This window comes from Ovis canadensis, chromosome 4, assembly GCF_042477335.2.
Source record: "Ovis canadensis isolate MfBH-ARS-UI-01 breed Bighorn chromosome 4, ARS-UI_OviCan_v2, whole genome shotgun sequence".
Lineage (NCBI taxonomy): Eukaryota > Metazoa > Chordata > Mammalia > Artiodactyla > Bovidae > Ovis > Ovis canadensis.
The window spans coordinates 115,316,602-115,560,394 of NC_091248.1; the positions used below are offsets into that span (position 1 = coordinate 115,316,602).

General features: G+C 38.7%; 1 protein-coding gene across 2 annotated transcripts; it reads left to right on the forward strand.

The window, feature by feature from the left end:
• Nucleotides 1–69,421: 69,421 nt before the first annotated feature.
• Nucleotides 69,422–241,128, forward strand: CHRM2 (cholinergic receptor muscarinic 2). Of its 2 annotated transcripts, XM_069588478.1 has the most exons (3): nucleotides 69,422–69,797; nucleotides 70,063–70,229; nucleotides 237,164–241,128. In XM_069588478.1, the coding sequence occupies exon 3, from the start codon at nucleotides 237,210–237,212 to the stop codon at nucleotides 238,605–238,607; it is 1,398 nt and encodes a 465-aa protein (XP_069444579.1). In that variant the 5' UTR covers nucleotides 69,422–69,797; nucleotides 70,063–70,229; nucleotides 237,164–237,209; the 3' UTR covers nucleotides 238,608–241,128. The 2 variants fall into 2 exon arrangements, with proteins under 2 accessions (XP_069444579.1, XP_069444578.1); XM_069588477.1 differs by lacking the exon at nucleotides 69,422–69,797 and having other exon boundaries at nucleotides 70,046–70,229.
• The last annotated feature ends 2,665 nt before the right edge of the window (nucleotides 241,129–243,793 follow it).

Consider the following 243,793-nt stretch of genomic DNA (forward strand, 5'->3'; position numbering starts at 1 on the left):
TGAGTAATACTCCATTGTGTATACATACCACAAATTAAGTAATGCACATTGGTGTCTTAGACATAATGCTATTGCACACTTAACAGACTACAGGGTAGTATAATACATAAGTTCTTATTTACTGAGAATTCAAAAAAAGTACATGTGACTTGCTTTATTGTAATAATCATTTTATTGTGGCCACCTGGAACTGAATCTGCAATATTTCTGAGGTGTGACTATACATAGAAAACTCTAAGGAATCCATAGGAAAGCTACTCAAGATAATAAACACATTCACCAAAATTGCAGGGTACAGTATTAACACAAAGAAACCTATTATATTACCAGGAAATTACAACCTGAAAAAATTAAAGCAATTCTATTTACAATAGTAATGAAGAATAAAATACCTAGAAACCTATTTATTCAAATTAGGGAAAGATTTGAACACTGACAGCTACAAAACATGCCTGTAAAAAATTAAAGAAGACAAACATAGGAAAGACATTCCACTTGTATGGATTGAAAGACTTAATATTATTAAGGTGGCAATATTGCCCAAGGCGATCTACAGAGTCAATTTAATTCCTGTCAAAATCCCAGCAGCCTCTTCCACAGAAATGGAAAAACTGATCCTCAGATTCATATGGAATTGCATGGTACTCTGAATGGCCAAAACAATCTTGAGAAAAGAACACAGTTGGAATAGTAATACTTTCCACTTTCAAAAGTTACCACAGAACTACAATAATCAGAAGAATGTGGTAATGGCATAAAGCTAGAAATAGAACTGTGGAGTAAAATTGAGAGTCCAGACATGCACCCATACATTTATGGCTAATTGATTTCAGACAAGGGTGCCAAGTCCTTTTAATGAGGGAAAAGCATAGCTTCTTCAACAAATGGTACTAGGATAAATTTCCACATGCAAAGAATTGGTGTACCTCTGGCTCACAAAATATAGAAAAAGTAACTCAAAATGGTTCAGAAATGTAAATATAAGAGCTAAAATCATAAACCTCTTAGAAGAAAGCAAGAGGATATTCTTATGACCTTGAATTTGGCAATAGATTCTTAGATTTGACAGCAAAAGCACAAACAACAGCAACAACAAAGTAAAAAATTGGACTGCACCAATACTATAAACTTTTATGCATCAAAAGATATTATTAACAAAGTGAAAAGACAGCCTACAGAATCAGAAAATATTTGCAAACAACATATTTGATGAGGGTTTAGTATTCAAGTACTCTCACAATTCAACAGCAAAAGACAAACACCTCAAGGTAAAAATAGGTGAAAGGAATTCCCTGGCAGTCCAGTGGTTAGGACCCTGTGCGTTTACTGCAGAAAGCCCAGGTCTGATCTGTAGTGTGAAAAGTTGTGCAGCCCAGCCAAAAAAGTGAGGCAGGATCAAGAACTTAAATATGCATCCCTATGGAGAAGATGGGGCTCATACCTATGTGAAAATCTGCTCAACATGATTAGTCATTAAAGAAATTCAAATCAAATGTGCTTTGCTTCATAATAGTGTATCATTTCACATCTACCAGGATGGTTATAATTTTTAAAAAGATAACAAGTATTGACAATTACATAGAAAAATGTAATCCATGTGCATTACTGGTGGGTATGTAAAGTGGTGCAAGTTACCAGGAGAATCTGAAAAGAATTAACACTAATTTAAGATCTATGAAGTGCAATAAGAAACCATTAATCTGCAGTTTATATTGACAGCAATACTGCTCAAAGGAAAATCTCCTGACTGGTATGAAGTACTGCAGGGGGCTGCTGTTTCCCACAGTATAGTCTTCCATCTAGATTAGAAGCCCCAGAATCGATACCAGCCAGAAATCCAGGCAGTGGTCCCTCTTCTGCCTTGTATCCTTGTATGTATGTTAGTTGCTCAGTCATATCTGACTCTCTGTGACTCCATGGACTTATTTCCTTACTGAGTTAATTTTATTCCTCACCTTCTATCTTCTCATCGTTCTCTCTTCCTGTACCCATTCCAATAGGAAATTTCCAGTATCAGAATACAAAGAAGTGTTGAAGTGGGCAATTGTTGCAGAGCATTATAATATTGAATTAGCAGCAAATAGGACAGAAAAGGATTAAGACTGGAGAAACTAAGTAAGAAATGCCCCTTTGGAAGGGGGCATTGTCTAAAACAACAATTTCTAGAAAGAAAAAACGAAAACAACTTTAGATCATTCACAAGAAAAATTCTTTCCTTTAGATTAAAAACAAATACACTTTGTGATGCTTAATTGTATGTGTCAACTAAGAGATGCCCAGATAGCTGCTAAAACTTTATTTCTGAATGTGCCTGTGAGAATATGTTCCAGAAGAAACTGGCATTTGAATCAGTAGTCTGAGTAAAGGAGCCATGCCTTCACCAATGTGAATGGGCATCATTCACACAGGACAAATGGCAAAAGAAGGGTGAATTACTTCTCTCTTCTAGTCTTTTCTAGAGCTGGGACATCCATCTTCTACTTCCCATAGATACTGAAACTCCTGGCTTCCAGGCCTCTGACTCTAGAGCTTACACCAGTGCCATCCCTCTCCTCATTCTCAGGCTTCAGGCCTTGGATTTCATGTTACAGCATAGGCTTACCTGGTTCTCAGGTCTTTAGACTCATACCAAAATATACCACTAGCTTTCCTGTCTCTCCAGCCTGCAGATGGCATATCAGCCAATAATGGATCTTCATAGTCTCCATAATTGTGTGTGCCAATTCCCATAATAATTCTTCTCTTATGTATCTATATATATCCTATTGGTTCTATTCCTCTGGAGAATTCTGACTAATACACGCCAGGTCCAAGATTTCTCTGTTTCAGAACACTTTGTACTCCAGTAAAATTTGACTAGTCAGTATATTTATATACTAGTTCTCTAGTTTAACATCTGGCAAGAGGATTCTAACAACAATTAAGGTACAGTGATAACAGTTGAGAAGAAAAAGCTTTATCTTCATCTTTATCTCACTCTTGATGAGTATTATGCTTTGCTAAAAGGTAGCTTTTATTTCAAGGTTAAATGATAGAGGGATAACTAATAATATCTGCAGCATTAGTGGAAAATAGCATGTAGGCTTAACATACTTCTGAGGCAGTATTTCCAAATTCAGATATCTAATTTAGACGGAACCAGTTCTTGTGTTCTCAATAAAATTTAAGAGAATATGACCTCTAAGATATGAGAAATGAACAAAGAATTGATAAGACTGCAGTTTTAAATGAGAAAAAGTTATGATGGGCAGATATAAATAAAAAGTTGATGAAAATTTCACAGTAGCTTGTCATAAAATTTTTTAAATAAAGGGCAGAAATAAAATATGTATGAGTACAAATAAAGTCAGAGAGGCACTACAGAAAATTAGTGATGAGCAAGATGAACCTGAGATACTCCTTAAGGAAATTCAGAGGAAATGGAGGAGATGAAACATAGTATTAAGTTTTGGTATTATGACTGATAGTAGATGCCCTGAGAACCTCTTCCTACTCCCCCCAAAAATGGAATTAGATTTTGAATAGGACACATTTGAAACACTGATTTCTAGGTTTACAATTCTACTCAGCCCTTCAAAGAGTAGGAGGATAGTTTTGGTAAGCAACAGAAAGTCCAAGGACATTGCCTATAGCAGTATTACCATGGGGATACCAAGTTTGAGGCAGCTGAAAGGCAGAAGTTTGAACTGATGGCCTGTACTGAGCCCAGACTTCCCATGTAGTAGACACTGTCTCCTGACAGAATCAGAAACAAATTTTCCCTGGAGAAGAGGCATCCTGAATTTATACCCACATGGGTCCCACAGATCAGAGTCAAACAAAAATATCTTATCAAAGACCTAAACCACTCAAAGAGACAGAACATCTTAAGTAAGAATCAGCAAAAACAATGAAAAACAGATGCCAAGAACTGAAGATGCTGTAATTGTCAGTTATAAATTATAGACTAGTGATATATAAAATATTTAAAGAAATAAACAAACAGCACTCATTTTTTTTAATAAAACTTCACAAAATGAAATGTAATTACAAAATCTAGAACCCCAGTGATGTTTGGAACATCACACACACACACAGACCCCTAAGAGGATTAAAAGAAAACCTTATATATATCATGATAAAACAAAAAACAATAAAAGCGAAAAGAAGGTATTAAAAGCAGGCAAAGAGAAATGAAAGAATGTCAGTTAGGCAGATAGTAGACTCAAAAGTAACAGTGGGAGCCAGAAGACAGTGGATTAATAGGCTCACAGTATTTTAATAAAGAGACTGTCAAGTACAAATGCATACCTAGAAAAATAACCTTTCAAAACAATGGAAAAATAAGAATATTTTAAGTGAAACAAAAATGAGTTTGCCAACTAATCAAGTTCTCTTAAGAAACTTCTACATATCAATAAGAAATAACTCCAACAGAAAAATGGGCTAAAACATGAATAGACTTTTTACCGATGAGGATACATGAATGATATGGAAACAAGCAAAATTAGTATCAGAGATATGTAAATTAAGAGAAGCATGAGTTTTAAACCAATTAAATTGACAAAAATGACAACTTCTGAAAATGTCAAAATAGTCATGAATCAGCTTGGATTTTTATAAACTGAGAGTGGGAGTATAAATGTGTTAAGCAGATTAAAAACAATTTGATATTGCTTTATCAACATGAATATTCACATTACCTATGCCACAGCTCTTGATGAAAATGATGAAAGAGCCTTTTGATGAAAGTGAAAGAGGAGAGTGAAAAGCTGGCTTAAAACTCAACATTCAAAAAAACTAAAATCATGGCATCCAGTCCCATCACTTCATGGCAAATAAATGGGGAAACAATGGAAACAGTGAGAGACTTTATTTTCTTGGGCTCCAAAACGATTGCATATGGTAACTGCAGCCATGAAATTAAAAGATGCTTGCTCCGTGGAAGAAAAGCTATGACCAACCTAGGCAGTGTATTAAAAAGCAGAGACATTCATACAATTGCTATGTCTGTTAAAAAGATGGTAAATACTATATAATCTACAAAGAGTCGAAATGTGATGCTAGACTCCATATTAATTTAAACTGTTCCAATTTTTCACTCTAGTAAACTGTGTTGTACCTTAAAAAAAAAAAAAAAAGCAGAGACATTACTTTTCCAACAAAAGTCTGTCTAGTCAAAGCTATGGCTTTTCCAGTAATCTTGTATGGATGTGAGAGTTGAACCATAAAGAAAGCTGAGCACCAAAGAATGGGTGCTTTTGAACTGTGGTGTTGGAGAAGACTCCTGAGAATCCCTTGGACTACCAAGAGGTCAAACCAGTCAATTCTGAAGGAAATCAGTGCTGAATATTCATTGGAAGGACTGATGCTGAAGCTGAAACTCCAATATTTTGGTCACCTGATGCGAAGAAGGGACTCACTGGAAAGGATCCTGATGCTGGGAAAGATTGAAGGCAGGAGGAGACAAGGAATACAGAGGATAAAATGGTTAGAAGGCATCACTGACTCGATGGACATGAGTTTGTGGAAGCCCTGGGAGTTGGTGATGGACATGGAAGCCTAGCGTGCTACCATCCATGGAGTTGCAAAGAGTCGGACACAACTGAGCAACTGAACTGAGCTGAACTTCCTCTTTCACCTCCTTGGAGAAAAGTGTGGAATGGAATAAGGAGGAGGGTGCAGTGTCAGACACTGGTGTTGCCATGTTCACGATGCTTTGATTGTGGAGTCTGATAGGATTGTTAGCATTTCATGTTATGCTTCATAACTTACATTTATGTTTTTGCTTAGTCACTAAATCATGCCCAGCTCTTTTGTGACTCCATGGACTATAGCCCACCAGGCTCCTCTGCCATGGGATTTCCAAGGCAAGAATACTGGAGTGGGCTGCCGTTTCCTTCTCCAGGGGCTCTTCCCACCCCAGGGGTTGACCCACATCTCTTGCACTGGCAGGTGGTGTCTTTGCCACTGAGCCACCAGGTAAGCCCTCCATGTATGTTATCTATAGCTTTTTTTTTCCTGCATGTCAGCCATTGTATTAAAATATTTACAGTATATACATATAAAAGAACAGTTGACATATCTATTTCGTTTTGGAAAAAAGTTACTGATAGCTTGACTTTCTAAAGAAGAGAAAATAACAAATGGAAATGGAGCACTAACCCCCCCCCCCCAAGAAAATTCGGATCTAAAGAAAACTCAAGTCAATTAAAATCATTGAAAATAAAATATAGTAATATTTTTCTCTTAAAGTATGCTCCAGTAAGCATTTACAGAAACATACAGACTAAAAAATAAAATAAAAAAAATTTAAAATAGCAGGTTACTTACAAAGAAAGAATTTGATTCTGGATGGTACAACTTTTATTCATTTTTGAATAAATGAGGGAAAGAGGGTTATATGTCTATCCAGACACTCCAAGGCAGGAAAATGAATACAAAATGTAGCAGGTTACTAACAGAAAGAATGAGAAGGGTGACTTTAGATTTATCCTCTACAAAAATAAATTCAGGAAGACAATGAGACAATTTTTTAAACAGAATTAAAATTGTAATAGTGAAAAATGGAAGCAATTCAAGTGACCAATAATAAGAAAATGTTTATATTTGGCTGTAACCATCCAGGAATGTCGTCTATGCCCTAAAATAAGATACTCCTCAAAACTGTCAGGGTTATCAAGAATAAGGAGGATCCGAAAACCTGTCATGGCCACAGAGAGCCTTAATCCTGAGTGATAATCAAAGATGTGAAAAAGATGATCAAACATAATTCTGCATTTCAACACTATTCATAAAAATTGGGAATATGAAACAACCTAAATATTGAGTGATAAGACAATAGTTTTTAAAAATCTGATATGTGCCTACTATGAGGGACTATTCAGCTATTGTTAGTCAAGCTTGTGACATTATGAATTAAATGAGATAAGAATATACCAAATAACAAAGTAGGTTATAAAACAACATACAGCAAAATGTCTGTGTCTGACTGGCCTCAGAATGTCTGACATGTCTATTTAGAGGTTTTTGGGGTTTTTTTCCCCCCACCTAAGTCCCCATGATGACCTGGATACAATAGTTAAGACCATGTTGACCTTTTAACCTTGCCAAGTTCGGTGCTAGCCAGTGGCTTAGGAAGTACTTGAGTACACTTTATGGTCACTCAAGGATAATAGGGACCATTTAGAACAGTTGGATTTTTCTCTGTTAGGGAATTTAAACAGAGAGTGGAGCAGTTTTTTACTAGGTATGTTACTCAAAAAGTAAACCAAACATCTGGAAGACAGACTTGATATGGAAATCACCCACATCACAGCAGTGATAGAGCGCTAGATCATGAAGCCAAAACTTTGCTACTGCAACATGATAGGTAGACCTCATTTCACATCTAGATGACTTTCTTAATTTGTATGCCTGTCTCTGTAAGGACAGATTATATTACTATTCCCAAGTGTGTGCACAATATTACATTACCTGAGTTACTCTGTTCCCTTTGAAACCAAAGAGCCTAACTGGTGCAGTGCTGCACTATCCTAATCTTGTAATTGTCGCTTTTGGCTGATGTGTCTATGCAGATGTTGAAGATTAACTAAAATGAAATATAGCAGAATATTAACACATGTTTATTCAAATACATATTGAGTGCTTACAGTGGGCCTGACACAGCCCCAAGCACAGGAAGACAGCAGTGAGAATCAAACATCTGCCTTCCTGGAGCTGGCATTACAGTAAATGTTCTCTGAATGTTGAGACTACAGGGAATTTTTATTTGTTTTATACTCTTTTATATATTTCTAAGTTTCCTACAATCACATTTTAAATCAAAAATCTATGTTAGTTTTGAATTGTTGTTCAGTCTCTCAGTCACGTCCGACTCTTTGTGACCCCATGGACTGCAGCAAGCCAGGCTTCCATGTCCATCACCAACTCCTGGAGGTTGCTCAAACTCATGTCCATCGAGTCAGTGATTCCATCCAACCATTTAATCCTCTGTCATCCCCCTCTACTCCTGCCCTTAATCTTTCCCAGCATCAGGATCTCTTATAACAGTCGGTTCTTCACATCAGGTGGCCAAAGTATTGGAGTTTCAGCTTCAGCATCAGTCCTTCCAATGAATATTCAGGATTGATTTCCTTTAGGATTGACTGGTTTGATCTTTTTGTAGTCCAAGGGACTCTCAAGAGTCTTCTCCGACACCATAGCTCAAAAGCATCAATTCTTCGGTGCTCAGCTTTCTTTATGGTCCAACTCTCACATCCATATATGACTACTGGAAAAACCATAGCTTTGACTACATGGACCTTTGTTGGCTAAGTAATACTTGTCTCTGCTTTTTAATACGCTGTCTAGGTTGGTCATAGCTTTTCTTCCAAGAACACGCATCTTTTAATGTTATGGCCGGAGTCACCATCTGCAGAGATTTTGGAGCTGAGGAAAGTAAAGTCTGTCACTGTTTCCATTGTTTCCCTATCTATTTGCCATGAAGTGATGGGACCAGATCCCCTGATATTCGTTTTTTGAATGTTGAGTTTTAAGCCAGTTTTTTCACTTCTTCTTTTACCTTTATCAAGAGGCTCTTTAGTTCCTCTTCACTTTCTGCCAAAATGATGGTGTCATCTGCATATCTGAGGCTATTGATATTTCTCCTGGCAATTTTGATTTCCAGCTTGTACTTTATCAAGCCTGGCTTTTCTCATTATACTCTGCATATAAGTTAAATAAGCAGGGTGACAATACACAGCCTTGACATACTCCTTTCCCAACTTGGAACCAGTTCATTGTTCCATGTCCAGTTCTAACTGTTGCTTCTTGGCATGCATACAGACTTCTCAAGAGGCAAGTCATGTGGTCTGGTATTACCATCTGTTTAAGAATTTTCCACAGTTTTTTGTGATCCACACAAAGGCTTTGCTGTAGTCAATGAAGCAGAAGTAGATGTTTTTCTGGAATTCTCTCTTTTTTTTGCGTATTTTATTTTATTTTATTTTTTTAATATTTTATTTATTTATTTATTTATTTATTTATTTTAATTTTAAAATCTTTAATTCTTACATGCGTTCCCAAACATGACCCCCCCCTCCCACCTCCTTCCCCACAACATCTCTCTGGGTCATCCCCATGCACCAGCCCCAAGCATGCTGCACCCTACGTCAGACATGGACTGGCGATTCAATTCTTACATGATAGTATACATGTTAGAATTCCCATTCTCCCAAATCATCCCACCCTCTCCCTCTCCCTCTGAGTCCAAAAGTCCGTTATACACATCTGTGTCTTTTTTCCTGACTTGCATACAGGGTCGTCATTGCCATCTTCCTAAATTTCATATATATGTGTTAGTATACTGTATTGGTGTTTTTCTTTCTGGCTTACTTCACTCTGTATAATCGGCTCCAGTTTCATCCATCTCATCAGAACTGATTCAAATGAATTCTTTTTAACGGCTGAGTAATACTCCATTGTGTATATGTACCACAGCTTTCTTATCCATTCATCTGCTGATGGACATCTAGGTTGTTTCCATGTCCTGGCTATTATAAACAGTGCTGCGGTGAACATTGGGGTACATGTGTCTCTTTCAATTCTGGTTTCCTCAGTGTGTATGCCCAGAAGTGGGATTGCTGGGTCATAAGGGAGTTCTATTTGCAATTTTTTAAGGAATCTCCACACTGTTCTCCATAGTGGCTGTACTAGTTTGCATTCCCACCAACAGTGTAGGAGGGTTCCCTTTTCTCCACACCCTCTCCAGCATTTATTGCTTGCAGATTTTTGGATCGCAGACATTCTGACTGGTGTGAAGTGGTACCTCATTGTGGTTTTGATTTGCATTTCTCTGATAATGAGTGATGTTGAGCATCTTTTCATGTGTTTGTTAGCCATCCGTATGTCTTCTTTGGAGAAATGTCTATTTAGTTCTTTGGCCCATTTTTTGATTGGGTCGTTTATTTTTCTGGAATTGAGCTGCATAAGTTGCTTGTATATTTTTGAGATTAGTTGTTTGTCAGTTGCTTCATTTGCTATTATTTTCTCCCATTCAGAAGGCTGTCTTTTCACCTTGCTTATAGTTTCCTTTGTTGTGCAGAAGCTTTTAATTTTAATTAGATCCCATTTGTTTATTTTTGCTTTTATTTCCAGAATTCTGGGAGGTGGATCATAGAGGATCCTGCTGTGATTTATTTCTGAGAGTGTTTTGCCTATATTCTCCTCTAGGAGTTTTATAGTTTCTGATCTTACATTTAGATCTTTAATCCATTTTGAGTTTATTTTTGTGTACAGTGTTAGAAAGCTTTTTCTGTGATCTAGTGGATGTTCCCAATTTGATCTCTGGTTCCTCTGCTTTTTCTAAATCACCTTGAACATCTGGAAGTTCTTGGTTCACTTACTGTTGAAGCCTAGTTTGGAGAATTTTGAGCATTACTTTGCTAGCATGTGAAATGAGTGCAACTGTGCAATAGTTTGAACATTTTTGGCATTGCCTTTCTTTGGGGTTAGAATGAAAACTGACCTTTTCCAGTTCTATGGCCACTGGTGAGATTTCTATATTTGCTGGCATATTGAGTGCAGCACTTTAACAGCACCATCTTACAGGATTTGAAATAGTTCAGTTGGAATTCCATCACCTCCACTAACTTTGTTTGTAATAATGCTTTCTAAGGCCCACTTGACTTCACACTCCTGGATGTCTGGCTCTAGGTGAGTGATTGGACGATAATGGTTATCCAAATCATGAAGACCTTTTTTGTATAGTTCCTCTGGAGAATCCCATGAACTGTAGCCTGTCAGGCTCCTCTGTCTATGGGGTCGCAAGAGTTGGATATGACTTAGCAACTAAACCACCACCATCTGTGTATTCTCACCACCTCTATTTAATATCTTTTGCTTCTGATAGGTCCATACCATTCCTGTCCTTTATTGTGCTTTAATTTTAATTTAAAATGTAGACGTGCATATTCTACAAGATTTACTTCTGATTTCTACCTCTCAAGGGAACTGTATCAACTATATCAAAAGACAGAGAACTAATGTTTGAGTAGAACCAACAAAGAAAATATTATCCTGTGAAGAAAAGATTTTATTCCTGTGATATGAAAAGGCAATGAGTGTCGTCTAAAAAGTACGTGGCTTCTAAATTGTTTATTACATTGTGAGTCTTGCTATAGTCACAGAAACATTACACATTTATAGAAATTTGCTGGGTTTTGAAACATTTCCTTCTATCATTCTCCCCACAACTCTGGGAGGCAGGCAGATCAACTATCATTATTTCCAGTTTTCAGAGCCAATGTGGGTTAAGAGAAGTTACATCACTTTCCCCGACATGCACACTTTAAAAATGGCACAGTGCAGACTAGAACCTTGGTTTTCTTCCTATAATTCTCTTTCCACTATACCTTGAAGTGCAAGTGGCCTTTGTTAATGTTCATCTTGATTATACTACTTTGGGGGCAATTGTAGTGACTATGTTAAAGATTATATTCTAACGAGCTTTTAGACTTCAAACAGTCTCCTGGAATCACTGCGTTTTGGTGGAATAGAACAGTTAGTACATTGAAAGACCAAGCTTCCATAGGGTGTTGCAAAATATAACTTTACTATTTCCTGTCGTTTGTTCTTTTAAATCCTATATTTGGACTCAGTTTTTTGTTTTCACTGTTCTTGGGCATATCTAATAACTTTCACTTTCTTAGATACTAAAAAAAAGGCTTCTAGTCCCATTAATTACTAGAAAGGTCTCCATTTTCATAATTAAAATGCTCAGTTCAATACTGCTCTACACGTTAAGTATTTGCCCCCACCCATTCCCACCATCACATGTGATGTTACTTCATGTTAGGTAGCATTCAGTGAAGAAAGAGAGTTTTCCTATTGCTTGTCATTTGTTTTTATGCTACCCTCCTTGCTTCCCCGCTCAAACAGTGTTCTTGCTGATCCCTGACTGGAGTTATATGTGGGGGAGTGTTGAATAAAATGGGGGAAGAAAAGATCCAACTTAGCACATTGAACTACAGTCTGGTGTTGGTGTTCTCTGGGTTTAGAAGGGTTTAATACTGACTTTCATGCATGGGACTTTATAACACCCCAGATAATTTCCATTGCAAATATCTGGTTGTGCCTCTCCAAATGGCCAACAGCTCTAGCCAGACAGTGATGAGCCACTGAAGGTAGTCCTCTCTACTTCTATATCCAAGGGTACTTCTTCAGCTTCTTTTTAATGAGGCAGCCTCTCTATGGAAGGAAGCTCTCTTGGTCCCTTTCAAATGGCACACAGACTACTTCCTCCTTCATGGCTCTCATTATCCAAACCAAAGTTGCATGTTGCCTAGCTTCTAATGGAAGCTGAGCTTATTTCAATGGAAACTTCTCTTTCTCTCTCCCGTCAGCTCCAGCCACAACTTTTGCCTTTAAATTTCTGAGCTATGAGACAAACATCTATCCCTCGGGTTCCCCCAGACTGCAAAGATTATGTCTCAAGTTCTCTGAGTTCAGTTCAGTTCAGTTGCTCAGTCATGTCTGTCTCTTTGCAACCCCATGAACTGCAGCACGCCAGGCCTGCCTGTCCATCACCAGCTCCCAGAGCCCACCCAAACTCATGTCCATTGTGTCGGTGATGCCATCCAACCATCTCATCCTCTGTCATCCCCTTCTCCTCCTGTCTTCAATCCTTCCCGACATCAGGGTCTTTTCAAATAAGTCAGCTCTTCACATCTGGTGGCCAAAATATTGGAGTTTCAGCTTCAACATCAGTCCTTCCAATGAACACCCAGGACTGATTTCCTTTAGGATGGATTGGTTGGATCTCCTTGCAGTCCAAGGGACTCTCAAGAGTCTTCTCCAATACCACAGTTCAAAAGCATCAATTCTTTGGCGCTCAGTTTTCTTTATAGTCCAACTCTCACATCCATACATGACTACTGGAAAAACGATAGCCTTGACTAGACGGACCTTTGTTGGCAAAGTAATGTCTCTGCTTTTGAATATGCTATCTAGGTTGGTCATAACTTTCCTTCCAAGGAGTAAGCGTCTTTTAATTTCATGGCTGCAGTCACCATCTGCAGTGATTTTGGAGCCCCCCCAAAATAAAGTCTGACACTGTTTCCACTGTTTCCCCATCTATTTGCCATGAAGTGATGGGACCAGATGCCATGATCTTCGTTTTCTGAATGTTGAGCTTTAAGCCAGAGATAATCACAATGGTATGATCACTCACCTAGAGCCAGACATCTTGGAATGTGAAGTCAAGTGGGCCTTAGAAAGCATCACTACGAACAAAGCTAGTGGAGGTGATGGAATTCCAGTTGAGCTATTTCAAATCCTGAAAGATAATGCTCTGAAAGTGCTGCACTCATTATGCTAGCAAATTTGGAAAACTCAGCAGTGGCCACAGGACTGGAAAAGGTCAGTTTTCATTCCAATCCCAAAGAAAGGCAATGCCAAAGAATGCTCAAACTACCGCACAATTGCACTCACCTCACACGCTAGTAAAGTAATGCTCAAAATTCTCCAAGCCAGACTTCAGCAATACATGAACCATGAACCTGCAGATGTTCAAGCTGGTTTTAGAAAAGGCAGAGGAACCAGAGATCATATTGCCAACATCTGCTGGATCATGGAAAAAGCAAGAGAGTTCCAGAAAAACATCTATTTCTGCTTTATTGACTATGCTAAAGCCTTTGACTGTGTGGATCACAATGAAATGTGGAAAATTCTTAAAGAGATGGGAATACCAGATCACCTGACCAGCCTCTTCAGAAACCTATATGCAGGTCAGAAACAACAGTTAGAACTGGACATGGAACAACAGATTGGTTCCAAACAGGAAAAGGTGTATGTCAAGGCTGTATATTGTCAGCCTGCTTATTTAACTTATATGCAGAGTACATCATGAGAAACGCTGGGCTGGAAGAAGCACAAGCTGGAATCAAGATCGGTGAGAGAAATATCAATAACGTCAGATATGCAGATGACACCACCCTTATGGCAGAAAGTGAAGAGGAACTAAAAAGCCTCTTGTTGAAAGTCAAAGAGGAGGGTGAGAGAAGTGTTCCAGGGAAAGCAGTAAACTCAAAGACACCTCTCAACAAAAGTGAAATATGTTAGCCTGGTTCTGTTTACATCAATTTGACAAATGACCTATTATAGGTGTTTCAGTATAATAATGCAGTTCATTTCAGTTCAGTTCAGTTCAGTCTCTCAGTTGTGTCCGACTATTTGCGACCCTATGAATTGCAGCACGCCAGGCCTCCCTGTCCATCACCAACTCCCAGAGTTCACACAGACTCATGTCCATCGAGTCGGTGATGCCATCCAGCCATCTTATACTCTGTCTTCCCCTTCTCCTCCTGCCCCCAATCCCTCCCAGCATCAGAGTCTTTTCCAATGGGTCAACTCTTCGAATGAGGTGGCCAAAGTATTGGAGTTTCAGCTTTAGCATCAGTCCTTCCACTGAACACCCAGGACTGATTTCCTTTAGAATGGACTGGTTGGATCTCCTTGCAGTCCAAGGGACCCTCAAGAGTCTTCTCCAACACCACAGTTCAAAAGCATCAATTCTTCGGCACTCAGCTTTCTTCACCGTCCAACTTTCACATCCATACATGACCACTGGAAAAACCATAGCCTTGACTTTTGTTGGCAAAGTAATGTCTCTGCTTTTGACTATGCTATCTAGGTTGGTCATAACTTTTCTTCCAAGGAGTAAGCATCTTTTAATTTCATGGCTACAGTCACCATCTGCAGTGATTTTGGAGCCCCCCAAAATAAAGTCTGACACTGTTTCCACTGTTTCCCCATCTATTTCCCATGAAGTGATGGAACCAGATGCCATGATCTTCATTTTCTGAATGTTGAGCTTTAAGCCAACTTTTTCACTCTCCTCTTTCACTTTCATCAAGAGGCTTTTTAGTTCCTCTTCACTTTCTGCCATAAGGGTGGTGTCATCTGTATATCTGAGGTTATTGATATTTCTCCCGGCAATCTTGATTCCAGCTTGTGCTTCTTCCAACTATGTTTTAAAAACATAAATATACATCTCCACCTCTTCACACATCACCCATTGCCTGTCCATAAATCTGTTTCTGCTCATTATCATCTACCTAGAAATATAACTACAAGCAACATAAAAACCAGTGATTCTCAAAACTGGGGAGCCGTAAAATATGCCATACCCAGACATCCACCCTAGACCAATTAAAGGAGAATCTCTGTAATTGAAATTAGTCTTAGGCCTTTATAAAAGCTTTCTAGCTGATTCTAATTTGCATTTAGAGTTGAGAACTCCTGCTGTAAGCTCTCAAAACTGGGATGCCCCTCAGAGCTAATCTTCATTCAATCTTTCTATATCCTTAGAGGAAGGATCAGATACTTATTTCTTAAATGCTTCTGTCTTTTCTCTTGACCTCTTCAACCAGGATGATCCGTGACCCATAGTCCATGGTTCATAAGATACATAAGTGTAAATGAACAGAGAGCAAAGGAGCCCAGCTACTTGGCTCCTGTTGCTTCTCCCTTTTCAACTGGAGGTTTGTTTTTGACCCCTGCAAGAGAAGAGGAAGGAGGGAAACTAGATTAAGTTTTCTGAATTTTTGCTAATGGGGTATGAATGTATATCCTATCTGAGCTGTGTTAAGAACAGCAACAAAAACAAACAAACAAAAAACAGATGTATGCTGGAGCCAGGTCTTCACAACTCAACAGAGACAATTGTTAGATTCTCAGGAACTTGGGGAGCCAGGTTTGTCCTATTGGTAGCTTGAATTTGGCCAGGATGGGAAATTTACACTGTAGACATCAGCAAACATTACAAATCAGGGTTCCGTCTTTTCCTCCCTACAGAGAATTAACTGTCAAATATCTTTCCATCAAAGCACTGGATATGAGTACTGAAAAAGTGCTTCTCAAACCTTTTTCTTAATTTGAAGTTCAGGGAAAAGGGGTAGGAGGCATAGCAGCCTTATGGTTCTTTGCTTCATCAAATTAGATAAATTACCATCTTGATAAGATTTTCTAGGAGTGGAGAGAGAGGAACATGAACTGAAACTGATTCTAACAAACTATGTGTTTCCTTATGTAGATCTAATAAAGTGTATTTATCATTAAAGATAGAAATACACTGTAGGTGTTTCTCAACATATTAAAGTTAATTGGTGCTTTTGCAACAGTTCAGCCTTACTAATTAATATCCAACTTGTATGCTTTTCAAACTTGTGTTCAAGGAAGCAGAGTTGTTCTTTTTTTTTTTTTTCTAAATAGCATATTAATGCATCTAGATTTTTATGTGGAAATGTGCTTAGGTAGTTTTGGCAAATTATATTTTTATAGATAGCGTATCTTTTTCTCTGTAGAGTAAAAATTCTTTTTAAGGGGAAAATAATTTATGCAAGATCCTATGCTTTACAAGAACATGTTACTGTCACAAACAAAAGGTGACGCACAATGAATGATTATTGTGGAAGCATCCTGAGATAGCCGGGTTTTTTAAATCTGCTCTCTTATTCAGTATTTTCTCTTCCATCAAATAAGCTTAAAACATAAACTTATGTTAATTTACACACTCAACAAAACCAAAGAGCCATAAATAAGTAAATATCCTGACCTTGACTTTATTAAACTTGAATGCTTCATAACTCCTATGATTCCCCATATCCAACAAACTTCAGGCAGCTGCTATGCTCATGTCCTCCCACCTACATCTTCCTCTCTGTATTGCAAACCTACTCCTTCTGTTTCTACATGTCTCATATGTTAAGTTTTCAAGGCTACTCAATGATCCCCGCTTTCCTGACCCCCTCTTATTGACTAGTGCCCTGTGATCCAGGACTCCGTTATGAACTGTACCTTGATACCCTTCATTCCACTCTCCAGCCCCCATTAACATGCATCATTCCTGAGACTCCCTGTTCCTTCAAAGACTTATGCTGCGCTCCTTACTTTTCTAACTGAGGACTTCATGGAACAGTTAGTGTCTCATCCAAAACACCCATCTGAACACTGGGAACTTCAAACAAAATTGTAGGAGAATGTTGGAGCAATTTGAAGGTGAATAGTCATTTGACAGGACTCATAAAATCATATCCAAAGTGGGAAAAAGCCCTCTTCACCTATCTTTAAGGGAAATTATTGGTAAGCTCCAACTGAAATGACAGGCTCTTTATTAAGATTAACTTTTGCCTGTAAATATTTTTGCCAGTTTATCTAACAGTATATTCAAGTCTTGAGTTTAGCAGGTAATAGGAGAGAGAAACTGGAATTTTGTTAGGTGACCTCACTCAGTTCCCACTCAGCACATGCATTGCTATTGTTGTTCAGTTGCTGAGCCATGCCTGCCTCTTTGCAACTCCATGAACAGCAGCACACCAGGCTTCCTTGTCCTTCACTATCTCCTGGAGTTTGCTCAAACTCATGTCCATTGAGACATCCAACCATCTCATTCTCTGTTGCCCACTTCTCCTCCTGCTCTCAATTTTTTCCCAGCATCAGGGTCTTTTGCAATGAGCTGGATCTTTGCATCAGGTAGCCAAAGTATTAGAGCTTCAACATCAATCCTTCCAATGAATATTCAGGGTGGATTTCCTTTCGGATTCACTGATTTGATCTCCTTGCTGCCCAAGGGACTCTCAACAGTCTTCTCCAGAACAACAGTTCAAAGCATCAATTCTTTGGTGCTCAGCCTTCTTTATGGTCCAACTCTCACATCCATACATCACTACTGGAGAAATGATAGCTTTGACTATATGGACCTTTGTCAGCAAAGTGGTATCTCTGCTTTTAACACTCTGTCTGGGTTCATCATAGCTTTTCTTCCAAGGAGCAGGTGTCTTTTAATTTCATGGCTGCAGTCACCATGCACTGTAATTTTGGAGCCTAGGAAGATAAAGTCTGTTACTGTTTCCATTGTTTCCCCATCTATTTGCCATGAAGTTATGGGACCAGATGCCATGATCTTAGTTTTTTTGATGAGTTGTAATCAGCTTTTTCACTCTCCTCTTTTACCTTCATCAAGAGTATCTTTAGTTCCTCTTTACTTTCTGCCATAAGGGTGGTGTCATCTGGATATCTGAGGTTATTGACATTTCTCCCAGCAGTCTTGGATTCCAACTTGTGCTTCATCCAGCCTGGCATTACTCATGATGTACTCTGCATATAAATTAAATAAGCAGGGTGACAATATATAGCCTTGACATACCCCTTTCCCAATTTTGAACCAGTGTTGTCCCATGTCTGGCGCTAACATACTGCTTCTTGACCTGCATATAGGTTTCTCAGCAGGCAGATAAGGTGGCCTGTCATTCCCATCTCTTTAAGAATTTTCCACAGTTTGTTGTGATCCACACAGTCAAAGGTTTTAGTGTAGCCAATGAAGCAGTGAAAGCAAAGCCACTCAGTTGTGTCCGACTCTTTGCTACTCTGTGGACTGAAGCCTACCAGGTTCCTCCGCCCGTGGGATTTTCCAGGCAAGAGTACTGGAGTGGGTTGCCATTTCCTTCTCCAGAGGATCTTCCTGACCCAGGGATCGAACCCGGGTTCCCTGCATTATAGGCAGACGCTTTTACCATCTGCGCCACCAGGGAAGTCCAATGAAGCAGAAGTAAATGTTTCTCTGGAATCCTCTTACTTTTTCTATGATCTAGCAAATGTTGACAATTTGATCTCTGGTTCATCTGCCTTTTCTAAATCCAGCCTGTACATCTGGAAGTTGTTGGTTCACATACCGTTGAAGCCTAACTTGAAGGATTTTGAGCCTTACCTTGCTACCTTATGAAATGAGAACAATTGTGTAGTAGTTTGAACATTCTTTGACATTGCCCTTCTTTGGCAATTAACCTGTGCTTAAAAACCTCTTAGAAATTTAAGTCTTCTTTGAAAATTGTGCATTCAGCTGATATAATACTGTACATCCAAACATATTTGATTTAGAAAGACTCATTCATGATATGGGAAAATACTTAGTGTATAGTAAATGAATTAATAAAAAAAGGGTTGAAATTGTTGTTTGTGATCATAACTTAAAAACATGCTAGAGGAACAGGCATTATCTCTGAATGGTGTGATTATAGGTGAGTGTTGTTTCTAAATACTGACACAGTATACATGTATAAATGTCTTTATTGTTGAAAAATATCTTCATGAAATTATGAAAAGGTTATAAAATTCCTGATCATAGGCTCTTCATAATCTATAACAAGACTTATAAAATAAGTGAAAACTAGTCATACAAGAAATGACCTGAGCCTTACAAATCAGAGAAACATTTGTCATCTGAAATTTTTCCTATCAACTCCTTAATACCTGTCATATTTTTAATAAAGAGCCAGTTATTAAGTTCTCTGTTTAGAGCAACTGATGTCCAGTAATAATCCCACAAAGAGTCAAATAGTAAATATTCTCAATGCATGTATAATGAGGTATAAACAATCTGTTCTTAGGACCAGAAGGAATTGTGTTCCACTTACTTCTTTCCCAACCCTTAGAAAAGAACTTTAGATACTACAAGAAATTAAATCCACGTAGAGGAGTCCCATTCTCAATAAGCTGGCTCCATGACAAGCAGACTTACAGATCCAGACCAAGAGAGAGTTAACATTCCCTCTCTTCACATCCCTGCCTCTCCCAATTCCCTGGGTACAGCTTTTAGTTTTAAACAGCAATATTTCTAGTACTTTTTTTCTTGCTTGTGCCTTATTATCTTTCCGGAATGCATTTCATTGTCTCTCTTTTTAAAATTTTAACTATGATGTTCCATCTGCTGTTACTGAACTGGACTGTCCCAAAAATGTAAATGTAGACTCAATCCCACTGGGAATCGCCTAAAAGAATCATTTGCCTGATAAACAGCAAATTGCAAAATGGATTTTAACTTGCTTCAATTAACAATGGCAACAACATCAACAACCAAAACATAGAGGAAGAAGCAGGAAGAAAAGGAGGAGACAGTGGCTTGCTCAGATTGCATTGCAGGCATGTCTGAATCCCCTTATTCTCTATCCATTGAGTGGAAGGGAGCGTTGAAGCAGCCACAATACTTAACACTGATAATAGAGTTGCTTGAAATTTTGCTGGGCTGTGGGTTGGGCAGAAAGAAACATAAGGGAGCTGACACATTTCTGCTTCCTATAATGAAGGATCTCAGAGTACCTGAAAGCGCCCCCATTTAAAATTTTACTTTTTACAGTATTTATAACTAGATGTTTTGCCTGCCAACTTGCTTGATAGAAAGGAAGGTACTCCCTCTGTTTTTTATGGGAAAGTAGTAAAATAACTTTGAATACTTCAGGTATGGATAGATTAGACCATTTATTCAGCTATTTATTGAATGCCTACCATGTTCCAGAGCCTCTGCAAAGCACTGGATGAATTACCTATGTCTTTGAGTCTGTTTCTGTTTTGTAAATAAATTAATCTGTATCTTAATTTTTAAGATTCTACATATCTTTTTATCATTTATCTTTTTCTGTCTGGCTTCCTTCACCTAATATGATAATCTCTAGGTCCATCAGTGTTGCTGCAGAAGGCACTATTCATTCTTTTCTGTAGGGACTTCCCTCGTGGCTCAGACAGTAAAGCATCTGTCTACAATGTGGGAGACGTGGGTTTGATCCCTGGGTCAGGAAGATTCCCTGGAGAAGGAAATGGCAACCCACTCCAGTACTCTTGCCTGGAAAATCCCATGAACGGAGGAGCTGGATGCAGGCTACTGTCCATGGGGTCGCAAATGACTGAGTAACACATATGTGTGTGTGCCTATGTACATATGTGTACCACATCTTCTTTATCCACTCATCTATCAATGAACACCTAGATTGCTTTCATGTCTTAGCTATCGTAAATGGTGCTGCCGTGAACAGTGGGTACAAATTTCTTTTGAAATTAGACTTTTCTCCAGATTTTTGCGCAGGAATAGGATTTCAGGATCATATGGTAATTCTATTCTTAGTTTTTTGAGGAACCTCCATACTAATCTCCATAGTGGCTATACTAATTTAAATTCCTACCAATGGTGTATGAGGGTTTCTTTTCTCTACACCATTTTCAGCATTTATTATTTGTAAACTTCTTTTTGATGATGGGCATTCTGACTGGTGTGGGGTGATACCTCGTAGCAGTTTTGATTTACATTTCTGTAATAATTAGTGATGTTAACAATCTTTTCATGTGCCTGTTGGCCATCTGGATGGCCAGAAATATATAGAAATGTATAGAAATGTCTGTTTATATATTCTGAATATAAGTTAAATAAGCAGGCTGACTATATACAGCCTCAACATACTCCTTTAGCTATTTGGAACCAGTCTGTTGTTCCATGTCCAGTTCTAACTGTTGCTTCCTGACCTGCATATAGGTTTCTGAAGAGGCAGGTCAGGTGCTCTGGGATCCCCATCTCTTCCAGAACTTTCCACAGTTTATTGTGACCCACACAGTCAAAGGCTTTGGCATAGTCAATAAAGCAGAAATACATGTTTTTCTGGAACTCTCTTGCTTTTTCCATGATCCAGAAGATGTTGGCAATTTGATCTCTGGTTCCTCAGCCTTTTCTAAAACCAGCTTGAACATCTGCAAGTTTATAGTTCATGTATTGCGGAAGCCTGGCTAGGAGAATTTTGAGCATTACTTTACTAGCGTGTGAGATGAGTACATTTGTGTGGTAGTTTGAGAATTCTTTGGCATTGCCTTTCTTTGGGATTGGAATGAAAACTGACCTTTTCCAGTCCTATGGCCACTGCTGAGTTTTCCAAATTTGCTAGCATAATGAGTGCAGCACTTTCACAGCATCATCTTTCAGGATTTGAAAGAGCTCCACTGGAATTCCATCACCTCCACTAGCTTTGTTCGTAGTGATGCTTTCTAAGGCCCCCTTGACTTCACATTCCAGGAAGTCTGGCTCTAGGTGAGTGATCACACCATCGTGATTATCATGATCATGAAGCTCTTTTTTGTACGGTTCTTCTGTGTATTCTTGCCACCTCTTCTTAATATATTCTGCTTCTGTTAGTTCCAGACCATTTCTGTCCTTTATCAAGCCCATCTTTGCATGAAATGTTCCCTTGGTATCTCTAATTTTCTTGAAGAGATCTCTAGTCTTTCCCATTTTGCTGTTTTCCTCTATTTCTTTGCACTGATTGCTGAGGAAGGCTTCTTATCTCTTCTTGCTATTCTTTGGAACTCTGCATTCAGATGCTTATATCTTTCCCTTTCTCCTTGGCTTTTTGCTTCTCTTCTTTTCACAGCTATTTGTAAAGCCTCCCCAGACAGCCATTTTGCTGTTTTGCATTTCTTTTCCATGGGAATGGTCTTGTTCCCTGTCCCCTGTACAATATCACGAACCTCCGTCCATAGTTCATCAGGCACTCTATCTATACATCATGAGAAACGCTGGGCTGGAAGAATCACAAGCTGGAATCAAGATTGCCAGGAGAAATATCAGTAACCTCAGATATGCAGATGACACCACCCTTATGGCAGAAAGTGACAAAGAACTAAAAAGCCTCTTGATGAAAGTGAGAGAGGAGAGTGAGAAAGTTGGCTTAAAGCTCAGAAAACGAAGATCATGGCATCTGGTCCCATCACTTCATGGGAAATAGATGGGGAAACAGTGGAAACAGTGTCAGACTTTATTTTTTTTTGGCTCCAAAATCACTGTGGATGGTGACTGGAGCCATGAAATTAAAAGACGCTTACTCCTTGGAAGGAAAGTTATGACCAACCTAGATAGCATGTTAAAAAGCAGAGACATTACTTTGCCAACAAAGGTCCGTCTAGTCAAGGCTATGGTTTTTCCAGTGGTCATGTATGGATGTGAGAGTTGGACTGTGAAGAAAGCTGAGTGCCGAAGAATTGATGCTTTTGAACTGTGGTGTTGGAGAAGACTCTTGAGAGTCCCTCGGACTACAAGGAGATCCAACCAGTCCATTCTAAAGGAAATCAGTCCTGGGTGTTCTTTGGAAGGAATGATGCTAAAGCTCAAATTCTAGTACTTTGGCCACCTCATGCGAAGAGTTGACTCATTGGAAAAGACTCTGATGCTGGGAGGGATTGGGGGCAGGAGGAAAGGTGGACAACAGAGGATGAGATGGCTGGATGGCATCACCGACTCAATGGACGTGAGTCCGAGTGAACTCCTGGAGTTGGTGATGGACAGGGAGGTCTGGCGTGCTGTGATTCATGGGGTCACAAAGAGTCGGACATGACTGAGTGACTGAACTGAACTGATTTAGATATTCTACCTCTTTAATTTGGTTGATTGTTTGATATTAAGCTGTATGTGTCATTTTTATACTCCAGTAATTAATCTCCTGTTGGTCACATTATTTACAAATATTTTCTCCAATTCTGTAGGTTGTCTTTTTATTTTGTTTATGGCTTTCTTTGTTGTGGCAAAAGCTTTTAAATTTAATTACGTCTTATTTGTTTATTTTATTTTGATTTTCATTACTCCAGGAGATGGATTCAAAAATGTATTCCTGAGATTTATGTCAAAGATTTATGTCAAATATATCTGTACATATTTTTGCCATGTAAACAAATGATAAAGAATTTTGTTTTTGTAGCTTGTATCCTTCCCTTGTAGCTCAGCTGGTAAAGAATCCACATGCAATGTGGGTTGGGAAGATCCACTGGAGAATGGAATGTCTACCCACTCCATTTTGAGTTTATCTTTGTGTATGATGTTAGGCAGTGTTTTAATTTCATTCTTTTACATGTAATTGTCCAGTTGTTCCTAGCACTACTTATTGAAGAGACTATCTTTTTTCCCATCATATATTCTTTCCTTCTTTGTCAAAAAAATGTGCCCATTTGTGCATGAGTTTATCTCCAGGCTTTCTGTCCAGCCCTATTTGTCTATACTTTTGGGTCTTTTGCCAGTACCATACTGTCTTGGTGACTGTAGCTTTGTAGTATAGTCTGAAATCAGGTAGGTTGATTCTTCCACCATGTTGCTTTTAATCATCATGTATTCTCAATATCCTCTAATCTGTGAGTTTCTTAGTTTTTTCCTTTGCTTTCATGATCTTGACACTTTAAGAAAGTATTCTGTAAGTATCTTGTAGAATGTTCCCTCTGTTAGTTTGGTTGTTGTTTCCTTATAATTGGAATGAGATTATGGATTTGGGAGAAACGTACTACAGAAGGATATTGTCCTGATCACTATCATGTATCAAGAGGTACATGTTAGCACTAGACCTTTGTACTGATATTTTGATACTAAGTGTCAGAACTTAGTAATGATAATCTCATAGATCTCATGTAGATCTATGAGATTTCTTCTTTGTAAAGTTACTGGGTTTTGTTTTTGTTCCTTTTTTATACTCTATGGTTTTCCAGTAGTCGTGTATGGCTATGAGAGTTGGACTACAAAGAAAACTGAGCACCAAAGAATTGATACTTTTGAACTGTGGTGTTGGAGAAGACTTTTGAGAGTCCCTTGGACTGCAAAGAGATCAAACCAGTCCATCCTAAAGGAAATCTGTCCTGAATATTCACTGATGCTGAAGCTGAAACTCCAATACTTTGGCCACCTGATGCAAAAAACTGAGTCATTGGAGAAGTCCCTGATGCTGGGAAAGACTGAAGGCAGGAAAAGGGGACAACAGAGGATGAGATGGTTTCATGGCATCACCAACTCTATGGACATGAGTTTGGGCAACCTCTGGGAGTTGATGATGGACAGGGAAGCCTGGCATGCTGCAGTCCATGGGGTTGCAAAGAGTTAAGACACGACTGAGCGACTGAACTGAACTGAACTGATACTCTACTTATTAAAGGTGAGTCCTTAAGTCCAATCAAAGGGAGGTGTATGAATCTCTACCTCTTGGAGGCAGGGATATCAAATAATTTGGGGAAATCTGTTAGAATCATCATAGCAATAATGTGTTCTGGGGAGAAATACTCTGAATTTGTGCAAATATCCTGTTGCTTCTTGAAGTTCCACTTATACATTTTAACATGACTTGGTACAACATGCCTGGAGCAATTATTACTGAAGAGAATTTTTACTTCTCTCATCCCTTCTGTTTAACATTTGGAATTCTCCTATAATAAAGATTGACCATTCTCCTCCATTCATTTACTTATCCATTCATTTGCTTATATCAATATGGACTAATGGATATTTATGTTGTTTGAGAGGATTATAAGCCAATACTATAATTGCTTATTTTGTTGTTCAAAGTATTCTAGCTTTTAGCTTTGGGGAGTTCTTTCAGTGTAGTTCCTACGACTTTTGAAATGCACTGGTGTTGATTTTTGAGTAATTCCTTGCTGTTTAAAACCAGAAATGTTGAGCCAAATTTGTATTGCTGAGATGAGCTCCACTTGTTTGTGGCATATTAGCCTTTTTATATATTTCTAGATTTTACTTTCTAATATTTTAAAGTGTAACGAAGTGGTTGTAGCTATAAATGGTAACTTGAGGTATCCTTGAGTTGATGACCAGTTCTGTGTCTTAACTGTATCAAAGCCAATGTCCTAGTAGGGATATTGTACCACAATTTTGTAAGATACTTCCTTTTGGGGAAGCCAAGTGGTGTTACACAGGACCTATCTGTAGTATTTCTTAAATGGCATATAAATCTACAGTTATCTCAAAATGAAATTTTTTATTAAAAAACATGACAATCGTACAATGATAGATGGAGGAGCAATAGAAATATACCATATTGTAGAATCCCTTGCACTATATCTGAACTGATACACATAAGAAAAGTATACTGTAAACCTTAAAAAAATCCACTGAGAAAATAAAACAAGTGTACATATGCCTGGAGAGTCCCATGGACAGAGGGGCCTAGCAGGCCCCAGTCCATGGGATCACACAGTCAGACATGACTAAATGATTAACTTTTCACTTTCATGAATAAAATATAAGTTTAAAATACTTTAAAATATTATTAAAAATAAAATGATCCTTTTTTGTTAATTCCAAAGTCCAGTTCAGAACAAGGAATGTTACCAGTGATAAAGGATATAATTTTGTAATAACAAAACCATCTATTTATGAGTAGGATATAACAATCAAATGTTTATGCACCTAATACAAACCTTTGAAACATATGAAGTAAAATGTATAGATCTGAAAGGAGAAATAGACATATCTATAATTATATTTGGAGATTGCAACAGTTCTAAAAAAATGATGAATCAAGGAAACAATTAGTAGAGATAAAGACAAGGAAATAATTACAAATGTTCAAGAAAATCGACCTGATGGAGACTTGTACAACGTTCAGTCAGTTTAGTCTCTTAGTCGTGTCTGACTCTTTGCAACCCCATGGATTGCAGCACGCCAGGCTTCCTTGTCCATCACTACTGCCCAAGGCTTACTCAAATTCATGTCCATCCAGTCAGTGATGCCATTCAACCATCTCATCCTCTGTTTTCCCCTTCTCCTGCATTCAATCTTTCCCAGCATCAGGGTCTTTTCCAGTGAGTCATTTCTTCACATCAGGTTGCCAAAGTATTGGAGTTTCAGCTTCAGCATCAGGCCTTCCAATGAACACCCAGGACTGATTTCCTTTAGGATGGACTGGCTGGATCTCCTTGCAGTCCAAGGGACTCTCAAGAGTCTTCTCCAACACCACAGTTCAAAAGTACCAATTCTTCAGCGCTCAGTTTTCTTTATAGTCCAACTCTCACGTCCATACATGACTACTGGAAAAAGCATAGCTTTGACTAGACGGACCTTTGTTGGCAAAGTAATGCCTCTGCTTCTTAATATGCTGTACAACGTTATACCCATGTTATTTACAAGTACACAGGGAAAATTTACTAAATTGATCTTGGCCACAGACAAAGCTAAATAAATATGAATTGACTGAAATCATACAAGGTGTGTTGTCTAACCACAATATGATTAAATTACAAGTTAATAACAGATAGCTATCTGGAATATCACAAATATTTAGAAGCTAAAAAACATTTTTATATAATTAATAAGTTAAAAAAATAAAAGTTTTATAAATTAAAAAGTTTATCAGTGCAATAAAAGCAACAACCTAACATCTCAGGATGAAAGTGAAAGTCACTCAGTAGTATCCGACTCTTTGTTACCCCATGGACTATACAGTCCATGGAATTCTCCAGGCCAGAATAGTAGATTGGGTAGCCTTTCCCTTCTCCACAGGATCTTCCCAACCCAGGGATCAAACCCAGGTCTCCCACATTGCAGGCAGATTCTTTACCAGCTGAGCCACAAGAGAAGTCCAAGAATACTGCAGTGGGTAGCCTGGCCCTTCTCCAGGGGATCTTCTCAACCCAGGAATTGAACCAGGGTGTCCTGCACTGCAGGTGGATTCTTTACCAACTGAGCTATCAGGGAAGCCCACATCTCAGAATATGATGGATGTAACTAGAGTAGTCTTCTATCCAATGAAACCTGAGAAAAATCCAATTTCACATCAATTTCCACATTAAGCACAAGACGACACCAAAGAAATTTGAAGCCAATGATTATCTGAAAATATAACAACCACAAAACCCCCAAACAGTTCTGCGTATTCTAAGATTAACTCAACTCTCCAGTCTGAAGGTCTAACAGTAGAAGAAGTATGTGCACTTCAGGCATAGACAGTATTTATCTCAATTCTACTATCCTACAAACTGATTAATCAAAGGTTGTGAGACATCAAAAAATTTCAGATAGAAAACAATATATAATCAAGAGACAAAGCTGGAGAATGGAATGGCAACCCACTTCAGGGTTCTTGCCAGGAGAATCCCATGGATAGAGGAGCCTGGCAGACTATAGCCCATTAGGTCACAAGAGTTGGACACAACTTAGCGACCAAACCATCTCCACCACCAAGAGACAAAGCAGTCAACACAGCCAGACTCAGAAATGATCAAGATTTTGAAATTTCAGACAAGCATTTGAAAACAACTATGACTAATATTGCAGAAGACAATGGCACCCCACTCCAGTGCTCTCACCTGGAAGGTCCCATGGATGGAGGAGCATGGTGGGCTGCAGTCCATGAGGTCGCTAAGAGTCGGACACAACTGAGCAACTTCACTTTCACTTTTCACTTTCATGCATTGGAGAAGGAAATGGCAACCCACTCCATTGTTCTTGCCTGGAGAATCCAAGGGAAGGGGAGCCTGGTGGGCTGCCGTCTATGGAGTTGCACAGAGTCGGACACGACTGAAGCCACTTAGCAGCATGACTAATATATTCAGGTCTCAAGAGGAGGAAATTGAAATGTGACATTCCAACAGGGAGATAGAAACCATAAGAAAATCAAAAGAAAATGTAGAAATTTAAAACCACAGTAACAGAGATGAAAAATCACTTTTACATAACCAACAGTAGAGTCAAAACAACTGAGGGAAGCATCAGTGAAGTTGAAGATTTTTTCAACATTAATTGCCCAAACTAAAACACAAAGAAAAACAAATGAGGGAAAAAATAAGAACAGAACATCCCAAATTCTGAAACAATGTCAAATGGCTTAACATAAATATAATACATGCCCTAATAAAAATGAAGCAATGCATATTTTAAGAGATAATGGTTGAGAATTTCTAAAAATAGCAAAATACATCAAACTACAGAAACAAGAAAATTTGAGAATTCCAATGTGATGAACATCAAGGGAGTTGAAAGACATATATGTCATATGTGTGTTATTTATCATCTATAGCTCAAAATGAAAGATAAAGAAAATACCTTGAGGACAGAGGACAAAAGTACATATGATGTATACAGGAAAAACTAGCAGATTTGCAGCAGAGATACTGTCAGAAATTTTGCAAAACCAAAGAAAAGTTACACCATATTTAATGTGCTAAAAGTAAAATGCTATCAACCCCCCACACTTATTAATAGTGAAATATCTTTAATAAATAAAGTGAACATATTTAGTTAAAAATAGAGAATTCATTATTGCACACCTATACTACAAGATGATTTTTTTAATGGTTTTCAGGAAGACCAAATATGATACAAGATTAATATCTTAGGTTTGCACAAAGATATAAAAATTCCTAGAAATGGCTAGCATAAATATAAAAGTAAAAAATGCAATATTTTAAAGTTTTAGTTGCTCTAAAAGGTAATTTATGGTCACCTGTGTAAGTAAGAGCAATGTATTTGAATTGATAAGCATGAAGAAATAACACTGGTGAAAATTATGCAAAAACAGGAAGTAACAATCTACTGTCATCTCTAAGATTTTTATGTTACATGTAAAACCATATAATCATATTCGAAGGTAGGTTGTGATTAATTAAATATGCATATTGTAAACTTTAGAGCAACTGTGAAATTTATAGTGATATAAATAACCCAATAATGAATTAAATTGATTCTTATGAATATATAAGTAGCTCGATAACTGCCAGAAAAGAAAAAGAATAAAAGAACAAGAAACAAATGGAGCAAATAGCATTTTTATATGAGAATTCAATGCTGATTCAGTATTTGAAAAAAATCTTTCCTTGCAAATCACCATATCTACACATTAAGAGAAAAATAAAGTGTATGATCCCTAAAGCTTATAGAACAGGATATTATTTTGCTGATATAAAGACATCATGAGGATAATTAACCTTCTTCTAGCTTATTCCCATAAAAGAAAACTACCAGGAACCCAGTGCTCCATTGTAGAATTATGGGAAGAAAACATAATGCCATTTTTTTGGTTTTCCTTCTTTTACAATGTAGATCTCTATGCTTAGAGCAGTAATGCTTAACCCTGGCTATTCATCAACATAAACTGTACAATTTAAAAAAATAAAATTTGAGAGATTCACCCACAGAGTTTTTGAATCAATAGGACTGGCATTCTGCCTAAATAGTTACATTTTTAAAGTACTCCATTGGAGTATTACCATGTCCCATCAATGGTTGATGGTCATTGTCCTTGAAAGATCAAGGACCAAAAGTCAACTTGGCCTGTGTTATTTGTCCAAAAATAGCCATTCCTACTGGAGCCTTCAAGACAGTATAGAAAAATTTTAACTCTAAGTGAAGAGATATAAGCTACTCAATTCTGGGTGGAAATTAATCACTAATATTTAAATATTTGGAAAAGTATAATGTGTTTTAGCTTGACATGCATATTAATTTCATTTTATGTGATTGTTTCACCATAATGTCTGTGCTGTTTATTGAAGAGATATTCAAAATCTTAACCAAATGGAAATTTTTCCTCTTCCTCTCTATATTTTATCTCCTTTATCCTATACTCTAGACTCCTGTCTCTCACTCAGTAAAACACATCAGGCATCATCAATAGGAGTGTGACCACATGCACCACCATGAGGCCGTTATAAAAGTATTGCAGTTTACCAGTGACAATTGAATTCTGATTTCAAACAGGTTAATAGGGAAGATAGTGTTCTCTTTTTTGAAAAGTAGTTTCAACACACATTACTAAAAATAAAATATATACTCATGTGAAAACAAAAGCTTATGCAAAACTAAACCAAATTTCTTTCTGAGAATTATTTACTTTAATTATTATACTTTCTTGAAATTAAGTATATGAAACAGAGAAAACACCCAACCATGTCACCAAAAAAGGATAATCACAGTCACTATTTTGGTATAGTTTTTCAGACATTTTCACATACAATCATGAAAACATATAAGGAATATTCTATAAAACTAAAATCAGATATATATAGTATTCTTTTATTTATTTATTTTTAATAATTATTTTTACTAATAGTTTATAATTCATTTATATTTGCTGTTTGCCTTGTTTTTTCCTCAGTTGTTATCTTTCATTTAATTTTTTGATTATTACTGAAAATATTTTTGTTGTATAGTGGTGATACATCCAAAATGATCCACTTAGATGTCATAATGCCATAAATATATAATGTTTTCTCATTTATCTAGCTATTTTTGCTCAAAATTATATTTGGGAGATTCAATAATGCTGTAATGTGTATCAGAGTTTATTTCTTCATAATGCTGAGGAGGATTCCATTGTTGGGTATTCCGTAATTTTTTATATTGCAACTAATATTTTGATAAATATTTTTGAAGAATGAAGAGAAGGGAGGGGGGAGCCATTGCCACTTATTGAGCATTTATTTGCCAAAAGCTGTACTTGCAACTTACATGAATTACACCATGGGGTCGCAAAGAGTCAGACACGACTGAGCAACTGAACTGAACTGAACTGGATCCTCCCATGGAATCAATCATGTTGGTTTGAATCAGGAGCTCCATGCTTCTTACAGCTTCTCAAAATTCCAGAGGCAGAATAATGCACAATTAGTTCAATTCTGATATCTAAGTGAAGGTTATCAGAATTATAATAAAAACACAAGACTACTCAGTTAAGTTAGAATTTCAGATAAACAGTGAAGACTTTTAAAATGTGCTCATGAGAGGAAATACACTACAGCATAATAAAGGCAGTAGATGACAGACACACAGCTAGCATCATACTTAGTGGTAAAACCTGAAAGCACTTCCTCTGAGATCACAAATAAGACAAGGGTGCCCATTCTCACCACTTTTATTCAACATAGTTCTAGAAATCCCAGCCACAGAAATCAGAGAGAAAAAAAAAAAAAGAAATACAAGGAATCCAAATTGGAAAAAGAAGCAAAATTGCCACTGTTTGTTTGCAGATGACAAGATGTTATACATAGAAATCCTAAAGACTACTAGAGCTCATCAATGAATTTGATAAAGTTGCTAAATACAAAATTAACATATATAAATCTGTTGCATTACAGATCATAAACAGAATAATATGTCATAAAGAGAAATTAAGGAAACAATCCCGTTTACCCTCACATCAAAATAAACAAATAAATAAAATAAGATAGCCTGTAATAAACCTACCTATGGAGGCAAAAGGCCTGTACTCTGAAAACTATGATATACTTGTGCAAAAAATTGAAAGACACAAACAGATGGAAAGATATACCAAGGTTTTGAATTAGAAGAATCAATATTATTAAAATAACCATGCTACCCAAGGCAATCTACAGATTCAAAGCAATCCCTATCAAATTATCAATGTCACTTTTCATATAACTAAAAAAGCAATTTTTAAAATTTGTATGGAAACACAAAAGACTCTAAATATCCAAAGCAATCTTGAGAAAGAGAAACAGAGCTGGAGAAATCAGGCTCCCTGACTTCAGATTATACTACAGTGCTGCAGTAATCAAAACAGTATGATACTGGTGCTAAACTGGACATATAGATCAAAACAACAGGGTAGAAATCCCAGAAATAAACCCACATACTTATGGCCAATCAAACTGCAACAAGGGCGAAAAGACTATACAATGGAGAAAACTGAGAACTACATGTGAAAGAATGAAATTAGAACATTCTCTAACACTATACACAAAAATAAACTCAAATGTAAATATAATACCAGATACTATAAAATGTAAGACCAGATATAAAATTCCTAGAGAATAACATAGGCAGAACACTCTTTCTGACATAAATTATAGGAACATCTTTTTGAATTTGTCTCCTGGAGAAATGGAAATAAAAGGGACCTAATTGAACTTAAAAGCTTTTGCACAGAAGAGAAAACCATAAACAAAATGAAAAGACAACTTACAGAATGGGAGAAAACATTTGCAAATGATGGAACCAACAATAGAGTAATTTCCAGAATATACAAACAGCTCATACAGCTTAATATCAAAGAAACAATCCAAGCAAGAAAAAAGAAAAGAAAAAAAAGACAGAGTATCTAAATAGACATTTCTCCAAAGAAGACATACAGACGGCCAATAGGCACATGAAAAGATGCTCAACATCAATAATTAATTCAGTTCAGTTCAGTCACTAAGTCATGTCTGACTCTTTGCGACCCCATGAATTGTAGCATGCCAGGCCTTCCTGTCCATCACTAACTGCCAGAGTTCACCCAAATTTATATGCATAGAGTCAGTGATGCCATCCAGCCATCTCATCCTCTGTTGTCCCCTTCTCTTCCTGCCCCAATCCCTCCCAGCATCAAGGTCTTTTCCAATTAGTCAATTCTTCACATGAGGTGGCCAAAGTATTGGAGTTTCAGCCTCAGCATCAGACCTTCTAGTGAATACCTAGGACTCCTCTCCTTTAGCATGGACTGGTTGGATCTTCTTGCAGCCCTAGGAACTCTCAAGGGTCTTCTCCAGCACCGCAGTTCAAAAGCATCAATTCTTTGGCACTCAGCTTTCTTCACAGTCCAATTCTGACATCCGTACGTGACCACTGGAAAAACCATAGCCTTGACTAGACGGACCTTTGTTGGCAAAGTAATATCTCTGCTTTTTAATATGCTATCTAGGTTGGTCATAACTACAGTGAGTTACTGCTCACCAAACAGAATGCCCATCATCAAGAAGTCTACAAATAATAAATACTGAGTGTGTGGAGAAAAAGGAACCCTCCCACAATGTTCGTGGGAAAGTAAATTGGTGCAGTCTGAAATTTCCTTAGAAACTAAATATAGAGTTACATATGATTCTGCAATCCCACTCCTGGACATTTATCCAGAGAAAACTCTAATTCCAAAAGATACTTACACTCTAGTATTCATAGCATACTATTTACAACAGTCAAGACATGGAAGCAGCCTAAATGTCTATCCATAGATGACTGGGTAAAAAATATGGTATGTACATATATGCATAACAAAATATTACCCAGCCATAAAAAGAATGAAATAATGCCATTTACAGCAACATGGATGGACCTAGAAATGATCATATTAAGTGAACTAAACTTGACAAAGACAAATATCGTATGATGTTAGTTATATGTAGAATCTAAAAGAATGATACAAATAGGCTCTGTATCAATGTAGAAGGGTGGGATGGGGAGAGAGATGGGATGGAGCTTCAAAAGGAAGGGGACATATGTATACCTATGGCTAATTCATGTTGAAGTTTGGCAGAAAACAGCAAAATTCTGTAAAGCAATTATCCTTCAATAAAAAATAATTAAAAAATGATACAAATGAACTTCTTATAAGACAGAGATTCACAGTCATAGAATTCGAACTTATGGTTACCAAATGGGAAAGGGTAAGGCCACCTGATGCGAAGAGTTGACTCATTGGAAAAGACTCTGATGCTGGGAGGGATTGGGGGCAGGAGGAGAAGGCGATGACAAAGGATGAGATGTCTGGATGGCATCACTGACTCGATGGACGTGAGTCTGATTGAACTCCGGGAGATGGTGATGGACAGGGAGGCCTGGCGTGCTGTGATTCATGGGGTTGCAAAGAGTCAGACACGACTGAGCGACTGAACTGAACTGAAGAGAGGGACAAATTGTGTTTGGATTAGCAACTACAAACTACCCATATATAAAACAGATATACAATAAAGTCCTACTGTATAGCACAGGGAACTATATTTAACAACTTGTCATAATGTATAATGGAAAAGAATCCAAAAAAGATATATGAATTACTTTGCTGTACACTAGAAACTAACAGTGTTGTAGATTAACTGTATTTCAGTTTTTTTAAATGGTTAAAAATGGACTTATGACCCCATGAAACTTTGGGGACAATTTATACTAAAAATGTATTTATTGTTCATCTTAAATCCAAATTTAACTAGACGTTCTGTATTTTATCTGGCAAGTCTAAACTAAAGCAATATAATTTTTGAGATTTTTTTCCCCCCTAATGAGAGAGAATCCTGTGTGTGAAGCAAATAAAAACATATGCCACTTTTACAAATGTTCCTTACTTGGTTTGTTTATATAAAAAGAACGTCTAGAGTCTACAATTAAAAATGCTCCCATCCTGTCGAACATGACTTAGTGACTAAACAACAACTTCCCTCCCTCAGAAGTCTTCCTTACTAAGCCCACAAAGACACAGAGGGAAAACAAAAAGCATGGCACCAATCATAGAATGACATCAGGTACCTTAAAATAAGTAGGGCCCACTTTACATCCAAAGAAGGGTGCATCCTTGAGTATGGGCCAACCTTCCTGAAAGGGATGTTATTCATAGTTGAGGAGGCACCCTCTTCACCCACTTCCCTTCCCATTGTCTTGCAATCTTGAAACAAATCTGGAGACAGCAGCTTTGCAAATCCAATGAAAATGCTTGCAAGCAACTATCATGAACTTCCCAGAGCAGGGAGTGTCTTCTCCTTTTTCCAAGTGTAAAACTAGTAAAGATATTAAAGGACGGTGATTTGAAACTCTGTTACCTTCTTCTCTGGTTTAGAGTTGGGTAAGAACCCTGAGAGCCATTAGCTCCCTTCTGGCTCTGGCCTCAAGTTCCCGTCTGCCAGAATGGTGATGAGAGGGCTCTCCTGGATGGCACAGTTATTCAAAGTTAGCATGCCACTCTATGCAGTCTATTTAAAACTATTAGGAGCTTGGATTCTTCCTCCCCTATAATTTAGAAGGCAGAACAGAGAGGCAGTTTGCTTTTAAAACAATGCAACTGCGAGCTCCTGAGCTGCTGTCAGACCGACATCCCTTCTGCGGAAAATAGCTCCCTTGATGTGTGCCAGAGATCTATGCACCCCCGGATTAATGAGAGAGGGTTCACATTGCTTGTGTTTGATTCCGGACCTTGAAAAAGGGTGAAGTGATTGTAATGGAAGAAATAGAGGAAGAATCCTGAGTGGTAAGCAGGAGACCTGGGTATAGTTACCTTTTTCTCAATTTGCTACCCGTTAGTTGTGTGACCTTAGGTAAATTCCTTATCATCTTTGAGCTGCAGTATCCCTATATAAAATACTGAGGCTTGACTAAATTATTGTAAAGAGCCTTTTGAAACTAGAGGTTAATGGCATTTTACATTACCTTTTGTTTCCCTTGAGATTTTTGTGTTTTGCTCAGTTCTTCAAGTTATGCCACTTCTTGAGCAATAGTCATAAATCACAGAGCTCACTGACTGTCTAACAACTCTTTTAGAAACCTTTATGTAACAAACCAGCAGAAGAAATATCAAGGGCTGCTGCCTAAAGGGACTTTGGGAAGAGTGGTAAGAATGTATAATTCTTAAAAACAAACAAACAAAAAAAAAAACACTGAAGTATAAGTGAGAAAAAGAGAAAAGGCGAAATAGAGCAATTCAGAAAATTGGACCAAAGGATGAGCCGTAGTGAAACAGAGGAAAGTATCGTAGTAGTGCAGGGTTAGAATGAGATGCTATCATTTCAAGTGGGTGGTAAAAACATCACAAAAGAAAAGAGTGAGAGATTGTAACACAAAGGAAGGAGCAAATTCTAACTGCAGAAGTAGAACTGTGTTCATCACCCTTCCAGTGAGCTGAAAGGCGATGAGCTTTCCCCCAATATTCCTGAGAAATAAATAAAGCATGTAGAATCACATACCCAGCTACTGATGTCTATCCTTGGGTTGTTGGACTCTGTAACAGGACAGGGACAGCAAGGCAAAGTAATGAGTGGAGTGGAGTAACTGGGTAGTGGCTCGTATTATAGAATGGAAGGAATTAGTCATATGGGAGTAGGGATGCAAAGGAAATGACGGGGAAGAAGAGCAGTGATGTGTATCTGTACTATCTGGGAACACTGAGAAACAGCAACCTACTCAGGAACTCTTCTTGACAGTGTTAGAGAAAGCTCTGGATGTTAAGAAATCATGGAAGTTTCTCCAAGCTCTTCCTATACTTTTCATTGAAAGGAAAATAATTCAGTGACAGAACAGATAGAATATTCAGTTTGACAGACACTTGAGTTTGATTTCATGGATTTTTTTCCCTTGGGTAGCTAATGGTTAGCTACTTTCTTAAACTATATAAAGTAGGGTTGCCCTGTGCTGCAGAGGCAGCTGGCATCTGGAGACTAAGTCCCTTTTTGAGATAGATGCAAGCTTCACAGAGGAAGGGTGCAAGTTATGTTTCTCCTTCTTGTCCCGCCCACAATGCATATTCATTTTATTATTATTGTTCATTCACTTGGATGATTAAGAGAGAGGAAATGGATTGGGCATATGCTTTTAGCTCTCCCAAATTAATGTGAAGTGTAGTTCAAGTTTTCTACTAAAAACATATCAATGCCAAATGTGAGAAAGCAAAATAGGAAGGAGCCTTGAAGTGTGCATGTAAAGAGGGATGTAGGCAGTGGAATAAGTAATGAAGAAGGTTATTGTTTCCTAAGTGGCAGTGCCTCCATAGGTCAGTGAAAGAAAGGAATATCCTTAATACCATGAACTTTTTAAAGCTGACCTCCTTCTACAGCCCATTGTGTGTACAAATTTAGTATCCAGTCAATTGGCTCTGCACCCTGGCTCTATGGACACCATGTTAAATTAAATAATTTGTCATGGTTGCAGCCAATCCTCTAAACCCTATAAATCAACTGTACCTGTCCTCAGTTATCTCTTTTCTGTTCAACTTAGCTCTCAAAATTGACAGCTAGACAATATGCCATAAAAAGCCAGGCTCTGAGTATGTAGTGAACACCTACCCTGTGCAAGTTCTTTGTTAAAAATTCCTGAACAAACAAAAGTGAAAAGAAAATTTCCATAGTAAGTTTTCACTTCAGCTTTAAATGAGGGAAGAAATGACTAACAAAGCTAATTCATAGGGAAATATGTAAAAGGACACTCAAAGGATGGAAAAAATGGTGAAAATGATAAAAAGATAGGAAAATGTACAGACAAAGAAGCATGAGTTAAAAACAGCTAAAAAGATAAACAAATGCAATATATGTACGCAATATATATTATAATAACATGTTAGAATTTTTTGTCAAAAACTAGATCCATCAGGTTGAGTATGAGGAAAAATAAATCCTTATATGAATTGTTGATGAGTTTTGGAGGGGAATTTGTAGAGTGTTATCTACATTTTAACTGTCTGTACATTTGACACAATCACTTTCCAATAAATCTCTCCTATAATGTTATATAAGTGTTCTACAAAAGAGCAGAAATAGTCATCATCAAATTGCTTATTATAACAAAACATTGGAAACAATCAAAAAATTATATATATTATGATCGTATTAAAATATGTGTACCTGCGCCTGTGTGTGTGAATGCGCGTGCACGTATGTGCACTTGAGGAAGATAACAAGAGAGAGAGAGTGCACAGGAAAGCTTGAATATGAGCTCTGTGAAGCATAGACTCGTTCTTTCCCTAGGTACACTAATCACAGACGTTAGTAGATATATAGAAAAATAAGTCTAAACAAAAATAGATTCTAGCAGTTGTTACTTTGGTGGGGACCTTGCTGAGAAGCTAATGGTCTTTCCATTTTTTAAAAAAATTTATACATCCCCTTGCAATTTCAACTTATTACAGCAAGTAGGTAGGGCTTTTGTAATTCAAAAATCAATAGGAAAATTTAGGAGACATCACAATCTACATAGTTATTATTCAAGTGAATTATAGAGACAATAAAAGTGGTATAGGGATTCAGAAAAGCTGGAGTGAATTCCCAACTGGCTTAATTATGAAGGATTTATGACAAGGGTCACATTTAAGTTAGGTCTCAGAGAATACTGCATGGGATACTGCAGTCCTTAGGATCCGGGTATTAGCCTCACTTTAGTTGCCAACTCACTGCAAGTTGTCCAGCACAGTGAAAATAACATAGACATCACATTTCTAAGCTGTGGGTCTAGAATGTGTGACTTTCACCCATTAAAGAAATTATGTCTGCTTAATCTTTCTGTATCTCAGTTTAAAATAAAGGACTTCAATCAGTATCTCCCAAGACCCTTTCAGTATAATAATTAAGTAATATTTGAGGAGGAATGACATTTCTGGTGAAGGAATAAGAAGGTGGAATGGTACAACCTTAGCTCTAAAACTGGTGAGTAAACCCTTTTTTCCCCCACAGAAAAAGATTCATAGAGGTATATGATGGCAAATATTGCTGAAATGGCAAGTATGACTCAGAAGGTAGATAGCTTTGAATGTCAGACTAAAGAGGATGAGCTTTATCTGATGGGAAATCACTGATGATTTCTGAGTAGGAGACTTACCCTGCCAAACAGATGTTTTAGGAACTGTAATTTGGCAGTGATATGAAGGAATAGGGGCCAGAAGTAGGGGAAGGATTATTTGGAGGTCTTGTCAACCATCAAAGGTGGGGTAGATAACAGAGGCTAGGGGTTTGGAAGATATAATTTTGTTGCTGATATTTCAGTTTGTGGAATAAAATATATTGAAGTGGAAATGTTAATGTCACTATGGGATCCTGTTCTGAGAAAAAGGGGGAGCATTCACATTCAAGCTCTAGGTGATATTTATTAGAGCCTTGTCATTTATTTATAAACTAAAAGGGTGTATCTAAAAATAACTTTATTCTGGCCTGAAAATGAAAATGGGATGATCTAACAAACATTAGCCAACATAAACACTTTGCATTAAGAACAGAAAACTACAGCGTACATGTACAACATGCAAGAAAGGTGATAAGGAGCTTCTCCCCTCCCCTATATTTAAACTGCAATTTTTCTTTTAACAAGTTAAATACTGGAAGGGTTGGTGGTGGTTTAGTCATCAACTCGTGTCCGACCTGTGACCCCCATGGACTGTAGCCCACCAGCCTCTTGTCCATGGCATTTTCCAGGCAAAAGTACTGGATTGTGTTGCCATTTCCTTCTCCAGGGGATCTTCCCAACCCAGGGATTGAACCCAGGTCTCCTGCACTGCAGGCAGATTCTTTACTGAAATTTTGTCAAATTTGTGACATAGATTTCTTTTGTAAAGAGAAAAATATTTATTTTTGGACATTTTAAAAATTAATACAGCCCTTGTAAACACTTTAGCTCAGCTGAATATACACAACTTATTGAAGGAAAGATGCTAGGAATTACAACATTGTTTTGCATGAAGGAACTTTAACTCAGAGGTCCTATGGTAATTTATCCAAAGGTTGCTGGCATTAGAATAAATGCCCATCTCTCTCAGTGTATTTACTCTGATAAAAGTATGTTCCAATCTTCAATTATTACTAAAAAGTACTGTTTCATACACTCTTACATAGAACATCTGAGTAAATGTAAGTGGTTTCCAGAAGAAAAAAATCGTTTATAATCACATTATAAAGTTTATGATGTTACTATCTATATATCAGGGAATAAAGCTGCTACATGTGTCCATCACTGAAGGTGAAGCTTGTCACTCAGAAGATACGTTTCTCCCTCCAGCATGCCCAGCGGGGACAAGCTGCCTGCTGGCCATGGCATTCTCATGGACTATCATGATGAGCAAGGTCTCAACATTTTCCCAAGTCTTTCTTCCTTTATTTAGAACTGAATATAATTTTTTTTTCCTCCAAGGCTAAAAAGAAATTATTATACTGCATTTTCCCAGGTGGACCTATATCATGCAACAATTTCTACAAATATCAACCACAGTTATTTTTCCTATTATAACCATACCAAAAATTAACCATGAAAAATTGTCACATTAGAAAAATCTTTTTGCACATCTTGAGGATGGATGTGGTCTGCATGATGGCTGAAATATAATACTGGAGTGATTTCTGAATGTTTCTTGACACTTAATGAGGGACAGTCAAAATGCTGGTTATTTTGAAAGTTATGTTGAGTCTTGTGTTTGAGTGTAGGAAATGAAGAGGTAGAAGTGGAGAGTTCTGCTGATACACGGTTATAATTTGCATTACTGTGAATCTGCTGAGGAACAGATGCCTACATGGGTTTAGCTTGCATCCAGGAGATTTATTTACTGGAGGAAGAAGCAGGCAAGGCACGGAGATCCTTTTGACAGCAATACAAATCTAATGGCTTCCCTGGCGGCTCAGATGGTAAAACGTCTGTCTGCAATGCAGGAGACCCAGGTTTGATCCCTGGGTCGGGAAGATCCACTGGAGAAGGGAATGGCTACCCACTCCAGTATTCTTACCCGGAAAATTTGATGGACAGAGGAGCCTGTCAGGCTATAGTCCATGGGATCACAGAGAGTTGGACATGACTGAGTGACTAACACTTTCCCTTTCACACATCTAATATTTTGGGAAGTTAAGAAGCAAGGAAGGAGGATTAGAGTGAAAGAATCTTGGACAGCTGCACAGTTCCAAGAGTGGTTCATCCAGGTCAGTATGGAGTCCTTGGGTCAAAGCAGTAGTCCTACATGGCTCGCCTTGGCACCTCTGCCAGACTCAGTCAGTCATTCACCAGAGCAGTGCATGGGAAGCTTGACTTCTGTGGACCCAGGACAGCAGCTCGGGTCACCAGTCAACTGTGCTCACAGGCAGCGCAGAGAGTCTGAGCAGTGCATTTTCATGGCTGCCCACAATCGTATTATTCATTCCTCTGAAAGATTTTTCTCTAAAACAGCTTTGGTGTTTTAATATCATTAGATGTTCTCAGTTTGATCTGCCGTAAGATTCAAGTGACCCTTTATGAAGTCAAAAATACTGAATGTAATTTAAAGACTGTTTATTCAGAATTATTTTGTATGTCTTGGTTAAATTTATGTTTTGTTTTGTATATTTATATAAGGGTGCATAAAGATAGATCTCTATATGAATATAAAAGACATTTGTAGCATAATGAATATGTCGTGTATATCTTCTGTTTAAATTTAGACTTAGCACAAAGCAAGTTATATTGACAAGCCATATTGACATTTCTATAGTAACAGGACTAATTGGTGGCTCGTAGAAGACTTCTGAAGATCAATGGCATAATGATTACTATTTCCTGCAGTGTGTGTTAAGAACTTCACAAATGAATCTTAAAAGCAATAGAATAGTTTTATTTAATTTTCTACTTGTTTCAACTCTACAGTGGAATTTGTGAGTCTTAATCAAAGAAGGATGCCTGGTCACTTAAATAAGGACATTAAGTTTTAGGTAGAAGTTGGGCAAGTCAGAAATGTGTATGTGCATGTAAATACTTACAGTTACATGAAATTAACACAGTCATTAATAGGTCGGTGTATTGTTAGCAAAAGAATGAAAAGGAATATGTCAAAAATATTCAGAAGACCTGAATTTTGGTGTTCTGGTATGTGCTAACAAGTGGTCTTAGATGAGTGAATTTAACCTTTTTAATCTTCAGTTTTATCATTTAGAAAATAGAGATAATTGCTCATATCCCTTCTTCATGTAGTTTGTAGGAAGGTCAAAATGAGCCGAAATCACACTTGAGTAACTCTGATTGTTTCTGTGAAAACACTAAAAATGAATTGTGGCATGCAAGATAATCTGTAGGGGTTGTTCATAGTTTGGCAGCATTCTTGCTTCAAAGGTGTTGAATAACCTTTCTGATAGTTCCTCTGTAATTCCTTACAGTGAAAAAATACAGAATCCATCCATGTTCATAAATTCTTCTCTGGGGGAAGAGATGACTGTCTTCCCATTCATTTATTTGTTCAATAGATATTAATCAAGCTCCTTTCAGGCCATGTTCTAGAAACTGAGGGATGCAGCAGAAAATAAGAGTGAGTCAGACAGACAAAGTCCCTGTTCTCATGGAACTTGAACTTCCTGTAAATCCAAGGAGCACAGACTCTGAAATGGAGATTGGATACAGGAAGTATGTTAGGGATCAACACACCTGGAAGTGAGTGTAGCAAGTTTGGGTGGAGACAAAGACTAAACTGAGACTTAGTTGCAACAAGGGACTCAGAAAAACCCAGAGGCATTTCTAGAGTTGGGATGGCATTGCACGGACCATGTACTTGCTGTTTGTTGTTCAGTCACCAAGTCATGTCCAACTCTGCGATCCCATGGATTGCAGCACACCAGGCCTCCCTGTCCCTCACCATCTCCTGGAGTTTTCCCAAGTTCATTTCCATTGAGTTGGTGATGCCATCCAGCCATCTCATTCTCTGTTGCCCTCTTCTACTTCTGCCTTCAATCATTCCCAGCATCAGAATCTTTTCTAATGAGTCGGCTGATGCATACCTGAGGATAGGCATGACCCATATTCTGATATGCAGATGATATCACTCTAATGGCAGAAAGTGAAAAGGAAGTAAAGAGCCTCTTGTTGAGAATAAAACAGTAAAATGAAAAGCTGGCTTAAAATTTACCATTCAAAAACTAAGATCACATCCAGTCCCATCACTTCACGACAAATAGAAGAGGAAAAAGTGGAAGAAGTGACAGATTTTATTTTCTTGGGCTCCAAAACCATTATGGATAGTGACTGCAGCCATGAAATCAAAAGATGCTTGTTCCTTGGAAGGAAAATTATGACAAACCTAGACAGGGTATTAAAAAGCAGAGACATCACTTTGCAGACAAATGTCCTTAGTCAAAGCTATAGTTTTTCCAGTAGTCCTGTATAGACGTGAGAGTTGGACCATAAAGAAGACTGAGTCCAAGGAATGGATGCTTTTGAATTGTATTTCTGGAGTTCAAACCTCTCAATTCTAAAGGAAATCAACCCTGAATATTCACTGGAAGGACTAATGCTGAAACTGAAGCTGTAATACTTTGGCTACCTGTTGGGAAGAGTCAACTCACTGAAAAAGACCCTGATGCTGGGAAAGACTGAAGCAAAAGGAGAAGGGGTGACAGAGGATGAGATGGTTAGATAGCCTCACTGACTCTATGGACATGAATTTGAGCAAACTCCAGGAAATAATGAAGGACAGGGGAACCTGGCATGCTAAATTCCATGGGGTTGCAAACAGTCAGACACAACATACTTACTGAACAACAACAACCCTCTGAGGTTTGTTGGACCTCAGAACCCTAAGAACCCTGAAGCTATGAGGCAGGATAGAGTAGTTGATGTATTTGAAGAAGAGCAAGGAAACTATTAGGGCTTTAAGTGGCAAGAAGACTAGGGAGATTCATAAGATGTGAGGTCAGAGAGTTGGTTTAGGGGCATGAGGAATCATATAGAGTCATCAGTTCAGTGTAGTCGCTCAGTTGTGTCTGACTCTTTGCGACCCCATGAACCGCAGCATGCCAGGCCTTCCTGTCCATCACCAACTCCTGGAGTCCACCCAAACCCATGTCCATTGAGTCAGTGGTGCCATCCAACCATCTTATCCTCTGTTGTCCCCTTTTCCTCCTGCTGTCAATCTTTCCCAGCATCAGGGTCGTTTCAAATGAGTCAGCTCTTGGCATCAGATGGCCAAAATATTAGAGTTTCAGCTTCAACATCAGTCCTTCCAATGAGCACATAGGACTGATCTCCTTTAGGATGGACTGGTTGGATCTCCTTGCAGTCCAAGGGACTCTCAAGAGTCTTCTCCAACACCACAGTTCAAAAGTATCAATTCTTCAGCACTCGGCTTTCTTTATAGTCCAACTATCATATCCATACATGACCACAGGAAAAACCATAGGCTTGACTAGACAGATCTTTGTTGACAAAGTAATGTCTCTGTTTTTTAATATGCTGCCTAGGTTGGTCATAACTTTCCTTCCAAGGAGTAAGTGTCTTTTAATTTCATGGCTTCAGTCACCATCAGTCCAGTGATTTTGGAGCCCAGAAAAATAAAGTCTGGCACTGTTTCCACTGTTTCCCCATCTATTTGCCATGAAGTGATGGGACCGGATGCCATGATCTTCATTTTCTGAATGTTGAGCTTTAAGCCAACTTTTCACTCTCCTCTTTCACTTTCATCAAGAGGCTCTTTAGTTCTTCGTCACTTTCTGCCATAAGGGTGGTGTCATCTGCATATCTGAGGTTATTGATATTTTTCCCGGCAATCTTGATTCCAGCTTGTGCTTCCTCCAGCCCAGCGTTTCTCATGATGTACTCTACATATAAGTTAAATAAGCAGGGTGACAGTATACAGCCTTGACGTACTCCTTTTCCTATTTGGAACCAGTCTGTTGTTCCACGTCCAGTTCTAACTGCTGCTTCCTTACCTGCATACAGGTTTCTCAAGAGGCAGGTCAGGTGGTCTGGTATTCCCATCTCTTTCAGAATTTTCCAGTTTATTGTGATCCACACAGTCAAAGGCTTTGGCATAGTCAATAAAGCAGAAATAGATATTTTTCTGGAACTCTCTTGCTTTTTCGATGATCCAGCAGATGTTGGCAATTTAATCTCTGGTTCCTCTGCCTTTTCTAAAACCAGCTTGAACAACAGGAAGTTCACTGTTCACGTGTTGCTGAAGCCTGGCTTGGAGAATTTTAAGCATCACTTTACTAGCGTGTGAGATGAGTGCAATTGTGTGGTAGTTTGAGCATTCTTTGGCATTGCCTTTCTTTGGGATTGAAATGAAAACTGACCTTTTCCAGTCCTGTGGCCACTGCTGAGTTTTCCAAATTTGCTGGCATATTGAGTGCAGCACTTTCACAGCATCATCTTTCAGGATTTGAAAGAGCTCCACTGGAATTCCATCACCTCCACTAGCTTTGTTCGTAGTGATGCTTTCTAAGGCCCACTTGACTTCACATTCCAGGATGTCAGGCTCTAGGTGAGTGATCACACCATTGTGATTATCTGGGTCGTGAAGATCTTTTTGTACAGTTCTTCTTATTGACTTCCCTGGTGGCTCAGACAGTAAAGCGTCTGTCTACGATGCGGGATACCCGGATTCGATCCCTGGGTTGGGAAGATACCTTGGAGAAGGAAATGGCAATCCACTCCAGTACTATTGCCTGGAAAATCCCATGGACAGAGGAGCCTGGTAGGCTACAGTCCATGGGGTTGCAAAGAGTCGGACACGACTGAGTGACTTCATGTTCCCGTTCATGTTCTGTGTATTCTTAGTCACCAAATATTAATTGAGTTTCTACTATAGCCAAGGTTGATGAACAAGATATCAGTGAGTAAGAATGGCTAGGTATCTGCTATTGTGGAGTTTATATTCAAGTAGAGATTTGGGGAGCATGGATCAGAAGGTGGTAAACAAAAACGTAAAAGATTATATTCAACAGTGGTCAGCATGAAAAAGAAAATTTCTAAAGGATGAAGTGGTAGAAAATGAATGAGATAGAGAGGTATCTTTAAATTGTGTGATCAGGAAAGTATCTTTGAAAAAGGTGATGTTAGGGCTGAGACCTGTATCACCTTAAAATGACATCAGAATTGATGTACATTAGTGAATAATGTAGAAACTATATACAATTCATATGCATTCACACTTTTTCCTCTCATTTATCTAGCTTTTGAGAAAATTTTGTCAGGTATGATTAATTTTAATTGTGCCAAACTCATTTGCCAGGTACTAGATGCTACTGGATTGACTCTTGAGGACAGTTGGGCCACCAAATCTTTGGGTTCATTGTTTTAGATATGAGACCAGATCATCCCAGATCATTAAAATCACTCCTGAAGTGCAGAGCCAATGCATGTCCAAGAAACAAAACAGAACTGGTCTAAATAAACCACTATATGATAATTTTTTATTACCTTGTTTAATTAGACCCTGGTAAATGAGACTAAGGCAGGCTTCAGTGTGCATCAGTTAGCCTCAAACAGTTCCTTAGGCACTTAGAAAACTTATGTCAACTAACATTTCAATTCAGTTCACCTCAAAAAATGCTTTACTAATAACTTATCATGTACAATGGTATCATGTATCAAGCACAATGCTAGATGCAGGAAGTATACATAGATAATACAGGGCCCCTGTCCCCAAGAAGATTGCCAGAAATTTGTGCATGCATGCGTGCTAAGTTGCTTCAGTTGTGCCCGACTCTTTGTGACTCTATAGGATTAGAAAAAGAGATGTTTATGGAAGAATAGAGCAGTAGGGTGACTGTGATAAGTATTATGGAAGCACAGTGGTTGATCATTAATTATTAAATACTTCTTTTGATCATGAAACAGATAAAACAAGTGAATTTAAAGTAACCCATCAGCACTACTAAAATAAACGTTGAAAAGCATGCCTTTGAACAACATTAACAGCAATATAAAATATATTGTTTTTATTTATTTTACTGGGGTTCTGTTGCTCAAGGGTTAGAGCACTGGTCTCATAATTTATGCATTTTGCTTTGTTATCAAGTGCAGCAGATTATATTGTGTTCTTCCAAAATTCATATGTTGCAATACTTACCTCAGTACCTCAGAATGTTACCTTTTTTGGAAATAGGGTTTTTACAAGTTAAAGGCTTTAGGGCCCTAAATTTGAAGACAGAATTACCAAATTTGGAGAATGCCATTGAACATGAAGACAGTGTTTTACAAGCCAAAGAGAGAAGCCTGGAACAGATCCTTTTCTTGAAACTCCCAGAACAAACTAACCCTGCCAACACCTTGACTTCAGATTTCTGTCCACCAGAATTTTGAGACAATATTACTTCATTTCTTAAGCCACAGTTTGTATTATTTTGTAATGGTGGCCCTAGCAAACTCACTAGCAGTCTAAAAGCAGAAAGTACTAATATACTATTAGCTAATGCATTGATTAGAACATGCATATGTATTTATAGCTCACATCAAAATAGATTTATTTTCAAAATGACATTTATTTCTTATTTTGAGAAGATTTATTTTAAAAATGACTAAAATTTACTCTATTCTTTTCAAAATGACACATCAAAATAGATTTATTCTCAAAATGACTAAAGCTTACTCCAAGTGTCGTTATTTGTTTTTCTTTATAGAGATTAATCTTCAATGTGTACAAATTTTTCTGTCTTTCTAAGGGACAGAGTTAACATAATTCAAGATCACCAGGATGACTTAAAAGTATTTAGCCAATTTATAATACAGCAAAGGTTGTACAGGCAATTGTGCTAAGAAAGGTTGTGTGTTCTTACTACGGCCCCAAAGAGCTCTATTTCTTTTTTTTTTTTTAATTTTAAAATCTTTAATTCTTACATGCGTTCCCAAACATGACCCCCCCCCCCACCTCCCTCCCCACAACATCTCTCTGGGTCATCCCCATGCACCAGGCCCAAGCATGCTGCACCCTACGTCAGACATGGACTGGCGATTCAATTCTTACATGATAGTATACATGTTAGAATTCCCATTCTCCCAAATCATCCCACCCTCTCCCTCTCCCTCTGAGTCCAAAAGTCTGTTATACACATCTGTGTCTTTTTTCCTGTCTTGCATACAGGGTCGTCATTGCCATCTTCCTAAATTCCATATATATGTGTTAGTATACTGTATTGGTGTTTTTCTTTCTGGCTTACTTCACTCTGTATAATCGGCTCCAGTTTCATCCATCTCATCAGAACTGATTCAAATGAATTCTTTTTAACGGCTGAGTAATACTCCATTGTGTATATGTACCACAGCTTTCTTATCCATTCATCTGCTGATGGACATCTAGGTTGTTTCCATGTCCTGGCTATTATAAACAGTGCTGCAATGAACATTGGGGTACATGTATCTCTTTCAATTCTGGTTTCCTCCGTGTGTATGCCCAGAAGTGGGATTGCTGGGTCATAAGGTAGTTCTATTTGCAATTTTTTAAGGAATCTCCACACTGTTCTCCATAGTGGCTGTACTAGTTTGCATTCCCACCAACAGTGTAGGAGGGTTCCCTTTTCTCCACACCCTCTCCAGCATTTATTGCTTGCAGATTTTTGGATCGCAGCCATTCTGACTGGTGTGAAGTGGTACCTCATTGTGGTTTTGATTTGCATTTCTCTAATGATGAGTGATGTTGAGCATCTTTTCATGTGTTTGTTAGCCATCCGTATGTCTTCTTTGGAGAAATGTCTATTTAGTTCTTTGGCCCATTTTTTGATTGGGTCGTTTATTTTTCTGGAGTTGAGCTGCATAAGTTGCTTGTATATTTTTGAGATTAGTTGTTTGTCAGTTGCTTCATTTGCAATGATTTTCTCTCATTCAGAAGGCTGTCTTTTCACCTTGTTTATATTTTCCTTTGTTGTGCAGAAGCTTTTAATTTTAATTAGATCCCATTTGTTTATTTTTGCTTTTATTTCCAGAATTCTGGGAGGTGGATCATAGAGGATCCTGCTGTGATTTATGTCGGAGAGTGTTTTGCCTATATTCTCCTCTAGGAGTTTTATAGTTTCTGATCTTACATTTAGATCTTTAATCCATTTTGAGTTTATTTTTGTGTACGGTGTTAGAAAGTGATCTAGTTTCATTCTTTTACAAGTGGTTGACCAGTTTTCCCAGCACCACTTGTTAAGGAGATTGTCTTTACTCTATTGTATATTCTTGCCTCCTTTGTCAAATATACCATGTTCATGGATCAGAAGAATCAATATAGTGAAAATGAGTATACTACCCAAAGCAATTTACAAATTCAATGCAATCCCTGTCAAGCTACCAGCCACATTTTTCACAGAACTAGAACAAATAATTTCAAGATTTGTATGGAAATACAAAAAACCTCGAATAGCCAAAGCAATCTTGAGAAAGAAGAATGGAACGGGAGGAATCAACTAGCCTGACTTCAGGCTCTACTACAAAGCCACAGTCATCAAGACGGTATGGTACTGGCACAAAGACAGACATAGAGATCAATGGAACAAAATAGAAAGCCCAGAGATAAATCCACACACACAGAGCTCTATTTCTTGAGATCTCGGAAAGATCTTCTCTTGATTTTCCTTTTTTTTTTTTTTTCTCACTTTTGCCTCGTTTCTAGTCATTCATTCTTTTTAGTGTCTATATGCCCATTTTTTAATTTTTATAATTGGATGCAATTAACCTTCTATTGGTTAAGAAATCAGATAGCAGAGTCTATTAAAGCTCTGTGACTGAGAAATTCCCCTAGAAACATATATTGTGGTCTTTTTTTTTAAACATCTATCTTTAAAGCAAAGGAGTTAACCGTTTGTTTGCTTGGAACATGTAGATACGTTCTAAGTACTGCATCTGATGGGAGTCTGTCTTCTAAGTGAGTTATTGCTTCATTTCAGTCCTAAAACTTGAGGCTACATGGTCTTCTGTTCCCATAGGTATGTTAATCACCTGCATGTCCCTGAGTGCACTGTAAGACAGTGGTTATGTTCTTAGAATGAGTTCAGTTCAGTTCAGTTCAGTTCAGTCGCTCAGTCGTGTCCGACTCTTTGCAACCCCACGAATCACAGCACACCAGGCCTCCCTGTCCATCACCAACTCCCGGAGTTTAACCACTCCCATGTCATCTAGTTGGTGATGCCATCCAACCATCTCATCCTCTGTCTTCCCCTTCTCCTCCTGCCCCCAATTCCTCCCAGGGGAGGGATTGACTTTTCCAATGAGTCAACCCTTCACATGAGGTGGCCAAAGTATTGGAGTTTCAGCTTCAGCATCAGTCCTTCCAATGAACACCCAGGACTGATCTCCTTTAGAATGGACTGGTTGGATCTCCTTGCACTCCAAGGGACTCTCAAGAGTCTTCTCCAACACCCCAGTTCAAATGCATCAATTCTGCGCTCAGCTTTCTTTATAGTCCCAACTCTCACATCCATACATGGCCACTGGAAAAACCATAGCCTTGACTAGACGGACCTTTGTTGACAAAGTAATGTCTCTGCTTTTTAATATACTATCTAGGTTACTCATCGGAGAAGACAGTGGCACCCCACTCCACTACTCTTGCCTGGAAACTCCCATGGATGGAGGAGCCTGGTGGGCTGCAGTCTATGGGGTCGCTAAGAGTCAGACATGACTGAGTGACTTCACTTTCACTTTTCACTTTCATGCATTGGAGAAGGAAATGGCAACCCACTCCAGTGTTCTTGCCTGGAGAATCCCAGGGATGGGGGAGCGTGATGGGCTGCTTCTATGGGGTCACACAGAGTCAGACATGACTGAAGCAACTTAGCAGCAGCAGCAGGTTGGTCATAACTTTCCTTCCAAGGAGTAAGTATCTTTTAATTTCATGGCTGCAATTACCATCTGCAGTGATTTTGGAGCCCCCCAAAATAAAGTTGGACACTGTTTCCACTGTTTCCCCATCTATTTCCTATGAAGTGATGGGCCCAGATGCCATGATCTTAGTTTTCTGAATGTTGAGCTTTAAGCCAACTTTTTCACTCTCCTCTTTCACTTTCATCAAGAGGATTTTGAGTTCCTCTTCACTTTCTGCCATACGGGTGGTGTCATCTGCATATCTGAGGTTATTGATATTTCTCCCACTGATCTTGATTCCAGCTTGTGCTTCTTCCAGCCCAGCATTTCTCATGATGTACTCTGCATATAAGTTAGTCTGTGGTATATAAAAGCTCAGCTTTAGGACAACATGTGGGAAGAAACAATAGCAAATTTTGGAAAAGGGAACTGTCCTTCATTCTTGAATTCAGATCATCTAAATAATGAATTTGTTAAGTAAATGCTCTTACTAAGAACTTATGTGCTGCAACACGAACCTTCTAAAACCTTTATCATAGACCATGGTGTATAGAATCCAGATTTCCTGATATTTGTCCTGATCCAGCTCTCGTTTCAATCCTGCCCCTTCTGCTTCTTCTCTACTTGCTCTGGTAATCTTCCATTAGGGGCCCTTGCTTCCCACCCTTTCTCCTCCTCTTTCTAAGATCTCTCCCTAGGCATCTCAGCTTGCTTTGGCTTCAGTTACCACCTAGGAGCCAATGACTCACAAAGTTATATATATATTTTCATCCACTCTTCAACTGACTAATTCTTCCTTAACTATGAGATGTAAGCCCAGTCTTCACTTTCTCAGGCAAATCTCTGCCCTTTCTGAATCTGCCAGGAATGTACTCTCAGAACAATAAGATCTTTATCCATTGCATTTATCCTTGTTATTTTCCATGTAATTTGTGTGATTACGTGCTTAATATTTGTCTCCTCACTACACTGAAATTTCTATTTTTTTATACTATTTTATCCCAAGTGGTTTGCCCAGAATCTGGCATATTGTAGTTTTTAAATAAATATTTATATATAAATGAACATTAAAAATTAAAACTTATAGCATTGTGGTGACTCAGAGGTTACATGAGTTCCTAGGCATTGCCCCCAGGTTACGAAGAAAATAATGAGAAGAACTTAGGCTAGGGTATAAAGATAGTGGCAAAAGTAGTCACTGCACCTGACTAACATAATTGTATAGATAAGAAAGATGTTAGATTCTAAGATATATTTCTAGGTTGGATTTCTAAGACTTAAAGATATTGGTTTAAATATCTACCATTTTTTAAAAATAAATACTAGCATATAAAGAAATAAAATTTATTATGCATGAGGGAAAAAAAAAGCTGGCATTCGCCAGATTTATGACCCATGTCCAAACTTGGTTCAGAGTTGTGCAGCACTTTCTTTAGCCTGACTTGTGCCTATCTCAAAGCCTTTTTACACTGGCTATTTCCTCTGTCTGAATGTCAGATTATATTGTGAAAGGAAAGACAAATATTTGTGGCATAAAAAACCAAAGTTTTATTTTACAGCCCACTATATATATCCACAGCAGTTAGTGGAAATCATTCAAGGACCCAGACTATGGAGCTTCTGCCATCGTGAAAATTACAGTTGCTATACTAGAGAGAAGGAGAGCCCTGGTGGTTCTCACATTGATAATTAAATGCTCAGATTTGAGTTGTATCAGTTCCACTCAGATCTTATAACTAGACAGCCAAGTTCCATCTAGTCAAAGCTATGGTTTTTCCAGTAGTCATGTATGGATGTGAGAGTTGGGACTGTAAAGAAAGCTGAGTGCTGAAGAATTGATGCTTTTGAACTATGGTGTTGGAGAAAGCTCTTGAGAGTCCCTTGGACTGCAAGGAGATCCAACCAGTCAATCCTAAAGGAAATCAGTCCTGAATATTTATTGGAAGGACTGATGCTGAAGCTGAAACTCCAATCCTTTGGCCACCTGATGCAAAGTACTGACTCACTGGACAAGACCCTGATGCTGGGAAAGACTGAAGACGGTAGGAGAAGGGGATGACAGAGGAGGAGATGGTTGGATGGCATCACTGACTCGATGGACGTGAGTTTGAGTAGGCTCCAGGAGTTGGTGATGGACAGGGAAGCCTGGCGTGCTGCAGTCCGTAGGGTTGTAAAGAGTCAGACATGAACTAAACTGAACTGAATCATGGGACCCTGTTCCCCAAACACTGCAGTCTGGACTTGTTCTTATGTGGAGGAAGAACAATAAGTATTTGACAAACAGCATGCTATCTAATCTAGACTAGTCTCTTTACTTGCTTCTGCATTTTATAATGATATTATATCTAGTTATCTGTTTATTGCTTATTCTTTGGACAAGTTACCCATGAAAGCAAAATTCTGTCTTAGTCATCCTAATTTATCTTTAGCACATAGAACCATTCATGGCTTATGATAGACAATAAATAAATACTGTTTATTAAATAAGTGAATGAGTGAATGAATGCCACACACTGGATTTTTTTTAACCCATATCATCTTCTATCCAAGCCATCTAGCAGTGAGCTCAGTTTACCTTCATTCTAAAGCAAGGGGATTTCTGGACTGTGAAGATGGATTATAAACAAGGACTATGATGTTCAAGTCAGATATTGACATTAGTCCATGGGAAGATGTAGGAAGGAAATTCGAACTGAGAAAGTTCACAGAAGCTTCATGTGGTATAGGGCTTCCCTGGTGGCCTAGAGGTTAAAGCGTCTGCCTGCAACGCAGGAGACCTGGGTTTGATCCCTTGGTTGGGAAGATCTGCTGGAGAAGGAAGTGGCAACCCATTCCAGTATTCTTGCCTGGAGAATCCCATGGACGGAGGAGCCTGGTGCGCTATGCTGCGTTAGATCAGAGAAAATCTGACATTTTGGCTCCAATTGGCTTTGCTAAAACTCGGGTGTGGGCATTTGATGATGAGAGGCTGGCACCACAGAATAATCATTTGAGTCTATCTCAATAATCTATTATGAAAGAATGCATCCTGTTCTCTCTCCAAGGTACTGATTCAAAACTGGTAAATATGGCTGAACTGTCCTAAGTGCTGAACATTAAGCAGCAATAAAATGCTTCTTCAAAACTTATGCAGCCCCCACTTCACTTCTACTATGGGAAAGTTATTGTAGCCAGTATATTTGACTGAGACTTTGGGGGACAATAGTTTGCACAGATAAATTACCACCCACATAAGAACTCACCTGACATTTTGGACACCTTAAATTCATGTTAAGCATACAATACCTTTATCACTTTCCACACAAGTGGCAACTTGGTACATAGTTTACGTATGGATGCAGTATCAAAATATCATAAACTTTGTGGCTTAAAACAAACAATGTAAGTTTACTATCTCATAATTCAGTGGTTCATAAGTTCAGTACAGCTCTCACTGGGCTACAATAAACATGTCAGCAGGGCTGCATTCCTGCTGGAGACTCTAGGAGAAAATCTTTTTTCTTTTCTTTTCTTTTTTTTTTTTTTGCTATACTTGTTGTCTGTTTGTTTTAATTTTCCAGCTTCTATAGACTGTCTGCATCCCTTGGCTCATGGTTCTTTCCATCTTCGAAGTTAGTAATGGCCAGTGAAACTCTTTTCATATCACATTATTCAGATACTGCATCTTCTGTCTTGGCTCCCTACTTTTAAGAAGGCTTGTACGGTGCTGAACCAAACAGAACAATTCAGGATACTCTCCCCTTAAGGTCAACTTTATGAGCAGCTTTAATTCCTTTCACCATCTGAATTCTCTCTTTTTTGCCATTTATGGTAACATAATCAGATGTCTCAGAGACGTGGACATCTTTGGAAGGAGAGGCATTATTCTGCCTAATAAACTTAGTACATATTAAAACACAGAAGATTATAAAAATCATCTTAAAATTAGCCAAAGGAGTATTATAAATAACTAGTTTCTCAAAATATAATAAATCTTGAGGTACTAAACTATTTTAAAAATAATCTGGAATTACTTAGGATGAACATGCTGCCATTTTGCAGATTAAGACAGTAAAAAATGAATGAGATAAATTACTTATCCAAGGCCATATAATTTGAAAGAGTTGAGATTAGGATTCAGGGCACTTTCTACTAAGCCATCACTTTTGCTTTACTGTTGGAAGCCAGGTTATATTGAAATACTTTCCAGAACAAATCTATCACATAGCTAACATTTGTTTTTAAATTTATGAAGCCTAAAATTAAAAATTTACAATTCAGCAATGTAGAATGTGTTAATCCTTTGATGTTGGCCACATGAGCCTTCCCTTATGTGCATGATACATGAGGCTTTCCAGTGCTCAAAGGACCTAGTTATGAGAAGCTGATTGGTGCTCCCAGATGTGACCATGTGCATTTTCACCAAATTCATCCCATTGTAATAGGGCAATACTGTGTACAAGGAACATTCTTTATATGAGAATCTGAAGCTTGCCGTTTGTTGATCTTATGACACAACAGTGTGCACATAAATAAGTGCTTAACAAGTTATTTTTAAGCTAATCAAGATGGTCACTATTAAAGAAAAATGTAGGCATTTGCAATGATGGGAGCAGACTTAGGAGAGGGTGAATGGAGACCCTAGACTTATTCCAAAGTAACCACCCATACATCTACAAATTCATGTTCTTTGGAATTGTGTTATGAAGTATTATCTGTACTAGACAGTCACTTTTATTCTTCAGGGCTAAATGAATGCCAAATAAATGCTCTGCATGTTTATACACACATGGAAATGCTTAAAATGCTGTCTCCCTAGTGCTGCTGTGCTTTGTAAAACTGGCAGAGAAGATGCTATTTATATCTTTAATAAAACATTTAGATTAATTTTTCTGGTTTACAACGGATCTATTTTGAGAAACAGAATGGCAAGCCAGTTTGGGGTACTATACTCTGACCCTTATCCTTAGCAATTTGATTGCTATATATTCCAAGTTTCTCCTCCACCCTGTCAACATACCTCCAGGCTCTTTTGAGTAAGTTCTCTTTATGCCACCAAGTTTTTAAAGCAGTTTACAGAGAAAAATGTCACCACAGAAGGGAGAAAACAAGCAAAAAGAAATAGAAGCTTTTGCAAGTCTATTTTTATTTCTGCTACTTGTTTACCATTAGAGTTCAATGGAATGGATTTTAAGACACATTGGAGGTCCATCTGGTCAGAGCTATGGTTTTTCCAGTAGTCATGTATGGATGTGAAAGTTGGAATACAAAGAAAGCTGAGCACCAAAGAATTGATGCTTCTGAACTGTGGTGTTGGAGAAGACTCCTGAGAGTCCCTTGGAAATCCCACCAGTCCATCCTAAAGGAAATCAGTTCTGAATATTAATTGGAAGGACTGATGCTGAAGCTGAAACTTGAATACTTTGGCCACCTAATGCAAAGAACTGACTCACTGGAAAAGACCCTGATGCTGGGAAAGATTGAAGGCAGAAGGAGAAGGGGACAACAGAGGATGAGCTGGTTGGATGGCATCCCCGACTCTATGGAAATGAGTCTGGGAGTTCTGGGAGTTGGTGATGGATAGGGAATCCTGGAGTGCTGCAGTCTATGGGGTGGAAAAGAGTTGGACATGACTGAGCAACTGTACTGAACTGGAGGAGCTGAGAACTTTCAGCTTATATAGGAGCCATGCTGTAGTTTCTAGCAGTTTAACAAAGGAGCACAAAACAGACAATGGTGCATTGCCTTTTCAGGGCTAATTTTAGTTTTACATCTTCCCACGGATGCATTTGGTGTTAGACAAATCCCAATACATTAGACATTATGTGGTATATTATCAGCCTATTAATGTTCTGGCTAAAGGTAATAAGCCAGTGCCAAAGATAACTCATATTTTAATACAAGTTTTAAAATTTTTTCCATGAGAATTATCATCCTGCTCATATAAAATCATATAATAGTATACTGAGAAATGTTCCCTTTAGGTGTTCAAGTTCTAAACAATTAACCACTTCAAAATAAATTTGAGATTGAATATACTTAAAGAAAACTGACTTGGTGATTGGGGGAAGATTTACCATGCTTACAGCCCCGTTGCAGGGAGTACATCCTGACTTGTAAGAGATGTTGTTGGAGTTCTTTCTGGTTGTCTTTTTTAGATCATGAATAATGACTCCAGTAGGACATCTAATTTTGTTACCAAACTGAATTCGGTTCTGCTCACTTGCCAACAGCAAAGCCAATGGGCTGACACTGGGTTGTGGTAAAGGAAATTACAGTGTTAACTTCAGGTTGCCAAGCAAGGAGAATGAGCTGCTCATGCTCAAAAGACCTTTCAGGGAAGGATTGTCAAAGACAACATTCTGGGTGAGGGTTGCAGCTCATAAACTTTCTTCTGATTGGCTGATGGTGAGGTGACAGAGTGATGTTTTAGGAATCTTAATCATCACCCTTCTGGTTCCAACCAGTCTGGGATCTACTGTGCGGGTCAGCATGTAGACATCTCCACTTGGGTGAGGATCTCATTTTCTGCAGAACAACTTAAAGATATGTGTGTTAGATATACTTGTGATTATGTATGTCCCTTGAAGAGGGATGAGGACTGCTTTTTATGGAACTGTTGTTTAAACTATCATTACTTTTCTTGCCTGACTGTTTTTCCTTTGCTTCTGTGCTCTCTCACTTCCCTAATTGGTGACAGCTTGAGTCTGCTCTTTGGGGTGTAGTGAAGGCCTGGGAGACTAAAGCCTTTTTTTCTACAAACAGAAATGAGGGACAGGAAAGGGTTTGTACTTGTGATGGCTATGCAGGGTCCTGCTTAGTTTCAATTCCCCCTTTTCTTCGATATGCCTCAATCCCATGGGTAATAGGAGCGGGACAAGAAAGGGAGTAAAGTTTCAGGTAAAGACTTAACCATTTAGCATTCAGCAAGGAACTCAGATTTATAGGGGCTGGGTTTCAATTTCACTTGGTAAGTGCCTTTTTCACAATGTCTTCCCACATTCCCCTCCCACCCTAATCTCTTCCCATCTACTGCCATCATTTTTTAATTTATTCCTAATTTTCTGTCTTAATTACTTTGTTAATTCAATGATTTTCTCTTAGTGTACAACTTAACTTGACCAGGAATGTCTCCAGATTCAGTTCAGTTCAGTCGCTCAGTCGTGTCCCACTCTGCGATCCCATGAACTGCAGCACGCCAGGCCTCCCTCTTCATCACCAACTCCCGGAGTTCACTCAGACTCACATCTATCGAGTCAGTGACGCCATCCAGCCATCTCATCCTCTGTCGTCCCCTTCTCCTCCTGTCCCCAATCCCTCCCAGCATCAGAGTCTTTTCCAATGAGTCAACTCTTCGCATGAGGTGGCCAAAGTACTGGAGCTTCAGCTTTAGCATCATTCCTTCCAAAGAAATCCCAGGGCTAATCTCCTTCAGAATGGACTGGTTGTCTCTCCTTGCAGTACAGGAACTCTCAAGAGTCTTCTCCAACACCACAGTTCAAAAGCATCAATTCTTCAGCACTCAGCCTTCTTCACAGTCCAACTCTCACATCTATACATGAACACTGGAAAAACCATAGCCTTGACTAGATGGACCTTAGTCGGCAAAGTAATGTCTCTGCTTATGCTATCTAGGTTGGTCATAACTTTTCTTCCAAGGAGTAAGCGTCTTTTAATTTCATGACTGCAATCACCATCTGCAGTGATTTCGGAGCCCAAAAAAATAAAGTCTGACACTGTTTCCACTGTTTCCCCATCTATTTCCCATGAAGTGATGGGACCGGATGCCATGATCTTCGTTTTCTGAATGTTGAGCTTTAAGCCAACTTTTTCACTCTCCACTTTCACTTTCATCAAGAGGCTTTTGAGTTCCTCTTCACTTTCTGCCATAAGGGTGGTGTCATCTGCATATATGAGAAACAGTTAAAACAATTAGAAGTTCTGGAAAGGAGAGAAAATAAAATAAACTGCCAATTCTAACGTTGCAGAATAAGTCGTTGTCACTAAGCAGTCATAGTAAAAAATGTCTAATGTTTTGGGATTGTTTTTAATGATATAGAAATAATGTATTTATGTTGTCAGCCTATTAATGTTCTGGCTAAAGGTAATAAGCCAGTGCCAAAGATAACTCATATTTTAATACAAGTTTTAAAATTTTTTCCATGAGAATTATCATCCTGCTCATATAAAATCATATAATAGTATACTGAGAAATGTTCCCTTTAGGTGTTCAAGTTCTAAACAATTAACCACTTCAAAATAAATTTGAGATTGAATATACTTAAAGAAAACTGACTTGGTGATTGGGGGAAGATTTACCATGCTTAACAGCCCAGTTGCAGGGAGTACATCCTAACTTGTAAGAGATGTTGTTAAGTTTAGAAGAGACAGCAGAAACATGGTTCACACTAGTTTTTTTTTTTTTTTTTAAGATCAAAGAGTTCAAATCTAAACTTACACAGAATCTCTAGGAAGTAGAAAATTGGGGTTAAAATTATCTATTGAATCCCAAGCCAATCAGTAGGATGCATAAGAACAGGGTAGCGACTGAGAAAATGTTCAAGGGCAAAAAGATATACGAGATATAAGAGAAGATTTGTGAATTTAGGTGGTCAGAAAAAAAGCCCTTGAATGAAACCTTAGATTTAAAAGGAGTTGTTATTTAGTCGCTAGATTGTGGCTGACTGTTTTGCGACCCTATGGACTGTAGCCCACCAGACTCCTCTACCCATGGGATTTCCCAGGCAAGATTACTGGAGCGAGTTTCCATTTCCTTCTCCAGGGAATCTTCCCAATCCAGGAATCAAACACACGTCTCCTGCAATGTCTGGCAGATTCTCTACCGCTGAGCCACCAGGGAAGCCCCATAAAGAGTTAGTTTACAATCTTTTGGCTGTCAGAAGATACTTATGGCCCAAAGAATTAGAAACTAGTTCCTATAGCCAACACATATGACTACTCATGGTTTTAGAAGCTAGAGCAAAGCTACTGTGGGAAGTTCTGTGTTTGACACAGGGTGGACAGGCAGCTTTGTTTTGGAGCATAAATTTCATTTCTTCATTAGGATATATATAAGGACAGGGGTTTCTTGATTTGACATTCCATACTAGGAGTTGATTAGTAATATCAGTAATATCAATAAGTAAAGGAAAGGAGAAACCAGTGATTGTTTCACCTTTCTAGTAAGGTTACACATGGATTCTTTCCTCGTATAACATGAGTGAGTAACACCCTGCCCCAAACCTTCTCTGTCCGTCCGCCAGCCACATAATAAGTAATATTCTCCTAAGTAGACATTATTTTCCATTAAGAAGGAAACACCTGCCTGGGAGAACTTAGAATGGGCAGGGATAAAAGAGCCGTCATTCACATCGCAGTTTAATTACATGTGCGTGCTCAGTCACTTCAGTCGTTTCCCTCTCTTTGTGACCCTATAGACTGTAGCCCACTAGGCTCCTCTGTCCATGGGTGTCTCATCCCAACCTAGGAATTGAACCCACACCTCTTACATCTCCTGCACTGACAGGCAGATTCTTTACCACTAGCACCACCATAGTCAGTAATAGTTTACATTTTACAAAATACTTTTCACATATACAATTTCATATAATCAGCATGATGACTCTGGGGCAGATTCTACACATTACTTACATGTGAGAGAACTGAGGTATGTCGAATAATAATCAGTATTGAGATTACAAGGGACAAAGAGCTTTATCTGAGAGTCTTAAAAACTGCAATTCAGGAAACACAGATTTGGGTAAAACCAGAGAAGAAATGTGTCAGGGGCTTATTAAGACAAAAGCCATTAGGTTCATAAGTTATCTGGTGGGAGCTGGGATTGCCTATGACGTAGGATAGCAAATACTTGTCTCTGAAGAATAGGCTGTCAAAAGTGATATTAGGGTAAGGGTTTGATAAGTAGATAGACTATCATGAGTTATTTTAGGGTAAGGGTCTGATAAGTATCTTGAGTTTCTGGCAGACGTTCTAGATGCCTGCTAAGACAATAAGCAGTCTAAAGGTCAGGTTCTATCCGGGTTGAGACATGCACGAGTCACACTTCCGCAGTGGCCTTCTGGCTCCTTTTTAGAGCGTTCTCTTCATGTTATCATCTCCACTGTGACTTTCTTTCATAAGTGTAAAGGATTTAAGCATTTTGTCCCAGGTCACATCTAATAAGTAGTGAAGATCCCCGCTTTGTTCTGTGGAGAGTTTTGGATCCCATCTTTCCCATGTTTTGGCCTTAAAAGCAAGTCTACTGTTTATAATTTAGCGATTTTTCATCTTCATTTTCCTAGTATTGTTCAGGTAATCCCAACTTCTGAGATGATGAAAAAAAAAATTTCTACATACCATTGCTCTTCTTAGATTGTTATTGTTTAGTCACTAGGTTGTGTCGAACTCTTTTGTGACCACATGGACTGTAGACCGCCAGGCTCCTCAGTCCATAGGATTTCCAGGCAAGAATACTGGAGCTGGTTGCCATTTTCATCTCCAGGGGATCTTCCCCACCCAGAGATCAAAACTGTGTCTCCTGCATTGTCAGGTGGATGTTTTACCACTGAGCCACCAGGGAAGCCTCACTCTTCTTAGATACTGGGTGGCATATTCCCACTTTCACCTTGAAAATATATCTTTGTGCCTCATTTTAATTCTCTCCCTCATTACTCTGCACCAACACTAGGGCAAGACATACAGAAACCGAAGAGAACATTCCCAGGGATAAGCCTAGTATTATTCTGCAAACTGAAAGTATAAACTATGACTCAAAAATATTTCCATTGCTTTAGGTTTATTCCATAAACAAGGACTGCATTCCAGCTCTTAGTAACATTACCCTCATCCCCAATGCCATTATATAATTAGAATAAGCTTAACAGCTGTGCCCAAGAGTTTTCTTCTCAAGAAATTATACAAATGTCCATGTGCCAGAGACACTCACTGCTAAGTAACTTCACACTCACGTTATGACTTCCAAAACACAGAACAAGACAGAATTAGCGTAATGAAAGATACAGTGAACTTCTACCCTAGAGCACAGTGCCCTGGACCAAAAGTATGTAGGGGTGCCCCTGTCTTTCTCTGGTCTTCTCCATTAACTTACTGTGCAAATTAGATATTAGTCACATTTGTCTACCCTGGATACTACAAAAGCACAAGCCCAAGTTTTGGTAAGTGATGTTGGGGAGGAAAAGTAATTTCCCCTCTGTCCTTCTAGGTTCTGAGCTGAGATCCCTTTAAAATAAAAGATTAATATGAGAATAACAAAATTTTAATAACATGTATGTGTTGTGTGTGTGTTCAGTCACTCATTCGTGTCTGATTCTTTGTGACCCTGTCGACTGTGGCCCACCAAGCTTCTCTGTCCATGGGATTTTTCAGGCAAGAATACTGGAGTGGGCTGCCATTTACTTCTCCAGGACACCTCTCTGATCCAGGGATTGAACCCAGATCTCCTGTGTCTGCTTGCATTGCAGGCAAATTCTTTACCGCTGAGCCACTGATACATTCAGTACACAGAAGAGAGACCCAGGAAAACTGGGTAAGTCTCTGAACTGGCCTAAGCCACCATCTTAAATAACATCTCCAGGTAAAGGCAAAAGAAGGTGTTGTGTGTGGTGAGGGAAGAGGCCAGTTGTGGGAGGTTACCAGAAAAAAAAAAAACCACAGTAAATAATGATAAGGTTGTTATTCCAATTTAAGCTTTCATTTTACCTTTGATGGGCTTCCCTGGTGGATCAATTGGTAAAGAATCTGCTTGCAGGGCAGGAGACTGCCTGCAATACAGGAGACCTGGGTTTGATTCCTGGGTCAGGAAGATCCCCTTTAGAAGGAACCCACTCCAGTATTCTTGCCTAGGAAACCCCATGGACTAAGGAGCCTAGTAGGCTGCAGTGCATGGCTTGCAAAGAGCTGGACATGACTGAGTACAACGTCCTTCTTCTTTCACCTTAGGTGAGACTTATTTCTAGAGCTTTAAGTCATCCTTCTCTTGGAGAGGGAGATACCCTTACAAATGGAGATTTCCCTCACAAATGTAAAAAGGTCTCTTACAAAAGAGTAACTTCTACTCAGTTTTCAGAACTTCTCCCATGTCTGCCTTTTCTCAAAAATAACCAGCTCAAAATAATCAAAGAGGCATATTTGGGGGTGGAATATAAATGGCAACCCACTCCAGTATTCTTGCCTGGAAAATCCCATGGACAGAGGAGCCTGGTGGGCTACAATCCACAGGGTCACAAAGAATCAGACACCACTGAGTGACTGAACAAAAATTCTGTTTATTAATAATGGTCATTAATATACATCTTCAGTTTTAACAGTATCTTCCAGGTAATGGCTTTAAGTATATTAAGTATTGTTCTATCATCCATCATCTCTTCCAAGATCTATCTTGTCATAGCTTCCCAATCCCAGGTAGAGTATACCTTATGTAAAGTCCACCTCTGGAATCAGCTCTCTGATAGGAAAGTGTCAGGCCCTTTCCCAAATCCCCCATGGATTATGGCATCAAAAGGTTTATCACAAGTGTCTAAGAGCAGTATTTCTGTTTCTGTTGTTCTTTCCAAATGCGTTAACTTTCAGAAGGGCAGGAATCTTTTCTTAATTATTTTTGTTGCCCTAATATTTAAGAGAATATTCCATGATATGCTAATTTTTTGAGCCAATTTCAATACTTCATGTTTAGTTTATGATGGGCTTCTGAGAAACACTCGGCTCTGGAAGTGTCTTGTGCGATTCATAATGCTGTAGGAGGAAGGAAAGCAGTGGCAGCTTGTTTACAGGGGACTTGCTCAAGAAACATTGCCATGGGATTACAGTCATGCAAGGGAATCTGTCTGCTCCACATCCTGGCATCAATAACAGGAGAGCACATTGTGTCAGCTGTGGAGCTTCACGGGTAGGTTTTGAGTGGTTGTTATTGAAAATGTTCAGGGATTATCAGTGCATGTTTATTGGGCATCCTTTTAAAATGAGCTTGCTTTCTAAGAAAATGTTTGTCAATAAAAGACATTGACTTTGTCTGAAGCCTTGCCTCATTCCTTTTTGCAGGGATGTGTAGAATACAGTTCATGAGATTTTCTAAATGAGGCCCTTAAACTGGAAACCAGTCACCTTGCTGAGTAAATGAAGAAGAAAGGATGAAGTGTTCAGGGTCTGTCTTCTTGGGCACAGTAAATCAGGGAATGCTTTAGGGAACTCTTCTTTGGGAACACTAGTAGGAGAAGGCTTGTTTTTAAAGTGAAAAGTCTATATCGGGGGATATTATCAGATACATTCAGCTGAGTCTTGCTTGCTACAAGGCAACCTTATGCATCACAACTATCTCAGTCACTCTCAAGAAATAGAGAGTAAGTCAGATTTAGTGAAGATGCTGTCCTCTGTGATGCTGCCTCCGAGGATATCTTTGAAAGGTTTTCAATTCAACCTGTCCCTTGAAGGTGAAGGTGAATGTGAAGGTGAAGTCACTCAGTCGTGTCTGACTCTGCGACCCGTGGACTGTAGCCCACCAAGCTCCTCTGTCCATGGGATTCTCCAGGCAAGAATACTGGAGTGGGTTGCCATTTCCTTCTCCAGGGGATCTTCCTGACCCAGGGATCAAACCCAGGTCTCCCACATTGCAGGCAGACGCTTTAACCTCTGAGCCACCAGGGAGGCCCAAGGACCATTTTATTTAGCTTAAGAACCAATTGACTATGTAACCTGAGAAATTATGTGAATTCCCATGAGTATGTGATTTTTGTTGTTGTTCAGTCACTGAGTTGTGTCTGATTCTTTGTGACCCTATGGACCTCAGCACACCAGGCTTCCCATCCTTCACCATCTCCCAGAGTTTGCTCAGACTCATGTCCATTGAGTCCATGATGCCATTCAACCATCTCATCCTCTGTCACCCCCTTCTCCTCTGTCACCTCCTTCTCTTCTTGCCCTGAATCTTTCCCAGCATCAGGGTCTTTTCCAGTGAGTTGGCTCTTCAGATTAGGTGGCCAAAGTATTGGAGCTTCAGCATCAGTCCTTCCAATGAATATTCAGGGATGATTTCCTTTAGGATTGAAAGGTTTGATCTCCTTTCTCTCCAAGGTATTCTCGAGAGTCTTCTCCAGCCCCACAATTCGAAAGTATTAGTTCTTTGGCGCTCAGACTTCTTTATGGTCCAACTCTTACATTGGTACATTACTACTGGAAAAATCATAGCTTTGACAATACAGACCCTTGTCTCTGCTATTTAATATACTGTCTAGGTTTGCCATAGCTTTTTCTCCAAGTAGCAAGCATCTTTTAATTTTGTGGCTGCAGTCACTGTCCACAGTGATGTGATTGGTTGATTCTAAATTTTAAGAAATTAAGTTTCCCTACAGACTAGAAAGATTTTGAGAATTCCTAGCCTACTCTTTAGACTTCCTTTGTGGCTCAGCTGGTCAAGAATCCGCCTGCAATGTGGGAGACCTGGGTTCAATCCCTGGATTGAGAAGATCCCCTGGAGAAGGGAAAGGCTACCCACTCCAGTATTCTGCCCTAGAGAATTCCATGGACTGTATGGACCATGGGGTTGCAAAGAGTTGGACACGACTGAGCGACTCACACACACACAGCCTACTCTCTACCATGCAGTCATTGATTCAAATAACTCAGGACTCCCCACACAGAGAAGAGTCTGATAAGACTTTCACTTTGAACTTACTATCTTATCTCCATCTGAGATTCTGGCATCTCACTCAGGCTGTGAGAGGGGGAAATTTAAGCTATTTGTCACAGTCTCCCATGAGCTTGATGTGGTTGAAATGTTTCAGTTCTCCATCTTAGAGGTTTACCTCCAAAGAGGAAGTGGGCACTACATCTTGGAAGGAGGAATGCCCAGATACTAATAGCATCTCTAGGACACACATGTCCCATGTGGCCTTTTCCTCTTGCATTCTTAATACTGATTTATTGCCATTGCAACTGCTTAACATCTTGCAAGGTAGTGTTTCATTTTGTCCCCCTTGTTCATATTCCCTGTTTGAAATGAGCTCTGTGTTTTAAATATTTTAGACTCAGCAGCAGTAAATGTTTTCAGGCTTTGGATAGCACCAACACTGCTAGGAAAGGAAGAGTTTGAAACAGCTGTAACACCAAACTTCAAGAAAAAGAAGAAGGAAAAAATAGCAAAGTATTGTTTGTTAAACTGTCACCAAGCATCGTCACTCAGAATCAGTCTCGTTTGTATATGGAAACTCCTATTGCAGGGACTGAAAAAGAAAAGCTTAGGATTTTCTAGGAGAGAAAGAGATAATCTTTTCTAGCTAAAGAATAGGAGCATTTAAAATTACTCTCTAAGATTTGTAGGGACAATAACTACAAATAACAGATAACTCTAAGAATAGTGTGTCTATTATCGGACTGTTATTAAGATTTCAAAACAGTGAGGGCAATTGTAGCACCCGTTTTAAGCGATGATTGTCATCTAGTGGAGGTTCACTTTTAACCCAGGATTGTTATATTTCAAACTGAGGTCAAGGAGAAGATAGGTTTCTTTGGCAAACATCAGAAAAATCAGCTTGCCTTTCCCAAACCTCCTGCTGATAAATGCTGTACTTTCCTAGTTCAAATCCTGAACAGTTTGTGTGAGTGGGAGATGAAGACATGGCAAGCTCTCCTTGCTCTTCCCCGTATAGTCAAAGCTCTCACCTTCCTTTTCTTGGTTCTTTGAAAGCAGAGAATCAAGAAAATGTTATGGCCACTATACCTGGTGGGAAACCACTTGAGCTGAACTCGTCACCCTCTTAATGTACTTATGATGACAGAGTGCTGATTTGTGCATCTAATTACTGAAGCCTAATTATTGCCACACTGAAATCAGCACAGCACAATAAAATATGCACCACATTCCCAGGCATGAGATTCTTCATCCCCCTTTTCCTCATGTTGGTGGTAATCTTATTTACAGTCGTATTCAGAAAGGAGCTTTGTCAAATATTCTAAGTCATCTCTTTTGAAAACATGCCTGAAAGTAAGTTTTTGAGGTCACAGGTAATAACGTTGGCCTCACAAGTGGAAATTACTAATTTATTAGTGTTCTTTGAGGTGGAAAATAGGTATGTAGATAAGGGAAACCCATAGATATGTGTTCTATAAAGTCTGTAGAAAGCACTTTTGAAAGTGTCCCACACTGTGGGTTACTAATAAATGTAAAAGCTGTATTCCTGAGAGGGGGGAGTACTCTTTTATCTCAGAAAGTGAACTGGCTTATGAAATAAAAATAAAATGCTCTGAGTACACTTAATCTTTTCTTGTATAGAAAGAGAAACTAGAAAGGGGAAAATGGTATTTCTTCTGGTCCGTGTTTTGATGGATTATGTTTAACATGCTTGTTGCATGAAATTGAGGAGCAGTATTGTTTCTAATGACAAGACTCACTCCTAAATATTCTGATTTAGTAGGTCAGAGGAATAACCCAAGAATCTGTTTTTAAATCCTTACTGACAGTCTTATAGCTAATTTGCTGTATGTGAGATCTTCTTCTGAAAACTTTACCTGAAGGCACTCATTATTCTATATAAAACTCATTATTCCTTATAAAAATGGGAATGTTACTATTACTATATCCCTTTTACAGATTAAGAAAATGAAGCACATAAGGGTTAAATAATTCTTCAGAAACACACAATAACTGGCACAGATACAAGTATATGTTTTTTTTTAAGTGTTTTCAGTTATGACCTAAAAGAAAAAAAATGGACATTTTTGTTGATTGTTTGATAAAAATGCTGTTTCCATTTTTAGCTCTTCTCCACAAGGCCATAACTATCAGGACTTCTATTAAACATGACTGTTCAGTGATTCATGGACTCTGTTTTATTCAAGTCTAAGAAAATATTCATTGGATTTCATTGGCTTGTTGCTTTATTGCTCTGTTTGGAATGTGTAGCCCTAATTGTGGGCTTCCCTGATGGCTCAACAGTAAAGAATCTGCCTGCTATTGGAGAAGACGCGGGTTCAATCCTTTGTTGGGAAGATCCCCTGGAGAAGAAAATAGCAACCTATTCCAGTACTCTTGCCTGTGAAATCCCATGGACAGAGGAGCCTGGTAGGCTACAGTCCATAGGGTTACAAGAGTCTTGACTTAGTGATTAAATAACAACAAAACCCCATTTGTAAGAAGACATTAATGATTTGAAAGAACAGAATAACAGATCACTGGGTTTTCTTCTTCTTTTGCTGGCTAGGGATTCTTTCCCCTTTACTTTTCTGCTTTGGTATGTGTATGTGGTTTTGTTTTGTTTTAAACATCCAAGCCAAATCCCTGTGCTTATGGAAGCCTAATAGTCAGAAATAATGAAGAGAAAAAGGAAAATGTGAATTCTTTTCAAAAGATACCCTAAAAGAGAAAAAAACGACAAAATCAGATGTTTAATGTAATGGGTCAAATGCTGGGGGAGGCTGAGGTCAAGACTGGACAGAACTGTCTTGATTTTCTAACAAGTATCTTGTACTCTTCCAGTGATGATGGGCTGTGAGGGTATGGAGGCCGAAGGTAGAGCCACAGTATGCAGTGCATTATTTCAGGATGACTTATATCAAACCACAATAGTTTGTGCCATATCCTATTTGGTGATGGCTATGAGTTAACAGAAAGGGCAGACCTTCTCATATACATAATTTTTATTTATTGGTGAATTTATGTTGCTGCATATTTATTCATCTTGATTGTCATCTGAATGTCTTTCGCTACCAATAAGATGCATGCACGCATGCTAAGTTGCCCTAGTCCTGTCCGACTCTTTGTGACACCATGGACTGTAATCCATCAGGCTCTTCTGTCCATGGGATTCTCCAGGCAAGAATACTGGAGGGGGTTACCATTTCCTGCTCAGGGGATCGTCCCAGCACAGGAATCGAACCTGCATCTCCTGTGGCTCCTGCATTGCAAGCAAATTCTTTACCACTGAGCCACCAGGGAAGCCAATAAAATAGGGAGCTTATAAAAGACAGGGGCAGCGACTATTGCTATTCTGTATTCCCTTTGACAACTAGCAAAGGCCTAGGCATCAAGATTTGAACTGAACTTAATTGGATACATCAATTAAGGTTTCAAGCTGTTTTCATTTGATTGCCAAAGGTAGATGAAAGAAAATGCAGCCTTATAGCATATAATACACTGATGCTATGTTTATATACATATACTTTCGCAAAAGCAAGTCTTGTCCTCAACTATACTTTAGAATCATATTGTTTTATATCATTTTATCTTTATCAATTGGGACTACAGCCTAAAAATAATGAATATTCTTCTTGGAATGGATTTCTCATTAAAATGAAAAAATAAAAAGCTAAGTTTTTTAACAGAAAAAAATTATATACTGATTTTTTTTCATGGAGATCCCAAATTTCATAAAGGACCAGAAATACTTTGTAATCTGATGCCTATTAGTCAAAGAAAACATAGGCATTGACCCTAGTGTAAAAGAAGAAAGAAAACAGTTACCTCTTCCTCTTATACATTTGCCAGTGTCCCAAAGAAATAAACAATCTGTGAATAGTCCAGCACGATTATATGTTTACAAAGCATAGAGGATTTATTCTAATATTTTCCCACCTGGAAAAACTGGTCTTAAGCGTCTTCGGCAATCAGAAAGCGACACCGAGTTCTTCCCAATATGTCATGTCACTTTGATAGCAATCATACTTGCAGGAATGGGACTGGGCAATGGTGGTAACTGTAAACGTTCTGATGTAGAAATTGCAGATGGAGAGCTTGGCTCTGGGGATGGACGTGGAAAGGAGCAGAAAGGAGCCTGGAGAAAAGCCTGTCATATTTGCTCAGAAGAACCACCAAATCAGAGAGCAGAGAAGATTTCATTGGAGGAGCGCCTTCAACAGCAACTAATCCCGTCATATTGAAAGAAAATTGTAAATGTTTTCTCCAGAAATTGTCTGCCCATCGCAGCTAATCGAACACACACTGACGAATACATACACACTCTCTTTTTATACCAAAGGTGCCCAGACGCAGAGACCCGCTCCAGCGAGAGCGCGTGACACACACGGACAGGCGTACACACACGAACGCACACACGCCAGCCTGCGGCTTGGCCAGAGCCTTGAAACTGCAGATTCCACTCGGAGACGGCCAGAAGCGCCGAACTAATTAGTAATTAGTTGCCCCTACACTAATAACTACTTCCCCAATCACTTTGGTGAAGAAATGAATCCCGCCCAGCTCGTCAGTCCAGCCAGGTCTCCGTTCTATCTTGCTCTCCAGACACCTCTTCTTCGTAAAAGCCAGGTTTGAAAGTCCTTTTTGCTTCTTCGCCTTTGGTGTTTTGGTGTGGCGGGCGGGGGCAGTGTCACTTTAACTCCAGTCTACACCGCCAAGGGCCTCCAGACTCGTAAAGTGCCTGGGACGCGTGTGGGGTGCGCGACTCTGCTAGCGCGCGCCCGAGCCCCGCGGCTCTTGCCGGAGCTTTTAGGTCCGCTCTCTCCCCGCCTTCCCCCGCCCCACCCCTCCGAGTGTCGCGGCACCAACTAATCTTTTCCTTTTCGTTTGCAAGATCAAGGGAGAGCGCAAGCCGGCGCCCGGCCTCGGACTCTGAGCCGCGCGCGGCTAGCTCCGCGGCGGGTCAGCCCCGAACCCGTGAAGGGCTCCACGCTCCTGCCAGCCAGCCCACGCCAGGGACACTGCAGCCTGGAGAGGCAACTGGAGCCAATCCGGCGGCAGGTAAGGACAGCCAGCTGCTCAGCCCTCCGCTGGCCAGCGCCAGGGACCCTGGCACCTCCCGATTCTCCGGAACGGGCGCCGAGGGGTCTGGGGTGAGGGAATTGGAGAATTCTTCCACAAGTCCAGATCCTCAAACGGAAACTTTGATTTCTGGGGCTTGGAGAACTGAGGGCAGCGATGGCGGGTACGGAAAGCAGGGGCAGAAGAGGCAGAGCGCGGGAAGGGATGCGATTCCGCGGGTCACGGAGTCCGGAGGAATGTGGCAAAGGCAGCCTGGGGGCCCGAGCCCGCCCGGGCGTCGCTCCCTCTTGCAGCCCGGCCCCCTCCCCCTGCACTGTCACCAGCTCCCCGCTCCTTGCGGTGTCCGCAAACCGGGGAGCTTCGCCCGCTCCTGCCCCTCACGTTTCTTCCAGCCTGGGCCACGTCTCCCAGGCGTTTGGGGTGGAGGCCCGGCTCCTCGGCCCCACAGGATCCGCGGGTTCCGCTCTGTGAGCGCCCGCGCCAGGTGGCCGGAGGGAGGCTTCGCGCTGTAGTCCGAGGAGCGTGGCCAAGGGCGGGGGGGATACGAATGGGGAGAGGGTCCCAGGACAGAGCAGGCGGAAACCTGCTGCAACCTCGTCGCGTTTCGGCCCTAACACGAGGTCGGCGGTCCGCCTCGGCTAGAGGACAGGGTCTCAGCCCCAAGCCCGCGGGGTCGCGGACCGTGCCAGGGCTGCGCCGACAGCCACCTCACCATGAGATCTGAGCCACCCCTGCGGGCTTCGGGGTTGTAGATTGGGAATGACCGGACCCACAATATCCCTTTGCCGTTCGCACCTGCGGACTCGGGCGATCGCAGATAACTTGTAGCTCTCGGAACCTGCGAGGTACGGACGGTCCAATCCCGCGCTGGGAGATCGCGCAGCAATTCCACCTGTGCGCTCTGCCCGGCGCCCCCGGGGCGCCGCCGGCGGGGCTGGACGCTGCTTGCCTGGGAGAGCTCTGAAGAGGTCAAGACTTAAGATTCCTTGGAATCACTGACTCAGAAAGCAGCGCACACCCACTGCCTCAGCCTCCCGCCAGCGTCCCCATCCCTCTGTAGCCTCCTGCTCGTCGCGGTCCTCCAGGCTGCTCTAAGCCACAAAATCGTAAAAAGGAGGGTCCACTGGGCTCGCCAGACCCACGCCTTGAGACTAGGGTTGCCTGTAAGGAAATATCTCTGGGGAGTCCCTCGGGATGGAGGGGAGGGAGGAAAGAGGAGAAACTGAGGTAAACGCCTAAGGCAAGCAGAGCTGTCGACCGACATCTCACCCGAGCCGCCCTCCCGTGTCCTTAGTCGGTTCACGGCCACGGCCCGCCTGTGACGGAGGCCACCAAGGGCTCCAAGTCGGCCCGCCCAATCGCGGGGAGCCCAGCAAGAGCACGGAGCCTTCAAGTCCTCAAGCTCCGGAATCCCCCGGACTGACTTTCTATTTCCCTTTCATCTTGCGTTTTTCTGGTTTGTGTTGCTTTTCTTGCTCTTTTTTCTTAGCGCTGGGTGGCAGTGGGTTCGTGTAGTTTGCCCATCCCCTAGTACACGCAGCAAGCGACACAACACGCATCTCCCTGCTGGACCGCACACCCGCCCGCGCTCCCGCACGCAGCCTCCGCCCCCCAATTCCACAACCCCAGCGCCTGCGGCAAGGACCACCTCCTTGACCAGGATCACAGTCAGGGCGGCGGTGGCCTTGTCTCCGCGGAGGGTTGAGCCGGCCCAGATTCCGGAGAGAAACAGTGGGGCAATGGGAAAGGCCTGGGAAAAACTTGAATTGGGGTTGAGGGTGGAGTAGGGGGAGATTCTGAGGGCAGAGGCCCCCAGCACTGTAGCTCGGGTGCAGCTGCTCTGAGGGGACCCCGAGGCTCTGGCCCCCTCAGCGCCTGCGTGGAGGAGAGCCCACCCTTAGGGGAGCAGCCTTTCTCTGGGGAAGTTCAGATAGCCAGGTCCTGGAGTGGACCAGCAGCTCTCTTTGCTCCAGGCCTTTCTGGTTTACCCGCCTTGAGAGGGCTCTGAAATGTGGCACCTTGCACACTACAGCTATTCACCCAACCTTGGGCCACAAGGTCCTCCTCCTGTATTTTGTTGGCAATCAAATATAATATATGCATTATATTGAAAATACATAGAAGGATATATAGAGAGAGTACACTTTCATTGATAACCAAATAATAAGGATGATGACACAGTTAAGAAACTGCAATTAGGTATGTGTATGTGGGGTCTTTGGGGTGGTAACCACAAGGGGATAATCATAGAATTAAATCAGTAGATCACCCTAAGAACTATATTAGGCTACAATTCAGAAAGTGGACTTTTTGAGACTGTTTTGGCAAATGGATGGAAGAATTTTGTGCCAACAATGTAGCAGCTTTGCAGGATTTGACAGCTAAGGATTCAAGAAGTAATGTTATTATCAGATGAATTTTTATTATTACTATTATTAGTAAATGTGTCTAGCTGTGGCAGTACTCTAAGCAACTTCTATTGACTCTACATGCTTTATTAGGCTAAACAATTATGCCAATTAAAGCTGAAAAGTAAAACTTGACCCTAAAAAGGCATGGAAATACCAACTAACTCAGCTTACTGTTTTAAAACTCTGTGAATGAGATGGGGCAGGAGTAGGGTAAAGTCCTTGGATCCAAAAATTCAGGGTGGGCTTCCTGAAAGATGCTTGGTCTTCCTATAAAAGAAAAGTGTATTTGTTTATGTAAGTGTGTTTGAGGTTGTCTGGGGGGATTGTAGGAAGAAAATAGGTTGATTTGAATATCCCTATCCTAGTTTAAGTTCAAGAGAACCCGCAGAATGTGTTTGTAACTCAGCTGACTTCAGAGATAAGTGTAGGAGAGTGTGCTTGTGTGCTCATTGACTCAGTCGTGTCTGACTCTTTGCGGCCACGCATACTGTCGCCTGCCAGGCTCCTCTGTTCATGGGATTTCCTGGCAAGAATACTAGATGGATTGCCATTTCCTACTCCAGGGAATTTTTCCAACCCAGGGATCGAACCCATGTCTCCTGAGTCTCCTGCATTGGCAGGTGGATTCTTCACCACTGAGCCACCTGGGAAGCCAAATGTAGGAAAGACAGCAGTCAAATGTAGATAAAAGTCTCTTTGGAATGAGCCCCCACAGTCTGTCAATATGGGGGGACATCTTCACAATAAAAAACCCACATTGCCCAAACACTATCCTATCCCCTTCTTTGCTCAGATAACCCCTAACATCTGGGGTTATCTGAACTTGTATGTACGTTCAGTGGCAGTTTTACAATTTTAATTTCAGAGTAGCCAACCCTCTGAGCACAGGAGGAGGGAAGGGAAGTCTCAGAGTTTTGGGGAAAACAGCAGATGGCTCACGGAGATGGGAGGGCAGGCAGGGGACCCGCTTTACTGGAGAAGGACCCACAGGAGACACGCCACTCTAACCCACAACAGTGAACAAAGGTGAAGCCAGCGTAAGAGAAGAAGAAGAAGAGGCCATTTATTCCAATAAAGGAATTGAAGAGAGAATGGGAGGGGAAAAATGAGGACAAGAATCTGTGAGCATGCCATTACGAGCCCCATCTCCATCGCTGATGGCAGTCCTTGGGCATGCCTGTGAGAGAATGCCCATGAGTAACTGCCTAAATATGACCACTCAAACCCCACGCTTACTCTTATCTTAATCTTTCTTTGGTTTACTCAGTAGGATCAAGAGACTGACAGAAACACTTTGTCACAGTCTCCTTGAGGGACCTGGTTTTCTTCTTTTAGCTTTGCATTGGAGTTGAGTTGGCATTTTACAATGTGAGCCTATGTTCTGTTCCTCAGTGGACTTTTCTGTATCAAAACCGTCAATATTCTCCTGGTGACCAGCTGGTTTATTCCCTGTCTCCTGTTCCCATTTTATCTACCTTTGGTTCACTCAGCAGGTGTGGGGACTGCTTTCCTTAAAAGGTATCAGAGCAGGGGTACTGACTGCACACCCCAAAGCTCAGCAGGGCCACATGGTGACCACAGGGATGGTAGAGCGTGTTTTGTGTGGAACAAAACACATTTCCATTTTCCCTTGGAAATGCATTTTCATATAGTGTGTTTTAAATCTCTGAAGCTGTCCTAAGCACTTCACGTGTATTATATCATCTTTCTGTCAGGGCTTTATCCCCAGTGTTTAAAATAGTGTCTGTCACCTTCTAGGAGTTTATTAACTATTTGTTGAATATGTGAATTGATGAATCAGTTTCTTATTGTATCACGGCCACAATCCTATGAAGTAGATGTTATTGTCCTCATTTTACAAATGAGGAAACTGGCTTTCAGAGGGGTCAGGTAATGACCCAAGGTCACGCAGCTAGTAAGTTGCAGTCCCCGGATTCAAACAAGGGCTGTTGGACTTCTAGTCTTTGGACTCCTGTTGGACTCCAGGCTTTGTCTTACACCGTGGAGATACAGTGTACTTTTTCCCCTATGTCTGAGGAAATCACAACTCTGGTGTTTTGAGGCCAACAGTGTTCTCTCCATTCCTTTAGTTAAACTGTGTATTCTGGTTATATTCCCTAAAGCCTAAGCAAGAAAGATTCATTGCCAACTAGATTCTTCTGTTGGCATAACCTGCTTGACCCTCTGCCTCTGGCAGAGGAAAGTAAGGGCACAGAAATTACCTGGTATTTTGGCAGATGCTATTTTCACCTGTAGCAACACCAAGATTTTCTGTTGTCTGGTGCAGGAGGATGAAAGAGAGTTTTGATAGTACCGAATTTAACTCACCTTAAGTGTTGAAGTGGGTAAAGAGGTTTTCCATTGTGATGCAGTTAACCAAGAACTGCCTCAGAGTCTACACATTCCAACTTCCCTCTAGTTGTCTCTCCACAGGAGTTCCTCTTTCTTTATATGAAGATTATTTGTGCTTAAAGTTCTGAGTTTGAATGGCAGCTTTTGATTTTAGTTAAAACATCATCCACCTTTGCTTTGAAAAGCATGGTGTGACTTTGTGAACATACGATCAGCAAAAGTGTGTGAGGCTTGTTCTGACTGGTTTGCCTCCTTCTACCCTTGATATATTCTTGTCTTTATTTCATTTCCCTTTTTCTGCACACATGTTCAAGCTCCTTCTTTTATACTGTGACCTAAATATACAGTCATCTTAACTGGTGCTGTTACCATGGTAATGTTTCATGGTAGATAAGGGTACACACTAAAAAATCAGTCTCTTTCATTAGCAATGGAATGCCTTGTTTTTCGCCCCCCTCTCCCCAATCCAAGCTTTCACTGAATGGCGCCCTCTGGTGTCCAGTAACAGGAAGCACACTACTGTGGATTGGGCAAGAACATTTTTAAAATTGAGAGAATTTTAGTTTCAATGATAATTTGAGGTGGACAAAAGCAAGAAAGACTCTTAATTAGTATGTTTTTAAGTAAACAGATTAGTAGAAAACATTCATTGCCTGAACATATTAAGTACTGTTTGCTGTGTAGAATTCTACAAAGTTATGGGAAATGGATATTTATGACCCTTGTGTGTTTAACAATATTGTGAAAATTTTTCTGTGGGATTTACAAAGAGAGTTTTGTTATAGGAGATATTGAGATATATCTGGCTGAGATATGTAAGCTAATGGATTGTTTCATATTTTTAAGTCTTTAAAATTTCAAAATGGAAGAGTTCTGTCTTTAGAATGAGAACATTGTTCTTGCTGGATAGGATATAGAATAGTGTTGATGATGATGATAAAATAATAACTTGCATGTATAATTTGTTGTTTTGTTATGTGAGAAACTTGAAAGTTGCTCTATATTATTGTGTGAATATATAATATGCGTATTATTATTATTCGCAGATTACATGACAAATTAGAAGTAAGGTTGATATGCTAGAAATATCTTCTTTCTTCCTCACTCCAGCCCCACTGTCCCCATCTGAGTCATCGAATCAAACATCTCTTAGGTTTGTCCGGACTTCCTCCTCTCTTCTCCATCCACACATCTTTTTTAGATCTTTAGCGTCTCTTACTTGACCTATCACCAGAGCCTTGTGTTTCTATGGTCAGTCTTTCTCTAGTATAATCTATGCCTCACATTGCCGGAATAACCTTTCTCAAATGCAAATCTGAACATGTCATTCTCTTGTTAAAAATTCTGCACTGTCTCAACTGTCTAGGATAAACTTAAAAATCAAATCCACATGAGATCTTCCATAGATGATCAAAGCCTTTATTCCAAGCTCTGTTAGCCAATTCTCCATTCCCCTTCTACACAAGTAAATAATATATATATATATATAAATAGCTTAGTGTAATGACTGACAAAGAGTCAATGCAAAGTAAATATTGGTCAAATTTGTTTTCTCTTCATTCTTCTCTTTTTCCTCCTTCTCTTCATTTAATTTACTATTAGTATAAAACTAATAAGCAGTAATAAATATAATACTTATACTAGTCATTCCCCAAACTAATAATAATAGGTAAGAAAAGCTATGGCGTGGCAGATATTTTGCCAAATATTTAGCATACTATAATTTCATTTAATTTCTCACAATCAGGTACGTTGCTCTATGGGGTTGGCAGAATTGTTTTCTTAGATATTAAAATGAACTGTTCACAAAATGGTTAGCCTGCAAGAGTTCTAGGCAAGTTGAATTTTTACCTGGTACTGGTAATGGGGCACTAACCAGAATTTGTTAGGGAGGCTGATAATGTCTGTATTGAGAACAGAGGCCATATTTGCATACATGGCAGGGATATACCATTCAAATGTGTTAGAATCAGAGCTTTATTTTTCCCCAATGTTTTGAGTAGATAATAGGTAGCCCTATTAATATGCATAGTCCCCCATTCCATTTTATTGTATCAAGGAAATTATAGGCATCTCCATAGGTCAAATAACTATTTTAAAGTCAAATTTCCAACCTGTGGCTAATGTGCAGCAAAAACAAAACTGAAGATCTGTGTTTTTAAGATGAGTGAAAATAAATAGCAAATGGTGTGGTAGCAGAGCATTATGTTAAAGTCATCTAGATTTACAGGGTTCAGTAGAGCAGGACTTCTTTCTGAAGTTGAGGCTCCTAGATCCCCTTGATTGTTGATCTCATGGAAGAAATGGATCTTTTTCAGCAGTCAGCATTCATCATCAACCAGATTCTGAATTATTTGAATTGAATCACCTCTGTCTTCTAAGAAGTCTTTCAAAGAGGTTCATTCACTGGTTGAGTCCTTGAAATACTCTGTTCTTCTTGAAGAAATTCTGGGTCAGCAGATTTGGGGCCAGACCCAAGAATCTGTGTGTTTAGCACCTCATGTGATACTGAGGTGGGTAAGAGGTGGGTAAACACAGGACTACATTTTAAAATAAGATCAGATTGAAGAATTGGCATCTAAAGGGCAATGGAGAAGTACGAAGATTGGATAATCAACCCAAATGCTGCTACCAGTATCATCAAGAGTCTTCCTTGTATGAGTCATTGAGACTGAGAGTTTGGTTGTGGTCAGACTATTTGATCCTTCAGTTACATGTGATGAGTAACAAGTCTGGAGAATATCCAAAGATAAAGATGATTCTCTTCTATGTCCTATGACTCTGATACTTATTTGTCTAGATGGAGTATAATACATACATAGACCTTATGTCCATAGAGTTAAATCAGTCCTAGTTATTGAAGAAATAAGCACTTGATGTCTTTCCATTTTCTCTGTCCAAAGTTACTCATTCTCTGCGATACTTCCTTGGGAAGATGTCTTCCTGGTTCCAGAGCTCCTCTGTGCACTCTCCTATCTGGGGTTCTGTCTAGATTTCCATTACTGATCTAGCAGACCAAGCACCCGGCCCTCTTCCCCTTTCTCTCTCAGAGCTCTAATGGAGGAGTTCTGGTGGAGGAGAGTGGGGAAATTGTCACAAATGTTAATGGGGATGCATTTCACTATTACTGTTACAAAATGTTGGTGCACTGTGATGAACCCCAGTAGCAGACTGATACAAAACCTCCTCCAGGAAAGGAATATTATGATGGTTTTTCCTGATGTTATTGCTCACCCTCGGTACTGAAGCTGTCTTCCACTTTAATAAAGCAAAGAAGCACCTTCCCCTACCTCACCAACTATGCCAAGTCAGTAAACAAGACGAAATAATATAGGAAGAAAAGCCTATAATTTCTTGATTATTTAATTAACTACTAAGGAACTCTTTAGAAGGAGTGACATGGAAAGCTAAAGAATTACCTAAAGGCTAATTTTTCCTACTCTCTATAAAAGCTAAGAATGGAATAATTTGATTGGCAAGGGAAGAACATAAATTTCATACAATTTCATATTGTTGAACATGATGAAGATTTTCTAATACTCTGCTCTGCTACCATATAGCCGGCATAAAAATAGGAAATGATAGGGAAACTCTACTTAATTGTATTCTTTGGAGAGCATCAGGACACTTGGTTTCATTTTAGGAAGAAAATAAAGAGCAGCCGCAAAGGCAAAGTGTTTCCCAAATCTGCCTGCTGTTTTCTTGCTTCATCCTCAAAATTATTTTGCTACCGGATTTTATCAGTGGAGTGGGCCGTTTTGTCTTCACATGTAAGCTTAAATATTATAGACCTTTTCCCCCCTCCGTATTGTGTCCTGGGAGTCCTGAAGGCAGGGAGAACAGTGGCTGATGTAGGGTTAGCTTCTATTGTCTCTGGCTGATGGGTGCCATTCAAGGGGTCACACTTTTGCATTTACTTTAAAGTGAGCATGACTGGGTATTTTTCACAACTGAATGTTTCCATGTTAGGGAAAATTTCAGAATCTTGGATGAGATACTCTTCTGTGACAACAATAAAGACAATAAAAACAGTGAAATCATAGCCACTCTCTCTTGAGTGTCTACCACAGTTCAGACCCCGTGCCATTTTCTTTATGTATACTATTCCTATAGTTTACACCAATCTGATGTGATAGAGGGTTGTTTTTTCTTTCTAAGTAAGTGCAGAAATTCTTGCCGTGGACACAAAATAACTTGTTAAGACCTAAGAGTAAGTTCATTGCTTTGGGGATCAGTCTCACATCTAAAATCAAAGACAAGTATTTATTTTTTGTTGTTGTTTATTTTGTTTTACTACCATAAGGAGTTTCTTTAAAGGAATATCCAATTGTATTATTTGCCATCTAATTCTGATAAAATCAAGGAAAAAGAGGGGAGAAAAGGGGGCACGTCACACTGAGGAATATGGAAGCATGAAAACAGAGTTTATATTTGAGGAACCAGTCTTAGATATATTTAGAATCCACCTTGGCCACTCACCTCCTGGTTTAGTCTGATAGTAGGCTTCATGTTTGAAGATGCTTTATCCTTCTTAGCCCCCTGGGAGCTCTCTCTAGGTACAGAGGGGACAAGAGTCTTAATATAGCTTCTAGGTATGGAATTGCCAAGGCGTAAAATACGACTCCGTGAGTATTTATAAAACATATATATGTATATATAGGAACATTTTTGTTAACTCTGAAAACACTATGTGTTGTTAAAATATTATTTGACCTTCTGTTTCCTATTGTGCTACCTATTCCTTTTCTCTGTAAGACAATTGCTATGACTTAACATTAACCTCCTCATTGCATATGTAAAAGGCCAAAGGAGCTAATTATTCTGAGGGATGAAGCATCAGTGGGTTAATTCTATTCCTATTTACATGCCCACTGTCAACTCTTAACTATTTGTTTGTATGTCCTAAGTCTCCAGGAATCACTAGTGTCTATTGGTAAATGATAATACCAGCTAATTTTTTTACAATTAATTGAAATTTCACACTCTTACATTTCAATATCAGTCAATATTTTTACATACTGACACTTTTAATCAAAGAGTATCTTTCACAAGGGAGCAACAGCAAGGCCCTCATTAATTAAAGTGATAATTATTCTTCTCCCTTGCAGTTAGTTAGTTACATAACACATTCTTCAAGAAATTCACATCCTTAGCATTCCTCTTTAAACCTCTCCCATTTAAAAGAAGATCCCTTGGCTTCTATCTCTGTAAGAATTTACTAAAAATTCACATTACTTTTATTTTCAAGAAGTGATATAGAAAGGAGGTCATATTTATTTTCCAGCATTTCCATATTCAAACAAAATAAAATGACATCTTTTCTATCATTTAAGTGTTCAGATTGAATCTCAGGAGTCATTTTCAAGGGAGAACGATGTTGTCAAATGTCTCCCCTTTGATGTTCACTGGCTTATTTTAGCTTCTGTATGGCAGTGTAGGTTCCCATGACTCGTTTCTCTTGGATCATTCTTTGGTGTCTCAATCCTCAGCTACTTAATTGCTCCTGCCTCTCTGCAGCTTTTTCAGTACACAAAGTTTGTGACTTTCCCCCCTCTGATTTAGTCCCATGATTTTAGAAGATATTGAATCTAGAGTGTAGGCTCTAATTGGCAGCCCTGCTCTCTTCTCCTTTATTAGGTATTTCTCCAGTTCTTATATTTTGGCACTTTGTGGTGTAAGATGCACTTTTGGAAATATTCGATGGTGACTGTTAGCTGATTTCCCTAATACTTAGGAACTGCAGATCATTGAAATCACTGTGACATATACAGGTCAGAGTTTCTAAAGGTCATTTTCTGCATTTGCTTCTTTTAATTAAATTACAGTGGGTTATTCATCCCAGTTGCTGCAAATATTTGACTACTTTTAAAAATTATTTTTTCTCCCAAACTCTTATTTTAATTTCCTAATATAATTGAATATGAAATGATATCAATAGATCAGTTATCTAAAATTCAAAATGATTTTTCATTACTCTGTATAATTACTGAAAGATAACTTCCTTGCTGCTCATCTTTGTGTATGTGTGTGTGTGTTAAAGAAGTTTTAGGTTCACAGCAAAACTGACTAGAAAGTACAATGAATTCTCATATGCTTCCTACCCCCATAGAAGGGGACAGATGGAAGAAGACGGACGGCTTCTTCCATAGTCAACATCAGCCACTAGAGAGGTGCACTGGTCACAACGGATGAACTTACAGTTCCTAGTGTACAATAGGGTTCACTCTTGGTGTTGTATTTTCCAAGAGTTTTGACAAATGTAAAGATAATAACATGTATCCACCAATATAGTATCTTAAAGGGTAATTTCATTGCCCCACAAAATCCTCTGTCCTCCCCCTATGTACACCTCTTTCCCTCCTAACCGTGCGCAACCACTGATCCTTTTACTGTCTCCAGAGTTTTGCATTTTCCAGAATGTTATACAGTTGGCGTCATATAGTATGTAGACTCTTCAGATTGGCTTCTTAAACTTAGTAATATGCATTTACGTTTCCTTCATGTTTTTTTCTTAGCTTGATGGCTCATTCAATACTTGCCATCTTGTGGTTTTTATTTAACTATTTTTATTTCTCATTATTAAATTTTGCACTGTATATATTGCAATCTCACTATTTATATAGATAAATAGTTATATATCTATATCTGTCTATCTATATATAATAATTCAGACAACAAAAATATTTTGCCTCTCTGCTGAAAGACTTAGTGTGTTTATCCAGTGTGGGCAACTCTTCAGCTCCTTTGAGTCTGTAATTATGAGAAGAGTAAGAATGGACATCGCAAATTTGTTTTTTTTTTTTTTCTGTTTCTCTTTTCTAAGATCTTCCAAGTCTCAGCAGATCACTTATAATGAAGCTAATAATAAAACCTGAGAACTTACCCAAGATACTTTTACTGACCTTTCAATGGAGCATAAACTTAACTTGTTTTATCAGTAGCAGACAGAGTATTCTTAATTTATTTGAAAAGTGAGACAAATCCTAAGAGGCTTTTAAAGTTTGACTTTTCGTATCTCTGCTTGGGCTCACTCTTTGGCTTAAACATGTACCTTCTATTCAAGTCCTTTACACAGTGAATGAAGTTGTCATTGATATTCTCTGATTTCATAAGAAGAGACACACTGCATAAAGGGAAGATTTGCATTTTGTGGTTATTAAAGTTTTTCTCAGCATCTTATGCCTAGCTCTATGCTTGGCACATAGTGGAAGTCAATAACTATTTTTAATGATGATTTTATGCCCTTAGTCTGCTTTCTGTTGTTCAGTCACTAAGTCGTGTCCAACTCTTTGCAACCGCATGGACTGTAGCACACTAGGCTTCCCTGTCCTTCACTGTCTCCTGGAGTTTGCTCAAACATCATTGAGTCAGTGATGCTATCCAACCATCTTTTCCTCTGTTGATTCTGCTGAACATCCAAAATTTCTTACTACCCTAATCTTCTATTGCTTTCAAAACAAGAAGTCACTATTTTCTGAAACAGCTCAAAGAAATTCTCTTTCTAGGTAAAATTTTCCTTTCAAAATAACCCTTTTCTTCTGATAAGTTTTCCCACTTTTGAAACCAACACTTCATCTAAGCTTGAGCAAAATTTTCTGTGGGGTACCTTTGTAGGTATATGGTATTATTATTAGTTTAAGCTGAATGTAATTAATAACTATCACATGAACTTTTAAAATAACTCACCTTGATTGTTATTATATGTGTGTGGCGTGAAGTCACTCAGTCATGTCCGACTCTTTGCAACCCCATTGACTGTAGCCGACCAGGCTCCTCCCTCCATGGGATTCTCCAGGCAAGAGTCCTGGAGTGGGTTGCCATTTCCTTTTTCAGGGGCTCTTCCTGACCCAGGGATCGAACCTGGGTCTCCCGCATTCCAGGCAGATGCTTTAACCTTTAAGCCACCAAGGAAGCCCTCTGAGCCACCAGAGAAGTTATTATATGTAGGGTATGTTGAAACAAATTTAGTTAGCACAGATCAAATAGGATTTAAATGTACCACTTTTTTTTTTTCATACTAGGATGGATTTTCAGTACATCAAAAGGAATGGACTCTCTTTGTTTCATTCCATCTACAAGATAATATGGAGAATTATCTAAAAAGATGGAGAATGATTTACATCATGAGATGGAGTACCATTCTGCACACCTTGCCATACTATGTAGCCTTAGTCTTATGCATAGAATTGGAATAAGAATGTATTTGTTCTTTTATTCATTAATTCAACAAATATTTACTTAGCACTTACTTTACGCAAATCACATTGCTTTGCTATCCCTAGCTAACCCTCCTACCTGACCCCTCTCTATCGTCCTGCAGAAATATTGCTGGGAAAGTGGAGATACTATACTCACACGCCCAATTTCAGCCCCTTCTTTACTCAGGCTTAGCATTCTGTCATAATAGCACTCTGCAGCCTTGGTAGTTATAGTGGAGCTGTGCTCTTCAGAAGCCAGAAACTTCCACTGGCCTTCCCTATTGACTAGAGAGCTTAGAAAGAAAAGGTTTTAACCTTTTCCCCTGACTTGAGGTTCCAGTATCTCACAAAAGGTATACTCCACTGTCAGGCAGTATAAAATAGTGGTTAAGAATTTGCATTTTGGATATCATTGTACTGTTGCCAGTTTGTCTTTAGTTCCTTTGACTTCACAGAGTCAAGTCTTTAGTGAAGTGTTCAAAATTATTTACTCTTATGCATTTATTTTACAGCTAAGGAAACTGAGCAAGAAATGGAAGTGAGTTGCCCTGTAGGTGACAATGATTTAAGGTGACAGAGCCAGGACTTGGGGCCTGAACATCTTGATACCCAATCCATTTTCAATTGCATTACCCCATCATGTCTACCCCTATGAAATGTTCTGTATGATTATTTTAATTCTTGAGTTTCTTTCTAAAAAAAAAAAAAATCTTGAGCTATACAAACCCCCTTGCTGGTCTTTTTCACTTCTGTGGGACTTCTGATTCTTTTTTCCATCTCCTCTCTTCTGTTTCCCTGATGTTTTCAAAGTGGAGCTTCCCTGGTGGCTCAGATGTAAAGAGTCTGCCTACAGTGCAGGAGACATGGGTTTAATCCCTGGGTAGGGAAGATCTCCTGAAGAAGGGAAGGGCTACCCACTTCAGTATTCTTGCCTAGAGAATTCCACGGACAGAGGATCCTGGCAGACTACAGTCCATAGGGTCACGAAGAGCTGGACATGACTTCATGACTAACACTTTCTCATGATTTAGTGGTAACATTTTGTTGGAAATGCTGAGGTTTAAGTAAGAGTGAAAATCAAAACTTTAATGACAGGTATGATACAGGGGTCAACCTATCATAATACAGATTGATCATTATGTCATTCTTCTGAGTTCTTGCTGCAAATCAACCCTGATTCAGTGAGATACTATAATCTTGCAAGAATCTACTATTCTGCTTTCCAGAAGCTTCGGAAATCTCATCTATTCATTTTTGCTACGGATACAGCATATAAACAGAGTTTTCATTAATCCTTTCAGTTATCTATTTGGACCAGTATTTTTTAAAAATAACGTTGATGCTCATCAGAATATATCAACTCAACCTTTTAACCTGACATATTAAAAGATAATTGAAAACAAGTTCTGCAGTGTTTTTGTTCCCTGGAGATATATGACAAATGCTAAAAGCAGAGAGAAATATGATGGATGAAGCCTTTTATAAACGTCACCAATGGTAGTGGTTTAGTCACTAAGTTGTGTCCAACTCTTGTGACCCCATGGGCTGAAGCCTGCCAGGCTCCTCTGTCCATGGGATTCTCCAGGCAGGAATACTGGAGTGGGTTGCCATTTCCTTGTCCAAAATGACACCAAAATCTACCTCTTTATTCTGTTTCTCCACTTCATGAGGTCATTAGGAAACTCTGTTGTCATATCTACTTCCAAATTGGCAAAAATTGTTCATCTTTAGCATAAAGAAAGAGACAAATTGGAAAGCTGTAGTTTGATGTCATCTTTCCTAATTTTGTCCATGTACTTTTCTTCCAAATAGCAGATTACTTCATCCTGAAGTCTTGATAACCATAAATGTAATCAACTTGGCCACAAATATTTTCGAAATGAAATGCCCATTTTTTGGTTGTCTTTTTGCTTTGTTTTATATCAGAGTAGAATGGAGAGGAGAAGCAGTTGGTGATAAGTTGAAAATTGGTGTTTTCTGGGACACTGGATATTTCATGGTCCAGAGAAATTCACAACAAGGTGACAGAATGCTCTCTCAGACCACTGTCACTTACACCGGAACGTGATGTGCTCCTGGGGAATGTTGGGAAGGCACTTGCAAAGCTATTTTAAGAGGCGTTTGAAACTGTGAAAGGACAAGAAAGTTATAGGAGAACATGTCAGAGCCTTGTTTGTAAATACTGTATTCTCTTTATGGGTTACTGAGTGGCAAAAATCAAGAGTGTTTTTGCCAAGAAATAAAGCTGCTTATCTTGCTTCACTAGCAGAGAATTCCACATAAATGATGACCTTAAATTAAATGGAACATCTTAACAAAAACCTCAGGAAGTCATTTTGTGTTTTATCAATATGTTTCTCCAGTGTGAACTCCCAAGTAGTTGGTACTAGTGAGATTAATCACATCAGAAGACAGATGAGACTTTGTTTTCAGAGAAATTGTATTTGAGGAGACTGAAAGCTAATTTGCCTCCAATTTTAGAAAATGTTTCATTTGTCTTCATATAGATTCAAAGAAAAAGATTTAGATAGGAATGGAAATCCTTCTTTGGCAGATTGCACCTCTTTAATGATGGAGGAAAGGGAGAATCAGATTGGACTCCAGTGCTTTCTACCTTTGTCTGTGGACCCCCTGTGGATTTCAGAGAGGGCTGGAATACAGCTTGCTCAAAAAGATGAACATGACTAGGAATTCCCTTTGACTCCATCCTTCTCAGAAAAAAAAAAAAAGCCCAAATCCAAAGATTTTATATATATATATATGCTTAGTCACTCAGTTGTGTCCTACTCTTTGTGACCCCAAGCACTGTTGCCCACCAGGTTCCTCTGTCCATGGGATTCTCCAGGCAAGAATACTGGAGTGGGTTGTCCTACCCTCCACCAGAGGATCTTCCCAAACCAGGGATTGAACCCAGGTCTTCCACATTGCAGGTGGATTCTTTACAGTCTGAGCCACCACGGAAGCCTCTGTGTATGTGTGTGTGTGTGTGTGTGTGTGTACGTATGTACATTATTCATATTTAAAACTGAGGAAAAAAATCCATTACTCATGTCAGTATCACTTTCATTCTGTATTTAGAGCTTACTTTTCTATCTTCCTTCCATATTATCAGTTATTTTGTGGAAGGTACGTGTAAGTGCTGTGTAAGGGACAGATACTGATAGAGCGGTGAGCACTGTGTACTTAGTCACGTCCAGTGTTTTGCAACCAGTGGACTGTAGCTCACCAGGCTCCTCTCAAGAATACTGGAGTGGGTTGCCATTTCCTCCTCCAGGGGATCTTCCCAGTGCAGTGATCAAACTCATGTCTCTTGCATCCCCTGTATTGGCAGGCAGATTCTTTTACCACTGCACCACCTAGGAAGCCCCTGATACAGTGGTAATACGTGTTTATTCATTTCTTCATCAACATTACTGTAAAATTAGGTACAACCAGGTACTCTGATGGCCATCTAGGATACGAAGATGAATAACCATAATCCTAACCCTGACAAATTTCCCTTGGACATGTGGTTAAGAACACATGATATATGGGTGCTATAATAGAGGTGTTAAGACTCCTGCAACAATAGAGGAGCAGGATGGGACTAACTCAACTAAAGCTTGGGTTAACAGGGCATTTGCAAAGTAAGCGGTTTTTTCTGGATTGATGGGGCATGTCTTTGTCAGCTCGGACTCCTGGAACAAATATATGTCATAGACTAGATGGCTTTAATGGCAATCATTATAATTGAACACATTGTATATAAAGTATTTTGAATATATATGTTTATATAAAATGATTCTAAATATGTGTATGTAAGGTATGAAGAGAATAACTATACTTTAGCTTATCAAGCAATGACTATCACAACAGAATTAAAAAAAGTATCAAAATATGTGAAGTACACATTGGGAGGTCAGAAAAAAAATAGTGTGGATTTGAGCAAATGATCTCTTTTATTTGTGTGTTGCTTTAGAGTTCCCAAAGCTCGTCACTGCATTGTTTTAGAGCATGGGTTTGGTGCCAAGTACAGCCTCTATCTGTTTCTGTATGGCCTCTAGCCAAGAATGATTTTTGAATTGTTAAAGAGTTGTTTAAAAAAGCAGAAACATGAGCAACAGAAACCAAATGTGGCTTTCCATGTCTCTAATACTTAGTGTCTGGCACTTTACAAAAACGTCCCTTCTTTTAGAAGAAGCTTCACAGACACTTATATTGCTTCTCAAAGTGTAACTACTGTACTTCCACTTAGCTGGAACTAAGGCAAAATGGCTGAAGCCTAAGAACCTAACATCATGTAGTTTGTGTTAAAGGAACTTGATTTGTTGTAGTGGTTCTGACTGATAAATTCTGTATTCCATTGTCCCGTGTATATACACCTAGTGGATCAAATCTCTCAGCTTCTCTTTCAGAACTCATTCCATCTCTTCATCTTTGTGCTTGACTCCTACTCTCTTAAAGTCATATTTGTGGGTTATTTAATGATAATCTAAAATAAACAATACTGTTTAAAAAAACACTTTTCAATTTACAATGAACTAAATCCATCACCTCATTCATTTTCCTTAAAACACTAAAAGGGGGATACCTACAAATTGAGAAACTTCAAAATTATCCATCTCAGATGGTTTGTCTAGGGTGATACGGCTTGGATGAGAGTTCAGAAAGCCCAGCTGTTTTCGGGTTGTGTTTTCCATCCTTCCTCACAGATAACCCACTACATCATTGCCTGAAATGCCCTTGAGTGTACAAAAGTCAACTGGGAACTTGGTTGTGGTAAATCCTCTAGACGGATTATGTGATAAATCCTACAGAAATATAAATTAAGAATGATGGGTCCATCCTTTTCTCTTGAATTACCTCACCCTCAAAAAACAGAGAATTTGTTACAGAATTCAGAACCCCTCTAACCCTGCCTCACAGGAAGAATTCTGTCTCGCTCCTGAGGAAACCAAGTGTCCACTCAGGGAAGATGAGGAAGAAGTCTCTGATGCTTGATCTCTCTGAAGCTCCTCTTTGTGAGATACTTTGGAATATAGCTTTTAAATTTTACCCGGAAACATCTCATTATGACTGTCTCTATGATGCATTAGAAGAAATAGATGTAGAGAAAAGTTCTGTGTCCTGAGAGGCACCTGGATGGCCTTTCTTCATTCACAGAGACAACTTTAGCTGGAAAGTTTATGGAAAGACAATTTGAGGTGAAGATACCTATAGGATTTTTGAATCCTCTGGGGGGAACATAAGGTTTCCCCCGGGAGTCCTAAGGAACACTCCGGATATACGACAGTTACCTCAGGGACAGATTAAGAAGATGAATAGTTCTAGCTCTCTCTTCCTTCCTTGGGCTTCCCAGGTGGGGCTAGTGGTAAGGAATCCCCCTGCCAGTGCAGGAGATGCAATAGACTTGGGTTCAACCCCTGGGTCAGGAAGACCCCGGGAGTGGGGAATGGCAACCTACTCCAGCATTCTTGCCTGGAAAACCCCATGGACAAAGGAGCCTGGCAGGGCTACAGTCCCTGGGATTGCAAAGAATCAGAGAAGGCTGGGCACTTACTGTTCTTCCTTCCTCTGGCTCTGCTGGTTGTGTTGCTTTGCCTTGCTGTATTTAAACCCCCTTCCCATGATGTCTGATAAATGTACACATTCATGTACTGGGGAAAGGAGAGATGTGAGAACCTCTGAGAACCTTCCTGGTTTAATCCTTGCTTTGGCCTAAAGCGAACAGTGGACCTCTGGTGTTGGAAGCTATGGGAATTCAGTGAGAAATATTTTAGCAGGTTTTCAGAAAGAAATTACATAGATGAGTAAGAACAACATTTTTCAAGTCACACCAGTCATCGGCCTTCAATCCTCAGGGCAAAAGCTTTCTCTACTAGGGAATGCATTTTGAGAAATGAAAGATTAGCATTTCCTGCTCAGACTGTTTGTTGATGAGCCGCTTGCCTCACAGTTTTCCTTAGTTTAACTTGGGGCTAGGATCTGTTTTATTTCCTCCAATGGGAAAATCATAAGAATAGTTATTCCTGTTAATAAAGTGACTTGGGAGCTTCAAAGAAATTTTAGTGTGATTATTCCAATTTAAAGTGATGACCTGTTCAAAAAAGAACTTTTTTGTCTCATGGCCCAGTTTGTCTGTCCTCATTTCCTTCAGAAGTATTGATCTTGAATAATGTTACAATATTCAGTGCTGGTGGCTGAATGTGTTCTAAGGTGACTAGCTGAGGGTGTGAGATTGAATGCCCAGCCGTCATCGCGTGCTAGCCCTTTGCAGGTGACTTTGAGTGCACAGGGGAACCCCTCCCTTTTATGCAGAGATGATGACTTTGGAGCATGTCCAGCTCTTCTAGCGCTAAGGAAGAGAATAGGCATTACATGCCTTTTTCACATGTACTGCCTTCACATTTATTTTTGCCTCTGTTGTTACATTTATAATCCTGTGTGTATGCTATGTGCTCAGTCACTCGTTCATGTGCTATCTTTGTGACCCATGTATTGTAGCCCACCAGGCTCCCCTGTCCATGGGATTTTCCTAGCAAGGATGCTGGAGTGGGTTGCTGTTTCCTCCTCCAGGGGATCTTTCCAACGCAGGGATCAAACCTGAATCTCCTGGATTGGTAGGCACATTACCACTGAGCCACCTGATCCTGTGAGGTAGTGTTATCATTGATTTCCAGGTGAGGAATATGAGTATTTAAGAGTTTTGTCAATCTCAACTGTAAGTAATGGTGGAATCGGGAAATAAAGCAGTTTTTCCAACTCAAGTACAATTTATCTTTTTTTTCCAAAATGTGACTCTCAGGACATCATCCAATTCTGCAGCTTCTTCATTTCTATAATGGATATTATTAATACCTATAATTCTGACATCATAATATTATTCAAGAATCAAAATAAATGCATTTGGAACTCTTTTATGATCGCTTAAAATGCTATACAACTGAAGTATACTAAAATTATTATTGTTATCTCCAATTGTATTTATTTAGTTTATCTGTATAGTACTGTTTCTGGGATGTTTTTATTTTTTTAAGTTGAACATATTTTTAAATTATGTGTCTTGTATTTTTAGACTGACTCTCTCCTTTTGGACCCAGAGATGTCTCACAAACATAAGGCAGACATGAGACCTGCGATATTTTCTCAATTGACTAGGATTACCCAGTGAAGAATATGGAAAGAATATAAAGAATTCTCTCTGCCTTAGCATACCTTATGCATACTCGGCTGTTCCACATTGTTTTCCACCAAAGTTCAGCGTGGACCTCACAATTAATTGTTCTGTAGGCCTTTTTTTTTTTTTTTTAAAACTGGAAGTCACAGGTTAAAGTTGCCAAATTTTTAAAGAAATTCCCCACAAACTAAAATAATATATTTCTAACCTTGAGGAGAGTTAGGAAGTGTCTGGTTTGCACTTAAGTAAAATTTCTGGAAGTGCTGACTTGTATCCTGTTAAGATAGGTTGGGAAGGAAGTAAATGAATTGTAATCTAAGGAAAGGTGTGGTCACATGTAATCAGACCCATGATATCAGCACAGTGGCCTTTTATGTCACTGCCTCTAGTACAAGGTGGTGTACTGCTGTGACTGCATAGCTAAGAATCACCAATGATATTGATCATATATTCTGAGAAAAAATATAGGTTCTGAACTGAGTATTTTTTATGATCATTGGCTTCCTTTCAAATTCAATAATTTTTTTTCTTTTGCAGAATCCCAAAAGGATGTCAGTACTCAGTAGAAAATTGCCATGTTCTGCAGTAGTGAGAACTTGTGACTCAGAGGCAGAAAGATCATGAATAGAAACATTCTGTTTATCAGGGTTGTTCTAGGGAGAAGCCTCAGAGGACTTGCCTTCATTCTGATAGCCAGAAATCATGGGTTCTCCTCTAGTGAGTAATCTTTCCAGCCTGAAGAGAGTACAGGGTTTGCCACTCTGGCTATGTCCACTCAAAGTAGACTACAACAGATGTCTCTCTTCAAATATACTGTCTGTGTTAAAGCTGTCCTTTGTTGAGTACATCTTAAGATCCGATTGCTCTGTGTGTGTGTGTGTGTGTGTGTGTGTGTGTGTGTGTGTGTATCATTGCTGTAGTTGTTTAGTTGCCAAGTTGTTTCCGACTCTTTTGAGACCTGCCCTGGACTGTAGTCTCCCAGGTTCCTCTGTCCATGAAATTTCCCAGGCAAGAATACTGGAGAGGGTTGCCATTGCCTCTTTCAGGGGATCTTTCCTGGCCCAGGAATTGAACCCTGTATATAAATGTATGCCACCTGACCTGCCTCTTGAGAAATCTGTATGCAGGTCAGGAAGCAACAGTTAGAACTGGACATGGAACAACAGACTGGTTCCAAATAGGAAAAGGAGTACGTCAAGGCTGTCTATTGTCACCCTGCTTATTTAACTTATATGCAGAGCACATCATGAGAAATGCTGGACTGGAAGAAACACAAGCTGGAGTCAAGATTGCCGGGAGAAATATCAATCACCTCAGAAATGCAGATGACACCACCCTTATGGCAGAAAGTGAAGAGGAACTAAAAAGCCTCTTGATGAAAGTGAAAGTGGAGAGTGAAAAAGTTGGCTTAAAGCTCAACATTCAGAAAACGAAGATCATGGCATCTGGTCCCATCACTTCACGGGAAATAGATGGGGAAACAGTGGAAACAGCGTCAGACTTTATTTTTTGGGGCTCCAAAATCACTGCACATGGTGATTGCAGCCATGAAATTAAAAGGCGCTTACTCCTTGGAAGAAAAGTTATGACCAACCTAGATAGCATATTCAAAAGCAGAGACATTACTTTGCCGACTAAGGTCCATCTAGTCAAGGCTATGGTTTTTCCTGTGGTCATGTATGGATGTGAGAGTTGGACTGTGAAGAAGGCTGAGTGCCGAAGAATTGATGCTTTTGAACTGTGGTGTTGGAGAAGACTCTTGCGAGTCCCTTGGACTGCAAGGAGATCCAACCAGTCCATTCTGAAGAAGATCAGCCCTGGGATTTCTTTGGAAGGAATGATGCTAAAGCTGAAGCTCCAGTACTTTGGCCACCTCATGTGAAGAGTTGACTCATTGGAAAAATCTCTGATGCTGGGAGGGATTGGGGGCAGGAGGAGAAGGAGACGACAGAGGATGAGATGGCTGGATGGCATCACTGACTCAATGGACGTGAGTCTGAGTGAACTCTGGGAGTTGGTGTTGGACAGGGAGGCCTGGCATGCTGCGATTCATGGGGTCACAAAGAATCGGACAGGACTGAGCATCTGAACTGAACTGAACTGATATATACACACTCAGTCTCCACCAAACTTCAGATAAATTTTATCTCCATTTTACAGATAAGGATATAGAGGTTTAGAAAGGTTGAATAACATAAACAAGGCCATAGTGCCAGTAGGAGCTGGAGCTAGGATTCAAATGCAAACCAGTATCTTTGTCTCTAGGTAACACTATCATCCTTAGAAGTGGTCCTAAAGGGGCAACAGTGTTTAAAGAAAGAAGGTTCTTGAAAGGACACATGGAAAAAGATGAAGTGACTGAAAGTTATCCCTTCAGAGACACTCTCCTTGACCTTCTACCTAGAATAGATTTTCCTCTCAAAATTCATCCTTCTTTAAAGCACTTTTAGTGTGTAGTTCAGAGAAGGCAATGGCACCCCACTCCAGTACTCTTGCCTGGAGAATCCCATGGATGGAGGAACCTGGTGGGCTGCAGTCCATGGGGTTGCGAAGAGTCAGACACGACTGAGCAACTTCACTTTCACTTTTCACTTTCATGCATTGGAGAAGGAAATGGCAACCCACTCCAGTGTTCTTGCCTGGAGAATCCCAGGGATGGGGGAGCCTGGTGGGCTTCCGTCTCTGGGGTCGCACAGATTTGGACATGACTGAAGCGACTTAGCAGCAGCAGTGTGTAGTTTGGTGTTCTTTATTAAATTTGTAATGTAGAAAGGGATAATGAAATAAGTCCTTTTATTCCTGCCACCCAGAGTAGTTTTATTTTTTTAATTGTGAGAAAGTATACGTTATAAGACTTACCATTTTAATCATTTTAAAGTGTACAGTTCAATGGCATAAAGTATATTCTCATTGTTATACAATCATTACCATTATCCATCTCTAGAGATTTTTTGCCATCCTGGACTGAAACTCTGTACCCATTTTTCTATACCTTCAACAAGCTCCTGGCAACCAATGTTCTGCATTCTCGTTTCCTTTTTAGGTATCATCTATATATCCCTTCTCACCTGCCAGCATCTCTGTTTGGATGTTTCACTAACATCTCCAAATAAAATGTTGCTACCTCCTAAAATGTATTTTAGGAGGTATTTTAGCAACCTTCTTCCTGCATTTATCTACTTGTCTCCTTGTCTTTTTTACTTCAGGAAATGGCACTACCATCAGCTAACTAGATAAATCTAGAAACTCAGTACTCATTGTTTTTAAAATGAACTTCTAAAAATTTAGTATAGTTTCAGAGCTAATGGAAAAGTTACAAAAATTGTACACAGAGTTCTCATATTCCCTCCTCCACCCAGTTTTCCCTGTTGTTAAGATTTTACATTGTTGTTCAGTCACTAAGTCATGTAAAAGTGGATTCATTACCACTAAACCATCTGGGAAGCCCTGAGATGCTCCCAGGTAATGCCAAGGCTGGTGGCCTACGCACCAAGCTCTGAGTAACAAGATCACGAAAGGCCAAGGGTATCTGCTATCACCATGACTTCTTATTGATAATATTAAGACTTACCATCCGCATGAGGGAATGTCTGTGATGCCTCATTTTTTTCTTCCCTCCCTCCCCTCTTTATACTCCCTATTACGATCTTCAATGGATGATCTAGAGCTTCGCCATCAGATATTGGCCACACTGGTTTGTCTTCAGTTTCTTGAACATGATGTACCCATTTCAGCTTGAAAGGTTCTGTTTTGAGTATACACCATTTACTGTTTCCTTCATGTAGGACTTTCTCATAAGCATGGGAAGCCTCTTCTCATGTTCAGTCTGATTGTCTGCTGCTCCTTAGAAAGCCTTTCCCTGTGAGTCAGGCTAAAGTAATGGCTTGATTTATAAGCAGTCTTAGTACTCAGTCTATTTTCTTCCTAGAATTTGATGCAGTTGTTTATGTAACTTTTATGTCTTTAATATCTTACTAGACGGCAGGAGCAAGAACTCTCTAGTTTGCCACTGAATCATCAGGGCCTAAAACGTTATCTGCTATATAGTAGATATTAATGTTTGTTAGATAAATGCCAAGCTTGACTTTGGAAGATGAGGGGAAAGGCACATACATTGGATAATTCTGTTTTATTGCTTATTCCTTTGGGAGGATTTATTGTAATTTCTGTTGGTTTTTTTTTTATGATTGCTAGTTATGTCATCTTTTCATTCCTGTGTCTTTGGACATCCCAGAATCGTACAGGTTCAGGGGGAAACTTGTTCATCCAGGTTTTTCTGAGGAAGGAATTCTTCATGGAGAAAAGCTTACTGGGCTCAACAACACAGAGTTGTTGAGAGTTGTTGGAAAGGTCCTTAGCACCTCAGCCTGAGGCTTAGGTGGGAGCCTACAGTTAGGTGAGTAACAGCAGTTCTTACTCTGATGTGTGTTTCTTTAAGACACATGATGTAAGTTAAAAAAGAGACAGACTTTAGGAAGGAACTTATGGTCGCCAGGGAGAAGGGACAGTAAGGAGTTTGGGATGAGCATGTGCACACTGCTGTGTTTAAAATGGATAACCAACAAGGACCTACAGTACAGCGCATGGAACTCTACTCAGTGTTAACCTAGATGGGAGGGGAGTTTAGGGGAGAATGGATACATGTATATGTATGGCTGAGTCTCTTCTCTATGCACCTGAATCTATCATGATATTGTTAATCGGTTATACCCTGATATCAAAAATAAAGGTTCAGATTCAGACTCACCAAACTCAGATTGGGCCGGGACACATATCATTAATGGAAGATGCCAATTGATACAATGTAATAATATTATAATGGCAAAACACTGCTTTTAGTGTGCCACATGGTTTTTTACAATTTATTTATTTGTTTTAATTGGAGGATAATTACTTTACAATATTGTGATGGTTTTTGCCAGACATCAATTGCATTGGGTAATTCTGATGATAATTTATATTTAAAGAATTTTAAATTACTGTTTTCTTAAATTACTGATAGTTGGTACATTGTGCTTCATTAAATTTGTCCAGTGTCAGTTATCTTTCTTGCCTTGATACATAAATTGAGAATATACTTTAAGAAGATTGGGAGAACAAGATTTACTTTCTGTGCCAAATAAAGGAAAATTATTGTCTAGCTCTTCAGTGATAATGATATTGGTGTTGTAAGACCCTAGAAGCATTCTCATGCTTAATGGTCCCTGAATATTAAGAATGTACAAACCAGTAGGGAAAGATCAAGGGCAGGGGGAATATTCATGGCATGAGCAGAATGGAGAATTAAGGCCTACGCTTAAAAACAAATAAGAAAACAGACAAATCAGTATCAGTGAGTTCATTTGTGTGTAAATTGGATAAGGCTTAAGCACCAAGATGGAGAAAAGTTGTATGTATTTGAAGATATCTAAGAGTGATTCCAAGGAAGGAAAAATAATAAGGAATTTTTACTAAAGTTTTTTTTTTAAATATTGAAATTAGATTAAGGATTTCTATCTCTTCTATTTCCCATCCTATGAAACAAATAAAAGTCCATCGTTTGCTCTTCTCTCTTCTTAAAGATGCCATTCCATTAACCTCCTTGAAAATTATCATCAGACTCCTGGGAAAGGTCTGCTCACCACCATCCTATAATCTGCCCTCTACCCTCCTCCACTTTACTGACAGTTGCACCCACATTTTCCTTAACCCTGTCATCTTTCTAGCGCTGATCCTTTTAGACTGGGGAGAGGTGTTGAAAATAATTGCCCCAAAGACCTTTCTGAGAAGGGAGGAAGCAAAATTCCATTATGTCCTAGGGCTTCTGAAACAAACAATTATCTTAATTAAAACAATACTGTTGGTTGTTATAATGGCATTGAGTCAAAATAATGGTGCAGTTCTCTCTTTCCTTCTACCAGTGGGGCACCATTTAGGGCTATGGACTTATCAAGTAGGACAAGGTTACCAGGGCTAACTTCCTCCTTCCTGGGTTGCTCCCTGATATGGTTTTAGCTTCTTTGAGAGGTTGAGCCTCACAGTCAAGCTCCTTAAAACCACTGAAAGTCGCAGTTTCTCCATCCAACCTTGAAGCCAGGTGGGTGGATCTCTCCTGTCTGCAGTTTTTCATAGAATGAAGTATGGGCATTTCAAAGAAGCCTTTTACTTGCCAATAAGACCACCTCAGCTTAATTTCCAAACTGTACTCATGCAGATAGACTATATTTTTCCCTTAGGGAAATAGGGAATGGGCTAAGGAGTTGTGTTGCCCTGGAAGCTTCATCCTTCCTAAAATGAAGGAAGATGGTAGATAGGGAGGTAAGGAACTCTTGGTAGTACAATGAAGTGATTGTAATTAATGACTGGTCTGGAGCACTCTTCTCCATACTGCTGCTGCCAAGTCGCTTCAGTCGTGTCTGACTCTGTGCGACCCCATAGATGGCAGCCTACCAGGCTCCCCCGTCCCTGGGATTCTCCAGGCAAGAACACTGGAGTGGGTTGCCATTTCCTTCTCCAATGCATGAAAGTGAAAAGTGAAAGTGAAGTCGCTCAGTTGTGTCCAACCCTCAGCGACCCCATGGACTGCAGCAATCCAGGCTCCTCCATCCATTGGATTTTCCAGGCAAAAGTACTGGAGTGGGGTGCCATTGCCTTCTCCATAGATACTCCTATTTTATTCTTTACTTCTATTGCATTTCTAGTCGTCTTTGTTTCTGGCTGTATGCTCCCTGTTCTTGAGTCTTGATTAATTTATTCTATATTTTCCCTTAGCCTAAAGCTATAGTCTTCCCCATGAAAAAGCCCTCTTGGCCCTTCTTGGTTCTAGGATCATTGAACTATGCTCAGCTTGGGGGTGCCATTCCTTCTTGAGAATCTTTATACAAAACCATTCAGTTCAGTTCATTTCAGTAGCTCAGTGGTGTCCGACTCTTTGCAACCCCATTAATCACAGCCCGCTAGGCCTCCTTGTCCATCACCAACTCCCGGAGTTCACCAAACTCATGTTCATCAAGTTGGTGATGCCATACTGCCATCTCATCCTCTGTTGTCCCCTTCTCCTCCTGCCCCCAATTGCTCCCATAATCAGGGTCTTTTCCAATGAGTCAGCTCTTCATATGAGGTGGCCAAAACATTGGAGTTTCAGCTTCAGCATCAGTCCTTCCAAAGAACACCCAGGACTGATCTCCTTTAGAATGGACTGGTTGGATCTCCTTGCAGTCCAAGGGACTCACAAGAGTCTTCTCCAACACCACAGTTCAAAAGCATCAATTCTTCAGTGCTCAGCTTTCTTCATAGTCCAACTCTCATATCCATACATGACCACTGGAAAAACCATGGCCTTGACTAGATGGACCTTTGTTGGCAAAGTAATGTCTCTGCTTTTTAATATGCATCTAGGTTGGTCATAACTTTCCTTCCAAGGAGTAAGCATCTTTTAATTTCATGGCTGCAATTACCATCTGCAGTGATTTTGGAGCCCCAAAAAATTAAGTCTGACACTGTTTCCACTGTTTCCCCATCTATTTCCCATGAAGTGATGGGACCAGATGCCATGATCTTCATTTTCTGAATGTTGAGCTTTAAGCCAACTTTTTCACTCTCCACTTTCACTTTCATCAAGAGGCTTTTTAGTTCCTCTTCACTTTCTGCCATAAGGGTGGTGTCATCTGCATATCTGAGGTGATTGATATTTCTCCTGGCAATCTTGATTCCAGCTTGTGCTTCCTCCAGCCCAGCATTTCTCATGATGTATTCTGCATATAATTAAATAAGCAGGGTGACAATATACAGCCTTGACATACTCCTTTTCCTATTTGGAACCAATCCATTGTTCCATGTCCAGTTCTAACTGTTGTTTCTGACCTGCATATAGGTTTCTCAAGAGGCAGGTCAGGTGGTCTGGGATCCCCATCTCTTCCAGAACTTTCCACAGTTTATTGTGACCCACACAGTCAAAGGCTTTGGCATAGTCAATAAAGCAGAAATAGATGTTTTTCTGAAATGCTTTTGTTTTTTTGATGATCCAGCGGATGTTGGCAATTTGATCTCTGGTTCCTCTGCCTTTTCTAAAACCAGCTTGAACATCAGGAAGTTCACCGTTCACATATTGCTGATGCCTGGCTTGGAGAATTTTGAGCATTACTTTACTAGTGTGTGAGATGAGTGCAATTGTATGGTAGTTTGAGCATTCTTTGGCATTGCCTTTCTTTGGGATTGGAATGGAAACTGGAATACAAAAAATTGGAATACAAAACCATAGGAGATTACAAATTATTTTTTAATGATAAAAACAAAAGTATCTGATCTCAAAATACCCTCTCTGTTTACTCTTTATACAGGATACTAATGATAACATCATGATCATCATAATATATAATAATCTCAAAGGGTATACAGAAAATATAATGTTGGTTATCTCTCAGGAAAAAAACATAGTGGACTTTATATAGTTTTGGAATTCTGTTTTATCTTGTACAGTGTGTATGCATTTATTTTCAATTGGAAAAATGTTCTTAATGTTTTTAGATTATAAACAATGTATAAGCTATTATATATTCCATAGTCGTGCAACACTTAGCTGTGACCTTCAACCAACCCCCAAGAATTCTTCAGAAAGGACAAGTATTTCTTCACTAGGGCCTGATGGTCATTGTTGTAGGGACAGAACGAAGCTAACAAATGAAGGCTGTTGAATGGGCTTTACATTTACACTTCAGCTTATTTTAAATGTTTTTTTCTCCTGAGTTAGTATTCCATAACTCACAGTGTTTTGGAATATCTAGGTATCTCTTCTTATCCTAGATTGGTAAATTTTTTCTAGGCTAAGCCAAGAAAATTAGGGCAGAATATTTTACTATTATGGATTCAAATATTCCTGGGAACAATATTTTCACAATGTTGTAAAATTATACCAAATGTTTTCACAATGTTGTTCTCATTTGATCTTCACAATGTGCCTGTGAGTAGAAATATAAAGCTGAGTGCTTAGGATGGATCTCATTTTTCCAGTTTGATATAGTTTGTATGTGTCCTGGGGAGAAGGCAATGGCACCCCACTCCAGAACTCCTGCCTGGAAAATCCCATGGATGGAGGAGCCTGGTGGGCTGCAGTCCATGGGGTCGCTAAGAGTCGGCACGACTGAGCAGCTTCATTTTCACTTTTCACTTTCATGCATTGGAGAAGGACATGGCAACCCACTCCAGTGTTCTTGCTTGGAGAATCCCAGGGATGGGGGAGCCTGGTGGGCTGCCATCTATGGAGTTGCACAGATTCGGACACGACTGAAGCGACTCAGCAGCAGCAGCAGCAGTATGTGTCCTGTAATACATACTTACAAATATGTATAACAAGAATCTAAGCCCTAACAACTTTGCAGAACCCTCTTAAAATAAAATACAGTCTCACAGCTTTCATTTTTTAGCAGTTCAGTCCCCCAGTTTTTCTTCCTGGTATACACTTGGAACTACAGCCTTTTGCCCCTCATTCCATTCCCATCTCTCCATTAGTCAAGAGTTATATGTAAAATGCAGCATTAATAGGAAAGTTCCATGAACATTTTCTGATGTTTCTGCTCTTCTAGCTATACAGTTTCTATCTATGATTCAGTTTGCATTTCTTAGTATGTATTCTCTGAAATTAAAATTAATAACTCTCTTAGTAATCAATTGGAGTTTTTGTCTTAATTTGCTGATTCCCCCCTCTCTCTCTCTCTCCATTGCAATAGCAAGAGTCACCCAGTTTAAACTTCACTACTACAATATCCTCCTCATTCTGCCCTGGTCCCCAAAATGGCATTCCTTTGATAAATCATTTTTTCCTTTCTTATGACAAAGGACTCAAATGCCAAGTTGTGTTTGATGGATTAATATTCCCTTTCATTAATGCATATTATTACTGCAGTGATTCTGTCTTGTCACATCTTTGCTGTGTTTAATGCAACACACTTGAAAACCTCATTCACACCTTTAAAAAGGAAAGAATCCAGTGAGATATTCAAGCACATGTAAACAATTTATTCAGTATATTTGATGTTCAAATAAAGAATTTAATGGGAAGAAAAACATAGCTTCTCTCATATAAACCATTGATTGGGTTCTAGTTGTCTTAGGAATATAAAACTCTGCTTCTGACCATGCAAATCATGAGGCTGTAGACCATCAGTGAGATCAGTTAATTTGATACACCTGTCAGGGAATTGTGGGGGAATGTGTGATTTGTGACTAGTTGAAGGGACTTCTCGGGTAGACTGTCCTGAATACAAAATTTCTGTTACTTGTTTCATTTTTCATATAGTCTAGGGCTTCAACAGTATAATAAAGACTCATCTTTCTGTTTCTTCACAGAGAATGCAGGAGGGAAATGAAAATGTATGAGCAGTGGGAAAATTACCTCTAAATCTTTCTAAAAGAAAAAAAAATCAACAGTAATAGTGTAACTGTTGAGAGAGAGGGTCACATTCATCTGGGCTTCAGTCTTTTCATTTGAAAGCAAGAGGGCTGAACTAGGTGACCTTGGAAGATCTGAGATAATATTCTTCAGAAAATCAGTTTCAGTTTTCTGTTATAAAGAAAAGCCCTGCCCCACAATTCTCTGAGACATGGGACATGATTTCTCAGTGGTTGTGAGAGGCTAAAGCAAGTGTTGCTGTTCTCAAGTCTCATGACTTCTCTGAATTCCCTAATCTTGTCTAGCATCATAATGAAATCTTCCAGTGTATCTAAAGCAACATTAATTTTCTCACTAGGAGGGATTATTTTTCTAGTCGATAGAGTGGTAGAGTGGTACTCTCCAGGCTGAAATATTATTCACTCAGTGGTGAGCGCACATAACCCAGAGAGATAAGGCTCCAGTGCTTTTAGAGTTTGTAATTCTGCCTTGTGTGTGTGCGTTCACGTGTACACTCATATTTATGTATCCATAGTGGTTCTGGCTAAAAATGAAAAGTACACAAGAACATCTGTAGGGTTGTGAAACCTCAAATGAAGTTGAAGAATCATCAGAGGATAGAAGATGATGTATTTAGTAAAGTAGTCCAGAACAACTAGACAAAAGAGTGATGGAGAGTGAGTGGCGGAAATGTGGCTATACAGATTGGCAATGACACTGCCAAGAGCCTTTACTATTCCCTTACCAAGGCTGAGTTCAGGGAAGTGAGGCATTATTAAATGGTTAATCAAGGAAGAGAAATGCTTGATATTTAAGAAAAATGACTGTGATTGAAGTATGCAAAGTAATTTAAACAGAAGAAAGATTGAAAATTTGGAGGACAGATAAGTAACCAAGGTTAAAATTAAATCAATACAAAGAGGTGATGGATTGGAAAAATGCTAAAGAGAAAGGGTAGGTTGGCCTGGGTGATTGGGTAAGTGGGGTGGTGGTGGTGGTAGATTGGACAAAAAAAATAATAAAGCCTGAAGAGCAGTTACATAAGGTAGGCAATGAGACTGATAGAACTGGGGCCAGTCTTAGTAAGAAGAATGATTTTTTAGTTTGTGGAAAGCAATACATACAGGAGTGTTAGGGTAAGCTATTGGATATACAAGCCATAGTAGAGAGATCTGAAAACCAAAGGTACATGTTTAGGAATTACTGGCATATTCATGGCAGATGGCTGTTATGTATATGTACCCATATATACAGGGTTTTTTTAGCTTATGTTTGTTCCCAATCAAAAATTCTCACTCTATATCTCTTTAGGAAGTAAACTTGCCAAGTAGTGATGAACAGAAGCAGATTTATAATAAATGAGCTCCTGAACTGGAAAGCTGTTTTAGGTCATTTTTCTTAATTGAAAGCAGTTTATCTTTTATTTGTTTCTGTCTTTTTGTTTTCTTTGTTTGCCTTTGATATCTAGGTGTTACTCAGAGTATAATTAAAGGATCATGGCCACACAACTGTTAGAGCAATTTATAGCGAACATTAATAGCTGTCATCAAAAGTAAAACCAGACATGGCTTTTGTGGCATTTCACAGGAAAGAGCTCGTATTTGTATATCTGACTGTCTTCATTTTTATTTTTGTGTAAATGCAATCACTATCTCCCCACTTTTATCTTTCATTTTTATCTCCCCTCAATGTGTTTTTTCTGTTTTCTTTTCTAATAAGAATGCTGACTAAAAGAAAATAAAATTCTAAATGTCATCTCTAAAATCAACATCCTAATTTTTGTGCCCATTTCTGTAGTGGAATCACAAAATGTGGCTTATGCTAGGATATACATTCCTCTCTTAAATACTTCTGGATGCTACTGATGTCAGCAATGGCCACATTGCAAAGGCTATTTGAAAATTCTATATGATCTTATTTCTGGTCAATAGATACTTCACCTGAAAACTTGAAAATGAATTTAATAGAAGAACAGAATGAATTAGCATTGAATTAATATAGAAGATTATGAAATTTTTTTTCAAAGATTATATATTTCACATAGTCCAAACAAATGCTTTTTGGAATACTTGTCTGATAAGCTCATGTTAGCATCATATGTTTATAGACAAAAATTTATCAGTTAAATGTTTTCAGTTCAGTGTTTAATCTAGAAAATAATCTTAACTTGATGACAAGCTGTCTCCAATGACAAACATTAAACACAAATAGTAGAAGAGATTGTTAGGTCGTAAGTGAAGTGAAAGTTGCTCAGTTGTATCCAACTCTGTGCGACCCCGTGGACCATACTGTTCATGGAATTCTCCAGGCCAGACTACTGGAGTAGGTAGCCGTTCCCTTCTCCAGCAGATCTTCCCAACCCATGAATCAAACTGGGGTCTCCTGCATTGCAGGCCAATTCTTTACCAGCGGAGCTATTAGGGAAGCCCTGTTAGATCACATCAATAACCAAGTCTCTGGTACATTGATTTTATCATTCATGCAGCTAATTCTTTCACATTGTTAAATCTATAAGACTATTATTGAGTATTCAGTTGTGTGTTAATTATTAGAGATTAATAGATTATGTAGAGGCTTACCTGTGACCCAGTTAGAGAAAGGATGAGACTGTTCCAGTGACTAATTCACTCTTAAGGTTAGAGAAAGAAGTAGTTGATCAGAAAGGATGAAACATATTTTGACATATATAAATCAAAAGAAGGTTAAGGATTTACTCAATATTTATTGAGTGAAGTAGACCCAAAGGTAGAGAAATTGATGCTGTGACATGTCTATACAGAGTGGTAAATTAAAAGGCTAAAATGAGCACTGTTTTTATTTGTTAAAGAAAGCTAATACTATTAATTATAAGGGCTTCTCTGGTAGCTCAGCTGGTAAAGAATCTGCCTGCATTGCCAGAGACCTAGGTTCGATCCCTGGGTTGGGAAGATCCCCTGGAGAAGGGAACAGCTACCCACTCCAGTATTCTGGCCTAGAGAATTCCACAGACTGTATAGTCCATGGGGTCACAAAGAGTCAGACATGACTGACTGTCCATAATTATAAAGATGGACAAAGCAGTGAAGTATTTCAAAGAACTTCAAATAGATTTGCTAATATGAGAACAGAAATAAAATATTTACAGAAGAATAGAAAATTCTAAGAAACTAATAATGAAGTGATAATGTATATGTTGAGCATATCTTATGCGCTAAAGTGGAGTTGGCTGATTTATGGTTCACGGTGAGTTATTTCAAAATATCACAGTTTTTATTCTCAGGAAGCTTACCACCAGGGAATAGTATGCAATTCTGAATTTCAATATCTTGAATATGTTTCTAGTAATTTCTCAAATTTTATAATCTGTGTAATTTTAACATTAGGCTAGTAAGCATAGACTATTGCTCTCAAAAATGAACAATTTTATTTTAGGGAGTTCTTATGCACATGTTGCTCTTATTCATTATTTAAAAAGAAAAGCTGCTTCTGTATTGAAATTTCGTCATTTGGCAAACTGAAATGACCCCACAATTGGACATCTGAGAGAACATTTTGTTATAGCATAGACCACAAATGACTACTCATTAACGTTTTTATGCCAACAATTGGCTTCACCCCAAGAAGAACCTAAGCTACTGATTTTAAACACAGTGGGTTTTTGTAGTGAGTTAATCAGTCATTAACCTGCCTGACCTCCATCTACTATTCAATAAGATAAACAATATGAGCACGTTTTCTAAAATATGTCACCTCTTGCGTATCTGTTGGCTAAGAAATGTGACATTTAAGCATCTAATTCCATGTCCCTCAATCAAATCAAGAAATTAAGGCAGCATTTATATAAGAAGCTTGTGAAATATTCCACTACTCCAGTTAGAAACAAAGCAGTAAATGTATGTCAGTTCAGTTCAGTTCAGTCACTCATTTGTGTCCAGCTCTTTACAACCCCATGGACTGCAGCACGCCAGGCTTCCCTGTCCATCACCAACTCCCAGAGCTTACTCAGACTCATGTCCATTGAGTCGATGATGCCATCCAACAATCTCATCCTCTGTCATACCCTTCTCCTCCCACCTTCGATCTTTTCCTAGAATCAGGGTCTTTTCCAATAAGTCAGTGCTTCACATCAGGTGGCCAAAGTATTGGAATGTCAGCTTCAGCATCAGTCCTTCCAATGAATTTTCAGGACTGATTTCCTTTGGGATTGACTGGTTGGATCTCCTTGCAGTCCAAGGGACTCTCAAGAGTCTTCTCCAACACCACAGTATTTGCAGAATATTAAATTCTGCAAATTCCTCTCTAATGTGCTTATGTGCATTGTAAAATAGCAAATGTAGTAATCCACTCTTGTTTTACAGTTCCTTGAACTCAAAGAGCTCTTTTCGAGAACTTGAAAATCTCCAGAGTTAAAATTTGGAAGGAAAGATGCAAAGAGAGTATTATGGATTAGGTGAGAAACAGTAGATATGGGTACAATTCATAGCTTACTAAAGAATATTTTCATGCAAATAACTAGCAAACTCCTGAGGGAAGATAAGTACTGAAAAATATTTGATCAAGAAAAATAACCTTTAAACAGGAGTGGTTAGTTTTCATTATTGTCATTATTTTTCCTTTTGTTTTCCAGGAGGTATTAAAAGCTGTTTAAATAAATAAAAACAAATACAGAAACCTAATGATCCATGATTTCATTTGAGTTTTCCCAGAAACAAGACCCTACTTTCGGTTGTGAAGTAAGTGCAAGGAGCTATGGAGGGAAGAGGGAACATGAAACAGGGAAGGAGAGGCAACCAACAAAAAGTTTTCCATTATATTGGGCACCCCAGAGGGTGACTTGAGCTTGAACACATGGAAAATTATACGAAATGGTGCCTAATCACTAGCCTTATCTTGCCTGAGGATTGAGGGAACTGATATATTTATATACCAATGGCTGAAATAATCATTAGTTGAAGTCTATACCTAGAAGGGATGAATTCCTGAGGCATTTTCAGCTCAACACAAGGGTTGAGTAATACAGACATCCTAGGCTCCTGAAAGAGCTGTGGGACAAAGAGAAGCAGATACATGTATATGGAAGTCAGCAGGAGGAAACTGAAAGACGTGATGACTGTTTATTTATGAATTATAGAAAAAGATGGGCTATCATTTGCTTATGTATGTCTGCATGTGTGTGTTAGTCGCTCAGTCATGTCCAACTCTTTGTGACTCCATGGACTGTAGCCTGCGAGGCTCCTCTGTCCATGGAATTCTCCAGGCAAGTATACTGGAGTGGGTTGTCATTCCCTTCTCCAGGGTATCTTCCCAACCAAGGGATCAAGCCTGGGTCTCCTGCACTGCAGGCAGATTCTTTACTATCTGAGCCACCAGGGAAGCCTCTGAGTATTATTGTATACATGCACAGGTTTTTAAAAGGCTGAGATAAAAATGATCTTTACTGGCTTCTTCCTGCAAGCCAGTGGATTATCTTGTACAACTCCTGAAGTGTAGGTACCCCTATATGGAGACCACTGCACTGGGAGAGAAAAACATCCTTTCAGGATCCAATCACACAAAATTAAGGACACAGAGTGGTAACCCCGGTTCTTGGAAAAATAGAAAGGTACAGTGGGTTTGCATCTGTAGTTAAGATGGGAATAGATTTAGGCAATTCAAACACACGGGCTCTGGAGAGGCAAGTTTCATGTCACTGTGGTTTTGCCATCTAGATAGATTTGAAACAGACATACTAAATGTGATCAAAAGGGGAAAAAAAACACATGTATTTCTTCATCCAACAGATATTTATGTAGTATTTGTTAGGCACTATGCCAAATAGTGGAGAAGGCAATGGCACCCCACTCCGGTACTCTTGCCTGGAGAGTCCCATGGATGGAGGAGCCTGGCAGGCTGCAGTCCATGGGGTTGCTGAGGGTCGGACATGACTGAGCCACTTCACTTTCATTTTTCACTTTCATGCATTGGAGAAGGAAATGGCAATCCACTCCAGTGTTCCTGCCTGGAGAATCCCAGGGACAGCGGAACCTGGTGGGCTGCCCTCTATGGGGTGCACAGAGTCGGACACGACTGAAGCGACTTAGCAGCAGCAGCAGGCTAAATGGTGGTAGAGTGAATGAAACAGACCAGCAACTGTTCATAGGAGCCTGTAATATTTACCTTCTTGATCAGTTGCAGTTAGTAAAATACCAATATTAAATATTTCTTAAATGTGCAAGCTTTACAACTTACAAAGAACTTGCACACATATTATCTTATTCGCATCTCACAAAAACTCATGTTCAAATTTCCAAATTCCACAGAGAGCATGGAATCAAGATTAAGTGGCTTGCTAAGATGTTGCTGGTTACAAATTGTTAGAGTCCTGAGATGAGACTTAAATTCAGGTTTGTTTGTTTTTTTGTTTTCACAATATTATCCTGCTGCCTGTATTTATTTATTTTATTTTTATTTTTATTTATTTATTTATTTTAATTTTTATTTTTACTTTATTTTACTTTACAATACTGTATTGGTTTTTGCCATACATTGACATGAATCCACCATGGGTGTACATGCGATATAAGTTTATTTATTTTAACTGGAGGCTTTATGACAGAAGAGTGTGTATATATGTCTGATTTTATTAATCCATTACATACCTAGATAGGAAGAATTGTCAGTAGGTTAGATCATTCTCTCATCCTGTAATGAAATGATATTCTTGTTAAACTTGATTAGATAAATGAAGAAGTGTCTATAATATATCAGCTTCCCCTTACCAAGATGATGGCTCTTTTCATGGCTTTCAACAAGCTCTATATCATCAAACCCTACTCTTAGATCAAAATACGAAAACCATTTATTACTGACATTCATACTGCTGTCATCTTTCTTTACAATTCAGTTCAGTCGCTCAGTCATGTCTGACTCTTTGTGACCCCATGGACTGCAGCATGCCAGGTACCCCTGTCCATCACCAACACCTGGGGCTTACTCAAACTTATGTCAATCAAGTCAGTGATGCCATCCAACTATCTCATCCTCTTTTGTCCCCTTCTCCTGCCTCAGTCTTTCCCAGCATCAGGGTCTTTTCTAATGAGTCAGTTCTTCAACTCAGGTGGCCAAAATATTGGAGCTTCAGCTTCAGCATCAGTCCTTCCAATGAATTTTCAGGATTGATTTCTTTTAGAATTGACTGGTTTGATCTCTTTGCAGTCCAAGAGACTCTCAAGAGTCTCCAACACCACAGTTCAAAAGCATCAGTTCTTCCGTGCTCAGCTTTCTTTATGGTCCAACTCTCACATCCATATGTGACTACTGGAAAAAATATAGCTTTGACTATGCAGACCTTTGTCAGTAAAGTAATGTCTCTGCTTTTTAATATGCTGTCTAGGTTGGTCATAGCTTTTCTTCCAAGGAGCAAGCATCTTTTAATTTCATGGCAGCAGTGACCATCTGCAGTCATTTTGGAGCCCAAGAAAATAAAGTCTGTCACTGTTTTCATTGTTTCCCCATCTAATTGCCATGAAGTGATGGGACTGGATGCCATGATCTTCGTTTATTGAATGTTAAGTTTTAAGCCAGCTTTTTCCACTCTCCTCTTTTTCACTTTCATGAAGAGGCTCTTTAGTTCCTCTTTGCTTTCTGCCATAAGGGTGGTGCCATCTGCACATCTGAGGTTATTGATATTTCTCCCGGCAATCTTGATTCCAGCTTGTGCTTCATTCAGCCCAGAATTTCTCATGATTTAAATAAGCAGGGTGACAATATACAGCCTTGAGTACTCCTTTCCTAATTTGGAACCAGTCCGTTGTTCCATGTCCAGTTCTAATTGTTGCTTCTTGACCTGCATACAGATTTCTCAGGAGGCAGGTCAGGTGGTCTGGTATTCTCATCTCCTGAAGAATTTTCCACAGTTTGTTGTGATCCACACAGTGTCTTTTAACCTCAACTATCTATCTATCCACCTATCTTTCAATCCATCTATTTTGCAATCAGTTGCCAGTAGTTAGAATCATTTTCAGAATTAATAATGCTGATAAATTTCAAAAGAGTTTGGATTTATGTACAACTTCATAAGAAGTTAGGGGTTAACCTATAGTGTCTTCAAAGGATATGAGTGTTTTAATTTTTAACTCTAAAATTGAAATATAAAGGACATAACCTCAGTTAAATACTTCTAACTATTGGGAGCAGATGGCATACATTATTTAAACACAATCCTTCCCTGGTCTAATGAACTCTCGTCACACATGCAGGCACTTTCTTTTCCTACACCTTACTCCAGCCTAGTGAAAACTAAAAGTGAAAGTATTAGTTGCTCAGTCATGTCCGACTCTTTGTGACCCCACGGACTATAGCCCGCCAGGCTCCTCTGTCCATGGAATTTTCCAGGTAAGAATACGGAGTGGGTAGCTATTCCCTTCTCCAGGGTATCTTCCCAACCCAGGGATTCCCAGTCCAGCCTGGGGAGAGTGGCTGTGTTTGCAGAAGATGCTTGTGGCTACGTTTGGAGAGGGCCTCTGGAGCATCTGGTATGCCCATCTTTGAGGAGCACAGAAGTAAGCAAGGCAGAAAAGGAAAACGTCAAGGCTCCCGTGAAATGCAGCTCCGGGTGCACTAGAAGCAAATTACAGGGATAATGGATCATCTTAGACTGAGGGGAATGCAGGACAACACTGAGTGTGAAATGGCACATCATAAACAACCAGGTTCTTAAAAGCCAGTTGCAGGGCCAACCGTGTGTCAGGCTTTAGGCATGACTATTCCCTGGACATCCCTCCTCCACCATATTATGCGCTGAACATAGATGACAACTGCAGTCAGAAACTCAGCGTTGAACTTTGAAATTCCATGGCAAGATGCATGTATATATTTTGCCACCAAATACACTGTAATATATTTGTTACATGGAAACTACTATTTTTAATTCTCCAGACCTTTTGATAAGGTAGATACATTTTCTTATTTATTTTATTGATTAAAGGCAAATGTCCAAGCCCAGGAGTAATTTGGAGTCTGGAAGGTATACATCATGGCCAGGAGCTTTAAAATGGGGCCAGAAATGGAAAACGGATGGAGCAAATTCTGATACATATAAGATAAAGACGGAAACTAAACTGGGCTAGTGTAGGTGTAGTTCTGTGCTCTGCAACCAACGGTGGTGAAGAGGAGCTCCCCTCACTCTTTGGAGACCTTGCTGGTTTGGAAAGTTCATTGTTCGACACCATGGATCTCCAGGTGGGTCACGTTTAGAGATACACCAACCTGGAGGACTCCATGCTGTTGAGCTGTTCACAAGCAGCGGACACTTCTAAACCCATCTTCTCAGGAATTAAATTGGTGTCTTCCATAAGGTACATGTATACCTTCTTTGCTTACTCTTCCCCTTTTCACAAATGGGAACAAGTCTCCCATCTCTGCATAAAAAAAAATGTTACTTTTGTGGATATTATAAAGCTATGGCATCAGAATGTACTCTATTAAGATGGAAATAATCATAAAGATACAATTTTTATAAAAACTAGTTAAAAATAACTGGTATATAATGCATCTTTTCTAAAGTTTGCATTTATTGAGCTTAATTGATATTTAAATATGTCATTTGTAAATAATGAAGTGTTCCTTTTTTGCAAGTTTATATCTTCTTTTTATTTTTAATTGGGGAGATATTTTATATTAATGTTATAAAACTGCCAGTATATCTATGCTATTGTTACAACACAAAATCCATATTGAAATATTCATGCTTGTCTTATTTTAATAAGAATTCTATTAGTTTTTTACCAGTGACAGGATATTGGGGTTTGATTTAAACAATATATTAAAGATAAAGGAATTAGCTTTATCAAATGTTTTGTTTATATGCATTGGTATTATTGTTATACATATATAAATATACTCTTATTGGGACTACTATATGATGTATCAAATTTTAGTTTTCCAAGTATTAATGCATTTCTAAATTCAGTGGCTTTATCATGATATGTTGCTCTTTTAATGTACTGTTGAATTATACTTGCTACTATTTTACTAAAGATTTATGCATTTACTGTTAAAAATGAGATTGATGAAGTTTTAAAAACAATTTTTTAGTTATATTTGGCTCATATTTATATTAAAGTCACACTGATTATTGAAATTAATTAGTGGAGCATGAAGATTATAAACTCTTCATACGTTCAAATGGCCCACTTGTAAAATTTTAGTAAAAAGTTCAGATTATTTTTTACAAAAAATTAAAGTTTAATTATAACATTTTCAAAGATATTTGCCTATTTAAATTTTATGTATCTTATTTTGATAAATTATGGATTCACTATTGAATACATATTTAATGAAAATACATATAATTTTTATCAAATAATTGTACATACGGTTCTGTTAAACTTTGCCACTCTAAAATCTGTTAGGAGTTTTCATTTTCTTTTCATAATTTTAGTTATATTTTTCTCAGCTTTTTTGTTATGATTTTCTAGAGATTTGTGAACTTTAATTTTCTTAATTCTATTGGTTTTGATTTTATGATTTATTTATTTAGTTCTAATTCCATGAGGATTTCTATTTCCTTTCTTTTTATAACTTTTTGACTTTGAACACTTAGGTTCTTTCCTTTAAAATATCCTTCTAATTTAGTATAGAGATCAATTATAATTTATGGATTTGTCTCTAATAATTGCTTTGGTCTCATCTAAAAGTTTAAAATATAGTCTAGTTAATAAGAACATAATCCTGGAAGGAGACAGGCTTAGGTTTTATTTATGCACATATTGTGAAAGGAGTAGTGAAAATGCATTATAGGGCTTAGATTAAATAAGATAATACATTTGTAAGTGTATAGTACAATGACAGCAAAATCAAATGTTCAACATAGATAGTAGTATGTGTTGAAACTGTACTTTGTTTTTTCTTTTAACTCAATAATTACTTTAATTTTTAATATCTGAAGTGTTGAGTATTTTTGCTTTTGTTGTTCTTAATTAAAACTTTCTTATACATTTCTAATTTTAATGAATTTTGGTCAGACATGTGGCCTTATAATATCTATTTTCTGAAATTATTCTTGGTTTTTCAGTTTTCAGTTATTTGAATAATTGAAGATTGTATTCTTTATAGACGAGGGCCAGTTACACATACACACATACTCACATGTTTTATATTCTTCCGCACATTCATCATATTTTCATTTTCTTTTGTTTTTTGCTTAGAAATTCTTACCTGATCTATATTTGTATTTGCATTTCTAATACCTCCTTTATTTAGACTATATTCCAATAGATTTTATTTTATTTTTACATATTTGGAACTTTTCATTATTATTATTATTTTCTCTTTTGTTTAAAACATTGTTGCTTATAATTCTAATTTATATGAAACTAATATTGCCACCCATTTTTTCTACTTTGTCTGAGACACACTTGTCATAATTTATCTTTGAATTCTCTGTACCATTTTGTTCAGGTCAGTTTTTTAAGTGGCATATAATTAGACGTTATTTATTTTTTGATCCTTTAGTATTTGCTTTTAAATTAGTAGCTTAATTCTTTCGTTTTTTCTCTTCTCTCATTTTTTTCTGCTTTCATTTTAAACTACCTGTATGTTACATTTCTTCTCTGTCTTTGGTTTTCTGAACACTCTCTTTCTCTCACTCAACATAGTGATTTGGAGAATACATATCTGTTTTCAAATTTTAATTTGTTCTTAGTTTAACTTTGAAAAACTATATTTTATTATTATATTTATGGTAATTATAAAAGCTAAAGGTTAAATGTAATACATTTTGAATTAACAGATTTATTTCACTCTTATTTTCATATCTTTTGTGATATAATATGAAGATTTAGAACAGAGTTATTGCTATTAAAATTTGGTATTTTTATTATTTATGCATATACATTTATTCATGGTTTCTCTTATTCTAGTATTTTCCATCATTTGCCTTGTACTGTATAACCACTACTTTACCACCCCTTGTTTTGCTGGTTTCTCTGATTATTAATCCTTGTATAGCAGGATCTCTCTATATCTGAATTCTTTGTTCAATCTCTTGAAAAATGTTAAATAGTTTGTGTTAATGAGCTTACTATTTCTTGAGGCTGTGTATCTCTATGTATATATTTTCTGTTGCTTTCACACATGGATATCTTAGATGAGTATAGAAATCTGAAATCCAAAACTATCTATTTTTCAAGATTGAAAGTGCTTCTTAACCAGTCCATAATGTGAAGCCAGGACCAAAAGCTGATTCACTTCTCTGGGAAAGAACTAGAATGCTGTATCTTCATAGATCCGGGGAACCTATCACTATTACTTAACTAGAGGGTGTTTGTGTGAAATCTTCTAAGGTCTTCATTTGTTTGATATTCAAATTATTAAGAAACACAAAATCAGTGATGTTCTAGCATATTCTAGTTATATTTATATTCCTACTTTTCACCATAGATCTCTTATTTCTTTTGTATCCAGAAAAGAGTACATTTTTTGGACTGCTTTCCATTATGATTTATTACAGAATGTTGAATATCATTCTGTGATATACAATAGGACCTTGTTGTTTATCTATTTTATATATAATAGTGTATTTCTGCTAATCCCAAACTCCTAATTTATCCCTCCCCACCTACTTTTTCTTCTAGTAACTGTAAGTGTGCTTTGTATGTCCGTGAGTCTGTTTCTGTTTTGTAAATAAGTTAATTTAAATCATTTTTTAAAATTTCACATATAAATGATATCATATATTTGTCTTTCACTGCTTGACTTAATATGATAATCTCTATTTTCACCCGTGCTGCTGCACATGGCATCATTTCATTCTGTGTTGTGGCTGAGTAGCATTTCCTTGTGTATGTACTACATCTTCATCTTTTCAACTGTTGATGGGCATCTAGGTTCCTTCCATGTCTTGGCTATTGTAAATAGTGCTGCTACGAACACTGGGGAGCATGTATCTTTTGGAATTCGAGTTTTCTCTGGATATAAGCCAAGCAGTGAATTGCTGGATTATATGACAAAGGAGTATATTTTTAAAATGAAATGCAGAGTGCCCTGTTTGACCTCTTTCTTGAGTCCCCAAGCCAACCTTGTCACATGCTTGTGTTCTGTACTCTGTTTCATCCAAAAGTACCTATGAAATAGGCATTACCAGGAAAAGAATAAGCAAGGAGACAATCCAAAATGTCCAACAGAAATATCTCAATCCTACATTTTTAAAAAAAGTTTTGTAAACCTCTAGCTTTCCATTTCAAAAGTTTCATCTCCTCAGACTATGAAGGTGCTATCAGGGATTCAGCAAAGGCCAAAAAAACAGTTCACTAGGCAAGACCGAGTCCCTCCCTTACCGAGTATTTTCTTGATTCTTCTACTGATAACATTCTGCCTTTCCTTAGTGATGCATCTGTATTTCTCCACAAGGAAAAATCTGCTTGACTTCCCTGAAGACATCACAAAGGATTTACAAAGGAATAACTTGTGTTTGGAGCCCCAAAATAAAGTCTGACACTGTTTCCCCATCTGTTTCCCATGAAGTGATGGGACCGGATGCCATGATCTTCGTTTTCTGAATGTTGAGCTTTAAGCCAACTTTTTCACTCTCCACTTTCACTTTCATCAAGAGGCTTTTGAGTTCCTCTTCACTTTCTGCCATAAGGGTGGTGTCATCTGCATATCTGAGCTTATTGATATTTCTCCCGGCAATCTTGATTCCAGCTTGTGCTTCTTTCATCCCAGTGTTTCTCATGATGTACTCTGCATATAAGTTAAATAAGCAGGGTGACAATATACAGCCTTGATGTATTCCTTTTCCTATTTGGAACCAGTCTGTTGTTTGATGTCCAGTTCTAACTGTTGTTTCATGACCTGCATACAGGTTTCTCAAGATGCAGGTCAGGTGGTCTGGTATTCCCATCTCTTTCAGAATTTTCCACGGTTTATTGTGATCCACACAGTCAAAGGCTTTGGCATAGTCAATAAAGCAGAAATAGATGTTTTTCTGGAACTCTCTTGCTTTTTCGATGATCCAGCAGATGTTGGCAATTTGATCTCTGGTTCCTCTGCCTTTTCTAAAACCAGCTTGAACATCAGGAAGTTCATGGTTCACATATTGCTGAAGCCTGGCTTGGAGAATTTTAAGCATTACTTTACTAGCATGTGAGATGAGTGCAATCGTGTGGTAGTTTGAGTATTCTTTGGTATTGCCTTTCTTTGGGGTTGGAATGCACACTGATCTTTTCCAGTCCTGTGGCCACTGCTGAGTTTTCCAAATTTGCTGGCATATTGAGTGCAACACTTTCACAGCATCATCTTTCAAGATTTGAAATAGCTCCACTGGAATTGCATCACCTCTACTAGCTTTGTTTGTAGTGATGCTTTCTAAGGCCCACTTGACTTCACATTCCAGGATGTCTGGCTCCAGGTGAGTGATCACACCATCGTGACTATCTTCGTCGTGAAGATCTTTATTTTTCGGGCTCGAAAATCACTGCAGATGGTGACTGCAGCCATGAAATTAAAAGATGCTTACTCCTTGGAAGAAAAGTTTTGACCAACCTAGATAGCATGTTGAAAAGCAGAGATATTACTTAACCAACAAAGGTCCATCTAGTCAAGGCTATGGTTTTTCCAGTGGTCATGTATGGATGTGAGAGTTGGACTGTGAAGAAAGCTGAGTGCCGAAGAATTGATGCTTTTGAACTGTGGTGTTGGAGAAGACTCCTGAGGGTCCTTGGGACTGCAAGGAGATCCAACCAGTCCATTCTGAAGGAGATCAGCCCTGGGATTTCTTTGGAAGGAATGATGCTAAAGCTGAAACTCCAGTATTTTGGCCACCTCATGAGAAGAGTTGACTCATTGGAAAAGACTCTGATGCTGGGAGGGATTGGGGACAGGAGGAGAAGGGGACGACAGAGGATGAGATGGCTGGATAGCATCACTAATTCGATGGACGTGAGTCTGAGTGAACTCTGGGGGTTGGTGATGGACAGAGAGGCCTGGCGTGGTATGATTCATGGGGTCGCAAAGAGTCAGACACGACTGAGCGACTGAACTGAACTGAACTGAACTTGTGTTTACCTTTGAACATGAATATCAATTTCTACTTGGGAAATAGGAAAAGAGCATCTTCGACACAGAGAATAGGAAAAATAACAGCTACTAAATGCTTGACGACTTAATGTATGCCTGAAACTCTAAGCTCATTATCTCATTTAATTCTCAGAACAACTGTGTGAGATTACAGTTTTAATCATCATCCTTCTTTTAGGGGACAAGATAATTGAGCCTTTAGTAATCTGCTCATGATCAAACATCTAGGAAACAAAAGTGTACAGTTACATGGTGCCTATTCTTAAATATGGTATAATACTTCTTCAGTGCTTTAGCAGTTTTGGATTAAAGGCAAAGGAGCATAGGGCATAAGAAATTGTATTTATTTATAAATAATTTTCAGATTGCATTATGATAGCCTTTATAAATTTTTTTTAACAACTGGTGGTAAAGATTTTATAGACCTGTAAATTGGAAAACTGAAGCAGTTGCATAACAGAGGTGATACCCTTTACCCTGCTATGTTAGGTAGAATCGGCCATTCTGACTAATTAATAGTTATTGAAGAATTTTTATCTCATCACTTTGATCATAGCAATATGCTTATATGTAGTGACTAAATTTTGAATGATCATTATTTTTCCAAAAGGACAAAACTGATCCCGATATTCAAAGTGGAATTTTTAACAGGATCAATGTTTATCTGCAAATCTAAGTTGCTTGGTTGATGTATATCCTGCAAAGCACAAGCAGGAAATCTATTTTTACTATCTAAAAATCTGCATATGTCAGTGAAAGGAAGAGGCAAAATAGATATGAGAGAAGACTTGGAGGATAAAAGATAAGCCAGTACCTCTAATATGTAGGTGAGAATTCCTTAATATGCACAGAATTTAAAATGCTAGAACAACTTATACTGGCATTGAACAGCAAGGAAGTTTTATAAGTATTTTGAATTGTGGGTTTTTAGGTTTGTTTTGTTAAAGAGTTGACAAGTCTTTGCCTAGATTTTCCACTTTATTTTTGTATGTGCTGATTGTGCTAATACATTTACTGTGCTTATCAGGTGGAATCTGGCTGTGGTGCTAGTAAAGAACCCACCTGCCAATGCAAGAGACGTAAGAGACATGGGTACATGGGTTTGATTCCTGGTTCAGGAAGGTTGCCTGGAGAAGGGCATGGCAACCCACTCCAATATTCTTGCCTGGAGAATCCCATGGACAGAGGAGTCTGGAGGGCTACAGTCCATAGGGTTGCAGAGTGTGGGACATGACTAAAGCAACTTAGCACACAGCACATGCTTATCATGGGCATATGTGATCCTCACTGAACTTTCATTTCATTGACTCAGTGATTACTCTGGGCTCGAGAACTGCTTCCAGGCATTATTACTACTATTTATTCTAATGATGAGGAAGGTGTTAACATTTTTTGAGGATGAGGAAAAGGAGGAAATAATAAATGCACACAAGGCATAGACGGTATTGTTCTCTGAGACATACATGGGGAGCACATTTATATTTATCAGAGCATGTGTCCTTTTTGGGAGAAGAGAGAATAAAAGACAATATTTACTGATTACTATGTGTCAGGGCTTAGACTTTTTTCACATTTGATTATTTTTATTTTATTTTAAATTAATTTTTTTTTTTTTTTTTACTTTACAATATTGTATTGGTTCTGCTACACAGCAACATGAATCCACCACGGGCGTACATGTGTTCCCTATCCTGAACCCTCTCTCCTACTTCCCTCCCTGTACCATCCCTTCGAGTCATCCCAGTGCACCAGCCCCAAGCATCCTGTATCAAACCTGGACTGGCGATTCATTTCTTATATGATATTATACATGTTTCAGCGCCATTCCGTCAGATCGTCCCACCCTCTCCCTCTCCCACAGAGTCCAAAGATACTTTATTTAATCCTCATTACAACTCTAGGAGGTAGGTAAAATGTTATGCCCACTTTGTAGATGAGAAAATAAGGCAAAGAGAATTCAAATAAATTACTCAGGGTTACACAGCCTATAAGTATTGGTCCTGAGATTGGAATGGAAAAGATTTGGCTACAGAGTTCAGGTTGATAAGTATGCTAAATTGCATCTCAAGATCTTCTCCATGTATATATATGCCTGCCCAGCACGTATGTAAACATATATATAAGCATGCAGAATAAACACATTCTTGAAGCGTGTCCACCAAAAGTTTTATACACAAACCTGCTTGAGTGTGCACCTTTAGATACGCTTTCTTCTTTAATTCACATGCACATTTATACCTATTTCTTATGTAAATGACACAAATCTATACAAATATGCATGGATAAACAACCATTTTTGTTAGGGAAAGGCTAAGTTTAAGACCCTGAAATCATCTAGATCATTTGCAGAGTATAACTAACAACAGGTTAAAGAAGTGTTATTGGATGAGTAAATTTTACCTTCAAAATAAAAATCGCACATACTCCAAGAGTAGTTGGGTGAGTAATGACATATGCTAAGCTGAGGAGCTGAGTCGGGACTAGGGCTAGGGGAACAAGTAAGTAGGAAAAAACCAATGGAACCTTGCATTCCAGATATCTAGGCAATTCAAGCAAAGAGCTCCCTTCTATTCATTTGCTCTTCGTCTTTAAAGTATTGCCCAATTCTGCATGTAGTGTCATGCATAGTTCAATAAATGCTCAGTAAATATTAATTAGCTATGATTTTGACTAGCACAGTAAACATATACGTATTCTTTCAGTTACATTCTAGGTCCACATGACCTATTGCTTCCTTATTTCTTGAGAGTTTGAATTGAAGCCAAGTAATTATATCACAACAAGACAGGGTTTTAATCATTTTTCAGAACTTTAAGGTCCTTATATAAAAGCACCAAATGCTTTATTGGCTGAGTTTACTACACCTGTCAACTCTGTAAGACGTGAAGATGGCAAATTCCTTTTCATCACAGATTCCCAGAATAAAGTCTGTGTGTTTACTGAAGGAAGACATAGAAAGAAACATGATTGGAGGTGTGTGGGTACTTACTCGCAGCTAAACCTGCCTGCCTTCAGTCTTTCCTCTCACCATTTAACAGCGTGTTGCCGTCTTGGAAAACTTGAACCTGGCTCTTTATTGTTGTTTCTGTTTTCCTGTGCTCCTGTTGTTTTGTAGCAATGAGTCATTTCTAACTTCTGACTGACTTAGGTTTTGGTGTGGTTAATGAAAGTTAAGTGGGGTACGTGTGTGTGTGTGTGAATCAGACAGAGAATGCCAAATGAAATCATTCAAATTATAGTCATTCAGTTGTCAATTAGATTGATGTGTTTTTAACTTAGATTTTCTTAATAATTTAGTTGTTGCAGTATACAAATTCTATTCCTGAGTAGTGGAGCTGACATTTCAAGATTTCTGTCACTTTCAGAGAAAACATCAGCTATTTTGATCACTCCCATCTAAATAACCTTAGTTTAAGAGTAACAGAATCAACCACCTTACTGCACAATGATGCTAAATTATTCATTTGGGAAGTGAATTGTTTTTACTCAACAAGTGAAATGTTGGATTTTCACAGTGGTATGAATTAAAAATTAATGTTTTGTCACTTCACATAGCTAACATAATACTTGAACATATAAAACCTAATAATATATCTTATATAATATCTTAGATCGATAGTTTATTAAATATAACAGCAGCAAAATCAACAACAAAAATGCATAGGTAATATTTACTACATAAAAATATGTAGTCTTATGATGCAGGTGAATTTAACTTGTTTTTTCTTTTTCTCCTCTATACAAATTATGATATCCTAGTCAATATAGATTAGAAAAAAATCTTAAGGCAGCTTTTTAAATATTCTGTGGACAAAGGCACCTACTTTTTCAATAGCTCCCCCTGAATTTTGAAATGATTACCCATAAAATTCTTCCATTTCATTCTAATAGTATATATCTAACTCTATAGACAGTGCTTTCAAAAAATAAAATAATTATAATGGGCTCATGGTGATTTCCCTTTTTATTTAGAATAATTTCTTTCTCTTTGCAATAAAAATGTGATTAAAGCATAGACTTTAATTTTTATTCCTTTGTGTGAAAGGTTCTTTATAGGAAAACACTTTTTTAATATCAGAAAAGATAATTAAATATTTCTGACCCCATTCTCCCTTAATAACCTAGTGGTGTTTTTTTATGTTTTAAATATTTTCTTCTTTAATATTGGATGCTATCAAAGAATAAACTAGTTATTGTTTGACTTATTCCCTCCTTCTAAATATATTCAGCTCAACAAATACTTATTGAGCACATACCGCAAGTAGCTTAGACTCCCTGTTGTGCTTCTATCAATTTTTCAGGGGTCCCCAACCCCTAGGATGTGGACCAGTACTGCCTGTCAGATCAGCGGCAGCCTTAGACCAGCAATCAAGTGCACAATAAATGTGATGTGCTTGAATCATCCTGAAACCATCCCCCCCTCACACCAGCCCATGGAAAATTGTCTTCCATGGAATAGGCCCCTTGTGCCAAAAAGGTTGGGGACCACTGAATTTTTGACATGTTTTACAAATATTTTATGGACAATAATTAAAGGATAAAAATCTGTGAATGGTTTCTTCCTTTAATAAATGAGAGTAGATCTGTTTTTAATCTTAGTCACTTGCAATGTAGAGTACTCAGTTGAGTGCAAAGATAAGTGAAATTATATTTATAGTTTTCACTTGTTATTTTCTAAATGTGCTCAAGGAAATGACCCTTCACTGACCCATGTATACCACAGTAAGGAAAAATATTGCTTTGAGAGATATAAAGAAAATAAATCCTGCTCCCTATCCTGAAGGAACTCAGACCCACACCCTCTTCCTGTCCGTTCAGTGCAGTCTCTTCATCACACTTAATAGTACTGTCACTCTGCATTGGTGGGAACAACTGCCGAGTACATGCAGCTCTCCTCTTTCTCACCAACAGGGAGCAAAGCTTCTGTTTAGCTCATTACTATTAGGCAGAAATAAAAAAGAAAAACACATAGAATGCAAGTGGAAAACTGATTTTATATATTAATTTATAATAAATAAATTTGTAATTTATGTATTTTAATACATTTAACTCCTTATAAAATATCTAACTGAATGAGTATTCAATAGCTATCCCAGTACTTTCATAATATTAAAAAAACTATTCTATTAATTTACATGATACATGTTTTTGAGAACCTCCTTTGTGGCTGGTATATTTCTGATTGAAAGATTCAGAATAAAAATAAATTATGGATTAGCCCATTTATTATTCAAGGTGGCAAATATAAGTTTTATATTTATGCAAAAAGGAGTTGTTTAAAGGAATCCTTTTCCAAAGCAAAAAAATAAGTAAATAAATCTGGAAATCGTGCTGAAGTCACCTCTCAGTTTCTGGAGGAGGTCTCTGGAACACATTTATCTATTTTTGAAGAGATATTCCTTCTCAGCTTATGCCCACAGCAAATAAAGCTGAGCTGCCTCTACCCTCCGAGACTGGGGACCTACACTATAACTTTGTTGAAGACTTGATAACCAACTACTATTTCCATGTGTGTATTTAAGTGCTTTCACTTTAGTGACATTTAATTTTCAAAACAGTGCTGTGAAGTAGGTGTTACTTTTTAAAGATAATGAAGCTGAAGAGAAATGACAAAACATGTGGATAGCAGATCTGGGAATTGGACTGGAAATGCCTTTCTTTTTCCAATACAGTATACTACCGATTTTAGGCTTATTTCCCAAAACTCATGTCAAAATACAGAAACTATTTCTATCTGGATTGGTAGTGCAATGAGCCAAGAACAAGGCCGTACTGATCATTCATTACCTGGTCTTTCCTTCAGTGCCATTTTGATGTATTGAATGAAAAATGGTGACTTTGTGGCAGATCACACAAACAAGTGAAACATGACTTGACCTTCTTTCCTCTTATGCCTAACTCAATCTCTTATCTTGCATCAGGATTCCAAAAATACAGTTGCAATTGCTTACCTCTGCTTCCTTTTATTTCATTTCATTATTGTACCAATTGTTAGTCTCATTCCTGGTTCATGCAATTTTTCTCAACTGATTATGCAATCACTGAAGTGGCAACCTCAGACTCATCTACCTTCCAGCTGATTGCAAAGGATTCATAAAACAGCATCTAAGAAAAGGTTATATTGGGGGGAAAAACAATTACAGCTTTCATTTGTTACTGCATATTATAGTGGTTAGTAAAAGAATAAACACTGTCAGCCTGCTTGTTTCAGAAAGGCAGAGCAGGGTTCTTTGAAGGGTGCTGGAAGGCTTTTACACTGTGTCCCCACCTGGAAATGACTTCACTTCTTCCACATCTGAAAGTAGAATCATGTAGGAGCATCATGACCTGCACCTGGAGCAGCCCATGAAAGGAATCAGATAAACCCCAGTAACATTCAGAAAGAAGAGGCAGAATTATACAGGAGCAGGAACACAGTGTTTGCTGATTCAAGCATTCCCTTGATAATGTGTTAGATGGCTTTAATAAGCAGTGGGCTTTTGAGCCTCAGTTTCCTTATTTGTAAAATAGGAATATTAAAACTTACCTTATCTCCTATAAAGAAAGGTAACAGAAGAGATAGTGTAAATAACAGGTTTTGGGTAAACTGTGAGTTACAGTTAAATGTTTATTATTGTAATGAAGTAGACTCTGCTGACTGAATGGAAAATTAAGTCCATGGGTACTTTTAGTTTTTTTTTTAGAGAACCATCAATTTCTTTTCAGAACAGAAAGAATTAAGCTCCTATGTGATATCTTAGTGGACTAGAGGGAGGGATTGGTTGATACATCCACCAAAACATCCATGCAAAATCCATAGCATGACTTACAGATCTTTTGTATTAGCAAGATCACTAATTAACTTATAGACTTCTACTACAATGCTCACATCATTCCTCTAAGAAATACACTTGGAGAGAAAAGAGTCATATTTGGGAAAAGAGATGTGTAGCTATTGCAAGGCTCCTTTTTATAGTTTAGGGAAAGCAGAATATAAGGAGAAATGGCTTCGTAAAGTTACATTACTTGCTTAAAGTCACAAAGTACATCCATGCATTATGAATCTTAGGTTCAATGGGATTAATTAATTATGGCTATGCATGCACACCATAAGATTAATTTACTGAATAATTCACTGAGGAAAGTCTGTTCAATTTTCAAGTGCTGAGACTATAATGAATCTTTGACATGACTAATTTACCTTCCCTGAATTGAATGATAGGTTTTAAATTGAAGTGATCAGTAATTTGGGCATATTGATTGCATTTGGTGTCACATATGTATATTTTTAAGAAACTCAGAGACTTTTGAAGGACTGGAATATGTTTGTTTGTTTGTTTTTAATAGGGAGATTGGGGACCTCATAACTTTTAACTGGAGTTTCTTCTTTAGATCCACAAATGTCAACAAGTTCCAAATGCTGGTTGCAATTGATAAATTGAGAGAGAAAATTATGCAAAATTCTCAGGAGCTCAGGAAAGTAGGCTGACAGAGAAATGCCTGCTATTATTCTTTGTGACAGAATTCTTGTCCACACTGCCAATGACTAGCCTCAGTGAATTCGGTACAGCATGACACCAAACAATAGAAAATGTGGCAAGCACAATTATGATTTCCAAATCAGGAGATATTTTGGAAAGAAGAAATACCCTTTCTTTTTCAGTCCCATGAGATAATCTGAAACATGTATTAGAAAATCACATTTGTTTACTTAGAAGCTAGGGAGAATTAGCTATAGTCTAATGACTAGGTCATATTCATCTTTGTATGAATTCTGTCCATCCTCCAAACCTGGCCTGTTGTAGGTTCTTTTCATAGTTGTTGAATTAATTGAGTAATGACTTACCCTTAAAAAAAAATAGAGTAGTGGATGATGTAATCAATGAGGTATAGGCTTTATTTAAGGAAACATTGCTATATTATTTTCACTATTTCATCTGCAATAGGTGCCTCTAATTAGGAGGAATGTTGTTCTGATTTTCCTTTTAGACCATCTCTATAATTGCCATCTTAGTTTTCATATCAGAATTATTATTATTGGGAGTGGCGTAAACACATAAATTAAATCTGATTTGCCTTCTTTAGCACTGCAATTGGAGAAACAGCTGCATCACTTGGAAATGAAATTTTAGCTTACAATAATAAACAAAAATAAGAACACATTTTGTTAGACTTTTGCTTATGTTTCTTCATCTGTTTTCTAATCCTCATTTTAGACATTCTACAATTCTTTATAGAGAAGCATTCATTCACTCTATAATGGGTCTCTCCTGGACTTCATTGAAGAAAAAGCTTCTTTTCAAATATTTAAAGAGTATTATCTAAAGATTTGATTTATCGTTATTTCCTTTCTGTCCTTTTCTTTAAGTAAGTATTGTAACATTTTGAGTTCTCATAATATTTTCTTTTATTTTTCTATTTATCCTCTCTCCATACATTCCACTTTAATGTTTACCTTTTCCTCACTTTCCCCCCTGATTATTTATGTGCTTTTTCCTTAGATGTTCACTTTTTAAACACTTCCCTCACTTTTACCATTACAGCATATAATGTATCTGTGTTTTTGTAAACAACCACTGATGATACCATTTACTGTATTATATTTATTACATTATGTAAGGATCTTTATATAAAGACATAAAATCTGGATTCCTATTGCAGTTGGGGATTAAGGAAAATTGGCATTTCATTGTATTGTCCCCCTCCACTGCAGTAAATGTGTGCATACATGTGCGTAGTTTCTTTAGCTCTCGTATGTGCGTAGTTTCTTTAGCTCTCATAAAGCTCAATTTGAGAGATTTCCATTGTAGAAATTTTCTCTATCACAGATTTCCTGGGTATCACTTCTACCTCTGTTTTTTGACCCCTGTATTGATGGTTCTATAATATGCCTTTAATTTATTGTAAAACCTCACCAAGGCCTTTTCAGAAAGAAGTATGTTATGAATTTTAAAAGAATACTTGATAACTTCTACATACAACTCTATCACACTCACTATTGTTAACTTTTCTGGTTTTCTGTGCTTTCTTGTGTACATTTTATGTGTTTGTCCACTTACCATCTGCTCGTCTCCCTCTTGCATCCCTTTTCTCCTCTTTTCCTGCCTTGAGTGTTCAAATCCTTTTTCTATTCAGCATCAGTCACCATGTTACTAATTTCCTTATCTTATCCTGTGACCTGGTAAGGAAAATAATATGTGAATAATCAACTTGATGCATTTCCTTGCCTCTTATAGGTTGATAAAAATGTGAGAACATATTAAGTTGGTGCAAACATAAGTGCAGTTTCAGACCGTGAATTTTAAATCATTATAACTAGGCTCACACACATCTTTACTAATCAAATAGGAACCATTACAATCAACACATTTGTGCCAATGAGAAATGTTTGTTTATTCCTGTAGTATAAAATTCCATGCTTTGGGATTTGACAAACTCTTGGAAAGCATTTTCCCTGCAATAAGTTGTCGAGATGCTTGAAGAAGTGATAGTCAGTTGGCAAGAGGTCGGGTGAATACAGCAGGTGAGTCAAATCTTCATAGCCCAATTCATTCAACTTTTGAAGTTTTGGTTGTGTGGTCAGGTGTTGTTGTGGAGAAGAATTGGGCCCTTTCTGTTGACGAATCTCAGCTGTAGGCATTGTAGTTTTTGGTGCATCTCATCAATTTGCTGAGCATACTTCTCAGATACAATGTTTTCACCAGGATTCAGAAAGCTGTAGTGGAACAGACCGGCAGCAGACCAGCAACAGTGACCATGACATTTTTTGGTGCAAGTTTAGCTTTGGGAAATACTTTGGAGCTTCTTCTCAGTCCAACCACTAAGCTGATTGTTGCCAGTTGTCATATAAAATCCACTTTTCGTTGCATGTCACAATCTGATTGAGAAATGGTTCATTGTTGTTGCATAGAATAAGAGATGGCACTTCAAAATGATGATTTTTTAAAAAATGTAGTCAGCTCATGAGGCACCCATTTACTGAGCTCTTTCACTTTTCCAATTAGCTTTAAATGCCAAATGACCATAGAATGGTCAACGTTGAGTTCTTGGGCAACTTCTCATGTAGTTGTAAGAGGATCAGCTTTGATGATCCTCTCAGTTGGTCACTGTCAAATTTCAGTGGCCAGCCACTGCACTCCTCTTCTTCAAGGCTCTCATTTCCTTTGCCGAACTTCCTGAACCATCACTGCACTGTACCTTCATTAGCAGTTCCTGGGCCAGTTGTCTCCACTGCTTTATGACCCATTTGGAACTTGAATAAGAAAATTGCTCAGATTTGCATTTTGTCCAACATCATTTCCCTAGTTTAAAATAAATATAAAATAAACAACAAATAATAAGTCATTAGCAAAAAAAGAAAACATGAGAAATGTGCATTAAAATGATGTTTAATATAACCACATTTAAGAATGTATTTTAATATCAAACAGCAAAGTTCAGCAGTGCAAAACTGCAATTATTTTTGCACCAACCTAAAATTACTGCTTGCCCCATTGAAAGGAGAGACTGGCTTCTGGCTGTTTACAGGCTCAGAGCCATAAAGGGTCTTTGGAGGTTAGTTGGTTATGTCCTCTCTGGTTCTACTCTGCATTATCAAATCCTCAGAGCTTTTTTTTTTTTTTTTTGCACAATTTACTACCTTTCACAAGAAGCGTACGTGCATGCTAAGTTGGTTCAGTCACATCGGACGCTGTGTGACCCTGTGGACTATACCTGCCAAGCTCCTCTGTCTATGGGATTCTCCAGGCAAGCACATTGGAGTGGATTGCCATGCCCTCCTCCAGGGGATCTTCCCAACCCAGAGATCGAACCCATGTCTCTTACATCTTCTGCATTGGCAGGCAGGTTCTTTACCACTAATGCTACTTGGGAAGCTCTTCATAGGGAGAGTGGGGTAAAGAAGCTTGGGCAGTAAATTGCTGACAGCTTTCACCAGAGCCAATGTAAAATCTTAATCATAAATGCCAATTGTGAATCAGTGTTACTATCTTCCTAAAAAATACAGGGAGAGCCTAGGAAAAGCTGTAATATGGGATTAAAAAAATTTTCCATATCATTTTCCCATTTGGAACCTGTCTCCTCTCATAATGAGGCTTCCCTGATAGCTCAGTTGATGAAGAATCTACCTGCAATGCAGGAAACCCTGGCTCAATTCCTGGGTTGGAAAGATCCACTGGAGAAGGGATGGGCTACCCACTCCAGTATTCTTGGGCTTCCCTTGTGGCTCAGCTGATAAAGAATCAGCCTTCAATGTGGGAGACCTGGGTTTGATCCCTGGGTTGAGAAGATCCCCTGGAGAAGGGAAAGGCTACCCACTCCAGTATTCTGGCCTGGAGAATCCCATGGACTATATAGTCCATGGGGTCGCAAAGAGTCAGACACGACGGAGTGACTTTCACTCACTCTCTCCCCTCATAATAACTAAATTAGCCAATAAGGTCAGGGTTATTAGTCTTAAGGAGTAGGTGAGATCCCACTGAAAAGAGGCAAGTGGAGTCATGTTGGATATGGACATTTTGGTTTCTTCTCCTGGAGTCCTACATAGGTACCTAGTGGATAACACAGCACAGAGCAGAGGCAATCAACCTGAAAATTCACTAGAAGTGGACATATAATATATGAAGTCTTTGTTTAAGAATACCTGTGACTTATACTGAGAAAGTATCAGAAAAAGCTTTTCAGAAATGGGGAAAGTGATTTAAGGAAATAGGAAATAGAAAGACCAACATGTACTTGGGGAATAAAACACCTTGTCTTTTCAGTCTAATTATAGACCACTGAAGCTGGGCGCTGTTCACCTTAAAGCTTTATGTCCTTCGGTGTCTTGGAAGGCTTTATGAGCAAATGACTTAAATGATAATTACTAAAACCTCAGGAGAGACAGAAAGTTGAAATTCACTACTTCAGCTCATGCATTATGCTCTCTATGTAACATATAGATATTTGATACAATTTTGACCTAAAAACTGCTACAGACTATGTTTTGTTTCATTCTTTTTAATAATAAAAAGCAATAAAATGTTGTTATTAAATTTAAGATTGTACTGAAATTCCAAAATGTATATACCACATTTTATTTATTTTTTTTGCTTTCATTTTTTATTCATTTATTTCACCATTTTGTGTATGTGTATATACATATATATATATGTGTGTGTGTATATATATATATATATATATATATATATATATATATAACTTTACAATATTATGTTGGTTTTGCCATACATCAACATGAATCTGCCATGGGTGTACACATGTTCCCCATCCTGAAACCCCTTCCTCCTCCCTCCCCATACCATCCCTCTGGGTCATCCCAGTGCACCAGCCCCGACCATCCCGTATCATTCTTCGAACCTGGACTGGCGATTCGTTTCACATATGATATTACACATGTTTCAATGTCATTCTCCCAAATCATCCCACCCTTGCCCTCTCCCACAGAGTCCAAAAGACTACCTTTTAGAATTTATACCCCCACAGTCATCAGTCTCACCGTTGTTGTCTTTTTTTTTTTAAATTTTATTTATTTATTTATTTTCTTAAATTTAAAAATCTTTAATTCTTACATGCATTCCCAAACATGAACACCCCTCCCACCTCCCTCCCCATAACATCTCTCTGGGTCATCCCCATGCACCAGTCCCAAGCATGCTGTATCCTGTGTCAGACATAGACTGGCGATTCAATTCTTACATGATAGTATACATGTTAGAATGCCATTCTCCCAAATCATCCCACCCTCTGCCTCTCCCTCTGAGTCCAAAAGTCCGTTATACACATCTGTGTCTTTTTTGCTGTCTTGCATACAGGGTCGTCATTGCCATCTTTCTAAATTCCATATATATATGTTAGTATACTGTATTGGTGTTTTTCTTTCTGGCTTACTTCACTCTGTATAATCGGCTCCAGTTTCATCCATCTCATCAGAACTGATTCAAATGAATTCTTTTTAACAGCTGAGTAATACTCCATTGTGTATATGTACCACAGCTTTCTTATCCATTCATCTGCTGATGGACATCTAGGTTGTTTCCATGTCCTGGCTATTATAAACAGTGCTGCAATGAACATTGGGGTACATGTATCTCTTTCTATTCTGGTTTCCTCGGTGTGTATGCCCAGAAGTGGGATTGCTGGGTCATAAGGTAGTTCTATTTGCAATTTTTTAAGGAATCTCCACACTGTTCTCCATAGTGGCTGTACTAGTTTGCATTCCCACCAACAGTGTAGGAGGGTTCCCTTTTCTCCACACCCTCTCCAGCATTTATTGCTTGCAGATTTTTGGATCACAGCCATTCTGACTGGTGTGAAGTGGTACCTCATTGTGGTTTTGATTTGCATTTCTCTGATAATGAGTGATGTTGAGCATCTTTTCATGTGTTTGTTAGCCATCCGTATGTCTTCTTTGGAGAAATGTCTATTTAGTTCTTTGGCCCATTTTTTGATTGGGTCGTTTATTTTTCTGGAATTGAGCTGCATAAGTTGCTTGTATATTTTTGAGATTAGTTGTTTGTCAGTTGTTTCATTTGCTATGATTTTCTCCCATTCAGAAGGCTGTCTTTTCACCTTGCTTATAGTTTCCTTTGTTGTGCAGAAGCTTTTAATTTTAATTAGATCCCATTTGTTTATTTTTGCTTTTATTTCCAGAATTCTGGGAGGTGGATCATAGAGGATCCTGCTGTGATTTATGTCGGAGAGTGTTTTGCCTATGTTCTCCTCTAGGAGTTTTATAGTTTCTGGTCTTACATTTAGATCTTTAATCCATTTTGAGTTTATTTTTGTGTGTGGTGTTAGAAAGTGATCTAGTTTCATTCTTTTACAAGTGGTTGACCAGTTTTCCCAGCACCATTTGTTAAAGAGATTGTCTTTACTCCATTGTATATTCTTGCCTCCTTTGTCAAAGATAAGGTGTCCATATGTGTGTGGGTTTATCTCTGGGCTTTCTATTTTGTTCCATTGATCTATATGTCTGTCTTTGTGCCAGTACCATACTGTCTTGATGACTGTGGCTTTGTAGTAGAGCCTGAAGTCAGGCAAGTTGATTCCTCCAGTTCCATTCTTATTTCTCAAGATTGCTTTGGCAATTCGAGGTTTTTTTGTATTTCCATACAAATCTTGAAATTATTTGTTCTAGTTCTGTGAAAAATATGGCTGGTAGCTTGATAGGGATTGCATTGAATTTGTAAATTGCTTTGGGTAGTATACTCATTTTCACTATATTGATTCTTCCAATCCATGAACATGGTATATTTCTCCATCTATTAGTGTCCTCTTTGATTTCTTTCATCAGTGTTTTATAGTTTTCTATATATAGGTCTTTAGTTTCTTTAGGTAGATATATTCCTAAGTATTTTATTCTTTTCGTTGCAATGGTGAATGGAATTGTTTCCTTAATTTCTTTTTCTACTTTCTCATTATTCGTGTATAGGAATGCAAGGGATTTCTGTGTGTTGATTTTATATCCTGCAACTTTACTATATTCATTGATGAGCTCTAGTAATTTTCTGGTAGAGTCTTTAGGGTTTTCCATGTAGAGGATCATGTCATCTGCAAACAGTGAGAGTTTTACTTCTTCTTTTCCAATTTGGATTCCTTTTATTTCTTTTTCTGCTCTGATTGCTGTGGCCAAAACTTCCAGAACTATGTTGAATAGTAGCGGTGAAAGTGGGCACCGTTGTCTTGTTCCTGACTTTAGGGGAAATGCTTTCAATTTTTCACCATTGAGGATAATGTTTGCTGTGGGTTTGTAATATATAGCTTTTATTATTGTTGTCTTTAAATTTTCATGCTTATAAAGTTGGGTTTATAATATGCAGAGTACATCATGAGAAATGCTGGGCTGGAAGAAGCACAAGCTGGAATCAAGATTGCCAGGAGAAATATCAATCACCTCAGATATGCAGATGACACCACCCTTATGGCAGAAAGTGAAGAGGAACTCAAAAGCCTCCTGATGAAAATGAAAGAGGAGAGTGAAAAAGTTGGCTTAAAGCTCAACATTCAGAAAATGAAGATCATGGCATCTGGTCCCATCACTTCATGGGAAATAGATGAGGAAACAGTGTCAGACTTTATTTTGGGGGGCTCCAAAATCACTGCAGATGGTGATTGTAGCCATGAAATTAAAAGACGCTTACTCCTTGGAAGAAAAGTTATGACCAACCTAGGGAGTGTATTGAAAAGCAGAGACATTACTATGGCAACAAAGGTCCATCTAGTCAAGGCTACGTTTTTTCCAGTGGTCATGTATGGATGTGAGAGTTGGACTGTGAAGAAGGCTGAGCACCGAAGAATTGATGCTTTTGAACTGTGGTGTTGGAGAAGACTCTTGAGAGTCCCTTGGACTGCAAGGAGGTCCAACCAGTCCATTCTGAAGGAGATCAGCCTTGGGTGTTCTTTGGAGGGAATGATGCTAAAGCTTAAATTCCAGTACTTTGGCCACCTCATGTGAAGAGTTGACTCATTGGAAGACTCTGATGCTGGGAGGGATTTGGGGGAGGAGGAAAAGGGGACAACAGAGGATGAGATGGCTGGATGGCATCACCAACTTGATGGACGTGAGTCTGAGAGAACTCTGGAAGTTAGTGATGGACAGGGAGGCCTGGCGTGCTGCGATTCATGGGGTCGCAAAGGTCGGACAGGACTGAGCGACTGAACTGAACCGAACTGATGAATATCTTCCCCTGAAATGAGTTTTTATTAAAGGGGCTTACTTAAATTTATTTTTTGACTGTGCCACACAGCATCCAAGGAAACTAAGATCCCCAAGCAGAGATTGAACCCGTGGCCCCTGCAATGGAAGGCAGGAATTCTTAACCACTAGACTTCCAGGAAAGTCCCTGAACTAAGTTTTGGCATTGTCAATGAGAGGGTTGATTCTCAAGTCTGGTGTTACAGATTTCCAGCAGTCCAATGATTTACCTTTCTGTGGGAACTTCATGACCTTGTGCTTAATTCCTGTCAGGGGGAAACTCTCTACTTAAAGCTGATGCCATGGGAAAGGTATCTTAGAAATACTCATAGCCCCCTTCATTGCTGCTGCTGCTTCTGTGATGGATAGTGTTTCACTGGTGGTGGTTCCTCTTAGGGAGAGCCACACACTGAGGTTGCCTGATGTCATTGGATAATTATATATGAATATGAGAAAACCATGCTGAATGACTTCTTACAAACTGGAAATCTGGGTGTATCTGGAGAAATAGCTATTATTAATGGTCCAAATACTTTTCCCATGCAATGAACATTTATAATTTTTGTGCGGCTAGCTATTTCTAAATGTGCAATGTGGCATAAAACAGTTGGCCATTTCCTCTATATTATGCTGAATGGGCAACCTTTGAAGACCCCTAGGAAATGTCATAACACTTTAGTTTGCCTGTTCTCAGTTCAAAGCACCATATGAATAGTCATTTGTCCAGCATTACTGGGCTAAACAGATGTTTCTGTAACTGAATTTCCATACAATGGGAGTATATGCCTTTAGATTTAAAATTTTTTTTTTTTTTTTAATTTTTAGTTTTTTATTTTTTAAATTTTAAAATCTTTAATTCTTACATGCATTCCCAAACATGAACCCCCCTCCCACCTCCCTCCCCAGAACATCTTTCTGGGTCATCCCCATGCACCAGCCCCAAGCATGCTGCATCCTGCGTCAGACATAGACTGGCGATTCAATTCACATGATAGTATACATGTTAGAATGTCATTCTCCCAAATCATCCCACCCTCTCCCTCTCCCTCTGAGTCCAAAAGTCCATTATACACATCTGTGTCTCTTTCCCTGTCTTGCATACAGGGTCATCATTGCCATCTTCCTAAATTCCATATATATGTGTTAGTATACTGTATTGGTGTTTTTCTTTCTGGCTTACTTCACTCTGTATAATCGGCTCCAGTTTCATCCATCTCATCAGAACTGATTCAAATGAATTCTTTTTAACGGCTGAGTAATACTCCATTGTGTATATGTACCACAGCTTTCTTATCCATTCATCTGCTGATGGACATCTAGGTTGTTTCCATGTCCTGGCTATTATAAACAGTGCTGCGATGAACATTGGGGTACATGTGTCTCTTTCAATTCTGGTTTCCTCGGTGTGTATGCCCAGAAGTGGGATTGCTGGGTCATAAGGTAGTTCTATTTGCAATTTTTTAAGGAATCTCCACACTGTTCTCCATAGTGGCTGTACTAGTTTGCATTCCCACCAACAGTGTAGGAGGGTTCCCTTTTCTCCACACCCTCTCCAGCATTTATTGCTTGCAGATTTTTGGATCGCAGCCATTCTGACTGGTGTGAAGTGGTACCTCATTGTGGCTTTGATTTGCATTTCTCTAATAATGAGTGATGTTGAGCATCTTTTCATGTGTTTGTTAGCCATCCGTATGTCTTCTTTGGAGAAATGTCTATTTAGTTCTTTGGCCCATTTTTTGATTGGGTCGTTTATTTTTCTGGAGTTAAGCTGCAGAAGTTGCTTGTATATTTTTGAGATTAGTTGTTTGTCAGTTGCTTCATTTGCTATTATTTTCTCCCATTCAGATGGCTGTCTTTTCACCTTGCTTATATTTTCCTTTGTTGTGCAGAAGCTTTTAATTTTAATTAGATCCCATTTGTTTATTTTTGCTTTTATTTCCAGAATTCTGGGAGGTGGATCATAGAGGATCCTGCTGTGATTTATGTCTGAGAGTGTTTTGCCTATGTTCTCCTCTAGGAGTTTTATAGTTTCTGATCTTACATTTAGATCTTTAATCCATTTTGAGTTTATTTTTGTGTGCGGTGTTAGAAAGTGATCTAGTTTCATTCTTTTACAAGTGGTTGACCAGTTTTCCCAGCACCACTTGTTAAAAAGATTGTCTTTACTCCATTGTATATTCTTGCCTCCTTTGTCAAAGATAAGGTGTCCATATGTGTGTGGATTTATCTCTGGGCTTTCTATTTTGTTCCATTGATCTATATGTCTGTCTTTGTGCCAGTACCATACTGTCTTGATGACTGTGGCTTTGTAGTAGAGCCTGAAGTCAGGCAAGTTGATTCCTCCAGCTCCATTCTTCTTTCTCAAGATTGCTTTGGCTATTCGAGGTTTTTTGTATTTCCATACAAAGCTTGAAATTATTTGTTCTAGTTCTGTGAAAAATGTGGCTGGTAGCTTGATAGGGATTGCATTGAATTTGTAAATTGCTTTGGGTAGTATACTCATTTTCACTATATTGATTCTTCCAATCCATGAACATGGTATATTTCTCCATCTATTAGTGTCCTCTTTGATTTCTTTCATCAGTGTTTTATAGTTTTCTATATATAGGTCTTTAGTTTCTTTAGGTAGATATATTCCTAAGTATTTTATTCTTTTCGTTGCAATGGTGAATGGAATTGTTTCCTTAATTTCTTTTTCTACTTTCTCATTATTCGTGTATAGGAATGCAAGGGATTTCTGTGTGTTGATTTTATATCCTGCAACTTTACTATATTCATTGATGAGCTCTAGTAATTTTCTGGTGGAGTCTTTAGGGTTTTCCATGTAGAGGATCATGTCATCTGCAAACAGTGAGAGTTTTACTTCTTCTTTTCCAATTTGGATTCCTTTTATTTCTTTTTCTGCTCTGATTGCTGTGGCCAAAACTTCCAGAACTATGTTGAATAGTAGCGGTGAAAGTGGACACCCTTGTCTTGTTCCTGACTTTAGGGGAAATGCTTTCAATTTTTCACCATTGAGGATAATGTTTGCTGTGGGTTTGTCATAGATAGCTTTTATTATGTTGAGATATGTTCCTTCTATTCCTGCTTTCTGGAGAGTTTTTATCATAAATGGATGTTGAATTTTGTCAAAGGCCTTCTCTGCATCTATTGAGATAATCATATGGTTTTTATTTTTCAATTTGTTAATGTGGTGAATTACATTGATTGATTTGCGGATATTGAAGAATCCTTGCATCCCTGGGATAAAGCCCACTTGGTCATGATGTATGATCTTTTTAATGTGTTGTTGGATTCTGATTGCTAGAATTTTGTTGAGGATTTTTGCATCTATGTTCATCAGAGATATTGGCCTGTAGTTTTCTTTTTTTGTGACATCTTTGTCAGGTTTTGGTATTAGGGTGATGGTGGCCTCATAGAATGAGTTTGGAAGTTTACCTTCCTCTGCAATTTTCTGGAAGAGTTTGAGTAGGATAGGTGTTAGCTCTTCTCGAAATTTTTGGTAGAATTCAGCTGTGAAGCCATCTGGACCTGGGCTTTTGTTTGCTGGAAGATTTCTGATTACAGTATCAATTTCCGTGCTTGTGATGGGTCTGTTAAGATTTTCTATTTCTTCCTGGTTCAGTTTTGGAAAATTGTACTTTTCTAAGAATTTGTCCATTTCTTCCACGTTGTCCATTTTATTGGCATACAACTGCTGATAGTAGTCTCTTATGATCCTTTGTATTTCTGTGTTGTCTGTTGTGATCTCTCCATTTTCATTTCTAATTTTATTGATTTGATTTTTCTCTCTTTGCTTCTTGATGAGTCTGGCTAATGGTTTGTCAATTTTATTTATCCTTTCAAAGAACTAGATTTAAAATTTTGAGACAGGATTATTATAGATTCAAGATGCTTTGTCTCTTCTTACCACTTCGGTTTGTTCTCTCTCTCCTCACCCCTAATTTCTGTAACCCTGTGAAACAATACACAGTTCCCTCAATGAACCATAAAGTTGCCATTGACACTCCACTTTTCCAGAAAGCCCTTTCTATTTCTAGCTGGTGATTACTCAACTTTCATGATCCTGTTTTGTTTCATCTCATGTACTAAACTTATCCTGACCCCTTGTCTTCTTCCACTCTTATTACTTTAGCCCTTTCAGCCATATGGTGTCCTATATATACTTCAGTCATGGGAGTCATCAATCTTTGAGTTACTTATTTGTCTGGATATTAGATTCCTGGTGACTTACTTGTCTTTCTTGTATTCCTCAGTTCCTCAATAGCTGGGTCTCCTAATACTTTATATATGCTTATAGGATCAGTAAAATCAATGCAGTGAAGCTTCCAGGGGATTCAGAGATGGGGGCACTTTGCCCCTAAGTAAATAACCCCAACTATGCTGAGAGTTGCTATTTTGTGACTGATTTTTTGGATTTTTTTCATCTTTTCCCATTTTATCAAGCCCTTGTCAGTTCGTGGAAGAGGGTGTTTGCTATGACCAGTGCATATTCTTGGCAAAACTCTATTAGCCTTTGCACTGCTTCATTCTGTACTCTAAGGCCAAATTTACCTGTTACTCCAGGTGTTTCTTGACTTCCTACTTTTGCATTCCAGTCCCCTATAATGAAAAGTACATCTTTTGGGGGTGTTAGTTCTAAAAGGTCTTGTAGGTCTTCACAGAACCATTCAACTTAAGCTTCTTCAGCATTACTGGTCAGGGCATAGACTTGGATTACTGTGATATTGAATGGTTTACCTTGGAAACGAACAGAGATCATTCTGTCATTTCTGACATTGTATCCAAGTACTGCATTTCAGACTCTTTTGTTGACCATAATGGCTACTCCATTTCTTCTAAGGGATTCTTGCCCACAGTAGTAGATATAATGGTCCTCTGAGTTAAATTCACCCATTCCAGTCCATTTTAGTTCACTGATTCCTAAAATGTTGGCATTCACTTTTGCCTTCTCCTATTTGACCACTTCAAATTTGCCTTGGTTCATGAACCTAACATTCCAGGTTCCTATGCAATATTGCTGTTTACAGCATCGGACTTTACTTTCATTATCAGTCACATCCACAACTGGGTGTTGTTTTTGCTTTGGCTCTGTCTCTTCATTCTTTCTGGAGTTATTTCTCCACTGATCTCCAGTAGCACATTGGGCACCTAGAGTCCTGGGGAGTTCATCTTTCAGTGTCCTATATTTTTGCCTTTTCATACTGTTCATGGGGTTCTCAGGGCAAGAATACTGAAATGGTTTGCCATACCCTTCTCCAGTGGACCACATTTTGTCAGAACTCTCCACCATGACCTGTTCATCTTGGATGGCGCTACATGGCATGCTTATTAGTTTCATTGAGTTAGACAAGGCTGCAGTCCATGTGATCAGATTGGTTAGTTTTCTGTGATTGTGGTTTTCAGTCTGTCTGCCCTCTGATGGAGGAGGATAAGAGGCTTATGGAAGCTTCGTGATGGGAGAGACTGACTGAGGGGGAAACTGGGTCTTGTTCTGATGGGTGGGGCTGTGCTCAGTAAATTTAATCCAGTTTTCTGTTGATAGGTGGAGCTTTGTTCCTTCCCTATTAGTTCAGTTAAGTTCAGTTGCTCAGTCATGTCCTACTCTTCGTGACCCCATGAATTGCAGCACACCAGGCCTCCCTGTCCATCACCAACTCCCTGAGTTCACTCAGACTCATGTCTTTTGAGTCGGTGATGCCATCCAGCCATCTCATCCTCTGTTGTCCCCTTCTCCTCCTGCCCCTAATCCCTTCCAGCATCAGAGTCTTTTCCAATGAGTCAACTCTTCGCATGAGGTGGCCAAAGTATTGGAGTTTTCAGCTTTAGCATCATTCCTTCCAAAGAACACCCAGGACTGATCTCATTTAGAATGGACTGGGTAGACCTCCTTGCAGTCCAAGGGACTCTCAAGAGTCTTCTCCAACACCACAATTCAAAAGCATCAGTTCTTAGGCGCTCAGCTTTCTTCACAGTCCAACTCTCACATTCATACATGACCACTGGAAAAACCATAGCCTTGACTATACAGACCTTTGTTGGCAAAGTAATATCTCTGCCTTGGAATATACTATCTAGGTTGGTCATAACTTTCCTTCCAAGGAATAATTGTCTTTTAATTTCATGATTGCAATCACCATCTGCAGTGTTTTGGAGCCCACCAAAATAAAGTCTTACACTGTTTCCACTGTTTCCCCATGTATTTCCCATGAAGTGATGGGATCAGATGCCATGATCTTCATTTTCTGAATGTTGTGCTTTAAGCCAACTTTTTCACTCTCCTCTTTTACTTTCATGAAGAGGCTTTTGAGTTCCTCTTCACTTTTCTCACCACTAAGGGTGGTGTCATCTGCATATCTGAGGTGATTGATATTTCTCCTGGCAATCTTGATTCCAGCTTGTGCTTCTTCCAGTCCAGCGTTCCTCATGATGTACCCTTCATATAAGTTAAATAAGCAGAGTGACAATATATAGCCTTGACATGCTCCTTTTCCTATTTGGAGCCAGTCTGTTATTCCATGTCCAGTTCTAACTGTTGCTTCCTGACCTGCATACAGGTTTCTCAGTAGAAACCTGTTATTCCCTGTTATTTACCTGGAGCCAAACTATGGTGGAGGAAATGAAGATAATAGTGACCTCCTTCAGAAGGTCCTATGCATGTACTGCTACACTCAGTGCCCTCAACCCTGCAGCAGGCCACCTCCAACACACGCCTCCACTGAAGACTCCTGGATACTCCCCGGCAAGTCTGGATCAGTCTCTTGTGGAGTCCTGGCTCCCTTCTCCTGGGTCCTGGTACACACAAGGTTCTGTTTGTGCCCTCCAAGAGTCTACTTCCCAGTCCTGTGTAAGTTCTGGCAGCTCTATAGTGGAGTTAATGACGACCTCGTCCAAGAGGGCTTATGTCATACCCAAGTCTGCTGCACCCAGAGCCCCTGCCCCTGTGGCAGTCCACTGCTGACCCATATGACTACAGGAGATGCTAAAACACAGTTCTTTTTCAGTCTCTGTGGGGTCTCTGGGTCCTAGTGCACACAAGGTTTGTTTGAGCCCTCTGAGCATCTCTGGCTGGAATGAGGTTTTATTCTAAACATGAATTCACTTCTCCTACTGTCTTTCTGGGGCTTCTCCTTTGCCCTTGGAAATGGGGTATCTCCTCACAGTCGCTGCAGGGACGTGCAGTTGCTCCTCCAGTTTGGTCATAGCAAACACCCTCTTCCAAAAACACAAGAGAAGACTCTACTTATGACATCACCAGATGGTCAATGATGAAATCAGATTGATTATATTCTTTGCAGCCAAAGATGGAGAAGCTCTATACAGTCAGCCAAAACAAGACTGGGAGCTGACTGGCTCAGATCATGAACTTCTTATTGCCAAATTCAGACTTAAAATGAATAAACTAGGGAAAACCACTAGACCATTCAGGTATGACCTAAATCAAATCCCTTATGATTATACAGTGGAAGTGAGAAATAGAGTCAAGGGATTAGATCTGATAGAGTGCCTGAAGAACTATGGATGAGGTTCCTGACATTGTACAGGAAACAGGGATGAAGACCATCCCTAAGAGAAAGAAATTCAAAAAAGCAAAATGGCTGTCTGAGGAGGCCTTACAAATAGCTGAGAAAAGAAGAGAAGTGAGAGGCAAAGAAGAAAAGGAAAGATATACCCATGTGAATGCAGAGTTCCAAAGAATAGCAGGAGAGATAAGAAAGCCTTCCTCAGCAATCAGTGCAAAGAAATAGAGGGAAACAATAGAATGGGAAAGACTAGAGATCTCTTCAAGAAAATTAGAGATACCAAGGGAACATTTCATGCAAAGATGGGCTTGATAAAGGACAGAAATGGTATGGACCTAACAGAAGCAGAAGATATCAAGAAGAGGTGGCAAGAATACACAGAAGAACTGTACAAAAAAGATCTTCATGACTGAAATAATCACAATGGTGTGATCACTCACCTAGAGCCAGACATTCTGGAATGTGAAGTGAAGTGTAGTGGGCCTTAGGAAGCATCACTACATACAAAGTTAGTGGAGGTGATGGAATTCCAGTTGAGCTATTTCAAATCCTAAAAGATGAGGCAGTGAAAGTGCTGCACTCAATATGCCAGCAAATTTGGAAAACTCAGCAGTGGCCACAGGACTGGAAAAGGTCAGTTTTCATTCCACTCCCAAAGGAAGGCAATGCCAAAGAATGCTCCACACAATTGCACTCATCTCACACACTAATAAAGTAATGCTCAAAATTCTCCAAGCCAGGCTTCAGCAGTACATGAACTATGGACTTCCAGATCCTCAAGCTGAATTTAGAAAAGGCAGAGGAACCAGAGATCAAATTGCCAACATCTGCTGGAACATTAAAAAAGCAAGAAGAGTTCCAGAAGAACATCTATTTCTGTTTCACTGACTATGCCAAAGCCTTAGACTGTGTAGATCACAACAAACTGTGGAAAATTCTTCAAGAAATGGGAATACCAGAAGACCTGACCTGCCTCTTGAGAAACATGTATGCAGGTCAGGAAGCAACAGTTAGAACTGGACATGGAACAACAGACTGGTTCCAAATCGGGAAAGGAATACATTAAGGCTGTATATTGTCACCTTGCTTATTTACGTTATATGCAGAGTACATCATGAGTACATTCATGATGCTTTTGAACTGTGGTGTTAGAGAAGACTCTTGAGAGTCCCTTGAACAGCAAAGAGATCCAACCAGTCCATCCTAAAGGAAATCAGTCCTGAATATTCATTGGAAGGACTGATGCTGCAGCTGAAACTCCAATACTTTGGCCTCCTGATGCGAAGAACTGACTCATTTGAAAAAACCCTGATGGTGGGAAGGATTGAGGATGGGAGGAGAAGGGGGCGAAAGGGGGTAAGTTGGTTGGATGGCATCACTGACTCAATGGACATGAGCCTGAGTAGACTCTGGGAGTTGGTGATGGACAGGAAAGCCTGGTGTGCTGCAGTCCATGGGGTCACAAAGAGTTGAACATTACTGAACTTAACTGAACTGTCAGTTCTTGCTGCCATCAATACATACTTTAAGCTAAGTAATTGTGTACCCTTATGTAAGATATTGAAACCTTCTGTGCCTCATTTCTTTCTTTTATGTGAGTGCATGCTAAGTCACTTCAGCCGTGGAGTCCGACTCTGTGCGACACTATAGATTATAGCCCACCAGGCTCCTCTGTCCATGGGATTCTCTAGGCAAGAATACTGGATTGAGTTTCCATGCCTTCCTTCAGTGTGTCTTCCCAACCCAGGGATTGAAGCTACATCTCTTAACATCTCCTGCATTGACAGACAGTTTCTTTACCACTGGCACTACCTGCAAAGCCCCTTCTTCCTTTTGTAGTGATTAGTAAAATAAATTGGGGGAGAAAACAAGGTGATTAAATGGTTGACCACCAGTGCTTACAGGTGACAGAGACTTTGGACTTAAATGAGATTTCACATCCATTTTTAGAACTTGAGGATATAGCGCACTCATAATCACTATGGCAAGAGGAGCTCATCCTCTCCATATTGTAAATCCATACTGACCACATCTGTGAAGCTCTCCATAGCATTTCAGAACTTCAGCTTAGAACATTTCTGGGGTACACACTTCTCTCCAGAACCTGCTGCCCTATTGCCATTTGCCCTCAAATAGACTAGATCACATTCCCATCATACCCTAAACCCTGAGCATGCATAAACTGTATTTGCATATTAATAATTTGGGAAAAAAATTACAGTCCCCTTAAATCCACCACACTGTAGATCACTGTCATTGCTTCTCAAAGCCCAAGCTGGAATAACCCTTCTTGACCCAGCTTTGCTCAAACTCATGGCACTTGGTGCTTCCTTTTCCCACACACAAGCATCTCATCTGCCCACATCTGCCAAAGCTTTCCACCATCTCCTCCACACTTCTCTTTTTTGTCATGAACAAATTTCCTTCCACACAGCCCCTTCCCTGAAAACCTCCTGATCTTAACTAACATCTTAACTCCAAGCCTGGGGCATCCTGTCTCCTTTAAGGATGCTTTCACAATTGGCTCACAGTCTTTACCTCCACCTCAAGTCTTCCTGACATACTGGGTGACTTTCATGTCCATCCACAACAGTCTATCAGTCCCTTCTCCTCATCGTCTCTAATGAACTTTGCCTTCACCCATACAGTTACCCAGAAGACTGTCATCATCTGAAACTGACCCATGACTTCTTTAAATTCTGAATTCAAGCATTCAACTCACTCTCTACAACTTCTCATCCCTAGAGCTCTTATTCCAGTTACCAGCACTCCTCAATATTGTAAAGACCTTCAACAATGTTGCCCATCTAACTTAACCATATTGTCAGCTCCCTTCTCTCTTCAGGTGGTTTAAATTCCACAACCCATCCCTTCAATACTTTATTATTACTTCAAATAACTTTCCCCACTGCCTCCTCGTCACCCATTCAGAAAATTCCTTTTTCTAGTAAAAGCAAGTCTGCCTTCTCCAATGCTATATTCTGCCCTCCAAGTTCTACTTTGGAAATATCCCTCCATGAAGTCTGGGGCCACTAGAAGCCATGGTCTCCAGCTTCCACCAGGCCGTTGGAGATCCTCAAGGGTCTTTTTTCCAGACCAGGGCTACTTGTTCTATAGTGAAGTCGCTCAGTCTTTTGTGACCCCGCAGACTGACTGCAGTCTACCAAGCTCCTCCATCCATGGGATTTTCCAGGCAAGAGTACTAGAGTGGGTTGCCATTACCTTCTCCAGGGGATCTTCCCGACCCAGGGATTGAACCCGGGGCTCCTGCATTGTAGGCAGACTCTTTACCATCTGAGCCAAGAGGGAAGTCCCACTTGTTCTATTCTTTTCTAAACCTCTTCTGCTTAGTCAACAACTTTGATGTCTGCTTTCTTTCCTGCAGCATGTCTCATCAGAAAGATATCCTGATTTCTACCTCACAAACAATTGTCTCTAGTATGTCTGCATGTGGCGAGGCCACTGCCTTAGTTCAGTGCCACATCGTATTTCCTCTAGATTAGTATAGACATATATATATATATATATATATATATATATATATATATATATATATATATATATATTTAAACTAAGCTACCTCTCTGGTCCTGCTCTTCTTCACATACTAACTAGTGTGACTACTTGACAATGCAAATCTGTCCACTGGTTTAAAGATATTCTTCTTATACCTCTTAGCAAAAAGTCAAAACTCCTTTGTGTAACACTCAGCATCCTGTGGGATCTTCTCCATGATGATTTATTCCCATTTAGGTCTTTCCACCCTCTCTCCACCTGCTGACACTCTCCATCTACAGTTCCCTCGCATTCCTCCCCTTGATGAACTCTATGGCCATCATGATCTGGCCTTCCTCTGTATCCTGCCTACTCCCTGTTGCTCCCTCTGGCAGGTTTGGATAACAGCAGTTCATCTTTCAATTGTTGGTTTGGGCGTCATTCCTCTGGGATGCAGAGCTTGACTCCCTCCCTCTTCAGCAATTAGAGTTTTACTGCTGCCCCATTCTCATTACCAAAGACAGACCCTGTGTGTTGAATTGCTGTTTCTTCTTTGCTTGTGTTTTATGTTGTGGTATATAGCTTGACAGAAGGCCATTTGGGGATTGTTTGTTTGTTTGACATTTTAGAAAAAATACAGTTTACAAAAGGATGAGAAACGGTAACTCTCAAACACTTGCCAAATCCTCTGAGCCTCAACTTATGTATTTGTTGAATGGAGATTATAATATGATATGCATAGAATGAGTAATGTATGATTAAGTGATCAAATGAAATGTCATATATTAAATGTCTGGAAAATATTAACCTTTAAATAAATTATAATCACAATAGCATTTTGTAAATTTAGTAGAGCAGAGGGTTTTAAGGTCATTATTGCAAAGATGATGCCAGATTTTATGTAAGATATTTCCTTTCAGAGATCTACCCACACATCTGGCCACCACAGGGAAAGTAACTAATGCTTCTAACAAAAACAGAAGTCATAAATGATTAAAAGAACACTTAAGAAGGTTTCCATTTTCTTTCTACTACGATCAGTTAAAGGTGTGAAATTTCAAAGACGTAGTTTGAGTTATTGTGATCACTGTGGTTGTGACATAGACTGTAAGCTCTTCAACCTGTCTCAAGCATGTGTTCCTTGCTGTGTCTGCACAAACTGATTGGATGAGTCAGGGGTGAAAATACCTTGTCAGTCAAGCAACTGATGAGTTGTTTCGATCTAATCTGTTGTTTACCCTCTTTCAGCCAAAGTTAGGCTCTGAGAGATGAGTGACTTTTTAGAAAGCCACTCATGAATACAGATTCAACACAAAGAGACTTGCACTGCATCAGGAACCCCTAAAGCTACATGGTGTGACCTATGTGCCAATATCTCAATGAGCATGTACATATACCATGTATCCTAGTGATATTTTCACTAGTGTTGCAAGCAACTCTCTGATTTTTTAAATTAAAACAAGCTTTCATCATTTAAGAAAGAAAATAAAAGGAATTGCATTTTTTTCTTTGTATTCTCATCTCCTACAAATAGGTAGGTTACAAATAATTTTCCATCTGTTAACCTGAATACGAGTTTCCTAAGGGAAAACTGTGTTGGTGTATGGTGTGTACACATATATTTCTAAGATCTTTTGGAATTGTGCCCCAACGATACTCTAGCAAGAGGCTCTAAGTTGGCAATTACTTTTACATGTTGGGATCAGTTATCATAACATCATAGACTGGTTGATGGAATTAACCCATCAGTTGTGTCAGCAGACTCCCCACATGATGTGGAAACCCCTTCAGCCAGCTCCAACTTGATCATCCACACTGTGCTTGACACTTCCGATGCAGTTTCATTTCTGCCCACATCATGCTCCAAAGAGCTCTAATCTTTATGAAGCTCCATTTTGCAGAAAGCTGATTTTGTTTTCTGTAGATTCTTTTATGATTCTGCTTTCTGGAGTAACAGAGTATTTGAGGGAAAGTATTAAAATTGCAATTATTCTTCTCTAAAACAAGATTCTGTAATTGTACCTACTCTATCATGGTTTCATGATCACTTGCTCACTCATCCTTTTGGCCATCATTGATCAAGCTTTTGTTAAATATAAAGTATTGTGTGTGAAACTATAAAAGATAGAAAGATACTTAAGACATGATCCCTTCCTTCAGGTAACTAATACACAGGTATTTGTTAATGCTCATCTTAAAATGTGACAGGCTGTATGCAACATAACTCTCCAGAAGTGTCCTAAGGAATGAAGACTACAGTAAGACTACTACTTCTTATGATCTGAACTCCATACATTTATTCATGAAGTCTGTGTTTATGTAGGCCTTTTCATAGCTGCATCATATTGGGTTTCTGATCAAATGAAAATTCAGGTCTGTATCTTAGCTGGACTATGTGCTGTTTATAAATTATGTCTAACTCCTCATTTGTTATTAGCTCCATGTTACTTAGAGGAATTTAAGATTTGGTATAGCTTTGTAATAATGCTCAAAGTCACAGAACAATTAAGTGATAAGTAAAAGAAGATTTAACTTCCTAGTGAGTACATTAATTGATGATTCTTACTTTCCCCCCAAAGTGGAATAATCTGAAAGCATAAACAGCTTCAAAAAAGGTTTACTGTTAGCAGATCCATGATAGGAAATAGGGGTGTTTTGAGATGTAGCCTTTTATGATTCTCTAGCATCTCCTAAGTAGGACAGGATTCCTCCATTGACTGGATGTTAGGAAGCAAGTCAACGGCCTTTCCTGTAGCTGCAAAAATATGCAAGTCTTTTTAGAAAAAGATAAGGCAGCTCTTGCCTCACTCGCAGATGTCCTTGTCTTTGGCTCGTTGCATCTTTTTCCTATCTTGATTACGTGCCCAACATTGAATATTTCCTTATCATGACTTAAAACCTTTTCTGACTTCCTCCATACTGCTGCTTGCTGCCAGATATGGTTACACTTTCTATTTGCCTTTTGGGAGGAAATTGTCTGTCATTTTGAAATTCTGATTCTGGGCTTTGATCTGGTTGTTCTAACCCTTACTTACAATTCAACTCTAATTTATTCATGTATATTTTTGAGCACTACTAAGTGTCAGGCTTTTGAACTGTGGTGTTGGAGAAGACTCTTGAGAGTCCCTTGGACTGCAAGGAGATCCAACCAGTCCATCTTAAAGGATATCAGTCCTGGGTATTCATTGGAAGGACTGATGCTGAAGCTGAAACTCCAATACTTTGGCCACCTGTTGCAGAGTTGACTCATTGGAAAAGACCCTGATGCTGGAAGGGATTGGGGGCAGGAGGAGAAGGGGACGACAGAGGATGAGATGACTGGATGGCATCACCGACTTGATGGACATGAGTTTGGGTAAACTCCAGGAGTTGGTGATGGACAGGAAGGCCTGGCGTGCTATGATTCATGGGGTCGCAAAGAGTCAGACATGACCGAGCGACTGAACTGAACTGAACTGAAGTGTCAGGCAGGAGTGGACCTCTGTTCATGGACAGGTAAAGTCATATGTACTTTGGTGCCAGGATCCGGCATGGGTTGCTATGCAGTATCTGTCCCAATGTGAGAATTCATGCTTTCTGTCCCATCACATAAGTAAGTGTCAGTCACTTAGTCGTGTCAGACTCTTTGTGACCCATGGACTGTAACCCACCAGGCTCCTCTGTTCATGAGATTCTCCAGGCCAGAATACTGGAGTGGGTAGCTGTTCCCCTCTCCAGGGGATCTTCCCTACCCAAGGATCTAACCTGGGTCTCCTGCATTGGAAGCAGATTCTTTACTATCTGAACCATCAGGGAAGCCCCTATTCTATCACATAAACCTGGCTTTATAGCTGTCAAACATTGGACTTTGCGCATTTGAATTTTTCTAACTAGCTGTTAAGGTAAATAAGTTAAATAAAGAGCCCCAGTATCCCATGTCTCTTAACTGAGACTGCGGGGTTCAAATTGCTTATGAAAGTTTTAGCATAAAACTTTCCAAAGGAGGTGATGGGAATGGATGGTATGAAGAAGCTTAGCTATTTGTGGAGAAGAATTAAGTCCCAGGAGTCTGTTGTATCTGCCTCCATTCCTCTGCAGACTTTGGTCTGTACTCTGCTGAGAGCATCCAGGAACAAGGCGGTTATAGCTTTTGCCAGCCCTCCTGATGGTGTTCCTGCTGCAGCTGTCAGATGTATGGAGACATAATTGATGAAATTCTATTTATACCCAGGAATAAACTTAGAAAACCACGCCATGCCTCCTCCTAAGCTAGCAAATTCAGTGGATCCCCTTGCTGCTGCAGTCTCTACCATCCAAGTGACAACAATACACATTTTCTGTTTGCCTTTAAAGTCACTAATCGGTTCATACCTTTGAATATGCTAGTAGTGTAACGGGAGAGCAGTTTCTGATGTTAGAAAGTGTGTGTTCAAATTTTGGCTCTTTTCAGGAATATAATGTTCAATCTTGAGGAAGTTTATCAACTACTTCATCAACAAAATGAGAATAATAATTGGGACAGATACTACACAGCCCATTTTATGGTGTTGGTAGTGAGGATTAAATAACTGCATCATGTAAAGCTCTTAAATAATGACCACATACACTGTAAGCACATAATTAGTTGCTATTTTTGTTCTTATTGTTTTTATTTTACCTATAAATCAGACAGAGGAATAAGTGGTGTACCAGAAAGTGCTTTGGACCAGGAGCCAAAACACCTGGGTTACAACCTCAGGTGTGCTATGTGACTGCATAGAACCTTGGACAAGTCATTGAACTTCTCCAAACCTCAGTTTCTTCATGTGCATGGGTGCATGTTGTGGGCGGGTGGGGGGTGGCTGGGGATGTTACAGTGTTTTAAATGCTAAGGTTTTTTAGCACCAAAAGTTATCATCATCGAACCCGTGTCTCCCACATTGTAGGCAGACGCTTTACCGTCTGAGCTACCAGGAAAGCCCCTATTTGTTGATAATACAGCTTAAAAAATGAAGATAAATATTATTGAGGAAATTATACTCTGAAAGATTCCTCAAAGGAGCATTAAGGCCTATAGGAAATAGTTATATCAGAATATACAAATTATAGAATAAGTAACCCTGTACAGCACTTCCAAAATAATGTTTTCAATGAAATGACAAGCTATTTGAAGTCAGCATGGAAACAGGATCAGTAGAGCTATGTTTCTCAGAGAACTCAGGTACACCCTCATTGTCATTCTCATCACTGGTAGAACATTTAAATACAAGAATTAGAGTGGAAATTCTTAAATTCTGTACAAAGAATTTCACAATGTCACAGGAACTAACTTTAAGGTGGTTAATCCTAGAAGTGAGGCTCATGATGTTGACTCCGAAAACAGAATTATAAATGTTGTGATATTTCTCTGATATGCTCCAGTGTCTGTGGTACAAAGAATTTCTATTCGTCTAAGTAGAAATCAGAGTTTATGTTTTGTGTTGCAGATCTTTTCCCAAAAACAAAACTTTCCTGTTCTATGGTGTTGGTAGGCAGAACCTTATACCACAGAACAGATCAAGAAAGGAAGAAACAAGTGTGTAAGAACAAGAAAACCTTAGCCAAGGAAGAAAAAGGAGGAGGAGAAAGAAAAAGTCCTCTCAGTTGCTCTGTGTGTGTGTGTGTGTGTGTGTGTGTGTGTGTGTGTGTTAGTTGCTCAGTCCTGTCCAACTCTTTGCAACCCCGTGCGCTAAGTAGACTGCAAGGCTCCTCTGTGCATGGAATTCTCTAGGAAAGCCTACTAGAGTGGGTAGCCACTGTCTTCTCCAGGGGATCTTCCCAACCCTGGGATTGAACTAGGGTCTCCTGCATTGCAGGCAGGTTCTTTTTTTACCATCTGAACCACCAGAGAAGCCCCTCAGTTGCCATAATTATTAATAAACCTGGGGTCAAATCCCAGTTTGCTGGCTGTGTGATCTTGGGCACTGTATTTACTCTAAGCTTTAACCTCAAAGAGTAGGTTGACAAGAGTAATATCTTTGCTGGATTTTAAAGGAAAGAAAATATGTAAAATATCTAGGTTAGAGACTGGAAAGCAGTAGATATTCAATAGCTGGTAGTGATTATTTTCTGAATGTTGAGGGGGAATTGCATATCCTATACTATGTTGATCCTGGAGCGTGGTCACATGCTTCATAATTCTTCAAAACATCAGAGAAAACAGTGTTCCTAATATTCACCCACTTTACTTGTATTCATTGCAAATAATGAAACTGATTGACTGAGTTAGCAGTGCGGCTAATTTCAGCTGCTATGTCTTTCTAAATGAGATTATTTAGTAAATGTTCTTCAGAGAAAAATTCACTCATGATTTCAAGACTGTATAGCAAAGGAGCTACAGCTATACCGTTGTTGACAATGTTATATATTGGAAAGAGCCCGTGACTTTGAATCAGATATTTAGTTTGAATGCCAGCTAAACCATTTCAATTCAGTTCAGTCACTCAGCCATGTCTGACTCTTTGCAACCCCATGAACCGCAGCACACCAGGCCTCCCTGTCCATCACCAACTCCCGGAGTCCACCCAAACCCATGTCCATCGAGTCGATGATGCCATCCAACCATCTCATCCTCTGTCATCCCCTTCTCCTCCTGCCCTCAATCTTTCCCAGCATCAGGGTCTTTTCCAATGAGTCGGCTCTTCACATCAGGTGGCCAAAGTATTGGAGTTTCAGCTTCAACATCAGTCCTTCCAATGAAGACCAAGGACTGATCTCCTTTAGGATGGACTGGTTGGATCTCCTTGCAGTCCAAGGGACTCTCAAGAGTCTTCTCCAACACCACAGTTTAAAAGCATCAATTCTTTAGCACTCAGCTTTCTTCACAGTCCGACTCTCACATCCATACATGACCACTGGGAAAACCAAAGCTTTGACTAGATGGACTTTGTTGGCAAAGTAATGTCTCTGCTTTTTAATATGCTGTCTAGACTGGTCATAACTTTCCTTCCAAGGAGTAAGTGTCTTTTAATTTCATGGCTGCAATCACCATCTGTATTGATTTTAGAGCCCAGAAAAATAAAGTCAGCCACTGTTTCCACTGTTTCCCCATCTATCTGCCATGGAGTGATGGGACTGGATGCCATGATCTTAGTTTTCTGAATGTTGAGCTTTAAGGTAACTTTTTCACTCTTCTCGTTGACTTCTTTTTCAGGGGTAAAGCATTTAACCTCTGAGAATAAGATATGTAACTTGAGATGGGGATGGAAATAAAAATAGCACCTATCTCAAAGGGCTGCTATGAGAATGAAATACAGATGTATGTGGATGTATTTCTTAAGGGAGTAAAGTACTGTTAACATTTATGTTGGTTCTTCGCTATGTCTGATCTAGGACCACAAGGAAAGTAACTCCTCTTCCTCTTAGATTCTGTTGTTTACCTGCTATTCAGGGTGAGGTGAAGCATATCTTTTTCTTTTTTATGAACTGATTTTACTCCTAACACTTGTAACACTAAATGTTAAATTGCCACACCAACCAATTCTCCAACTCTCCAGATACCAATGAGTGTCCTACAAGTCAAGTCAAATCTGATACTAACTACCCAGAGTTAGTGTAGACCCCACAGGTTAAAGGCTTAGTGTCACAAGATTTCCTTTCCCTTAAGAAGCCAGGCTCAAGTCCCTGACCTCGTGTACTTCTGAGCTGGCTATAAATCAGAGGTCCCATGACCCTTTCCACAGGTTCAATAATTTGCTATAGTTACACAGAACTCAGAGAGAGGTTTACCTTCCATTACTGGCTTATTATAAAGTACATAATAAAGAATACAAATGAACAGCCAGATGAAGAGGTACACAGGAGGAGGTACAGAAGAATCCCAAACATAGAAGCTTCTGTTCCCATAGAGCTGAAGTATGCTCCCCTCCTGGCATGCACTCATCGACCCAGAAGCTCCTTTTACTCTGCCTTCTAGAGTTGTTAATGGTGGTTTCATCACATAGGCATGATCAAATTCTAACTCAATTTCTGGTCCCTCTCTTTTCTCTGGAATTTAGGGGTTGGGGCTTCTACACTGGTCTTTCTGGGTTCCACCCCAGCCTGAAGATATCTAGGGACCCACCAAGGGTTGCCTCTTTAGGACAAAAGATGCTTCTATCACATATATCACTTAGAAAATTCCAAGGTTTTTAGAATTCTTGTGCTGGGGGCCAGAAAAAGACCAAAACTATATTTACTATATCATAATGTAGCGTTTTCCAGGATCAACTAGAGGTATAGTGCTGTGTGCTCAGTCGCTTCCGATTCTTTGCGACCCCATGGACCATTACCCACCAGGCTCCTCTGTCCATGGAATTCTCCAGGCAAGAATACTGGAGTGGGTTGCCATTTCCTTCTCCAATAGAGGTATAAAGTCTTTAGTAATTTTACCATTTTTCCACTATCAACTTGTTCTGTGGAAACAGCTTCAAATTTGCTAATTGAATTAAGCCCAACTTGCTAATTTTTTGAGCTTTAATGAGATGAAAATAAATCACACTGAGATATCACCTCATACCTTTTAGAATGGTTACTATCAAAAAGACAAGAGAGTATAACAAGTATTGGTGAGGATGTGGAGGAAAGAAAACACCTGTGCACTCTATTGGTGGAAATGTAAGCTGGTGCAGGCACTGTGGAAGAGTACTAAGGCTCGAAACTTCTTGATTTGGAACCAAATTAAAACCATAGGAACTCTCTCTGTGCTTCCAGAGGCACAATAGTTTTTCTGAATAGAGCCTGGGGAAATGTATATTTTGCCTCTTAATTTTTGACACAGCTGTTTACCTGAAAAGGAATTTTTTTGTCCTGCCTTATCCCACCCATGTTTTCACTGCTAGCACAAAGAGCTGGAAGAAAAAAAGACATATGAATAGCCACCTCCTCACCTCTGCCAGGCTTGAGGGGTCTCACCTCTATCAGGTTCCAGGTTCCTTCAGGAAATTGAAGCCCTGGGAAAAGGAAGGAATCCCACTTTTGACCACTCTTTTATTTCCTCTCTCCTTTTTGCCATTTTGAGACTTAATATCTCTCACACCAGAGCTTCCAAGTGGATGGGAGATAATTGAACAAGGAATCCCTGAATCATAAAGGAAAGAAAGGTATCCACGGAGAAGGTAAATAATTATGGGACTGAGGAACAGAGTAAGTTGAAGAGGAGTGGAATGTTTAGTATTTTGCTTTCAAATAGCAGAAATATATGTGTCTGTTTATTGAGATAAAAAGGTTACTGGGGCTCCCCTGGTGGTCCAGTGGTTAGGAATCCATCTTGCAGTGCAGAGGACACCGGTTCAGTCTCTGGTCTGGGAAGACCCCACGCGATGCAGAGCAACTAAGCCAGTGTGCCACAAGGACGGAGACCACGCTCTAGAGCCCTCGAGCCTCTACAGCTGAAGCTTGCACACCTACAGCCTGTGTATCCACAATAAGGGAAGCCACCACAATGGGAAGACTGTGCCCTGCAATTAGAGAGCAGCCCCCACTAACAGAAGCTAGAGAAAGCCCATGTGCAGCAGCAAAGACCCACCACAGCCAAAAAATAAATAGATGAATACATCTTAAAAAACGATTACTGATTAGATAACAAAGACAAATATAGAATAATGAAATAGTCATTAACTAAGTAGTAAAGAGAAAGAGGATAAAGAAGAAACCACAAAGAAGAATAAATAGTAATCATATTACATGGGAAAATTCATAGCAAATCTCTTAGTCATTGCATTAAATATAAATGGATTGAATGTTCCATTAAATGACAGAGATTGTCAAACTTTATTTTAGGAGAAAGCTCAGTATATGCTACATATGAGAAACAGAACAAAGAAACAAAGGTTTATGATAGCAAGTGGGCACCTGTGGGAGTGATAATCTAGCCAAATCTTAATTTCTTAAAAGTTATTTCTGTTTGTATACCATAGATTTAAAGGAATATAACTGTAGACTATCTGGTTTATAGGTTTTCTGAACTATATGTTTCATATTTTGCATTAATTTATTTGGTAGGAATCACTATTTATTTGTCATTTTATTCAGCAAATAAATAGTGACTCCCAACATTCAGTGACAGAACTAAATGTTGCGGCTAATCAAAGAACTTTATTTGATCAATCTGGAAGATTCTTGGGATTAGTCAGGTTCTCAAATCACTGCACCTTTCCTCCTTGTCTACTACTCTGGCTGATATGTGGAGCTGCAATCTATTTGTTTGAGCTGATTTGAATTTTTATGTAGTATTCCTATTCCTATTCTTTTTTGCACTAGCCATACTTGAAAATTATATATTAAATGTATGTTGAGTCTGAAATGCATTTTAAATGAGAAGAGGCATTATTAATTCAGTAATTAAAATTCTAGATTATTTGCTAGTTGCTTTCTTTATATCACGTTTAACTTTAGGACTGTAATTTCTGGTAAAATTTCCAAAAGGATCTTACTGTGTTTCACCTTTGGCTAGGATCTAGTTAGAAATTCAGAGGCTTAGGCCCTAGAACTTCTGAATCATAATCTGCATTTTAATAGGATCTCGACTGGTTTTTTCACATGCTAAATTTCAGAAACACTTTTCTAGAAGGTTTTTTTTTTTTTTTGCTAATATATTAGTTCTTCAACTAAAATTATTATTGGTTACACAATTTAAAAACTAGTGTCCAGAAAGGCCTTTATTCAATATTTTGACTTTATTTTATCTGTAGAAGTCTCAAGGTTTAACAGAATGTTCAGTCACAAGAATTGTCTTATCCTAAATTTTCTGGTACAATTATGTCTTTATTTACATTACTTAAGTTATTTTAATTTTTTCTTGGTTTCAATGGCTTAGATATGTGCATAATTAATGTTTACAAACATCTTCAGAACCCTTTTGGAAGTTGATCTAAATAACAAATAGGAAATTCAAAAATGTGTCTTTTCTGATAAGAGAATTTCTAAGTATGTTGGGAAGTGACAATACTTTAGCTTTCAATTCAGTTGAACTACTTTGGGCACAAAGACAGAAAGGAATTTTTGTTCCAGCAAATGCACAGCAGGAACAGCTGAAACCCAGGGAGAGATAATGCACTAAGTATAGCAGTTAAGTGATAAAGATTTTGATTCCTAAAGTGGCAAGCTCTAAGCATCAAAGCTGTGGGAGCAGCTTAAGGCAGCAAATAGAAATGGCATGAATCTCCTGGAGTTATGATGGTGCCTTTGGCTACCATCAGAGAGGAGGCTGAGTCAGGTACATCCTAAAGGGACAGATAATTACGATTGGTGACCATTGATTGTAGATCATTCAAAGCACCATGTTGTACTAAGATACTAAATCCAAAGATCTTTTTGAAATTACGTCGTACTTCCCTGTAATGCTGTACACTCCTGGATACTCCTGTTTTTCTCTCCTTTTGCTTTGCAGACCTCTCTTACCTCCTTAACCTGATCCTTTGAAGACTGAATTTTTTTGGGGGGGGGGTGGCGCTTAACTACTTAAATGTCTTGCTTCAATTTTCACTTCCAGAGAAGTGACTGAAAAATACATTTCAAGTCCAGACATTCAGATCCCTAAACAAGAGTACACTGGATACACCTAAAAATTCAGTAAATTGATCAAAAGTGAACAAAAAACATAATGCTTAGCCTCCATACAAAATTTCCAAATTGTTTTCTGTGGTATCATCAGGTTCTTTCAGAGTTACCTCAGAAGCTCCCACAGAGGACAAGGGGATCAAGCTGCTGAAATTTTAGGGGAGCTCCCTCCTTATGAATTTTATATGTTGGTGTTCTATGTAGGTTTCATTCGGTAAAATAATAGTAACAATAATAACCATAAAAATGATAGGCTTCTTTAAAGTTTACGTTTTGATATTGCAGAAGTAAAGAAGACTATAAAAGAAGACACGGAACAATTGTATGTTAACAAGTTATAATAGTTAACATAGGTAAAAAGGACAAAATCCTAGAAATACAAACTAATGAAAATGACTCTAAAAGAAACAGAAATAAAGAGATTGAATTAGTAGATTTAAAACTCTCCACAGAGAAAACCAGGCCCAGATAGTCTCACTGGTGAATTCTACCAATGTTTAAAAGGAAGGACAATTAACACCAATTCTGTGCCAACTTTGAGAAAAAAAAAAACAGAAGTAGAGAGAATACTGTCCAACCTTTTCTATGAGATCAGTATTATCCTGATACCAAAACCAGACAGGGACATCACAAGAAAACTATGGGCTAATATCTATTATGAATATGGATGCAAGAATTATCCACAGTATACTAGCAACTAACTATACAGTAAACTAACAACATATAAAAATGACCACAGATCATGACTGAATGAGATTTGTTTCAGATTAGCAAGACTTGTTTAACATCTAAAAACTCAGCTTGATAATGTGTGTTGATAGTACACCTTATAAAACCAATGAAATACACATGATCACCCCAGAAAACACAGAAAAAGCATTTGACTAAGTCCAACATCCCTTCACGAGAAACACTTAACAAAGAAAGAATACAAGGGAATGCCCTCAACCTGATAAAAACACATCATGTTTTTATCTATGGAAAGCCACGTGTAGACTTAATAGTGAAAACTGAATGGTTTCTCCCTAAGATCAGCAACAACACAAGTTTTCCCCTTCTACTCAATGTCGTATGAGAAGTTCTGACAAGGAAAAAAAAAGATATCCAGATGTAAAAGAAGAAGTAGAACTATCTGTTTAGAGATGACATTATCTATATATAGAAAATCCTAAGAAAAAACTATTATATCTAATAAACAAGTTAAGCAAGGTTGCAGGACACAAAGTCAATTCACATCAAATATTGTCTTTCTGTACACTAGCAATGAAAAATCTGAGATAAAATAATCTATTCACAATAAGATCAAAACTATCAAATCTCTCAGAAATAACTTTAACCAAAGTGCAAAATTTGTGCTATGAAAGCTATAAAACATAGTTGAAATAAATGAAGACCTTAGTAATTGGGAAGATAGCCCATGGTCATGGATCAGAAGACATAACATGGTTAAGATAGCAAAACTCTCCGAATTAACCTACTGCTTCAAAATAATCTCTATCAAAATTCCAGATGTCTTTTTATAAAAACTTATTTTGGCAGAAGTTGATAAGGTAATTTTAAAATTCCTGTGGAATTTCAAGAAGGTTTAGGATAGCCAAAATGTTAGAAAATGAAGCATGTTTGAAAAATTCATTCTTTTCAATTTCAAAATGTACTAGAAAACTAAAGTAGTCAAGACAATAAAAAAGTGAAAATAGAGTACATTTTTGTGACCTTGGGGTAGGCAAGAGTGTCTTAGATATGACACACAAATCCACTCCTAATATTTTCTCAAGATGCAAGCCTTTATTTCTTCTTTCTATCATCCTGCTGGCATGATGATAAATTGTATAGTCTAGAGTTAGGAGATGTCTTAGGTTTATATGCCAGACTCCTTAATTCATTGGTTCTCATTCTTGCTTGTATGTTGGAAGCACAGAGAAGCTAAAAATAATTACTCCTTGGTCTCACATTTTTGAGCTTCTGATTTCATTGGTATGGGATACACACTGGGAATCAACATATCCCAGAAGTTCTTCAAGTGATTTTCATATGCAATCAAGTCTGAGAAACTGGTCCTAAGTGAATAGTAAATTCCTTACGCCTAAGACTTGCTTTATGATTCATCACATCCCCAGCACTTAGTACAATACTTAAAATGAAAAAGATGCTTAGTTAATGCTGAGCAAGCATTCTGAAGGAGATCAGCCCTAGGATTTCTTTGGAAGGACTGATGCTAAAGCTGAAATGCCAGTACTTTGGCCACCTCATGCGAAGAGTTGACTCATTGGAAAAGACTCATGCTGGGAGGGATTGTGGGCAGGAGGAGAAGGAGACAACAGAGGATGAGATGGCTGGATGGCATCACTGACTCGATGGACGTGAGTCTGAGTGAACTCCAGGAGTTGGTGATGGACAGGGAGGCCTGGCATGCTGCGATTCATGGGGTCGCAAAGAGTCAGACACAACTGAGCAACTGAACTGAACTGAACTGGAAGCATTCTTTTATTACAATTCTTTATCCTGTTATTCCTACATTTATTTCTCAAAGAAATAAAAATGATTAAACTTTTGAAAAAAATTATGTTGATAAAAAAATAAGTTCAGATATTTTGGCCTTCTATTACTTCCCCAAATCTATTAATAGGAAGAATTGAACAGCCACAGTTCTGTCCACACTGGAGACACCACTGGACATTGGTTACATGATCCAGGTTGGAGACATCATTATTGCTACTAGACATCACTGGCCTAGTGGTCATGCCTGATCCTATGAACTTACCCCACCCCATGCTATGCAGTGTAATAGGAACACACAAAAATAACACTTCTCTTTGAAGAACCTGCAGTCCAGTAAAACAGATAGAAGTCAATGGTGCTATCCTATTTCAGAAATGATATTCTTAATAATAGACGTGTTTTTAAATATCAGGAGTGAAAACATATACCCATTAATATCACAGTAGTTTTGACAATGTATTGAGGTTGTGAGCAGCACATTGAACAAGGAAACAAATTAGAAGAATAAAGTTTGGAGAGGAGTAATTAAAATTGTCATTGTTACACAAAATTTGATTTTCTTATGTAGGAAACCAAGACAATATCCATGTTCAGTTCATTCAGTTCAGTCGCTGAGTCATGTCCGACTTTTTGCATTCCCATGAACTGCAGCACGCCAGCCCTCCCTGTCCATCACCAACTCCTGGAGTTCACCCAAACCCATGTCCATTGAGTCGGTGATGCCATCCAACCATCTCATCCTCTGTTGTCCCCTTCCCCTCCTGCCCTCAATCTTTCCCAGCATCAGGGTCTTTTCAAATGAGTCAGCTCTTCACATCAATATCCATGTAAATTATTAGAAATAATAGACTAGTTTATAGTAAGGTGGATGAGCAAAAGATTAATATGCAAAAAAGAGATTACTTTTCTATGCCTTAGCCACAAATAATCAGAAAATATAATTGCACAAAGGACATTATTTTCTATAGTATCAGAAATTATCAGTAATCTTGAAATAAATATAAAAATAATTACTAGGCTTAAACAGGAAAATCACTAAAACTATAAGAAATATTAATGATCTAAATAAATAGAGATAGATTTATATTCACTGTTAGAGACATAATTTTATTAAAGATATCACTTCTCCCTTAATTGTGTTTTAGATTCAGTGAAATTCTAATTAAAATCTCCAATAGGAATTTTTATGGAACTTTATAAGAAAATTCTAAAATTTCCATAAAGAAATAGAGAATCAGGGGAACTGAAGATTTTCTATCTTTTGTATCTATTTTCTATCAAATATTAAGACATGGATCTGTATTGATTAAGGCCTTATACTTCTATACAAGGATAAGCAAACTGGCCCAAAGAATAAAATAGAGACCTGAGAATCAGACCTATATATATGTATATATACATACATACACATGGAAAACTGTTCTCTTACATATAATGTATAGCATCAATTACAGAATGAGGGGTTAAACGAGGTACTCAATTGAATGACTGCATAGTAGCCCTGATATGAAACAGTAGATTGGAAAACTTGAAATCAAATGGGATTTGATTAAAATAGTAGGTAGTATCATGCAACTGAAACCTGAATGTTGAGGTTTAAACAAACATAAAGAAGAAATGCCACTACAGGGGCTGAGCTTTACACGTTGACTTCATATTAGACTCTGACTTGTCCTTTCAGAGAGCAGCTGTTCCCATTGAGCCTGCAGTGCTTTGGGTGCTGTTTCAGAGTGCACTGTTTACTTAGGTGAGGACACTCTGCAACTCTGTTTTACTTTTTATCAGGTTAAGTCAAATTGAAGGCAGGGAACCATCTTCAAGCTCATAACATCTATTGTTATTTTTATCAAAAAGAAGCACTGTTGTTCTAAGGTTGGCTCAGCTATCCATGAAAGTGTTCATATCCTCAGAGAATATGGTGGATTTAGCTGGATTAGGTCAGGGAACAGCTCATTTCCTCTTTACCTAAGCATCAGTCTGAAAGCTTTGTCTTTCTGCAGAAAGAAGAATGGATCTAATTCAGAGCCTCAATCATTAACTCTCAATGATATTTCATTTAAAAGTATTTACCCTACAATTGTCTCTGCTTTAGCATCCCTCTTCTACTAGGAAGATGGGGTTTAATGCATGTTGCATCTTCATACTGGCTTATTAGTTGTTGTTGTTGTTGTTGTTCAGTTGCCAAGTTGTGTCTGACTCTGTGATCCCATGGACTGCAGTGTGTCAGGCCTCCCCTGTCCCTCACCATCTCCCAGAGTTTGCCCAAGTTCATGTCCATTGAATCAGTGATGCCATCCAACCATCTCCTCCTCCGTCACCCTCTTCTCCTTCTGCCTTCAATCTTTCCCAGCATCAGGGTCTTTTCTAAGGAGTCAGTTCTTCATATAAGGTGGCCCAAGTATTGCAGTTTCAGCTTCAGCATCAGTCCTTCCAATGAATATTCAGAGTTGATTTCCTCTACGATTGACTGGTTTGATCTCCTTGCAGTCCAAGGTACTCTCGAGTCTTCTCCAGCACCACAATTCAAAAGCATCAATTCTTCGGCACTCTGCCTTCTTTTATGGTCCAACTTATGTCTATACATGAATACTGGAAAGACCATAGCCTTGGCTATACAGATCTTTGTTGGCAAAGTGATGTGTTTTATTTTTAATACACTGTTTAGGTTTATCATAGCTTTCCTTTCAAGAATCAATTGTCTTCTAACTTCATGGCTGCAGTCACCATCTACAGTGATTTTAGAACCCAAGAAGAGAAAATCTGTCACTACATCCATCTTTTCCCCTTCTATTTGCCATGAGGTGATGGGGCCAGATGCCATGATCTTAGTGTTTTTTTTTAATATTTATTTTAAGCCAGCATTTCCACTCTCCTCTTATTTGTAACTCAACAAAAAAAGAAAAACAACTGTTTTCAAGATTTAAATCCATATTTGGATAGGGTTGGATAGGGTGAGGATTTTCCACCATCTGTCTAGCCCATGAAACAAATGACTGCCTAATACATCAGCATATGTAAAACATCCCTTTCCAAGGCCATGTACTCCACTAATATCAAGTAAGTAGTTTATTATTGCTGATGATCTGAATGGTGTCTTTGCCTATGGCATATTTTAGATTTAGATACGTATGTACTCAAATGGAGATAACTAGAGAAAAGGGAATATTTTAAATGTCACACAATGGCACCCCACTCCAGTACGCTTGACTGGCAAATCCCATGGATGGAGGAGCCTGCTGGGCTGCAGTCCATGGGGTCGCTAGGAGTCGGACACGACTGAGCGACTTCACTTTCACTTTTCACTTTCATGCATTGGAGAATGAAATGGCAGCCCACTCCAGTGTTCTTACCTGGAGAATCCCAGGGATGGGGGAGCCTGGTGGGCCGCCGTCTATGGGATCACACAGAGTCAGACATGACTGAAGCGACTTAGCAGCAGCAGCAGCAGCAGCAGCTTCTAAATTTCCCATAATTAGGAACAAAGGTGGAAACTACAAATGTCACAATGCATTGTAATTTTATTGATTATAATAAGTGATTAATATGTACTTACTAATCATTTTGTTGAATGTTAATGTACAAATTGCCTTTAAAAGAATAACATAATTCAAAATTCATAAATCAGTCAACACAGATACAAATCAATCATAGCTAAGTGCTTTAAGAACCTCATGTATGTGTATATGTGTGTGTCTGAATTTTGTGTACACATAAAAATGAACAATACGTAATACAGGCCTTAAGTACAATTATCATTTTGATTTGCTTCTCTGCATTTTCTAATTTTTTGATAATTACTTTGTATTACCTTGCAGTCAGAGACCAAATCAATTATAATTTTCAAATATCTGTAACATTTTTATAGAGGTTCTAATAGTACACTTGGCATTTTCTTCCATATTACCTCTTTATGTCTCTACTTGCTTTCTAAGTTGAAAAGGCTCTAAATCGAGGTGTCTAGATATAGCTGGAGACTTTGTGTTATGCTCTCCTATAATCTGCTCTATTTCAAACAGATCAAGGTCATACATGCCTTCAAGTTCCAAGATCAAACCATTTCTATCAAGCCAGTCAACATGAATAGAGTTTCTTACAAGCCAGTGATTTAAACTAGTACATTGCACTTCATTATGTTCTGAATACTAATATACTTATGCTTTTCTTATTGTCTCTTGGCCCAAAGACAGAGGTTTTGACTAGAATGAAAATAGGTAGACTTTTGTAATTTCTGATTTATTCAGTGATTCATACAGAGAATAGTTATGGTTTTAAATGGCTACATAAATGAAGTTTCCGTCCTCATTGACTCAAATATATAAGCTCAAGACAGGATAATAACTTTAGTGTTAGGGAGAATTTTGGCTTTTTCTTTCCTCACTTTAATTCTATTTATGAGCAAGAAGCCAAAGAGAATGTAAGAATTAATTTCAGAATTTAATGCAGCCATTTTCTTTTTCAGTTTTTTTTTTTTTTTTGATGTTAGTGATTTTGTTATGGTCTGTTCCATAAAGTAGATTCACTTTATTACAGTACATTCACCACTTGGTCACTCTTTTTTAATTTAACAAGGTAAAAATAAGAGATGAGGCAATGACTGTGACTGCATTGGATTCCAGCTCCCTGGGTAGAGTCTAAGCAGCTTGAATTGACATTTGTGTCACTGTCAAAAACCAACTGCTTGCCACATCCATTGGTGTTAAACACAACATCTGGTTCAGTATAATTAGGTTTTCAAGTAAGCTGATGAGAAAATGAGCCATGTGCACTTATCCAAATAGAGAAGCTCGAAAAATTTTCCTTTGATTGACATAAATACATGATATGAGGTTGAAAAGACAGCATTTCAGGTCTTGAAGTCACGCTTGACGTCAAACATGACTGTTGTGCATCTCTTTGGAAGGGGGATAGATCCCATTTTCTTTCATTACCAAACATATTGCCCATGATGACATTTCTTATATCTAGTTCAGTGGGAGGAAATCTCCTATGGTTGTTCCCTAGTTGAGAGTTTGTCCCAGAGATAAAGAAGAATCAAGCCCAATGGCTTCATGATGGTGAATATAGAAGCATCAACATTGTCATGGTCCAGGCTATAGATGTAAGTGGATCACTGGGTTTCACTCTGTGAGAGTGGAAGGCATTTCTGGAATTGGGAGATTTTGGCCAGCTGAGTGGAATGCAGTTAGGTGACCTGGCCCTTGCTTCTGGTTCTTGTCAGGATCTGAGTACTTTTAACATCTCTACATACTATACTGGAAAATTCTGTTGCTGGAAAGGTTGCTTGTCCCTCAGGATAACTGTGTTATTGGGCCTTTCGCTAATGGCTTCAGAAGTTTTTAAAGAAGAACACTTGTGAAGAAGCTTAATGTTTAAATAATTCCAATTTTAAGAGCGAGATCACTAGTTGTATTTTGTTCTGTACCTGGATCTTATGCTTTGTAATGCATTTATTTGTAGTTAGATAAAGTCCAGAAAAAAAAATGTGGAGAATAAAAGGTGAACAGAATAGTTTTAAGATTTAGAATAGGAAATCTAAGCATCATTAGTAGGTTTAATGAGCCAAAACTGATTAGATGATATTTAAGAGAATAAGTGCACTATTACACATTTGAAAAATTAACCAAATAGAAGATAAAACAGTTGTTTTTTTTTTATGAAAGAGTCACTTAATTTAATGGCAAAACAATATATCAATGGTATGATTCAGATGCTATAAAGCTTTGAATACAATCTGAGGTTATGTCTGAATAGGAACAGTTAACAGTACCACTCCCTTTGGCAGACTCCTCCTGGAGAAGGAACCTTACATAGTGGTTAGGGACATAGACTCTGGAACCAGACAGTCTGGCTAAATGCTGGCATTGTGACTGTTTTCTAGTTGTGTGACTTTGGGAAAGTCACTTGTCTTATGTCTTAGTTTCACCAATTATAAGATGGAGTTAATGGCTTAGAAGACTACATAGCTTACAGGGCTTTTATGAGATTTAATAGCCCACGTGCTCAAAGTACAGCCTGGCACAAAGTCAGTTAATCATTATGATTATCCCTGTTAATTCTGAATCATGAGCTAAGAGAGACACGCACAATCTGGAATATTTCCAGAGGAGAAAAGTAAGAGATAGTATTTATTGAACATTTATTAAACTTTCAATCTGAGCTAAGACATTCTTATTTAATTTTTTCAAAAACTCTGGGAATTAAGTACTATTATTTTTGTAGTGTATATTCAAAAACTGAGTTGTTAGAAAGATTATGTAACACAGCTGACATGTGATAAATGTTTGCCGGACTGAAATATCTTTACCCATGAAGTAATGTTCATTTGAGGATCAGCTAACACAACTGAGGAAGTTTCGTCTGCTAACATTTGAAGGACTGTCAAGTAGAACAGGGGTTTGACCCTGCCCAGCTAATAATATAGTCCTACTTAAGGATTCCAGGGCTGGGCTCTAGTATGCCTCTCTATCTGCTCAGGCCTGGGTTTACTGCATTAACCTCTTATCTGAACTTCATACCACCAAGCTTTTCTTAGTACAATTCATCCTGCATCGTGTTATGAGATTAATCTTCCAAAAATACTACCACTGTTATATCAGCCTCCAAATGAAAACCCTTCTGTGCTTCCTGCATGGTAGGCAGGATAAAGCCCAGATACCTTAAGTTAGCATTCAAAAGATTTTATTACCTGGCTGCAACCAATATCTAGAATCATTAGCTTGTAGGACCAAAAGAGGCCTCAGGCATAATTTCATTTTGTCCCTTCATCATCAGTGAGAAAAGTTAAGCTCTAAACAGGTACATATGAATATCCAGGTGTCTGTACTATGATTTCAAAAGAGACATTCAAAGCAAATCACCTTGTCCTGGACAGTATGGTAGGTTTTCCACATGCATTTCTTCCACGCATCTGAGAGAGGTTTTTCCTCATCCTCCATCCCCTCCCCATAGCCAATTTTAAAACTTTATTTTTTTATGGCAGTTTTAGGTTCACAGTATGTTCCCTACACGCTCACGTGTGTAGTTTCTCGTATTGTCAACATCTCTCTCAGGAGTGTCACATTAATTACAGTTGATGTACCCACACTGATTCATCATAATCACTGAAAGTCCATAGTTTGTATTAGAATACTAGGGTTCACACTTGTATATTTTATAGGCCTGAGTGAGAAAATAATGACATGGATGTATCATTATAGTATCTTACAGAGTATTTTAACTGCTCCAAATATCCTCTGGACCCTTCCTAACTCTCCATCCCTCTACCCCCACCCCTGGAAACCACTGATCTTTTTATTGGCTCCATAGTTTTGCCTTTTCTGGAGTGTCATATGGTTGGGATCACATAGCATATCGTCTTTTCGGATTAGCTCCTTTCACTGAATAATGGGCATGTGAGTTTCCTACTTGTGTTTTTTAGGCTTCCCTGATGGCTCAGTCAGTAAAGAATCTGTGTTTTTTCATGGCTTGAAGATGTCTGTCTTTTTACAACCTGGCAGTCTTGTCCTCCTCTAGTTTTGTTTGACTGATTTGCTGAAAACCTATAATGTGACTCTACGCAAAGTCAAGTGAAATGCCGTGTTAACGTCTGTGAGAGGATGACATGGCACAGTGTATAAGCCTGATGGAAGGATGAGCCTGGTGTAAGGATGAGCAGGGGTCCTAGGAGCAGTGAGTGCTTCTGCATAGTCACCAAAACACATTCCTGCAGGCTCTAGAGTCAAATAATCCAGGCTTAACTACTTGGCTTAGTCCATTTCTAGCTGTGTGACTTTGGGCTAATAAGTACACCTCTCTGAGCCTCCATTTCCTAGGCCTGAGATCAGTTTATCTTACTTTTTGATACTTGTAGTTTTATTGGGAAAATAACTTGAAAATACTTGTTCAGCCTTCAGAGGCTGAGCAAAGCCTCTGGATGATGTGGGGGTATAAGGAGTCCAATTATTCTGAGTAGCAGTCTTTCAAACACCTAGTGTAGTTCTTCACACATTAACCTAGTAGGACAAAGACATTTGGCTTCCCTGATAGCTCAGTTGGTAAAGAATCCACCTGCAATGTAGGAGACCCTGGTTTGATTCCTGGGTTGGGAAGATCCCCTGGAGAAGGGAGAGGCTACCCACTCCAGTATCTTTGGCTTCCCTTGTGGCTCAGCTGGTTAAGAATCTGCCTGCAATGCAGGAGACCTGGGTTCAATCCCTGAGTTGGGAAGATCCCCTGGAGAAGGGAAAGGCTTCCCACTACAGTATTCTGGCCTGGAGAATTCCATGGACTGTATAGTCCATGGGGTCGCAAAGAGTCAGACATGATTGAGCAACTATTAAAAAAAATACATTAAAAATACAATATAGAAGGTGTGCTGTATTTCACTCACTTGGATCGAGCGTCATTTCACCAGTGGTTCCCAACTTCTGATGGAGCTGGAAATTTTCCCCATCCAAGCAAACCATAGCCAGTAGTTTCTACACTTCTTTGTGCAATAGGAAAAGCAGGCTTTCGTGTCCTGGCAGCTCCCAGAAGCTCATGCTTCTCCATCCCTTAGGAAGTGCTGCTGGCCACTGCCCTGGAGGATTGGCATCAGTCCTATTACTAACACCCATAAGACAGACAGGGCCCCCTGCAGGACTGTTTTCAAGGTTCCTATTTTGAAAGATAAAACACATTTTTTTTTTTTCTGGGAAGCCCAAAGTGCTGCTCTCTCATTCTCTCAGAACTCGCCTCCTTTCTCTGTGATGTCTGACATTTTTAGTTCTTGTCCCTTTACCCTTTCATTTAACACATCACTCCTTGACAGAGGCTCACCTTCACTGTCGGGGAAGAATAACCCCAGGGCAGGCCTTTGCTTGTCATCCTCTATGGTGAAGAGAAATGCACAGAAATAATTTAGATTTTCCCAAATCGCTTTATCCTCTTTGATTTTTTCTCATGCTTTGCTGGTTTGCAGGCATTCACTAGGGCGGCCACAGACAACGCACCAGAGAATTTTTTTCATTTGGCTCTTTTCTTCTCCTTTTTTACTCTTTGTCCTTCACATCATTGTCTAACCTCTTACTGTCAGAGTCTTCATTCCATACTAGGAGATGCAGAGTATTCACATTTCCATTTTAATCACGGCCTCTGAGGTTTGGAAGGGAACTTGGAGGTCACCAATCTCAGCTCACATAGGAGCTCTGTCCTCAGTTCCTGTAACAGACAGCGTTTAGTCTTTCTGTGGACACTTGAAGTGGAGGGAGCTGCCCTGTTTTGCAATGCAGCCCATTCCATTACACGAGCACACCTGACATCAGGGATCTTCCTTATTTTGAACTGTCATCTGTCTCCCGGCGACATCCAGCCCTTACTGAGGTTGTCTGTAATGCTGTGCAGAATAAATCTATCGCCTGTTAGACATGCTATCTCTTCTTTTGTGCTCCTTTTATTCTACCTATGCTTTTATTCCTGAAACAGTGTTTTCTTCCTCATTTGTTTCTTTAGTTTTTGGTGGAAACAATTTAGTTTACAACTGCTATTTGCTCCTCAAAACTGGAAGCAAAAAGCACGTTAGGAATATAACTTTCTGTCACTGCAATAGTCCCATATATATATAGTGCTTTGCATAATTCTCTAATTATGCCAATTTATGCTTCTCTGATGAGTACTGTTCCTATTAGGCTGGTAACAGATGCCAAGCTAATATTGCATTGACCAAAAACCTGTCCCTGAATTGGTGATTCCTTAACTTGGTATAATCTGGAAACCATTTGCTGCTGCTGCTGCTAAGTCGCTTCAGTCGTGTCTGACTCTGTGCGACCCCATGGACGGCAGCCCACCAGGCTCCCCCATCCCTGGGATTCTCCAGGCAAGAACACTGGAGTGGGTTGCCATTTCCTTCTCCAATGCAAGAAAGTGAAAAGTGAAAGTGAAGTCACTCAGTCGTGTCTGACTCTTCACAACCCTATGGACTGCAGCCCACCAGGCTCCTCCATCCATGGGATTTTCCAGGCAAGAGTACTTTAGGGAAAGATAAAAAGAGGTTCTTGCAAACACAGACACACACTCACACACAAACAGAAACAAAAGCCAGAAAGCTTTTCAAGGTAGAATCATGTTTTATATGATGTAGTGTCAGGTGTTCTCATAGATGCTCAGCAGGAGAATAGAGCAGAGATTAAGATGGTCTATCTGCCCACTTGTGAAAAATACAAAGTATCTCAAACCAAGCATCATAAAAGGAGAATAATGTGCATACCTATAAGTACAAAGAAACACACGGGCTAATAGACACCACTTTCCTATATATACAAAAGAGGGTATCTGCACACATACTCAAACATAAGGACAGAACCGAACTGAAAATCCTGCACAGCTCTGAGGCAGGTAGAAGTACTCTCATATATGGGAATATACACTTGCCAGCCGCAGCCATAGTAATAGATTGACATGACTTCAAACTGGTTTTGTGCCTGGAAACAAGTACCTCTGACAGCACGGAATAAAAAAAACCAGGAGAGGAGCAGCCTCATCTGCCAGGCCCCTGGGAGTTACCCATAGGCCTGGATATACAGGTGCAGAAAAGCACAAAGAGAAAACCTCTAAGATAAAGATGCATAGGGTGGAAAGTGCCAGAAATGGTGTATGAGTGATTATGGAGGGCTTGGTGAGAAAGAGGCCAACTAGAAACAAGAGAAACAATGGTAGGAAAAGAAAATCAAACCTTGATTTGTCATCAGTGTCATGTATAGCTTGGAAAATCTTCCTGAAGACTTTCCATCTCGATCTTATATTTACTATCACATCTTGGCAATCATTTATTGGGCACTTACTATGTGCTGGCTAATTGCTAAGCATTTCATATAGTATCTCAGCTAATTCTTCACGACTTGATAAGGTAGGTATTATTATTCACTTGTTAGTGAAAAAAAAAAGGCAAAGATCTAAAGGGTTAAATAATTGTTCAAGATTATATTTCTAGTAATGCCAGACTCAAATTCAGATAGATATAATGTCAAAGAATTCAAGCAGCATGGCATGATGGTATGTGGTTATTTTTCCATAACATATTGATCCAAATGACCTCCAAGAGTCATCTCAATGATTCCCATCTTGCATAGATTATATCATATGGAATGAAAAAAAGCAGTATTTTAGAATGGGAAGAGAACCAGAATGGGAACTTCGAGAGAGAGATTCTTGTCCCAGCTTGGCTCTTAGCTAAACCTACATCATGCAAGTCATTCAGCTCTCAGAATCAGTTACCTCAGTCAGCAACTGGGAATAATAACCTATTTCAAGGGTTATTCTATAATCAATTATATACTGCTTGTGAAAACATTCCGAAAATTAGAAGTATTATATGAATGTAGACTATTTGGATAATATAATCAGGTGATCTTCAGGGACTTTGATATTGGAAACAATATCAGAATCCATAATATGAATTAATCACATTATATTAAGTCATTTATGTATAAATTTGCACAGCATTTGTGGATTGCCTACAGAACATCGTGCAGAGTATTAGGAGATATAGGGATACGTAAAAGGGCTCTTCCTGCAAAAGGTTTATAACCTAAAATGTTTTTAATGGTTTTAGTTGCTGTATTTCAGAAAAAAATAATAATTATATTTTCAGCATATGTTTATGTGACAATAAACTGTATTACTGTTCTTGGATTTTCTTTTGTGACTAAAAGCATAGTGGGAAAAAATGAGATTTTTATTTTGTTTTGTTTTATATTTATAAATTCCCAGCATGAATTGTGCATTTTAGCTTGGTACCTCTATTTTCCATGCTATAATATGTTCAAACTTACCTCAAGTAGAATGATGCTACTCATTCGTAAGTATAGTTATAAAGCACTTGAATCAGGAGAGATATCACAATTTTAGGGTGCTCACATAATTATCTCTATCCAAATTGAAGTCAGAAAAGTATGAGAATATTTCTGGAGGAAGCATTTTCCTTCTAAGAAAGAAGACCTCAAAGACCACTTCTTGACTCTATGGGACACCTCTGACTCACTCCGTCAGCTTCTAGATTCTCAGGTATAGACACAGAGAATGGCGATCAGTAAATTATTACAGTTATTTTCCAAGGTGGACCATATGCCCAGGATAGCAAGAAGTTTGCTCACTGGATTCATTCTGTTGAAATTTCTGCCCCAGTGAAATCCTCCATTTTATGTCAACGAAAGTGTGTTAGTTTCTCATCCCAGTGATCAACTGGATCAAACCATTATGGTCTCAGAAAGTGAGGAAGGATTTGACCAATCTTATGCATAAGGGCCACCGAGCACTTGAAGCACCATGAAATCATCAACTATAACAACTGTTTAGACTGATTTGTTTTTTCAGATATAGAGGTGGCTAAAGAAGAAATAAATGGAAAGAGATATATTAAATTTAGGGGGAAATTTATCTCTTTTCCTTAATTTTTTCCATTTTCTTAATATCTAGGGATGAAGAGAGTATTAGAAGGATAGAAATAATATTACAAAGAGAACGTGAAGTTGAGGAATAAACAATAGAGTAATTGAGGTATTTGGCTTTTTTATCTACTTTGATCATCACAAAGGTCCAGTGTCGACATGCAGTAAAGTGATTATTATGAACTTTTATCAACTTAAGTAACAACACAGTCTTCTCCATGGAAAATTTATTACAGCTGTTTAATCACTGCTGGTTTGGCCATCTGCCTGGGAGGCTTCTTCACTTTTGTCTTGTACCTCTGAACCTGATAGGGATTCTTCCTGTCTGGGTTTGCTGCTAAGAAACTCTTCTTCTTTCAGGAAAATAATTTCCCCCAATAATATTATCATCATTTATAATTTAAAGATCAAGAAACAGAGAGATTAAGAACCTTAAGGAGGCTGGAGTTGATGGGATCTGGCAGTGGGGTTAAATGGAGCTAAGGGAGATTGCCCTCCAGAGAGTCAGGAGAAAAGATTGGAAACAACTAGAGAGAAGTCAGCATGTGGCAAGGGTGGATGATTAGTGCTTCCTCTCTTGATAGCTGTAGTTCCTGATAATGTAGGAGACAAGAGACAATAGTGAGTTGGGAAAACTTGAGAAGAGGAATGAAGATTTGAAATAGTTGTTGAGGGAGTTCGGGTGGAGAGATGACTAGAGAGGACACTGGTGAGGTTGAGATCTTGTCCTAATCATGGTTCCAGTCCTCATGGCTGGTTGAGTTTTTGCAGCAGAAGGCAATAGTTAACTCTGCCACTGGAGCAACTGGAATAACACAGTTCACAAGAAGGATTCTATAGAAAAACAAGGAGCAGTTGATGCAGGTACAACAATGGGTAAAACAATGGACTACAAAATGTTGTCTAGGTTGGAAATAACAAGAGGTTAAGATTAAAACTATTAACTGGAAGAAAAGTATAGGGCCTAATAGGAGGTCTTGCTACAGTCAAGAAGATAGTATATTGGAAGTAAAAAAAAGTAGTGGGCAAGAATACTAAGTTGTAGCCAAAGAGTAAAAATATTTGAGATTTCAGAGATGGGATAATTCTATAACAAAGTCAAACTTTTGCCAATGGGAATGGATCACTAAATGGAGTGCAAGTGAGGACAAACAGAGTTGAAGTTTCAAGAAAATGTTAGTCTAAGACATTCCGTGGCTTGATGGTGTAGACATTTAAGTCACCCAAGCTGTTAGTGGAATCAGAAATGCAGAATAACATCATGAAAGAGCCAAAGTCTCCTGAAAAAGTGATTGGATGAGCATGGATTTGACTAAGTGGAGAGAAAGCAGAGAAAGTGTGTGTGTGTGTAAAGTTTTATATATTTATTTCAGACTGTTTTTACAGTCAAGAATGTCTTGTTTTTATTTGGTGAAGAGAAAATGGGTTTGAACAGTAAAATGAAGTAAGAAGGTTCTCCTTCCACAAGCCGTGTAGTATCCAGAGAGTGGGGAAATCCAGAGAGTAGCTTTCAATGGGTAATCTAGGGAGGAGGCATCCTTGGGGACAGGAAGTAAATTCACATCAGTTCACAGTCAATCCGCAGAGGTTCAGAGCAGGAAGGGAAGGCAGGGCAGCTATGGAGGCAACCAAGATGGGATGAAAGGAGGCAGTACCTTGAGGGGCTAGGATCTGGGACAGTGATGAAGGACATCAAGGACAGGTGACAGGAGAGCATCAGTCAGCTGAAACAGTGATTTAAGGATGTGTCTGTACTCAGTCACACAGAGGCACTGGGTGCAGCAAGACGGCACTTGCTATCTGTGGCTCGTTGCAAAGTAGCCTGTGTTACAGAAGGTAGAGAAGTCAGAAAGGAATATTTACTGCACTATAGATAAATTATCTCATTTAGCCTTCATAAAAACTTCAGAATGTAGGCATAATTAGCACCTTTTTTAAAGAGATGACATAGAAACTCAAAGAGGTAAAATATTTCTTCTACAGTTACTATTGTCAGCAAGGACTTAATCCAAAACCCAGACCCAGGCTTGTCTGAACTTTCATTCTCTTGTACCAGTTTAGAGCTGATGTCTATCTCTGAATACACACTCTCTAGTGAGTCAATTAATTTCTGAGTCTGATTCTTTATCTCAAAATACAGCAATAATGTCAACTTCACTGTCACTGACTTTTTAAAGAAACAGTTTAGATGTTTGTAGAAACAGTCTGAAATAAAACTTTAGACACACACACACATATCACTCCCTTCATTCATGAGTCTCTTTTTTGTACCTTTAAATCCAGGTAAATATGCAAGTAAAAATACAGGTCAATCAATTACTCATTCAGACTTTAAATGTAATCTTGTTTCTAGAACAAGAAATGGCTAGATGCAGAAGTAGAAATATTTAAGATAAGACTGAACTGTTTTCTAGAAGAGAAACTTTGTCCAACAATGTAGAAGGGATTGTGTTTATTCATGTTCTTTTCGCCACTTAGTGTGAAAGTCACTCAGTCATATCTGACTCTTTGTGACCCCATGGACTGTAGCCTACCAGGCTCCTCTGTCCATGGGGATTCTTCAGACAAGAATCCTGGAGTGGTTTGCCATGCCCTCTTACAGGGTATCTTCCCAACCCAGGGATCGAACCCAGGCCCCCCACATTGCAGGCAGATTCTTTACCGTCTGAGCCAGCAGGGAAGCCCTGGTACTTGGTAATGTAATACTTCTTTGTTGTTGCCCATGCCTACTGGGAGTAAGATGGTATCTCATGGTGATTTTCACTTGCATTTCTTTGAGTACTGATGAGGCTGAGCATCGCTTTGTCTATTGGTCATGAGTGTTTCCTATTCTGTGAAATGTCTGTCAATACTTCTTATTCATTTTCTATTTTGGTTATTGCCCTTTTCTATTTAGACACTCCCACTCTAGAAATGCCGAGTTTGCATCAAGAAGAAGAATGTAAAGTATACAAAATCACACAACAAATTGGAAGAAGAGCTTAAGCTAGGACTGAACTAATCCAGTATGTTTGTACTATGTCGTGGCCTCTTTTCCACTGAGATACCTCCTTGTCAGACAGGGGCCACCTGGGTGAGGCTGTTTGCAGAGCATTGTGTGGGATATCCAGCTAGGATGGCTTTTGTTACTTCAGCTTTATTTTTCCAATGGAAATGTAACAAAATGTGCCAGACACATACATCAATTACAAGAGAACCCTGTCAATTTTGATGATACATGGAGTTTGTTGTAAAGCAACCACTAGCACAGAACTCCCAGTCTGGGGAAAGATGGGGGTCATTGTAGATATGATTTGAAAGCTTGTATAAGATATATGATAGGCATTAGAGGAATGACAATTGGAGCAGAAAATAATAAAATGTGACTTGCTAGAGAGTATGGCTGGCGGATCAGATTTAGGTTTTATCACTGCAGCTTCCTTCTTCCTTGTTTCATGGTATTTATAATGCACGTGATAATTTGTCGTTCGTCCCTTTTTGATTGCATATGAGAAAAGAGAGAGTAGGAGATCGACATGTGAGAAGACAGGGGGAAGTGATTTTCTGTCATTTCCTAATAATTCCTCAAATAGTAACTTCAGATCTGGAAAGGAATAACACTGCGCAAGGGCAATATTACACTGAATTCACTCATTCATTGACTCATTCATTCCCTCCTTCCTTCCCACCCCCATTATTCATCATTTTAAGCACTGAATCATTTTCCTTGAACTAGAGTTCAACTAGAGGAAAATCGTATTTTTCATATTTTTTGCATTCTTTCTCTTCACCTACTGTCATTTTTCTCGATTCTGTCACCCTGTCTTGCTTTCGTCCTCTTTTCTCTCTCCTTATTCTTCAGTGGCTCTCAGATTGAGGAGAAAATAGTTTATGAAGCAACTCAGATGGGTCCCCCATCAGATGCACAGGATCTAGCTTTGTAACCCCTTAAATACTGCATTGAAACCACAGATCTTCAGGGTTGGTAGGAGCAGAATGTGGTCCATTAGTCAGTCCCACTGTGTTCTATGAGATGAGCGCCATGGCGGGTGGGCTGCTTGTCTTAAGTGCGTAAGTAGATGGATGGCTTTATGGGGATGTGAGAAGAGAAAAGTCATTTGAAGACATCCAGTGTCTCTTTCCAATATTTGGTACAGGACAAATAGTTCTTTTTTCTAATAGGATGGTATAAAATATAATATTGGTAATTACACTATGTTCTATCATTACAGAATGCAAAACATTCTTTTCAAAGCAATATTTTAAATTAATTTCTCTCTTACCTCATTTGTTTTCTTTCCACCTTCTTTCTACTGTTGTTATCATATTCACTTTATTGATTTATAGAATTAAGTAAGCTATTATTAAAGATCATATAATCCAGCCATGCTGTTTTACAGAAGAGGAATTGAAGAGCAGGGGCATTATTCAGCCTGCTTAAGTTCTTAAATCCTTAAACTCTCATCTTCTGACTTCTCAACTAGTATCTCCTACTCATTATGAGTAGAGTTTATACTCTAGGAGGCTCCCTCTCAGACTTCTTCTGACAGCCTTGTGGACTCTCTTCTTTTCTTCTTTTAAATAAATATTCAGTGACTGAATATCTAGGTGTTCCACATTCCCCTAGGTTAGTTGTCAGTATCAACACCACTGACTTCCTGGTACTGACAAATAGACGTTTCAGATGCCTCTTGGGGTCATTATCCTCTATTTCAAGTTACCAAATGCAATCAAGTATAGGAATAGCTTTTCTGGTGCACTTGTTTTCTCTGACTCTCCAAGATCACAAAGATCTTGGTTATAAGAGTGGTTTAATTTGTTTTACCTATCCTTAGAAACCCATTTTAAAAATCACATAAAATGGGACACTTAATTATGCCACATGAATATTAATTCATTTGACAAGTGTTTATTGAATACCCAGTATATGCATTCACCTGACAGGTAGTGAAAATATAGAGGATAGATGTGATTCCTGCCTTCAGAGAGCTCATAGGCAGTGGTGGAAACAGACATGGGAACCATAATTTTTAATTCTGTGCTAGAGCAGGTGTTGTGTGCCCTGAATAAAGTAGTCATTATTTTTTCATGCAGACAATGCAAGCCAAGGAAAAGCATGGCAGTAGCAGTAAGGTGATGCCTGTGGGCTCAGGGTTGTACCCTTCCATCCCCCTCAGTGTGGGTCCATCAACATTGCAGCCTGCAGTGGACTTATCTAAGAAGCCAGTTATTGCCTCAAAGAGGCACCTGCATTCTGCTGTTTTCCTATCCACTTTACCTCCATCCTCTGACTATGATGATGCGAGGGGAGCTTGGGCCAAAGCTGAACTAGTCAAATATGTAATGAGGAATGAAGCTTGGTGGAGAACATAATGGAAACTTCAGAGCTCAGCTATTTACACCAGTCAAAACTTTGTGTTCTTCCTTTGTATTAACAGACTGAGTGACATCTATATAAGCTACCAAAATCGAAGCAGACATGATCCAAGGTCAACCAATTTGTCTCTCGTGTTCTTTACTTTATTGCACACACATATGTATATTTTCCCCCAAAATGTCATTATTCAAAGTTAGTGGCTGTTTCAGCAAGTAAACCAGGTACACATGTTCAGCTTTGTGTGGAATCTCAAATTTTCACCACTCTTTCTTTTGCTTGTTGCTCATCTTTTAGAATCAAAAGAATGTAAATCACTCCACAATTCTGCCAGCTTCTTCCTCCATATTACCTGTCGTTCCATAACGTCCCATGGACTTACATCTTATTGTCTATGTTTACTAGACATATGTTTACTTTGTTTATTTTATTTCTTTTGGCTAACCCTCTTGTGTTTTCCTCTTTACATTCAGTGGATTCTCTGTCTGAGTCCCCTTTCTGATTATTTCTCCCCTGGGGACAATGAGTTCATGGAATTACAAGCAACATAGGAAGAGTAGAATATAGGAAAAACATGAAAATTTTTTTGAAAGGTAGCTCTGCTGGGCATATTTCATTCTCCACTCTTCCATCATGTTTCATGTCCCAGGAAGCTGACCCATATAAGACTTCATTGCTGAGTCCTCTTGCTCTTTAGCTGCCAACTGAGTTCAACAAATGGAAGGCACCAGAAAGTCATAAAGTAAGAGGATAGTTAGATTAATGATATTTATTACCTTATCTCTCCTTCTGCTAGGTCAGTGTAGATTGCTATTAATATATCCCTCTACTGAAGACTGAAGTAGCTGTCAGGCAGCCCTCACTATGGAGTTTCACCCTAATTTCAGGAATCTCCACTCTCTTCTCTCTTTGGGCCTAAAGATATTAATGAGCCCTCCTGGCATTGCACTTTGCTTTCTTGGTTTCTTTAGGCTCTTTGGTGTAGGCGGTAGGATATATGAGTTAGAAGTTCTAGGATAGAAGTTCTAGGATAAAAGTATAGGTTGCTAGCTGAAGTTGGGCGTGGTTTGCAGAACAAGAAAGGAAAATGGCCAAGAAAAAACTTAGCAAATGCTCATAGATACCCTAAAGGGGTTTTCCCATGGTGTTCTTATCATATTATCCTCTTCCTTTCTGTATCCATTGAGTATTGCCTCCATTCAAAAATATATAGCCGTGAAAATGGAGTGATACTTCAATGGGCAAAAACATAAGCAAAAATTTTAAATTCTGATTTATAAACAATAAGTCATGACATATTTGGATCTGAATAACAAGCTTTATTATAAATTCCTTGACATGTTTTATGTGTTACAGAAAGAAATGCTTTAGTTAGATTCCCTTTTCACTAATAGCATTTCTCACTGGCTGCTTCAATTGTTTTCTCCTCTTCACAGCACATTAATTTAAAAGGAGCAGGTCTTCATCTCTATGATAATTTTCGTTTAGCTGGATGTTAATTATTTTCACAGGTAGAGGAACTGCAGGGTAAACTATTTTCCACAATTTCCCTTATTGCTCCAATAGTCCCAATTTTTGTTTAGCAATAAAAGAGTTTTAAACATTTGTGTTTTTAATACCAGGTAACTCATTTTTTTGAGTGAAGCTTTCAGCTTTCCTGTCTATTTCTCATGACCAAATTCTAAAATGTGTCCTGACTGTCCTTTACTAGCTAAGATACTTTATACTCCATTCATATCAATGCATTAATTCAGTTCTTATAAATTATGTTGCTGATCCAAATGATAATAATAATGTGAGTGGAAATGGCAGTTGTAGTAACTCTTCCTTTGATGTTTCTACTTGGTACATGTTTACATCTTTGGAATAGTCCCCCCTCAGTCTCCCCTACTTAACTGTTTATTATTTCCACAATGGCAAAGTCTCCATTTCAATATCAGAATAGAATGAGATACATTCTACTATATGCATTATCAGCATATTATTCATCAGATGCCAACCATGAGCTGCATATCCACAACCATGATGGAGCATAACTTAGTTTACCATTTGATTCCCACGAGAGATGCTTTGGCCTTTTTCTTTTCATATTCTTTTCTTAAAGAGACACATTTAGTCCTGTCAATCTGTTGGAGTCCTAGAAAGTAGTGGTTTGAGCAGTTGGTTTTGCATAATTTTGGGTTAACTACTCTCACACACTAAAGTGTGAGGAGTTCTTTATGCCCTTTGGTGCCTGTTCTTATTTACTTACTTTTGGCAACACTGCATAGTTTGGGGGATCTCAGTTCCACAACCGGGAATTGAACCCACACCCTCAGCAGTGAAAGTACAAAGCCCTAACCATTGGACTTTAAGGGAATTGCCCGTGCTAATTCTTTTTAAAAAATACTATCATAAAACTAACTTTATAACAATGAGGACTTAATGAGGACTTGTTCTCTTAATGCTTGAATTTCAAGGTGGCATACTCAACATACATTATCTTTGCCAAGTGTTATAAATCACCATATGAACACTAACTATACTTGTTGTCTGCATATATAATGACTTTTAATTTTGATTTCCTTGTTATATATTTTATTTTACTTGAGTAAGTGGGGATAATGCATCAACTGATACTTACTGAATGTCTTTTCTCATCCTATACCATTCTTGGTGTTAGAAATAACTCAAAAGGAAAAATGTTTAGATTCTCAGTCACCCTGATGTAGATTTTTGGTGGGAAAAGAAGAGATGCTATAATTGTCATCACAGAGAGTAGAACTTTAAGGATTTTGAACAAGTGATCGTGTGAAAGGATAAAGTCTATTTCAAGACTCTGGAATGGCATAGAATGTAGCATATGGCCTCTATGAGAGAAAAAAAGAGAAAGGATTGTTAGTCAGTGGCTTTTTGTTTTAATTCTTCCTTGGTTTTTATGTATTCTTTCTTATGTACTATTTCTTTTCAGTGTGAACTCTTTTCAGATGATCCTTAATATAAATGTACTGTTTAAGGGGAAATGCCAACTCTTAGTCATCTAGAAAAGCTGCTTCACTCTGACCTAAGATTAATGGGTATAGATAGTAACAGGAAGTCCAGATTGGAAATATATCTGGCTTCAAAATTCTCCATTACAGAATACCAATATATATATAAAAGATATAAGTGGAGCTTATTAGTTGCAAAATGGCAGGAAGCCTCTACCCACATTCCCACTCCCCCTCTGCCCACAGGGTTTGAAAATTACTAGTATACTTCTTTTCTGTTGTTAGATCATATTATCCTTTGTTATTAAATTAATGAGGACGGCTGACACAGGAGCCTCAACTCCAATCCCTTTGCCTGTGGCTATATATTCAGTTGCTAAGAGGGCTGTTTAATGTAAACTAAAGTAGCTAATCAATATAGACAGGAAACAGAGACAAGGAATGGGACCATAGCAAGTTTGTTTTTTGCTTTCACTTTTATTGTTATTATTCCCCTTGTACCATAGGATATGGGATACAGTAGGATGATGACCCCTCTTCCCGCTGACCCCCTCAGCAAACACTGGCCACGTGCTGGTTGAGGCTACATCTGAGGTGATGTGAGATTAGCCCTGGGACCCGCTGCTCAAGAAAACCGAGGAGACTCTTCCACCTCCAATTCTCCTCCGGAGTGCCTGATGGGAAAAGCAGGTATTTTGGCCTGGGTTGTCAACCATCTTGGCTAGCCCTGTAGACCAAGTGCCAAAACTCCACTTCAATTTGTTCTGGGTAGGCAGCAAAATAATTGAGGAGCTCACCGGGGCAGGAAGCCAGTTCTCTGAACGGCCGTTTCTTCTGTGCCTTGTTGAGCACATCTTTTGGAGGCAGCCCACTTCTGTCAACACAAAAGCTGTCTAAAATAGCTCGGTTAAGTAAGGAACCAGGTAGTTTCATTACTGACAAAGTATTCAGTGGGTTCTGATTTCAAGGTTGTTGACATACTGCTGGTCTAGTTGAGTTCATTTGCTCCTACAGATGAGCCAGAATTATTAAACAAAATGGTAAACACTCAAGTCAGAGAAACATTATATGATAGTATCCTTCATATTATAAAAACATCAGATTGTCTTTCGGACTAATGTTTAGTGACAACAGAAGAGAGTTATGACCTATGACAAGTGACGAATATATATGGGAAGGTATGTGCATCTGAGAAACCAGGCACATACCAGGGCTGTGTATCTCTATCTTGCATTAAACTTCTAACATCCAGCCACTTCTCAGTCAATTGAAAAGTTTTCTTTACTGAATATGAGATGTTTTGTAGAATTCTGAAACCAATTTTAAAATATTATGACCTCTCAGTGACTTTGGTTACTGCATTAGAAATTTTCATATCTTTACTGCTTCACAATAAAATACAAGGATTTTATTGAAGCCACATCTTATAACATTGTATCAATTCAGGAATAAATATAAATTCACTAAGAAAATCAAATTAATTTTTGATACTTTATGAACCAAACTAGTTTAACAACTAAATCTTTGCAATTTGATGACCTGATTTGGAAAAGTAGCAGTCACTCACTGTGGTTGCTTGATATTATGCAGTCTATACAATTTGGAGACAATTTTGGACCTGTTTACACTGGTATCATTTTAAATAATTCTACTAATTTTCTAACACAGATTTAGTTATCATTAATTAGGGACACATTTGTATGAGGATGGAAGGGCTTCCCTGGTGGCTTAGTGGTAAAGAATCTGTCTGCAGGGCAGGAGATGTGAGTTTGATCCTTGGGTTGGAAAGATCCCCTGGAGTAGGAAATGACACCCACTCCAGTATTCTCACTGGGAAAATCCCCTGGACAGAGGAGCTTGGCAGGCTACAGTCCATGGGGGCATAGAGTCAGACACGGCTGAGCACAAGCACTTGACTTGACTTGAGAATAGCCTGGTGAGAGGGGAGCAGAGAGACAGTGGAGAGACATCTTGGAGTAGAGGAGAGGAGACGAAGCCTATTGAACAAGGCAGATGTCCCTGGCTGGAATGCAGAACCTTCGTGCCTGGTGGCAGCAGACTGGGCAGAGTGCATGGCCTTGGTGCTAGTAACTGTGTCAATGGCATAATGGGAACAAGTGGATGTTTTCTTTAATTCACTTCTGATTTTTTCCTGAAAGAAGAAGGAACAAGGTGATCTGCCGAGATTAGAAACGTAAGGAAGTGCAAGGGTTTGGAAGAGACATAAGTATTGACATGAAGCAGCCCTACAATGGAAGTTGGAAAGAAATGGGGCACCAGCTCTGTCCTTGACACCTCTTAATTTTACAGTAAATTATTCTTCCAGAGTTTTAAGAGTTTGACTGTATGCCTCTAACTATAGTCTGTCTGAGGCTCACCATTCATTCCCTTGCCTTTGAAAATGTCTGGAAAAAGAGGCTGAGAGACTGTTTTTTGGAGACCCTGACCCACCTCTGACGTCAGGTGAACAACAGTGACCTGAGTCACCCTTCTCACCTGTTTACCTTTATCTCTCTCCTCTCCTTTCCTTTTTTCTCCATGTATGCTGATTGGTTCTTCCTCTCCTCTGAGCTTCTTTCCTTTTCCTTCTTTTCATATTCTCTTCCTTCTACCTTCCTCTTACCATCCTTTCCCATACTCCTTTCCTTGCTTCTTAACTCTAATGCCATTCTCTATAGGCATCTTTAGGGAATCCCTGGTGGCTCAGCATTAAAGAATCCTCCTGCCAGTTCAGGAGACCTGAGTTTAATTCCCCTGGAGAAGGAAATGGCGCCCCACTCCAGTATTCTTGCCTGGAAAATCCCATGGACAGAGGAGCCTGGCAGACTATAGTCCATGGGGTTACACAAGTTGGTTTATGACTTAGTGACTAAATCACCTTAGGCATCTTTTCACTTCAATAAAGAGCTGAGAATTTATCCATCAGTAAATTTGTATAACATAAATAAATAAAGTGTATCTAAAACTGAACTAATTTTTACATTAAAATATATCACAATATATACCTTTTAAAGGGAGCTGTGCTCTTTTGCCCAAGATAAGTGACTCGGGTGAGAGAGTAACAAGAAATTTGTCTATTAAGATAAGGATGCCTGAGACATATGGATACTGATGTCCAGTTCTGAGATTGCCAACCCAACAGGCCCATACTGAGCTCCATCAGAGTGGAGAGTGGATGCTGGTGAGAGAGCTGTTAGAGATGCTTCACAGTGTCCCCAGCATGTGCAAGATGTGCTTAGACAGAAAGCAGCTCTCCCACATCTTTCTGTTCTAGAGATTTTTGAAGTGCGTGATAAAGGGCTAGAGCATACCCTGAAGATAAAATAACGGTGGCGGACTATCCCACCCCAATTTCTGGGAGCCTCGTAGGGTACAGATGCTACCTCCATTGGCTCCTGAGGCTCCCAGTGGAGAACAGGTAGCAGAAGAAGGCAGGAACTCGGTGGCTGTCCCAGAACCAGGCGACCAAGAAACTGTGCCCCAACCTGAGAGTGGATTGAAGGAGTGAGCTATTGGCAGTGGCTGAAGATGGACAGAACTGCTTCCCTGTGACTGGGTGTTAAGAGATAGAAAGGGCTGGAATAGGGTGCTCACTGCCCTAGAAAACTGCCCCCGTCACCCTTGTGGAGACTGCCACATTGACAGAAGTTTTCAGAAGCCCAGAATGAGCCAGGACCTAGGGCTACCTCTACATAGTGCTGTAAAAAACTGTGCAGGAGGAGCTCCTCCTTCTCTCTTCCCTCTTCATGATTCAAACACCACCGGGCGAGCTAGGTCCTGGACACAGAGGAAACAAGGTCCTAGGGCCGAAACACCGCCCTCACTCATTCCGAAGTGCTCAAGTAGCGGGCGGAGTCAAATAGATCAGGAGCCAACCCGACTCACTAGGAACCAGAGAATTAGTCCCTGCTGACAGAGGATATCTTAAAGTGGAATGGACTAAATTGTAATTACCAAAAACAGCTGGGATATCCTTCAAATAACCTTAAAGAGTGATTTTCACCAAGCATGGCTGAGCCGATGCTTAATAAAATATTTACAATTTCATGTTTATAGCTCACTGTGTTAGACTCAATAAACCAGACTTATAAGTATAGAAATAAACAAAGCTTTAAACCTGTAAATTACTGTATTCTAAAATTTACCCCAAGATAATTTTACGATGATACGTCTTCAACCGAATTGCTCACACTGAAAATATTTCTAATTCTACCTTTTTAATGAAAGTTCCCATTCAAATAACAAATTAAAAAGTAAAATTTTAAAATATCACTTCTTTTAGTTTTTCCTCATTCTTTAAAATTTATACTTTGGAGTATATTTTAACGTAAATATTGAGACAGGAGTAAACTTACCTTTACTCATTTATTTATAAAGTATGTAAATTTATTGATGAATAAATTCTCAAATTTTTCTTTTTAACTGAAAGAGGTGTCTAGATAAATTTTGTTAGAGGAAAGAAGTAGGGGAAGGGGTCCAGAAATGGAAAGCTGAGAGGAAGGAAGAAGGGGAGGAATATGAAGAGAAGGAAGGGGAAAGGAGCTCACAGGAGAAGAGCTGGCCTTTTGTATGTGGAGAAAAGAGGAAGGGGGTGAGTGGAAGACAGGCACGAAGACTTGGTCACCACTGAGCACCAGGCATCAGTGCCAGTCCCAGAAAGGGGTCCAGCTACTAAGCTACCTTTCCCAAGTATCTGTAAAAGGTAATGAAACAGCCGGAGGTTCTCGGATGGACTACACTGAGGAGCATATTGACAAATGTTTAAAACTCTAGAGTGATAATATTATTGTTAACTGAATGTGTGGTAGCAGGGAGAGTGGTGGTAGAGAGGGGAGGGGAGGGAAAAATTAGGTAAACTAAATAAGGACAGAAAGCCTTGCCCTGGTCGCTGTAAACAAACCCTCTGTTAGACTTCTCATATTCAAATGTGAAAACATCCTTTCAATTCAAACTTAATGGACAAATAAAATTTTTGAAAAGAGTAGGAATATTATTTACTTGGAATCAGTTGTGGGGGGAAGTACACACTTAAAAGATATGCTTCACATACTAGAGAATGGAATTGTGTTAGGAATAAACAACAGCATCTCTACTTCAAGAGCCAGTAGAGGGCTAACGAAAATATACATTTATGCAGAGTGCCTTGTGAAGTGAAACTGGCTCAGTCATTTCCGACTCTTTGCGAGCCCATGGACTATACAGTCCATGGGATTCTCCAGGCCAGAGTACTGGAGTGGGTAGCTGTTCCGTTCTCCAGGGGATCTTCCTTAGCTCTTCCACATTGCAGGCAGATTCTTTACCAGCTGAGCCGCCAGGGAAGCCCATGCAGAGTTCCTTATATAGTTATGATTAAATTATGATTAACTTACATGATTAACTTAGATGTTTAACTTATATGTGTGTGTGCTTAGTCATTCAGTTGTGTCCAACTCTTTGTGACCCCATGAACTGTAGCCTGTCATGCTCCTCTGTCCATGGGGATTCTCCAGACAAGAATACTGGAGTGGGTTGCTGTGCCCTCCTTCAGGGGATCTTCTCAACCCAGGGATCGAACCCAGGTCTCCCACATTGCAGGTGGATTCTTTACTGTCTGCACCACCAGAGTTAACTTATAACTTATGTTCAGTTCAGTTCAGTTGCTCAGTCACGTCTGACTCTGCGACCCTGTGGACTGCAGCACGCCAGGCTTCCCTGTCTATCACCAACTCCTGAAGCTTACTCAAACTCATGTCCATCGAGTCGATGATGCCATCCAATCATCTCATCCTCTGTTGTCCGCTTCTCCTCCCACCTTCAATCTTTCCCAGCATCAGGGTCTTTTCACATAAGTCAGTTCTTCACATCAGGTGACCAAATTATTGGAGTTTCAGCTTCAGCATCAGTCTTTCCAATGAATATTCAGGACTGATTTCCATTAGGATGGACTGGTTGTATCTCCTCACAGTCCAAGGGACTCTCAAGAGTCTTTTCCAACACCACAACATCAATTCTTCGGCACTCAGCTTTCTTTATTGCCCAACTCTCATATCCATATATGACTACTATCCATAGCTTTGACTAGATGGACCTTTGTTAGTATTTGTTACTAACTTAGTATTTACAAAGAATGAATGCTCGCCAAACTTAGTAAACTGGATTTGTGATATTACCTGGGAGAGTGGGAGTAAGGAGCAAAAGTGTGTATCAGAGGGAAGAGAATTACTTTTGAGTAAAAATATTGTCCAAGAGTTCAAGAAGAGTAAAACAAAAAGAAACAGAAGTGAAGAGTTCAGAAGCTTTAGACCAGAAGAAAGGAAATCAAAGATGAAATGAGGATAGCCAAAATAACAGTGATGCCAGTACCAGAATGCTTGCCCTTCTCTTTATATTTTCCATTAACTAATACATTTATTAAACAATCATTCATTTCATAAGCACCATGCATGGTGATGAGCAATGAAGAAATAGATTTAAAGAACACATAGGCCCTATCCTGGAAAAACTTGTGATTCTAGGAAAACATTAGTTACATTGCAGTGGGGATGATAGATGCTTCTCCAGACAAAGCTGTTCATGGAAGCTCAAGAGGAAGTTAATCTACTGCATGTCCCAGAATCTAAGAAATCTTGTTTCTAGGGATGAAAACAGAAGGAAAAATATGCTGAAATTAATGTATGATGTTGATTTTTCTTTCTCTAAGACATACTTCCCCAATAATCTCGTTCAGATGTGTCAGCTGTGGTTCATCTCATCTGTTCCCACCTAGAGGCATGGTTTTGCTTACCAGGGATCTTAGCCTGGATTTCACACTAGGATTACCTAAACTAATGCCTGGGATCCCATGCTGGAACGATTAAATCAAAACCATTTGGTTGGAAACTAGGCAAGAGCATTAATTTTAAAACTTCTCCAAATCATTCTAATGTGCTTCTGGAATTGAGAACAGCCTATCTACCTATCTATCTCTCTAGACTTGGATAGACTCTTGCCATAGAAGAAGTTTATCGAAGATTTCTGATTGGTTCCAAATGTTGTAAACATAAACAGCCTCTTCTTGCGGTGGTACTTATGTCCTTTCATTGTACTTCCCATTTGAATCCTGTACTGTTTGGTTGAGTTGTATGACATTTGGTCATTGAAATAGATTTCATTTGTGAGATATTCTTATTTTGAATTATTCTTATTTTGAAACTTCGGCTGTCTGCTGCTGGGCCACACGTTTTGACCAAAACATATCTAACCAAGTAATTCTTCCCCAGTTATATCTAGTGAACAAAAGTAAACTCTGACAGGATCATATTTTCATGAGACTATAATTTTCAAATAATTTATAAGTATCAGTTAATTACAATATCTAAGAAATGGATAAATATATCTATACATAATTTATGTTTTAAAGCAAATTAGAAACAAATTATTGCTGTTCTTTCAGTCGCTAAGTCATGTTTGAATCCTCTGTCCATGGGATTCCCCAGACAAGAGTACTGAAGTGGGTCGCCATTTCCTTATCCAGGGGATCTTCCCAATTCAGGATATCAAACCCACATCTCCTACATTGGCAGGCAGATTCATTACCACTGAGCTACTGGGGAAGCCCACGTTAAAGGATAGAAATATATAAATTAATACAGAGAAACATTGTAATGGTTTTAAATAGAGAAACAGAAGCAATGGTGTTAAGGGTGATTTATACAGACTGCCTTGTCAAAATGCATTCTTAATTTAGGTATCCAAATACAGAAACAACATATATTAAAGGTGAGGAAATTCAAATATCTATATATTAGTTAGGAGTCAATTTTTTGTAAATAGAAACTATCTGAAAGGGAATGTTATGTTTCATTGTCAATTCCATAACTCAAAATTGAAGTAATAAATGGAATTGCTACTATGGATTTACTTCTCATTGACAGAAGCAAATTAATGGATGAAATAAAACAAAAAGAAACTGTCAGAGAGAATGGCCGTGCCATTTTATTATAGTTAGTCACCCCCATCATGTCTATTTGCGACCCCATGGACTGTCGCCCACCAGGTCCCTCTGTCTGTGGATATCTCCAGGCAAGAATACTGGAGTGGATAGCCATTCTCTTCTCCAGATGACTCAGCCATTTTATTATACATAATAGGAATTATATTTTGCAAAGGAAACTTCAAAAGAGAGGGGGAGGCATTAGTAAAATTTTTATGTCCAGATACCATATAGTATGACGGAGAAGGCAATGGCACCCCACTCCGGTACTCTTGCCTGGAAACTCCCATGGACAGAGGAACCTGATGGGCTGCAGTCCATGGGGTCGCTGAGAGTTGGACACGACTCAGTGACTTCACTTTCACTTTTCACTTTCATGCATTGGAGAAGGAAATGGCAACCCACTCCAGTGTTCTTGCCTGGAGAATCCCAGGGACCGGGGAGCCTAGTAGGCTGCCGTCTATGGGGTCGTACAGAGTTGGACAGGACTGAAGTGACTTAGCAGCAGAAACCATATAGTCTGAAAGAAAAAAATAGCTCAAAAATAAATAGAAGGGCCCAGGAAATAAAATGAGAAGAATACATATAATTAAAACATCATGATAAAGAAAAAAAGAAGCTCCTATAAACACAAAATTAATTTAAACTGAGATTTTGTCTGAGTCTCTATCACAGTTCCATAAACCAGGCTCACAGTGGTCAGCTACAGAAGCCATTATTATGATCAGTTCATATATTAAAAGAGTACATATACAAATTGGGATGTGAAGCATATAGACAAAAATAAATACAAAGAAATGACATGTTGGAATGTGGGAATAGTATTTAGAGGTAAAATACATAAAAATCTAAGATGTTATTAAAAATAAAAGAGAGAGAGAAAGATTAAAGTACATGGCAAAAATAACCACAAAATTTTATTTAGAGAAAGAGCTATAGGAAAAACCTGGGTCCCCTGCTTTGTGGAATACACTATAATTTTAACAGACTGCTAAAGGGAAATGGAACACAAAATATTGCTCTGCTTCTACATTTTTCTATGAAGGAGAATATACTGTAAACTTGAAAGGGAAGAATAATAATCGATGCCAGAAAAGGAAAATTTAGCATAAAAGAGTCTTGGTGGTTTGAATCACTGACTCCTAAGTGTTTGTCTTCTGCAAAGTAAAACATAATAATATTAATAATAAAAACAATTTAGATGAATTTTAATAAAGCTCGAATTTAAAAGACACTCTTTATTCTGATATTTCCCTCATTTGTTTTTTGCAGATTTCACATATTTTTGCTTTTATTTTGATGAAATGATGGTTGTGGTAGATGTGAGTTGTAATGTCTTTATATAATGAAATAAAAGGCAATGTATATGTAGTTATTGTGTCAGATAATGTTGTGGTTCCCTGGTAGTTCAGGTGGTAAAGAAACTGCCTGCAATGCAGGAGACCTAGGTTCTATCCCTGAAGAAAGGAATAGCAACCCACTCTAGTATCTTGCCAGGAGAATTCCATGAACAGATGAGCCTGGTGGGCTACCGTCCACTGGGTTGCAGAGTTGGACACGACTGAGCATGCAAGTATACATGCACGTACGCATGTCGTATAAAGTTAGTTATAACGTTTCTATCCAATGAAGTTAAACATTAGCAATGTTCTGATAGTTCCTATTTTTAAGTCGTATTGGTTCTTAAAATCCAACCCGGGAATTGCTAGATGTTTTTTACAGTTTTTAAAATTTTGTTGACTGAAAAATAGATGCACATGATAGAAATCGACATGATACATTTCGTCACGTACTATTTTTCCTGCTCTTGGCCTCCAGATTCTAGTCCTGTCAGTCTCCTCCCAGAAGGCCAATGAATGGAATGAATTCTGTGCATAATTCTTCACAGGTTCTTGAATTTGTTTTAAAATTACCCGTTTTACACAAATGACAGTATACGCAACTGATCTGTGCTTTGCTTGTTTTGCATAGACCATAAACATTCCGGGACATGGTAACCACTTTTAATTGTATTTTGAGTAGAAACTGAATTTCGATATTAAAAATGATATATTGATGTACTTGTGAAATCAGTGTCAAAAGTTCTTAAAATTTCTATAGGATGAAAGAAGTGTCACAACACAGGAAGGGTGAAATGCTGACTTGATATTTCACAAAACAGAAAAAGAATGATTAAAGAACCTACATACTGGTGAACTTGACCTCAGTTATGAGCAAACTGTGTGTTTAGGTTGATGGCTTAGGCACAGATTGAAAATTGTCATCTGGTGATGACAGGGAACAATCTTGAATTCATAACACTGTAAATAAAAACTTAAGTTTTTGAACTGATAAAACTGAATAATGTCATATATCTTGTACATTTTGATTATAAATAGCCAGTTGATAATATTTTTCAGCATCTGTGTCTGGGCTAGAATATAGCAAGAGGATAAAGTACAGCTCAAAAGTGATTCAAATGTTTTATCCAGAGAAGACTAATTATTTATTGAAAGGACCATAAAGCCTAACTTACTCAATGAGAGTGTTGCAAGGTTTTCCCTATTAGAATTTTGTCAATGCACTGATGATGGTTCAGTTCATTTGCACAGTTGTGTCCAACTCTTTGCGACCCCATGGACTACAGCACACCAGGCTTCCCTGTCCATCACCAACTCCCGGAGCTTCCTCAAACTCATGTCCACTGAGTCGGTGATGCCATCCAACCATCTCATCCTCTGTCATCCTCTTCTCCTGCTGCCTTCAATCTTTCCCAGCATCAGGGTCTTTTCAAATGAGTCAGTTCTTCGCATCAGGTGGCCAAAGTATTGGAGTTTCAGCTTCAGCATCTGATATTCAGCACTGATTTCCTTTAGAATGGAATGGTTGGATCTCCTTGCAGTCCAATGGACTCTCAAGAGTGTTCTCCAACACCACAGTTCAAAAGCATCAAATTTTTAGCACTCAGCTTTCTTTATAGTCCAACACACTCACATCCATAAATGACAACTGGAAAAATCGTAGCTTTGACTAGACAGACCTTTGTTGGCAAAGTAAAGTCTCTGCTTTTAATATGCTCTCTAGGTGGGTCAAAGGTTCTTTTATTCCAAAGAACAAACATGTTTTAATTTCATGGCTGCAGTCACCATCTGCAGTGATTTTGAAGCACCAAATAATAAAGTCTCTGACTGTGTCCATCGTTTCCCCATCTATTTGCCATGAAGTGATGAGACTGGATGCCATGATCTTTGTTTTCTGAATATTAAGCTTTAAGCAAACTTTTTCACTCTCCTCTTTCATTTTCATCAAGGGGCTCTTTAGTTCTTCTTCGCTTTCTACCATAAGGGTGCTGTCATCTGTATATGTGAGGTTATTGATATTTCTCCTGGCAATCTTGATTCCAGCTTGTGCTTCATCCAGCCCAGCATTTTGCATGAGGTACTCTGCATATAAGTTAAATAAGCAGGGTGACAACGTACAGCTTTAATGTACTCCTTTCCCAATTTGGAACCAGTCTGTTGTTCCATGTCCAGTTCTAACTGTTGCTTTCTGACCTGCATACAGACTTCTCAGGAGGCAGGTCAGGTGGTCTGGTATTCCCATCTCTTGAAGAATTTTCCACAGTTTGTTGTGATCCACACAGTCAAAGGCTTTGGCATAGTCAATAAAGCAGAAGTAGATGTTTTGCTGGAACTTTCTTGTTTTTCTGATGATCCAGCAGATGTAGGCAATTTGATCTTTGGTTCCTCTGCCTTTTCTAAATCCAGCTTGAACACAGTTCAAGTTCATGGTTCATGTACTGTGATGCCTGGCTTGGCGAAGTTTGATCATTACTTTGCAGGCGTGTGAGATGAGTACAATTGTGTGGTAGCTTGAACATTCTTTGGCATTGCCTTTCTTTGGGATTGGAATGAAAACTGACCTTTTCCAGTCCTGTGCCACTGCTGAGTTTTCCAAATTTGCTGGCATATTGAGTACAGCACTTCACAGCATCATCTTTAAGGGTTTGAAATAGCTCAACTGGAATTCCAACAAAGCTTCATTCCAACAAGATTTGTTCGTAGTGATGCTTCCTAAGGCCCAGTTGACTTCGCATTCCAGATGTCTGGTTTTAGGTGAGTGATTATACCATTGTGATTATCTGGGTCATAAAGATCTTTTTGTATAGTTCTTCTGTGTATTCTTGCCACCTCCTCTTAATATCTTCTGCTTCTGTTAGGTCCATACCATTTCTGTCCTTTATTGTGCCCATTTTTGCATGAAATGTTCCCTTGGTATCTCTGATTTTCTTGAAGAGATCTCTAGTCTTTTCCATTCTATTGCTTTTCCTCTATTTCTTTGCGTTGATCACCAAGGAAGACTTTCTTATCTCCCCTGCTATTCTTTAGAATTCTGCATTCAAATGGATATATCTTTCCTTTTCTCCTTTGCTTTTTGCCTGTCTTCTTTTCACAGCTATTTGTAAGGCCTCCTCAGACAACCATTGACTGGGTAGCTTAAACAATGTAAGTTTTTTTCTCAGAATTCTGGAGGCTGGGAAGTCCATGATCAAAGTGTTGGCCCATTCGGGTTGAAGATTTCTCACTGTGTCCTCACATGGTAGAGAGGTGGAGGAGTGTCTGCCATCTCTTCTCCTAAGAGCACTAATCCCATCCTGCAGGTCTCTCCCTAAAGACCTCATCTAACCCTTATTACTCCCAAAGGCCCCATCACAAATACCACCTCTCTGGGGCCAGGACTTCAATGCATAACATAAATCATGTGAGGCACACAGACCTTCAGTCCATAACAGTGTATTTATGGCTTGGTTCCAAACCGTATTTCTATCTTTATTTCCTTATAATTCTTTACATACTTCATCTTCTTCAATTAAATCTGTTTATTCATGCTTTCTTCATGACGCTTTCTGCTTTCATGACTCCCTTACAAATTATATCCCTCCACTCGTCTTCAAACCTACCCATCTTTAGCTTAGTATATTTCTTCTATTATTCTTATAAACTGTTTCAATTCTGTATTTTACTTAACTTGCACATGACTACCCAGGGCAGGGAGCACATAATTCTTCCAAACTACATTGTAGTTCTACCTTAATGCAGAGACCGTGTCATAGACTTCCTTGCCCTGAATACCTAGGTTCCAGAAAGTAATTTTCAGCTTGATTTGCCTTCAAGTTCCTCATTCATCCAACAGCATTTAATGACAAACCTACATTTTGCTAGCAGGCTAAATATAATTCTCCACCATGGGATCCAGTTCTCAAAACATTTTACCCCTCCAAAAATGCCCATGTCAATATATTGGAGGAAAAACAAAAGTATTTCTCTTTTCACTTTTGACACAGACTGTTTCACTCACTGCCTCACTGTTGACTTTTGGAGATTTTGCTGGTGACATAAGCTTAAGATCACCATTTTTTTCCTCATTGTGAACAGAGAAGGTGAACAAATGTTCTTTTTTATTTCCTCAAATTTCAAAACATCTGAGGAAAAAATGCAAAAATTAGGCAAAATAAATTAATTATTCCTCTCCATCTTCCTGATTAATATTAAATTTAGATCAGTGTCTGGCAATTCAGTTCAGTTGCTCAGTCGTGTCTGACTCTTTGAGACCCCATGAATTTCAGCTCACCAGGCCTCCCTGTCCATCACCAGCTCCAAAGTTCACTCAAACTCATGTCTATCTAGTCGGTGATGCCATCTAGCCATCTCATCCTTTGTCGTCCCCTTCTCCTCCTGCCTCCAATCCCTCCCAGCATCAGGGTCTTTTCCAAGGAGTCAACTCTTTGCATGAGGTGGCCAAAGTACTGGAGTTTCAGCTTTAGCATCATTCCTTCCAAAGAAATTCCAGGGCTGATCTCCTGTAGAATGGACTGGTTGGATCTCCTTGCAGTCCAAGGGACTCTCAAGAGTCTTCTTCAACACCATTTCTGGCAATTATAAGCACTGAAAAAATAGATTGAATGTTGATTGAAATAATTCTCAAGACAATTGCTGAAATTTACCAGCCTAAAAACCAGAAACATTAGAATTAAGACCAAATCTCAGAGATCATTTAGATCAAATTGTTCATTTTCTTGATGATGGACCAGAAGTCCACAGAAGCTAAAATGTTTAACTGTAAACTTCCAAGGTGGCTCAGTGGTAAAGAATCTGCCTGCAATGCAGGAGACCTGGGGGTTCAATCCTTTGTCCAGGAATATCCCCTGGAGGCGGGCATGGCAACACACTGCAGTATTCTTGTCCAGAGAATTTCATGGACAAAGGAGCCTGGTGCACTACAGTCCATGAGGTCACCAAGAGTCAGACACAACTGAGCAACTAACTTTCACTTTCACACAGAGAGAAGCCGACATAAGATTGGGACTCAGATTCACTCTACCCTTCCTGCACTCTGTTAACTACATCCGGTTGTTTAGACCACACTAATTCCATAAGTATAGATTGATAGGTTACAGATACACTGAAGAAGTTTGGGGAAAACATGACTGAAAACTATAGTTATAAAATGAACTGGGAAGAAAACCTATCAAAAGAAAGAGGATAGATTTACTTTGAAAAAAAGGAAAAGGAATTGGTGATTGCTTTCTTCATAAAGAAACTCATAAGTTTGCTGAAGTTCTGCATAAGAAACAAGCTAAATGAATCTTGTGTTCCTTACAAGCTACAAGATCTTTTGTATTTTTTGATTTTGAATCCTCTACTATCTGTATCTCTGGTGTTAACCTCTAAAGGGAAGAAAGAGTAATTAAAAACTCTGAACTGCATTTTTAACTATTTGAAAACTGCTGCTTTGTTTACATGATTCTAAAAAGGGCAAAACGCTTCGACTGTCTTGTGCCTGGTTGATCTGATATTTGGACACTACGCATAGTAAGCCTTAGAGGAATAGGAATGCAGTTGTTTGGGGGATGTCTGCATGACTCTTTTTTACCCTGGCCTTTCTCCTAAAGTTCAATAAAGGCCATCTTTCAAAAGCACATAAATCAACTTTCAGTTAAAAGAAAAGCAAATGATTTATTTTTTTATGTGAGAGTAAAATCCTTATTTATTTCTTAAATGCCTCTTCTACCTTCTGCCTTGGGGGATGTTTCTGGTATCTGTGTTCATTTTAAGCCTGTCTCATCTGTCCTCCTTCTTTGAATCTCTGCCTTGTTTTGTCCAACCTGGAGGATAACAGCATCTAATACTTTATATATCTTGTTTCCAGAAACAATAGCCTGTGGCGCTTCCATTATTTATTCTCTCTCCTTCTGTCAGTGACATGATGGCCTGCTGCTTGCCAAGAACTCTGCTTTTCCAGGCCAGTGATTCCATTCCCCCTAGCATTTTCTCAGATTTAATTTCTTGAGAAAGAAAAGAGAAAAAAAAAAAAAAAGTTATGGCTGATAGTTTTGCCAAATGGAACTCGGCTTTGAATGAACTAGGTTGGAATTTAATATAGTGACCAGTGTATGTTACTGCTGATGAAGGTATAGCAGCAGTTGTAATGGTAGTAGGTAAGGATGGTGGTGGTTATGATGGTGAAAGTGGTGGTGATAACAGTGGTGGCGATGGTGGTGTTAATGATGGTGGTAACAGTGATGATTTAAGTCAGATGGTGGTGTTGGCAGTATTAACAATGGTTGTGATGATGATGCTCATGATGATCTATTTGTTGGTCTGTCTTGCTTTCTAAAGTGAAAGTCACTCAGTTGTGTCCCACTCTTTGCGACTCCATGGACTATACAGTCCATGAAATTCTCCAGGCCAGAATACAGCCTATCCCTTCTCCAGGGGATTTTCCCAACCCAGGGATTGAACCCAGGTCTCCCACATTGCAGGTGGATTCTTTACCAGCTGAGCTACCAGGGAAGCCCAGGAACACTGGAGTGGGTAACCTATCCCTTCTCCAGTGGATCTTCCCAACCTAGGAATTGAACCAGGGTCTCCTGCATTGCAGGCAGATTCTTTGCCAATTGAGCTATGGCAGAAGCCCTTTGTTTCTAAAGAGCCAGTTAATTCTTGGGATGATTTGATCCCATTATGGAATAATAGAGGAAAAAATATATAACAATAGTCTAACATGTCAGCAAATAATTTATAATCAATATGCTATTTGTTTCTCAAAAAGTAAAATAGTTAAATTACCTTCCTTGAAAACATTTTTTATGTCATCTGCTGCAATCTCATGTTTTTATTAATTTTTAGGGTGTTCCATGATAAATGTAAGAAATAAAATTGGAGAGTGGCTTGTGTTTATGTCATTTGAGTAAATCAATCTAAGCTTCTCCTAAACACACAGTACTGACTTTGTCACTGAGAAGATTATCTTGATCCTTATTTTAGGTCAATATATTTTAAGTCTAGAGATATGATATTCGTTTATTCTATAAACATACATTGAATGGGCTTCCCTGGTGGCTCAGGGGGAAAGAGTCCGCCTGCAGTGCAGGAGCTGCAGGAGATATGGGTTCAGTCCCTGGGTTGGGAAGATCCCTTGGAAGAAGGCATGCAACCCACTCCAGTATTTTTGCCTGGAGAAGCCAATGTACAGAGGAGCCTGGTGGATGATGGTCCATAGGGTTGCAAAGAGTCAGACACAACTAAAGTAACTTAGCAGCACGCATGCATATATTGAATACCTTCTAGTTCCTAGACACTGTGCTAAGAAGAGAAGATTCAGTGCTTAACCCCAAGCCCTGAGTACATAGAATTGTAAACATCATTGCATAACAAGAAATTTGTTAGAATGAAAATACATAAATTGTACTGGAAATCATAAGGGAAAAAAATCTAAGTTTTACTGGAGTGGTGAAAAAAGGCTTTATTTGAGGGGAGAACGCTTTAGCTAAGACTTGGAAGGAAAATTTAAGCATTGAGGCATTCAGCTAGAAGAAACAGAATGCATGAAAACACATTGGCTTGAGTACATCTGCCTTATAGCAATCACTGTAGTTAACTTAATGTTGCCATCGCACATTACTCAGGTAAGAGTGTGGTGTGGGAGAATATAGTGCGGGCTTGAGACAAGGCTCGGCAGTCAGGCAGAGGCCATTGCATGGTTGCCTGAGTAGCCCTGTAGGCCATTCTGTGTTGGGATTTCATTCTCTGTCGAGTAATTTTCAACAGCACATTGGCACAGTTAGGTTTGTAAGTTAGAAAGATCTTTGAGAGCTCAGAGTCGAGGATACATTTGAATGAGTAAGCCTGAAAGCAAGAGATTAGCTGGGTGGCCTTTGAGGGTGAGATCTGGTGAGACTCTGAATACAATGATGGTAACCAGACAAAAGTGATGACTAATGTACAGAATATAAAGCAGGTAGAATGTTAAGGAGTTGAAAAACTTAAATGTGGGAAAATTTAAGGATGATTTCCAGATTTCTGGCTTGTCCACAGACTGAACAATGCAAGACAGTGTATAATTAGTTGCTAAACTATGCGGTTTCAAAAATAAGTACTTTAAAGCTTTTAGGAGTGAGTAATAATTGAAGAAGACTCCTTGCAGAATGTGTCAGGATGTAAGATGATATGAGAGAATTGGTACACATAACACTCTGTTGGAAAAGTAATTTTACTAAGTGACTTAGGACACACTTTCTTTTTTCCTGCTTATGTTTTGGAGAGTCACTTGACTCCCAGAGAGGAAATTCTCCCCATTCTCCTTACCCTGAAAACAGGGTAAATGGAAATAGACATGGTGCACAGCCCTTTCCCAAATAAAATTATATTTCTAATTAGATAAATGTATACCTTCTCTGTCACAGATCCCAGTAGACTAGGACAGGAGGAAAGGAAAGAGAAAGGAGCTGTGTTTAGTTGCTCAGCAGTGTCTGACTCTTTGCTGTCCTTTAGACTGTAACCTGCCAGCTTCCTCTGTCCATGGGATTTTTCAGGCAAGCATACTGGAGTAGGTTGCCATTTCCGCCTTCAAGGGATCTTCCTGACCCAGGGATCGAATTCGTGTCTCCTGCATTGCAGGAAGATTCTTGACCACTGTGCCATCTGGGAAGCCCCAATTTGGGGATTGGGTTGAAAAAAAACTATCTATAATGTCTCCAATAAAAGAAAGTAAAATTCAACAATAAAATAATCACATTGGCATTCTCAAATATTGAAATGTTCTCTTTTACTACCTTCAAAATCTATAATATCAATGAACAAATATTTGCTGTTTTATTATAAATGCTATAATATTTTTCTTTATTTATTCTCTTCCTATTGGCTTCATCTTTGCAAGTTGTTTCAGTGATTGGAAAAAAATATGATTAATGCTCTTAATACAAGAGCCAACTGACAGAAACAAAACAAAAAAATGGAGTAGGGCAATTTAATACCTTCTCCACTCACACTGTAGGTAGATCAGGAAATTTCAATACTCTCTAAGATAACAGTGTTCTTGTTTATATTGATATTTTCAAGGTGAGTGTATTGAGATATGTCTATGTGAAAAATACATTAGTACCTGTGTGGGACACAATGTTGTTTTATTTGGTTTGGAAGATAAAGTATCATGATTATAGAGATGAGAAAATAATCTTTCCAGTGAAGTTCCATTGGAACTAAATCCTAAAGAATGGTTGGATATTAACCAGTCAGAGAGAAAAAAGGATTATATTGTGAAAAAACAGAGCCATATGTACAAAACCTGAAGGTTGGGCTCAGCCTAAGCATGTTTGAAGTATACTTAGGAAACTTCCAGGCCAAGTTTTAGACTGAATGGCAAGGAATAATGGGATTTATAAAGTACTATATAAGATAGAATATTTTCAAAGTTAGGAGTTTAGATTTGGAAATATCTTAGATTTTGAATAAGAAAGAGGGTGAGTATAATCGGCTCCAGTTTCATCCATCTCATCAGAACTGATTCAAATGAATTCTTTTTAACTGCTGAGTAATACTCCATTGTGTATATGTACCACAGCTTTCTTATCCATTCATCTGCTGATGGACATCTAGGTTGTTTCCATGTCCTGGCTATTATAAACAGTGCTGCGATGAACATTGGGGTACATGTGTCTCTTTCAATTCTGGTTTCCTCGGTGTGTATGCCCAGCAGTGGGATTGCTGGGTCATAAGGTAGTTCTATTTGCAATTTTTAGTGAAGTAAGCCAGAAAGAAAAACACCAATACAGTATACTAACACATATATATGGAATTTAGGAAGATGGCAATGACGACCCTGTATGCAAGACAGGGAAAGAGACACAGATGTGTATAACGGACTTTTGGACTCAGAGGGAGAGGGAGAGGGTGGGATGATTTGGGAGAATGACATTCTAACATGTATACTATCATGTGAATTGAATCGCCAGTCTATGTCTGACGCAGGATGCAGCATGCTTGGGGCTGGTGCATGGGGATGACCCAGAAAGATGTTATGGGGAGGGAGGTGGGAGGGGGGTTCATGTTTGGGAATGCATGTAAGAATTAAAGATTTTAAAATTTAAAAAATAAAAAACTAAAATAAAAAAATAAATTAAAAAAAAATAAATAAAAATAAAAAAAAGAAAGAGGGTGAGTGACATTAACACTTTACAAATGATAAACATTAGCATTATAAGTACAAATGAAAATTTATAATAGATAACACTTAGTGGGGGCTTACTATTATAAATGCCAGACACCTAATAACTAATTTAATCTAGCTCATGCCTAATAATGTAGGTGATACTGCTATCATCCCTACTTTCCAGATCTGTAGACTGAGAAAGTGACCAGAGGATTTGCACAAGTAACACAGACAACGTATGGGAGAGCAGGTGTGTGAACTGGGCACAAGCTGGCCTCTCCACCTCTGCATAAAGTTTGTTACTTGTAAAATAAAATAAAAGGACAAGCTGACAAGTTTATTGTCTGAGATTTTGAGGTACCTAACATTAGTGACTCTAGAGGAGGTCCCTCCATGAGTCATTGGCTTTACTTTTGTTCAGAGCATGATATTCAAATTTAAGTTTATTGAAAGAAAGAGACTTATTTCCTGTTGCAGAGATTGCTCTCACCTAGGCCAGAATCAACTTGGTCCCTAGAATATGCCTCTAATTCTCTGTGTCCACCAGCAATAGTTTATTTCCCTCAAGAACAGTCATTTTCTGAATTCCATTCATAGAGTTTTGTTTCTGGAACTGATTCAGTCTATTGACTATGTAAATAGTGTAGTTGCTTTTCCATGAAAATGCATAAAATTCCTATTGTACTATGTGCGCTACTATTGGCTCTTAAGGAAAGAAACATAAGTAGCTCGGCATCATTGTAGGAGACAGAACATCTGTTTGCTTTGGAATCCAAAAGAAGCTCTCCACATGGCTTCCTTCTAAAGCAGATTGGTAAGCAACTTTGGAATAAATCTTCCCAAGGGCTTTCTTGTCCACATGACTAAGAGTTTAACATCTCCTAGAACTGATTCCATCATTTTAATGGTTGTGTGGTATCCATTCCTCTGGGACAAGTTTCTAATGTCAAAGGGAAGCTGTGGTTTCCTCTGATTCCCTGAACCTCTCTCCTTAAAATCTTATTACATCTCTTCCTGATCAGCAAAACCTGTCTGAAGAAATGCCTTCCTGATTTTCCCCCCACTCATCTATTTATCAAATGTTTGTTCATCATTTCCCACATACAGGGTCTTATGAGAGCCACCAAGTTTATGGTAAAGAACAAGCTATAGCCAATTCCTTCAAATAAAAGAAGTAAAAACCATTGTAAATACTAATCCAGAGCTAGTTCACAGTATTAGGAAAGATATGAGAAGGGGCACCCCATGTAGCCTTGAGGTATTAGGAAAAGCTTTCCACAGGAAATTATTTTTAAGCCGGAACTTGAAAGGTCTCATCAAACATATGGACAGGCCAGGGGAGTGGGTGGATTACTGTGGATAGACAGTCATTGTAAGGAGAAGGAACAGTATATAGAAATGCAAAGAGATACAATATTTATTGGAATATCAAGGAAATTTCAACTATTTCAATTCAGAGGTCCCATCAGTCAGTTTATTGATTCATTTGGTATAGTGCTTCCAAACTGTGTTCTATGGAATATGGGTTCGATTCCTGGGTTGGGAAGATCCTTTGGAGAAGGAAATGGCAACCCACTCCAGCATTCTTGCCTGGAGAATCCCATGGACAGAGGAGCCTGATGGGCTACAGTCCATGGGATCACAAGAATTGGACACGACTTAGCAACTAAACCACCACCACCATGGAATATGTATGTGTATATATAGTGTGTGTGTAGGTATAGTGTATATACATATATGTGCATGCTTGCCTCGTTGCTTCACTCATGTCCAGCTCTTTGCAATACTATGGACTTTAGCCCACCAGGCTTCTCTGTCCAAGGGGTTCTCCAGGCAAGAATACTGAAGTGGGTTGCCATGCCCTCCTCCAGGGGATCTTCCCAATTGAGGGATTGAATCAGCTGTCTCTTTATGTCTCTTTCATTGGCAGGAAGGTTCTTTACCACTAGTGTTAACTGGGAAAGCCCATAAACATATATACGTGCATCTGTGTGTATATGTATATATATTTATATAAATTATATATATCTTATAAGTATGTTTGTTCTCTGGTTAAATAATTTTGAGAAATATTGAAATAAGCTAAGTTAATGTTTTCTTGACTGCAACATTTTTAATAAAACAGTGTAAATAGTGACTCACCAAAAGAATTGAGGGTGCAACTTTTCCCAAACTTATTTTATGATGAAATAAATGGTCATTCTAAAGAATATCTGTTAACAGCTCCTGAAACTAGTGCTCCATATTTTGTAAACGCTGGTCTACCATCATGGAAGGTATTGGAAACCCTGATTCCAAATTTTCAACTCTCAATATTGAGATGAAATTTGCAGGTAAACATGTGCATTTCAACCACATTATTTTTGACCAGCTACAAAAGACTGGTTCCAAATAGGAAAAGGAGTACGTCAAGGCTGTATACTGTCACCCTGCTTATTTAACTTATATGCAGAGTACATCATGAGACACGCTGGACTGGAAGAAGCACAAGTCGGAATCAAGATAGCCGGGAGTAATATCAATAACCTCAGATATGCAGATAACACCACCCTTATGGCAGAAAGTGAAGAGGAACTCAAAAGCCTCTTGATGAAAGTGAAAGTGGAGAGTGAAAAAGTTGGCTTAAAGCTCAACATTCAGACAATGAAGATCATGGCATCTGGTCCCATCACTCCATGGCAAATAGATGGGGAAACAGTGGAAACAGTGTCAGACTTTATTTGGGGGGGGGGCTCGAAAATCACTGCAGATGGTGATTGCAGCCATGAAATTAAAAGACGCTTACTCCTTGGAAGAAAAGTTATGACCAACCTAGATAGCATATTCAAAAGCAGAGACATTACTTTGCCAACAAAGGTCCATCTAGTCAAGGCTATGGTTTTTCCTGTGGTCATGTATGGATGTGAGAGTTGGACTGTGAAGAAAGCTGAGCACCGAAGAATTGATGCTTTTGAACTGTGGTGTTGGAGAAGACTCTTGTGAGTCCCTTGGACTGCAAGAAGATACAACCAGTCCATTCTGAAGGAGATCAGCCCTGGGATTTCTTTGGAGGGAATGATGCTAAGGCTGAAACTCCAGTACTTTGGCCAACTCATGGGAAGAGTTGACTCATTGGAAAAGACTCTGATGCTGGGAGGGATTGTGGGCAGGAGGAGAAGGGGACAACAGAGGATGACATGGCTGGATGACATCACTGACTCGATATACGTGAGTCTGAGTGAACTCCGGGAGTTGGTGATGGACAAGGAGGCCTGGCGTGCTGCAATTCATGGGGTCGCAAAGAGTCGGACACGACTGAGCGACTGAAATGAACTGAACTGAACTGAACTAGGATTTTAGAGATTACTATAACTCAGTTTGAAAGCCACCTCTTATATCTTCAATATCCTGAGTCATGATATTTAAGAAACCAGTGAAGTTATATTTCTGTCTCCCAAGAATGTCTCTAAGAGAAACTAAATCAACAACTTAGAGATTGTTCCAGACTAGTTTAGCCTAACTTGTTTATCTTATGTTTATGACATATTTTAATGTGAGCATTGCTATAAGTTCCTTATGTAGTATTTCACTAGAGGTCCCTATATCAAAGTAAATGTGCTGGTTTATATGGGATTTGATTACCCTACTAACCTTTTTGGATGAAGAGCATGTAAGATTACATCAACATTTTCCTTATTCATTTGGCAAAGACCAGCTTCCCATTGAGGTAATTTTTTTTAACCAGTAAGTGAGGCAAACAAAATCTAATACCTTTTCCATAGCACAGAGGATTAGAGGGAAAGGAATCTTGAGTATGGATGGTGCCTTGATGTAAAGAATCTTCAATAACCACATCAAGTGGCCCATCCTTCCACAATTCTAAAAACAGATACAATCAGCTGATTTATGACTCATTTAGGCTGTGATGGAAATGGAGTGATCATCCTGCTCAGCAGCCTCTGAACCCACTCCATAAGAATTTCTTAAGTGGAACCAACAATGTCTGTGGAAGTACAAAACCAAAACACATCCTTATCTAAGCAGTTTTTTAAAAAAGGAGTAAGTATAAAGTGTCCTACTCTATTTCTCCAAGAAATCCATTTTTTATTTATATTAATACTTCCCTACTGTGTCACTCATTCTACAAAAACATCTAAGCAATGTGCAGATGGACTCTATCCTAGTATCTATCAATAGAACCTAAGCTACAAGCTCTTATGCAATAAAAGCAGAGCATATATACTGGTTCTGCAAGGTCCTGAAAATAGGTTAGTTCGATTCACTGTAAACCCTGCAACTCTCTGCCAGACATGGACTTCCTTCCTTCTCATGTCTCTGGTTCATCTGTTAAGATGTATTGGGCCAGTTTAAATCAGCTATGTTTTCTCTTCCATGATTTGCCTCATCATAATTTTTTGACAGTGTTTATCTTGTTAAAAATTTATGTGACTGTCCAAAGACTTACATCTAATAAAATGCCAAATAATGCTTCCCTCGATCTCTGGGGCAGCTCCAGGGATTCTTGATCAGGTTCAGTCGGCACCACCTGCATAATATACACCTTATCTGAGCCTCCTTTATCTAAAGGGACCTTTTCCAACTGTAGCAAAGTGGCAGTTTTATGTTGTTCAAAATCACTCTGATTGTATATGAGATGCAAACATCTTGTATTGGATTTAATTTTTTATTAGTATTTATTCTTTCATTTATTAACTTAAATTCTATCTGTAAACCTATGCAAAATATCCCATACCCTGTACTGAGTTAAACCAAAGCAAAACCAGAACAAACCAAAGCAAAACCAGAACAAACCAAACAAAAATGTTTTGCTGTTCTACTTGAGTAAATATATCTCTAATGTCCTTGACCCAGCTTCTTGCTGCCTTCAGGTATTCTTTCTTTTTTTATTTCTCTTTCTTTTTAATTGTCTCCTTTCTCCTTTTCTCCCCTCCCTGAAGTCCAGGCTCACATCCCCCCTTTCTCAGTGGCCCTCCTCCAGAGTAGCATAGGGGGGCTGTTAGAACAGCAGCAGTCCACATTCAGAACGTCTTTCTTTTGCTGCAGAAACCACTCAGAGGGTTCCCTCTTTTGCTTTAGACTCACCCTCAGCCCCATCCTCTCTAGGATTCTGCTTCTTTTTCCCCAGAGGGAGGCTGTCTCATAGCTTACTCATTGTGTCTTACATTTGGGCATTCTGAAATCAGAGACTTGCCATGCAGAATTAGAGGTCAGAAGATGGGTCTGGAGAAAATTTCTCTCAAAGCTACACCCAGGTTTTCTTTTAGTTATTAGATTAACTGAACACCATTTATTGCATACCCAGAATATACTTAGGGCGGTCCTAGCAGTATAGACCTCAAGGCCTCTCAAGTATGTACGTTTGCCCTGCTCTGCACAGAGACCACAGCTGTGCCAATGGGCTGAAGTAGGGCAAATGTATAAACTGTGCCCAGGTAAGGGTGAATCAGTTATGGGTGCCAATGACTATTTCCAGGAGATCAACCTCTAAATTTGCATCCCTCCAGTCATAACTAGTCAATCCTGATTATTCATTAGAAGGACTGATGCTAAAGCTGAAGCTCCAATACTTTGGCCACCTGATGCCAAGGACTAACTCATTAGAAAGACCCCAGCGGTGGGAAGAATTGAAGGCAGGAGAAGAAACGGACAACAGAGGATGAGATGAGATAACTGTATGGCATCATCTACTCGATGGACATGAGTTTGAGCAAGCTCTGGGAGTTGGCGATGGACAAGGTAGCCTGGTGTGTTGCAGTCCATGGGGATACAAAGAGTTGGACACAACTGAGCGACTCAACTGAACTGAAGTCATAACCAAATTGTCCTCTCTGGGGACACTTAAATATTCTCTTAAACACATTCAGGCTTCAGTTATGTCCTTCTTTCTTTCAGGGACTGTGTGTAACTTGCTTTACTGATCCCATGAGTTCCAACATTTTTATTTTATTACATTTTTTACGAGCAGTTAGGTAGGGAACAAAGGCGTATTAGATTGGTTTTGTATTGGTATTTTTCCCTTCTGGTGTAAGAAGAAACATGTGTATGGATATCATACTTAAATTCACAGACATCTCATCCCCCTAAAAATTAAAATATATATTAAAAATCAATGCATTTTCTTCCAGGAAAGTTTGTTCTATAGACAGATATATCCAGAGAAATTCAGATGTCGTCGATCACAGTGGTTTCTCATTGAAAAGGAAAGGAAGTTAAAGGGAAGAAGAGAGAAGAGGAGGAAGTGAGGTCATGGAAGGAACCCCTGGGGCACAGGAAGAAATAAGTTGCATGATAGAAACAATTAATGTAGTCATCTGTTGAAAATGGAATTGCAGTGAATAATTAATAATTTGTTTAGTAATAGCTAACATCCTTGCTCACTCTATTGGCTTCTATGCTATACAATCTACATAATTCTCTCAGTTAATGCTTATGGAAATATTATCATTTATTCATTTGTAGAGGAGGTGACCGAGGCTTAGAGAGGTTAAGTAACTTGATCGAGTTATATATGTCTGAGTTAGAATCCAGCGGTACAGTCTGCCTCAGCCTGCATTCTTTACTGCTTTTCTAACTGTGGTAACAGAGTAAGCAACCATAATTTAGAGGTCAGTTAATTCAACTCTGTCCTGAAGCCATTGCTTGCCTGAGAAGATAAGCAAGAAAAGAAATGAATACCTAAATATATATATATGCTGCTGCTGCTAAGTCGCTTCAGTCATGTCCGACTCTGTGCGACCCCAGAGACAGCAGCCCACCAGGCTCCCCTGTCCCTGGGATTCTTCAGGCAAGAACACTGGAGTGGGTTGCCATTTCCTTCTCCAATGCATGAAAGTGGAAAGGGAAAATTGAAAGTGAAGTCACTGAGTCATGTCCAACTCTCAACGACTCCATGGACTGCAGCCTACCAGGCTCCTCCATCCATGGGATTTTCCAGGCAAGAGTATTGGAGTGGGGTGCCATTACCTTCTCCAAATATATATATATGACTTAATATTATCATAGATATTAAGAAGAGATGGCAAGAATACACAGAAGAAGTGTACAAAAAGGATCTTCATGACCCAGATAATCACGATGGTGCGATCACTCATCTAGAGCCAGACATCTTGGAATGTGAAGTCAAGTGGGCCTTAGAAAGCATCACTATGAACAAAGCTAGTGGAGGTGATGGAATTCCAGTAGAGCTATTTCAAATCCTGAAAGATGATGCTGTGAAAGTGCTGCACTCAATATGCCAGCACATTTGGAAAACTCAGCAGTGGCCACAGGACTGGAAAAGGTCAGTTTTCATTCCAATCCCAAAGAAAGGCAATGCCAAAAAATGTTCAAAGTACCGCACAATTGCACTCATCTCACACACTAGTAAAGTACTGCTCAAAATTCTCCAAGCCAGGCTTCAGCAATACATGATCCGTGAACTTCCAGATGTTCAAGCTGGTTTTAGAAATGTCAGAGGAACCAGAGATCAAATCGCCAACATTCGCTGGATCATGGAAAAAGCAAGAGAGTTCCAGAAGAACATCTATTTCTGCTTTATTGACTATACCCAAGCCTTTGACTGTGTGGAACACAATAAGCTGTGGAAAATTCTGAAAGAGATGGGAATACCAGACCACCTAACCTGCCTCTTGAGACATCTATATGCAGGTCAGGAAGCAACAGTTAGAACTGGACATGGAACAACAGACTGGTTCCAAATAGGAAAAAGAATACGTCCAGTCTGTATATTGTCACCCTGCTTATTTAACTTCTATGCAGAGTACATCATGAGAAACGCTGGACTGGAAGAAACACAAGCTGGAATCAAGATTGCCTGGAGAAATATCAATAACCTCAGATATGCAGATGGCACCACCCTTATGGCAGAAAGTGAAGAGGAACTAAAAAGCCTCTTGAAAGTGAAAGAGGAGAGTGAAAAAGTTGGCTTAAAGCTCAACATTCAGAAAACGAAGATCATGGCATCTGGTCCCATCACTTCATGGGAAATAGATGGGGAAACAGTGGAAACAGTATCAGACTATTTTGGCGGGGGGAGGGGGGCCTCCAAAATCACTGCAGATGGTGATTGCAGCCATGAAATTAAAAGACGCTTACTCCTTGGAAGAAAAGTTATGACCAACCTAGATAGCATATTCAAAAGCAGAGACATTACTTTGCTGACTAAGGTCCGTCTAGTCAAGGCTATGATTTTTCCAGTAGTCATGTATGGATGTAAGAGTTGGACTGTGAAGAAGGCTGAGTGCCGAAGAATTGATGCTTTTGAACTGTGGTGTTGGAGAAGACTCTTGAGAGTCCCTTGGACTGCAAGAAGATCCAACCAGTCCATTCTAAAGGAGATCAACCCTGGGATTTCTTTGGAAGGAATGATGCTAAAGGTGAAACTCCAGTACTTTGGCCACCTCATGCGAAGAGTTGACTCATTGGAGAAGACTCTGATCCTGGGAGGGATTGGGGGCAGGAGGAGAAGGGGATGACCGAGGATGAGATGGCTGGATGGCATCACTGACTCGATGGACACAACTCTGAGTGAACTCCGGGAATTGGTGATGGACAAGGAGGCCTGGCGTGCTGCGATTCATGGGGTCGCAAAGAGTCGGACACGACTGAACGACTGAACTGAACTGATGTGATTAAACTACAAGCCATTGCCCTTTTTGTCTTTCAAAATGATTTAATATTAGCTATTTCTTGCTAATATATGTCTACATATATAAATAATGTCCAAATAAATGTCTACATATATAAATGTTTATTTTATATATATATATGTACCTACATGTATATTATATAAAGACAGAAATCTCCATATTCATAATAATACATAACACTTATTTTGTGCATTTTAACAAATATTCAAAATGCTTTATATTTATCATTTCCCATAGTCTTTCTGTCAAACCAATTAACTGGATACCATTTTCCCCATTTTATAAAAGAGTACTTTTAATACATGGAGATGCTCTGTAGCTTTGAAAGTCACATGATTAAGAAATGATAGAGCCAGGACCTAGTCCTCATTAGTCTGATTTTAGGAATCACTTCCCGTATTTTGCATATTTATTTCTATACATGTTACTGGAAGATCTCTGAAGGATTCAGTATTTACTTACATGTTTTTTCTTTTTGCATCTTGCCTTCATATATCTCCTCACATTTAATAGCTGTTCTTTATTTAATATTTAAAGACATGAAGGTTAAGGTAGTTACTTAACTTATTCAAGGTCACACAATGATTAATGACTGAAGTAGAATTCAAACTTAGGTCATTAGGTTCTAAGGGTTTTTCTATCTCAGTGTGATACATGGTAAATGCAAACCTATGCAAAGCCAGATGCTTAATTGAAAAGCATTTTATATAATGGGAATAAAATCTACCTTGTCCTGCAAGCTCACTGCTAAAGTTTCACATCAGTGATCTCCACAGTAGTCTCATTAGCCTTTTGTAAGGAGATTAAGTCCCTCTGCTAATTCAAGTTCACACTGATGATAGAAATGCGTATATTATCTTTGACTCCTCCTGCTTTGTCCTCTACATTGTCACACACTTTAAAACCTGACATCTCTTTTCCTTTCCCATTATTTCTGCCCTATCTCTATTCTTTATCATGGATTGTTGCTGTGACCTAGGTACTGTCCCCCTACTAGGGATCTTGTCTCTTCGAGTCCACCCACTCAGGATGGTCTCATAGATCTACTTAAAATGTAAATTTATTCATTGCTTAGAATCTGTTGCCAGATCTCCATCGTCTACAATATAAAATCTGAGTTTCCTTAGCAGGACACCCGAGTGTTCCATACTTTAATTTCTTTCTGACTCTTGGCCACCTCTTTTCACCCTTCCCAGACTCAATTTTGCACTTGCTCACTGCTGAACCTATGTACTGTAATTTCTTGTCACTCTAAATATTCTCAGTCTGCTCCCTAACACATTATCATGGTCATATTTAGTTCTTATAGAAAATTGTTGAGTTGGGTTCCATAATTATTCCATTTCAGAACATTGCCAGGGTTGGGTTAGCTTTCTATAGCGACCATCTAGAGGTCTGGAGGGAGTATTTATGCAGATTAATAGCCTTTTCCTGGTTTTCTTTTTGTCTGATGAAAACTCTTCAACATGTATGCCTGATAGAAGTATATGCATAGTCAATTTTGAATGATGCTCTGTGAGGGGAACTTGGTGAATACACTTCATCATGAAAGCAAACCTCAGTTGCTAAAATGAACACATTTTATAGACACAACTTTAAGCTGCATTAAGTCACAGTAATCCTTGGAAAGATAGATATGCCAGGTCAAATTGAACATCAGATTCTATTATGATTTTTAAAATAGGAATTAATCTAGGTTGCCATGTTAGGATATTTTATTAACTGCAGCCTAAAGAGACTAAGCACACACCAGAGACAAGCTATTCATTAAGATGTGTCTGCTATTCCAAATCAAGCTGATTCAACTTATCAGAAAGAGAGCCCATACACTGTTTTAAGCACATTGCTTAATATATCACAATTTTCTGAATTTGGATATTTGTCTTGATATCAACAAACAGACCTCCATTCTGATTAGTGCATAGGCTCTTGACCTTTACCTGTTAACTACTAAAGAGAGAAACTTCATTTCAGTACCAAAGAAAAGAGAATTGTGAGGTGAGAGGAAGCCAGAGAAACATGCAGCAGAGACTTTCATGTTCATAAAGAGGAGGGAACAAAGAGAGTGAGACTGACACTGAGGAAATATCATTTTCAAAAAAATATCATTTGCAAAATTCTATTGTTGGTTACGAAAGATGTAGATCACAAACATATAACAATATTCATTTGTTTAGGTTGCAGTTTATATATAATAATATTGCAAACCCACATATAAAGCACCAATCAGTAAGTGCTTACATGTGATGATAATATCTAACAACAGAACTAAGAGGAATGAAAGAAGCAATGCAGACCAGTTTATCAGTAATATAGTGTCCATAGGCACGAGCTACTTTAAGTGCATTCAGTATACTCGATGATTAAAAGCAACCTAACAACCGAGGTTTTGAATTTGCACCTAACAAATAATTTGAGATGTTTTCCCCATATAACGGTTGAAATATAATAAGTGAAGTCGCTCAGTCGTGTCTGACTCTTTGAGAACCCATAGACTGTCGCCTACCAGGCTCCTCCCTCCATGGGATTCTCCAGGCAAGAGTACTGGAGTAGGTTGCCATTTCCTTCTCCAGGGGATCTTCCTGACTCAGGGATTGAGCCCGGGTCTCTGGCATCTTTCTTTTTTGTTTCCTTGATTCAGATGCACATTTGCAAATTATCAGATAAGTTCTAATAATTTCTGCTGTTAAATTGGGCATAATATTAATATTTTTCACAAGGCTTTAGTTTTATTTTCTATGTTCAGGTATTCTTTTTTTTTTTTTTTTAATTTTAAAATCTTTAATTCTTACATGCGTTCCCAAACATGAACCCCCCTCCCACCTCCCTCCCCATAACATCTCTCTGGGTCATCCCCATGCACCAGCCCCAAGCATGCTGTATCCTGCGTCAGACATAGACTGGCGATTCAATTCTTACATGATAGTATACATGTTAGAATGCCATTCTCCCAAATCATCCCACCCTCTCCCTCTCCCTCTGAGTCCAAAAGTCCGTTATACATATCTATGTCTTTTTTCCTGTCTTGCATACAGGGTCGTCATTGCCATCTTCCTAAATTCTTCTTAATTATTAAATATTTCTCTTTATTTGTGGTTGTTTTAGTATCATCATTGTATCAGTCAGGGTTTTCCAAAGAAGTAGAGCCAAGAGAATACACACACCCACATATGCACGTATAGTTGATATTCATTATGAATGGATTCTGTATTTGTGAATGCACCTACTTGCTAAAATTTCAATTCAACACTTATGGTGATTTCATGGTGATTTCCAGACACACACAGAGTGGTGAAAATCTGAGTCACCTGACACATATGTTTTCAGCTGAAGTCAAAGAAATTGATACTGTGTCTTCTTATATCCTTTTCTTGGTTCATTTAGTGTCTCATTTTTGTGTTTTTTGGTTATCTTCCTGCTTAAAATGATCCTCAAGCATAGTGCTGCAGTGCTGTCTAATATTCCTAGGCACCAGAAAACTGTGATGTACCTTATGGAGAAAATACATATGTTAGATAAGCATCGTTCAGACATAAATTCTAGTGCGGTTGGCTGTGAGTTTATAGTTAATGAATCAGCAATATATGTTGAATAAGATGTCTTTCGATATTTCCCAAGTGGCACTAGTGGTAAAGAACCTGCCTGCCGATGCAGGAGATGCAACAGACCCTGGTTCAATCCCTGGGTTGGGAAGATCCCCTGGAAGAGGGCATGGCAACCCACTCCAGTATTCTTGCCTGGAGAATCCCAAGGACAGAGGAGCCTGGTGGGCGACAGTCCATAGGGTGACAAAGAGTCAGACACGACTGAAGCGACTTAGCAGGCATGCGGCATACAATGCAAGATGTCTTTAGACAGTAACACATGCACACATAAAGCAAGATTATGTTTTGATTAAGTGACAAAATGTTGTGACCAGAGGCTTGCAGAAACCTAACCCTGTATTTCCCCTAGGAACAAGGGTTCAGGATTCACTGATTTAGTAGTCAAGTGGATTTTATAGACTTTAGTTACCAAGAATAACAAAGATGTGCTATGTCTAGCTATCTACCTATGTAGATTGGTTTTAAAGAACTGGAGGTACAGTTAATAGGGACCAGAAGGTCTGAAATCTATAGAGCAGGCCAGAAGGTTAAAAACTCAGACAGGAGTTGATGCTGCAGTTTTGAGGCAGAGTGTCTTTTTTTCCAACCCTGTTATTGCTCTTAAGACATCAACTGATTGGATGAAGCCTATTCTCATCAGAGAGGACAGTCTCCTTTACTTCAGCTCAACTGACTGTAGATGTTAATCACATCTACAAAATAGTTTTAGAGCAGCAGCTCCAAAAATTTGTATTTGGTGAAATAGCATGCTATGACCTAGTCAAGTTGACACATAAAATTAATCATCATAGATTTGATACCGATGAACTTATAATGAGTCCAGTTCACTGAGTGGTGTTTATATTTAAAGATGAGTTATAACTGTCTTCTCACAAAGACACACACACACAAAGAGAGAGAAAAAGGAAAATAACATGTTTCTGCTCTGACAAGTGGGAAGTTTACTTGATCAGGAGCAAAAAGTTTTTCTTACTAGAGCCCCTTAGTTTTAAGTCGGTACCACTACTAGCAGGCATTGGAAAATTTACTTACCTATATGTTCTTTAGTTTTCTTAAATCTAAAAAAATAATAACAGTATTACCCTTGACATTGGGCCTGTTTTAGATATTCCTAAAATATGTCAGCTTTTCTCAGTACTAGCTCCCTGGGAAGTATACAGAGCCAGAAGGCTGTGCACAGGCATACACTTCCTCGAAGGTTAAGCCACAGCCCCTTGGCAGGTGTGTGAAGAGTTAAGGGAGGCAACTGATGGGAAAGCAACCTGTTCTAGCCCAGTGACTTCCCACTTATCACCCAAATAAGCCCAGGCTAAGAAGAGCATGATGGTGGTGGTGGTTGGTGGTTTAGTTGCTAAGTTGTGTCCAACTATTGCGACCCCATGGACTGTAGCCTGCCAGGCTCCTCTGTCCATGGGATTCTCCAGGCAAGAATGCTGGAGTGGATTGCCATTTCCTTCTCCAGGGGATCTTCCCAACTCAGGAATCGAACCCAGGTCTCCGGCATTGCAGGAAGGTTCTTTACCAACTGAGCTATGCGGGAAGCCCAAGAAGAGCATGGAGATGGGGTCAGCTCAGTTCAGTTGCTCAGTCGTGTCTGACTCTTTGCGACCCCATGAACTACAGCACGTCGGGCCTCCCTGTCCATCACCAACTCCCAGAGTCTACCCAAACCCATGTCCATTGTGTTGGTGATGCCATCCAACCATCTCATCCTCCGTCATCCCCTTCTCCTCCTGCCCTCAATCTTTCCCAGCATCAGGGTCTTTTCAAATGATTCGGCTCTTTGCATCAGGTGGCCAGAGTATTGGAGTTTCAGCTTCAACATCAGTCCTTCCAATGAACACCCAGGACTGATCTCCTTTAGGATGGACTGGTTGCATCTCCTTGCAGTCCAAGGGACTCTCAAGAGTCTTCTCCAACCCCACAGTTCAAAAGCATCAATTCTTGGGCGCTCAGCTTTCTTCACAGTCCAACTCTCACATCCATATATGACCACTGGAAAAACCATAGCTTTGACTAGATGGACCTTTGTTGGCAAAGTAATGTTTCTGCTTTTTAATATGCTGTCTAGGTTGGTCATAAGTTTCCTTCCAAGGAGTAAGCATCTTTTAATTTCATGGCTGCAGTCACCATCTGCAGTGATTTTGGAGATGGGATAGGTGCGAGATTTTGACCAATTTTTACTAATAAAGAAAAATTTTCACATACATTAGCCATCAAATTCTTATTCCAAAGTTCTGTAATCAAGGAAATAGAACCCAAAAGAAGAGGACATAAGTAAGATGAGGAGAAATACAGACCCCCAAATACTTTCTATAGTTGTCACAAAATCAGTCCACATAGAAGTCACAGTCACCCACTGAAAAGCAAAAAATTCAGTCAGTTAGCTCATAAACATAATGCTAAAAAACCGGTGTGATCATGTTTCCACTCTTTTTTAAAGGCTGTTTGTTTCTGTGATTGTGGTGGTGCCATGTAAATGCAGAGGACTCAATAATGAAAGGTGAAATCAGGACCTTGCTGTTCCAGATGCTCTCTCTGCCTCTCTGAGTCTCTGAGTGTACCTGCTGCCAGGCGCAAGCCCCTTCCCTGACCTCCCCATCACGATATGACAGACCTCGGGGAAAATGAGGGGACATTCTAAAGCAAAAATAATCCTGTCACTTTTATAGTCAAAAGTGTCAGAGCTCAGACATCAGTGGTAATTCAGAAGAGTCGGTAATGTATTTGTGTCTGCATTTACTGACATTTGGTGGTTATTCCATATGAAAGTTATTTAAAGGTACTATTGCATTGCAATTTAATCACTATTATATCTTTAGCTTAAAATATACTATTACAAACTTGCTGGGCCATATCAATGCCTTATTTAATACAGAAGTGTTTATGTCATTAGACAATAGTCACTTTCCAAAGTGCCTTCTGCTCCTAACACAGAAGCAATTTAGCTTTAATCTCAGCTAATTAGAGGGTGAAATAGTTGGTTTCATTGGAAAGAGGATCTTTGCAGATTTATGTATTGTATTCATTATTTTGGAAAACCTCCAGTTCTATGCAGAATAAACTTGGAGGCAAGAGATTAGCTAACAAATTATTTCAATAATCCTTATTCAAAGGTGAGAAGGCTGTGGAGTAATATGAGCTTTAATAAATATATAAGCATGATTTTTAACATCAATTATCTGTATGTGGAAAGTGGCCAGATGCAAAACAATAGCTTTGCCATATGGGTATATCCTATCTACATTACATAGAAATGGCCAAGTACAAAATAATTGCATTAACATATCCCTCATAGTCTATATGAATTATATCACAGTTAGAAATATGGTGACAAAATTATATTCGTTGTGCAACTAAGCATAAGCTCATTCTTAATAAGATATATAGAAATATGATTTGTATCAAATACATATGAAGAAAACTGCAAGACAACTGCAGAAGGACAAAAGCGAAAGCTTAAATGAACAGGAAAACATGACTGGCTGAAAATACTTAATACTAGACAGTCATTACTTTTTTCCAAATTAATTTGTTCACTAAAAATTCCATAAGGAAAATTTCATAAAATGCTCTGAGGTTTATATTTAAAAGCATGAAAATATAGTAAATAATTAAAGACAGCTCACTAATAAATGACTTTAAGTATAATTAGAGTGTCTAAATATAAAATTATAATAGGAAAATTAATATTATTGATACAAAGATAAATTAGATGAAATGATGGGGTAGAATGGAAAGCCCAGAAATCTGAATTTATGGAAATAGTTAGTAGATTGCAGAATTAGCTTTTCAAATTTGCAGAGAAAGTGTAAGTTATTTAATAAATGTTCCTAGAGTGATTTGTTTAACTCTTCGGGGAAAATATCAATATTACATGTCTTCATGCTGCTGCTGCTGTTGCTAAGTCGCTTCAGTCATGTCTGACTCTGTGCAACCCCATAGATGGCAGCCCACCAGGCTCTGCCGTCCCTGGGATTCTCCAGGCAAGAACAATGGAGTGGGTTGCCATTTCCTTCTCCAATGCATGAAAGTGAAAAGTGAAAGTGAAGTAGCTCAGTCGTGTCCGACTCTTAGCCACCCCACGGACTGCACCCTACCAGGCTCCTCTGTCCATAGGATTTTTCAGGCAAGAGTACTGTAGTGGGGTGCCATTGCCTTCTCCAACATGTCTTCATACCTTATTCTAAAGTATAGGCCATGTATATATTCCATATAGTCCATATAGCTAAAACTTCAAACTGATAGGATATTTTATTACCTGGTTTGCAAAGTTATTTTAATGATAATTTTTATTTTTGTAAACAGCTGTAGCAAAGTAACATAATCATCAATAGCTGGTGGGATTTTACTATCAAAAATAGCAAGTATAGATCGTTTTGACCAATGACCCAAGTTTTAGGAGTTTATCCTAAGAAAGCAATTAGCAATCTATAAAAGAAAATAATGTACATGAAACCTCATTTCACCATTGTATACTAGAGTGTAAAACTGAAAAGGACCTAAATGTCACAAATAAAAGATTGTTCAATTAAATCATGATATCACCACAAAACTAAATGTTATGTACCCACTAGAATGATGCATTAAAAATTTGCCTAAAGTCCATTGGTATCTTTATTTGAAAATTATCGAGTCAATGTCAAAGGTTATAAAGTAGAGGCCTAGAGGCCAAATCTGTCCACACAACAGACTTGTTTTGCTTGCTTCTCAGTATTTTATAACACTGAGCCAAGATTTGTAAATTAGGAGAACACACATAGGAATCCAGATTTCCAGTGTATCTTTACAATTCTGAACCCCTAACAATATTGTGACCACATTTCAGCCTCAACTGGGACTGGACAGTGGAAGTTCTCCTCTCTTTCCCCACAAGGCACCCCAGCCAGGAACATGCTTTTCTCACTCTTCCAGTTCCCTACCTTGCCCCACTGAGATAGCGAACTGACCTCTACCATGTGATCTGAAACTTTTAAAGTTAAACGTGTGTATAGGTGAATATATTCATTGTATGCTCATGTGTGTGCATATAGGAAGATATACAACAAAATTTCAATAGAAATAAAACTCACAGGCACCATTGTGTAAGGTCTTGACAGCAAGAAACAAGTCAACATTATTCACTATTTGATCCCTTGAATTTAGGTAAAAGAAAATTATTGTTGAATGGTCAGGTAAGGAAGATAATAGCTCTTATTTGTCATGTATGAATAATTCAGAGTCTTTTTTTCTTTTGCTTTACATTTCTAATGTGCTAATTTTAAAATAAGAAGGAAAATTCAAAATAATTTTTACTTTTTTAATATCCAAGGGCAGAGGGACGTCTGTAAGCAAAGGAAAATATATCTTAAATAAATCTGATGTATTTGTAAAGTAAAAAAGAAAACCGCACCATTCGTTGAGATGATGCAGAAATCCTTGGCACTGAATTCTGCTGTGTATAATACAAAACACAATACAAGAGCCAATTGATTCTTGTCTGATTTTGTACTTTTGTTTTGATTTCTCCAATATACCCTTCCTTACTCTCTGCAAAGTGCTGCATATCTCAAACACACCCTTTCTAAGAGCCTTCCTCTCACTTCCCTCCTTTGTTGCTGGGATACTTAGACAATAATTATAATGATACTATCAAACCAGCATGTAAGTCACTGAATGATAATTTCTAGTCTGTCCACTAAGTCCAGGATGAAATCACCAGCACAGAGGTGTCAGTTAATTGAAGAATCAGACAGCTAGAAAGACCAGACTATGTGAGAAAATACCTTTATCCCAAGGACAAACCTTTGCTCTGACATTGGAGAGAACATACAAATAAACTTGCCAAGTAAATTGCTTTCCTTCCCTAATACATGATCTCTTGCTCTAGTGCTAAAGCCACTTTTTTTTTTTAATGAGTTGGTAGGTAAATATGGAGCTAGATTGAGAGAATTAGTTCATGCTTGTACTTTTTCAATATTGAGAGTGAAATGAAGATACAGATAGCAATTTGAATCTAATTTGCAAGCTTACATGGATGAAAAGTCACAGAGGGAAGCTGAGATGTACCAGGATGTTGGGGGTTGACGGCATGGTGACAGTGAGTGACAAAACCAGCTGACACAGAGCAGAGGCCTCTTCAATAAGTACAGCAAAACCAGAATATTATAAACTCAAGACAGAGCAGTTTTCTCCCTGTAGTCACATGCAGTACGATAGTGAGGAAAATACAGATCTAAGGCCAAAGCCACTGATGATCCTTTCTGACCTCCCAGTCATCACCATATGGATCCTAAGAAGATTAAACTGAAGTTAGAGTTCTACAATGCATGTAAGCTGAAAGAGACATTGGAGTTGAACATTCTCACTGCACAGAGGACAAAAATCAAATTCAGGGAGGCAAGTGCTGTCTCCTGAAGGAGCCTGCAGATAATTGAACATCCCAGACCCCTGCTCTTTTCATGAGTTTGGACTAACACTCCGGTTTAAAAGCAAAGAGATCAGTATGTGAAATGGCATGAGTGGAGTGGCTGTGTGTCTACAGTTGGTTGGCTTGAGCTCCTGAAAAAGATGTCATCATTCATAAATGAACATTTTCCTTTTGAGATGAAGCAGATTCAAAATAGAAACCCCTCCCAGATAGTGACCCCGAAGTTCCTAAATTAAAATAAGAAAACACACACATAGGAGAATACAATAGAACCAGCCAACAGCCAGCTAAAAGGAAGCAAAACAGGTGGGTTTTGGGGTGAAAGTAAGGGCTGCAAGGGAGTTTCCTCAGTCATTCAGCTGCCAATATCAGACAGTATCAAATCTTAAAATTAGAGGAAACCCTCATTCAGATAAATTGATAAATTTGAGCCAAGGCTTATGTCACATGTTAGGTTTGTTTAATTCGGTCATTAAACTGTACAATTCACACCATTTTATATTTATATCTTTCTTTTCTTTGTCATGTATTTATTTTTCATCATGTAGCATAAAATGGAAAACATTTGAGTTATTATTAATAAAGTCATTTACTGTTTATTACTGTTCAAAAATGCATTAATAGTAAATGGTGGGCTTACAGGTGGCTCAGAGGTAAAGACTCCACCTGCAATGCAAGAGACACCGGGTACACGGGTTTTATCCCTGGGTTGGGAAGATCCTCTGGAGGAGAAATGGCAACCCACTCCAGTATTCTTGCCCAGAGAATCCCATGGACAGAGGAGCCTGGTGGGCTACAGTCCATAGGGTTGCAAAGAATCAGACACGACTGAAGCAAGTGAGCACACACGCAGTCATATGTAACACATGGCACATTTTTGCTCTGATATTCATATCTGATGCCATTTGCTCTACATAACAGAATATGTAAAGAGAATACAGCACACAGACTGCCTTTCTAATATGCACACTGCTACTATCTGGCAACTTAAGATCCTTTTCTGGTTCATGTTAGTGAACAAGAAACAATTATTAGCAAATTTACTTATTACAAATCTGTAGAATTCAGTAATAAATGGTGATTATTTGAGAAAGGTTGTGATTTCATGAAAATTGTCCTCATATGGATAAGTAGAGGAAAGAAAGTGAAAATGAAAGTCGCTCAGTCATGTCCAGTTCTTTGCGACCCCTATAGTCCTTGGAATTCTCAAGGCCAGAATACTGGAGTCGGTAGCCTTTCCCTTCTCCAGGGGATCCGCCCAATCCAGGGATCAAATCCAGGTCTCCCGCATTGCAGGCGGATTCTTTACCAGCGGAGTCACAAGGGAAGCTCTGCAATTCATGTGAGCTTAGAAAGTTCAAGAATATACTTTCTAAATAACAGAAAGTAGTTAAACAACAGTTCCAACAGACCTATTGTACTGTTGGCAATTTTGCAAACTATGAACGTAATTCTCTTTTCACCTTTGCTCCCAACCTAATCAAAGCTAACTTTAAGCTTTTAATTATTGTTTTCAATGTTTGGTAGCTAAACCATGTCTGACTCTTTTGTGACCCCATGGACTGTAGCCCACCAGGCTTTTCTGTCTATGGGATTTCCCAGGCAAGAATGCTTGAATGGGTTGCCATTTCCTTCTCCAGGGAATCTTCCTGACCCAGGGATCAAACACATATCTCCTGCATTGCAAATGGATTCTTTACCACTGAGCCACCAGGGAGGATTTTATTTATGCCTGTAGATGAATGTTGAGGATCCTTGGCTAGTATGCTTGGTTTAGATTCCTTTGTGTTATTTAATTCTAGAAATGGATCTGCTGAGAGGGTATTTTCACTACATAAGCATTGAGAAAACTTATTCTTGTAGAATTTAGGAGCTTACTAAAACTTTAGAATGGGCTTATGTGGCCAGATTGGAATTTTGGATTGTCAAAGGAACGTATTCAAATTATGATGGGAAGGTTAGGCTCAGCCAAGGCTGAAGCCAGAGACAGAGGCAATGAGAAAAATCAACTTGAAATTGAAATCCAGTTATATATCCTGGTCAATGACATTTCATGATACCAGCTTGATCAACATTATCAATAGTTTATTATAATATCTAACATAAGTGGTCTTCACTGTTGTGGGGTCTCCATTTATCACTCTCCGTCCTCCTCAGGTCCTCTGCCATACCCCACCTTTCTCATACTCCATAGATAGCTTTTTGAAAGTTTCCCAAACACCCAATTCCCCAATATCCCCAATACTAATGGAATCTACTCTGATCCTTAACCTTCTCTCCTTTTCGCAATACTAAGTCTGGGGCTGTTCTCTCTTCATATCGCCCATATACCATTCTTTCCTGCTTTCTTAAGCTCCTGCTTCACCAATGGAATTGATTGTTCTTAATTGTTTAGACCTGCAGTCACCAGGATTTTCTTCTTTTCAACTTGTCATCCTTTTCTAAAGCATCTAAACAAAATATTTTTGAAGATTTCCCTAATCTTTCTTTGAAATCATCTTTTTTTTTCCCTTTGCTTTGCCGTTGAGATACAAAATAGACGTCTGTCTATTTTGTTGCTCTTATCTATCCAAACCCTGACCATGTACAATACTACATTTAATTATTTCTCATTTTCTGGCTTTTATATTCAACTTCCACTTGATTACCATTTTCTTGAACACAATTCTTATTTTTCTTATTTAACCTCAACATGTGAGAATTTTATTTGGGTTCTGTAAATCCACTGAGTCTTTTAAAGTAGCCATTTAAAGGTTTGTTTTCAGTTGAGTAAGAATCTGTAGTTTATAGTAACAAAAAAGAAGCTAGCTATAGTCAGCTCTTAAAAACTTGGTTATCAAACTTGGAATTATATTTAAATAGAAATTAAACTTTATTCAAGTGGCTCCCAATCTTTATTTTAAAACACAGTTTGGAAATCTGAGGGTGTACTAGGCATTGTGCCAAAAATATTGAAAATTCACCCCATTCCACTTCACAGTCCCTGTCCCCCAACATGCCTCTTTTGAGGATTTCTGTAGTTGAGATACTTTATCTTCCCTCCCTTTTCCCTTAGACAGGGCCATGCCAGTGTGACTTTCTGCTTTGTGCACTGTCATTTGTTATTTTAGTAACAATACTAAAAAGAAAAAGAAGACACATGTAGCAAATTGAGTCAAGCATCACCTTTCAGCTTTATAGTGGGCTTTGAAAGAACCAAACAAGGGAAGAGCCAGAGGCAGGCTGCTCACAAGTTACATTCCTAAATGCAGACACAGAACTGAGGATGTTTTATTATGAAGAGCAGACACTGAGAGGCTGCCTACAAATGAGTCTTTCCTTGGAACACTCGGACAAAATGTTTCCATTCCGATAGCCAAGCATGAACCGGAGTGGAGACGGATTGAGAGACGCATAGACGTCATACCCAGAGAAAGGATGGGAAGTACACCATGGCACACTGGAGGGTCCTTCTTGGCAGGTTGGGGTGAGCTGTCTCATTCCCCAAAGACTGTCAGTGCAATGGGTCCTAACCTCTTATCTTGCCATTGGAGGTCAGCTCTAACCTATTCATGACCTCTGGATTTTAAGATGATGAGGCTACATGTGCTGTCTGTGGAATAATATTTCTAAATAAACATTTTGTAAATAGTAACCATAACATAAATAAAGATTCTTATTTCTAGCCAGTCCCTTGTGGCTCAGATGGGAAAGCGTCTGCCTGCAATGCAGGAGACCCGGGTTCAATTCCTGGGTTGGGAAGATCCCCTGGAGAAGGAAATGGCAACCCACTCCAATGCTCTTGCCTGGAAAATTCCATGGACAGAGGAGGTTGGTAGGCTACAGTCCAAGGGGTCGCAAAGAGTTGGACACGACTGAGCAACTTCACTTTATTTCTGGCCAGTCATGGGAGAGGAATAGAATGACACTATAGATTGAGAAATTGGCCCCTCTTGATCATCCCTCAGACAACCTGTGCTATCTCTTACTTGGGAGACTTACTGAAGAAAAGGTGGATGAGGGACAGGGTGAACACACGTGTAGCACATAAGAATTCACGAGAAATAGCATGGGTAAACAACAAAAGGCCTAGAAAAACTCAAGAAAACTAGCATTTGGCAGAATGAATACTCTATTTTTGTTTTGTTGTTAGAAAGTATTCTCATTCAATTAGCAGAACTGCTGAGTTAAGTTTTAAAAATAGGTTTTTTTTTTTTAAACAGCATTTAGAGAATGTGGTAAATGTAAGTCGCAGATTCATTTTATACATATTCATAAAGCATATGACCATGTTGCTCTACACATGTAAGTTCAGACAGCTAGAAACTAGCAGAGATAGTTTTCAGTCTCGAGTTTATCTCCTGCACCCAGAAGCCCATCGTGGATATCTGACTATAAAAGCTACAGAGAGAAAAGCTGGACCCACCCTGAGGGAGCCAGGAAGCCAGCCCTCTCCAGTGGCAACCCAGTGGCAGATGTGCTCTGCCAGCCCATCTCCTAGAGGGATATCTCGGCCCGGTGGGTCTTTGCTGCTCTCTCCCTCAAGAGGAAGTGACACTTTATGAGAAATTTGCCTTAGACTGTTAGCATTTTCAGAGCAGAGACATTCTTTCACTTGTTCTTCAAGGGATCAATATCGGTTCCTCTTCAGCTAATGCACTGACAACTGGCACATAATTGGTTAAATGAAGGAATCCAGGGCAACGTCTCATAGCTTCCTATTTCCACTGATTTTACAATGTTTCAGAAATGAGTTAATTACCTACAGAACCCTCTTCTAACACGTTCTCTTAGAGGTCCAACTATGTGTAATCCTATCTCAGCAGACAGCGCAAACTAAAACTGCTTTGCTGATGGTACAATTGTGCTTGAAGGACAGAGCATCCTGCCTAGCAGATTTATGCATGAGTCTCAATCCATTTACAGTTTATTTGACAATCTTCTCTTCTCATGCATTATTTAGGTCCAGCTATTATATGTAAATACCGCTATAACATATACTGCTCAAAGTTAACTACTTTTTCCACTAACAAAGTAGGGAAAAAATATAAATTGTGTTGAAGGTAATGATTAGCCAAGATGGTATAGTTTGAGAAAATAGGTGTTATTTTTGTCATAGCCTTCATACTGGGTTTGGTCAACATGGAAATTGCTTCTTGGGGGAAAGGAATGGTTATGCCCTATAATTCTAGCTCCCTCTAAATAAGACTTCTGGTTTTTCAGTGTTTGGAGAGTCTGAAGGTGAGGACTTCGGTTCAGTCACTCAGTCTGACTCTTTGTGACCTCATGGACTGCAGCACACCACGCTTCCCATCACCAACTCCTGGAGCTTGATCAAACTCATGTCCATTGAGTCAGTGATGCCATCCAACCATCTCATCCTCCGTCATGCCCTTCTCCTGCCTTCAGTCTTTCCCAGCATCAGGGTCTTTTTCAATGAGTCAGTTCTTCGCAACATTTTTGGCCAAAGTGTTGGAGCTTCAGCTTCAGCATCAGTCCTTCCAATGAATATTCAGGATTGATTTCCTTTAGGATTGACTAATTTGATCTCTTTTCTATCCAAGGGACTCTCAAGAGTCTTCTCCAACACCACAGTTTAAAAGCATCAGTTCTTTGGCATTCAGCTTTCTATATGTTCCAACTCACATAGCCATGCATGACTACTGCAAAAACCATAGCTTTGACTATATGGACATTTGTCAGCAAAGTAGTGTCTGTGCTTTTTAATATGCTGTCTAGGTTCATCATAGCTTTTCTTCCAAGGAGCAAGTATCTTAATTTCAAGGCTGAGGTCACCATCTGCAGTGATTTTGAGCCCAAGAAAATAAAGTCTCTCACTTTTTCCATTGTTAACCCATCTATTTGCCATGAAGGTTTGGAACCAGATGCCGTGATCTTCATTTTTTGAATGTTGAATTTTAAGCCAACTTTTCACTCTCCTCATTCACTTTCATCAACAGGCTCTTTAGTTCCTCTTTGCTTTCTGCCATAAGGGTGGTGTCATCTGCATATCTGAGGTTATTGATATTCTTCCCGGGAATCTTTTTCTAGCTTATGCTTCATCCAGCCTGGCATTTTACATGATGTACTCTGCATAGAAGCTAAATAAGCAGGGTGACAATATACAGTCTTGGCATACTCCTTTCCCAGTTTGAAACCAGCTGGTTGTTCCATGTCCAGTTCTAACTGTTACCTCTTGACGTGCATTCAGGTTTCTCAGGAGGCAGTACGGTGGTCTGGTATTCCCATCTCTTTCAGAATTTTCCACGGTTTGTTGTGATCCACACAGTCAAAGGCTTTAGCGTAATCAATGAAGTGGAGGTAGATGTTTTTTTTGAAGTTATCTTGCTTTTTCTATGATCCAGCAGATGTTGGCAATTTAGCCATCTGTATGTCTTCTTTGGAGAAATGTCTATTTAGTTCTTTGGCCCATTTTCTGATTGGGTCGTTTATTTTTCTGGAATTGAGCTGCATAAGTTGCTTGTATATTTTTGAAATTAGTTGTTTGTCAGTTGCTTCATTTGCTATTATTTTCTCCCATTCAGAAGGCTGTCTTTTCACCTTGCTTATATTTTCCTTTGTTGTGCAGAAGCTTTTAATTTTAATTAGATCCCATTTGTTTATTTTTGCTTTTATTTCCAGAATTCTGGGAGGTGGATCATAGAGGATCCTGCTGTGATTTATGTCTGAGAGTGTTTTGCCTATGTTCTCCTCTAGGAGTTTTATAGTTTCTGATTTTACATTTAGATCTTTAATCCATTTTGAGTTTATTTTTGTGTGCGGTGTTAGGAAGTGATCTAGTTTCATTCTTTTACAAGTGGTTGACCAGTTTTCCCAGCACCACTTGTTAAAGAGATTGTCTTTACTCCATTGTATATTCTTGCCTCCTTTGTCAAAGATAAGGTGTCCATATGTGTGTGGGTTTATCTCTGGGCTTTCTATTTTGTTCCATTGATCTATATGTCTGTCTTTGTGCCAGTACCATACTGTCTTGATGACTGTGGCTTTGTAGTAGAGCCTGAAGTCAGGCAAGTTGATTCCTCCAGTTCCATTCTTCTTTCTCAAGATTGCTTTGGCTATTCGAGGTTTTTTGTATTTCCATACAAATCTTGAGATTATTTGTTCTAGTTCTGTGAAAAATGTGGCTGGTAGCTTGATAGGGATTGCATTGAATTTGTAAATTGCTTTGGGTAGTATACTCATTTTCACTATATTGATTCTTCCAATCCATGAACATGGTATATTTCTCCATCTATTAGTGTCCTCTTTGATTTCTTTCATCAGTGTTTTATAGTTTTCTATATATAGGTCTTTAGTTTCTTTAGGTAGATATATTCCTAAGTATTTTATTCTTTTCGTTGCAATGGTGAATGGAATTGTTTCCTTAATTTCTTTTGAAATTGAAAGCATTTCCCCTAAAGTCAGGAACAAGACAAGGGTGTCCACTTTCACCGCTACTATTCAACATAGTTCTGGAAGTTTTGGCCACAGCAATCAGAGCAGAAAAAGAAATAAAAGGAATCCAAATTGGAAAAGAAGAAGTAAAACTCTCACTGTTTGCAGATGACATGATCCTCTACATGGAAAACCCTAAAGACTCCACCAGAAAATTACTAGAGCTAATCAATGAATATAGTAAAGTTGCAGGATATAAAATCAACACACAGAAATCCCTTGCATTCCTATACACGAATAATGAGAAAGTAGAAAAAGAAATTAAGGAAACAATTCCATTCACCATTGCAACGAAAAGATGTTGGCAATTTGATTTCTGGTTCCTCTGCCTTTTCTAAATCCAGCTTGAACATTTGAAAGTTCTCAGTTCACATAGTGTTGGAGCCTATCTTGAAGAATTGGGAGTTAGGGAATTTAAGTATATAGTTGGGCTTGAATTGGTGGTGTTGGGAGGAGAAAGGGGGTGGGATTGGGGGAACAGAGACTTAAGACAGCATGTGGTGGCCTGTGTGACACTTGTATCACGTATGGTAAATTATGTCTGATTTAGCCTGCTGTTATCCAGAAGAAAGTGGCTTCATTTTAATCAGGTAGGAGAATTGACTGTCCTGATTTGCCACATAAAGTTCTTCATTCTCTCTGTCCAATTTGCTTTATTTTAACTCTAAATTAGTGTTTTGGATACAAAAAATCCTTGCCGAGTTGATGTAGCTTTTTATGTTTCCTCATCTCAATTGGCATTAGATCATTTAGTAAAGACTTTAATCTGCTTCATGCTCTCATTTTTCACATTTTAGTGGGATAATACTGTGGTCATTTTGATCCGTTCTAGAAATAGGCTGCAATCAGACTCTGAGGAAACAATCATTTTATATTTCGATTGGAAACAATAAAAATAGTTGCTGCCCATTACTCTCTACACTTCATTACTACTTTATTTTTGTAGCTTTATTGAATCTGGTATGAATCATCAGTATATGAGGCCTGTGTCATTTCTGTCATTGAAAAGTTAGAAAACCCAAGAGTCAACATTTTGGAGTCCTTTGTTCTCTTGGACTCTGTGTCTGTTCTAGGTTTTAGTACCAGAGGAATGAGGATGTCAGTTAAGCTTACACTGTGGGTACATTTGTTTTCAGAGGTTATAGCCAAGAAAATTTTGTCTGTAGAATATAATCCACTTACCTTTACTTTTCATATGTGCATTTTTATGAAAAGAGCAACGCATGCATTAACTTTTTTTTCTTTCCATAAGCAGTGCAACCTTAAGCAGAGATATGCTTAAAATAAACACTAGATTCCTAAATACAACTAAGTGTCCTTTTCTCCACTTACCTTTTAAAAGTGTCTTATCTAAATTTGCATTTTATTTATAGTCAGAAGAAATTTCACTTCTTCCTGTACCTCCTAATCCTTTCTAATCCCATTTATTCTTAACAATTCCAGCTTATTCTTCAGAGGAAACTATTAACTTACTTTTTAACTTCTCTCTGAGCCTGAACTAATTGTCATTCCTCTCTTCAGAGCTGTCCTTGAGTTCTGTCCAAAGTTCCATGTTGCCTTGTGCTTGTGCTCAGCTTTCAACAGAAGGCACGTGCACCATTGAAAAGAATCTCGGAAGGGATGTATTGTTTGAAATTGCTCAGCTTCTCTAGAACAACAGCTTTCAATCTAGAATTTTCTATCAGAGTCATAACAAGCCTCAATCCCTCTGAAAATCTGATTCACGTGTTTAATTCAAGCAATGAATTAACTAATTTAGAGTTATTAAACCAGCAGCCTGCCGACTAGGAAAAGACAAAACAAAATACAGAAAGCCGACTCTACAAATTTCCAACTTCTCAAGATGGTAAGAAAGACACAGGCATCAATTCAAATACAGCTGCCTAATCATATACAACTTTCAGTAGCTCTTCAAGAATTGCTTCCATTTTTCTTTTTACTTCTTGTCCTTGTGAAGATATAACAACCTTTAGAGAGAGGGCTTTCTCCACTTCCACTAAAGTTTGGTTTAGAACACTATTTTGTCCGCTGTATTTACTGAATGATGTTGATCATTAATGTTGGAGTTCAGTCAGATTCCTGGTACAGAAAAGGAAGGGGGCTGGAGTACTTATTCAGATGGAATTTCATTTTAAAAAGTCAAAAAGATGATCTGTTCCAAATTGTGCTTTGTTTATATTTATCCAGACTGCTTTTTCCTTTTGGCAGGAGGTGTGTTGTGTTAAAAAAAAAAAAAAAAGAGATAACTAAAAGGAGGCACAGACGTATAAATAAGGACAAGAGTACCAGTTAAATAATTGTTAGCTCTCTTTCCCTCTTAGTCATTACATTCTTCTAGAGTAAGTGCTGTTTAGAATGTGTTTTGAAGAAGACAGGAGATAGCTTGGCAAACAGGGAATGGAAGTTTGTTCCAGCATCACTAAGAATAGTATTATTTTTGACGGGCAGCCAAAACTGCAAACATGTTTACAATAAGGACTTAGAAATTCTTTAAGATTTTCACACTGAAAAAATTCATGAATTCTTTTGTATTTGTACTAATGTGGGGATCAAATTGCTGTTTCAGCTACTTTCATGCTTATTTACCATTTGCTTTTACATTTTTTCCGTTTTTCAAATGAAAGTTCAACTTGCATTCAGTGAAGTACACAAACCTTAAGGCTTGATAAATGCAATGTTTTAAGTGAGACTTTCTTTTTAAAAATGTTTTACGTAATGCATATCCGGTAAAGTCTGCAATACCATGCTGCAATTTGCTAAATGAGAAAAACTCTACACATTGCTTTCAGAATACTTTCAACACGTCTTTTCAGATATAATTAAAAGCTCAGTGTAGGTGAGTCAATGGCTAAGTTTTATTTTGTGTTTCTGAACCTGCAGGTGGTCAGGCCTGATGCACTGGGGTAAATGTCCACCAAAGTACATTGTATTTTCCTGAGAAATATTATGTACAATCTTGAGAACACAGTAAAAAAAAAAAAAAAAAAAAAAAAGAAGTCACACAAAGCAAATGGTGAAGGAAAGGAATAAAAGAGAAGTAAAAAGGAGATAGAAATATTAGGAAAGGTTTCCAGGAAGCCTTCCGTAATTTTCTACATGGATTCTTAGACCTGACACTTGTCATTGTTTTAATCCAGGGTTGTTTTACGTAACTGGATATTTCATCAGCATTTTGTGTGTACTCTAGATTATAAACTCTTTGTGGACAAGAATGTGTCTTTTTTTTTTTTTTTTTTTTGGTTTGTTTGTTTCGTCACTCATTACTCCTTCACTGCGATCCTCCATAGCCCTTGAAGGCAAATGAAGATCTGTTCATAACAGAAATTCTGTAAGATGTTTTAGAATCAAGAAAGAAACAGAGAAAGCTCTGGTTTCCTAGCAGGGTTGCCAGCACTCCCTAAGGCCACGACTCCCACTATAGCTGCTCATATAGTGAGATTCAGGAGCTCCTAAAAAGCTCTCAATATGTGTATTGACTGCTAATGTGTCACTTGAAAGAAAATCCGATTAAAGGGAAAGAAGTGGAAATTTACTCCACTTCTCCCTGATGCCAAAAAAGTACCAGAGTGTGGAATGTCAATATTATCAGCTAGTAGAGCTGCACTGTCTCTGGAAAAAACTCTTCTTTTCCTGTAAGTAAAATTGAAAGACTTTCAAGATTTGTAAGCATCATCACAGTATCCGCAAATTTTATCATCTACTGCATCAGTATCAAAACCCTGTATGTTGAAACCTTTCTTTAGAGAAAAGGGACTTTGTTTCCCAAGACTTCCTTAAAAAGTCTTTCCCCAATTCTCTTCATTATTTTTCTCTCTAACACCATCTTTAGCCAGAGTGATTGTTCATTGATGTACGAATAATTTCAGGCCTATTAAATTGCTGTCCCAAAGGTTTTAAACATTAGTGGAACTAATGGAAAGTGTGGAAGATCTAAAACAGAGTATACACTACATACTTCAGTGGTCATTCTTCATGTCAGGGAAATCGCTGTGTCCAACTCTGCAACCCCATGGACTGCAGCACGACAGGCTTCCCTGTCCATCATCAACTCCAGGAGCTTGCTCAAACTCACATCCATTGAGTGATGCCATCCAACCATCTTATCCTCTGTCAGCCCCTTCTCCTCCTGCCTTCAATCCTTCCCAGCATCAGGGTCTTTTCCAATGAGTTAGTTCTTCGCATCAGAGGGTCAAATGTTTGGAGTTCAGCTTCAGCATCAGTCCTTGCAATGAGTATTCAGGACTGATTTCCTTTAGGATGGCCTGGTTGGATCTCCTTGCAGTCCAAGGGACTCTCAAGAGTCTTCTCCAACACCACAGTTCAAAAACATCATTTCTTTGGCACTCAGCTTTCTTTATAGTCCAACTCTCACATCCATACATGACTACTGGAAAAACCATAGCTTTGACTAGATGGACGTTTGTTGGCAAAGTAATATCTCTGCTTTTTAATGTGCTGTGTAGGTTGGTAATAGCTTTTCTTACAAGGAGCGAGCGTCTTTTGATTTCATAGCTGAAGTCACCACCTGCAGTGATTTTGGAGCCCCAAAATATAGTTTCTCACTGTTTCCATTTAGTTTCTCATCTATTTACCATGAAGTGATAGGACTGGATGCTGTGATCTTTGTTTTCTGAATGTTGAGTTTTAAGCCAACTTTTTCACTCTCCTCTTTCACTTTCATCAAGAGGTTCTTTAGTTCTTCTTCGCTTACTGCCATAAGGCTGGTATCATCTGTGTATCTGAGGTTATTGATATTTCTCCCAGCAATCTTGATTCCAGCTTGTGCTTCATCCAGCCCAGCATTTCACATGATATACTTTGCATAGAAGTTGAATAAGCCAGGTGACAATATACAGCCTTAAGGTACTCCTTTCCTGATTTGGAACCAGCCTGTTGTTCCATGTCCAGTTCTAACTGTTGCTTCTTGACCTGCATATGGGTTTCTCAGGAGGCAGGTAAGGTGGTCTCGTATTCCCATCACTTGAAGAATTTTCCAGTTTGTTGTGATCCACAGAGTCAAAAGCTTTAGCATAGTCAATAAAGCAGAAGTAGATGTTTTTTTCTGGAACTCTCTTGCTTTTCCAATGATCCAACGGATGTTGGCAATTTGATCTCTGGTTCCTCTGCCTTTTCTAAATCCTTTTCTAAATCTAATTGGTGATAACGTGGTATTATGTTAGCATTTCATTCTTAAGGCAGTGAAGAGATGATCAGTTTAAATAGTTTAAATAGTCTCCTAGAATCCCTGCTGGCTCAGAGTAAAGAATCCACTTGCCAATGCAGGAGACACAGGTTTGATCCCTGGGTCAGGAAGATACCCTGGAGAAGAAAATTGCAACTTATTCCTATATTCTAGCCTGGAAAATCCCATGGGCAGGGGAGCCTGGCAGGCTACAGTCCATGGGGTCATAAGAGTCAGAAATGACTTACTAAACAAAAACAACTCCTAGACTATCTACTAGTTCCTTGTTCCTAGTATAGTCTTGTTCCTAATGACAGCCTGATATTTTATTTTATCACCCTTATATTTTTTCATGTTTTTTAATAATAGTGGTTATTTTGTATTGACAGCTAGATATCTAGGCATAATATTGTCAAGCGAAATGAAAGTCGCTCAAATCGTGTCCAACTTTTTGCGATCACATGAACTATACAGTCCTTGGAATTCTCCAGGCCAGAATACTGGAGTGGGTAGCCATTCCCTTCTCCAGGGGATCTTCTCAACTCAGAAACTGAACCCAGGTCTTCCACATTGCAGGCATATTCTTTACTAGCTGAGCCACCAGGTAAGCCCAATATTGTCAAAGTCAACTTTTAATTATCTCCGGATGGATTGTGGTGTTCAGCCCTCATGTATACAATTTAAAGGGGTTCCCTGGTGGCTCAGCAGTAAAGAATCTACCTGCACTGTTGGAGCTGCAGGAGATGGGGCTTTGATTTCTGGGTCAGGAAGGTCCCTTGGAGGAGGGCAAGGCCACCGGCTCCAGTATTCTTGCCTGAAGAATCCCATGGACAGAGGAGCCTGGTAGGCTACAGTCCATGGGATCGCAAAGAGTCAGACACGACTGAAGCAACTTAGCAAGCACGCATGCACACTTGCAATTTAAAAAGCTAAAATGAGCCTTATTATACACTCACTTGAGGGAATTTCAGGCCACACTAACTACTGAAGCTGATGTATTTATCCCTAGTGTTTGCTCAGTGATTAGGCTGCTTCTTGGGGATCAATGTCTGAAAGAAAGGGACAATGAAAACCCAGAAGGCTTTGCCATTTTTGGTAATGTGTTTAAACAGCAGAAGAAATTAGAAGTCTATGAAAAGTGTATATGTTAAGATTACATTTTAAAAGTAAAAGTTAATTGAGTATGTGAGTGAAGTCACTCAGTCATGTCTGACTCTTTGCTACCCCGTGGACCTGTAGCCCACCAGGCTCCTCCATCCACGGGATTCTCCAGGAAAGAATAGTGGAGTGGGTTGCCATTTCCTTCTCCAGGGGATCTTCCCGACCCAGGGATCGAACCCAGGTCTCGCATTGCAGGCAGAGTCTTTAACCTCTGAGCCACCAGGGAAGCCCTAAACAAGTATAAACAATTGTAAATTCAAGTTTATGTGAATTCTTGTTCTGAAATGTTTTATGCAACTACATATTTTCTTTACCTGGGTTCCACTTGTCAATCACAGGTTCCATTTTTTCCAACTTTTTAAATTCTTCTAGGAGGCTTTTTAAATAAATCAGCCTCACTTTCCTGGTATGACATAGTAGAAAGAACGTGACCATAGGAGATACCAAAATTTGAACCTTGGCCCTAGTACTTACCAGCTCTGATCATTGTCATATGTAAAGCTGGAAAACGTGACTATTGTTTGCAGAGTATTGTGAGAATTAAATAAAATAATGTGCAGAAAATTTTAGCATTTAGGTTACTCATATATTAATAAGTTTCTTATTAGCTTATTACATTGTGGGTGCATCTATGGAAGTAATCATCACATATCAGGCATCTTGCCTGACAAGCGCAGTGTAGGAAAAACCCCATTTATTTCATAACATTTCCAGTACATATCCAAATATATATTAGAAATTTTTAAAAAATCATTTAAATTAGCATTTTCTCTGTAAGAGTTCCAAAAGATTGTCAATGTTAGAACTTCTACATAATTGACATGAAAACTTTTGTGAGTAGTTATATGTCAGTTTACCTGGTGATAGGTTTTTATGATGATTCATTTAAGAAAATGTTCTAAACCTTAAATGTCATGTAGTTTCATGTGCAGAAGCTCGCTTAATAACTCTTTATCTTATTGTGAACATCTGTCCAAAGTCACAGTATTGGCCTGGACATGATAATCCTCTGTTGTCTAAGGCAATGACCCAACTTAAACTTGGATCAGTTATGGCAGGTCAAAGTGATAAATTTGGGGGCTCACACTGGTCCCTCATAGCTCAGTTGGTAAAGAATCTGCCTGCAATGCAAGAGACCCCAGTTCAATTCCTGGGTCAGCAAGATCTGCTGGAGAAGGGATAGGCTACCCACTCCAGTATTCTTGGGCTTCCTTTTGGCTCAGCTGGTAAAGAATCCGCCTGCAATGCTGGAGACCTGGATTTGATCCCTGGATTGGAAAGATCCCCTGCAGAAGGGAACAGCTACCCACTCCAGTATTCTGGCCTGGAGGATTCCATGGACTGTCGGACACAACTGAGCTACTTTCACTTTTGCTTTCACACTGGCCAATAAAACTGTTCCCAGACAAACAAGGAATATTTGTAGCTGAGTCTACAGCCAGGTTCTCTGGGTTTGAATGTTGGTTTAATTCTTAATTATTTGATCTTTAGTTCAATATTTATGAAAAGATGTATAATAAAAATGATAATTATCTCAGGAGTTTCTGTGAAGAGTAATCATGCTGAATTTAATATGACTAATAATATCATTGATAATGATAATTTAGTATTACCAGTACCACTATAACCCACATCTCCTCTTTCTCTCTCTTAATCTATTCCACACACACACACACACACATACAGTTTTCTGTTAACTGTTAAGAAACATGTTTAATTTAAACTTATTTAACAATTGTAAATATTAATAGTGTTTATTTAATGTTTAACATTTACAGATCAGAGTTCAGAGACATTGTCTCACTTGACCCTTACCACAAGTCAAGAAGAAAAATAGGGTTTCTATTATTCTTGTTTGAGGAAAAAAAAAAAACACATAGCTAATAAGAGCAGAGATTAGCACCCACAACTTTGCCCAGATAATGTTAAACCACACTACTTTCCTCACTACTACATATGAGGACTCAAGTAGTGAAGCAGCTAAGGACAGAAATCTTCTTCTCCTAAGTTTTGTAGTACTTTCAGAACTTAGTCATAAGCTAACATAGTAAAATACAAATGGATTACTATATGTTTGCCGTAGTAAGATATTGAGTCCTTTAAAGGTCTTCTTCATCGTTTAGTCTGTTGTGATAATGTTACTTCATCAATGATATAAAATCTGTTGCTTTAATAAAATCTTATGAAACCCCATCAGAGGTAAAAACTTTTACAGAAATGTAAATAACAGAAATGCCTAAAGCTTTGCAAATAAAGAAATCTGTTTTCTTTAATGGAAAAGAAATAGTACTTGCTAGCTTGTGTATTAATTATGTGGGGAAAAAGGAATGCCGTTCTTCAAATACTTGTGCTTGCTTCTGAGTGAAATGTTTTCCATTTTTGCATACAGCATTAGCGCGTGGTCAGTCACTCAGTTCAGAGAAGGCAATGACACCCCACTCCTGTACTCTTGCCTGGAAAATCCCGTGGAAGGAGGAGCCTGGTAGGCTGCGGTCCATGGGGTCGCTAAGAGACAGACACGACTGAGAAACTTCACTTTCACTTTTCACTTTCATGCATTGGAGAAGGAAATGGCAACCCACTCGAGTGTTCTTGCCTGGAGAATCCCAGGGACGGAGGAGTCTGGTGGGCTGCCGTCTGTGGGGTCGCGCACAGAGTCTGACACGACTGAAGCGACTTAGCAGCAGCAGCAACAGTCACTCAGTCATGTCCAACTTTTTGCAACCCCATGGACTACAGCCCACTAGGCTCCTCTGTCCATGGAATTTTCCAAGCAAGAATACTGGAGTAGATCGTAAACAAGCAAATAACTCTAAAAGTTTAGAGGATATGATAGCAACTAAGTATGTTAACACTGTTAAATTTACTATGTTCTACCTGGGTAAGCATTCCAGGACACACAAATGGAATCTGTCTTAGCATCCTCTACTGGATAAAGGATAGTTCTCAAGATGGGACAGAAACAGTATCCAACCCAAAGGTAAAGACACTGAATTGAGTTGCAGACATTTACTCACTGGCCTTGAAAATGAGACAATCTGCTAATCTCTTCTTATAGCCTGAATTTACTTCTAAAGATAAAGGGGAGGATAAGACCTATCCTGTAATTTTATATGTTTATATGTTAATACTAAGTGAGATAACATGTTTAGAACCCTAGCATTTTTTTTTAATCAAGGTTATATTTCTTTAGTTGAAAATGTAAAGCATGCTCATGGTAAACAATACGAAGGGAAAGGAAGAGGGGAAAGAATAAATTACCAAATAAACAATATGGAAAAGGTAGAGTGGGAATCTTGCAGCTTCATGTTATTATAAAGTTTTAGAATGATAATAGTTACTAGCACAAGTTATGGTGAGAAAGAAATCCCTTATTCATTCTTATAGTTTCTTATTTCCATAAAATAAGAGATCAAGCTAGTTTATTTTCAAGTATTTATATATATATATATATATATATATATATATATATATATATATATATATAATTCTCCAGAGGAAGTCACCAGAGGAAGCCACTAAAAATATTTTAAATAAAACAAATATTGCTCTATGTTTTATTAGAATGAATGTGAAGAATAAAGTGTCAAAAAAGATATTGGGACAATAAATATTTGTTACTTTTCTATCAGAGTATTAAAAAATGAACATTTTGAAATGTACATATAACTCATTTCCAAAAATGTCCATGAATTTATCTAATGAATAGATGAAAGCAAGTTTATAAACAAGTCAGAATTCTGATCTTACTGTTATATTATCTAATAAGGACTCATTAGAATAGTGATTGGATAAGTGAAATTATTTTGTTCAAGTAAATTACATGAATAAACAACTGTATGAATAATGACCAAAAGCAGTGCTATTGAAACAATTCCACTGATTAGGTAAACAGGGGTTGAATTAACAATAACAACTGTTGATCCTATATTAATTCAACAAACATTTTGAGCACCAGTTATGTTTGAGGCAGTGAGTTGGATGGTAGAGCTACAAGACTCAGAAGTCAGAATTCACTGTTTTCTTAGTGATGAAAGAAATAGATGGTGTATCAATCGGTGCCATAAGGGTCAAAAGTATATACAGGGATCTATAAAAATTGAAACCTGAAAGACTCCTAACTATATGAAACAAAGTACTCAGCCTTTCTAGTAAGCAGAGAAATAGAAATTAAGAGAAAAACAAACAAACAAACAAACTGCATGTTGGCTTTCTGGGATTGGCAAATATTAGGATGCTGCATAATAACAATTGCTTAAAGCTTATTAAGAAATGGAACTTACCTGGTCGGGGTAGGATCCTCTGCAGCTATCCAAGAGAATAATATGACTGTTGTCAGAAGAAAGCTTATACCCATTCCTTTGTCCAGTGCCTTGGTCCCTAACTTAGGCTTATATGACAGCAAAATTTGTAACTCAAGTCCATGACACAATAGGAAAATTTTAGTTTCAGCACTATTTCAAGCAGCTTGAGGTTGCAACCTGCATGCCCGTCACTAGAGAAATGTAGAAGAAAAGATGCTATGATTTACTTACTATGGAATTAGGAGCAATACATTTGAAATATCTGGAGCAACATTAAAACATGATACTGAGTGAAAAATAAAAAGAAACAAAACAACATCTAGAACACAGTATCAAAGTAAATTAAGATAATAAGGGAGGAAATCTATATTTTCTAGTGTTGCATATCTAGCAAAAGAAATAGTGCAAGAAACTTGAACAATTTTGAACAAGTTCTAAAGGAGAAAAGGAGGAATGGGATGTGAGAAATAGAAATGAAAAGAAGGAAAACATTGATAAAATTAAAATGAAGACCTTGCAGAGACTGAGGAGGATGTTGGGTAAAGTCTAAGGAGTATAATCAACTCAGCTTTCCACTTGACATTCAAATAGCTCTAGACAAATAGGCAAATAAGAGTAACAGAACAGAATAAAATGATATGAAGCATGATATGGAAGCAGAGATGGGGAAAAACACAACTATTAATAGTCCAAGAGCTATAAAAAGGGTTTCATAGAGTTGATGATGCCTGAAGGCTGAAGAGGAGGCAGACAAGTGAGAAATGTGAGGCCATAAAATAAGGGGATGTGGGGGAGATGCTTTCAAGATAGGAGACCAGGATGGAAAATGGCGTGAAGACGTTACATACAATGTTATGTTTAGATAATTTCTCATGCAATTGCCTTTAATGTGAGATATTTAGGGCTTCAAAGGTGGTGCTAGTGGTAAAAATAACCTGCCTGCCAACACAGGAGGCATAAGAGATGTGGGTTTGATCCCTGGATTGGGAAGATCCCCTGGAGGAAGGCATGGCAACCCACTCCAGTATTCTTGCCTGGAGAATCCCATGGACAGAGGAGCCTGGCAAGCTATAGTCCATAACATCACAAAGAGTCAGACATGACTGAAGTGACTTAACGCGCGCACGCATGCACACACACACGTGGGATATTTAGGGGAGTTCTGAGATACTTCTGGAAAGATGCAAGGGGGAAAGATTATAAATTTTATCAAAGACCTAATAATTTTAAGCATACAAGTAAGTAGGACCTAATATAAGGAAATGGGACTGAAAATGGGAACAAGGTACAATTGCAAAAGATACTTAAGAGGTAGAGTTGACAGGTCATGGCTGCAAGAGGTGTGGGAGAGGCAGGAGGCCAGGAGATGGCTCAGAATTTTAACTTGATGGTAATAGGATTCGCTAGAAACAAGTAAAGCAAAATATGGAGAATTTTGGAATAAAATGCAGTAAGTTCCATCCCATCAAAACTATTTTCCTTGTTAAACTTTTCAAAGTTTCTCCATGACTTAGAGATTAAATTCAAATTCCTTATGTCTTCCTTAAGAAATTTATGATGAGACTTCTGTCAATGAATTCTTTTAGTGTTTGTTTCTAGTTGTCTTTTTTTTTTTTTTGCTATATTTCTGAAAAGACATCCTTGAGTAGACCTCTTGCACATTTTTATAACTATAGCTGAAATATAAACTCCTATATGTAGTATTCATGTGACAAGTGTTTCTCCATTTTTAATTCTAATATGTGTATTTGCATTTGCAGAGATATTATATGTTTCCCTCCAAGGAAATTACCCCAATAGTCCAACCAGTAACATCCAATAATTTTAAGAAAGGCAGATGAAGAAATGGTTTCCAATGTTTGTGTTTGCATTTTTTCTTAGTCTATATTAATTTGTCTTTGGGTGACTGATTTGGGTGTCTTTGATTCTGAAGGAGCCTTAGAATGATGCCTTAGCGTCAGAATGGTTGGTCAAGGGATGACTAAACCCACTCCTAATGACAACATGCTTGCATTTTTAAATTGTGAGGTTGAATATCTTTTCATATGATTAAATATTAGCATTTAATTTATCATTGATCTAACTGTATGTCATTGTTTTACATTGTTAGTCTTTTCATCTTTCCTTATTTCATTTCACAGCTTTTTATATTAAGGAGATGAGGTAACTTTGTAATCATGTGCTTTTACAAATATTGTTTCCCAATTTTTATTTTTACTCTTCTATGCAAAAATTACATATGTTTTCCTTATGGCCTCTGAATTATTGAGGTCAAACTCCTCCTAAGTCACTGTTTGTTTTAAAAAAAAATACTTGAAGATAACTTGCTTTCTAAAAATAATCCAATTGTTTAGATGCTATTTGTACTATGAAGGTGCTTAGCTGTTGATTTTCTACATGAGTTTCAGGGAACACCACGGTGCCATCCATATTTATTTTTAAGTAGTGGGACCTGAGTGGAGATTTCTGAATCTCAAAATTTCAATAAATAATTTCTCAATAATGCTTTCTGATCCACACAATTGGTTGATTTTGTCAACATGAGCTACTTTTTCCTTCAGATGTTGTGTCTCCAGAAACGTGTCATAGCTCATTTGATAAACTCAGCTTTCTTTCCTATGTCCCTTATGAAAGATTGCTCAATTGTCCCCAGACTTCAGTGGTATTATCTGAAAATGGTGAACGTGTGTTTGTTTAAACACAATAGGGTTGGGCAACAGCAAGTGCACTCCAGTTTAATAATTGCTTCTTTACCAACCCATCGTGCCACCAAAGCATATGCCTCTCAGAGGCAAGGACCTTGTCTTAATCATCAAGGAATACCCAGAGTATAGCACAGTGCTTAATCCAGAGTTGCTTAATAGGAATGTGAGGACAGAGTGAATGAGTGAATGGCCGAACAAACTAAGGTTCATAGTCTTATCTCTATCACTGACCTAATATGTGACCCTGTATAAATGACTCAGTCTTTCCAGGCTTCAGTTTCCTGTTCTGCCAAACAAATCAAAATTCTAGCCGGACTATATCAAAGATTTGCCTGAAAGAACAATAAGATGATGGACTTGGCACTGATTTGAAAAAAATTCAAAAAATGGTATAATCGTATCAGTATACATTTAATAAATAACTTCTTTTTTTAGGATATGGAATATTGCTAACTACAAAGAATATGCTAACTATGGGACACTAACTGCAAGTGTAAAATGAAGATCAGAAAAAAATAATACTCATTGGGGAATGCATTGGCTAATAAAGTATCATGATTATCTTTCCTTTATTATTATCATTATCTGTATTATTATGAAAAAGAGCAGCCAGGTGGAAAAACCCACACACTCAGTATTGACTATAAAAATCACACACTCAATACCTGTTTTCTTCCTCCACAATTCTGTCCTCCTGTTGGTTTATTCATCTTTATGTCTATACCAGAAAGCTCTTGGTGCTTTGGAAAGTTTTATGTGCAATTTTGGCCTATTTAGTTCAATTCATCAATACTATGCTCAGTTAAATTCACTTATGACAGATATTCAGTTTTAGATATAAACACATTCAAATGTTATCATACTTTGAATACTTTGCCAGCCTGAAAGGATCTTTAGAATCCTTTATTGGAAGTTTTGCTTTTTATGTGGGGGACTGAGGTAGGTAGTCACAGTAAACATATAGGAGGAATAAGGAAGATTTCGGACTAAAAAATATGGTTCAAAAGGGAGCAAATTGATGTATTTTAAAGCAGTGTTTATATTATATATTTGTTAATTTTATTCTATTTCCCTACAGGTTTAAATGTTTTTTGACTACTTGGCTACTGATTAGAGAACACAAAATGAATAACTCAACAAACTCCTCTAACAATGTGGCTCTGACCAGTCCTTATAAGACATTTGAAGTGGTTTTTATTGTCCTTGTGGCTGGGTCCCTCAGTTTGGTGACCATTATTGGGAACATCCTGGTCATGGTCTCCATTAAAGTCAATCGCCACCTCCAGACCGTCAACAATTACTTTTTGTTCAGCTTGGCCTGTGCTGACCTCATCATTGGTGTTTTCTCCATGAACTTGTATACCCTTTACACTGTGATTGGCTACTGGCCTTTGGGACCTGTGGTGTGTGACCTTTGGCTTGCCCTGGACTACGTGGTCAGCAATGCCTCAGTAATGAATCTGCTCATCATCAGCTTCGACAGATACTTCTGTGTCACGAAACCACTCACTTATCCCGTCAAGCGGACCACAAAAATGGCAGGTATGATGATCGCAGCTGCCTGGGTCCTCTCCTTTATCCTCTGGGCTCCAGCCATTCTCTTCTGGCAGTTCATCGTAGGGGTGAGAACTGTGGAGGATGGGGAATGCTACATTCAGTTTTTTTCCAATGCGGCTGTCACCTTTGGCACGGCCATTGCAGCCTTCTATTTGCCTGTGATCATCATGACTGTGTTATACTGGCACATATCCCGCGCCAGTAAGAGTAGGATCAAGAAGGACAAGAAGGAGCCTGTGGCCAACCAAGATCCAGTTTCTCCAAGTCTGATTCAAGGAAGGATAGTGAAGCCAAACAACAACAACATGCCTGGGAGTGACGATGGCTTGGAGCACAACAAAATCCAGAATGGCAAAACTCCTAGAGATGCTGTAACTGAAAACTGTGTCCAGGGGGAGGAGAAAGAGAGCTCCAATGATTCCACCTCAGTCAGTGCTGTTGCCTCTAATATGAGAGATGATGAAATAACCCAGGACGAAAACACAGTTTCCACTTCTGTGGGCCATTCCAAAGATGAGAACTCAAAGCAAACGTGCATCAAAATTGTCACCAAGACCCCAAAAGGTGACTCATGTACCCCAACTAATACCACCGTGGAGCTAGTTGGTTCTTCAGGTCAGAATGGAGATGAAAAACAGAACATCGTTGCTCGCAAGATTGTGAAAATGACTAAGCAGCCTGCCAAAAAGAAGCCTCCTCCCTCCCGGGAAAAGAAGGTGACCAGGACGATCTTGGCTATTCTGTTGGCTTTCATCATCACTTGGGCCCCATACAATGTCATGGTGCTCATTAACACCTTTTGTGCACCCTGCATCCCCAACACAGTGTGGACAATTGGTTATTGGCTCTGTTACATCAATAGCACTATCAACCCTGCCTGCTATGCACTTTGTAATGCCACCTTCAAGAAGACCTTTAAACACCTTCTCATGTGTCATTATAAGAACATAGGCGCTACAAGGTAAAGCATCTTTGTAGAGAAGAAAGGTAGTCAAGGGGAGCCTCGTGAAAGGAAACAGAACAAAAGAGCTCCTAGTCTTCAAATCTCTGCCATTGCACTTTATAGTCTTATCATGGAATGTGCAGTTAAGGAGCCCAACAGTGACACTCTGTGGTGCCTATGCTCCAGTTTGAGAAACTTGTACCTTATAAACCCTGTTAGTTGAGGAACAATGAGACCATAAAGGAGACATGTTGAAATTGTGGATTTAAGAAGTGACCTATACTTTCTTGTACTCTCTTGAAGAAGGGCTTCTGAATCTATAATTTTATCTCTGCACAAAAAGAATAATAACCTCGCTGTGTTTTTTCATTTTTGTGTTCCCAAGTGAAAGGCCACAGTTACAAACTAACCTGGAGACTTAAACATAAAGAAAGCCATTATACAATGGGGAAGTGAAGAAACAAGATCAAAAAAGGATGTAGACATGGCCTCCAGAGTGTTGAACATACATTATTCCTTTGTTATGATTTTATGTGGAGAACTGCAACGTAATAAATGCTTATCTTTTTTATCTTTCCCCTTTCCCATTATAAAAAGACAGCAAACAAACAAAAACTTAGCTAGATTGCATTATTATTTTTGTCATATGGCATCGGGTTTTTTACTTCCATGTTTTACACTGTGTAAGTGCAAAATCTGTAGGACTTTCAGTAAATATAGAGACAGTCAGGAGAAAGGGTATTTCACCCCTGCCCACTGTGTCTTTGGCATTCTTTGGAGGTATAAAACTGTGAGGATTTAGTTCACTTATGATTCTTTATGTGAAATATTTTCATCCATCTGATTTTATACTAAACAATCCCCTTATTTTAATAGAATAGTCTACCTAATATATAAACATGCTTGAGAAACCAAAGTCGACTTTTTTAAATGAGGTTTCATCAAATTCAACAATGTTCTTTTTTTTTTTTTTTTTTTTAGAGAAACTTTACTGAGGCCAGGTGAATTTTTGAGATAAGAAAATAGAAGGTTGAAAGGGCATCCTGTTTCAACCTGATCTGCCTGACCTGTGTATGACATGCTAACTTGTAAAACATGAACTCTTAGCCTTTGCAAGCAGGAATAAGATGCTGCTTTATTCATCTGGAATCTTAAATAGGATTAAGTTATTCACATGACACCAATGACTTTGGGGTCAATCCCAAGAGAATAAAACTTTCTCTTCAGTGCTTGAGAAGGGATGATATTAAATTTATAGTCAAGTGAGATTTATAACTGTCTTATGACCTGTGGAGGGAAAAAAAAAATAGAGAACATTTACTGAAACCACGTGTTTTGTATTCCTCAAATTGTCAATTCCCCTTAAAGTTTTTTAACTTCAAAATGCTGTTGATAGAAGTAGTAACCTTTATGGAAGGAAAGTCATGGATAACTAAACGGGCCAAGCAAGCACAACAGAACCTGAGAGAGAGTAGGTGGCTGCACCTGTGCCGCTTCACACCATTTTTTAATTCTAGACCACAGAAAAATCGTATCAGGAGTGATTAACCTGTCTGTGTATGATTTTTTTATTGTACCTACACCACTTCTCGCCATTTTTAAATTCTAGACAATAGAAAAGTCATATCAGGAACAATTACCCTTGTCTATCTAAGATAGACATTTTTATTGGGATCCCAAATAAATATACAATTATACTGATTCAAGCTTAGTTATTTTTACCCTTCAACTTTTTTTCTTACAGTATTTCCTATAGTCTTCCGATCAGATTTTCTAAGATTTGTTCAATCAATAGAAATTAAATTTATAAATCCCCTTTCAAATTTCATATTTTGCATTTTAGGTTTATGGGCTCTATGATATCTTGATCAGTAGTATCCATGTGAGTTGCATGATGAATTTGTCAGTATTAGACTTTAGCACTTTAATTAGAACTATTTTGTGTGACTTGCCTCACTGATGGCATCTCAACAATTTTGAGAGCTGACAAAAAAAGCACAAAGCAAATAACAACAAAAAAGAACAATTAGTAAGAAGCAAAGTGCCAATAATTTTTGTACATAAGTTATCCTTTATAAAAATAACTTTCTGGTTCAATAACTTCAGTCATCCCTCCCAACCAAATCTTCTATTTATAAACATACAGCATCAGTTCATACTGGTATCTTTATTCTACCTTAATATAAACTTTTACATTTTAAACCCATATTTATTTTTGTTTTTTTTTTTTCAAGTAAATGCATCAATTGGGGGGAAAGTACATCAAGCAAATGTGCTGTTTGGTTTCTTGTATACAAAACAATTGACTGGCTGAATATTTCACGTATTAACTTGTGCTGTTACGATGTAGATTCAGCTTTAGTTGGGTTGAACTCTTTGGATTCAAGGATTGAGGATTCTGGATTTGGGTCTTTTTTCGTCTCCTCTAACAATCCGACTCATCATGAATCAGACTGCCTCTAACTCTCCATTGCCATTGCATCCTTTCCCTTCTTCTGTTCTTGATCTTCACCATATCTACCACAACCTTCCTGAAAAAGAAATCACCAAAAATTAAAGAAAGGAGTTGAATATAGACTGATACATCATGGATGCTTTGTCAACTGGAATCAGAAAAAGTGAAAAGAATGCTGAAAATAGTAGATGGTCAGAACGATGTGGAGACTGTATCCAGAGGCTTGCATTAACTATTTACTGGATTTGTTTATTTCAGTGGCTCCCAGCCAGGGACCATTTTGCCTCCCAGGGGACATTTAACAATGTGTGGGAATGTTTTTGGTTGTCACAACTCAAAGGAGCTCTATTGGCATCTAGTGACTAGGCTCTGGGGATGTTACTGAACAGCTTACAATGCACAGGATAGACCCCACAACTAAGGATTCTTTTGGTACAAAATGTCAGCAGAGTCAAAGTTGAGAAATCCTGTTTTAAGGGATTCTAGAGCTTGCTTTATGTAAGTGGGGAAAATAATCCTGTATCTCTATTAGGACATCAATGCAAATTGTTCATCTGTTTGAAAAAGGTAATTCCACCAACCATGTACCAGACACCACTGTCATCCATTGAGTCTGGTGTGTTTGTAATTTACAGATTGGGAACACAGGACACATCTGCATTTCCCAAATCACCATACCACGCACACAACACATTGTTTCCAGCATTTTAATGTCCAGTTAGGATTGCACGGAGTCCAGTTAATTGAAGTAACTGGCTATTAAAATGGCTGCAATTGATATGGTCACTTTCTATTGGAGCTTCTGTTTTTCCTCTCAAAAACATTAAGAGCCTCTTTCAAAAACAACACGATTCATCTCCTTTATCTTCACTGGAAAGGTAAATATCTGTTGAGAATTTCTTCTTTCCTCATAGCAATAATGTAAATATCCCAGAGTGGTCTTATAAGAAGAGCTTAAGAATGTGAAAAAGCCAGTTCATTTCTTGAAAAAAGAAATGATTGCCTTTTTCCCAGTTCATCATTAATTTAATGCCACCTCCCCAAGTGGTAGGACAAAATCATCAATATAATAAGTCATGTAGAATATGCTTTCTGGTGAATGTTAAAGCTGGAGTTTCTGCATACTCCTGGCTCTTTGTCCATTCACTGCTTTTTGACCCTAAAGATATGACATTGGGGGAGATGGGAGTTCAAAATGATGGCAACATATACTTAGAAATGCAATCTACTTTTATTTTCTCCTACTAGTTCACTGATAGTTGCCTTTTCCCCAGTTTGATAGTATCCCTTTCAACAACCACAGCACTGATGTTGCAAATAGATTAGGGAAGCACCCAAAGCTGGATGAATTGTGCAAAGTGTATTTTCAGCATGTATATACAATACCTTGCCTCTCAAATATGCTTCTCTTAAAAGGGTGCACGCTACAGCATGAACTGTGTGCATATTTAATGTATCTTCCTGGAATATGCTGTACGCTTAATATACATATTCTATAAATAAAGTAATAAAATGTATAATAGAAATACATATTTCTGTATGCAAATAAATATATTATACACAAAATCTGAGTATGTAATATGGTGTTTGTGGCTTCAGAGTGACAAAGGTAGATTTTATACACCTAATTTTAAAAGAAAGTAGTATTTGCTTTTGAAGGGAGACATTAAAGAACAACCCAAACTCTACCCATATTACTACTATACTGTTTTATAATCTTTGAAAACATAGCGCTTGTTTTAAATATCTCTTGGAGGAATACATTAATAAATCTTTGCTGGTGTCACCCCATATGACAACAATGCTTTTTGCCTCTGTGTTCCTGATAGTCCTCTAACTATAATCTTCCTGGCTGTTTCGGTTCCAACAGCTGTGTTGATCTCACGTCTGATTGCCTGATGAGATTGCAACCAGTTCATTGACATACAGCTTTGCTCTCCTCCAAATTAACTGATTTTTGTGAAATAAAAAATAATCATCCTGGGAGGAATGGATGACCTTCAAAATGTTTTACACTTTGAAAAACAAGGAAGAATTGCACAACCATTGTTTGTTAGAAACCATTCTTTTCAGTCTGGGGGCAATACAGCATCCCATACACTAATGCCAAACAGTTGTGATATAGTATGATGTTGAAAGTGTCTCTAAGAAATAACAAAACATATGGTTGTTTCTAAGTGTCCTACATCTTCTCCATAGCAGTTCTCATCCTTCCCTTGGTGCCCACTCAACTACCTACCCACATGCCACAGAATGTTTTCTTTGGCCCATTAGCACGAGTCCATACTTAGCAAATTTTACGACATTAAGTGATAGTGGACATGAAGTCTCAAGAGGCACTTGTATTTTAATAGGAAAAGCATAAACACTGAATATTTGAAAGATTCGTGTTAGTCTTTATATTCCAAGGCATGAAATGAGAAATACATTTTTCAGTGAACTCTAGTTTTCTTTGAATTTCATGGCATTATTGGATGGCTACCCACTTCAGAAATTGTGCCTTCTGTCTCACAGTTTCCACCCTTGTGAATTACTGTTTCTTATGTAAATCAAAATAATTTCTAGAAAAAAAGAAAAATGATGTTTTCTATCGATTGTCATTAACTTATTATTGTTCCAGTGAAACGTTCTCATTTAATTTTTTTAGAATTTGAATTGAATACTGTATTGATGAATTGTCAAATGCTCTTCCTGACTAGGTGGTTGAAAATACTGAGGGGAGAAAAACATCTTGCCATCATAATGAAGAAACT

Coding starts and splice junctions, on each gene's coding strand:
- CHRM2 (XM_069588478.1), top strand. CDS start 237,210: ATGAATAACTCAACAAACTCCTCTAACAATGTGGCTCTGACCAGTCCT.